At 34.3% G+C, this 263037-nt stretch overlaps 17 protein-coding genes across 27 annotated transcripts; 10 read left to right on the top strand and 7 right to left on the bottom strand.

The window, feature by feature from the left end:
• The first annotated feature begins 3636 nt into the window (after window positions 1–3636).
• On the top strand, window positions 3637–21678 carry LOC128186519 (uncharacterized). Its single transcript, XM_052856312.1, has 6 exons — window positions 3637–4058; window positions 14889–16080; window positions 17108–17181; window positions 17533–17667; window positions 19432–19630; window positions 20074–21678. The coding sequence occupies exons 1-6, from the start codon at window positions 4014–4016 to the stop codon at window positions 20394–20396; spliced, it is 1968 nt and encodes a 655-aa protein (XP_052712272.1). The 5' UTR covers window positions 3637–4013; the 3' UTR covers window positions 20397–21678.
• A 3255-nt stretch (window positions 21679–24933) lies between these two features.
• On the bottom strand, window positions 24934–30446 carry LOC128178538 (peroxisomal membrane protein PEX16-like). The gene is made up of 10 exons (XM_052845766.1): window positions 30288–30446; window positions 27894–28006; window positions 27406–27539; window positions 27060–27177; window positions 26782–26902; window positions 26516–26665; window positions 26163–26235; window positions 25671–25790; window positions 25398–25462; window positions 24934–25293 (listed from the first exon to the last, which is right to left on the bottom strand). The coding sequence occupies exons 1-10, from the start codon at window positions 30418–30420 to the stop codon at window positions 25232–25234; spliced, it is 1089 nt and encodes a 362-aa protein (XP_052701726.1). The 5' UTR covers window positions 30421–30446; the 3' UTR covers window positions 24934–25231.
• A 182-nt stretch (window positions 30447–30628) lies between these two features.
• Window positions 30629–41160, top strand: LOC128178514 (xylosyl- and glucuronyltransferase LARGE1-like). The gene is made up of 19 exons (XM_052845724.1): window positions 30629–30692; window positions 31001–31059; window positions 31746–31840; window positions 32151–32253; window positions 32366–32471; window positions 32750–32921; window positions 34566–34600; window positions 34764–34859; window positions 35003–35086; window positions 35306–35383; window positions 35490–35621; window positions 35948–36073; window positions 36506–36970; window positions 37578–37733; window positions 38054–38160; window positions 38273–38345; window positions 38667–38791; window positions 39601–39699; window positions 40170–41160. Exons 3-19 carry the CDS (start codon window positions 31747–31749, stop codon window positions 40255–40257), a joined length of 2139 nt encoding a protein of 712 aa, XP_052701684.1. The 5' UTR covers window positions 30629–30692; window positions 31001–31059; window position 31746; the 3' UTR covers window positions 40258–41160.
• LOC128178568 (uncharacterized) lies at window positions 41090–48571 on the bottom strand. Its single transcript, XM_052845816.1, has 4 exons — window positions 48483–48571; window positions 46749–46887; window positions 44617–44757; window positions 41090–41224 (listed from the first exon to the last, which is right to left on the bottom strand). The coding sequence occupies exons 1-4, from the start codon at window positions 48532–48534 to the stop codon at window positions 41167–41169; spliced, it is 390 nt and encodes a 129-aa protein (XP_052701776.1). The 5' UTR covers window positions 48535–48571; the 3' UTR covers window positions 41090–41166.
• Window positions 48572–53417: 4846 nt separating this feature from the next.
• Window positions 53418–57730, bottom strand: LOC128178525 (uncharacterized). 3 transcript variants are annotated; one of them, XM_052845744.1, is made up of 2 exons: window positions 57528–57730; window positions 53418–54957 (listed from the first exon to the last, which is right to left on the bottom strand). In XM_052845744.1, the coding sequence occupies exon 2, from the start codon at window positions 54945–54947 to the stop codon at window positions 53793–53795; it is 1155 nt and encodes a 384-aa protein (XP_052701704.1). In that variant the 5' UTR covers window positions 54948–54957; window positions 57528–57730; the 3' UTR covers window positions 53418–53792. The 3 variants fall into 3 exon arrangements, with proteins under 3 accessions (XP_052701704.1, XP_052701713.1, XP_052701696.1); XM_052845753.1 differs by lacking the exon at window positions 57528–57730 and adding an exon at window positions 56099–56409; XM_052845736.1 differs by lacking the exon at window positions 57528–57730 and adding an exon at window positions 55060–55323.
• An 828-nt stretch (window positions 57731–58558) lies between these two features.
• Window positions 58559–72378, top strand: LOC128178544 (uncharacterized). The gene is made up of 6 exons (XM_052845779.1): window positions 58559–58903; window positions 59215–59328; window positions 59847–59941; window positions 70339–70453; window positions 70888–70982; window positions 72164–72378. The coding sequence occupies exons 1-6, from the start codon at window positions 58576–58578 to the stop codon at window positions 72347–72349; spliced, it is 933 nt and encodes a 310-aa protein (XP_052701739.1). The 5' UTR covers window positions 58559–58575; the 3' UTR covers window positions 72350–72378.
• Window positions 72379–75916: 3538 nt separating this feature from the next.
• Window positions 75917–79784, bottom strand: LOC128178564 (60S ribosomal protein L27a-like). The gene is made up of 5 exons (XM_052845804.1): window positions 79731–79784; window positions 79193–79256; window positions 77988–78063; window positions 76679–76850; window positions 75917–76097 (listed from the first exon to the last, which is right to left on the bottom strand). Exons 1-5 carry the CDS (start codon window positions 79731–79733, stop codon window positions 75969–75971), a joined length of 444 nt encoding a protein of 147 aa, XP_052701764.1. The 5' UTR covers window positions 79734–79784; the 3' UTR covers window positions 75917–75968.
• A 2689-nt stretch (window positions 79785–82473) lies between these two features.
• LOC128178496 (DENN domain-containing protein 2B-like) lies at window positions 82474–102183 on the top strand. 3 transcript variants are annotated; one of them, XM_052845703.1, is made up of 18 exons: window positions 82474–82595; window positions 83019–84586; window positions 85385–85492; window positions 87492–87576; window positions 87701–87774; window positions 87898–88038; window positions 89504–89554; window positions 91322–91407; window positions 91941–92010; window positions 92304–92381; window positions 94170–94289; window positions 94474–94536; window positions 94663–94769; window positions 94948–95125; window positions 97120–97243; window positions 97387–97505; window positions 98516–98657; window positions 100478–102183. In XM_052845703.1, exons 2-18 carry the CDS (start codon window positions 83147–83149, stop codon window positions 100573–100575), a joined length of 3084 nt encoding a protein of 1027 aa, XP_052701663.1. In that variant the 5' UTR covers window positions 82474–82595; window positions 83019–83146; the 3' UTR covers window positions 100576–102183. The 3 variants fall into 3 exon arrangements, with proteins under 3 accessions (XP_052701663.1, XP_052701655.1, XP_052701673.1); XM_052845695.1 differs by lacking the exon at window positions 82474–82595 and adding an exon at window positions 82675–82787; XM_052845713.1 differs by lacking the exons at window positions 82474–82595; window positions 89504–89554 and adding an exon at window positions 82675–82787.
• A 7340-nt stretch (window positions 102184–109523) lies between these two features.
• On the bottom strand, window positions 109524–145366 carry LOC128178578 (uncharacterized). The gene is made up of 32 exons (XM_052845824.1): window positions 145221–145366; window positions 144968–145044; window positions 140217–140274; window positions 136710–136784; window positions 134022–134073; window positions 133745–133776; window positions 133554–133626; window positions 133364–133436; window positions 132956–133163; window positions 132051–132827; window positions 131145–131748; window positions 130881–130983; window positions 129555–130253; window positions 128188–128282; window positions 127156–127251; window positions 126605–126729; window positions 126307–126406; window positions 126068–126169; window positions 125391–125525; window positions 124981–125061; window positions 124222–124371; window positions 123991–124098; window positions 123617–123788; window positions 123104–123309; window positions 122688–122796; window positions 121405–121512; window positions 120758–120795; window positions 120104–120610; window positions 119604–119684; window positions 115762–115895; window positions 114250–114398; window positions 109524–110991 (listed from the first exon to the last, which is right to left on the bottom strand). Exons 1-32 carry the CDS (start codon window positions 145298–145300, stop codon window positions 110837–110839), a joined length of 5562 nt encoding a protein of 1853 aa, XP_052701784.1. The 5' UTR covers window positions 145301–145366; the 3' UTR covers window positions 109524–110836.
• Window positions 145367–147066: 1700 nt separating this feature from the next.
• On the top strand, window positions 147067–153878 carry LOC128178554 (dynein light chain Tctex-type 5-B-like). Its single transcript, XM_052845791.1, has 5 exons — window positions 147067–147185; window positions 149345–149509; window positions 149706–149805; window positions 153127–153217; window positions 153495–153878. Exons 2-5 carry the CDS (start codon window positions 149360–149362, stop codon window positions 153658–153660), a joined length of 507 nt encoding a protein of 168 aa, XP_052701751.1. The 5' UTR covers window positions 147067–147185; window positions 149345–149359; the 3' UTR covers window positions 153661–153878.
• Window positions 153879–158477: 4599 nt separating this feature from the next.
• LOC128187060 (glutathione S-transferase A-like) lies at window positions 158478–163389 on the top strand. 2 transcript variants are annotated; one of them, XM_052857150.1, is made up of 6 exons: window positions 158478–158723; window positions 161983–162048; window positions 162153–162233; window positions 162346–162430; window positions 162691–162755; window positions 162982–163389. In XM_052857150.1, exons 1-6 carry the CDS (start codon window positions 158556–158558, stop codon window positions 163198–163200), a joined length of 684 nt encoding a protein of 227 aa, XP_052713110.1. In that variant the 5' UTR covers window positions 158478–158555; the 3' UTR covers window positions 163201–163389. The 2 variants fall into 2 exon arrangements, with proteins under 2 accessions (XP_052713110.1, XP_052713101.1); XM_052857141.1 differs by having other exon boundaries at window positions 158480–158723; window positions 162346–162426; window positions 162687–162755.
• A 109-nt stretch (window positions 163390–163498) lies between these two features.
• On the bottom strand, window positions 163499–168547 carry LOC128187049 (FAS-associated factor 2-like). The gene is made up of 7 exons (XM_052857132.1): window positions 168421–168547; window positions 168241–168339; window positions 167755–167833; window positions 167288–167369; window positions 167041–167130; window positions 165664–165807; window positions 163499–165311 (listed from the first exon to the last, which is right to left on the bottom strand). Exons 1-7 carry the CDS (start codon window positions 168491–168493, stop codon window positions 165132–165134), a joined length of 747 nt encoding a protein of 248 aa, XP_052713092.1. The 5' UTR covers window positions 168494–168547; the 3' UTR covers window positions 163499–165131.
• LOC128187070 (glutathione S-transferase A-like) lies at window positions 168506–190063 on the top strand. 2 transcript variants are annotated; one of them, XM_052857172.1, is made up of 6 exons: window positions 168506–168725; window positions 188661–188726; window positions 188835–188915; window positions 189024–189108; window positions 189370–189434; window positions 189657–190063. In XM_052857172.1, the coding sequence occupies exons 1-6, from the start codon at window positions 168558–168560 to the stop codon at window positions 189873–189875; spliced, it is 684 nt and encodes a 227-aa protein (XP_052713132.1). In that variant the 5' UTR covers window positions 168506–168557; the 3' UTR covers window positions 189876–190063. The 2 variants fall into 2 exon arrangements, with proteins under 2 accessions (XP_052713132.1, XP_052713123.1); XM_052857163.1 differs by having other exon boundaries at window positions 168507–168725; window positions 189024–189104; window positions 189366–189434.
• Window positions 190064–190772: 709 nt separating this feature from the next.
• Window positions 190773–201450, bottom strand: LOC128157176 (FAS-associated factor 2-like). Of its 2 annotated transcripts, none has more exons than XM_052819610.1 (14): window positions 201341–201450; window positions 198870–198938; window positions 198535–198653; window positions 198097–198212; window positions 197248–197277; window positions 196819–196919; window positions 196468–196553; window positions 195094–195185; window positions 194914–195012; window positions 194559–194637; window positions 194128–194209; window positions 193874–193963; window positions 192478–192621; window positions 190773–192133 (listed from the first exon to the last, which is right to left on the bottom strand). In XM_052819610.1, the coding sequence occupies exons 1-14, from the start codon at window positions 201413–201415 to the stop codon at window positions 191954–191956; spliced, it is 1362 nt and encodes a 453-aa protein (XP_052675570.1). In that variant the 5' UTR covers window positions 201416–201450; the 3' UTR covers window positions 190773–191953. The 2 variants fall into 2 exon arrangements, with proteins under 2 accessions (XP_052675570.1, XP_052675578.1); XM_052819618.1 differs by lacking the exon at window positions 201341–201450 and adding an exon at window positions 201243–201261.
• A 1623-nt stretch (window positions 201451–203073) lies between these two features.
• LOC128158133 (prenylcysteine oxidase 1-like) lies at window positions 203074–211748 on the top strand. The gene is made up of 5 exons (XM_052820887.1): window positions 203074–203204; window positions 206409–206615; window positions 207023–207200; window positions 207844–208052; window positions 209463–211748. Exons 1-5 carry the CDS (start codon window positions 203102–203104, stop codon window positions 210239–210241), a joined length of 1476 nt encoding a protein of 491 aa, XP_052676847.1. The 5' UTR covers window positions 203074–203101; the 3' UTR covers window positions 210242–211748.
• Window positions 211749–217066: 5318 nt separating this feature from the next.
• Window positions 217067–236389, top strand: LOC128186226 (dnaJ homolog subfamily C member 5-like). Of its 2 annotated transcripts, none has more exons than XM_052856009.1 (6): window positions 217067–217336; window positions 224986–225067; window positions 225345–225401; window positions 230572–230724; window positions 231260–231400; window positions 234466–236389. In XM_052856009.1, the coding sequence occupies exons 1-6, from the start codon at window positions 217314–217316 to the stop codon at window positions 234709–234711; spliced, it is 702 nt and encodes a 233-aa protein (XP_052711969.1). In that variant the 5' UTR covers window positions 217067–217313; the 3' UTR covers window positions 234712–236389. The 2 variants fall into 2 exon arrangements, with proteins under 2 accessions (XP_052711969.1, XP_052711976.1); XM_052856016.1 differs by having other exon boundaries at window positions 217092–217336; window positions 231260–231391.
• A 3837-nt stretch (window positions 236390–240226) lies between these two features.
• Window positions 240227–248609, top strand: LOC128162772 (endoplasmic reticulum-Golgi intermediate compartment protein 2-like). 3 transcript variants are annotated; one of them, XM_052826161.1, is made up of 11 exons: window positions 240227–240330; window positions 241496–241663; window positions 241989–242097; window positions 242384–242430; window positions 243658–243880; window positions 244347–244442; window positions 246134–246192; window positions 246429–246527; window positions 246750–246850; window positions 247018–247180; window positions 247521–248609. In XM_052826161.1, the coding sequence occupies exons 2-11, from the start codon at window positions 241549–241551 to the stop codon at window positions 247700–247702; spliced, it is 1194 nt and encodes a 397-aa protein (XP_052682121.1). In that variant the 5' UTR covers window positions 240227–240330; window positions 241496–241548; the 3' UTR covers window positions 247703–248609. The 3 variants fall into 3 exon arrangements, with proteins under 3 accessions (XP_052682121.1, XP_052682130.1, XP_052682113.1); XM_052826170.1 differs by lacking the exon at window positions 240227–240330 and adding an exon at window positions 240336–240354; XM_052826153.1 differs by lacking the exon at window positions 240227–240330 and adding an exon at window positions 240801–240930.
• The last annotated feature ends 14428 nt before the right edge of the window (window positions 248610–263037 follow it).

The following is a 263037-nucleotide window of genomic DNA, read 5'->3' as shown; positions in this document are numbered from 1 at the left end:
ATACATGAAAAATAATGCCAACATATTTTTCAGGTGCAATAAAACGAGCAGTGCCCTAGGATTTCCCAAGCCATGAGCATATGGGACCGAGATAAGTTAATTACCGTTTGTCCATTAAACTTAAGATACCGTAAAATATCGCTGTGTTCGGTATATTTCTGGCTCTCATCAATACATATAACATCTTTTTACTGTTGAAGTCTAATAAAATGTCTAGGAAGAAGTCAAACGAAAATCATTATGATTTTAATATATCATCTTTTTGGGTATTTTTTTTTGTGGGAGGGGGGAGGGGTTGAGCATGGGTAGAGGAGGATGTTCTCTCTAGACATGTGGTACATAAAAAACTGCTTTAGATAAGACTGATTTGACTGGTTTGCAGAAAGGATACCGAACTTTCATTTTTATCAACGTAACTGTAACTTGATTTCCATGACCATTCTTTTCCTCCCAGTGAGCCCAGCTAAGCTGAAAGGTCGAAAAACTCCCTGATTTATCAAATGTCTGTTAACTGTCTAAGGGTACCTCTGATCGATTTATTTTATTTGTTCATGTCTTTTTTGTTCAAGACATCTCTTTCTAAAGATAACAAATTAAAAAATTTCTATATGTCATGATATTAAAATAAAACTATTATTGATGACAAAGGATGACAAAACTTCTTATTGAAGCCTGATTCGTGTACATAGCAACATTTGTCACATGCATTCAGATCCGCATTTTTGGCACGACTGTTCCATCCTGAAATATATGAAAACGTTTTGTGGTTGAGTTTGATAAAAAAAAAAAAACCCAAACAAACCAGTTTTAGTTACAAAAGTTAATTGATTTTTTTTTTAATTTAACCCTTTTGCTACTGTTTGGTTGCTGTAGTCTTAGAATCTTAATTAGTCTAGACCATCGTGAAGGTTTTTTTTTCTTTGAGAGATATTCATTAGGTTTACTTGGAAATGATACCGTATTGGTTGACTGCGCGATTTTCATCTCTTTGTTTTTACACAAACAAGATATAAATGGAGGAGGTAGCATTTTTAATTTGTTGAATAAAAAAAAATGATAGGCATGTCCAGACTTCTAAACCTTTTAAAACTGACGGAGACGAGATGCTCTTTGAACTACTTTCCCGTGCTCACCAATAAATTAATTTTAAGACATTTAGTAATCTCTCTCTCTCTCTCTCTCTCTCTCTCTCTCTCTCTCTCTCTCTGATGAAAAGTTGCAGCATTTTCGAGTTTCAACTCAAGTTCAACATTTTACTTTATTAAATCTATAAACATTTTCCCCATAAAATACTAACAATTATATGCAGCAATGGTCTTTGAGTTTCCTTATTACATAGATTAAGGCCAACGATGCCAATCAACTGATTTAGATTTCATTATCTGAGTTGAATTTTTACTGACGTAATGATGGGTGACAAAATCCAATTTTTGACACGTCATTCTGATGCACTGATTGTGATTCATAAGGAAGATGGATTATGAAATGAATTATAAAACCTTATTCATGTCTCCGGCTGTATATTTCATGTGACACATTCAAAATCTGCTCGAGATATTTTCTGCTAATACCGAAAAGTCGCATTTATTGAAATTCAATTAGTTACATTTGTTAAGGATTTAGAAAATTATTTTCAATATCGTCTTTTCTATGGCCAAAAAAAAAAAAAAAATACTGCGTGGCTCTTTTTCAAGAAGAGTAAACCATAAGCTAGAAAATGTATCAAACCAGTTAATAAAAAGCATCTCCATCACTTTATGGAGTGCAAGAGTTTAGTGTATAAGATGTATCTTCGTAAATTGTATTTGGTTCTATTTAAATCACATTTGCTTTGCTGAAAATGTAACGATTTTTCTATTAAATTGTCATGTATTCAGTGGCATTTATGGGAATTAAATAAATATTTATAGATACAGCATATACTTTTATTACAATTTTTTCGTGATCGTTTACTGTAAAATGTATATATCACATAAAGTTTCTTATAAGTAAATGCCATTATTTCTAGGCTATACGAAAAAAATGATGTTTTCATTCGTTTGGATTCAACATATACCAGTCAAAAAAATTTCAGAAGACTTGCGGTGAGTGAGCAATAAAATGTCTAGGCTGCTGAAGATTCCGCAAGGGCAGGGGAAAAGGTTAAAATTCTGAATGCCGAAATATGTAAAAACACAACTATTTCTGAACTTAATGCTCAAGATTTTTTTTTCTTTTGAACTTTTGACTTCTCTGGTTCAAATATTTCCATGAACATAAGTTTAGATACCATATCATCGGAGAGAATTTTTATCAAGACAGGGAGTTAAGGGAGTTAAAGTTCCTTGTATATGAACAGAGCTGGAACTCGTTCATTCAAAAGTTAAGCTTACTGGATTTTCCATATAGCCTTCTCCTTCAGCCATACATGTAAAATTAATCACTTTAACGATATACTAGTCTTAATTCATTCAAATAAATTTCAATATTTTAGTGCCTAAAATTGCATGCAAGGGTCGAAATGGTCAGGTTAAGGTCAGTAATAAGCTTAACCAAACACGAGATACCACGATGCGTAGATTTTGGCGGTGATAATTTGTACCGCCCGCAGACGATGTTAGATTATATAACAATCAGAAAAAGTACAATGATGAGGCTTAATTGACAAGATCATTCTGTTATTCTGGTTTCAACTAAGGGTTCGTGGGAACCAAAGATTTCCTGCGGATCCTCAGCGAGCTAGAGTTTCGGAGTCTAGCAGTAATTGCTCGTTCATGCACTCGCGAGTTAAACAAAACCTTGTTGCTTTTTTTATATTTTGATGAAACTCAAGCGCTGTTTTATAGGAAAAGCATATCTGAAGCCATATTTCAGCAGAGGGTTAGCTGCACGCCATTAAGATCTGCTCATTATTGCACGCGGTCAGTAACCTATGGGGGTAGTTGTAACATCTCAGTCGATTTTTTTCAACCAATCGTTGAAAAGCTCTTTATTTGGCTCTATCGATTTGACTCCTCTTTTAATTTCTTTTAGTTCAGTTATCCTTTGTCTCTGCAGCTCTCGCTTTCTCTCCTAACTGTTTTCTTTTACAATCTATAAGCACCAAGGTAAAAAAAAAATTGACCTGGTCTTTCTAGTCTCAATGGTTAAACTAAACACCTGTAAATTTTCCTTCCACTACAACAAAAATTTACATGAATAAAAATTCGAATTAAATGTTTAATTCAAATAAGGCAATGATATCATACAACTTTAACAGCACGTTGGTGTAGTGTACGCCTTATAGCACCGTGTTTCATAAAAAAATAAAATCGCATACAATTCTTCGAATTTGAAGTATTTAAGGAACTTTAATTTGAATGTTATTTCAAAATGTTTTCAGTGACTTTGTCATTTTATATTTTTAAATGTGGGATTTCTAAATCTATTTTTTTTTTCAGCGTAAGAAGGTTTTAAGAAAATAAACCTTTGTCTGTCCTTATTTTGACCCAGTCTCATATCGACCTACATGTATAGAAACCTTTGAACATAACAGGACGTGATTTTGTTATCAGCTCTCTGTGTATGATCATTTCATATATGTACCTTCCTTATTCAAACCACTCCAATGTACACCATTGACAATATTATAATCAATGACGCGTCGAACTCACGATTTAAAATAATTCCAAGAGTATTTTTAAAAAATTTAAAACTTTAATACTCTGAATGGGTATTGCATCGGAAAATTTAAATGTCTGTGATGACGTAGTACTAGTGTACGCTAGGGAATCATGAATGAGTGACAGTTGATTCTAGTTCGGGCCTCTCGTCAAATCAAATGAAGCGATCAGTTGGGCTAGACGCTCGTGTGTGAAAGGGTGATCCAGTCACAGACCAAGGAGTTTTAATACCTTTATATCTCCTTGGATATGTTCTACTCTAATATCCATTATTTACACTGACTGCTTTATTTATTTTTTCCCCATTCTCGAGTATTTTGTTTCTAATTGACTGGGAAATTGATATACATCGAAGACCTCCAAAATTTTACCATGAAGGTGTCATGTATAGCTTTGATGTTCATTTGTGTCGCACAGGTAAGATATTTTTATATTTTCTATCAATTTCAGTGTAAATGTAAATCAATCAAAGCTTAACAACTTATAGATATAATCAATTTAGCTCTTAATTGAGTTTGAAGGTATTTTTCAATTTATTCTTTTATTAATTAAGGTTGATTTTGTTAAATATTAAAACTGATTTTACAAGTAGGGCTTTTTAATTTCGCTACATATTTTAATTAAAAAATTTGATGGCTTTTTTTTTTTGGGGGGGGGGGGGTCAAAATGAATTTTTCAACGTGTAGACTAGTTCAGTCCTGACAATGTCATAGAGACTGGGCTTTGTGACGTTACAGACACATGCTTCCTTGTTACTCCGGAACTCCATTTGGCGTGGTCCTTAGGTTCCACTTAAGTTGACTAGTGATCTGAAAAAATGTCTTACCGGTCGGAAATTCGCCGTAGATATTGTAATGGGATTTTTTTACTCTTACGTTGACAGCACTTTATATTCTTTTATTTCACCGAAAACGACAACGTTTTTCAAGTTTGTCTATAGTGTATAACATTTTTCCGGGTTCCTCAAGTAAACACGAAAGGAATCTTTCAGGTAGTGGTTATGTAGTAAATCGTCTATAAAAATTCTAACTCGGGACACTTTGGGAGCTAATTTATTCCTAATTTATGATAACGAACGCAATCGTAACACTTTTTTTCCTGCGGTATAAATATCACCACCGTTTAGCTGTCAGAAATCGTGAGTTCTGTCTTTGTTGTACGCTAATTCGGCGACAACCGTAACATGAATTGGTGAAAAAGAGCACAATCATCAAATGATGCAACTCTCTCTCTCTCTCTCTCTCTCTCTCTCTCTCTCTAAATTATTAAACTCAAGATATGTGCAACCTTTATTTAACATGTAATTACATGGGTCTCATCAATAAATAATATACACAGTCGGACCCCCCCCCCCCCCCCCCCCCCCATATAACATGGAGATCGATTGTCTTGAATACCGTGCATGTCCTTGGTCTATTAACATTGTCGTACTTGTAAGCTGGTGTAATCTTGTCCCCTTTTATGTTATCTACTGGGTGCACCATTTTAATGCGATACTGTGATAAAAAATGTATACGTCTTTTAATTGTAACATTTAACAGACTTTAATTTCCAAAAGGTCCTCTATCCTTTAACATTTACCCTTTATATACGGTTCTTGGTGAGTTTCCCCAATTAGCATTTCTTTTTGAACGCATTGATGTTTCAAATTCATTTTATTAACAATTCAACGACCAACAGTATATAGCATAAAAATCTTTTAAGGTAAAGCAAATATGTCTTTATATTGTGTTACTGTGTTTATTTTAAACAATTTGAGCGGTCTTTGTATATCAAGACCTATAAAGGGAAGTCCGCAGACGATTTTTGCATGTGGAATCGTCTGATATACATTATGACGTTCCGCTGCCTTCTGTTCAAACGCTAAGCACTGAAGTGACCTTCCATAATCCTGCCACATCGAGGACACACGGTTCGATAATAGCACAGAAGCTGTTGGTGATGAAAGCAGATTTTTCACATACTGTTATCAAAAAAATAATAAAATGAACAGAAGGATTTAACTAAGATTTTTTGTTGTAATGAACCCTGTCGCTTCCGTCCTGGATTTCATTTCCTGTTTCCTTGGCTTCTCTGGCTCAGAATCAGTAGGGCCCGCTTGTAGCTGTCTTACTCAATCAGTATATTTATTATTTCTCTGAGTGACTAAGAAGATTATATAATGATCTTCACAAAACGGCAGAAGAGATATTTTCAACCGGGGTTTGATTTTTAAAAAATCACAGCGGAATTTATATATGGATTAAATAGATTTTCAAAACACAGGACAGAAAATTTTAGTTGCCTTACAGCCAATGACAAATTCGTACCGTCTCTTTAGCTGTTGGCTATTTATACAAAATAAACTACGCAGTATGCTTATTGGTTTCTCTGACCGCTGTCATGCAACCTGGAAAAATAATTGCCTGCAGAAATTATGAAGGACATAAGATATTCTGCAGTTGGAGATAACGACATGAATAATTCGTGAAACATGTGCCTTCTCGAATTCACAGATTTCGATCTGTATGGATTTGAACTGGATCGAATGGTTTTGTCTGCTTATAAATCTTGTCACCGGGCTGGTCTGCACTGAAATAGTGACTCACTTCGTTTGATAAATATACCTTTCCCCGTTTAGTTGCAATAAATTGACGACAACTTTAGTTGTATCCTGGCAGTTATGCAATTTCCATTTTACCTGGCCACTGTTCTGCAAACCAGACGGGACAAATTCATACGTCATGGCTGCAGTATATCCCTGCATGGTTTACAACTTTGCAATACCCGGTATATAGTTTCTCTGTTGTCTCTTTGCAGTTGTCATTAATTTGTCCCTACCTGACTTTTTGAGTCTACAAGCAACAAGCCTTGTGCAAAGAACGACCGACTTATGGGATGCATATATTGTCTCGTCTATATTTAGAATAAACCAGAATCTCTCAAAATAGATATGTCATCCAAAAATTAATAAGGCGAAGTACTTAATTACATTAATGATAAGACATTTTCATGGTTGTCAAACAAGAATGGCTGACCCTGTGATATTTATTGGCCAACAATTTAATGGGACACTGCTTTATTGATAGATGTTTCTAAATATATTATAGAGAGGAGAAAAACTTTTTAAACACGAGATAGAGAAGTTATTTGATTAAGCTCTATCAGCTGATAAAGCTAGGTTACCAAACATGCACGAATTTCGTCCGTGTTGACATCTAACGAACTTCAGATCACAGCAAGGGTGAGAACAACGACGAGGGGTAGTTGTTAAGATGTGGGGGTCATCGTCGGAGCATTGTATGACCCCCAGGTCACTCATTGGGTACAACTACCGCTAATACTCTCACTGGTTGCGTCGTAGGTTATTTGGTCTGCTGTACATGAATTGCGTAAAACCCGAAAAGCAGTTAAACTTGCTGAACTAACAGGCAAACGTTCTGAACTAAATAAAAGAGATACTATATTTGGTGTTGGTTTGAAGTATTTGAGACCAACAAACCCGGAAATGGTGTCTTTCTGAATCACAGTCAGTAAGTCAGGCTAAGGACAGGACCTTGCAGATGAAAGCCTCTATCCTCAAGTAGACATATCTAGCCCATGTACAAGACCCCGTCATCTGTCCCAGGTTACGTTCAGTTGACAGATTGATTTATGAACTGTAATGTCACCTGTCTTGACAGACTTCATGTGGTTAATGATAATCAAGATTTGATAAAGTGTCTGTGATCAAAGTCGAGAAATGTCGTGGGGATTTCGGATGAGGGCATCAGATCAAGGTCGTTTTGTCTTAGGATGCGGACACGGTTCTCAAGAGAAATTAGATATGGAATATACGTACATGACGATTTTTATCGGTTGAATAAACTATACATGGCACATGGAGAATTCGATTCACAGTAATCATGACGGATCCACTCAAGACTGGTTTTGACCGGTCAAATCGAGACACCAAAATCACCCACCCCCTTTTTTTACAACTTTATTACGTAACTATACGAAGTATACATTTACCCTGCGGTGATCCATATACCTGTCTTTTTTACTTATCACATGACGTAGTTTGTACTTTAATAATTTGATAAAGGGTTCACGTATATTTTGTAAACATTAAGGTCTTTAAGAGAAAAGACTCCCAATACGGCCTAGATTCTGGGATTCAATTTTCTATATATTTTTTCTTGAGGGAATCATAAACGTCAATTTAAAATCTCAACTATTAGATGTCGTCTGTCGTTTTCTTACGTATATCCCGTCAATGGGTTTTATTCTTTGATCTGTATGTTGACAACCAGTCAACAAGAACTAATATTGTTTGATGACAACAGATAAATCTCGTGTTCATGTGCACACATAGAAACACCCGGCCATTCACAAAAAGCATTTCACCGATTGGTTCTGTTTATACGCGCCATACAAGATTGGGTTTTCTTCTTTGAAATTCATGAAACAACCGCCTTTTGCATCGTTTTGATTGTATGTAGTTTTTAAGGTAAAGGGTTGATGGGTGTTGGGAGACATCCAAAAGTTTTCTTTACTAATTTGACTTCACTGTCTTGACGAGTTTTAGGGTTTTTTCTGTTGTAGTGACCTGCAAATTTTACAATAGTCTTTAGGATAGTCGACAAATACTTAGTCCGATTTTCAAACGTTAGAATTTTCATATAATCTTATTCAACTAGCCGTCTTTTAGGATGGTCTATAAGAACACACTGAATACTTTTAACTGTTTGCTTTTACAAAGAAACGCATTGTGCTTGTTTAGAGGCCGATTAGGGGATTGGTCCTCATAATGCTCTCAAAATCTGATCAAATTTTAAACTTTTTGCACACAAACGTTCAAATATTGTCCAACTGAATTGTTTGTGGAACAATACAACAGTTTATTTATTCAAATATCCAGAATTTTTTTTTTCAAATTTTATCTGAGAACGAAAAGAGACAAAATGTTTGTGACACCATGCTATTGACAGTTAGTAAAGTTAAGCGTCTTTTGCAAGGTCAATGGCGCAATTGTGTGTACTGAGAAGGGACTTGAATGCCCACCATACTATACGTAGGGTCGTTCCGCCAGGGTGTTCCACCCACCTGGTTTTCTACCCTATCGGCACTCTGATCACAAACTTACAATCAGACCCATTCGAGCGATTGAAAAATATTTTGACGATTTATAGAATTTATAGTACACCCTTTATACAAATCCTTGTTTTATTTATTAGCGGCCTAACTATGCCTGATTATGGTAGATTTAACTCCTAATCATGTATATATACAGAGCCAATGACGCAATGTTTTCAAACAATGTTTTCAACCGGTGTGAATGGCTCTCGACACAGTGACACAAAAAAGGGACAAAAGATTATGACCTAAATTGATCCACGACCTGGTCTGAAGCAAGACTAGAGATTACAATCGATGTTCGTTTCAATAGCTTTAAAGGCTTTTTTAGAAAGCGAATAATAGAGCGCAAACTTTTTGAAATGAGTAGAAAGTCGAAGTACTGGGTTGATTAAGATACAAGTATTGAACTTTTCATCAAATATGACATTTTGAAATTCTATATCTGTACAAAAATATTGTCATGTTGTCTTTTATCGAATGAACAAAATTTCATTTGCAGAATATCACTGAAAAAACCCACATATTCTACAGCTCTCAAAGATCTAGAGTTTTACACTGATGAAACTATTTACCGATATTTTTCAGATAATTAAGGTGGATAAATGAATTGTCCTTATGGCAATACAGAAAGTTCTTTTTACTCTAAGATAAGTTGTGGTTTATTTGATTTGTGGCATTCTTCTTGTTTGACAAAAATCATTTTACGGCATCACCGGAGACAAGCAGTTTATTCTCGTAGAAACACCAAACTTACGATTAACTTGACGTCTACAAAACCGCAAAACCGGGGTCACATTGTCAACCATTTCCTTCATTAGGTGACCGCCATGACAGCCACGTGACTCAATGTTCCAGTAAGAGAGAACGTTACGAATATAAGATGACTAAAGGGGCGATTTAATGGTCAGTTAATGAGATTTTTTCAAATTGATTCTTTTTATTCAAAATCGGTGAAGATTCTTTGTGTACTCATCTGCGAGGGCGTATAATGTCCGGAATTTGGACCAAACGATGGTTTTCGGACTAAATATGCGAATGTTGGGGGGGGGGGGGGGGTCGTTGTCATTTACCAATAATAAAATCACGGATATAGCACGGTTAATGTTTTTCTTTAGGACTATTGTTGGTATGAACATGTAATTCCAGTTGCTGGTTGGTTGTTTGGTAAATTTTTTTGTCCTAGCCATATCACATAATTTACTGAGTACATGTAACAGGAACTGTCCCGTACGACAAATGCTGATCAGACAACGCACATCTCCGCTCGCGACATTTTGCACTTTTTGCTAGGTTAAGCAGTAAACATTTTAACATAGTATTAATATTCTAAACGGAAATAAGATTCCTTTGATTAGCACGATGTTCGCTTAATTAATTGGGGTTAACACGACGCATTCATTTTTTTAATTGCAAAGTCCCTTGTAACAGTCACAGATTCCAACAGGATACCGGGGAATCGTTTTCTTTCTGAATCTGTTGTTTATTAACTCTATCTGAATATCGGTATTTCATAAAAGAAAATTTTTTAATGCACAGGGTAGTAATTTGTCATTCAAACACATCTTAACTAAATACATATACCTCCTTTACATAACAGAATATTTGGGAAATAAGTTGCTCCTAGTACCACACGCGGTGATGGAATCATATAGCAAAATCAGGACTTTTTGTATTTTCTCATACAATGTGAACAAAAAATTCGATACATGGATTTTTGTTTTTTGCCTAGCTGTCATAGGATAATTATATAATTTGGTAATTTCAATTAACAATGAGAGTTTTGCCACAAAAATTGCTAAATTTGTAAAGGGCATGTCAATTTGCCTGAACTCCGATTACTGAACGCTAATGGTGCAGTGAAAACCGGAAACTGGTTGACGATAGCAAATAAAGAATCTTTTGGTTCTTTTCAAAGAGAAATCTTTTAATCAAAATTAATTAACATGCTTGCATTTATGGTCATGGCGTCAGTATGTCCTAAAGAGTAGTATTTTGGCCGCCCAGGAGGCAAAAACTATTCAAAAGTAGGAATAATTTTCACATACAAAGTTATACAGATTTTCCCGTGGACCATAGGCGGTCGGAAATCGGAGAGACGCGATTTAAACGTAAAGAGTTGAGCATTATGGGGCAATTTTTGTACAAGGTATATTGCCTACATAGGCTCCTGTTGTACTGCACAGATAATGCCCTTTGATTGAATTAACACAATTCAAGTAGTTGTATAGTTTATCAAATAACAGATTGCCACACGGTTCAAATGCAATTGATGTATACAACGACGAAAAAAGGCATATGAAATGGTAACAAGCATGACATATGTTTGGCTTCCAACCGTATGCTTATGCTTTACACTCATTGTGTAGAGTATTAAGTTGGTACGTAATCGTGAGATCTTTTTCCCCCCTTTTCTTTGGTTCAGAGGATTTTACTCCAGCCCCTCGAACCTATGACTGTGTATAATTCAATTACATTACAGCCCAATTCACTAACGATAATGTAAGTGATAAGCTGACCAGGGGCAGCTAAGTAGTGAACTGTCAATGAATTTGTTTGATGAAATAAAACAGGGTTTCATCAGCTAAATTGGTATCCAGTACAATAGCCTGAAGCAAGTTTGAGTTTTCTAACAAATTTCAGAACATTAGCATCGACAATAACAACAAATAAGTGCACCGTCTCTTGGATGTGTTATTGAGTGGCAAAATTACTGTGATATATGCTTTAAGATTGAAGAAAAATAAATAAAACCAAATGTTTACAAAAATGATCCATCGTTAAATATTTGACATAGGCGTTGTTTTTTTTAAAAAAAATTGCAATGCTTGAAATGATTCCTGTGGTGAAACTCATCTGTATTTTATTGGGGGACGTTTAAGTATTTGGTTTTCTTTGTTTCCTCATTTTCTCTCCTTTTTACAACGCTTAAACTAGGTGGTACTGGTGTGTTCTTTTGTGTGTAAACTTCACACTTGTCGTAATGAATATTTAATGTGAAGAGTAAATCTGAGGAAATTTTCGTCTCGTCAGAGAATGAATTATTCAGATAGGTTAATTTAATGGCATCTAAGACATTTCATGCGCTGTTACATAATCCACAAGAAGCAAGTTGATTACTTCAGCGGAACAAATCAATTTTCTTCAATTAAGCGAGTTAACAAATTCTTACAAACTTAGTGAGGTAGTCTGGGGTTCTTTTTTTCTTGAAAGTTTGTGTCGTAAATAACGTTTTTGCTGAAAGTGTGTAGGTGAAAAGTTTGCAAGCAGTGATGACATGGCAGTGAAAATGTTGTGTCACCGTAGAAACGATTGACAAATCAATTGTGGAATCGAGACCCTGCTATGTTGACACACCGTCTTACCGACACCCCTGTCTAAACCATGAAATAAATGTCGTCCATTTGTCGTTGAAGTTTTCATTAGTTGATTTTCAATGCACGGAACAATTTTGCCCGTTGAGCAGGAACTACGAACGAATAAATTAAGCTTCACCGTGACCATGCGGCGGTGTAACCCGTGTTGTCAGAAAGACATCACTGTTCCGCGGTACATTCAGATAGGCATGAGATAGGCATGAGGCGTCATGTCAACAGACCGTTGTCCTCTTTGAAGCGTTGAATGTTTTAAAGACAAAGTGAGATTTCTTTTGTTTACTGTTCGAACATCATGACCGACATCTGGGTTTGTTGCGCGATGTACTTGCGCCACACACGAACCCCGACCCCCTCTATCCGAGTCACCTGGTGTGAACTTGTTAAAGGCGAAATTATCAACAGCTATCTATCTCAACACGGATGCAGATGTTACTTTCTGTGTGTTGATTAAACAAATTAATTGTCCTTAAAAAGGGTAGAGAAAACATGTGAAAAATGATCAATTATTTAATATCACAACATTAACAGGGGCCTTGGTGTCGAAGAGATAAGGGAAGAACATTCATTCATAATTAACTGGTTTTTGTTAAATTTGAGTTTGCACCAAAATTATCAGCTCCGTTGCATGCAGCAAACATATGTTTCATTTATCGGATTCAGTTTTGAGTAGATAGGAGACATTCTCTGGTATTTATTGTTTTATGGAGATTATTGATATGAATTTGATTTAAGAAATTCCTTTTTGTCAGCAACATTTTTATATCGCACCTTTTATGATAAAATGGGGTATCAGTAAATTGGGTACTGTGAAGCGATTAACATTTTCCCCCTAAATGTAATAAATCATGGACTTGATTACTTTTAATCTCTTGAAATGTCCGTATACTGTATTTATTATGAATCTGTCGACTAATATAACGAAATGCCACTTTCAATAGAAAAATTTTTAGGGTTCATATGGATATACAGTTATACACACAAGTAAGATTCGGATGGAAATATTTACTCATCAGCAAATTTTGAGCGGTCATGTTGGACAAAAATGTCTAAATTGTTTATAATATTGTAGTAATAGAGTATATAAACAAACTCGGAAAACGATTCGAACACACCCTAGCCATTACTCCGCCGCGGTGATCTCGGGATAATTAGCTGTGGCCAGCCGATGGTTTATAAAAGTATAATCTAGACCGACAGAGACGAAGCAGACAATCTTTGGCAGTTTTTAGATCTTTTGAATTCCTTTCTGCACTTTCTGAATCATTTTTTAAACATTCCCAGCTGGTCAGACCTTGCTGGTGATTGCAGGGTGAACTTAAGCATTATCCATCAGGGTCGACCTGGTATAACACTTTTATTAAGACGCCAAGGTAAACAAAGAGGAAGAGATTGTTTATCAATATTGAATCTTATACAGAGCAGCTGAACAGTGGAGAAAATTTAGCAGATATTGCAAATCGTCCAGCCATGTGCAACGGCAATAAAACGGGGTCATAAAATCAACACTCCGAAAGAGAGTCAATTACTTTTATTTGTATAATTAGAAACTCCCAAAACCATTTTTTATGAACACGTTTTCAGTTAGTGAATTCTGATTTCTTGAACAAAGGGCAAGTTTTTTCTACACGTGCCAATATTGATATTTTCATACACTCCATCACTATTAAATGTAAATGATGTTAACAGCCTATTGACATTTTTTAAATATCGGTAAAAAACACCTCTCTCTCTCTCTCTCTCTCTCTCTCTCTCTCTCTCTCTCTCTCTCTCTCTCTCTCTCTCTTTCATTTTTTTAAATCAAACTTTTGACGATATTGTTGAATAATGTTGGATAAGGATCTTTATGAGCTTATATTTTCATCACGCGAGAAAATATGGTCGAAATAGAAAATAAAAGATATTCAGTATCAAAGACAACAATTTTACAATTATACCTTGAAATTCTCAAATTTAGTGTTTCGTAGAGTATTATTCGTTCTTATCTAAGAACATGCATGTATTTGCGGAGCAGTTTAATTGCCAATGTCTACAATGTTGGAATGAACAGCTTCGCTTAATTTATTGTAATCTGACTGCGTGCATGCTGTGCATGTTAAACAAGGTTATACCTTTTACCTTATCTGAAATATTCTTACGCAATCCTTAAACGTTTTGAGGTAGTTAACTACTTCCACTAATCTCTTGCATCGTGTCCGACCGGTTTATAGATTGTAAACCTATGTACATGTAGCTCCCTTTTTTTTAATGGAGTGTTATTTGAATTTGAGCAATGACGTTTTTTTTTCGTTAAGGTAGCTAGGGTGCACACTTTGCATGTGCGTGTTTGTTAAATTGATCGTAATCTTTCGTGAGTTTCTTATTTCGCTAAAGACCAGACAAGTACTAGATAAATACAGATCGACCAGTAAAATAAACTTTGTCAGCTGTTATCACCTGATCTGTTGAACCAGAACTGGGTAGATGAGGTTTTTTCATTCACTGAAATAATTTTTTTACGTTATTCATGGTCCACGTCTTTAATATCATAAATGGCAAAACAGCATTTGCATTGCAAAAAATAATAAATCCAAAAGGCAGACATGCTATGTTCTCTTTCACACAAAGAAACATGTCAGAAACGCAGTAAGAGTACTAGTGAACTCATATTGAATACAATATTTTTAAATTGATTTTGAAAAAAAAATGAATTTTTTCACATAGATCAGTTATGAAAATACTTCTTTGTGATTAAATTATCATTTTATCAGTATCTATTCCATCTTCTGTGTTTCAGGTACTGGGTGCCCGAACGGATTGCCGTCAGTGTAAAGCTGGGCATTATGCTAAAAGACATTGTAACGAATTTCATGACACGATATGTGCCCAGTGTCCAGAGGGCACATATACCCCCAAATCTAACACACGGGAACTGTGTTTCTCCTGCTCAACGTGTAGAAAGGGCTTCTTTGAGATCAAATCGTGCACATTTAGACAAGATACTGTGTGTGGATCTTGTAGTCAAAAAGAGTATAGTGATTTAAGTAGTTATAGGATAGACTGTGTTCATGATAGAAAGGAGATTCAAAATGATCAACCGCGGGAAAGCACCACCGAGGAGTCCATTGACCTAGGATCAGGGGACGGGGAACTAATAATAAACCGTGACGGAGTCAAACCAACAGTCATTGATGACGTCTTCATAGAAAAGGAGTCGCATCACGTGACTAGTTTACCTCACGCTCAGAACGAGACTCTGGATACGGAAGGAAGCGGTGAAGGTTTCCCGATTAGTGTGTCTCCTGAAGAAGAATATGAACCAACTGATCAAAATGTTACATTCACCACATCTACAGAATCAATGACAACAACAGAAGAACCACTTATTGTAACGCAATCTCCTACCTCTCTGCCTGAAAATCTAAACACTTCAGCTTATATAACGACATCTAAAACTGACTCTAGTTCGAATGATACTGGGTATGCAATTACGTCTGAGCACACTCCATTAGCATCATCAACATCAGAAGCAATTTCAACATCTACATCAACATCAACGTCTGAACCAACTTCATTTTCTACAACGGTGAAAGCAACAGAACCATTGGAAACACCCGAAACGCCAACACCTGAACCAACGTCTGAACCAAGTACACCAACACCTCAAACAACAACATCTACGACAACAACAACAACAACAATGTCAACGACATCATCTACAACAGAACCCGAGATAACCACACCAACTGTCCAAACAACGCCGGAACCGACAACTACTACTACAAAGACAAAACCTCTCCACTATACGGACAAAGACGGAATGGTCATCATTGACTTGAGGGGCTCTACAATTATTGATCTGAGAACTACACCCACACCGAGACCCAAGTACAAGGTCACCACCGTAAAAACGATTGGTTTGGACTCAGGGGACAACGGCATAGTCATTGATCTAGGAAAACAAGAGGAGGACTTCATAGACTTGCAAGGTGAGAATGGTTAAATCCAGCTGCAGACAAGTAGCTCTGCGTTGTGCTGATTTTTTTTCCATAGACACACAGTGCTGCAGCTAGGGACAAAACTTGTTGCTTAGGGCATACTGAGTACGACACGAATGCATGAAAATTGATTCGTTTCAGTCAAATTATTGTAAACCTGAATGTTTAGATTATGTAATACGTGTGAAAGGATCCAGTAAACTAGGTAAATGTATAAGTTAAAATACATAACATATGATTAGAGTATCTTGTTACTGAGAAGTAAATTCGACGTATTACTAGTATTAGAACATTTAAATTTACCGCCTGTGCGTAGTATTACACGTCACGTGATAGATGCTGCTGCAAGGCGGCCCCCTACAGCCAACGTATTCCAGAGAGACCATTAAAAGAGATAAGCGATTAGTTTAGGAACGTTATCAGAATGTATTTCCTGAGTGATATTGGCAGAGCATGTTTGTTTTCAATAGTTCAATCAGGAATTCAAAAGATGCAAACCCAAACCTGCAAAAAGAAAAAAAAACATACAAACAAGTCGTGATCGACAACATGCTGCACCATCAATACGTCATTTGTCAAATCATTGATACATTCAACATCGAATTTCATCAGTGCTGTGCACTCATAAAATCTATCAAATAATAATATATTCTTGGAAAGACGTCAAAATATTTAGACCAGCCCTAATACTATTCGTGTATCTTGAGATTGATACTGTAACTCGAGAACAAGATAAAACAGGGTGTTTTCTGGAATTTTTGCGCCATTGAGCTTTTTCGTTGTAACGGAATATAGTTAACCCAAGGTGGGACTTGAGAGGTATATAGTCATGCTTTGAAATCTATATACAGATTTATAAATTATGATTCTGATGTCTGTTTTATTTCACTTTGATATTTGTTGCATGTTTCATTTAATCGTTGCACTTGCTTCAATGGGAATTAAAATAGAAGAATTGTGTACTGGTCTGTTTCGAATCAAGACAAATCATATAATATTTTTTGTTTTCTATTTTCAGATAACTCTTTAAAAGATACTGCGACCAAAGATAAGTCTCCTTTGAAAGCAGGTGCATTGGGCTCAAAGAAAATGGTAAGATGTCACGTCACACCTTTTAACCTTTTGAATCCTATAATATATCTTGCACCCAAGCCCAAACCCACTATAGTACATTGTCCAAACCCTCTTAACATTTGATACAAAGGTTTCCTATATTCCTGCATTTGTTTTGGTCACGTTTTTCAAACACGATTCGTGTATATATTATTTTCAATTTATCACTTTAAAATTAGCGTAAAATGCAAACTTACACAGTCATTTGTCTTTTTTTCTTCTGACAACTGACCTAATTTTAGATTCCGACTCTTGTTTATGGTCGTAACCTCAGCTATAACTATAATACATTGATGGATGTTTGTCAAGTGGTTCGAATTAATTTGACAGGATGACGACGACGGGGTGAAGATTGGAATTGTCGTCGCTGTTGTTATCGTCGCCGCCATCATCTTCTTTGTCGTCGGGTTTCTCGTCAGTAGATACTGTAGGAAGAAGCGGTCAGGGTCATTCAAGGTCAAAAACGTAAGTATCTTAATCTTGAAATTAATATACTTAGAAACCTTTCACGTTGATCTTGAAAATTCTTACGTATTTAAATATGTTAACATGGTTTTAGTAAGATTGATGGCAATAAATCAATGTCCAATTCAGGTATTTCTCTGATATATAGTATTACATGTAATTGATCGACAAAAACTGGATTGTCATCGTTTATCAAATGATTTATACATGCAGTCCACGTTTACATGTATAACTGCAATAGGTTAAAAAAATATATGTAAAGATACGCCCAAATATTTATTGAAAATATGTAATTGTGTTAACTGTAAATGTTCACTGTAAAATTCATGTTATATGTTAACTGTAAATGTGTTAACTTTACCAGAGATGATTTCAATAAGACTGATGACAAATAAATCAACGAGGAACGTTTTTAACGATTATACAATTCTTCGTAACAAAACGATGACACAAATATCAAAGACAAAAAAGATTCTAAACAAGCAAGTTACAAGAGTTGTTGAAACGACCAGTGTAACACTGGTGATTAACCTCGTTTTGGATTTCACGGTCCATCTCAAAACAACCGGAAGAAGACATAACAGAAAGCGATCCATTAAAACTTTGATAAGCAATTAATTATAGAGCCATAAATGACAAGCCAACTGAAATAGATTGACTTGCCTGCAAATCTTGTCATACATTTGAGCCGCAAATGAAATGCTACACGGAAAATTATATCGACATTTGTTAGCAAAAGCTGTATTTTCTTATCGACTCTGCTAATCTTATGATGAATATAGAACACTACGAAAGGCGAGAGTGTTTATATTTTTTTCACCCTCTTAGATATTTAAAACAGTTTAATTCTGCCCATGGTCAAGCTATTCAGAACGAATTGAAACAATTTGACAAAAATAGCTGTTTGATCTTTTCATCGGATTCGCTTAATAACGCCGGGCTTCCATCTAACACCCACAGCAAACGAATTAAGGCCTCAGAAATAACCAGAAAGTAATAGAAAGATCGAAGGCAGAAATTGGAACCTTCACTGGTGTTTTGATTGACTCAACATCGTTGTTAAACATTGTTATTTGATTTCATAACAAGATCTGCAAATAGAAAATCAAAACGATTTGTATACATGTAAAACGGTTTATGACTGTCATAGCAATGAGTCACGGGAAATTAAGATCATTGTGATGAATGCCTGCAATTAGGAATATTTTACCTATAAATTATAACATTGTTCTTAAATCTTGTTCAAATCTATCATCAAATATTTTAGCTGTACCTCTTGTAATAAAGGGTCACGTCATTTTGAGTGGGTGTTTTTCCTCCTTTAGTGCAAATAACAAATCTTGACGTGATCTTTCAGAGCTTTTAGAATAAGACTGAATTAACTATGTGAAGTTTTCGACCATCTTAAAAAATACCCACTTTCTTTCGTGCGATTAGACGAATTTCAAATCGGCGGAGGTGTGCCTGCTCCTTATAGAAAACTTCTAGCTTATACTGGATTATCTTTTCCAGCCTTTGCTCTCTGTAGGGAAGCTAACAACAAGCTTTTATCGATATATTCATAAAAATTGATGTGAAGTATACTCAAAAATTAATATCGGTCTTTTGCTATTTTGCTAACAAAATTGTATTAAAAAATATTTCAGAAGAGATATGTCATGTTGTAAATTTGTGTGTACACCCACTCAGTAAATTCAAAATTTGCAATATGAGATCTAAATGTAATTAGTTTTTATTTTAATCTGCAAAATTGTAAAATTACAGGATATTGAGAACGGTTCGGCAAAGGGTAGCACACCAAATGTTTTAGACTACAAAGATGGAGGGATATATGACGAGATTGAAAAAGATTCGGCTACCCCGACCAAAAACGGAAAACCTAATGGAACAGCACATTCAACTGAAGATGTTTATGCAGTGCCAGACAAACGCAAGAGTAACCCCCCGGAATCTCCAAAGCTCGGTACACCAAAATACATAATGGTTTCAAATTGCATTTATTATTATATCCAAGTGCAATCTCTTACCCCGTCAAATTGCCGTCTTTTGATTGCAGAAATTTTTAAACAACATTCAAACTTGATTTGTTTATATATATATGATTACTGTGTATTTTTATCGCCCAAATATTTAGTAATTGGCTTCACTCTTGAGAAAACAATTTGATTCGTTGGAATGAACATGTAGGTTCTTTAATGAAAGACGTGTGGATCAGTGCAAAATACACGATATAAATTTTTTTTCGTTATTGAAATAAAGGTAGGATATCAAATATTGTGTAGTTTTATGACTATTTCATTCCGAAACCCATTGAAGTCTCAATTTTGATAATTATAGTTTTATTGAAGTCTGATTTCATTAATACCACATAACAATTAAATGGTTCCTTTCCTTTCTGTTTTATAGAGGAACAGTTGGACAAAATCAAATTCATAGATGACACAGAGGAGGAAACTGAAGCCAAAGAGGATGACAAACTTTTGGAAGACTCTGATGAAAAGTACTCCAGTTTCGCGTCTATTCCGAATGGATCTGTCAAACAGAACGGTGACGTCACATCAAACGATTACGTCTCAGAATCTAGTCCAATCCTAAACTCCCGAGACACCCCAGAGATCAAAGAACCCTCTGACGAAGAAGCCAACGGCAAGGAGAGCGAAGATGCCGAAGAGTCACCATTACTGGAAAAAGCAGAGGGGGGAGAAAAACGGGCGGAAACCAGCAGTTGAGAACATGCTTTCTGCTGAACAATCGCTCCATCGCATGTCTGTTCTCAATAGATAGGCAGGTTATAATCACGTGATGGCATTTTTTAAGAAGAAAAATCAAAAACGTACCATGAAGCCTGCAGACAAGACGCCTACAGCCGCCGAGGTTTGGAATGAGCGATGTGCCTTAGCCCGCCATAGAAGATAACACTAATCCTTTATCAGATTCAAAGCATCCTGGTCAAAGATTCTTTGCAAGTACAATATGTCAACCTGAGAAATCGCTGCTGTTCCAAACATAATTTTCAACCATTTTTCTCTCCTCTCATTATTTAAGCATCCCTTCAATCTTAACCATTTTCTCTAAGTACAACAAATATTTTGCTGTAAATGTATTGTTAGATTAGGGGATTTATTTGTTGTAATTTTTGTAATCGCTTTTTGACTTGTTAAAAAATTGTGCAATGAACATTCATAGTATTGATGATAATGTTTTTATACGTTAGGCTCTTTGGAATTAGTGCTTTTTTAATATAATTATTCATATTTGTTTTGTTTTTGTTGATTTGTTTTTTTGGGTTGTTCACTATGGCTACTAGTATAAGATGACTAACACTGTGCGTTTTACCCCTATGTATCAGCATTGTTGTCACTTTTTTTGCAGCTATAAACATATTAATTATTTTAATTATTATTTATTTCCGATGTCCCTTCTTTCTCTTCATCTTTTCTTCTGATCGTTGACCCGTTTTGTTTTCTGCTGTGGTCGTTTGTTATGGGTATAAATTGTGCTAAATTTGTCTATCTTGCTGTACATATTTTTTCATTACCTTAATTTAGAAGATGTTCATTTACTCGGAGTCCCTTCATCATATAGACATATTTTCTAAGTTCTTGTATAATTTTAAAAGCATCCCACCATATCTTTACATGTACATGTAACCAAACACAAACTGACTACCAAAAATACCACACACATCCAGTTAGTGTATAACTAGTCTTGCCAGTGTTAGGGAATATTGCGTCATAATACAGTCATAATTTATTTACATGTTTCATCCAATGAATGTGTCTCGCATGTTGTCCTATAACCAGAGTTATTAAATATTGAAGGAAAACGGATCATGCATTGTCTCTGTGTCTCTATTTCCTATTACTGTGTTCCGTTGTTTTCTTACTTAGATTTGCAAGCACCTGCACACTTGGAGGTGAAATATTGCTTTTATTTGTCTTAAAATGTTGATAATGTAATCTTTTTTTTTATTTTAAGATATTGTGTCAAGAAATAAAGAATTCAAATGTCTTTGAGTTAATTACTTTTGTGGCTGTCTTTCTACGCAGTCGGCCTGGTTCTTTCCAGGCGATGATTACTGAGATATCTCCCACGGGAAGGATGTGACAGCAATTGAAAAACTAGGAGTATATATACAAATCACTCTATATTAGACTGAATCTGGCAGATGTTTTGCTACAGAACAAAGTCTTGACTACTTTATAATTGATGAAAAACTGTATGGGAACAATCAACAATGAAAACAAGCAGAGGTTTTCTCAGTCCTTTTATTGAATTCTTTACAAGAAAGCCAATGAGTATTAAAGGTCATTTAAATTTACAAGTACAATTGAAAACTTCATTTGAAATTATATCATCATATAAATCATTTAAGTTTGATTCGATTGTAGCAATGTCTGTACCTTGTTTGCAAAATAAAAACGAAAATACTTGCTGGAAACAATTGATCTTTATCAATCGCTTGATTGATTAATAGCTTACTGTTATGCTATTTTCGAGACTATTTATCTCATGTTATAATATCACAAAATTCTGGTGAATAAATTCAAATCAAATTCCTCACTGGTTTTGGGCAACGAAGCTCAAGGTTTCACTGCTGCATAGTTTCTTTTTGTTATTACGTCCGAATTTGGTCGCAGACGGGGGTCGAACCTGCGATCTTTTGCATATAGAAGCCACCGCTGTAGTCAAACACTCGTCCAGGTTTTTGCATAAAGCCTTTGAATGTGTTGACATGGTGACAATTGAGCGTTGAAACAGCAAACAATCAATACAAAATATATCGAGACTGTGAAATTCATAGGTTCTGTTTTACATAGTTTGAGATGTTTTATTCACGCAAAAGATAACATCCAAAAGTAATTTAGTACATGGTGTATATTATATCTATTGTAGGTTGTGTATACAGTGAATCGAGGACAGGGTGTGAGGAGTTACATCATAAATATTTATCGAGGAAATTATTCTTCATGGATAGTTTGAGAAGAGTTGCTTATATTTGAAATGAAATTGTTTAATCTTATCTTCGTTTTTCACAATCTAGGTGTTCTGTTCTGATAAAATAGGTGAAGGAAAGCATCTGAGATAAAGACCAGATGAAAGACATGCGAATTACAAATAATTACATCAACTTTAAAACAGCGATAGCTCGGTCCGACCCTATTTATTGAGTTGTTTTGATGCTCCAGAAAAAAGTTCAAAAAGAAACAAAGGTCTAGATAAGCAAGCATGCAAACTGTGTCACTAAACTTTATTGCATTGCATTCTTACCGCCGCCAAGAAACTTTCTGGCCAAAAAAGAGGAAATCAGAAGAATGAAAAAAATACTGTACCGCCCCTTTACGTAAAAGTTCAGTAAACTTCCATAGAAAGTACCCGAGTCAGAGGGGAAAAACAGAGTTCGGTAAATTTCCTTATCGTTCCTCCGTAGTGTCTATTCAGCTAGTAGAAGCCGTATTCCAGTAACCTACTTGTGTTCTATTATATTTTAAGCTTTTTATTATCGAGTATGAAATGTTCTGTTGATGGAAATTATGGTACATGTACATGTAATTTCTATACTTTATTTGAAGACTGAAGAACTTTAATTGACAACAGAAATAATTAAGTCCACTCGGTTTTGGAACGGGGGGTGTCTGCTGCAGCAAACATGCTTGTCATTGTAATTTTCTATTTTTCCCGTGTGAAGAACAGAGCATAAAACCAAAGTAGAACAACGGAAGACGCTCTTACATAATTTTCTATCGATTTTGGGGATATTTGACTGAATTTTTCCTTCTTGAGATTTATGAACAAATGATCTGGGGTAATCGGATCGCGGAAGATTTTGCATTTTAACAACAATATGACTTCCCTGGAGTAAATGGATGCGGAGACGGTATTGTGAGCATGGTCGAGTCATCATTTCTAGGTGTACAGTGTGCACTTTCGGTTATCGAATGAAAAAAATCTTTTTTAAACATTCAACATAAACTGTCTTCTCTTTTTTTTCTGAAATGGAGAGAGAGAGAGAGAGAGAGAGAGAGAGAGAGAGGTAACGTGCGTCAGATCAAACAAAGTTACTATTTGCACATGCACTTTGGATAACGAGGTGTGTTAACAATATCTATACTTGTGTTTTTGTGTCCCGTTTCCTGTGTCGTGAACAGACTCTAGGTGTACTTTGTGTGTACACAATCACTAAAAAGAAAACCAAGAACTTGTCTTTTAAATTTACACTATAGAGATTTTTTTTAAACTTTAGATTGAAGATAAAATGTTTGATAAAAATCGAAGAAATTTTTCGATTTTGTGTGTTTTGACTGGGTCAATTTTATCATCGGAAAAAGCAAACTAAGGAAGAATGGAGTGTTAGCAGAAATGTGCAAGACGATATGTGGGGAGTGCTTTATTGGACAATTTATTTTCTTTGACGTGTGCCTCTCCTTAGAATCACTCAAAGGTTGTTAGAAAGGTTAAACCATGAATGATTAAAAAAGGTAAAGGAGCTACAAATATCCGCTTTATAAATCTTCCAAATTAAAAAAAAGTTAGTTATGCAAGTTCTAGTAATTTTGATTTTACCCTTGAAAATAAGACTTGAAATATGCATTATAATTACTAGTATGTACCGGGTACCCATTTAGAGCATGAATGAAAAGAGGCACCGTCAAACTGAATACACTAACCACAAGTTTCTAGCATTTAAACAACATCAGGTATTGTAAATGACACCGTTGATATTATGCACTGTAAACCGCAATTTTTTCAATTGACGTATACCCACGGTTGATCAAGTCTTCTACTCACGGGTGATCACGTCTTTTCTCTGGTGACCACATCTTGTTTGAGGAGTAAAACCTGTCATCGCCCGTTTGTATATCCGACGATGCACGTTTGCCAGAATTATTTCAACAACTACATATGCAGACGTTACCAACTTTGATAAATCTGGAATGGTAGCCAGGGTCAGTTCCACTTTCACTGCATTGTTCCTGGCAACCAAAAAGATTGATAGCCTTGTCAAAGTTAAACTGATCAATTTACGACAGACCCTAAAACAAGCCATTTTGTTTTGGCATGCATTAAAATCTCGCCCTTCATATTCATTATACAGTGCATCTATTTTTATTCAGACAACCTAAAATAAACGTCTCTTATTCAAAGAAAGTTTGACACTACAAAGGTCACGTGCAAATTCAAAGGACGACAACTTTGGTAGCAATATTTTCAAAATACTTTTTAATACCAAGATGTATAACTCTATATACAACACAAAATACAAGCTTATTTATAACCAAGTTTATTTATAAATTTTCTGACACATTTTACTGCATTCTTAAACATCTTAAATTTACAACACAGAACGATCTTATTAACAATGTTACTCCTTTGAGGCCATGGTGATATAATCAAAATATCTGCAAACCCTTACTATAAATTTTTTTTAAAACATTGTATGATCAAAATCAGTAAATGTTACTCAAATACACAAGTATTGCATTGGGAGAAAATTAGGTACTTCCATATTTTCTCATCACAGCGTGGTTTTGATTTTAAAACAAGAATCAGTCATGTTCCAAGCTCAAGCCGACCAAAGGTAGAAGTATACTTTCTGCCAGGAAGGTAGGTAATCAATTATTGGTCCTAAAATGGATTAAAAATAAAAATGGATTGTTATAATGGTACAATCATGATAATAAAAGTTATCTTATGATAGACCAATGGCTGAAAGCATGACATGTACTTACTCAATAGAATACCCAGGCCTGGTACATTGTCAGCTAGTACTCTTAATGTGGATAAAATCTTCATCCTGTTAAATAAAACAACAAAGTTTGAGGATCATAAATCTTTAATACCGTAAGTTACATGTGACAAACCAAGCATAGCCCCTACCCATTTTACTTTTTTAAAAATAGGAATGATTCCATTTTCACAGTGACTTGCAACACAGTGAAATTCATGTAGTTAGAGAAATGAAAATATCTAAGAAGAGCAAAAGATAGCCAGTAATTTCATACTTGGAATAGCTGTCAAAGAATGGTGATCGCAGCAAATAATACAAAAGCAAGAGTGATCTCCTCTTGATTTCCCTTTTCTCTTCTGGGTTCATGTCCTTTGTGTCTCCCATCATACACAGACTAGAAAATTAATAAATTATACTCGAAACTTTTTAATAACAAACAACATATCATACTTTTATTACCCTTTATATACTGTGGTTTTATTAATATTCGTGGGCATCCATTTTCGTAGGTTTAATAAACATCATAGTTTCAAGGATACATAAATTCATGAACAATGATCCTATCAATACATTGATACAATACGCTATAAAAAATTGCACTTCAATGAAATTCAATGTCATTGATCAACTCAACAACAAAATCCAGAAAATTTGTATTCAATAAATACTGGTGAAACCACAGTAGATAAATATGTTCAAATATTGGTATCTTAATTTTACCTTAATTGCATGAGCTCAAAGTCTCTTAATTTTTTTTTACATGTACCTTGCAATATCGATGGTTCCAGACATAATCCACGGTTTCCATGACATTGTCCCACAGACATACATGCCGAATACTATTGTCAATTAAGAATTCATCGTATTAAATGATACTAATACATAACATATTCCTCAAAATTTTTATCTATTTCGATGCTACTATGTGTTAGAGCTTCATGTAGGCCTTATATTATATATTAAAAAAATCATCCATGTCAACCTGTAATGGTTCTAACAATGGTTCTTACAAATAATTTAAAAACCAAAACCTTATTGGAATTCAATAGTTACCCCCCCCCCCCCCAAATAATTTTTGGTCAAAACTTTTATTAGAAGCTTTTTGTCAATAGAGGATACAATGAATGAGTGGTCTGGCAATATACAGGGTCTCTCCCCATAGCCTCTGCTTGGACAGTTTGGTGGGGTTATAGAAGGTAAGTTGCGCTTTCTCATTCTCATTCCCACCATGGCCAGGCAGTCTCCAGGAGCGAAAGTTGATGGGAGGAGCTATTGTGAAAAAATGCACCATTCCCTAATCAGTAAGAGTTCAATCCCATGGCTGCATAAAAAAAGAATTTGGTTACATTCATATGTCTAGATATCAAAGATGATGGAATATATACCTGCTGAGAGTCTCCTTATGGTCTTGCCTGATCGTTTGAGAGTGAATGTCATCTCATTTGGTCCATTCACAGATTCTCCCTCTGTCTCACCTTCTAGATTTTCTTGGAATTCTTGCATTTCCTTTTTAGGTAAAAATTTTATCAATCATTTTTTTAAATAAAGAAAGAGGTTAATCCCATGAACAGGTGAATATTGCCAATAATGAACAGTTAGCTGAAGAAAAAATTTATTAAAAATCATAAAAAATCCTAGCAGTATTGACAGTAAAAGGCTTTACCTCAGTAGGATTGTGTTTGAACTGCTTTGTGTACTTGTCTCTGTCTAATGGTGCAATGGGTGGAATGGGCTGTATTCCTCCATGATGTTTCCACAATAAAATTAATCTCCATATTGCTCTGATAATATAGAAACTGAACATTAATAGTGTCTTTCATGTACCTGGTGATTAATACATTGTACATAGAGGATCAAAATGTGCAATGTTCAGTGCAATGAGGTATCACGTGCAACTCTCAGATAAAAAACAATTTTAAAAGGTAGAATTTCTCCCCAACACAGAAATGTTCACCTTCAGAGTAATATAATTGTGATGTCTTTACAATTATAACTTCTGTTTTTCTTACTTGGTCAGCTGTATGATGACAATCAAAACCCATTTTCCAGTCTCTCCCCATTTTCTGTATGCTGCCATCTCAATAAATACTTCCCCATATTCCAACACTGTCAGGAATCTTCTTAGTTTTTCCACTGACAAAGGCTACATAAAAATATGCTTAATCAGATATGCATTTAAAAGTATTTTCAAGCAAATTTGCCAAATGATTGTTGAAAGAAAATCATTTGGCAAATTTGCCAAATGATTTTCTTTCAACAATTCTTTAATTTTGCAATGATGAATAATAATTCATCACTATTGATTACCCGGTAATAATTCAAAACTCTGATAGTTTTTACATTGTGTACCAATTATCTAACTACTTTTTAAAAATTTCCTATCACTACAAGATCAAGGCTCAATAATATTTGACAAAAATGCATGAGATAAATTCAAAATATTATCGATAAAATAAATATGTAAAGGTTAATCCTAATGGTGCATAAAACAACTTACAATTTTTTGAGCAAACGTTGATGCATTCTTGATGATGGTATCATTGACTAATACCAAAAGGTTTGAGGCCAGGTACACCAGTTCAGAGAAAACCTGTGAATCTTCAAACCGGCCTTCAAAAGAACAGATCAAATGCTTATTTCTACAAGAGCAAATTTCTAAAAGGTCTTAAATCATACAAAAACAAAATTCTTAACATCCATGCACAAGAGTGACATGTGGTACATGTTCTAACCGGGTACTTTATAGTTTAAAAATTGTCAATAAAATTTGTACACAAGTCTTTTGTGGCTTTCAAAGTATCTTTACCCCCAATCCCATCTGCTTAAGGAATTGACTCTTGTTTAAAAGCTATCTAAATACATTATAACAAAATATATATATTTTTTTCTAAATGATCTAAAGCACTTATTTTGAAAATGAAGTTACATATGCCTTAAAAATAACCTATGGTCCAGTCCCAAACATAAAAAGTTAACTTTTTACAAAAAGTTGAAAAATTGTTTTATCTGTCACCCTCAAATTATAAAAACCGCCTTAATGAATCACAATTTAAGAATCAGGGATGTGCAATTACCATCGCCCGACGCCTGGGGCTACCGATTTTAGAGGTCGGGCTAGCTGTATTGTGTTAGCCCATTGGGCTAGTAAATCATAACCAGGTCCCAAAATATGCCAGTAAATTTGAATGCCCTAGTAGGAAAAGTGTATCGTCATTGTTTTCACAGAGCATTCACTGCTCCTTTTGAGACAGAGAATACATTTGTATTAATAATAATATGCTAGTATCATATAGGATAGAAAGAATAATCTTACCGTGACCAGGCTACACTCAGGTCACAGTAACAAATCGTCCCATAAACTTGCAATGTAGCAGCCGCTAAGCGGATCAGCTTCGCGTCAATTTTAAGTCTGTTCAACATAATCCACAGAGGAAAAACACATTTTTATACATGACAAACCTTTTTGAACATTCATATGTAGCTTAGTCCACAAAATATCCATTTAATGAGTCATACAAGGCATGTTAAAATACGCGTTTGAATTTGCCTGCCATTTTGTTGGAAATCAAACTCGGAAGGTCTCGGATTTTATCGTTAACATGGCGACCATAAACAGTGAATTTTCATACTTGATGATAAAAGTGGCAGCGATTTCGTTGCAAAAAAACAGTTAATGTGGTAAATATGGGATTATAAAGAGCAACATTGTAGGTATTTGAGACCAATTACACGAAAACCTAGGCAAGATACAGCGCGATATCATTTTTTTATTTGCTACGAAGCAAGTATATGGGTGAATTCTATCGTTAAACCGGGTCCATAGGACATCTGTCATTTTAACGATAGAACATTCTATCTACATACAGGAGAAAACATTATGTACCGCTACCTAAGAAGGTTTTTTTTTTTTTAGAAAATGATATGTCAGTGTTAAACAATCATCTGCCTAGTAACTTTGAATCTTGGGGCTTGTACTAGTAACTTTGTAATCCGAGATTACTCTAACCCTAACAGAGGAATCTCGGATTATTGCTAGCGCTCTCGAGCGCTAGCAACTACGTTAGTCTTTTTCACTGGAATACGCATGCTCGACTCCATAGTGGGGAATTCTGGGAATACTGCACTATTTTAGATAAACTGTACCATTTTAATTTCGTTTTAGCATCTTCACATGAAGTTTTGTGTTTTATTGTAAATGTCAAAAAGTAACAGTAGCTTAGGTCTTATAAAGCAAAGTGTAATTTTAAATATCGTGATAAATAGCTAGCTTTAACTTAAATTCCTTCAAGCTCGGAAAACATTTCCGAGCTTGCCGGAAAAGCCCGGGAAGATACGATTGCTACCAATACAAACAGTACCAATAGTTCTGAAAATTTTCACCTCGAAATTGAAATTACAGTAGATACATTATGATTAAGGCATAGTCAATGAGCTATGACATTGCCGATGTGAAGACCACTCTATAAAAAATTTACAATTCTATATTGAGACCCCACTCCAGCATAATTCCAATACACCCCTGTGCCTTCCTATTGTTAAATAATCGATTCAGAAATTTAAACAAATGTTTTAGAAATCTGCTTCTGTGTTTTATGATGGCTACAGCGCTAGCTCATCAATCTTTTTAAAAGATAAGCTTGTAGTAACTTTGTTACTCCCGCTAGCCTCTGGGCTAGTGGCCAACTTTTGTGATTGCACACCCCTGAGAATTATCTAGTATCCGCCTTATTCAAACGGAAACTTAACGTGATACAATATATGATAGTGCTTCGCATGCAGAATTGACAAGATTTATCATAATAGGTCAAAATTTAGGTTCTTGTCAGTGTTGAAAGAGAAAGTAGATCTCATGTTAATGCAAATAACATTATTCCTGATCATCAGTAATTACCAGCAATGATATATGAGAGTAGCCTGGATGTTGCCTCTATCTGACTAACTGTCTCTGGAAAATCTGATACGTAACGTTTATATTTTTCCCACACTTGAGATAGGAATTCGTTGCCTTTGCTTTTGGTAGCCATTTTTGAAAGTATTTAGTAACTTGTTCTAAAGTTTAGTCATATAAAATTTTTATGAACTTGATGAAGCATAAAATACGTTTAAGAATATTACATATCGCGAACTTAATTTTACCATTGCAAACTTCTCAATGTAACTAATAAATTAATGCAGATAATCTCGTAGTATCGGTAGAAATCATCAACGTACGAATTATTGAATTCCTACACACCGCTTCCTAAACTATCAAGATTATTTATTTCTTCAATTCTTGTCTTTTAATTTAAAGGGACAGGTAAGTTATTCAAGGGAAATGATCATATTCCATTACATAAAAAAATCGATTTGTCTTTGACATGTATTTTTTGCAATTTAGTCGTTAGATCGGCTCTATAAACATTATTTTATTTAATATTAACCACAGGAGTTTGAATTTTTTATCAATAAAGCCAAAAAACTTACTTTATTGACTGACCCATGAGCTATGCGTAAGTCAATAAAGTAAGTTTTTTGGCTTTATCGATAAAAATTCAAACTCCTGTGTATTAACAAAGACGGTTAGTATGTCGTAATAGCTGTTTTGTATTCATGTTTTGTATTTAGAATAAAAGGCATGAAAAGGAACTCAATATGTGAAGCGTTACTTTAGAGTCAGATTTTAGGTAAGAAATTTCATTTAATAAAGCCTTTTTTTATTAAATTGGTCTGTGAACCAATAATGGAAAAACAAGTAAAATCAGATATTATGCTCTGTCCTAAGTTTCTGCTTCTACCACTTTTTGCACAATATATCAATGATTTTAAATATCTTAATGCCCAAACTAGGTTTATCCACTAGAACAAAAGAAGTCCAGATTTTCTGTTTTGAAACGCCCCCTCTACTGCTTCAGGTTTCAATACACAGTCCAAAATATGTAGTCTTTGGGGATTTTGCATTGCAAACGAATGAAAAGTATCGGATGATAACATTGAAAAACTGTGTGAGGTGTTCCGAGTATTTCCAAATGGAGAAAAGATGTACATGTATGCACATTTACCAGAAATTTGTTTTCGTTCACGTTAATTTCTTCGGGTAAAAACAGATAAAGTTTCAATGAAGAAATCTTGGATTTTTTCCCTTGCATCAATTTCAATTCTACTTCATTGATTTGACAGGTATTTGTATTTTCATTAAAATTCATCAAAAAGTGATGGAAACAGTAACCTGGGACAGCTAAACTATAAAAGAAACAACTTACATCTATACAAAATATGATTCAGTATATAAAACTGTACATAAGCATGACAGAATACTGGTATAATTATCATATTGCAATTGTATTAGTTATATGGTACTTGAATTTAATAGGATGATCCGGCTTTCCAGACAAGGCCTTGTGCTATTACTGATAGCAGGTGCTTTTCCTACTCTGATACTGGTGTACCTCACATTCACCTCAGATGGTAAGCTTATAACTTAAATGGAATCAGTTTGCATCCATTTACTTGTATCATTATCCATAGCATTGTCAAAAACCCATGGTCTTTATATTAGTTTTTTAAACTAACTCTTAACTCTTCGATTTGGTACAAAATGTTATTGATAAAATTATCATTTTCCTAACGACAAGATTTTAAATGATATAAACATAGACCGACTTTTCTCATTGAAAAAAAATGGTTGAAAAACTGTTTCAATTGTCTCATAAAACTGATTCTTTTCACTGGGTTTGACAAACTAATTTGCACAAAATAATGGGCGGGTGTTTTCCAGATGGGTACGCAGGGGAAGCTACATTCCAAAGACTTGAGCTAAAGTTTGCAAGTAAGCTAAGAGAGCTAAGCATGGACAACAGAGCTCTTAGAAAACAAGTCAGGTATACTCAGAGAACTAAATTAATTTATTATTTATCCTTTATTACCTTGGTTTATTATATGTTCCATATATATTTAAGAGAAATAATATAACATGGTGATATCCTTGTTCAGCTTGGCTCGGACAGAGTTGGCAGCATTTGAAATGAATGTAGATGAAGCAAGTCCCAAATCATTCAACAACTGTGCCAATACTCAGCAGGAGGTTCCAAAATGTGAGGTATAACCAGAAAAAGTATAATAACACATTATTATTGTATAAATGGAAAATACGGTAGAAGAATTAATCATTTCAATATAATAGTTAGTAATGATTTTAATGACAAAGGGTATTTTTCTTTGGTGAAGAGGCTCTGCATTGATGTAAATGTCCAAACACAAATTGCATATGTATCTACATAACTATGTGCAAATTTAGCATAGGTCAAATTCTACTCCATATCATTTTAAGTTTTTAGTCTAATTTTAGAATGTTTGATTTTTCTTTTTTTTCTCCAGGTGATACATATAGCCATTGTATGTTCTGGACACAAGTCAACAAGAGATGTTGTGACCCTCATAAAGAGTGTCTTGTTTTATCGAAAAAATCCTGTACATTTCCACTTCCTCTCCGACACCACTGCACAGGTCATTCTGAACTACCTGTTTGAGACTTGGAGTGTTCCTGATGGTGTGTGGCCCTTTCAGGCCTTTGATTTTTAATTTGATCTCAACTTGTATATATTTATTCCATTATATCCATCATGGACATTAACATCATTTGCAATAACTTTGTAAAATGCGTAGATATCATTAATAAATTTCTTTTATTACATTTATAAAGTTTGAAGGACAAATATCATTTTTATGATGAAAAAAATATTTTGAGGCTGAGGCCAGCTTTTTTTTATTTTTAGGTTTACAAACCCGCCGCTCGGTTTTCTGAGTTTTTAGAAAAAAAATAAAATTACAAAAAAGATCTTTTTTTTCTCCCCGACAGCAATTTTTTTCTAGTAGGAAAAGTGTATCGTCATTGTTATCACAGAGGCATAAAATCTGCTCTTCTTGTGTCATGATAGCCTAAAAATTTCTTACGCATCTTTTTCTCGTGCTACATTCTTCAGAGAAGCTTCTACAAACACTCTGCTGTAAGTTTCATACTTTGAAGTTTTACCGACAGTGTTGACCAGTGGCTAGACGAGATAGTCACACCTCACTGAACATGGCTTCGATAGTTACCTGTGCAGCTGTTTTCAAGTACATTACTGTAAAATGATTCCCTTTCTTTTTGTGTTGAATTGGCATATGTATTCATTGGCTTTTTTAAAAATTTATTTTACAGAGAGAGAGAGAGAGAGAGATGTATTAGAGATATTCTGCAGTAACTATTCTCATGAACACATTTTAAAGTGACCTGCCTAGTGAATTAAAAAAAAAATCATATTATTGTTTGTGCATTTTCTGTTATTTTCAATTAAAATTTACCATTACATAATTAATTGCATAGTTGTACTTTGTACATGGAAATTCAACAGGATAAAATACATGCACACATATAGTTGCAGTGATTTTATAGAGTCTGTTCACATTCACAATGTTATGTTTGAGTTTTCTCACATATAAACACCCAAACCAATTTTGTAAAAAAAAAAATGTGAGAGATCAATGAAGTTGAATATTTTTTAACTGCAGAAAACAAGAAAGTAATAAATATTTTGTACCGGGTATATTAATAATTAAATACAAGTATCATACAGGATAAAACATTATTACTTTATGTACATAAAATTTAGGTTGTTTTTTTTTTAAATGAAATGTTGACATGTCCGACAATAGTTTGACTGGTAACTTTGAATCTTGGGCTAGTAACTTTGTGGCCAAATTTTGTAATTGCACACCCCTGACATTGCTATATGTACATGTAATATCAAAAGCTCTATGTCTTATATTCTATTGTACTATTTCAGAGATACATGTATGTTACACAGATGACATACTTTTCACATGCTACACTTGATGCAGTTACACACCACTATCATGAAGTTGTCATTCATTATATTAATATTAGAATAAAGATGATGTCATAAAAGGTTTTTTTTCTCCTACAGAACTTTACAATTTTGTGGTTCGTAAACCTAAAAGTAAAAAAAATGTAGGTCAAAAGAGATTTTTTTTTTTTTTTATTTCCTCCTCCTACAGAACTTTATCATTTTGTGGTTCGTAAACCTAAAAATAAAAAAATGCTGGCCTGAGGATCCGAGAACTTTAAGATTATAAGAGATTTGTTTAGATTTGTTGAAGAAATGTTTCATTCATAAATTCTTTATATTTTCAGTCAAAATCAGTTTCTATCATGCAGATAAAGTAAAGGTAAATATTTTATTAAAATGTATATATTGTAGATATCTTTTTTCGTGTGTTTATTAGAAATACATAGAATGAAAAAGATAAACTAAATGTATTTTGAATTTTATTGGCATGTTTGAAATACATCAAATGAAATAGATAATATTTATTTTGATTTGTTTATTAGGAAGACATTGAATGGATCCACAACAAACATTACTCTGGTATATATGGCCTGCTGAAGTTAGTCCTACCTAAAACACTCCCAACATCTCTGGAAAAGGTCAGAATCCTCATGTACATCTAACTCAGTCAGTACACATTTACTTGTAAAATTTGGAGAGAGAGAAAGAGAGAGAGAGATTTGGATAGCTCTCAAATTACAAATAAGTGAAAGATTTGAACCTATGTAATTTTTTTTCACAGGTGATTGTCTTGGATACAGATGTTAGTTTTGCCACTGACATTGCAGAGCTATGGAAAATGTTCAGTTTTCTTAATGGATTAAAGGTAGGGTTTGTATGGTATAACAGAAAATCTTCAGTCATTGAAACATGCATTCTTGGACAATATCGAAACAAATAAACAGAATGATAATGTCTATGACTTTGATTTTGGCAAAAAACAAATTCTCTTTTTCACCTTGCTTCCCTTTCAAGTTTTTAAGGTTGAAAGATCTATCTGACTTGTCTGGAATGAGTAATATAGATTTTTTCTGACTTTATGAAGGTGCTTGGTTTGGTAGAAAACCAGAGTGACTGGTACTTGGGGAAAATTTGGAAGAACCACATTCCATGGCCAGCCTTGGTATGTCCAATCAGTCTGTCTTGTTCTTTTGTGATTTTATTTGTAGCTGTTGTACTGTTTTGATACTTGTATCCCATTTGAATGTAAGTCTGTGGAATTCTTTCAGGGCCGTGGATTTAACACAGGGGTCATTTTGATGAATTTGCGTGTTCTGAGGGAGATGAATTGGATGGAGATGTGGAAGAAGATTGCTGTGAAAGAACTAGAAACAATGCAGTACACACAGTTAGCTGATCAGGTAAGGCAGGCCTATACAAAAATAGCATATGGATATTACAATGCAATATTGATGCTTTTCATGTGACCTAAGATGAATGAACTAACAGCATTTGCAACTTCTTTACATGTAGCACCATGACATTAAAATCAACTCACAAATTAAAATCTCTTTGTGAGAAACATAAGGCCATGAAATAGTTGCAAATTTTATTAGTATGTACTTGTATATACCTGGTGTGATTATTCTTTGGTATCAGAAATTTGAAACAATAAATTGTCAAAAAAAGTACCGGTACATGTATTTATATCAGGTTTCCTACTTGTATTTAATTGTTTTTGAAACAGGATATTTTCAATGCGGTTTTGAAGGAACACCCCTACTTTGTGTACCATTTACCTTGTCAGTGGAACGTTCAGCTGTCAGATAACAGTAAGAGTGACAAGTGTTACAATCAGCTGGAAGAACCCAAGGTAAACATTAAGTTATTCAGAAGAAATGATGATGGCATGCAAAATTCAGACAAAAAATTTCATTGGAACTTAAACTTGAGTTAAAATTTCAACCTATCATACAAATCATAATATTTGCCATGACGATGTTTACATATACATGCACTTAAGGCACATGAGAATTTGGCTTGTTTTGTGCAATTTACTTTAAGTATAATCAATTTTTAAGAAATAAAAAAAATTGTATACTGATATGTTTAAAGAAAGTTTTAGCTTTGTGATATCAGTAATTGTAGATATTATAAATTCTATCCAAATTTAACACTTTAATAATAATACAGTAAATCCCAACAGGTGTTTCTCAAATTTTTCTCCATTATTATGTTAAAATCTAATCACTTTAATATGTTGATATTGTAAAAGTGTTTATTTTGAAATTTCTGGTTGCTTTAGATAATTCATTGGAATTCACCCAAGAAGTTTAAAGTGGAAAACAAGCACGTGGATTATTTCAGAAACTTGCACTTAGCATTTGTGGAATACGATGGAAATCTGCTACGTCGAGAGCTGTTTGGTTGCGAGAAATCAGAGGATGCAAATCCAACAGCAGCCCCAGAGGAGGTAAGCGAGGATGAATGCTACGAGTTCCGACGTGAGCAATCGCTTGTCCATCGCACGCACCTGTTCTACCTGGACTACAAATACCAGCCCGAGGAGTACGATGTGACCCTAGTGACCCAGTTAAGTATCGATCGCCTCCAGATGTTGGAACTGCTGTCAAATCGCTGGGAGGGGCCGATCAGCCTCGCCCTTTACTTGTCCGATGCTGAGGCCCAACAGTTCCTTAAGTATGCCCAGGATTCAGAAATATTGACCAAGAGAACAAACATTGGATATCATATTGTGTACAAAGATGGGGTGAGCAAAAATACAAGGGGCACATTTTACAAAAGAAGTAGTGATAAAGTCATGATTCTTTCCAGTCTTGTTGATTATCAGTAATCTATCCTCAGTGCAGAAAATGTATACAAAATCATTTATTCCAAGTTATTTTGATCTCAATTTGTACTTTTCACTTTCATTAAGTTGATAAATTTCGAAGCATAGCTGATGAATAATCTAAATTTATCTGTTTGGTCATAAGGTCTTTTGTAAAATGCAGGCCAGGATTATTGTTTGATTTGTTTCACAGAGGAATAAAATCCATATGTTTTTTTATATCAATTCATTACTTTAGATTTTAGGTACTTGTACATGTATGACATACATGTCTGATAAGCAGTCAAAATTCAAAAGGATATTATGACAAAATAGAATACATATATGTCGTTTTATATATCCATTACTTAGATATAAGTATATATTAATGTCATGTAATTTCATTATTTATCTTTAGTTTTAGAGTGATGATTTGTGTCTAGGTTAAATAAAGGGGAAAACAGTGTCATTGATTTTGTAGGTGTAAATTATCTTTCTTTGAATAACAAACACTCTGTTGATATTCTGTGTATTGTAATAATTTTAGCAATTTTATCCTGTGAACTATCTGCGCAATGTGGCCCTGAACCAGAGCCAGACATCTCACATGTTTCTGAGTGACATAGACTTTTTACCCATGCCCGGCCTGTATAATCACCTGAAAAGTGTTGTATCAAGGATTGACATGGAAAAAGAAAATAAAGTAAGTCTAAGGATTAACATGGAAAAAGAAAGTAAAGTAAGTCTGAGGGTTGACATGGAAAAAGAAAGTAAAGTAAGTCTGAGGGTTAATTGACATGGAAAAAGAAAGTAAAGTAAGTCTGAGGGTTGACTAGGAAAAAGAAAGTAAAGTAAGTCTGAGGGTTGACATGGAAAAAGAAAGTAAAGTAAGTCTGATGAACAACGAAATAATTCAGTCACTCGTCTAGTGGTTTGTTATACGTGTCAAACTCTTGAAAGAAAAAGATATCAGTACACTTTAAGGTAAACCAAAAACTTAATGATGCACTTTTTTTTTTGCAGGCGTTAGTCATACCAGCTTTTGAAACCCAGAGGTATAGATTAGAATTTCCCACTACAAAAGCCGACCTCTTGACAAAGCTTGATAAGGAAGAAATATTTACTTTTAGGTATTTAGATTATTATGTTGGCTTAATAATAAAAGTATAAACACATGAGAATGAATTTGAGTATTTATGTTGTAAAAATTACACAATATGAATTTTGGAATTGGAATTTTAGATACGATGTTTGGCCACAAGGCCACCTTCCAACGAACTACACCAAATGGAGAACTGCTAAAGCTATGTATACTGTAAGTGATATTCAGTCAACTGTTTGGAAATCATTTAAATTTAGAGGACCAATTTTTATCGAATGCCAGATTTCAGAGGGCACATGTGATAATTTTGTGGATTCACTCTAATGAATCATATATCAAATTTCATAATTTGCTGAGGATTAAAACTTATGGGTGAGGGCTAGTTACGAAATCTATGAAAATTGAGCCACTACCAAATACTAATCATTCCACATTGTATGTATGTCATAATATAGAGTGCATTTTAAAAAATGTTCCAGGTACTGCTCACTGTATATACTTTTAAAGACCTTCTGTAAATGTTGTTTTTTACAGGTGAAATGGGAGCGTGATTATGAGCCATACATTGTTGTCAAGAAAGGGATTCCTCTGTTTGACCATCGCTTTGTTGGCTTTGGATGGAACAAAGTCTCCCATGCAATACTACTAGATCTTTTAGGGTAAGAATGATGAACTTTTCCTTCAGATTTAGGATGTATTTACTGAAATTGAATTTGATCTATAAATGCTCTTAAAGCATATCCAGGATTAGGAGCATTCAGATACTGAATATAATGAATGAAATGTGTTTTCCATTTTCTGTTTTTTTTAATTTATCATTATTTCACCTAAGTACAGTCACACCTGCTGTTACGGCCACTTTTAATCAGTGGCCACTCCCCATGAGCGGCCACTTTCAATCCTGCCCGTTTAGTTTTTCATTATATTTTAACTCATTTAAGCAGCTACCTGTCTAATGCGGCCAGCGGCCAGTGTTTTTTGGTCCCAAAATTATCAAATGGTCAGCCTTGCGCTTAACATGTTATATCAACCCTAATATTTCTGACGAATTCAGGGTAAAAATCGAGCATTGTGAAGAAATGGAAAGTAAGAAGAGGTCTTCACATTTTAAAAAAAAAGATCTATATAACTTAGTAAACAAGGCATGTCCTCACGTACGATATTGGAGATTGTGTCATGATTTTGTGTGACAATAATTTGTAAATTATCTCCACGACACAAAAAACAAAATGACAAAACTTTTTTTCAGAAATCTGTGTAAAATAAAAAGAATTTCATGTGACATAACTTCTTAATTTGTTAAAGTGTTAAAATTATGTTTGAAAATGAATATACTTCATTGGTTTGAAACCGGGAATAAGAGGCCACCTGTCTTAAGTGACCAATTTTTATTCTCTCACAAGTGGCCGCTTAAACCAAGTGTGACTGTTCTTGATAAATGTTTATTAATATTTTTGTTATATTGCAGGTACAAATTTGTTGTCTTGCCAGATGCATTCATTATTCATATGCCTCATGCTCCTAGTCTAGAGATCACCAAGTTCCGTAACAATGCACTATACAGAAAGTGAGTCTTTACATTCTTACTGCCAGAATGTACAATTTACAGTCAAGGAGGCTGGCTGGTCAAGAAATTAACCATCATATCTTCCTTAAATTTTAGATATGATTTGTTTCATTATTATCTACATGTATCAATTTGTACAGGAAAAATCTATATATTTAAGCATTACATTTGAACATTTTTCCTATGTCTTATACAAAGCTCTCCTTCAAGTGGAGATTAATAGAGTCTATTACCGGTAATGGTCAAGACCACCCAGCCCTGGTAAATGGTATTTTTTCTTAATACTGGTGTAATTAAAATGAAATCACTTTTAAAAACGAAATTAACAAAAGATATTCTCAAGATTTATTTAGAAAAAGTGTAGTATTACATGTATAAAGGTAATATAACATAAAAAAATCAACATTCTCTGCCTTCCTCTCTCTTTCTCAAAAAACTGCATTCAAATGTATTTGTTTCTTATTTTACAGTTGTCTTAAGACTTTGAAAGGTGAATATCAGCGAGATTTATCTAGAAAATATGGATTGAAGGCCCTCAAATACTTGTCAGTGGACTGAGCAGTGATTTCACATTGTCATGAAATCAGAGACATCCTGTATTATTCTCTTTCTTAAAAGTTTAATAGTTTTACCTCATATATAAGTTTAAAGATACTCAAGACATTGTTAACTTCAGTTGAATTTAACAAGGCAGCCAAAACAAAACATGTAGTGTCTTCCTATAAGCCATTAACCTCTGTCTGATTTTTAGTGTCAAATCTTGACTAGCATCAACAAAAGGTTACTGTAAACCTACTATTATTTGCATGCGATAGATCCTCGCCAGGCTCGCAAGAGCCTCGTTTTTGAAAATTTTTCCCACCTCGAACCAGTCCTTGTTGAATTGTTTTTTATAACAACACTAGTATAAAAAAGGACTTTGTCAAAAATTAGTTTGGACAATGAAAGTTTAATTGTTTACATGTTATTTGTGCATTTATTAATTCAGATCTTCTACCTGTGCATCATTTAAATGGCCAGTATATTTCGTTTTAAAAAAATTGTGCTAACAATTCTGGAACAATACTTCATTTTATGAGGTATAATTTTATCATATACATATTGTATTCTTATGAACTGCCATATTGCAATATTTTGTTGAAATATTGAGTAATTTTATTTTTAGACTATAGTCATAACCATCACTCATGTATGAGAGGAAGATTGTGTATCAAATATTTGGATTTTCAAACAGCTGTACTTAGTTTTATAGATGCATGTTTCTTTTTATATTTGTATTTGATATAATGCAGGCATTGTGCAGGGCTTTCAAATGTAATTTGTTGTGCTATTTATTTGATATTTTTTTTTATGAAACATTGTTGTGTATTTTGAGTATGATTTCTCAAAAGAGTATTGTGAATTTTTTTATACAGCAACGTCGTAATACAAATACAAAATGGATAAAAGACACAAATTTAATCCATCTTATGTCTTCTCTCCTGACTGACTATTTGTCAGAGGAATAGATGATGCATGTTCAACCCTGAAAAAAATAGATCTGTTTTATTAATAAGGATACACAGACTTATTAAATGAAAATAATCTGACCAAATCACCTCTTGACATTTTAATGATCAATAATACAGCTCATATGTTCTCATTATCTTGATGAGTTTTATTATTTTAAACAGAGGGACATGCCTCCCAGATGATCACTTATAATGTTCAGGGGTGGATCCAGAAATTTTTTTTTTTTGAGAAGGGGGGGGGGTGTCAATACACATTTCAATTCCACCACCGCCAACCCATAAAGCATCAACCAAAATATTTTAGATGAAGAGTGGGCAATCAAAGATTGCAGTTCGATTTTCTTCATTTATACACTGTATTTATGTATATTTTTAATAAGTTATTAAAGGTATATGTAGCGTATTTTTAGCGAATAACAATAATAAGATCTGATTATTTCCTTCATTTCTTGACTTAAACATAGGAATTTCACACAAACAACACTTTAAAAGTCAATCGCATAACAAAGAGACAAGAAATTTAAAAAAAATATTTTTTAACGGCACGGTAAAAAATACAAAAGATTTGAATTAACCCTGCCTAAAGGAGTGTCGGAGGAGAATGTTTCAAACATACGATTTCCTATAATTTTTTCCCATTGAAAGGTCAACATATCAGTAAACTACGTGCAAAATATAAAGTATATTGACCGGATAGTTTATCTGTTTACCGCGTTCAAATTTTGGTCGTATGTCCGAATCTTCACTGACATATAGACAAATCAGCTTGAAAAAGATTTTTTACTGGTATGTTGAACCTATGTAGTAAACAAAAACGGGACACGAGCCTTGTTTACATGACAAAGAATTGTGAGCCCTGTATCCTGCTTATAACTTTACGACTGAATCTCCAATTTCATTTGATCATTTGATATGCATTTTTAAAGCATTATAAACAAGATATCTGTGAGCCAATGCTCACTAGTGATACCCCCGCTCTGATGTGAATATGCAAAATAAGCAAAGTCGACATTTAACAGAAAGCTGGCATCCGATTGGTACAGAAATATATCCCACAATATGGCATGCCTAAACAAATAGTGTGTTAAAATTTCAAGCATCTGCGATAAATAGCTGCTGAGATATCTTTGAGGAAAATTTGTTTGAAAATTTTGGCTAAAATAAACAAAGTACTCATTTAACAGGAAGATGACGTCCGATTGGTAAAAAAATATATCCCACAATATGGCATGCCTTAACAAACAATGTGTAAAAATTTCAAGCATCTGCGATAAATAGCTGCTGAGAAATCTTTGACGAAAATTTGTTTGAATATTTTGGCTAAAAATAAACAGTCGTCATTTAACAGGAAGTTGACGTCCGATTGGTACAAAAATACATCCCATGATAAAGCATGCCTATACAAATACTGTGTAAAAATTTCAAGCATCTGCGATAAACAGTTGCTGAGAATTCTTTGACAGAAATTTGTTTGAAAAGTTTTGCTAAAAATAAACAAAGTTGTCATTAAACAGGAAGTTGACGTCTGATTGGTACAAAAATATATCCCACGATATAGCATGCCTATACAAATACTGTGTAAAAATTTCAAGCATCTGCGGTAAACAGTTGCTGAGAATTCTTTGACGGAAATTTGTTTGAAAAGTTTTGCTAAAAATAAACAAAGTCGTCATTTAACAGGAAGTTGACGTCTGATTGGTACAAAAATATATCCCACAATATGGCATGCCTTAACAAACAATGTGTAAAAATTTCAAGCATCTGCGATAAATAGCTGCTGAGAAATCTTTGACGAAAATTTGTTTGAATATTTTGGCTAAAAATAAGCAGTCGTCATTTAACAGGAAGTTGACGTCCGATTGGTACAAAAATACATCCCATGATAAAGCATGCCTATACAAATACTGTGTAAAAATTTCAAGCATCTGCGATAAACAGTTGCTGAGAATTCTTTGACAGAAATTTGTTTGAAAAGTTTTGCTAAAAATAAACAAAGTTGTCATTAAACAGGAAGTTGACGTCTGATTGGTACAAAAATATATCCCACGATATAGCATGCCTATACAAACACTGTGTAAAAATTTCAAGCATCTGCGATAAACAGTTGCTGAGAATTCTTTGACGGAAATTTGTTTGAAAAGTTTTGCTAAAAATAAACAAAGTCGTCATTTAACAGGAAGTTGACGTCTGATTGGTACAAAAATATATCCCACGATATGGCATGCCTATACAAATACTGTGTAAAAATTTCAAGCATCTGCGATAAACAGTTGCTGAGAAATCTTTGACGAAAATTTGTTTGAAAATTTTGGTTAAAAAATAAGCAAAGTCGTCATTTAACAGGAAGTTGACGTCCGATTGGTACAAAAATATATCCCACGATATGGCATGCCTTAACAAACACTGTGTTAAAATTTCAAGCATCTGCGATAAATAGTTGCTGAGATAAATGCGACAGAAATTTTTGTTACGGACGGACAGACAGACGGACAGACAGACAGACAGACAGACAGACAGACGGACGGACGGACAGACAGACACACAAGGGTAAAACAGTATACCCCCTCTCCTTCGGAGCGGGGGTATAATAATGAAAACAGGAACAATAGAATTTGACAAAAATCATGACCATGTCCCTACAATAGTAACTGTTAACAAGAGGCCCAGGGGCCAGATCGCTTACCTGAGCAACAAAAACCTTAACTCTGATCGAATTAGCATTGCAGTCTCAAAATCAAAATATCTTGAAAACTAAGTACGGAAAATATATTCCTATATCACCCCCCCCCCCCCCCACACACACACACACTTTTTTGATCAAACTTAAATCTGCACAACCCGTGCTTTCACACAAGTAACTGCTTTTTGGACTCCAGAATATTTTTAAAGATTTTCTCTATATATTCCTGTGTAAAAATTTAACACCCCCCCCCCCCATACTTTATGAGAAGAAGATTTTTAAAGATTTTCCACAAGTGGATTCTCTCAGTACATGCATCCCTCAGGTAGAGGGGTATTTACTCCGTTTCCATGTCGATGATACTAAAATCGTGTTTCATCTTTATTACACATTATTAACAATTTATGTCGTTCTCCTTAATGAATGGCCTACGTTATTGTGCTGTTTGAAACAACTACCCAATGTCCAAGCTCTTGTTAAAATGGTTCTCACTAAAGACAGAACATGTTTTATGGGCCTAGAGTTTGTGAAACGTCTAATTATAAGAAGCATAATGTTTATTTTTATTCTAACTCATGTCAAAAATTTTTTTACTCCAAATGCGCCACATATACCTTTAATTTATTTTTTGAGGGAGGAGGAGAATGATTATTTACAAATAAGGGGGTTTGTGAAAACTTGTGAACTGATTGCAAATGTCTCCAAAGCCAGTTCACAATTTATTACCTGTCTTTCTTATTAATTCCGAGGCTTTCCTGAATGGTCTGACCGGAGATCCACTGCACATCACGGTGTAGACACGTGTACACTCCCACAATGACCAACACGAACACACAAATACTCCCCCACAACTTGAACTGTTCCCGACTGTTCAAAACAGATGAACTTTAGCTTACAAGTTTTTGTTGTAAAATAAAAGAATAAGGCATGTAATATGGTATAAGGTATACGTTTACTCAGAATGAAAAAAAGTTCCACTGATAATAATTAAAAACCATCTATTGTGTGTTAAAGACCTTTCATGGTAGTGCTATTTTTCACTTTCAAAACAGTAGGTCAATGACCTACTTTTTGAGATAATGTCCACTGAATATTTTTTGAAAATTAAAAAAAAGTCCCTAAATATTTTACAGTATGATTAAAGTTTTCTTAATTGTGAAAATAATACAACTTGCTTAACTCTTTTAAAGATGAAATACAGTTAATGAATAGCAGTGACACTAAACAGATACAAAGCATTAAGTTTTCATTCAAAATTTCTATGAATATTCCAGTCCGAATTTCCTCTATCAGTTTTCAAATTCCTACCATTTTTTGATTAGATTTTACAAAAAACTGAATGATGATAATACTGAAACATTTATAGCATTAAACTAGGTATATTGACCTTACTCTGCAGGCATAAAAGTTATATGAGGTCAATGATCAAAATTTTGAGATATGGTGTCTTTTATTGTTTTTAAGCATTTTTCAATATTTTTGTAACGTGTGCCATTCGAATATCTAAACGAAAAAGTGAGATTAAACCAACAGAAAATATGCAAAATTATGTTGACTAACAGATACAGTCTTAACTTTGAGTATCACAGTACTACCAAAAATATTTCAGTGAAAAACAAAATCTGAAAATTTTAGTCCAAATTTCCTCTGTTTTGCTAAAAGTCCAACTTTGTTTGAGCTTAATTCCATAATATAGTAAAAAATATCGAATGGTTTGCCAATAATAAATAATTTCATGAATACTGTTAGTCTTTAGAACAAATTTTACTCATGACATTGAACTTTGTAACAATCCGTATTTGAGAACTCAAACCCTGAGTAAAGTGCATTTCATTATGGGGGATGTGCGGCTATCTTGTACATTTGAGAATAAGAATGTAAACATTTCTTGAACTGGCTTGTTTCTGCCCGAAACTGGCCAAAAATGTTGCCAAAAGATATAAAAGCAATAAATATGAAGTCCTACATGTCATTTTATTTGAAAAGTGTGCATATAAGAACAGGACAATGCTTTTTTTTGATCAGAACAGCTGTCGAACTGTGCAACCACAGACGTATTTTAAAGATTTAAAAATCTGAAAAAATATGAAGGGGGTTCTTTGGTGTCCTCTCTACAACCATTTGTTGAGAAAAAGTTTGAATCTTGCTCATTTAAGTTGTAACTTTGTTTCAATGTTAAAATGGGCCTCAAAAACCACAAGATATATTTGTCTGTGTCTATGGAGGTACATTGCAGATATATTTTCATTTAAATATAATGTATACTTTTTTGATTTAAGACAATCACTTTTTGGACCCCTATCCTACTTTTAACAGAACAGGACAATGCCTATATTTTATAGAAGACACCAATGAACCACCTTCATATTTTTTCAGATTTTTAAATCTTCAAATTAAGTCTGTAGCTGCGCAGTTCGACATCTCTTCTAAGTGATTAAAAAGGCATTGTCCTGTTCTTGTATGTTCTTCAAAAAACAACAACATGTAAGACTTAATATTTATTGCTTTTATATCTTTTGGCAACATTTTTGGTCAGTTTCGGGCAGAAACAAGCCAGTTCATGAATTGATTACATTCTTATCGTCGAATGTACAGGATGGCGGCACACCCCCCTTAAAGCGTTGCAATAAGTTTCAAGAATTGCGCCTTTAAAGGTTTGGATTGGATCACAACAAAATGTATTTGACAAATTTTGTTTATCTTTTATGGTATAAATCGGTTCATTTGATGCAATTGTTAACATTCAACTAACATATCAATATACATTTGTTCCATTTTACCAGTATTCACGAATATTGCGTTGATGACTTATATGCATGCTTGATTGGATAACAAAAAAAGATAAAAGAGAATCGTACGTATTTTTGACGTAGTTTGGTTCGCAGCATGTGAATTGCCCGTCCATCTCGCAGCAAGCGCTTAGATCCGGGTCGTTACAGGAGTAGATGTTTCCTTGACGATACCCGATGTCGTCATTCTTTAAGCATTGGACGCCGCCTGTAATCAGAACCAATGAGAAGCAGAATCGGTAAAAGAGTCCTATAGTTTAGGATCTTTGTTGTTAATAATAAAAATGCCTGCTGTGCCGGGCGCTTTAGAGGTGGAGAATGTATTTAATCACAAATCAATGTTTTTAATATTTATTTGCACACCAAAGATGAGAATGATAAAAATGGTTGCTGTGCTGCACGCACCGAAAGGGTGGAGAAGGTATTTAATCACAAAATCATTTTTTTTTAACTACAACTGAATGTTATAATGACTATTGGGATTTTCAAGGTAACAAAATGAAACTCTAGATTTTTAAACATACATGTACATCACAGGTCGGATTCTTAAATGTTATAATGCTATACGTCAAAATTTAGTAGCCACGAAATGTGCTATTTGAGTACAATCAAGCGTATGATATTTAGAATAGTATTTTATCTTGTTTTTAGACATTACATTTAAAATAATTTGATTTTGGTTTTGATACTCCAGTGGCGTCGGAAGCAAATTGAAAGTGGGGGGCCAGACTAATCCTCAGAAATCTTGACAAAACCTAATTCCCGAAATCATGAAAATCCTAATCCGTGGGGAAGGGGGGGGGAGTATACGTATATACGTATAGTTTAAAACAAAAATTCTTACCTACCAAAACATTTTGTAAATCATGAAATTCCTAATCCGTGTGGTGGTGGTGGAGGGGGGGGGGGGGAGGGGGGGGGGACTCCAACTTCTCAATATTTCAAATTTTTCAAGGTAAATTCAAGATCAATTATGTTTGCTGCGAGAAAAAGTGGGGGGGGGGGGGGGCTGAACCCTCTATTATGCTATGTGTCTTATGGTTAGGTCTAACTTTGCAAAAACAGTGGGGGGTTAAGCCCCCCCCCCCCCCCGGTTCCGACGCCTATGTACTCTATAACCAACGAAAGTTGTTCACAAATAATTATAAACCGCGTTGAGGTACTAGTAGTTTTAGTTTTATAAACAGCGAAGTCTAGCATATGAGCATCTTAATTTCTAGTAATTCTTGTTGAAAATAATACAATTTACTTAATAAGTGACAAAATTGTGTCAAATGCATTGAAACTTTCTTGACGATAAAATTGTTGTTACGTTAGCAACGCAGTTTACACAATAGAATGATTTTCAATTTTTCGACAATTCAAAAGCACATTTTAACAAAATTATATCAATTTGAAAAGAGGAAACATCAAAACTTAGCAAAATCAATGAATTTGCTATATCAATAACTATATCAAATATTCCTCAACTAATTGTTCGTAAAAAAATCTTAATGTACTTAACATTTTTTTAATCATAAAAACGCAACCAATTCGATGTGAATTTGAAATATTATGACTATTTTTACAATTTATAAACGATTAAAAGTTAATGTACTAGTGTATGTAAGTCCATTAAGTATTTTTGTTCGTTGTGTCCTTTCTGACATTCTTATTTCTTAAATAAAATCTGTAATATGGCTACTTTTTATCTCAAAAATAGAATCTGTCAGAAAGGACATTATTACTGTGCCTGTAGAGTCAATTTTCTTAAGCTTTTAAACTTTTAAATACCTAAAATGAATTTTAAAAAGATTTACTCACCAGCGTTTTTAAAGAAATTCCAAAACAGCCAGATTACGAGAAACGCACACATGCCATGTGAATGCTTGTAGCGTTATGTGGAATCTGAGACCGCCCGTGATTGGTGAGATCAATCTATACCTGTCCATCGTGTCACGGGACACTCTCTGTCTATTCTACTGATCCTTCTAATCTGTTAAACTTTGTGCAGAATATTATGTCGTTGGGTACGAGGTATTGTGCGCGGAATAGCACATTATCTCTTTATTATAAAGCTTTTTGATTCATGGTTAATAACAGATAAGGCGGTGCACTTTAAGGTTGACGGGTGCAAGAGTTTTAAAATAAAATTATACCGTTTTTTTGTTTTTACAATTTTCACATCATGAATGGAAAGATATTACGTAATGCCGGAGAAACTACATTTATTCCGAAAAGATGTTCCCACAAATGAAAGAATGTGAAATAAGGTTGAAAATTTTTTCGTTCCGCCTGCCCAATAGTGCAGTTACTGTATATATGTAAATTTGTCTTATGGTTGAAACCGATGGTTTTGAATCATAACGTGTCAGTAATATTTACCTTGCAGTTCTAAAACACTTATAGTACCAGGACTTTGTAAATTTGACTGCATAACTTTAGTTCTGTAGGAAAGAATGAATCGAAAGACTATCATCCCAAATTTGTCGAAAGATCTATAGGTATTCAGATAATTTTCAGATATCTACAAATTTGACGTTTTCTCTTATACGCTTTATGAAATCATAGTAATGGCATCGCATGAAAATAAAGGTAAATGATTACTTCCATATTTGGAAGGTATTTCCATTTGAAAGTGGTTACCATTAAAGGGGAAAACCACGAATGCCTTATCTAAACACAAGTATAGCAAAGAAAAAGATTGACCTTCATTGGTTTTTAATTCTCCTATAAAGTTTTAAATTATAAAATCCTTGTACGTTGTATAATCATTATATTTCGAAAAAGAGGTTGAAATTTGTTAAGAAAACTTTAAGCGTTATTATATTGCCAAGTCTATATTCTCAAACAAATCTTTGATAGCTTTTTTAAAGCAACACATATTATTCATCTAGCGAAGAGGCATCCCATAATAATAAATAAATATGTCTGAAAAAAATTTATTTCTGATAGGTCCAATTCTTTGATGATAAATCTATAGAATACAGAATTGTAGCTCTCCGGAAAATTTATGGACAACCAAGACCAGATTGTCTTCCAATTTCCCCATGGAAAGGCGACGGTTCTACGACTATAGTTAATATTATGCGTGTGCTGTATATAAACTGTTTTATCGTTGTATTTTCCCACCCAAATAAACGGGTAAACATAAAAAAGCAAGACTGTAATTTATCTTTCGGTAGTTAATCAAACGCAATATCGATACAATCAAAGGACTGATAAGCCAGCATGCAGTCGAACGTATGCAATCGTATAACGACTTGTATTAAAGTCACTTACCATTCCTTTATTGCTTGTCTCATCCATATCCATCCGATTAATCTATTCATGAATATCCCCAGAAAACAGAGGGAGGCTGCGTTAAACGAATAATAAGCAGACATTTTAACCTGATGTTATTGAACACTTTTATGGACATTCTGATTTCGGGAGCTGACTGATGAATTGGTTCACAACATTGGCTGGTAATTATTCTGCTCTAATGGCGTCTGTTTGCATTTCAAAGCATTCCAGGGGCTAATTTTAATAAAGTTAACAAACATGCAGAAAAAAAATCTAAAGGCTCGAGATAATCAGACATGATAGAGATGTCATTGGTAATGTACTGTGGTACTATATTATAACATGAGGGGACCTGTTATTGTGTTCAAAATAGATGAAAATACATCTACGTTCTTCTTCCGTTCATCTCCGATTATCATGATATTATTATTAATTTTATAAGTATTTTCATTTTTATAAATATTAGTGTTCAATAACTTTGAAGCATGTGACCTTTTGGAAACATGCACTGTGTTCGAAAGTGGTGACAAGTAAAAGAACCAAAGAGACAAAATAAGTTGGCCATTTTACAAAGGCTGTGACTAGCCATCCAGTATATTAAGATGGAAAAACAAGGATTTTAAAAAGAAGTTTCACTGGATTAAATAATTGTGGGGGAGGGGGGGGGGGATAAACGTCGTGTTAACATTGGGCGTGTATTTTTGCCGTGTTCAAGATAAAATGAATATTATTTGTTTGTATCTTTAAATCGAATCTGATGTAAGTCCGTTAGTTTCTATATGCACAAAATAACACAGTGTCTTCTTGCATAAACCCTGCAAAATGTCAAAGTATCCATTGATTGGTGTAAAAACGCCATACTGTATAGTATAATTACTGAAGACGTGGAAAGGTAAGATATCGCCCGGAACTTTCGATTGATTTTTTTTCCTTTGGGTGCATATTGTATACACAATAGATTGATTGCTCTACAAAATGGTGTGTTCCGATAGAATGTGGCATTTTCACTTCCCAGGCTAATTTATCCTTAGGACGTTAGGGATTTTGCTGCAATGTAGATTTTCTTGACAATTAGACAATATTTACATCTACTATGGCAGATTCAAATCTCGCGAACAATAAGGAATTGACACGTGAATGTAATTCTGGGCAATCTGAGGCAGACCCGTTGGGATTTTTCTGTCTCCTTCTCGATTGGACTTCTGTCTCGAATGGTCTCCTAGTTCCAACAAATTTTACTAGGATACAAAATTAAAACCAATAAAGTCTCCTAATCCAAATTAACGAACGGAAGAGAAATATTACCAAATTGTTGGCACTTGTAATAATCTCAAAAATGCCATAGCAGCTTAGTAAATGGGCTGTGTCTTTATCCGTTGTCCCTTGCATTTTATCATCTTTTTTTCATTTACATGTAAATTATTGCTATAATGATAGCATTAACTCTGTTTGATCGTCGTTTTCTATTTTAATGGCAAATGTATAATGTTGGATTTCATGCATACACAAATAAAGTGAGCATTGATTAGATAAACTGTCGTTTAAATGTCACAATGTTAAGTACAACAAGTGAAAAGCTGTCAATGTGACAGCAAACCGGGTTTTCTTTAGAGTGAACTGTATCCATAATCCATGTCAACCCGTATCCAGTGAAATGGAGTACCCTTTGTGCAATATTTCCAAAAAATGACTAAGTTCAGAAGCTGGTACTTTTTTCATAAATAGTCAGAAATCAAAATCCTAGCAATATGCACACCTCTGATATTTGTACAATTGATCTGCTAAAGAACAACTTCCTATCTTGAAAACTGTAGGAGGAGTTATCCATACAATGAGGGTACCCTTTTGGCAGCCGCCCGCCCGCCATTTTCACCATTTTAATAACCGGATTTTTCCGTTGGAAAACCCAGTTAAAAATGATGAATAGAAAACTTGACCAGTAATTGCCAAACGAAAAATGATTTACTTCAACGTTTTGCAAATTTCTTTTATTTATATATGATATTTTCAAACAAGTTGTTATGTGAGTTTGATTAGTTCAAATGATCACAAGACAAAGAACAATGCATAGTGACGTCATCATTAGGGGTGAGTAATAAACGACAAGCTCTGTTTCAGATGAGTCACGCTGGTATTCACCACACTTTAAAGTTCTTCATGAAGTTCCTAAATGCCAATATGGACGGTCGATTTTCTAAATTACAAGGCATCGACGGCGTCTGTATAAATATCTATGGATTTAGTTGTTCGACAATAGGTCATCTTTGGTATCCATGTTCAAAGATGAGCGCCAGCATCAAGATACAGTCCACAGGCCTTTTGTTTGGCCTAGATGGTTCGATAGATGCTATTCACAATGGCTGGAGCCTCAACAAAGATTAAGTATCTACTCTGCTTATAAAACAAGATTTAATTACCTCCTTTAAAGCGTTATTATTTTCTGTATGATTGTATTAATAATATCAATTGCACTTTGTAATCAATCATAGTCACGAAAATACCTATCAGGAACAAAAACGAATTAGATCGTTCAAATTTAAAGGATGCATGATGATATGTGGAAGTTAATTTTTAAAATTAAACATCATCTACATTTGACACATAATAAATGCTATCCGTTGACTGGGCTTCAGCACCCCTTGCTTTAGTTGATTTCATTTTAAGACCAGGCGCCAATCAAATACTGATAAAGTATTGCGCACAACCCCTGTATGTTTGTTAACCAAACATGATGCATTTTTAAAATTTACCTAACCTATATTTTTGTAAATAAATTAAATAAAAGTTCGTTTTGTGTTTTACTGGTCTTGCCGACGAATCTGACGGGTTTAAAGGTTTTCTGTAAAACTGGAGTTAAGTGTTTAATTTGGGCAAAAGCCATATTGTTATAGTTTTGGCAAGAACTTGGGTCAATGCACTCGGCTAAATACTCTTGTCTTACGGACGACAAATGTCAATACCCCCTCCCCCCAAACACACACACAAACAAACGAAAACAACCCATTTGATAACCGTCAACATACATGTACATGTTATAATGTTATGATGTTCATATTCCTTCATGATATTCAGTGTTGCCATTGAATAAAAAAATGGTAATGAAGAGTTGGGGTTTTTGGAAAGGGGGGGCAGTAGATATTACGAAGACGAAGATACAAATAATGTTTTCCACGTTTTTTCTTGTATCATGGACATGAATCGGATCAACCCCCTCCCAGTGGTTCCGAATACCGCATAAAAGCTGGCGTAGCAGGATGCAGCGTTGCTGATATGAACCCGTGATCCACTGACAAGATACCAGTTATACCATGTACCACACAAACACGGAACAAGCACCTGTCGGAGCTAATACTGTATTACTAACCAACAACCTGACCTAAACATATGGTTAATCCTGTCAAAGGATCATCAGTTCATCATTCCTGTCATTGTTTACGTGTGTACAGGGGAAAAAATAATTCATATAAATTCATATACATATATGTGTATTTATTAGACAGTAAATTAATAAATAATATCATAATGACCCGCAATGCACATTAATTTTGTGTAAAAAAAAAAAAAAAGGAAGCAAAAGAAACTTAGCAAATATGAGGTTGATTAACATTGAAATACTAGTAGTCTTTGGTAATTGAAATTATTGCTAGTACATTGTATATTCCTAAACAAAATACAACGCAGGCTGTGATTTCACATGCAGATCTGTCATATATCATGATAAACCGTAATGTCCTATTTCATTCATAGTCCAGTCCAGATACTTGATAACCATGAAGGATGCAGACAAGATATTTATCACTGACAGCGAAAAAAAGAAGAATATTAATTAAATAATATATTATCTCATTGTCATCGACCGGACAGAGGGGAACCCATTCCGAAATGAGGACTGCCTTCGCGTGCTTCAGGATAGTGCCCCACGTTAATGGGACGCATCATAGGCGCTTCCACTAAGAGTTTCCCGGACTCCGAAAAGAAGGCTTTAATTGACATGGGATCGACTGTGTCCGGTAACGAAAACTCTCGGTTCAGTTCCTTTGTAGAGGTCCGCGACCCGATCCTTTCCTCCTTCCTGGCACTGATCACAAGTTTCTTGTCTACAGTTTTCACATTCAGATCTTCCGGGTTGAAGTCTTCAATATCTATCTCCACGCGGTACTTTTTATCCCTGTCCATTGTCGTTGCCGGGGACTGCGAGCCGCTCCGGGTTTCGTATTTACTCGTGCTGGATGATGACGTAACGTGTGAAGGGGGAGCGGAGTAGGTGCGCTGAAGGTTGTTGGTGTTGGTTACATGCGCAGTACTGGCGCTAGCCCCGGGGTAAGGCGGTTGGGGTGGGGATGCGGTACCGCTTTTAGGGGACATAAACGTTGTAAACGTGGACGTATGGGTTGTTGGGGGCAAGTTTTGTACCTGGATGCCCATAGGTGGGGTGCTCCGGGGTGGGGTACTGGACACGGGGGAGCTTACATTTTGGACCAGCCTTTGGGTCCCCGTGTTGTCAGTTATGGGTGCGTAGTTCGGGACCGGCATGAGAGCCTCAGCCGTAAGAACGCCGTCAGAGGATATAGTACAGTGCAGGGCCATTGGGTCGATTTCGTCTGGAATATTGATTTCGCGGCTGTATTCACGAGACACTGATCGCTGACCGGCCTTTTCTTCGTGCTTGGCGTTGACAATGAGTTTTTGTGCATCCATTTTCACATTGACTTCCTCTGGTTTGTACTCACTCACGTTAAATCGGACACGAAACACAGGCCGTCCAAACTGATCTTTCTCAATAACAGTTTTCGCATCGTCCGAGCTTCCAAGCTTATCCGTTAAGGCCTCGATTTTTCCATTGCTGCTAGGGCGGAGATTGAAGAATCCGCCCCTCATTTTTTCAATCTCATCCTCCCATTCCTTTCTTCTCCTCTCCATATCCTTTTCCATATCCTCCCACACTTTGCTTTGTCGTTCTTCGAAACTTAAGTCGTCTTGTTGAATAGGAATCCTATGTGCCATTTTAAACGACCTGTAATCAGAAAACAGAATACAAAGTTAAAGTAACCACCTGTATTATCCACCTGACAACACACACTTATTTTTTTCGGAATGATTCCCTTTTTCGCCATACCTGATCCAATCTGGCTCTCTCATTTTATGCGCCATGTTGTTTTATGCTATAGAAATAATATTCCGCCTTATTTTGTTTGCCGGTGGTTCAATAATCAATAGTTCTAATTCATTTCTCCTCGTTCCGTCTGCCTGCCTATCATATACATGTAGCATACACTGTACATGCCTGATTCCTACGAGAGCGGCCGTACGAATGGCCAAGCGCCCGGTGGTGGTATATTACTACCGAACTGTGTCGTGTAATTGCAGGTTTCGCCCCGTCCAGTTCACGGTTTTCTCGCTCTCAGCCTTGTATGGGCATTGTTTATTGTTTGCTACGATACGCTTACCTTATTTACGTAGAAAAGTTTTTAAATTTTTCTTTCTTTGTTCAAATTGTTTAAACGCGAACGACCATCTATTGCTTCTTTGAGTAATTCAATTACTTCCCAGTTAAAAACATTCAGTTTCATTGAAACGAAAATGTAAAACTTCCTTTCAACTCGTTCAGTGGTGAACTTTCTCACACATTAAAATACAAGAACACAGATGATGGATACAATTTTCTATGCAACTGGTGCTTTTTTACGGTATTGTGTATCACATTATACATATAGATTACCAGTTATGAATGGAATATTTATCCTTGCCTCGCTTATCACTTTTGGATGGATTAATGACCTGCCCCCATCGACGTTGTTTCACCTTTTATTTACCTGTAAATCTGGCCAGGTGTGAGTCACAATTCTGTCACATCTGTCCCAGGTTTCGATCAAGAATTTATAACTCGTAACAACTTATCTCGTATTACTGTCAGATACCTAAAAATATCCTGTTCCACACAAACTTACCTACTCCTATGTAAATTGGCCCCAAATAATCATCTTATTCTAAATGCACGTGCGAATGCTAGAGATAAAACGATCCTAATAGTTTTCACAGTTTTAAACGAGTCTCTTATCTTTTCAGCATCTCTTACACTACTCTATTCATCGCAGGAAACTCTCTCTCTCTCTCTCTCTCTCTCTCTCTCTCTCTCTCTCTCTCTCGTTTCTTACCTTGTTAATACCTTATAATGTTAATCAGGAACACACTCGATTTCTAATCCCACGTAATGTCTGTTGTACGTGTAAAACTATTAGACAATTTATTTTGCGTAATATACAAAAATGACTAATCAAACTTTTTCGTCAAATACACGTTTTTCCTGTTACAGATATATCTAAATGCACCGTAAACTTCACGCTTGGTTGGTTTTGGACAGAGAACGTTTGACAAAGTCTATATTTCATGCTAAGACTCCGGGCCACAACAAGTTCATGTCTTTATCCTGGCCAGCGATGTTTTCAGAGATGAAACATTTATTCCAGTCCGGTGAATGAAAAACGAATGTGTACACGTGTAAACCAGTATACCGGTATATAAGCTTGTATGTGTGCGTGGTACAGCATTATTTGACATGCATCAAGGGTTAGTAATTTTGGGTGCGATGTGATGGTGTTTCGGCGGAGTAAAATTCTTGTACTGAGAGAAACATTCAAGGAATGTTACCTTTTTTTCTTCAGAAACATTACACGTCATTCAGATGCAAGTGTAGGAGTATCAAAATAGACAAATTGGACGCAAACAAACGCCTGCTTTTTTCATATGTGAAGAATATAGACTCGATAGAATCACCATAACGTAAATATTATGACACATTGATTAAATCTGTTCTTTATAAAAGTAAAGCTACAGAGCATTTATTATTCTGAACTGTACAGATGAAGACCGCCAGGTGTTCGATACAAGAAAAACCCCTTCCACTACGGTCAGTCATAAAGCACTCGAATTTCTACCAATTAGCAGAGTGCTATCGTAACGTCGCGCGCCGCAGGCAGTGGTTCCGTACTGAAACCGTAGACATCGCACAATCAGAGAGTTCTCAGTGTAGACGCAAATTACGTAATGGCTGATCTCTAACAATAACAGCGCCATCAAGAAAAAAGAGAATCTGTTACTAGAGCTTTTATTTACAGGGCTTAATAAGATTTCTCTATAACTGTATGTGTGGTTTTCGACATGCTTGCAAGAGAGCATCAGAATTTTCAGTAAAACGTCTATGTGTGTATTTAGCATTTGGTCTGCAACTCGGGCAAGCTGAACGCGATAATGAGGAGTATATTTTGGCTAATAAATTTTCTACAGAAGTCTGTGTAGCCTTGTCAAAACTCGCGAGTCCCTATCAACAGATGATCAAACTGATATCGAAATACACGGCCTTCGTTTTCTTCACGACTTAAAATGATTCACCACACAAAATTGACTCCCAATGGTTAACCTGAGCATAAGATTATCGTTTAAGTCCACAAAAATAAGGACTTCTTTTTCAACGACTGCAATGTCACCAAAATCAACAGAATTATGAAAGTTATTTCTTGTATTTGAACACAATTAGCTCGTCATTAATCAAGGAAAAGAGAATAGAACTGATTATAGCAATCTTACCCCAGAAGTATGTATGTGTGTGTCTACTCCTCGCTCTTATTTGTCCTCTCTCTCTGTCTATCTGTTCTTCTTCTCGTGAAGTCGTAAGTGGTGTTTAGATATGATATATACCAAGTAAACAACAGAAGCTTCTGGATGAGTTTGACAGAAATGGCTGGCGGGATGGGAGGGCTGATGAACACAGTCAGTTGTGTACGGAACGCGGCTAGGGCAACTACTGCCAAACTGGCTCAGCCCATTCATCCGCTCGCTTATAGAGCTCTCAAAATGAAACTTTATTTAATAGACCTATTCTATCCTCCTTCTCTCAAATGAATTTATATCACTGTCGCATCGGCGATTAATTATGGAAACGGACACGAAGAAAAACGTTTATATTTACATGCATGTACTAAAAACGAAGACAAAAAGTGGTGTTATTGATGTACGTCTAGTTTGATACCCGGTACATGTATCTATACACTTGGTTGGGTCCATATTTCCCTAGGCTATACATAGACGATATGATTTATTGATGAATTCTCTTACTTTCAATGCTGAATTTTTAAAAAATGTACCAAATCAATGAATCAGAATGATACGTAAAAAGAAAAAAAAAACCACAAAAAACGCATACATACAAATGAAAGAATTATTCAAGCCTTAGAGGGGGTCGTTAACTAATCTGATTAAGCGTTTAACTTTGATAAGGCACAGAAAATTAACTATACCGGTATTATGACCGTATGACCGAAAATTATGACTTTACAATAAGACCCAAACTGTTCTGACGTCATAGTAGAGTTTTGAGAATCTAATACCTTTACTAGTATACACATGGACTTATTTTCTCATACCATGTAGATATAGAATTTTAAAGGAAGAAGATGTTAACTGTGCCTGATAAAAACGAGGCGATGGATCCTTACATTAAAAAAATGCATATACTTTTGAGGTAGATGTATACCGAGTAAAGGAGGAATTATTGTTATTGTGACGTCATAATAAGACATTATTGTCGTAACGTCATAGTAATTTTGGAAACCACTGCTTACATTATTTTAGAACAATGTCGAAATTTTTGGGACGTTTTCGTGGAGCAAATGTTAGGGATATTGGAAACCAGGCAGTATTAATTGATTATGTACAAATTGTTAAGTGTTTTTCGGTAATGATGAAAAATAACACCGTTCTTCAAAATTTGTATCAGTCCTTACGGAAAAACATGATGTACCACAAAGAAAAACTGCAGTATTCAGAGGATTTGATAGAAATGATAGCAGAGAAATTCGAGGGGGTGGATGAAATGTTGGAGAGGATTGGTCATTCTCTTCGCAAGGAGGAAGAGGTGTTGCGACAGAGAAAAGAAATGCTGAGGAAGTTGAGAGAAGAGATTGGTAATTTGTTAATGAATTAATTAAATAGGTCGATTATGACAGGATGAAATCAATGAATTGGAGAATGATTTTAAAAACAAAGCAAAACAAAAAGTCACGTTCTTCTTTTGAAGACTATTATATAAACTTTTTTAAAAAAGGTGATAATATTCATTTATAATTGTTTAATGTGTTTTGATGCATGATATTTTTATAATTCATTTTGTTTAAAACGTAAAATAAAAAGAACTGTATCTTTAAAAAATAGAGTGCATAGATGAATTTGATTTGTAAAGAATTAAAATTGACCTTTTTAGTGTTACAATTTTCAGCTGATTCAAAATTCCGTTTGCTAACTATGAGAAAACCAGAACTGGAAAAGTACAAGAAATTGGCTGAAAAACAGACAGTTCCTAGCATAGCGGGCTTTGTCCGCGAGGAGAGAGGTGGGTGATAGCTATATAATGATGACGCATTATGTCATTTTATACGGTGATTTTAAGAGCGATGTAGTACGAAATTCACTTCTTCAGAAAATGTCATATGCTGACACGGGACACATTGTCAAATTTATCCTCCAATTTATTTTGATAACTACCATAATGGAAAGGTCAAATATAATTAGAATCTTTACTAGATATTTGAATCTAGTAACAAGACTATACCAAGGATAATAGTTAATTTATCTTATATAACAGTACTCATCACACGGCTAAAATTACAAATCGATCGATAACTGCAGATATAAGATCATGTACATGATATTAGTATCAAGAAAAAAAATAAACAACATGGTATGGCACATTTATACAACTTTGACACCAACGCCCATAGATTGACAGATTGTTGTAACCATATGTAACGAAGCGTAAAATAATCAAAGTACTGAAAATACTCGGTAAGACTGTTGAGACTGATTTCGAACACGTCAGCTGAGGGGATTTGCTCGTTTCGTATTTTGCAGAGGAATTGGAGCGAAGGTTGATTTCCGCCAGGGTTGCTGTCAATGAATACATGGAGCGAAACTTGGACGACCAGGAGGCGTGTACAATTCTACAGGTAAAATAACTCTTCAGTTGTTGTTATACGTCCATTCTAAGATATTTGTAATATTGTATGAAACAGAAATGTCCGTAAACAAAATGATACATGTAAAATATGTAAAAAAAAAAAATATGTCGGTAAAAAGACAGCATCTCACAGTATAGCAACACGTATAAAATGTAAACTCATAATATTGTAACAGGCTGGCCTCATTGTCCTCCTTTCTGCTGTTTATGCTTCAGACATAGCTCATATTCTTTGTAACAGTTTATTAATGTCATCACAAATAAGTTTCTATAACAATTCAACAGCTTGTACACAAAACTGTGTTGGTCCAAATCACACAATATCATGCAGGGTCTCGTGAGTGGTGGGAGATAGCTAATTAAGCCCTAGGTCACCATGGCAAAAAAATAATAAAGGGAATTAAAGGGGAATAACTTTCCTAATATAGAGAGCTAGCCTACTATGGGAGTAGACTTATAAACTAAATACATGTTTACAAGGGGGTTGCCAGCAATTACTTTGTCAGGAATTACATTGTCAGGAACTCAGCTGTCAGTAATTCAAAGTGTCAGGAATTACATTGTCAGGAACTATAATTGTCAGGATTTTTATAAGATGGTAATAGAACACCAGGTTGCCAAGTTATGTTAACATTCTAAAGCAAATTACTTGTGATAACTAAAGCTCTTTATAAAAATTATGATCTTGGTTTGTAGAACTCATCATACCTATTAGGTCTGAGATAATTGGTGGAGCTACCAATGGAGCTATCTGACTAAACTGAGCAGCTGCCTCCCTTATATAACTTTTGCAGCTAGTCACTAACCAATCAAAATGCTCTATTCTCCTGACAATTCCTGACAGGAATAACTCATTATAAATAAATCAATTAAGAATATTTAAAGTGTTCAATTCTACCTAATAACTGTTCTTGTACTAATTCTATATCTAAAGCTGATGAATTACTTACTTAATACATCAAGTAATCACTATCTTGGAATAGGGACTATATCCTTGGGTGGAACTACATAAAGCTAACAACACTGACTGTATTACTCCTATTATGGGGCAGAGTTAAATAGTACCAATTAAAAGATCTAATAGAATTAGAAAACATGTCTACAGGTAGTGCATTAAGGATTAGTTAATAACAATATTATTTTAACAGTATCTACTTATACTTGCTATTCATAAATGCAAATGTTCAAATTATTGCGCCAAGTGAACTACTTGATGATGTCACACAATGGCAGCCTACATGCACTAAGTGTAGAAGCCATGATATTTATAGTGAGGATTAACTTATATCATCACTGAAACTACTGTAAGTACATTTTAATGCTGATCATCAATAGGTTCCTTTATCCATAACATGAAGAGTTCTTCATGAAACCTCGTCAAATAAAAATGCTTTAGGAAATAAGTATGTGCATGGATAAAAATTAAAAAAACATGGGACCAACACAGTGTAATATAAACAATAAACAATGACAAACGTTGACATCAATGACCATGATTAATGGTAAATTCTTGAAATAGTAAAATCCACCCCCTATATAAAATCACTTAAATGGCTATTACAATCCCCCCACCTTAATTTCACAATTCTCCTGAATTAAAGTCAAAAGTTTCTCAATTTGCAAGTTTCGGAAGTCTCAAATTTACGTTGTGTCTTTCAATTATCTCAATAATCCAGTCCAAGGAGATATCGCGTAGTTGCCCACAACCTTCCAGCATGTCAAGGAACTTCTCCTGCTGGATGCTTTTGGTTCCAAACAACGCAATGTCACAGACAGCTCTATAGTTGCAAAGTCTCATATTAACATCATTTGTCTGCTCCTTTGGAAGAATTGGCATGGATGATCCGGGAAGGGAAAGAAAATTGAAGCGTGACAGCATGTAATTTCGGTCCATGGAAAAATCCAGTCCATCCCTTGATGCAATGTACATGGCTGCCATTTCCCAGGCGTGCAGCTTCTGTTCTGATGAGAAAGTTTTCCAATTAGCTGGGGGCCACTGCAAAGGGACCGGTCCATCTAAGATTGTGATTGTCTGGACTCCATCCCATTCTCTTTTTGCTGGCGGAAAAAGTGGCATTATTCCTTTGGCCAATAGCTTCATTGCTCTCAATTTCTGGTCATGCACACCGGACAGGATACTGGCATCTGCCACCGGGATTGCCAAGATGATATCAGAGTTGCAATTTCCAGGGCATTCCTCCGCGATTGTTGGGCTTCTGGCATAGGGCGTCAAGGGCGTCACTAAGGAAAAGGAGGCTTGATTGATGCACAGATCTTGGATAGAGTAATCTGGCTGGGCTGACATCCCTTCGTGGTCTACACTTACAATGGTGTTGTCTCCATCTTGTTCCTTCATTGGTTCACTGGCTTCTTCTGTCATTTCTTGTTGTTTCTCTTTCATTGTTTCTCTACAATTTCCCTTTTTATCCTTCTCTATGTTCTTCTCATCACTTTTCCCATCTTTTCTGCTTTCCTCCTTCTGGTCACTTTTCCCTTCTTTTCTGCTTTCCTCCTTCTGATCACTTTTCCCTTCTTTTCTGCTTTCCATTTGGGGCTCTGTCAAATTCTTCTCATGGACATAGGTGAATATAGGTTGCGTCCCCTTCATTACTTTGAGTATATCATCTTCTTTTATCCCAACTGTCTCTGCCAGGTGCTTCGTAAGCTGTCTCCCAGGATGTTTTAGTTCATTGAAGCTGGGCGGGTCAGTGGAGCAACCCTGAACTCTTCTGAGAACACTGGCCATCATCTTAGGTTCCTTATTCAATGGCCGCAGAGTTATTCTGTACCACAGTGTGTGGTCCTGTGAGTGCAGTGTCAGGGCAGGATTGAAGTCGAATTCAACTGCACACAGTTGCAGAGATTCTCTGATGGCTGGATCCTCCGGGGAATACTTAAGTTTCTTTGTTGATGGCTCCGGGTCCTCGTCATAGTCAGGGACAAAGGCCTCTTCACCAGGTTCTTCATTAATCTGTGACTTCCACCCATTCTCCCACTCTTCTCTCCGGTGTCTCGATACCTTAGCTTTCTCAAACCAAGTTCTTATCAACTCCCTGGCTTGGATTGATGAGGGTGCCTGGTACAGACTGGGTGTAACCAGTCTTTTGTAGTCTTTCGGGTGGATTGCCATCCAAAATCCATTCCTTTCTGCAAAGAATTCTTTATCTGTAAGGTTGTTTAAATCTGTCGGGTGATGACTGGTCACATGTTCCTTTAGCTCTGGCGTAGATCTTTTGAATAATTTCTCCTTCGGGCAGAAGGGGCACACGACTCTCAAGCATCCATGTTCCCTACTTGACATGTGGTTTTTCCGACTTCTCAGGGATGCAAATTCCATGTTACACTTCCAACAGGATACTCTAAGTTGAGATGCCATTCTGAAATTTAATAGTCGGTATATTGAACTGCATGGATTGAAGTCACACAACTTGGCAACCAGGGATCTTTGTCTGTCATGTAAATGTCTCAAGTCAAAAGATAGGGAACACCTATGAAGGGGGGGGGGGGGAACAACTATGGATATGGACAGGAGTTTAAAACAGCAGGGGCAGCGCAACAGGAATTAGGCAACAACACAACAACAACAAAACTCCAACGATGTACAACATATTCAACTTGTCCTTCTTCTTCTAAAACTGGAACATCTTCTGATTTTATAATGAAACAAAAAAAATCAACAAGGACTTCTCATTGAGGTCACTGGGTGATCAGTCCAGCCTGCTCAACTACATTATATCCACCACTAAGTACTTAGATTTCTCCTATTCTATGGTTACACTAGGTTTGTGTTTCTGTTGCCTCTCTAGAACATCCCTGCTGCCTTCGGAACTGCCCGATCCACCCTGGAATATTTCTGCCATGATACAAGGCCAACCGATCAATATGATACACCTTAGGACTCTGTGACCGACTTCTTTTAACCTTGTATGTAACATCATCAATACATTTGGTCACGACAAATGGACCTTTCCAAGGTGAAGTCAGTTTGCTACAAACTCCTTTGGTTCTGGTTGGCTCATGGATCCACACTGCCTGTCCTATCCCAAGCTTCCGCCTCCTAGCATAAAGGTCATATCTTCTTTTCTGGTACTGAGATCTCTCTTTTAAGAACTTCCTTGCCAGCTCATGGATGGATTGTAATTTACTCTTAAGGCTCTGTACGTAGTCTTCTTCATCTTCCCAACATTCTTCTTTATCTGGTTGTCCAATGACCGCCTGCAACGGCATCACCGTTTCCCTGCCCAGCATCATTTTATTAGGAGTGTGCTTGGTGCTTGCATGGACTGAGGACCGATAAGCCATCATAACTATAGGCAAATAATCATCCCATCTTCTTTGGTCTTTTTCACAGTACATAGTTAACATAGGTGCAAGCGTTCTGTGGAATCTTTCAATGTTCCCATTGGATTGAGGTCGAAGGGCTGTTGTTCTTGTCTTGTCTATTTGAAAAAGCTTGCATATATCTTGGAATATTTCAGATTCAAAATTACTTCCTCTATCTGAGTGTATTTGGAGAGGACATCCAAAGTGACAAATGAAATTGTTGACAAAAGCTTTGGCGATAGTAGCTGCAGTCTGGTCTGGGACTGGGATGGCTTCCGTCCACTTGGTGAAACAATCACACAGGGTCAATACGTATCGATTACCAGAGTTTGTGATTGGTAGGGGTCCAAAAATGTCAATTTCTATTCGCTCAAAAGGTTCTCCGACAATATAATTTCCCATAGGTGCTTTGTTTTGCTTTCTGGATGGTTTTCTGGCTGAGCAATGATGACAGGACTTGCAGTAATTCTTAACATATTCTTTCATCCCTGGCCAGTAGAATCCATTCTTTAATCTTTCAAAGGTCTTGTCAACACCTAAGTGTGCTGATGATGGAAGGTCATGCATGTACTTCAAAAGTTCTATTCTCTTAGCCGCTGGAACTATAAGTTGGATACATTGATCGTCAACATCCTCTTTTTCCCATGTCCTATACAATACTCCACCAAGTACATGGAGGCGATTCCACTGAGTCCATAGGGTCTTCAGGTGAGAGCTACCTGGAGATACTTCCTCCCAAGCTGGGCGTGGGCTGTTTTCTTCCAATTTTGACAGTAAAAGGCATATATCAGGATCTGCTAACTGCTGAACTCGTATTTCCTCTAAGGACCACCCAAGCAATGTCAGCTGGTTTTCTTTGAATCCTCTAGATTGGAGATGTTGTCTTGTGATTGCTCTCGATACTTCGATTTCTGGGAAATTGCAAACAGGACTTGCATCATCGTCTGAATCAGTAGGATGCATTCTTTCATCATTGGAGTCATCACTTGTCTGATTAATTTCTTCTTGTCTCTTACATGGTTTGCATGGGTTTCTGCTTAGAGCGTCTGCATTCCTATGCTGATAACCTGGGCGATGAGTAACCTTCAGATTGTATGTTTCTAGGAACTGCAACCATCTCGCAACCTGGCCTGTTGGGTTTTTCAAGCTCTTCATCCAACTCACAGCTGCATTATCAGTCCTTAGGATCACTTCTTGCCCATAAAGATAGGAATGGAAATTTTTTAATCCCCTCACCACAGCTAGCAACTCCTTTCTGGTCACACAGTAAGACATTTCATGTTTGTTCAAGGCTTTGCTCATGTAGGCTATTACATGCTCTTTGTCATTGATTTTCTGGGACAGGACAGCTCCTACAGCATAATGGCTGGCATCTGTGTCCAAAATAAATGGAAGATTGGCTCGAGGGAATGCAAGAATTGGGGATGACATGAGTGCTTCCTTCAGAGTTTGGAAGGCTTCTTCCTGTTCGGTAGACCAGCTGAATTTTGCTCCCTTGTCACAGATACGGTGTAGAGGCCTGGCGATGTTTGCAAACCCCTGAACAAACCGTCTGTAATACGATGCAAGACCTAAGAAACTCTTTACCTCCCTTGGCTTTGTTGGTGTGCGCCAGTTCTTGATAGCTGAAATTTTGTCAGGATCGGTCTGTATTCCATTCTCAGATACAATGTGTCCTAGAAACTTAGCACTGGTCTGGAATAAAATGCATTTACTGGGTTTCAATTTTAAATTTGCCTCCCTAAGTCGTATGAAAACATGCTTAAGTCTCTCAAGGGTTTGATCGAATGTTGATCCAGGTACAATTATATCATCCAGATACAGAAGGCATTCTTCCCACTGCAATCCTCGAAGAACATCCTCCATCAATCTCTCAAAAGTGGAGGGGGAGTTGGTGAGTCCAAAAGGCATCACCGTGAATTGATACAAGCCAAGACTTGTCGCAAATGCTGTCTTTTCTTTATCCTCTGGAGCCATGCCGATCTGCCAAAATCCAGAATTAAGGTCGAGGCAGCTAAACCACTTCATTCCACTGAGACTGTCCAGACACTCATCAATCCTAGGAAGGGGGTACGCATCTCGTACAGTGACTTCATTCAGTGATCTATAATCTACACAAAATCTGTATGTGTTGTCTTTCTTTCTTACGAGTACAACATTGGAACACCATGGACTGCAAGATGGTTCTATTACTCCACGCTTTAACATCTTCTCTACCTCTTCGCGTTCTGCCTCCCTCTTCCCAATTGGTAAGCGCCTACATGGTTGTCTGATGGGATGAGCTGTCCCGGTATTAATCTTGTGAAGAACTTGATTGGTCCTACCTAAATCATCTGATGATTTTGAAAATATGTCTTGAAATTGGATAAGTAGCTCTGCTAATTTTGATTTTTCATCTGAGGACAGGTTTACTGAGCTTTTGGTGTAAAGTTCTTGGAGATATGATGGTAGCAGATCCGGTTCTTCCTTTGTTGTCACAGCATAGCATTGTGATGTCTGATATGAGTTCAGGTAAACAGATTCACAGGTGGTTAACCTAAGGTTTGGCTGTATCTTGACTTCCTCACTGGAGATATTCAGTATCTGGATCACTGGATTTTTCTTGCATACATCTATAAGCCCAGGAGTCACCATAATCTGGCTACAAAGAATCCTGTTTCTGTCTATCAGTCCGATAGGACTTAGATGGTCTGAATTAGGTATAGACACTTGTACAAGCTTCCCGGTCAGAGGAGGTATAGTCGTGAATTCTGTTACATGAACTGCGCACACAGCTTCAGCTTCTCCTTTGACCCAGCAGGGGAGTGAATTGTTCCCAACCTTTATCTCCATTTTTCTGTAATCAATTCTATCTACATTTCTTATCAGAAAATCTTGTCCAAGAATTGCAGGCTGTTCTATATCGCAGATTATTGCTGTCTGTTGTTCTTTATGGTCTTTAAAGGTAATTTCAAATGTGGCCATGCCTAAGGTCTGCAGTTGAACTCCATTTACTCCCTTCAGCACCAGGTCTGATCTTGCTAATTCAGGTTTCGAGTCATCTGGTAAAAGCTCATAAGTTTTTGATGAAATTATGGTAGACGTAGAACCACTGTCAATCAAGAAATCTATTGGAAGGCCATTCAGAAATCCGGATATATAAAAACCATTGTCCCATTTCCCCAGTGTCTCCCCACACACACCATATCTGTCTGCTATGTCAATTGGCCCTCTATCTCCCGTCACCCCCTGGCCTAGTGAGATGGCGGGCAGAAGTTTCCCGACCTCTGGCCTGCCGGTCCACTTGCACCTCCCTGTTTTGCTGGTCTATTTCTAGCTACAGGACACTGCTTAATAAAATGTGTTGAGCTGCCACAACCAAAACATTGGTTGTTCTCTTGTCCATTTCGTCTTGATTGGTTGTACCTCGGACTTGGTCTTCGTTCTAACTGCTCCAGACGAGTCATTATATTATGCAAGGTTTTCGAGATGTCATCTTCCTGCTCTTTGGAATCTGCGCCTACCATTCTTACTGCTCTCTTCCTCTCAGCCCCATCTCCCAGTATCGACTCGTATCTCTCTATAATGTCTACAGCTTGGGCTATGGTGGAACAATTCCGGTCAATGCAGCGGCACTTCATCTCCAGAGAAATAGACTTGTATAACTGGTTTAAGGCCAATGCTTCTTGTGCTCTAGCATCTAAGTTAGGGTGGGCTCTTTGGGACATCTGTCTGAGGTCATCTCCTAATGATGCAATCGATTCGTCTTGTTTGCGTTTCCTGCCCTCCAGCCTAGACAGCCACCTGCTTTGTTGACGGGAACTGCCGAACCGCTGGCTTAACTCTTTCACCAATGTTGTATAGTTGTACTTTTCTTCTTTGGAAAGGCTGATATAAAAGGTCCTTGCTGGTCCCCTCAAACTTGCAGCTAAAGCCAACACTCTCTCTTGTTCTGACCATTTCCCCAACTCGGAACAAAGAGTAAAATGACTTATATACTCCTCCCAGTCCTCAGATCCACTGTATGGTTCAGGCTTCACTGGTAATCCAGCCTTTTTAGGAAAGGAAGTCTCTCTATAATTTCCCATTGACATAGGATGTACCTCGGGTCCACAGTCTTCATGAGATCTCATTAAATAGGGTTCCTGGTTGTCTTTCTGTTGGCCATATATATCCCCCTGTCCCAGCTCATCAGCAAGGTCTCTTTCAGATCCCTCATCGTGTTGATTAATGACCACTTCAGTGTCAGAATCATCCGCCATTTTGATTATCAACGTATATCAAATCTAAAACATATTTACAAGTTTTTTTTATATACAAATGTTTTTTCCACCACTCACAAAAGCCTCTAAGGTAGGTTCATATCCTGGATGCCACTTTGGACTGTGACATCCCACTTCTGACACCATTTTTTGTAACAGGCTGGCCTCATTGTCCTCCTTTCTGCTGTTTATGCTTCAGACATAGCTCATATTCTTTGTAACAGTTTATTAATGTCATCACAATATAAGTTTCTATAACAATTCAACAGCTTGTACACAAAACTGTGTTGGTCCAAATCACACAATATCATGCAGGGTCTCGTGAGTGGTGGGAGATAGCTAATTAAGCCCTAGGTCACCATGGCAAAAAAATAATAAAGGGAATTAAAGGGGAATAACTTTCCTAATATAGAGAGCTAGCCTACTATGGGAGTAGACTTATAAACTAAATACATGTTTACAAGGGGGTTGCCAGCAATTACTTTGTCAGGAATTACATTGTCAGGAACTCAGCTGTCAGTAATTCAAAGTGTCAGGAATTACATTGTCAGGAACTATAATTGTCAGGATTTTTATAAGATGGTAATAGAACACCAGGTTGCCAAGTTATGTTAACATTCTAAAGCAAATTACTTGTGATAACTAAAGCTCTTTATAAAAATTATGATCTTGGTTTGTAGAACTCATCATACCTATTAGGTCTGAGATAATTGGTGGAGCTACCAATGGAGCTATCTGACTAAACTGAGCAGCTGCCTCCCTTATATAACTTTTGCAGCTAGTCACTAACCAATCAAAATGCTCTATTCTCCTGACAATTCCTGACAGGAATAACTCATTATAAATAAATCAATTAAGAATATTTAAAGTGTTCAATTCTACCTAATAACTGTTCTTGTACTAATTCTATATCTAAAGCTGATGAATTACTTACTTAATACATCAAGTAATCACTATCTTGGAATAGGGACTATATCCTTGGGTGGAACTACATAAAGCTAACAACACTGACTGTATTACTCCTATTATGGGGCAGAGTTAAATAGTACCAATTAAAAGATCTAATAGAATTAGAAAACATGTCTACAGGTAGTGCATTAAGGATTAGTTAATAACAATATTATTTTAACAGTATCTACTTATACTTGCTATTCATAAATGCAAATGTTCAAATTATTGCGCCAAGTGAACTACTTGATGATGTCACACAATGGCAGCCTACATGCACTAAGTGTAGAAGCCATGATATTTATAGTGAGGATTAACTTATATCATCACTGAAACTACTGTAAGTACATTTTAATGCTGATCATCAATAGGTTCCTTTATCCATAACATGAAGAGTTCTTCATGAAACCTCGTCAAATAAAAATGCTTTAGGAAATAAGTATGTGCATGGATAAAAATTAAAAAAACATGGGACCAACACAGTGTAATATAAACAATAAACAATGACAAACGTTGACATCAATGACCATGATTAATGGTAAATTCTTGAAATAGTAAAATCCACCCCCTATATAAAATCACTTAAATGGCTATTACAATATCTAACCAGTATTTATGTTACATTTTCACTATTTCAATAGCAAAATAATACTTGCAAACAGACACGTGTATATTTATACTTCAAATGACCAAATTCCATGGAGCAATGATATTTTTTTTTATAAATTACCATCATTCACTCTCAAAACAAAAATTATGAGGATTTTTTTGGCAAGAAAAGATAGTATTTGAGATCAAATCCTTTTGTGAACGTAAAATTTAAATTTCTAAGTAATGAGAGTTGAATGTTTATTCAGTGCGGTTTGCTTTGCAGCTGTACAGAGAACAATTGAGGGAAGACCATAATGATAACATGCTGACGATTCTGAACGAATTTGGAGATCTCAAAAAGAAGCGCAGCTTTCTCCTCCGAAATCCTGTGTTCAATGGTATATCAATCTCAAAATCATTAAAGAATCCGTTTTATCCTTTTAAACACGTAGGGCAATTCAAAATGTTAAATTTAATCCTGTTTATGATGTTTTGAATTTTGGGGGCAAACTTTTGATGGGTTAGAACCCTTTGAATTTACGGCTAGTTTTACTTTCATCAGAGACTGTCTCATCAATCATCAGATTGGACAACTATTGAAAAGCATCTAAAGATTGATTGATAACTCAAATACACGTTCAATCGGTCTCTTCCTTGAGAACAAAACATTCATGTCGGGCAGTAACCAATATGCAATTATGCAAAAGCATCAAGATATCCATTCGAGCATGTTCGATAAGAATTGTGCAGTGTGTAAACTGTCAATTTTTATTAGAAAAGATTTGAAATTATAAAAATATTACAAAATGGTTTAAGAAAGTGTTTCTTACAGATAACGAAGGGAAGAAAGATTTGATGCACCTGTTCCGAGTACCTCGCGAAGAGATGGAGGCGACCACAGAGGAATACGCCTTGCTGAGACAACGGGTAAACAATGATCTAACTATCAAATAACCAACTAAAACAAAAGTTTTGACGTTTTGAAAAATAACGTTTAAAAGTAGGTTAACCAGATGCAACGAGTGATATTAACCCGGGTTGAAAAAATGTATTTTTGTACAACTCATGTATTTCGTTTAACCATGTAAACCAAAATTTATTCTTGATTAAGACATTATTTTAAAAAATATTAAAATCTCAAAACACAGCGATTATATGCTAAACGTTCACTATTTTGAAAATCGGATAAATCGAGAACTAATAATTAAAATGTTTCATGTTTTTGATTAGACTGTTTATTTAATATAGAATATGCTCACGTTAAAACATAGAAATCTAAAAAAATAAATATGAAGGAATGTAATTTTTTGATTGATTAAATTAAAGATGTAAACATTAATTAATATGTGTTTTTAGAACCGGTTTCATAATCAAATTTCAACGATGCGGGTTAATTTTCAATGGACCAGGTAGGGTCTTTATTCAACACCTTTGGTCTCAATATTCAACTTTGAAAAATGATTCCGGGTCAATTTTCAACCCGGGTTAAAATTCTTCGTTACATCAGCTAAAAAGATAAAAGAGATTATCTTTATCTTTATCGGTAATTCCCTTCCATACAGATCAATGCGCAAGAAAATCCTTTTTAACACAACAATAGTCTTATTTCATAAAAAAAAATCAGATGACATGAACAAATTATAAAAAGGTGGTTTTTAATATTGAACCACATCTGATCTTATCATTGATCCCGACTGGAATATTAGAAAATTGAGCTTATGAAGATGATTAATATAATTTCCTGTAATTTTGTATTTTAACTTTTTAGTAATTTTAATCGAGACCAGTTTTATTTCAGTTTATGGAGATTAAGTTCAAATTTTTAAAACCGACAATGTCTCATGAATTTTGCCTTTTATTTTTAATTTCTGTAAAAAACAATTTACAGTAATTCTTTATTATCTCTTCTCTTTTGGTGGCATATTTTTGAAAATTTTACCAAGTGGCTTATTCTACTGTAAATTTTTTTTAAATCAAGAAGTACATGTATATGATCCAAAATCGATTGGGTTGGCCTTCTCCGAATATTGCTAAATCGAATATGACATTTACATCATTAATCATTAATATTGAATTCTCAACTGGGTGTATACTTTTGAATCATTTAGAATGAAGCCTTAGTTGAGCGAATCCGTGAACAGAGGGTTACCAGGTCCGCTCTGACGGAAGTGAACCGGGGGATTTTGAACACATTGTTACAGGAGGAGGACGATGTGTGTACAGCCATAAACATCAGGGCTCCACCTAACACCCAGTCTACACTCGCTGTAGGACTCAACGCCATTTCTGTGTAAATAATAAAATAAAACATTCACCAATTCAATCCTGGAAGGGTTTTTCTTCTTTTATTCATCTTATTAATAATTCTTAATCATAAAGATGCGAAGTGGTTTAAGCACCCCCTACCAAAAAAATAAGGAAAATTAAGTGATATTTAATAAAACAAAAACGCATTGATTTTTTTAGACATTAAAGCGAAGTTTTTATGTAAGAGTGTTCAAAATAAGACCTAATATATCTTTCCCTCCTGTAAACATCGAACTCATATAACAAATGCTCTTTCAATAAATAATCCTAGATCCATTTTGGCGAAATGTTTACTTGAACTAGCTTATAACTGGAGGCACAAATTAAAGGGGTTCATTTCCAACCAATTAAACCCCAAAGAAATTAATCAAAGACTACCCTTATATAATAATGTTAATTAAAGAATAAGGAATCATCCTTTGGGTATCGTGAGGTGATCAAATTTTTTTGTATGCCCAGTTTCCCAGATTTGTCAGATAACGGCTATTCTTTATTTGACAAAGACGGAAATGCTGAATTTTATAGTATTATTTAAACATTCATACATATTTAAGTAATAAATAAATATATAACATCACATATTCAGGATCATTAATATAAAATATATGATAACTGTCTTAAAATACATATATTAAGCTTTATTAAGGCGGGGTAAGAAAACGTGACAGAGGGCTAGGCTTTCCGAACCCTCTTCACGTTTTCGACCCGAGCCCAAATATAGCTTATACCTAAAGACATTTATGATTATTTTACAATACAATATTAATTTTACCCCTCAAACGAGCTACTATAAAGTATTTTCGACAAGCAAAAAGATGACGTCACAATGCATAAAAATGTTTTATTTATAGTAACTCTCGAATTACTTTCCTTAATTAAGTTAAACGGTATATTGCACTAAACTGTATGGAATAGTTCCAAAAGTATTATCCAATCTAACCACAAGTGCTAAAAAAGTGTCTTTATAAACTGTGTCCAAATGAAAAACAGACCTACAAAAACCTTGCTTACATGTATACGTTGGGAGACTTTGTACCGAAAAAGAAAATCTTGCACCACCTCTTCGTGCAATCGGAAAACAATTTATTCAAGCTAGCTCACATTGCTTAACAAGCTGATAAGAATACTTCATACAAATCAACGGATACATCAAACTGTTCTTGGCGAAACCTTGCCAATAGCATTGAAACATCAAAAGAATATTGGTTCAATCTCTTCAAAATTGCACATGACTGTTTCATAATTTGGTTCTTTTAGATTTATGTTATGTGCCATAAAACTCGTTTTTCAAGATACTACACGTAGTACTTAATGCAATTTAAGCCTTAATTGAACCGTCAGAACTAACGAATAAACTTTCATTTGCTACTTTTCTTTTTGCAAATGTTCGATGCTCAAATGGTTCGCCACAACAAAATAGTTGATCTATACTCATAAATGAGGACATTTTGCCGAAAGCCTATACGAAATGCCTGCACCAGAGTTACTGCTTGCGCCTTTGGTATTTTAGCACGTGTAAGATGGTGTCCGTAAACTATACTTGAATTTAAGTAATTATTGTGAAATTAATTAAAAACAGACTTTCATTTTCGATAAAGCAAGCTCAAAATAGCAAGACTGAAAGTAAGGGGGTGGACATGCTTTGGTGGATCCAAATCAGTGAGAATTTGCATCAAAATATACTTGCAATGAAATAATGTTGAATGATTACGTAAAAGTAAATATGTTTGTTGTGAACTTATTTAGGGTATACATAGAAATTGATACATGTATTTCACAAATGTTGAATAAATAACTAATAAGTTACTAGAGTGTTCGATTTTAGTTTTGATGGGTATAACTATAAAAATTTATACTTGTAATGAAATAATATTAAATAATTACGTAGAGAGTGAATACTAGTATATTTACCGGTGACTTATTTATTTGAAGCACACGTAGAAATTAAAATTTTACAAATTTAGAATAAATAAGCTGAGCCAGTTCGTTTCTTGAATGCGCGATTTGTTTTGGTGCAAGGAACTTTCCGGAACGGGGTAACCAAGAACTCGGGTTGACCAATCATTATGATGGCGGAAAGTGTAGAGCGAGTTCATCATGCATCGGGCAGATACCTTGGAGCGGACAACTTTGGTTTAAAATAGTTTCTATGCACTTGCGTGTTTATATTAAAAACATTTTCATACCACAGACAAAATTGATGTTGTTGAAAAATGTTACGGGACCAATCTAATTAAAATTAGACCTTTCATCTCGCCCCCTGTTATGCATGGTTACCGCTTGTGGCACCTGATTAACTTTTGATTATCTTTCTTAACATATGTGTTCATGAATCAAAACTTCGTTAAAAATAAGATCCACCCTTGGAGTTCAATATTTTACAATTATTACTGGGTTTTTTTTTTCGATCAATAGGATGATTTAGCTACCCTCGAAGCAAAACATTCACCTCGCCTCCGACTCGGTGAATATTGTACTTCTCGGGTAGCTAAATCATCCTATTGATCGAAAAAAACCACCCAGCAATAATTAATTCATTATATGATTTACATGTATATATTGATATATCATATTGATATTGATACATTCATGCAAATCACCTACAAAGATTACAATGAGAAACTAGACAACATTGAGATGGGGCCCCAGACGATGGGATTTTAGAGAATTTTGCTTTGACCTTAACATATAACTTAGAAATTATCCGACTGGCATAAAACTTTTAATTAAGGCTCATTACCCCTTACATACATGGATTTTTGTTCAACCTGAGCAAGATTAAGCAAATGGGAAATAATCTAGTCTAAAACTGATTATAAAGAGATCTGCTATGACCTTCACATTGACTTAGTTCAAATCATAAAGTCACTGCACACCATTAATCCAAAAGCTCTGTTAATGTGAAGTAGGGGCCGAATAGGGCCAAGTTGAGGGTATTTGTATACACTGAAAAAGAATATTGCGTGCTCCAATATGACCTTGACCTACAAACTTCAAGGTCACAGCACATCCTTTGATTGTAGGCACTCTGTGAGTGAAATATGAGCCAGATTGGACCAAAGGCAGAAAAGATATGCTCCAGATTACCTTCACACTTGGTTTAAGGTCATTGCACACCCTTTACGCATAAGCTATGTTTATGCGAAGTTTGAGCCATAAAGGCCAAGTCGAGAGTATATAGACTCTGAAATTTTTATTTTGTGTGATCCAATGACCTTAATCCTTGACCTACAAACTTAATTCGAGGTCACTGCACACCCTTTGACCATAGGCACTCTGTGAGTGAATTTTAAGCAAGATTGGACTAAGCCTGAAGGGGATAGAAGATATGGTCCGAACAAGGATATTTCGTATAATTCTGCAATGACCTTCAGCTTCGACCTAGAAACATGGTTCAAGGTCACTGCACATCCTTAATCAAAAGGCACTTTTTGGGTGAAGCATGAGCCAGATTGGGCCAAGGGGAGAGAAGATATGCTTTGGACAAGAGACCTTGGACGGACACTATAGGGTGCCCGCAGTGGGGCCCTAATTAAACCAGAGAAGAACAAAAATACTTTCATTACTTTTATTGATAATGAAAGCTTGACCACATCTATACATTGTTTATGCTGTCAGAACACAGCATCCTCCAACTTTCTTGATTTTCTGTTCTGCTGATCGGCTGAAGAAACGAGCTTTGACAATCACTGGCTGTTTGGGAAGATGTCCCTTTCCAAGAACCTTGTAGTATCCCTGTTAATGAAAGTGATTTATTTATAATGCTGAAGTGAGACTGGTAATTTCCCCAAATATTTTTCTCTACTTCTTAGCTAACATTATCTGTACAGATAGTGTATACTGATAAATCAATGAGAACTCCACAGAAATGATTAAACTATTTAACAGCTAACACATATATCAGTCTTGTGCATCAAAACTTAAATATCAAAAGAAAAAGCATGACATTCTTAAGTGGCTTACTACACCTCGAAAAAAGTTTCTCAAATCAGCAGAAAATTACTTGATCATGATGAACAAGAAATAGGCAAAAAAATTATGCAATTTAGGAAAAAAATTATGATTTCCAAAAATTATTCAGTAAATATAAACAAAATCCCCAGGCAGATTTGAACTTGTGACCTGCAGTTCACAAGCCCAATACTTTACCCACTGAGCTATGATGATACACAACCAAATCGATTGATACAAAAAATTTAACAAGCCATCGTGTGACCTAGTGTCGTATAAATCATAAGCTTTAATATAGTGAAGTATCTTAAATGGCATGAAATAATATATATAGTCTTCTGGATGAACTCTCTTGGAATACTTACAGCTCGTACGACGTCGATGACTGGAGCCTTGTCTTTGTTATCTTTGTAGTTTTCCCGGGTTTTCTCAGACACCAGGGACCACAGTTTTTCCACATTGACAGATGGACAGAAAAACTTGTTAAGAGTTTTGTGGAAGTACCTCATACCAACTTTACCAAAGTAACCTGGATGGCTGAAAAACAAAGTGTTCTAATATTTAGCAAAAGGTGTAACATGTATTTCTCAATACAAAGGGTTCTGCTTAATCTGATAGTCAGTTTGTCAGAGAAAAATTATCAGATTAACTAATCATAAGATTTTTCTTCATACAATTTATCCTCTCTTTACTTGCCTCTGATATTCTTTTAAACACCATCACCAGCCTCGTAAAGTGAAGTGGTGCAGTTTGTCTACATAAAAATGGCAACTCTCGATCTTGATGTAAATTAAACATGCTTAATTTTCCGAGGTCAGTAGTGTGTTTTGGATGACGTCTGAGGCAAGTAAAGAGAGGATATCAGTAGTAAATTGCATGAAGAATTTAACTGTACCGATTGTTTTCACAGAATTTGTGTATAAATAAGTTTAGTTAGTCACAAATTAGCCCAAGTTTTTGTGCACAATAAATTTACATTTTTTTCAATGGGTAGCACTGTAGCTCCAAGGTTGTCCATCCGAATTTTTTTTTCAGACCTGGAGCTACAGACCTGCAGCTAACATGTCGGATTTTGCTACAACTTGATGTACTTCTCACAAGCGTGAGAGTGTCACAATGCATGGAAAAAGTAAAGTCTTTGTGCGAGACAATTTTTGACCTCCAAACATGACAAGATTAGGTCTAATAAGTTGTCCTTGATAATAAGTGTTCATTATTTGTTTAATGATATACCTGTGTCATTTACAAAATGCTTTTACCATGGCAACATTGGCGAGTAAAATATTTCTTGATGGTGACCAAAATTTTTGAAAAGGTGACCAGATGCAAATTTTGGTAGCCATTTCGTGACTAGATAGTGTGACTTGGTGCACTACAGAAAATTTAGTTTTTTTTAAAATATAAGTTCCAAAATTGATAATTATCTATCAAAAACTCACATCTGCCCATTCATCAAACATAATGCGTTAGAAAATCTTAGAATCTCATTTGTGAATTTACTAATCATTCCTCTGCAAAATAGTAAATCCATTACCAAGCTGAATAATGAAGAACTTCACTTATTATACTAAACATGCTAAAAGCATAGATATCAACATGATCATCAAGTGTTTAATAACAATCCATTTTCTCCACATAGAATGTAAATATTTGCTGAATGCTAATCATACTTACTATTTGTCATAGTTAATTCTGTGGTGGTGCTGGCCTCCAGCGTTTCCACGACCACCAGGATGCTTCCTGTGTTTTCCTGGTAATATTGAATGACAATTTTGTGTATTTTAAAATTTAAATGAACTGAAGTCACCTGAAATTTTTTCATCGATATTGATAGTTCAAAAGTTGGCAAGTTATTGCTAAACTAAGTGTAAAATAAGGTCACACTGAGAATAAACTTTAAATATATATATATATATATATATTTGGGATGTCAAATCGGTCAATTCTTAGTACTCGGTTGTTTTGCCGATCGAGTACCCGGGTACTCGGTAAAAGTGTAAATATTAATAAATATTAACAAGTACATTGACGGTATGTTGTAGTTTGGTGCAACGATGGACATCAGTTTTTTAAAGCCTTTGACTTCGACCATTTGTAACGGCATGTAATCAAACACAACCATATCAACAATCGCACGTGTAATATCATCTGTCTCTTTTCCCAAGAATTTACGGCTTCTTGGAGAATTGACAAAATTTGTCATTCCCCCCGTATAGGATAAGTTTACTTCGCACAGCTGACATTTTACGTTTTTTGAATCTTCAGTTCTTTCAAAATATTTCCAGACTTTTGAAGTCGGTGGCGACATTTTAGGTCTGTTCGATTTCTCTACTGTGTGCTATCTAATTTATATAATAGACTATATAAACGATGTTCAGTGAAAACAAATCATTAAAGTAAGCCAAAAAATAAGGGTAGAAGACAGCCAAAGGTGAGAAAAGCTAGGTAACAGGTGCTTGGTCACGATAATTACTATATAAACACTGCCACGGGCGATAAAGGTCATTTAGCATATTTAGAGGCGTAGGAATCCTAATTACTGTATGTACAAGTGCAATGGACATTTTAAGTTTTAAAACCGATGTTTTAATGTATTATTAAATCAACTTAGAAATATTAAAAAATATACATCCGAGTAACCGAGTACCGATTTTAGTATTAGATACTCGGACGTTCGATCGAGTACCCGGTTGACCGGGTACTCGTTGACATCCCAAATATATTTATATACATATATATATATATTGATGGCAGAAATCAAAGATAAGCTGTTGATCAAATATAGAATTATATTTCTTCCTCTCTTTAAAACCATATTGCCCTAAAACCAATTCTCAACATAGTACCATTTCTTGCCAGCAACATTTGTGTACAATTACCTATACGTCCTTTTCCATGACTGACGTGTCCTCTCAACTTCCTCGTCTTCTTGTTCCTTGTGGTCTATAGAAAAGAGTAAATAAAGAACTTAAACATGAGATTTTGCTGCAATATTACAAACATGCATAAGTTATCGCCTTTTATCAATATCTCAGTATCTGCGCTCGGACATTATTAAGAGACAGGGCCGGATAAATTCTAATGTTATAGATGTCTCTGTTAAAAGATAAGCAAATTTTAATGTAGCTGAAAATATCGACATTCATCTGTTTCTTGCAATAAAATATTGCCCAAAGATCTTCATGTCTCAAAAACTGCTACTAACATTTTTAATCACATTGTTTACAACTGTAAAAAATAGACATCAACTACTTTCTACATCTCAACAGTGGGTTTTCTTTCCAACAATTAACATAAAACTTGTATTCGATTGTCATTGAAGGATTGAAGTATCTGAATTTTATTCAATCTGATCTAAAGATGGTTTATTAGTCTCGATGTCTGCAGATCAATTTTGTGTATAATATTTTCACCCACCATGTTGGATTACACAGGTTAAAGAGACCGGAAGTGGATACTTCATGAGTAACACGGACAACCCATGAAAAGACGAAAAAAAAATTTCGTTCTTAGGTGAAATAACACATCTGGAAAAAGACAATCAAATTAACAGTATATTATTTAATTATGAAAGACATAATGGTAAAAAAACCTGTACATAAGTCAAATCAGCGAAAAATTTGCAGTTTGGGCCCGATAAAAAATGAATATCTAAAATTCATTTATATTTATGTCTCTGGTTACATTCATTATATTCAACAATAGCCCCGGGCCCTTCGGGATTCGAACTAGGGATGCCCGACACTTTATCCCAGGCACATAGCATCGTTTTTGAAAGTGGGGGGGGGGGGGGGGCAGACTCTTATCCAAAAAATCTTGACAAGCAAAAAAAAAAAAGGGGGGGGGGGTACGTGCCTGTATCCACTCGGCTATGGAGTAAGTGACAATGTTTTGTCAATAAAATCGTTTTAATAAAACGAAATGTCGTTTCAGTCAGATCGAGGTCAGCCATTTGTGATGATGTGTTAATTATTCCCTAGCTGATTATTCCACATTATTAAACAAAAAGTATCTTGAAAAACGAAAGATTGATCTACTGCTTTTATTAACTATCAAACATATGCCTTTTACCATGTGGAGTTGGGGACTATATTTAGCTTGATGGATAGGGTAGTGTGAGCTTTCAAGTTCTTAGAAAATAGCATCTTCGCTAACCAAGGGTTTCCGATACACTACGCTTCTCTTTATGAGAAGCGTAGTGTATCGGAAACCCTTGGTTAGCTCATAAAGAGAAGCGTAGTGCATCGGAAACCCTTGGTTAGCGAAGATGAGAAAATAGTAACCTAATATAATCTCACAAATTTTCAGCGTTCTATGATATTTTCAACGTGCGCGTAATTCTTCTTCTTCTTCTTCCAGTAATGTGCCTGGCACCAAGGTTGGGCATTATCGCACATATTTTATTTTTACATATATATTCGAATTCATCGTAATACAAACGAGTGAAACGACACAATTACAATGCAAGTCTGCCAAAATTGAGTATGCTTCATTCAAACAGAATGTTTAGAAGCTAAACTCTAAAAAAAAAAAAAGAAAAAAAAAGAAAGAAGTGACTGCATGCATGTCTGAACAATTCAAGAATTTTATTTTTTGGATTTTTTTTCATCGTTCCATTATTCAATATTCCAAAATAATAAGAATTATAAGATCGAGCTACTTTATATGAAAATTTAAGATTTCTTCGATTTTCAGCCTGTTCCGTTTTTTTCAGTGAAGTTTAATTTGAATGAATAGGATTTTCGATAGTTTTTATTTGCAGCTTATAAGTTTTTAAATGTATGGTCGGACAACATTCAGACTGTCACAACAGATTTTGGTATGATAAATTAATCAAACTTGACTTTAGACAAAATTACCGGTTACATTTTTGAAAGCTAACATAAAAAAAAATCACATCATTATGGCCAATCCATTTTTTATATTCTTTTATGCATGTATTAAAAATTTGTAAAAAAAGATATACATTAGTCAAGTTTACAGGGTTGTCTCTAAAAATTGAAGTAGAAGAAAGAAATAAAAAAGTAGAAGGAGGTCTGGGGGTCTAGCTTACATGTATAGCTAAATTGTGTTTTGAATGCAAAAAGAGCTGGGTAATTACATCACTTTAGGTGGGGGAATTCCCCGCCCCCTGGGTCTTGGAGACAACCCTGAGTTCATGTATTACGGTACCGACCAAAAGTCCCCCCCCCCCCCAAGTCAATATCTAGTTTCTGATCCGCTCCGATCTACTGACATGTGCATTTACTTAGAGCGGAGCGGATCAGAAACTCCTGACTTGGGAAGATGACCAAATTTAATGTGTTTATACATGCACTAAATGATTTGTTTTCTTCTCTTTCTATCTCTCCCCTCGGAATATTCTACTTAGTGCACTACAGTATAATGTTAGCATTTAAAGTTCTAGTATATGTATTAATCATATATTATTAAAGCGTTACTATATATGAAGTGATCATCTTTAAAGTGTCTTTTCTCACGCTCTGATCCAGAAAAGTTTTCAAAGGGGGAGGGGTCAGAGTCCTATTTTCTGTAATTTTACGATGTGAATTTTAATTTATTTTTTTTGGGGGGGAGGGGGGGGGGGGAGAGAGCGCCCCCACTCTAAATCCGCACATGTTCACTGGACAAAATATAAAATGGCGTTATTGGTGATATTGGTTCAATTCTATCATAAAATATGAATTCTTTTTTCTCCAAAAAATCCTTTCCTATGGAGAAATCGGCAAAAAAATGTGTTCTCTCCAATTTCAAGTAACCCAGAAGACCAGAACAACTTCATTAGGATTAGAATTTTGTATTTTTTGTAACAGTATAAATGTTATTATTCTAATGTACGAAAACGGGGAATTATATAATAAATAATAAACCTTTTAAATACACCACCATTAGACAGGCACCGATAGAAGGAAATGAAACTGCATTTCTTTTTTTTTTAAATAAAATAAAAAAACAAAAATTTATTTTTTATATACGAATTGGGTAATCGAATATGTTCAGCAGATCGTAAAGCAATATTCCTCTATAACTTACACAACATGTGTTATGAATCGCTCGCTTTTATCATCCTCGATTTTCAGACAACCCACTTGAGGTTGGGTCATGTATGTATGTATATATTTATTTTATTATGAGAGTGGAGTCAGGGGCCGTTATATTACTCCGTGTATGATCATATCCTGCTTACTTCCTGTTTTATATATCGAGGCGGTAAGTGGATATGTGCTTGGCAGAGAAGCTAGTGGAATAATTATCATAATTATACAGCAAAGGAGTAGGAAGGTAATATAAGAATTTTCACAAAACTCTTCCAAAAAACCCCGATTCTCTGTTTCCGGAACAGAAGCCTCTATTAATTTTGAGTTTTAATGGCACCGGAAGTGAAGTTAACAGAGGATGGAAAATAGTTTATGACAACAAACCGGGATGTTATAGAAATTATGTGAAGCGTGTTGTAAAGATCTAGTTCTTAAAGTAAGGAGAGAATTAAATGCTTAACTTTCTAGAAGTCACAAACTTTTGTATATTGCAGTGCACTAAGAAAAAGTTTACTTTCAAAACGACTAAATTAGCAAAATTGATGATAATTAGATGATGACTAGGCCTATCAAAGCCGAGGTCTTACGTAAATATTTTGATTTTTTTTTCAAGATTTAACGTTATTGTTCCTGAAAATGTTTGATTATTTATTATTTCTATCAACAGGTCTCGGTTGGCTGGCTGTTGACTGCTAACTTCTAGTGATGTAATTTCACAGCCAAGAGTTGTGTAAAATCAGGGATTATGTGTGATGAGGTTCTGAATAATTAAACATACTGTCAGAAGCATTTAGAATGTCTGAGGAGGATCCTGCTAGTAGCATAAGACAACTCCCACCAGGTCAACTAGACATCATACGCAAGAGATTTGAATCGGATAGTGAGAGTCCACAAGTAGCAGAAAATGGTGTTCAACTTAGATCTAAACCTCCTTCACATGCAAGTCCTGTTCATGAGAGGCCAACAACAACAGTTCTTGACTCTCCAAGGAGAGCAATGAACAGGGAAGGAGTACGTCCCAGAAGTGCAGCATTCATCCCTAGTTCTTCCCCCAAACTGTCAAAAGTATTGAACAAATTTGAGGCTAAAGGGAATGGAGAAAATCTCAATACTCCTCCAAACCCCAGGCCTAGAGAACCAAGCCCTCAAAAGTTGACCCCTGCAAAACCTGCTTTATCAAAGAAACCTAGTTTTACAAAGGATAACAATGAAAAACCTCCCATATCAAGAAAACCAAGTCTTTCAACACCTGGTGATAAAAAGAAACTTATTCCAAGAGCATCAAGTGTATCATCTGAAGAGGAAAATGAGAAACAAAGCAAGTCAGTTGCTGGTAGTGTTGTGCAGCGTAGAACACAAATGTTTGAATCGGGAGATTCTCCATCAGTGACAAATGTAAAAAGTACCCCTCCCCCTAGACCTGCTCCTCCATCAAAACCTACTTCACGTCCCCCAAGTGTAGGGTCTGAGGAACAAGAAGGACCAGTGTATAGTGAAGTCATTAAAAGAAAGAAACCTTCAGGAGACGAAGACAGCAACTCACAGTATTGTGAAGCATGGGACCAACGCCCGGTTAGCAAACTTATTGGTTCCCCAGCCAAACAGGTGAATGCTCGACCCCAACCTCCTCCCAAGAAACCCCCAAGAACTGGTGCACATGATGAATACATGCAACTGAAGAAACAAGGTGTAACTTTCCAACTTTATGATGATGTACCAGATGAAGGAGATTCACCTGTGTACAAAAAGATCACCAAACCTTCACACAAAGATTCACATTCTAAACCCGAAATCCGAATGGCCCGCCCTAGTAGACCTCCTCCACCAAGAGTTCGACCTGTGACAATTTCAGGAGAATCCATCAGTAAGGAGGAATCAAGTGTCCAAGGCGAATTGCCCCATAAACCTTTTTCTTTGTCTAGTCTAAACATTTACGAAGAAGTGAATGGTGGTGACTTCAGTATTAGCAATATCAAGCATTGGGATTTACCCACACCTGCACCACCGGAAACCACATCCATTACCAGACATGGTTCCTCCAACCTTAAACGTAGCCTTAGCATGGACAGTTTAATGGGAAATCCAGTGTATTGTGATCCCGCCTTGACAGTAAACTTTCGTGATGACAGTGAGATATATGTGGACAGTGCAGGGTATGCTATGCCCCTGGGGTCGCCCACACATAAAACGCTGGGGAATTCTGCTTCCCTTGATACATATCCAACAACTGGAGGGGTACGTTTGTATTAAATAAATTTGTTTTTGATAGAATTTCAAGGGCAAAAATATATGCAAAGTACCATTTAAGTGGATTTTTTCTGAGGGATCTGAGAGAAGTTAGTTTTTGCAAAATTTTGTATTATCTAATCGCAAAATTATTCAATCTCAAAAATGTTTGTTGTACAATCCTTATTATAGTTATAGCCACTAATTAAGAAATCACAGAAAATATAAAATGCACTGGTACCTATTGTATAAAATGTAAAAAAAAAAAAAAGAAAAAAGGCACCTTCAGAAAATATAGTTAATATGCTGTATTTATTTTTAGTAAGGATGTTAAAGCCTTATTAGCTAACATTCATGCATCATTTCGAGGAAGAAAGAGTTGAAACTAGATATATGTTCTCGATAACATCATACAGAAAAGGGGTATTATTAACTTGCATAGTATTTTGTGATAGATTGATAGCCTTCCAGCTTGCACTGCACTGGAAGAGAGTTTTCATTGTGATATAAAGCTTGGTTATAGTTGAGTTTCCTGTTACACATTTAAGAGACCTATATGTTAAAAATACAAATTACCTTGTTAAATAAAATCAATAAAAATTTTAACAGTCCTTCTTTATAGCTCTAATGGAAAAAAAATGCAAGGAGCATTTAAAAGTAGCTGTAGTAATTAGTTCTGAAATATATTGTTTTACTAATAGTTGTTTAGTCTACAAGTTGACAATTTTTATTCAGAATTGTAATACATGTAGTATGCAAATTGATACACTTTCTTTGTGTATATCATTGTCATTTTTCGTCGTGCAGATTTGTCGTCCAATCAGCCATGCTGTAATGAAGCAGCTGAAGAAGTTAAAACCTGGCATCAAACCGAAGCGAGCCACGGCCCGAGAAAACTGGAAGAAACTACAAAACGTAAGACACAAATTTAGTCCTGTTCATCTTCAGTGCTTATAATGAAAATGATTGTTGGGCAAATGGTTTGGGCCAGTAAATTTTGGATTAAAAAAATAAAGCTAGTGCCATGTGAAGAGCTTTAACCCTTAGGGGCCATATAGTTATTTTTCCATAATTATTAGTCCAGTGGGAAAGTTGAATTTCTCAATCATAAACCAGTAATGATTTTGGTTTGATAGCCTATGTGACCAGTGGAAAAGAATGATTATTTCTAGCCCTGAAACCTTTTTATAAAAGCAAACTTATATTTTCCTGGTTATGATGCTGGACTCAGACTACAAGCTTCATATTTAGTGACACCATTTTTCTGACTTGTTTTTTATTTCCCCTCATTGATTGCATCACCAGAACTATAACCAGAGCACTAGACATTTATTTATGATTAAAAAATTTCCATAACATTTTATTTCTTGCTTTTACAAGAGTTTTTAATATTACATGTGCATTTACATAATATAGTCCAATGCAGAAAAGGTTGGTGCACAAGCTCATGTATCTGTAGTAGCCATACACTTGTTTTGTATTGTCATCAACATGTTAACCAATATGTTCCTTTCAATCTTTATACATGTATGTTAACTCATATATATGTTCCTTCATTTAAAAGTGATACCGTAATTAACAGTTATTCTATGTTTATCTTTAGTTAGATTACTAGTTTAAAACATGTGTTAACCCATGTTTTTCATCATTTAGATCAAGTTAACACATGTTATCCCTTGGTGTAAATACATGTTATTAGTTCTTTCTTTTATATGTATGTGTTAACACATGTGTTCGTTAGCTTTGTGCTTCTTTGTTTACACATGTTAACTCATGTGTTAACCCAATATCATGTTTCTCGATCCTCATACATGTACATTAATATGTACAAGTAACATAAGTCCTATTTAAAGATTCACATACTGTGGAATCATTAAATTTCGTGGATGTCTTAAAATTTACAGGTTCGTGGGGACATAATTTCATGTATTCTTATATATCTACAAAAGGAAATATGACTTTATTACCCAAATTTATCAATTCGTGGTGGATGTTATTTCGTGGATGAGAGATACCCACGAATTCCACGAAATTTGAGCCACCACGAAATCTAATGATTCCACAGTATGTATAGTTACCTTCTTTCACACAGTTATAAAATATCTCAAGTACATGTATATCATTTTTCCCCACTTTGTGGCCTAATTAAAAAATATTAATTCTACAAAAAATGAAGTAATTAAATCAATAGTGTTTGTTACATATGTATTTGCAAAATGCATCCATTATTTATCAATATTACTTTTGATTCTTACTTTACTGTTTTTTTATGGCACACACTGATATCGTTTCTGTGTTTTTTATTCCTTGCAATACTAAAATGATTATGGAGAGAGTGTAAAGTTAATGAATGAAAATTCAAAACTGCCAGTTATCTCAACTACCCCCTAAAAAAACTGGATATATGGGTACATTGTGATAGCACTTGATGGTGAAGGGATATGGTGCCAAATTATATTAAACTAGTTTACTTTATACTTGAGTACTTACTCTGCAATTCAACCGTTTTGCACCGAATCTTGAACGCCAAATTTTTATCATTGTTTCATTAAGTTTTGCATCTGTTGGAAAAATAAAAGTGAGATTTTTAAATCTGCGAGATGTGCTTCTCGCAATTTTACGCAGATATTAATTCCTCCCATTTAATTAGAAATCTACAGTATTTTAATAAAAAATTAAAGGTAAACATATGGTACTTTAACTTTTTTCCCCCTCAGGATCAAATACAAATAATCTCTTCATAGTTATAACATCATTTCAATATGATAATTGGAATAATAAGGTAACTTATAACAGCATCAAATCTCTTTGCACTCAAAGCTTAGATATAATATCATTTAATTTAGCTTTTATGGAGTATTTGTTACAGTAAGATATTTTCATTAATCTGACAATATTTCTTCTTCATGCATAGGTGAAGATGAAAATCAACCTAGCATTTGCTGTTGTCCGCCATATGAAAGGTGAACACAAGACAGAATCAGCCGGGGAAAGTTCTGGTCAGTATATTATGTACAGTAAACCACTCTGTGTTGTGTTTAATATGCAGTCCCTCTTTTGAAATCTACATTTGAATATTAGATATGTTATTAAATATAACATGTTAATTTTATTATACCTCAGATGTTGACAGCCTTGTAGATGAAAATGAGATCAAGAAGAGACTTGTCCATTGTGGCAGTGTTAGAAAAAATACGGTACCAAAAATTCAGTATAATTACTGTGTTGCAGTTTCATAATTATACCCCTGCAAATTTAATCAAAAAAATCCTTGTTAAGTTTTTGTCTGTTATTTATTGTGTTTTTGTGTTACTTTTTAGAGTAAAAGTATCCGCAGAGCTCAGAAGGTTCAAACCCAGACGTACAACCAGATGTTTGATTTCTGTCTCATCGTGGGACTACATACGAACGACGACTACAAGACATTTCAACCGAAAATCATCTACAAATTCCCAGACTTAGTAAGTGCCATGTATAGTCATCTGAAATTTTTCGAAAGAAAACCACGTAAGGTATTCAATGTACATGTATAATGAAGGGATATTGAACAATTTCAAAGCATTTTAAACTAGTTAAATATGTATTGCTTGATAACTATAAAAGTGAAGTGAACCAAATTCACATGACAGATAACCTATAAGGAGCCGGTCATTTTGCACTATATTTTTTTTAAAGAGTTATCTCCCCTTGATGAAAAAAAGAAAATTTTAATTTCGTCAAAATATCTGTGGTAAATGATTCATTTTATTTCATATTTAAATAAAGAGAAGGTTTATGCGTGTATTAACCAAAAGAGTTTTATGAATTTTAAGTTACTTTTTACAATATCTTTATAAAACATAAATTGCCCATAGAATTCAATGCAAAATTCAAGGTGTAATTAGTTGGACCATAATCAAAATTTTGAAAATTCCTTTGGTGGAGTGTTTATTTTACACACCTTTAAAATGATATCATGATTAAGAATATAGGACCATTCATTTATAATGTACAAAATGTGGTCATTATACATCGAATACCTTAAGAAATTGTCTGGACAAAATCTATTTCTTAGGCAAAAACACTTGTCCAAATGACCAATATGAAATTGATAATTTAATTGATGCGATTGAAAAACTGTGATGGTGAAAAACATGGCAGCTCTTAATGGATGTTTTTAATAGGTGCCTGAGCAGTTCTGGCAAGGAAACAATGAATTATTAGCTAGAGAAAAATATATGTTCCTCAAATTAACCCATAAACAAAGATAGAAAACTAAGCTGTACAAACTTTTGGTCATTTTAAAATAGATAAATATTAAAATAAACAAAAATAATGTTGGGTTTTTTTTGTCTGTTCATAGAAAATTTAAATTTAATGACAGGTTGACAGTCTGGAAAAAAATCAGGAAGAAAAGGATATATTTTTAGAGGCTTGTGTAAAAATAATTATACTAGGAGATTTAAATCGTTTCCATTTTTAATCAACAGATACCGTAAGATGATATTTTGTGCTTCAGGAAGTTGACTTTAATTGAAACACATTGAATCTTGCAATCTGAGCATGTAATATAAAAAGTGTTGATTATTGGCTGGAGCTTGAATTATGTATAAAACATGTAATCTCAGGTCAGACTGACATTTCTCATAAAATTTTCAACAGCTCTGCCAGATTAATGCAATTTTTTTTCTATTTTCTGCATGATTTCTGCAAGTACATGTATCTGGTAAATGTAAAAAGATTTTACAAGAGAGAGGAGGGGGAGGGGGTTAATTTTTTCATGGTGGGGGTGGGGCTATTTTTGATAATGTTAATATTTGAATGTTGTACTGTAATTCAATATTTTCCAGTTTTTTTACTTTGGAAATTGTGTTCAGATATTTCACAACTTTATTAAAGAAAAATTCAAACTGTCTGTCACTGTGCTCTTTTTTGTATGCCTATCAGGGAAAGCTACAGATTGACACTGATGGCCAACTGTCAATCTGTAGACAAAGGGTAAGTGTCAAAACATGCATGTAGAGTTAGGGTTGTTCTCAAAAGCATGTTTAATTTTGATTTGGTGTTTCTAGGTGTTGATAACCTGTCAGTAATAAACTTGAATTCATTGGATCAGTATCAATATCATAAAGCATGTTATTGATGTGTGTATTCCAAATTCGTTATTCAAATCATTTTATGTTAGCACAGTTCAGTTTCACAGTTACCCTTTTCTGCCCTTTATGTGTTTTTGTTATAACTTTATTTCCCTTTTCTGTATTGCGTTCATTCCATTTTTGTGTTATACCTTTTGAGAAATAATACCACAATCCTGCTATGTCAGCATATATATATATATATATATGGTATATAGACGAATAAACCCTTGGTAACGATATAGTAAAAAAGTTTTTAGCAGACAATAACACCATACTCCATTTCTCTCGAAATTTAATCCAAAGCGCTTTCGCCTGATCGGCTCTTCTGTGGATTTTAAATTGTAACAGATATAACAAACATTGACGTCGTTATTATGACGTCATAAGATAGACAATGTCACGAACAGTGTATATATAAACAATATCTGAAGATGGCGCCAAATAATAAAAATATATAAGACAACTAAATTTTTTCATTCCACTTGTTCATGTAAAATTTGCTTCAATCAGCAGTGGAGATGAGTTTAAACAATGAGAGTGCCTTGGTGGGGGAACCCTTAAAATGTTTGTAGGGTTTGGTCATACTGGTTGAATATGTGTACATGAATATGGTTGCTTGGAGGGAAACACTTAAACTTACAAGGAAGTTTACCAGTACTTTATTTGATAAACAAACTTGTGATATATATCTTTTTAATAAGTTTGTGATACATGTGTATCACTTTGAGATATTTTACTTTAAATTACTTTATAAATAACATCATGCACTACCATGCAAGGTGAACAGATATGACCTATCCTCTACATGATACATTGGCTATAAATACGTAATACTGTGAGCATACCTAAATAAATCAATAATGTTTGAATATCTTTTTGATTAGTTGTTCATTTCCAGTGAATGAGTGAAATTTCACTAAATGACTAAATACCAATCAGCATCTTATCCTTGTAAATCTTGCTTTCATTTTTTTAAAATATGATCTATTGATACCTGAATTTGAGTGTTGGAGAATTCATTTTTTAGAAACAGCAAGGGACTTTCATCTTCATATTAAGTGTTACATTGTATGTATTTTGTATGTATTTGACACTTTGACGAATCACGATACATGTATTTTTTGTAGACATTGTACTTAAGTAATGTTTGTCATGCACTTTGCTGGGGGGGGGGGGGGGGGGGGGGGGGGGTGAAAACCACAAAAACCTGAGTACAGATTTACTGATATAACTGGATGACTGATTATAGCGTACTCATGTACTTGTACTGTAGTTATCTTATTTAGTACTTTCCCTCTTTACTGTATATATTTGAGTGATAATCGGTTTGCTCAACATAATGTTAATTAAAAGATGAAACCTACATGTATTTATCAAACTGAAAATAAAAGTGTGTTTGGGTATTTTATGTGCATTAACTGATATTCATATGCTAGTAGTTATCGATAGTACATTAATTTTACTTTGGCAGTTTGGCTTTCTTTCCTACAAATAGGAGACAATTAGACATATTTTTACAAATTATCTTGCACAGAAATGTATAATACATGTACTTTACAGTTTTACCAGTGCAACATAAAAACTCCTGTTACTGTTTCAGTTTTGATTCTGAAGTATCTATTTTCAGGTTGAAAGCAATGCCAATATTCCTGCTTTCTGTTTTCCGGATGCTGAGGAGTTTGATGTCAAATCAGCATCTGCTGCTGCTCCAAGGTAACTCAAGGTCAAGGTCATTGAAAGATGTGAAGGTCATTTGTGTCAGTAATAAGTTACAGCTAGTATATGGAATTTTCCAGTATCTAAGCCACTGCTATGATTATATTTAGGTATATAAGGAAATGCATACCTGAACTCTCGCAATCTTATATCAAATTTAGATTAATTTACCGGTATTACATTTCATTTGATGGTTTTTAAAAAAATTTTCTTTATCCTCTGTATGCCAAGCTTATTTACAATAGTGATAACAAAAGTTAAACTGTAAATTAGATTAAATTTCCTGTTATTGCTAAAAATGTACATGTTTGCTTATTCCCTATACCAAGTGAAATAAAACCCTTTATACTCTTAATAAATGTACAAATTCATGTAGTACATGTAACTTACCATACTTTAAAACTAGGAATGGGAAGACTAGTATAGGGATCTATATTACATGTATTTCATGTTACATGTATTTGGTTCACAAACAAATGGGGATAGTTAAGTTTGATTGAGTTATAAACATGTCAACTTCCCTCTTGCAGTGAATCCTATTCATTTGTGTTGACCAATGTAGAGGGAGAAAGAGTGTATGGCTACTGTAGAAGAATGGTGGTAAGTGTTAGTTGTTTAATAAACTACGTGCTACATACCCTTATGGCCTGTAATACATGTAGATTGAATAGTATATTCAAAGGGGTGAAAATGCATAGAACTATGTGCTTCTACCGTGATCCTGTGTCTGATAAGAATGTATAATGTAAAGGAATTTTAAGAGAGCATTCACAATTGTTAGTGCAATAGATGCCTTGTTTCAAATTTGAATACAATGATTGCTTAATTCTATGCAAATTTAAGGCAGTATATTCTTTGTTGATTTTGTACTCATTCTGTGGAGTTGTTTGCAGCCATTCTGCAGTAAGGCGGGTCTCCCAGAGGTGATCTGTATCATTAGTCCAGTGGATGCATTCAGTATGTACAATGAGGTATGGAGCATCATTTACAGTTACTATTAAAATGATTATTTACATATGGGGTGAAATATTCACTAGTTACATGGTAAGCTTAAAACTGCATAAAATACCCCCGAATGCTGTAAAATACAAAAAATTTAAACTCTAGAGTGATAAATAGCGCAAGCGCCTATTTAAAATCCATGTATTGTTTTACTAGAGAAAACACATACTTAGGTAGCAAGGGACAGTTTCGGATAAAGTACCCATCAAAATTTTCGTAAAATTGAGAGTTGCTGTACTTGAAGGCTTATGAGCGTTGCTAAAATTCATGAAATGATTTTTAATGATTATCATTAGTTAGAGGGGTGTCTCTTGTTAAAATTGATATGCAATATGTAAGCCCCATATGTTAGGTACATGAGAATCAGAAGTAAAATGCGAAACCTGCGCTATGACTGTTGTGTTGACTTTACACAGTGAAATTGCAAGTTGCAGACGGGAGGTAAAATAACACGAAAAGTAGGTAGATGGGACATTGTAAACTATTCACCGGTAAGTTTCTGACATGTGATGTTGCAACATGCACACGGTACAGAAGGTCAACCCTTTGCAGGGAATTAGATGGGGGAGATCTAAAAAGCTGAAAAATCATGAAAAACTAGCAAAATATGAAAGGGTCAAAATCTCATAAAAACCAGTATGTAGAGAATTTTACAGGTTTTGACTAGTAATTTTCTTTAGAAATTAGTGATTGGCCTTAAAAAGAGTGAATTAAAGGTATTTGTGCTGAATGGGAACTGAGGAAATTCTAGTTACAGAGTTCCGAAGACACGCATCCCCTGGCTACAATGAATTGTATTAAAAAAAAAACTGTCCCATGCCACCTTAACCCCCCCCATGTAAATAACTACTTTTTCAGTACATGTACATGTGTTCAGTGTCACATATAATAGACAATATACTGTAAACTGTTGTTGTTTGATGAAAAATAGTTTTATAGGAAATTTGATTTATAGTTAGTCATTTATGGGTAGTATTATATGATATTTATGCCTAATCCACGAGAGACATTAATATAAGAACCTTGTAAATCGTTGTGAAATAAATCAGTTCAAACAAAAAAAATCTTGTAAAAACATTGCTTAATTATTCTGATTAAAGCTAACAAATGTGTTCTTCTTGTTGATACGGATCTAGCTGTTTCATAAATTTTGAATTATCATGTTCAAAACTGAATGCAATATAAGAAAAATAAATTAAAGGATATTGTGTTAATATTTTCAATAAAATAAAAGAAAATTGATCCTTAAAATGACCTTTGAAATCACGTCATACGAGACTTTCGATGGGTGCTAATATATCCCTGGTTGTAAATAAATGCATATGAGGTACATGTACATGTATTGTATTATAGAAAATTAAGTAAACTGAAAATCAAATTTAAAGATAATAAAGAAAAAAAACCTCCATAACTCATACTGCTCAGACAACGACTGTGAAACTTTTTTTTCAATCACTGTACATTATGAGAACTAGAACCTAAACGTTTACTGTGTATGGCCTAAAATCAAGAAGTAGAACGAAATTTGATATGCATTTTGTAAAGACAGAAACCAATACCGGCCCTATAGATTCTTTTGCTATATAGACGTGGTCCTTTCGAATGTTTCCTTATTGATAACAGATACCCGTGGTTTCACAGAAGATTAAAATAGATTAAACAAGTATAAAAACAAATTATCATTAGTTTTATAAATTGTTTTTAGAAAAAAATTTAAAACTACATGCAGATAAAAAAAAATTTATTGTTTGTTGCAGTTGTTGGATGCTGCGGAGGATCGTCGGCATAAATCAGTAGATCTGGCCAAGGAATTACTGTCAGCAGCATTTGGTAGACCTTTACCCGAACCTGGGAAAGTGGTGCAAGTCAGGACACTGGTACGAAAGCAAGTCAACCTTGCATTTTTATACACATTACTGAAATCATCAGGCAGTTTATTTTTTTCTCTGTAAATTTTGATTTTGTAATCATGTTTATGAAGGATATACAGTTTATTTGTTAATTTCATTAATCTGTGTTTTTCCATTTCATCGCATTTTCAAACTTTTTGGTTGATTTCAGGATGAAAACTGGGACACAGGGACAATTCTGTTATCCAGACCTGAGGATTTCCGTGTAGACAATGTAAGAATAGACAAAACATAACAATGTTTTACGTGTCAATGTCATTCACACATTCCTGTTGATTCAGATTCATCAAAGCCTTACATTTGGGAAGTACTGTAAATTAAATGTTTTCTTTACACTCAGGTGAATAGAGAGTACCTGTTATCTAAGCTAGGAGTAGACAAGCTCCTGAAGCTTTTCTCTTGCATGCTGCTGGAGAGAAGCATTTTGTTTTGTGCCAAAAATCTCAGGTAATTGTCATTACATCCTTTAAATTGATTTGCCAGTACATGTAAATATACCTTGCTTTTTTTTATGGTAAGTAAACATGACTAAGAAAAACACCTGACCACACCATGTATTTCAAGATGACTTCTTTTTTGAATGACACACATGTGTCTCATTTCTTCTTTCAAATTTTATTTTCAGCATTTTATCTCAGACAATCCATGCCTTAGTTGCCCTGCTGTACCCGTTCCGATGGCAGCACACCTACATCCCCGTTCTACCGGAGTCCATGTTAGACGTCACATGTTCACCCACGCCTTTCATTATCGGCATCCTGTCCTCTCATCTACCCTACGTTCAAAAACTTCCCATCAGTGAGGTAATGCTAACTTGTTAAAGTTGTTCTTATTCGTCAGCATTTGAAGGGTTTAGGAACTTCTTCACACTGTCAAATAAAGATTTTTAAATCCACAATACTTAAGTTTGAATTTTCTAAATGGAGGGGGAGAGGGAGGGCTAGACCTCCCTGTCTTTATCCTATTATTCGCTTATGTGTAAATTTAAGGTATCTTATTTCATAACTTTTTAAGGAATAAGGACCCTTTTAAACAGCCAAAGAAAGAGCTTCACTTTAAAGGGGCATGGTCACGATTTTGGTCAAAAATTATTTTTTTGATTTTAATGTTTACAATACTTCAGTAAGGCATTTTAAAAAGGCAACCAAAATTTGAGTGTTATTTGTCGAGTCATAAGCGAGTTACAGAGCTTACAATTCTTCGCTATGTAAACAAAACTTTTGTTTCCTTTTTGATTGTTTAAGTGAAAATTCTAGTTTTAGACACAAAATGAATGTGTTATTTAATCGTTAGGAACTGTTTATTTATGCTTAGATGAATAAGAAGATATAAAAATCAATTTAAAAAAAAAATTTTACTGGTATATTGAACCTATGTAAACAAAAACAGGGCACGAGCTTTGTTTACATGACGAAGAATTCCGAGCCCTGTATATTGCTTAAAACTCAATGGATGGCACCCAAATTTCATTTGATCATTAGAAAAGCATTCCTAAAGCATTGTAAATAATGAAAACAGAAAAATAAAATTTGACCAAAATCGTGACCATGCCCTTTAATTGAGTATGCAGTACTTTTATGCAACTAGAATGATATGCACTTTCGTTTTGACTTATTGTGAAGGCAGGTGGGTGGGGAAACATCTGATTGCACCAAATTGAGAACGGGTTTTGTATAAATATAACAACCAATCAAGTTGGTAGTCTTCATTACAATCACCATCAGGTAAACACATGTTCGATCAAAACACATGTTGTGACACCTTCAATAAATGCATTTCTAACTATAAAAATAAATCTTATGTGATGAATTGGGTGGTGTAATGTCTTAATATTATTCACAGTATTATAAGGATTTGTATCAAATGTGTTTTTAGAAGTTAACTAAAGAGGTAAATTTTAGATATCATTGTCATGACTACCATACCCTCAGATTATACTGTTTCCTTGTATATTTTATTTGTTTAATGAAGAGATATAGTAAAAAAAAAATCCTTTATGATATTCATTTAAATCATTTCCCACCTCTGCCAAATTATGTACGCAACTGCTACGCATCTGTCTAAATATGAAGTAAACATATACATGAACTAAAGATAATCCACAAACCTGACACAAAATACATTCTGCACAACATCGTAAAGAGAAATGCAGAGGATGCGTTTGTTGAATTATCTAAAGTTTGTTCCCATTCATCAGCTTTTTTATATCATCTTGGTTTTGTTGATATTTTCAATGCAGCTCTTTATCTACTGGTATATATAGAAATGTATTATGAAATTTTAAATAAAAAAGTAGTTCTGTTAATTTGCTTTTATTTGTTTTGGCTTTTCCTTGAATATTACCAAATATTTCTTATTGATGTATTCAATTACAGCGTAATGGAAGGACACATAAAGATTAATATTATCTAACTTTATGAAAAGAAATAATTTACATACCCAAAGATTAATTATGTGTACCTATTCATGTCTTGAGTAACTTTTAAGCTATAATTATGGAGCACATAAAGTTGTTTATAGTTTATGTAAATACCCAGTAATACATTTATACATTTGATCAATACATTTACTATACAAGTTCTTGCTAATTGAAACAATTTTTTACTAATTAGATAAGCATCTACTGAGTGGCACATATGTAAATGTACTTGAAGTTAATTGAAAGAAGAATGTCTTAATTTCGTTTTTGTTTATTTGATGAAGTAAAGAAAAATATGATCGCTTTAAAGAGAAAAACAATATATGGTAATGTTTTAATAGATTTACTGTATTTGATGTGAATTCATAAATTTTGTAGATTGTAATTTTTGACCTGAACAAGAAACAAATGTTGAAAAGCCAGGGAGACGAAGGAACGTTATTGCCAAAAGACATTCAAAAAGCTCTGAAAACTGCACTAAACATGTGCAAAGTAGATGCAGGTATTTGCTTCTGTTATCAAACATGCTGAAATAAAATTGAAAATGTAAAAGAATTTTCAAATTGGGTGGAGCTTTGTTTTGCAAATGATGTTCTTGATGTATTTAATACCATTACCTTAACATTTACACATTTCTTTTGTCAGATGTAAAAATGGCCTCCAATCTGATGATGTCAGAGGCCTTTCTACGCATGTTTGTGGAGGCAGTCGGCCATTACGCAGAGCACATCCCTACGCAACAAGATGGGAAACGAGTTTTCCTGGTAATTGTTTAGAATTTTCTTATATTGTGATAATATTGTGTTTGAATTTTGATGTGTGATTTTGAATTGATTGACTTGTCATATGATAATTTTTCACTTAAATTGATATACAATGCCATAGTAGTGGGGGGGCCAGACCCATCCAAAAAATCTTGACAAGCAAAAAAAAAAAAAAAAAAAAAAAAAAAAAGGGAAATTCAAAGTTTCCAAAATCTTCAAAATCCTAATCCGTGGGGGGGGGGGGGGGGGGACTCAACTATGCTTCCAAAAAAAATTTTCCCTTCCAAAAATTTTTTTTCTGATGCTACGTGCCTGTAGTTTAAGACAAATTGGTGTTTTTAAATTTGTTAATTTTATAGTCTGTCCCAAGTTATTGCTTCCATCACTTTTTGATGATTTTTAATAAAAATACACATACATGTGAAAGAAATACAATTGAAATCGATGAAAGGGAATATATCCAAGATATCTTCATTGAACAATTATCCCTTTTCACTCATAAAATTTCACAAGAATGAAAACAATTTTCTTACGGAGATTTATAATGGGAAATGTTTACATCTTTTCTCCATTCGGAATACACTCGGAATACATCGCGCAATTTTTTAACGTTATCATTCGGGCTTATTAATGGCTGATGCAATGCAAAATCTCCGTAGACTTTCAATTTTGGGATGTGTATTGAAACCTGAAGCGGTAGAGGGGGCGTTTCAAAACAGATAATCTGGACATTTTTCATATTAGTGGATGAACGTAGTTTGAGCACAAAGGTATTTACTATTATTGAAATATCAAGCAAAAAGTGGTGGAAGCAAATACTCGGGACAGAGTATAGTGGAGTAAGGGCCCTTGGATTCTGATTTTTATTTTTATTAAAGTATGAATCAAGATTAAGTTTGCCTTTTTTACTCAGTTATAATACATGTATAAATGGGCTGTTTTCTTGTTACCGACCTTTCTGAGGCCACTGCTTGTGACAGGAAATAAAGATTTTGATTATTGTGTTGTAGAAGGAGCAGTTTATTCATGACGCTCCCACCGACAGCATGGCACAGTTCCTGCAATGGTTCTGTGAGACTCAGATGTTCGACGTCTTCATCACAGATCAGACCGAGAGAAACCAATCGGCCAAAAAGAAGAGTAAAACTATAGGTAAGACTTGTCTCCAATTCAAAGGTTCATAGACGAAACATTAAATTCATTTCTTTTAGCACATGAGTGGGTACTTTTACAGAGTAAAACATAGTAACTAATAATATGTTAATAATTATGCACATGTAATGAAAAAGAAATACAAAATGCTCCTGTTATCAATTCACTTGGAAATACGTATACACTATTTTTGGTAATTGCATATAAAAAGGTAAGATTTTAAGTTACCACGAAATCCATATACATGCAGGGATAGGAACTTGTACATGTATTACATGTAATATGCTATGAAAGTACTAGTTTTATGTTGCATATCTTAATGATTTTTATACCCCCCGCAAACAAAGTTTGGGGGGGTATATAGGAATCACCTTGTCCGTCCGTCCGTCCGTCCGTCTGTCCGTCTGTCTGTCTGTCCGTCTGTCTGTGCAATCGTGTCCGGTCCATATCTTTCTTATGGAGAAACATTGGAAGTTCTTACTTCACACAAAGATTGCTTATGACCTAAGGGTGTGTCATGACCTTGACCCAAGATCATTCGGGCAAGGTCAAGGTCACTGGCAGAAAAAGTGCAAAATTCGTGTCCGGTCCATATCTTTCTTATGGGAAAACATTGGAAGTTTTTACTTCACACAAAGATTGCTTATGACTTAAGGGTGTGTCATGACCTTGACCCAAGGTCATTCGGGCAAGGTCAAGGTCACTGGCAGAAAAAGTGCAAAATTCGTGTCCGGTCCATATCTTTCTTATGGAGAAACATTGGAAGTTTTTACTTCACACAAAGATTGCTTATGACCTAAGGGTGTGTCATGACCTTGGCCCAAGGTCAATTTAGAAAGTTCAAGGTCACTGGCAGAAAAAGTGCAAAATTCGTGTCCGGTCCATATCTTTCTTATGGAGAAACATTGGAAGTTCTTACTTCACACAAAGACTGCTTATGACTTAAGAGTGTGTCATGACCTTGACCCAAGGTCATTCGGGCAAGGTCAAGGTCACTGGCAGAAAAAGTGCAAAATTCGTGTCCGGTCCATATCTTTCTTATTGGAAAACATTGGAAGTTCTAACTTCATACAAAGATTGCTTATGACCTAAGGGTGTGTAATGACCTTGACCAAAGGTCATTTGGGCAAGGTCAGGGTCACTGGCAGAACAAATGCAAAATTCGTGTCCGGTCCATATCTTTCTTATGGGGAAACATTGGAAGTTCTTACTTCACACAAAGATTGCTTATGATTAAAGGGTGTGTCATGACCTTGGCCCAAGGTCAATTGAGAAAGTTCAAGGTCATTGTTTAAAAAAAGCTAAATTCTGTCTGTGTCATGTCTTGTATTAATGGAAATATTAGAAGCTAAAAATTAACAGTTTTAAAAAATAAAGCAGTTGTTATTTATAGAAAATAGACAGTGAAATAGATTACTCCAATATTTTCTATGATAGCAAAAATACATGCGTTATGATTTTTTTCTTAGCGGGGGGTATCAATTGTGAGCTTGCTCACAGTACCTCTAGTTTAGTTATGTACTGTAGTTTTATTCATATTTGCAGGTATCAATTTTCGATGATTAAGTGAAAATTACTGTTTCAAAGATGCATGAATTCATTGCCAGTGATCCTATCAAATGAATACAGTATGTTATTTGATGTTTCACTGCAATGAACATTTAATATTGTTGTTCCTCTCTACAACCAAAATTGGTATTCAAGAAATATTGATGAAACCACAATATTTAAACTAGTCTACTTTCAAAATATATATATATATACTAGTAGATTTAAAAAAAAATCTCTTGAACTGAATTTATATGAATTTGTTATTACAGAAATATTTAACCAAAGAATAGCAGAAGCAAAAGCTGAAATGCAGGACAAGAAGGCAGGGAAGAAAAATAAAGGACTTTTAAAAATCTTAATGCCTTGAGATGTGAGAATGCTTTTAACATTGTTGGAATCTTCAAAATGAGAGAATGTGATTTGTTGATAATCTGTGATAAAAAAAATTACAGGGTCATTTAAAGTTTGAGCAGTTCAACTGCTTTGGTTTACATTCCTGGTACAGTGTATGTGATAAAGACATGGAAGATTTAAGAGATAAGATTTATTGTTGTCTATATGTGTAAAAATACTGCCGTGATGCAAATTGTTCAGTTGTACCGGGAGATAAAATCAATTCATCTGATACATGTACCTCAAGCAAATCTACTTATCATTTGGTACTTAATTCTTTCTATATTGTTGTATGTTCTTTTTTTTTAAAATAACTTTAAATTAAATGAATTCTGTAAACATACTTTATTTAGCAGTAATCATATTCTAGCAATTTATGTTTAAATTCTTTTATGCTGTACATGTATATGGCATATGTATTTCAATTACATGTAAATGCTGAAATACATGTATTATAAGAAACACTCCAAATTATGACATACATCTTATTGAAATACAATAACAATACATCAAGTATAATTTTATAACTTTTCTTTCCCAAAAATGTTACCCAACAGCAGAGTGCAATGAAATAGAGCATTATCTACTAACCTGTAAGTCATGAGTTCAAATCTTGCTGGGGCTTTTATTATTTTTATCTTTCCAAACATTTTTAATGGTATTTTTTGGTCAAATATTGTAAAATTTAAAAATTCTAAACCGTATTTAGATTATAATGTTCTTTAATTCACATTAATATTGACAGATGTCCCATACCCCCTTAAAGCAAATGTAAATCGAATGCTAGATCATGATTATACTATAATCAGTGGAAGGAAGGATAGTGCTAAATTTTGCATATGTGTGTTTATTTACTCTATCCATATCATTCAGTGCAAGAAATGTCAATTGTTACATGCAATATTATCTCAGATAATTGTATTAGAGAAATATGATAGTGTAGAAAGGGGAAAGAAAGTGAGATGTGATTTTCATCCTTCAGGGTACTACAGTTAATTTAATTAGTGCAACAGATTGTTTAATGTTGGGTGTAACTCGTAATTATGTACAGTAAAACCTCTTTAGTGGCCAGCTGCCAGCTAGACTGAATCAAATCTCTGGTTCAGAGGGAAGGCGGTATTTCTCGAAAACGTAAACATATATTGACAGTGCTTGTCATTAATTGTTTAGTTGTGGTTGTGTTGATTTAAACATCGACATATATGTACCAAGTAAACTTACATTCAAAATAACTAATATTGATCCATCATCAGATCCAATTACCGATATGTTTATTAGTTTTTCATTTTTTAGATGTCAAGTTTTTATTTTTTATATGCAATACATTATTGTAGAGGCATTTCATTTTTATCATCACATGTATTTTAGCAAAATTTGAAAAAATTTAATTTATTACATGATTTTTTTTATAGCAGTTTAACTGCAGTACAATATTTACTTATCTTTATTTAGAATTCTGATACTTTCAATGTTTGCTTAAGATGATTTAGGTGATGTAACAAAGTGTATTTGATGTTACATCGCTGTAAGGTTTTTAAAAATCTGATCATGTAAACACGAAATACATGTACTTAAAACATGATATGTAAGATGTGTTTAGCAGTGTTTTTTTTTAAACAGTACCACATTTTGCATTTATATAGTGAAATTTGTCATCACTAAAACAAGAGAAAAATCCAAAATAGTGGATGTTATTACCAATTTTTAGCAATGAAAAACCAAGACCAGCTTCCCATCTTGCCAACACAACATTGATGACTATTTTTAAACATCAATTCTTTTGAATTACATGTATTTTCTTATTATATTCCTGTAAGATTATTTAGTTGCTTGAACAAAGTTGATTTTTATACCAAACCAGATAGAGAATGTGCAACTTTGTAATTTGTGAAAAATTGCAAATAACAAACACCACCTCTCTTGATCCTGTGGATCAGGTGAGCTAACAAACCATACATGTAGTATGAAAATCTTTTTGGTCACTGAAGGATTATAATTGCACTGGAGAGAGAAAGTCCCATTGCATGTTTAGGATAACTGCCGTACCAAGTTTGGACATTTTAACATCAAATGTGGTGGTGGAACAGAAATATATGTACATGTACATTTTTTTGCAAACGAAATCATCTTTTGCTTTTTTATCCCATTTGACACAGTTTTGTTTGCTCATTACAGTTAGCTTTAATTAATTAGAATTATTTTCTTGCTTTACTTGGGTATGGTATCTGACAATCTTTTTTCTTTAATCAACATTTTTTGCATGTACCACAGTGTGATCAAGCCACACATATCTGACAACTTTTGCTGTAAAGCCGAGCATTGTACAGTACTGTTACAGCAAACATGCCATAATAAAGGAAAGTCATGTTAATTCATTTCCCAATAGTCTTTAACCATATTATATACATGTGGGATATAAAGAATTACGTTGATAACGCATTCATATTGTCCATTTCCTGAGACTTCGGTTTTTGCGACATGTTTTACTGTACAGTTCTGTTATGTTCAAGATGAGGACATTTTCAGTACATATAAGCTTTCTATAGAACATTTAATGAAGAGAAGTTTTTATCTGTGATACTTTGTTTGCAGAGTGAGTTGTTGTTTTTTTTCTTTTTTAATATACTGTAGAGGTTAATAGTGTTTATAAAATTGTTTAAGAAGGATCTCACTATTATGCCACCATCCAATGTTACTGTACTTAGAAATTACAGAATAATGGTATTGGTATGTATGTAGTACCTGTAATTTAGAAAGCCCTGCAGTGCTGTTTTTTTTAAACAAGAATCTGTTTAAGTGGTACACATACTAAAAATAAGGTCATTGTAGAATCAAAATTTACACCAACTGTAAATGTGGAAATGTCAGTATCCAGAAAAATTGTAACATTTCATTCTGTTAAACTATCAATTTTGTAGTACTGGGTGTATTAATTCAAACTTTTAGGGAAATTAGGTCCAGATAGAGTAAGGGTAACCTGCAAAGCGGATTACGAAAAAGTGTAAACTGTCTCAAGTTGTTTTTTATATAAATTAGATACTGGTATAAATTGAAATCCCCTAAGATAATTTAAATTTTTAAGATTAATTTTAGGAAAAATAGTACAGTTTGAAACTAAACAGATTTCTTTAGCCATGCAATCACATACACTACAAGAATTAATTTTAATTGAAATGATATTAACAATAACACTAGCTATGGCATGCAATATAGTGTTTGATTGAAAATGTGTTTTTGCTTAATGAGCTTTGTAAATGAGGCAATTTAAATTATATTTTACTGCATTCAAAGAATCTAAAAGATTATTAATATATACCTTTTATCAAACTGTATATACTATTATAGCCATCAGGTCATTTATCATGCATTCCATGTACAGTATATAGTCTTTATCCAATATATCTCACAAGTGGTTTAAGTAGAGTGTTTTTTGATAGTGCTCAATAACCATACTGATCTGCTTTATGAAATATATATACAGTAGTTTCATGATGTGCAATGTTGTAGCGACAAGTATCATAACACGCCCTTTTGTTACTTATGTAGCAGGTCAGTGCCGTATAGGTTTTTTATCAGTACTTCGCGTTGTGTTTATTTTTGTTTTGTGACTGAATTTGACCTCTACATTACTAAACTTTACTAAATTATAAATAAGGTATGAAAACGACTTTACTCTCACTATAGATAAACCAGATATAATAAACCAAACCCAAAGTAAATGAAAACCAAGATTAACAACCCTTTATAAATTTATTATAACAAAATAAGAACACAAGGCAATAGCATATACTTAAAATCCCCCAACCCTAAAACCTAACTTTAACAGGGACCTTAAATAGACAGACGAGACGGGTCGGGACTCAGGAGAAAAGTAGCTAGCGAAACCAGCTGTCTCCCTCCCCCTCTCTGCTTCAGGAGAAAAGTAGCTAGCGAAACCAGCTGTCTCCCTCCCCCTCTCTGCTTGCTTCAGGAGAAAAGTAGCTAGCGAAACCAGCCGTCTCCTTCGTCAAATAAGGACTTACACGGCTTTATATATGGGACAGAACAATAGACAAATGTCATTAAAGTTATTGGCTATCGTATAAAGTGGGCGTTAACAAAGTAATAGAATAAATCACATCGGGATCGGAATACTAATAATAATAAATAGAAACAAAATCCCGATCTATTACATTCCTCCCCCCTTAAAGATAAATGCTATGCATTTGACTAAAATCAAGTGGTGCATTTCAATCAAATTTCCCTCAAAAACATACATAATACAAAATATAAGCAAAACATAACACAATCAGGGGAATATGTCACATTGCTAAGTTCACCGTGGCTTCACAGTACCAGTCTTCATGGTCCTCAGCAATCACGAATTGGAACACATTCCGGAATATAATACTAAGGGAACAACACAACATTTACACACGATTAAAACAATATTCACGGATATCGCTGATTCCAGAATGAACACAGTGGATACCGGTAAAACATCGGATATTATGAAGGCGATCAGACACTTGAAATATATCGAGTTGAATGTATCAAGTTCCAGTCCATTTCCAAATTTTGCATTGGTCAACATGGGTGTCTGGATAAACTGCAATAAAATTGGTGAATACATGGTCTGAAAAATCAAAAGAATTATTAATAAACATGTCATAAATATCATAACTGAATCCATATATCAAATCAGAACACAGAACACGGAACTTTACAGTACATTAAAGTATTATGTTTACACGGGTTATTAACAGGCATACTATCCCAGTTTTGTCAACAAGATCGACAGAGGATAGTTACTGTTAGACTAACCAACTAGATTTACGCGTGTTTAATATCCTATTAAATTTTACAAAAATCTAATTTAGTTTATAAGCCACAAAAATAAACAAATAAACGAACACATAAATGCTACATCGCTCTAATTTTCAACTGACATTGTAATATCAATTAAAACACATTTAGCCAATTCCCTTCGGATGCTCGGGTCGGCAGTAAGGGTACAATACTGGGCTGACGGGCTTGTACATAGAAGTAGTACCCACGAACGACAACTGTAAGGGGATTTCACCGCTCATACAAGAATTGACTTTACCAGGGGGAACAGTTCTTCCATCGAGCTTCCATTCCAGGACAGAATTCGCCATGTTCTCGTTCTCTCTCTTTTCTGATAAATCTGAACAAGTTTGAGAGTTTGGTATAAAAACATTTGCTTCGGGGTTCAAAGTTGACATTACTACATTATCACTTAAATTGGAAACTGTTTTAGTCTGTAACTCAGTGTCAGAACACTCGGATTTATTACATGTAGAACTGGACTTAAAGTCAACAGGCCCATCGTGTGCTGTATTAATTTCATCAATGCACGCGTTTTCTTCGGAACATTGAACTTTATCCGGCGTTTTACCAGTTTCTGTTTGGTTCTGCGACTCTACCTCGAATGGTCGACTGTGTTCGGTAAGGTTTGAACGGTCTGAAACTAATGACCCGACCATGGCATTAGTCCCTGAAGGTTTTTCGAGAGTAAGAGTTGTTTCTAACGAGCTTGAACTTTCAGAACAATGACCAACCAGATGGCATGATTTACTGGTAATTTTATGGGAAAAGTTTCTGCAAACAGACGTGTTTGAATTCGGTAAAGAATCAACTTCATCAACATAATGTTCACAAAACGCTTTCTGAATTTCTTCCCTAATAAATGCTTTTAAATAATTAAAATCGCTGTCACTTGTGTGAACTGAAACAGGCATTTGGTTTGCGACAAAATTACTTACGATACTCTCATATTCTATTGCTAGACCTATCGCTTTCTCAATTGTGGAGGGATGTTTAAACTGAACATGCTTTTGCAAATCAATATCCCCTAAACCAAAGATAAACTGGTCAACAATATGAGGTTCTAAGTATTTATAGGGAATATGTGGATATGATTTTAAGGCTAACCTTTTCAAAGCATAACCAAAATCTTCGACTGTTTCCCCATTTTGTCTACGCGCTGTTTTAAACTCAACTTGGTAAGCTTTCACGTTTTCTCCGGGATTGAAATAGCTCTTGAAAATATTTTTTAAAACATCATAATTGTCAGACTTTGTCAATGGAATTTCGGATAACACATGTCTTGCAGACCCCCGTAAACTCATAATAAGCTGACTTGCACATTCTCTCTTACTCCACCCATTCCACTTAGCAACCTGTTCAAACTGAATGAAATATTCATGAATATCAAAACTACCATCAAATGTTGGCGACTTAATTTCTTTTCTATACTTTGAATGACTAGACTGTGCCAAATAATTGTCAGATTGCACGTGCGTTCGATTCTCTCTAGCCGTCTGACTAACATTTTCAAAAGCAAGACCATTTTTTAAATACTTCGTTTTAAGCTCTTTCTCTAAAAAACCACACTTTGCTGATAACTCTTCTATCTGTCTATCAATAGTATTTACTCTAACTTCGTTGGACTTATCGGAACTTTCATAAGGGACACCATTCCCGGTCTGAATATGTGCTGAGGGATAATTTCTCTCACGCAAAAATTCTCTATCATCTCTAAACATAACTGCATGATGAAAAAATGCAGCGTAAAAATTCAAGTACAAAAATAATCTACTGAATATTTCAATTCACGAACAACATGAATTCTCAAACCCACAAATCCATTACACAGCTAAAGAAATAAAAAAAAAACCCACAATACAATAGAAACTGACAACAAAAGAATTCAGCCAAGTCCGAATCACTGAATAGGGTTCTCAAAGTGAGAAGCACGTGCCACTGACCATTGTAGTACAAACCCTATCCTGGTCACGGTTCACCAAATAATGTAGCAGGTCAGTGCCGTATAGGTTTTTATCAGTACTTCGAGTTGTGTTTATTTTTGTTTTGTGACTGAATTAGACCTCTACATTAAGAATTAAACTTTACTAAATTATAAATAAGGTATGAAAACGACTTTACTCTCACTATAGATAAACCAGATATAATAAACCAAACCCAAAGTAAATGAAAACCAAGATTAACAACCCTTTATAAATTTATTATAACAAAATAAGAACACAAGGCAATAGCATATACTTAAAATCCCCCAACCCTAAAACCTAACTTTAACAGGGACCTTAAATAGACAGACGAGACGGGTCGGGACTCAGGAGAAAAGTAGCTAGCGAAACCAGCTGTCTCCCTCCCCCTCTCTGCTTCAGGAGAAAAGTAGCTAGCGAAACCAGCTGTCTCCCTCCCCCTCTCTGCTTGCTTCAGGAGAAAAGTAGCTAGCGAAACCAGCCGTCTCCTTCGTCAAATAAGGACTTACACGGCTTTATATATGGGACAGAACAATAGACAAATGTCATTAAAGTTATTGGCTATCGTATAAAGTGGGCGTTAACAAAGTAATAGAATAAATCACATCGGGATCGGAATACTAATAATAATAAATAGAAACAAAATCCCGATCTATCACACTTACATGTATATTTACTGTTCTTGTACATGTAAATAAAATTCTTACTCTTGGTTTTGTGTTTATTATATAAATTAACTAAGAGGTATTACTGACACTATAGCAATTAAAACTGATATCACCCATGTTCATATATAAATAGTTACCTGATTAAACTTTCATAATGGTGATTGTGACGTCATAAAGAGCGCATTTTCCCATATTTTTAATATGTAAACGGTATGACCGTTGGACCGAGCGCAGATTTAACACAGTGCAGTTTGATTTTTGTAGAATAAAATTTACTTGAAACACACACAGTAGGATCCGCCTGGTTGCCTTCTCAAATCATTAGCCAAAGTTTAACTAAACGTCGCGTGCTCAGTCTACATTGTGACGTCATATTTCAGACGTAAAACGTTCAAGTGTTGTCTTCGGAAATAGCCGAAGAGAGTAACGTTATTCCGAACTATTTTTTATTTCTTCTTTCATTGTTTATCAATTTGATGCATATGAATGCCGCTGTAATAAAATTAAATACTTTATTCGTTATCTAAAAGATCAGTTCTTTGACCTTAATGTTTTTATTTTCCATCCGATAATTTGATAAGACATACATAGAACATGTCGTGTTTCTTGATTGAAGCACTATTGAAAATTATCTGGTTTCGTTTTTAATTTCTTTTAATTCGAATTACCTTCTATTGAAACACTGGAACTTATTTAATCGAGTTTAGGGGCAATAAACATCGAAAAGTACCAGTCAATCAATGATCGAACTAACTTTTTAAAAACAAAATGGCTGCCAATATGGCGGCGCCCAGGGCTGGAAGAATTTTTTTTTGGCCTAAGTACCCCTGATTCAACATTCATTTTTCACTGATTTTCTTATATATACGTGTTACCATTAATCCTCGCTTCGCGAGGCGGGCTTCGCCCGCCTCTCGCTGCGCTCGGTATTAAAACTAAGCAGACGACACCATTTTTTCAATAGTTATTTGAATAGAAAACTACGTTTGCAGCCGTTGCCCGCAATGACTCTCATTTATATTTTTATCATGTGATTTCACAAAATGTATTAATTTCATGCTGGGTGACAGTTGCGGACACATTTTCCTTTTCAAAAAACTATCAGAAAATGTGCTATTTTAAATCATTTTTGACTACACTTGGGAAATATGGCGAAATGTTGAGGTTATTTTTCTTTTTTGAAAACATGATAAAGGTGTACAACCTAGTACTTTACATACACACATATTCAAGATATTGTATGCAAATTCTCTAAAGATATCGAATAATTTTTGAATTTTAGGGCAAATATTATAAGAAAACATACCTGCTTCTTTGTTGACCTCTCAATTGGTAAAAGGAGTTTTAATTTGTTATTGATTTCCCCTTCCAAGTACATAGAAGATTGTTTCCTACCGAAACCTTACACTTGCATAACCAAAATTATCCCCTCCAAAAAAAAAAAACAACAACAATAAAACCAAAAGTAATATTTTTCTAATTTTTAATTTTATATATTTAGAAAAAAATATAATATATAGAATTCATAAAATATTATAAATGTATCAATTAATAATAGCAACAATGAAACAATATCAAGAATGTTTATGTAAATGAGATATTATGTTAACAATGATATGCATTGTTCATTTGTGACATGACACACTTTACATTACACATATATATAAACATTTTATAAATCGTATTCAAGTCAAATAGAAAATTTACTCTATGCTATGCGGCATACTAAATATATATTCAACAGTATCGAACAATAGTGCCAACAATTTCACAACCACATTTATCTACACGTATTAAAAAAAATGTCAAAATTACCGACATTATATATTGCATACATTGCAGCTGAAGGTTATAGAATATTGATATAATTGTTTTATTTTGTAAATTGACAAAAGAAACCCATAACGGAATGTAGAAAAAATGTATTGGAACAATTTGTCACTGAATGTGATCTACACAACCTTCATTAGTTCTCACATTTAATATACAGAATCAAGACATTCAAGATTCTGTGGTTAACAAAACAGCACCAACACTAAACAAACTTTTACATACTATGTCATAGACAAAAAAAACACCACAGAATGAACGTAAATTTTTTAGCAACTCAAGTGTAATAATCTCAAATCATATCAGAGCTGGTTATGAGGTAGGACATACTAAACACTAGCTACTCCACACGGCAGAAGCAAAATTTACACAAACAAGGCAGCTAAGCAGTACACAGCTTATATATTACATATAGTACACAGTTTGTTAAAAGCATTTCTTTGGCTCCATTTATCTTTCTTTATCTTGACCAGAACAGTGCATTATAATTTACATTGAAATATTGTATTGAGTGCTGTTAAGTCAAAAAACATGGCCGATTATTGGAGAGGTGCATGACACCACCTCTCTTGTTTAGAAAACACTTTCCCCTCATCTTTCATTAGCACTGTTACTAAAGGCATTTAGAGGCCTTCGTACATCAAACATGTTAAACAGAAAATAAGATTCAAATTAAATTTGAAATGAACATACTCTTCCACATTGTCCTAATTCAGAATACTGCATAGAAAACCCGATATCTTTCTTTTTTTATAGGTAATTGCATGACTGTATCTTGCTCTTACAAACTGCAACAAACTATTTGTGTCCAAGTTCTCGTTACAAATTGCAACTTTTCTATTGCATTTCATTTGTACTAAATTTGATGGTTTTCAAGATCTGTAAGATGGCCCATGTGTACACGTACAAGATCTCTGGTCTGGTACATGTTTTCCTGTCTCAAGTGACCCTATATGTACATGTTTTCCTGCCTGCGGTGATGGGGGGCCAAGTACTCCATACTGCCCATGGTTCGGTCGACCTCTAAGTCGTTTGCATCCAGAACTGGATCAGGGACCTTACTCGGGGACCCAGACCATGTCTTTCTCCGCTTGGCTCGCTCAGCTGTAAAGAAAACCAAGATATTATAAAATATTTTGTTTTAAAAAAACTGTGGTATTTTTATTCTGATTAAAAAATTAAGACATTGAATTCTTTTTCTAACAGTTTTACCACTTTATCAATTTTTATACTTTTTTTACTATTAAAATGTAGGTTATCAATTTGAAATTTATTTTACTAACTTTAGGTATTTTATTTCTTCAATTTTCTCTTCCTCACATCTTTTTTTTTACCTTCTTTAAAAATTCTTTTTTTTTAATTCACTTATTAAAAAAAAATCACTAGAAAGTTTATATAGAAATACTTTTTAAATGGAAATTACTAGTACACCATGAGGTACATTTTACATGTACATACATCTAAAAGTTTTAATCAGTAACTAGACAACATTGAGATGGTGACCATTTCAAAGGGTCCCGCTTAAATAATGGACAAAAGGATGAAAAGAATTTCAGAGAATGTTGCTTTTCCTTGACCTAAAACTTTCCAGATGGCATAGGACTTCTAATTCAATCTCTTTACCCTTTAGATACAGGCATTTTTGTTCAATCTGAGCAAGATTAAGCAAATGGGAAATAATCTACCGTCTAAAACTGACTATAAAGAGATTCGCAATGACCTTCACATTGACTTGGTTCAAGTTCACTGCACTCCATTAACCAAACAGCTTCGTTTAAGTAAAGACTTAGCCAAATTGGGCTAAGTGGAGTGTATACATGCTTTTAAAAATGATTTTTGCATGATTTTGATATGACCTTGACACTTGACCTACAACATTTTTTTATATAATTCTGCTATGACCTTCATATTTAACCTTGAAAATTAGTTCAAGATCACTACACACCCTTCACTTAAAAGCTCTCTTTATGTGAAGTATAAGCCAAATAGGGCTAAGTGGAAAGTATATAATTATATATGCCCTGAAAAAAGAATTTTCGCGTGGTCACTGCATACCCTTTGGCTGTAGACACTATGTGAGTAAAGTATGAGCCAGATTGAACAAAGGGGAGAGAAGATATGCCCTGGACAAGGATTTTGTATATAATTCTGCTATGACCTTAACCGTAGACCTCAAAACATGGTTCAAAGTCACTGCACACCCTTTGCCCATAGGCACTCTGTGCATGAAATATGAACCAGATTAGGTCAAGGGGAGAGAAGATATGCTCCAGACAAGCAATATTGGATGGAAAGACGGAGGGAAGGATGGACGGACAGACGGATGGACAGACTGATCACTATAGGGCGTCCACAGAGTGAGGCCCTAATTACTGGTATAAGAAATATTCTTTTACAAATACACACTGTTACATTTTGTTATTTGAATGTTATACAAGTTAGAATCATGCTAATTCAACATGCTTTTATGGCAATAAAATTTAAATAATGGTCTTTGCAATTGTTTAATCAAAGAACCAACAAATTTCAGGCAAACAGGGTTAAAAACTCATGCTATCCCATATTTCACTAATAGCATTTTCATCTAAAATTATCTTTTTAATACTCTAAATGCAGCTATAAAGGAAAAAAAAATAGATTCTACATGTATTCATTAAAGAAATCAATGTCCAATGATTTGCTAATAAAATATGTAACAGGATGAACTTTGGTATGGGTATGGTGAGATGATTTTGCAGTTGCTGTGTAAAAACTTGATCAGAGAGCAATGTGAGGAATACAAATCAACTGAGGAAAATAAAGTTAGGAAAATAATAGATTCAAAAAGTTATCATTGTTATCATTGTTATCATCCTTCATAAAATTTGAAATTAAAATGCTAGTACAGTGTATATGTATTGACAAACCATTATTTGAAGAAAGTACAAAATGTAAATCCTTCTTAGAACACGTAATCACGTATTTAAGACATCCACAAGAAAAAAGCATAGAAGTATGATGATAAAATTGAGAGTGAATTCTTAAAAAAAATATCTATTCTTAAATTTACATACACACACACTGTAATAATACAGTCCAATTTGATTTTATTACTTATTTGACAGCTACATGAAAATGGTTTTGACAGAGGTCCAAAGTGCTGTAGAAAGACAACAACCAGTGTTAAACAACAAATCAAAACCAATGTTCTATCACCATGTGGCATCACCTTACCTGCTGTGTAAATACTGAGCATCATGTGACTTATTTGCAGATGCTAGAAGAAATTTCATTATGATATTGTCAAAATCAAACCAGAAACTCATTCAAGCATGGTGTTTGATAAATAAAACAAGAGGCCCATGGGCCACATCACTCACCTGAGCAACATCAGACATAATAAAAACCAGCTTTTATATGGGGTCATATATATACAAAATATCTGGACAATGTTGCATAATTGATCCTGTATAGAAAGATTTTTTGGCCCTGGATATTCTAATGTTAATCAATGAGCCCCTTTTGTAACAGGATGATATTATAGCCATATCTCATATTGAGCACTGCAGTTCTCAAGAAGATTTTAAACAACTGTTTATCTATGGGATTTAAACCTACATCAACCTTTGTGAGGCCCAAGAATTCTCCAGGGGCGACCAGGGGCGAAGGTCAAAACAATTTAACAATTTTTAAGAATTAATAATATGTCAATTGAAAATGCTTGCATATAAGTAAAACCATATATTAAAACATCTGAGTTTTTGTGAATAATTTAAAATGATTTATTTGGAAAATTGGACCCTCCCCCCCCCCCCACCCCAACCAATGTGGCTCCAACCTACCACTGTTGATTATGATTTTGACCAATTTGAATCTACACTCTCTGAGGTTGCTTTTACTATTGTTACATCTTTTCTGCGCATATTACTTTTTAGGAGACGATTCTTAAAGTTTACAGACAGACAGACAGACAGCCAGATGATGCTGGACAAAAGTGATCAGAAAAGCTAAGTGAACTTTTAGCTTAGGTGAGCTAAAAAAAGCAACACAGTATGACTCAACCCCAAAACATTAAAGTGAAATTAAAAATATAAATAAATTTCCCATGCTAGCAATGAAAAACTAATACATGTATTGATAAACAAACAATTCAACACACAAAATAGAAATAGGATCAAAGTACACACTAGCTTTACAAGCTAAATACCTTGGATGCTTTGGGAAATCTAATTTTTGCAAAAAACAAAAAAAAGAGAATTCTAAAGATATTTCTCCTTAAAAGGTAAAATCATAACCAAATATCATGCATTTGGTTCCCAGACCTAGAAAATTAAATTAAAAAATAAAATTCATCCTATGGAAGAGAGGATGATGGTCACGTACCAGCTGCCTGCCTAGATTTGAGGGTGACCTGTTTGGCCAATTCTTGGCTGACTTCCAGGAGATGAGCTCGCTTGATCTTCTGCTCGTGAGCCTGTTGGTGTATCTCGCCCACCTGGCTGACGTCTGGCTGAGAAAGTGAGTGCTGAACACTGAAAAACACACAGGTACGATACAGTCAAGTCAGTGACAGAACATTGTCTGAACCCACGGTTAATTACATGTCATTCCTCTCTCCATTACCCGAGGGTCCGTTTAAACGCTCTTTCAGTATGTTTTTCTCATGATACCACTGGTTTGGGATAACATTAGTAGAATGCACTTTGAAATTTTCTTTAGGGACACTCCTCAGAATGTTTAGCGTACAACATTTTTTTTTTTGGTGCTAGAGTTCGTTATATTTCCAATGCCATTTCAAAAGCATTGTTCATTTCTCGCTTAGTTTAATGCGGACAATATTTAATGATTTTATAAAAACAGTAAATCAATAGCCTAGTCCACTGAAATGCAATAAAATACCAGTTTCAAAAGAGGAAGAAATTGAGCTAAATTAAGACAAAAATCAAACAAAATATCAACTTCTGACTCTAATAGATGAAAATATTTTAAAATTTACCTGAGGAATTACTTCAATATTTTTAAAGACGAGAAAAAGAAATTGTTAAAACCGTTAAAATCAAACTGTCTATACTTTTATGCGTATCTTTGCCAGACTTTCGATACTGATCGTTTTTTTTATTTATTAAAACAACAGTATGTTTCAATGCGAGTATGGAACAAAGTGTACAGTGTGTAATGATTTCCTTTTTTAGTTTTTACCTTTTAAAGTAAAACACAAATTGTACCAATTTCCTGTGTCTATTGAATCATAAAGACGTTTATGTGGCAGACCGTCATGCTTTGCGACTTATTCACTGGATTGGAGAATCTGTCTGACGCAAATATAGTCACATGCTGAATAATGCTATTCATATAAGGTAGTGTACCCCAACAGAAGAGCTCCACTTCAGTAACGACTAATTTGATTGGATGATATATATGAATATTTGCTCACTATAACGAGCGTTGAAGTTTAAACTGACCCACGGGTAATGGAGAGAGGAACGACACTAATTTATTTCCGACGATGGTGACAGAGGCTCTGTTAAATAACGAAACTAATTAGAATACATATACTGTGGATTAATGTACATGTAGATTTTCCATTTACCCAATAATTTACAAGACTTAGTGAATTTGATGAGTTGTTGAAAACATTATTTAGTACATTTATAAAGTACATGTAATAAAGTGCTGTGAAGAAAAAAGCACCAATTTAGTAAGGCGACAATAGAAATTGCAAGTTCTAAAATTCCGCAATAAAATCTTCCCTAAATCTGCCTTGTAAAAGTGATAGAACCACTGGTATTACAGAGATAAAGAAACCAAACATTACAAGTTCAGATCCAGACAGACAGCAGTGTATTAATGACAACACCTAAACTTGACGACACACTCAAGGCCTACGACACTGACCTGGAGTTGGTGAGCAGTCGTTTGATTTTCTCTGCCTTTTCCTCCCGTTTGATCTTCTCTTCCTCCGTGACGCTCTCGTCGTCCGAGTCGGGGATGTACCTCTCGGGGATTTCCACTTTATTGGGCACATACAGCTACACACAAAAACAAGCAGTGTCCACAAACTCATTCATCACATGCAGAACAGTTTCCATAACTCTCCGTGATTCTGTTCTCATCTCAAAAACATGCAACTATTTTTAAGGAAGGCAATTAAATCCAATAACAAGCAATTTTCTAAAAACCAAAATTATCAGAAAAATTGAGGTAAGAGAGGGATGTTATTTTTTAGCGAGTTTGCCTATAATTAAATGCTCTAATTGCATAAGAACATTTCACAGGCATGCTGAGTTATAAAAACAGATCATATGAATATACTGTATGTACCATATAATGCATATCAATGAATATGAAAAGCTGTATATAATATGTACTCAAGACATGATACACTTAACATGCTTTCTTTCACTAGTCAAAATGTGCTACATGTATTTACAGTACTGGAAACAGACAGCAAGCACTTCCTAAACAAGAGGCCCATGGGCCAAATTGCTCAACTGAACAAAAGTTGTAACATTCTATTTTGTAGCATATGCCATTTCCATTTTAAACTTTGAACCCCTTTCTGGGGCCCCAGTATTGGTCCATGGTTTATGGTTGGCTTAAACAATTTAGAATATACACCATTTGAGGATTCTTGCATAGAAATCTCACAGACTGTAACACTGTAGTTCTCTAGAAGAAAATTTTTAAACATTTATATAATTATATATTTCTATGTTAAACTTTGAACCCCTCTTGGGCCCCAGTATTAGCCAAATAGTAAACAGCTTTACTAATTTAGAGTTACATTAAATTCTTAAATGATGCTTGCAAAGTAATCTTACATATTGAAGCACTGTAGTTGTCCAGAAGAAGACTTTTAAACATTTTTCCTCTATATAATTCAATGTTAAACTTTGAACTCCTTCTGTGGCCCCAGTAATTGATCAAGGGTCACAGCTTTTATAATTTAGAATCTATACTATTTGAGGATGCTTACTTATTAATCTGACAAACTGAAGCATAGTAGTTCACGAGAAGAAGATTTTTTTAACATTTTTACTATTTACTTTTATGTGTTAAACTTTGAACCCCTCTGTATTAGTCCTGGGGCCACAATTTTACCAATTTAGCGTCTGTAATAGCATGGATGCTTGCACGTTAATCCCACAAACTGTTGCACTGTATACAGTAGTTCTTGAGAAGATTTTCAAACATGTTCCCTATATATTTCTAGGTTAACTTTGAACCCTGCCTGGGGCCCAAGTATTAGTCTGGGGGTTAGGGCCTCCACAATTATGAATCTTCACAAGTTGAGGTGCTTGAATAATAATCTCAAAAACTGTAGCATTGTAGTTCTTGAGAAGAAGATTTTTCCCTAAATACTTCTATGTTAAACTTTGATCCCCTTCTGGGGCCCCAGTGTTGGTCCGGGGGCCACGATTTTGACAATTTAGAATCTACAATAGCCAAGGATGTTAGCATAGTAATATCTCTAACTGTTAGTTTGTGAGAAGAACATTTTTTAAACGTGTTTCCTATATATGTTAAACTTTAAACCCGGCCTGGGGCCCCAGTTTTGATCCGTGGGCCACAATTTTTAAAATTTAAAATCTTCACTACATGTATAGGCTTTTGCATAATTTTTTGCATTTCTTAGGCAGTGGTTCTTCAGAGGAAGATTTCTGAACATTTTTCACATGTAATTCTATGTTAAACTTTGAGCCCCATCTTGGGCCCCAGTTTTGGTCTGTAGGCCACAACTTTTACAATTTAAAATCTACACCATATATACAAGCTTTTGTGAAATATTAAGAATTCTGGTGCAGTGGTTCTTGAGAAGAAGATTTTTAAACATTTTTCCTATGTATTTCTATGATAAACTTTGAACCCCACCTGGGGCCCCCGTTTTGATCCGGGCGTCACGATTTTTGGGAGTTGATTTTTAATCAACTCTCATACTTGCCAACCTCCAACATGTGAAAATCTGGTCATGACCAGATGTGGAAAGTAAAAAATCTGGTCATAGCGCGTAACGACATTCACGATATATTTATCATGCATTTCATAGGTATATACAATAGAAATATGTGTTAAAACTTATGTGTAATACATGTACTTTATTGCAAAGAAGCATTTTAACTAACAGTTGCTGATTTTGAATTTCGTAAAGTGATCTGACACAGAAAATAGTAGGTTGTGTTCAGCTGAAAAAAAAAATGCAAAAAGAGTTTCTGCTACATTAACCTTGCTTTTGAACTCTGTAAATGATGTCATGAAAGTTGTAAGCGACTTGGAAGACTTGTGTATTAAAAAGCATTCTATACATGACTTAGCGTTTTTGAATGTTTAGTCAGATCATTTTGAGCACAAAATCCAATATTCAAATGTGCGTTACATAGAACGCAAAAGCCTCGTTTTGTACTCGATTACTTTGTTTTACCTATGGAAATTCATTTTCCCAGATATGTTGATAGGTAGCGACAAAAATATCGTTTTCTTTTTGTTGGTTTTGATTCCGTTGGCTCCGATGAAGACCTTTTCTTATTGGAAGCCATCAAACTTAATGATTTAAACCTTCGCTTAGTCAAAACAACTCACGATAATAATTACACTTATTAAATAATGTGTCTATTAAAGCCATCGGCATTGTTTACGCGTTATGTAAATCCAAGCTTAGCTTGGGTTGATAACTGGAAGTCAAACGCGCAACGTAATTTACGAACCAAATCCGGAAATCGGGAGATTTTCGGATTGTTCGACAAAAATCGGGTGAAAAGCATGACCCGCCGGGTCATAAAAAATAATCGGGTGAAGGGTTGAAAAATCGGGTGTGACCCGACGAAATCGGGTCAGTTGGCAAGTATGTCAACTCTCCTATGCAGTCACGCGGACAAACCGAAAGTGAAACAGTGTTTGGACCTCAGCACAAATCATTGCTCCTGACAAGACTTATTTCTTGAAAATAATTGATGAATTCGATGTAATGTATGCTAAAGCATTTTTTTAAAACGAAAATTATTTACAAATACCTTAAAAATAGTCAGATTTTAAATGGTACGAACAATTTAAATATTTTTTGTAGTCGTATGTATTCCTACGCCAGAGTTCAATATAGTCTCGTTCAACTCGACGCTCGGCTGTCTCCGTAAACCCTTGTCGGAGATTTACGGTGTCAGCCGAGCGTTTGGTTGAACGAGACTAGAGTTCAATATAAAATAATTGCTTGGATCCATACAATTTTCGAGAAATATTTCTACCACTGATACATAGTTTGATTGAATTAATTTTATCTTTAAATATTATTTAACATGATTCATATGGAAGTTTCTCGACATTCTAGTCGAAAAAGTTCAAAAATTCATATTATAAAAATATGCGTAATTCAAATTAGAAACTACGTATACATGTACTTGTCATACCAAATAACATATCATTGATTTTAAAATAAATAAACATCGACAAAATCAACTCCCGTCAGTTCTTCAGTACTTTGATTACAATTTGAAATCTTCACCATATATACAAGCTTTTGTTAACAACTTTCGGTTCAGGTGAGCTTAAAATCAGGTTATTTTCATGCTGATTGATTTCCTTAGTCAGTCAAGATAAAATACACAGGTACCCGTAAATACAAGAGATTATTATGTCTTTTACTTTATTATTTTTGCCTCAATGGTTATATTATTAATATAAAATTGAGTAGCCTTTCCACTATAATTTCACACACCCATTAACATTACAAGATCTAGTACACTTACAATTTCCCTCTCTATGGCCTCTTCATCCAACTGGTGGGGCGTCTTCTGGGAACTCTTGACAATGTCTGGAACCATGTCCATCTATAATCACAGACAAGGAAAGATGAGAAAATCAGTACAAAGTTATAAGGGCTTCATAAAATAGTAAATAATATGTAAATCATGTGAAAAACCAATTGCATTATAGAACTTTTTTTCATGGCTACTGCATTTGAATGCATAATTTTTATATACGGTAGGTACATATACCAGGATATATTTTCCATGAGAAAAATTACATATCTTCATGCAAAGTCATATAAATATATGTATATATGAATTCATAAATGTATTATTATATATTGAGAGCAATTCAAGCATTATTTGGACATGAAGCCGAGATAACATATATAGAAACACTAGCAAATCTAGGCCTGTTGAATGACAAGCAAGACCATTGACTCTTGGTCCGTCGGTTTGGGTCAACCCCCACTCTACCTGTAGTACCAGTGAGGACTTACTCTGTTGGTGATCAGGTCCCCTGCAGCAGTGTTAGGGGAGGTGGGCGTGATGAGAGAGGTCTCTAGCCTGACCGGCTCACTGCTGGAGATGGTCATGTACCGCCCCCTGGGGGTCCGCTTCACATTGAACATCCCCGTGGAACTGTGAGCACTGCCTGTCATGGATCGGTTCGTGTGGTTCGCTTCATCATTGAACGGTGGCTGGACTATGATTCGAGTGGCTTTGACCACACCATCCCTGCTGGGCTGGTGAAATGAGCTGCTATTGATGGAGACAGTGACTGGGGATTCCACATGAGTAACAGGGGAAGGGGTGTGAGATTGCAGGTGGAAGGGTACGAAAGGTCGCGGCCCCATCAGATGGAGGCTAGAAGAGCGCCGTGAGGATGGAGCAGAGGAAGGATTGCTAGGCAACACAGAGGACCAGGGTTTGCTTGAATTTACCGGAGGCAGATTCTCATATACTGGGTGGTTACCAGCAGAGTTAGCTGTTTGTGGCTCTACAGCCTAGAAAGCACAAAATATCATTTATTTATACAAGTCATTACAGTTAAGATTTTCTTTTGATCCAGTTATAAAGAATTAGTTATGTACATATACATTTCCTTATAAATGTGTTATTCTCAGTCTTTTGATACACAATCTAGTCTTTACCTGGTCACTTGACTCTCCTTTATGATTCCAGGAGGGGTCTGTGATAAAAAAAAAGAAGGAAAAAAAAACCTATTATAAAAGCTGTTACTGGACTTGCATATAAATAATAAATATATGAATATGTATGTATAATTTTCCTTTTATATAAAATATACAGATAATACAACATTCCTCTTTATTTTTTTCTGTTATAGTATAAAGAATTAAACACATAACAAATTGAAGATAATAAATGTCATAAACATCAACAACTCAATGCGATATCAATTCATGAACACAGGGTACATGTATATTAAATCGATTTCTAGTAAATAAAATACGGTATGTTAATAAATAAAAAATGTGAAATTTTAAGAATTAGTTACTAAAGGGTGATCTAGGAACATTCCGTGTAAAGTGCTGTTTCCAAATAAGGCATAACAATAAAAAGAGAATAATAAAAAAAATGCTGACAAAATAAATGTGAATAATAATGAGATGCAAATCAGTCTTCACTCAGCAAAGCTAGCAATTAATATCACTGCAAATCGGAAAATCTGGCAAGTATTGATTTTTTTAAAAGAGATTGTCAACCCCCTCATCCCTATTGACCCGAATCAGAAAAGACAATGCCGTCTCTATGGCGACATGATGACATCATAACTGACCAGGGCTAAAATCCTCCCGATGAGTTTTGTGATTTTCTTTGCGCTGTTCAGATTGCCGCTTCACGTCTCTAACAGTTAACACTTTGGATTTCTCTTTGGGAATAATACCTGTAAATTCAAAGCGTCAAGGATATTTACATGTATCCATTTTTTCCCCAAAAGGAAATTGCCCTCTAAGCAGTCTACAAGCAGAAATGCCTTCCCTGAATGTTTTGTTTTCAGAATATATAGTGCTAAATACTGTTTAAAAATTCTGAAGATTACAGTTAAGAAAATTTGTGAAGAATAAAATGCAAACAGTCTGCCTATCTTACAAAGAAATTGTTGATGTTTAAAAGCCACTGTATACAGGGTTATTTTTGCCCTTCTACACTTGCAAATGGTTTTGCCCTGTCCTGGATTTTCCCAAGCACAGTTAGAAAATAAATGCTCTTTCTAAATAACAGTTATTTAAAAGTTGTTTTGAATTTGCTCCGTGTTTAATTGGTCCAGGTCATTAAATTTGCTAGCTGATGAGGGTTAAAGGGATGAAACGAGGGCATATATTTTTCTGCATACAGTTATCCTTCATCTTTTATCAATTAAAGTTTAACAAAGACAATAAAAACTTTCGGTGCAGACAAATTGTTTGGATTTTTTTTTTTTGTGACCTAAACAATCATAATATGAAAATGCCAATTGTCAAAGCTGTTTATAACAAATATGCATTAATTTTGCCAAAATATTAAATGAAATTCAGAACAAACAAAATCATGCTATTAAAACTATAAAACAAACAACCTGCTATTATATAATAATTCTAAAAATCTTCCCAGCTTTTCATATATATATTATATGTACCAGTACTCCTTATTAAAGCTCTCTTAATACATAAGTAATATGTATATAAATATATATATAGTAATTGTCCTCCAAATATTTACAATGTATATAATGCATGCATACATATATAGACTTTTTATCAAAATGACCAATCTCCTTGAATGTCTATGACAAAATTGTCTTTGATAACAAAGAGAATACCAATTCAAATTTTATCCTGAAAACTAACTGGCTTGGCAGATAGTACATGTATGTTATGTTAATAATAAAACGTTAACTTTTCAAATCTAAACTGGATTAAAAAAAAAAGAAACTAATAAATGTTAGAAACATTTTTTATGAAAAAATGTTATATTCTCCACAATGCATTGTGTTTCCATGGTGCAACCTTGTAGTGGTGTTCTATAATCAAAACTAGCTACCAATAGCACCAACCATATCTGCCACCCAGTTTCACATACCAAAGAAGCGCTTGGTGTTTTCATCGGCCTCGGAGATGTCCCACTGGCTCTCAGGGCCCTCTAAAGGAGCACCTCCTGGGGAGAGAGAGGAGCCCTCCAGGGAAACATTCTGTTCAATAAAAATCAATAACATGATTTTCATTTTTCTTCTTTCATTTCTACAAACTTAGATGCAGTTTTCATATCTATATTCTTTACAAAATATGGTACATGTAGTGTTGATTTCATTACAAAATGTTCATCTCCAAAGAAAAAATCTAATCGACCAGAAAAACTAGTGTATATACAGGGTTATTTTCACCCCGTGTAATTTTCGCCCTTCTACACTTGCAAACGGGGGTTACATTTTGCCCGTCTTGAATTCGCCTAGGCACAGTTGTGTTTTTAAATAAATATCTTTAGCACAAAACTCTTACATTCTGGGCAACTAGGGTTTCAAATCTGGCTGTGTCAGTGTCAGTGTTCTCCAGTGGGTAGCCGGCACCCCGGGGCAGTGAGTTGTAGCTGTGGAGCACCTGTTGGACCTGAGACAGGTCCTTGGAGTCCCCAGTGTCAAGGTCAGTTTCCAGATACATGCTGGGCAGTTTCTCCACCGCATTGTTTCTGTTTGTTTTGGGTGCCTCTATAAATATGAAGATCAAATGCATATCTTTATTATTTTATTTCCTCTCATTAGGTTTATTTCATTTGCCAAGGTAGATTAAATTAGATTTTTAATTTTTTTTTGGTAATTTTCTACCCACTTAATTATGAGATGTCATTTCTTTAATCTTGATATCCCACACACTAAATTTATTCAACCTTTCTCAGATTTGTCCAGAATGCTTTCAAGTCTTCCATACAAAGTGCAAATTCATTCTCTTTTTTTTAAAACAATAGCTTCCATTTAAATAAAATAATTTATTCAATTCACAAAACTCTTATCTCACCTTTTTCTGATTTTTCCAGCATGTTTTCTAGTCCCCCTCCTGAGGACAGTCGGCGGAAGCGTTTCATGGCCTCCGACAGCTCGGCCTGCTGCTCTGTCAGTCCCGCCATCATGTCCTGTACTCGGGCCAGATCCTTCTCCATCTTCACTTTGTTCTTGTAGTTCTCTTCAGACTATGTAAAGAAAACTTAAAATTCCCAAATCTGCATCTTCATATTTACTACTGAGTCTATCTATAGATATGGTTTACCATTACAAAAAAGTGCATCAATTTGGGTAACGGCATAATAAAAGACTTCCTTTAACTTATCATTAACTCAATAACTACCGGTATAGGTAAACATTATCACATTAACAATCAAACATGGTATATACCAGAGATGGTGCACTCTTGCTACGATTAAGTTCTCCATGAACCTTTGACCTCAAAAGAGCCACCTCATGTTCCACTTTATTGTTCTCTGCCGTTGTTTCTTCCAGTTCCTATGATTAAATAAATATAAAAAAAATCAATAAAACCTGAAATTTTAAAATTCAAATTAAATGCACTCATTCAATGTAAATCTTGGTTTACATTGCTACATGTACAGCCGTGTAGAATCTGACCTTAGAAGCCTGTGCCAGAAACTGCATGATTCGGGAGTGTTCTTTCTCTATCATCCTCTGCTGTCGGAGGAAATTGTCAAGTTCGCGAGGGTGGTCTCGACTCATGTCCTGTTGTCTGAGGATTCCTTGTAAAGCCAACTCCAGCATGTCCTGTTTAATGTACAGATACTTATAATATCATAAATGTGTACAAAAAAAACTTATTTAAATCTTAATTCATATTAACGTTAGATCTAATGTACATTTGTTTACACATTTGGTACAATTTTCTAGGATTATTCAATATTTAAAATATAATATTTACATTCAGAGTATACTTCCCTTTAAGTTTGCATTGGAAATTTGTGACATTCAATGTTCAATAATACACATCTAACCTGATCATGGTGTTTACCATAAGCACAATTAAATGTCATCATGCATATTTAATTAGGTACATTATTAATTGTTAAATTTATTGAAACCTTCAACATACCTAACCAGTTTAGTATGTACCGGTACTTTGAAAAATAACATTAATCATATCTATCAAAGAAGAGTTTCCTCATCAACGTTTCTGGTACTATAAGTTTGAGGCCAGGCATGTTTTATTGCTGTGTCATCTATTATTAGAGCTCAAATAATGGCTTTAAAGTGTTTAATAAACATCAAAATAAATATGAAAATAAGCATTGAATGTTAATTTTTGGATGTTGTGAGTACCCACGACATCTCCTCCCCTTACAATAACAACAGCAACAACAACAAACAACAACTGACCTTGTCCTCCTGTAGACTGGTGACCTTGAAGGACTGCTCCTGTAACATGCGGTCCAGTTCATACAGCCTCTCTAACTTCTCCTGATCAAACAAACACACATTCAAAATCATCCATTTTGATGACACTCATTCAATAACACTAATGTTTTGTAGTCTGGTGATAATGAGACAGGTATTTGATCAAGTGTTTATTGTTGATTTAAAAAAAAGTCCTCATTCACTTAACTTTACCATTAATCAGCAAATAATTTAACTGTTTGTATTTGATAATAATGAAGGCATATTTCATTGAAGGCTCAGAAGAGATGGGCATCTGGAAACCCTCTTCCAAAATTTACGAGTAAATGTACCTCAGGTCATATCAAGTTAACATCTATATGGCCTTCAACTTGATGACAATGATGTCGTACCTCTAGGTCAGCTTCATCCTTGGTCAGCTGTTGGATCTCCTCCCTTAGAGTCTGCACCATTTCATCCTCCTGGTGTTTACGTGAGAACTCGATCATCTTCTTTGGAGGAGTGTACTCCTCAGGAGATAGCAGGTGCTGTATACAACAAGAAAGATAGACCATGTCACACTTTATCACAACAAATTTGATAATGTGATGTTATTGAAACAAGAAAAAAGCTGTCAATGTGACAGGAAACCAGGTTTTCTTTTGTGTTAACAGTATCCATAATCCATTTGTCAACCCTGAATTGATAAACACTACCTATCCAGAGAAACGGGGTACTCTATATGCAATATTTTTCCAGAAAATGTTTAAGTTCAACAGCTAGTATTTTTTTCATAAATTATCAAAAATCAAAATCCAAATACAGGTACAATTGATCAGCAAAAGGACAACTTCCTATTTATATCCAAAATATTTGGAAATACTGGATATAGAATACCAGGTAGTTTTAAATCTTTCAACAGATTTTGCACATAATACATGCCCATATAATAGTGTTCTTTTTTTCATTAGGTGTGAATTCTGAGTACTACAATGCTGAATAAAACAGGCCTGTGTGAAAAGCTCTCATGTTCACATTTCTATGAACTTCTCTGAGCTATGTCGATAGTTAAGAATAAAGTTGAGCTGACCTTTCTGTACTGGCTAGCCATCATGTAGTTGTCGCCCCCGTACAAGCTGCCCATGTTGACCATGTTGTGGACCAAGTTCACCAAGGGTCGGTATACTTCCAACTAAAAAGACAAAAAAATTCATAACTTCTTTTAACAGCATTATAATAATTTTACCGGTTTGAACTTCAGTTACAAGTACAGCACATGCAATTCCTATTTCTTCTGGTATGAAGTTTTTTTTTTCTTACAGTACATACCCTGTTTTCAACATCTTCCAGCTGATGCTTCAATCCCACATAATCGTTGTGATCCTCCTCTAAGCTGATGTCTACAGGTCCCCCTCCCGAATTTCGAACCCTGTAATTCACCAAGAAGATATTGCAGCAAGTCATCAGAACAAGTTTAACATGAATCAAAGATAAATTGTTAATTACACAAAAAAAGGAGCAAAATAAAGCAAGACAAATCAATAGGCAAAAATTCACAAAGCTGTTTCATTATCAATAAGAAATAAAGGGATAGCATTATTCAGGAATGATGTGATTGTTCTCTTACATCTGTCTGTATCGATGTTCGCCCGGCCGTCTCTCCTCCAGCCTCTGTCTGATAAAGTTGCGGACATTTTCTTCAGCTGCCTGTTCTCTCCTGAGCTGTATCAGCATCAGCACCAACTCATCATGCTAAAAATACGAATGTAAGTTTTACTAATTATTAAAGACAACACAGCAAGTTAGTTTTAGATAGCAGGTAACCTTTCAACCTGTGAAATTTTTTTTTTTATTTTACAAATGTGCCCTAGAACAAAATTTTGCTTTTTTGTATAACCTACCCCTACTCCCTTCCAAAATTAAAATTTCTATTGAAATACATACAATTTTAGTGGAATTTGACAGAACTTGGGAAAATTGTGAGGCAATAGCATTGTAAAATTTAATGTAAGAGATATCTCTAATACAAGAGTGACACATGTCAATATAACATTTATTGACATGCTATGTACTGTTTTCTTTCTGCCAGATTTCACTGAAGAGATTCTAATGGATAATCTGTAGTTATGAAAATACTCCATAAAGTAACCCCCTGTATAAAGCAATATTAATACCCACCGTTTTTCCAATGAGGTCGCCAGCACAGATGCTCATTCTGATTCGGCTGCCTCCCAAAGGATATTTTTTGTTCATATTGGGAAGTCCTGCAGTTTCCTGCAATGAAACGGATTTTGAATATGGTATTAAAATCATAAGAAAAAAGAATGTGAAAAGCAACAAGAGGCCCATGGGCCTTATCAATCACCTGAGTAATTGCAGTGTGGCTTTCACAATGTATATTCATGTGCATTATAATCACAAGGCAAATGAAATCATTTTTAAAATTCTGGAATCGTTTAATCCAATAAACTCTCTAAATTCAAAATAATTACTTTAAAATTTTAACCATAACATACATTAACATAATTGAACAAATCTTAAGTACAAAAAAGATAATCGGTCGAGATTACACCACCATACCCTATATAATCATTAATCTCTGCCCTAACACAAGAACCCCTTACCCTAGGGTCATGAACTTCACAAATTTGGAAGTCACTCTTCCTCACTATAACTATGTACTTAATTCATTGGATTAATACCCTGGAGTAAAGGAGAGGATTTTCAAAGAATTACTGAATTCATTTAGACCCCACCCTAACACCAGAACTCCTGACCCAGGGGCCATGAACTTCACAATTTTGGAAGAGACACTCTTTCTCATAATAATTATGAACTCATAGTTCACCTGCTTAATATCCAGGAGCAAAGGAGAAGATTTTGAAAAATTAATGCATTTTCACTATATAATAATTAGGTTGTTTGGTTGAAATTGGTTCAGCGGTTTCAGAGAAGAAGCTAGAAATTTTCAAAAGTTTACGACCAACGAACGATGAAGGACAAAAACAGATTGCAATAGGTCACCTGAGTGATTCAGGTTATCTAAAATTTTGAAGCAAATTAAAAATCCTGTTTTCACATGCAAAACAATTCTATGACCTTCATAACTGGATCAGGGTTACTTATTTTTCAAAACAAAACAACTTACAAAAATTTCCTTAAAGACTCAAAATGCAAATGATTGTAATTGTCCACCTATCGTCAACTTACAATGACTTGGGAGTCGGGCATGTTTGGGTCCTCTCTGACAGTATGGATCATCCCCATAGGTGGAGGCTTCTTGTTTCCCTTTCTGTTTCCTGCATCTAAAAGACAGAAAACAAATTGGTCCTCTAGCAAATCAGATTCCATCACATTACTATTATGATATATAGTTGTTTAATTGTGTCACTAGATATTGTTCTGCACATGAAGGAAGAAAGAAAACTTTGGTTAAAAAAAATCTATTAAAAAGACTGGTATAATGTATGTACATGATTATACTTCTATTGGGAAATGTTTATATTGGTTCATAAAAAGCATGCAAATATAATAATGATACTGATATTTATAAATATATTGCTATTTGGTTATTTTACCATCCTTCTCCAAATTTTATCCTTACACAGATCATGCATTCACAACATTCTACCCACACAACAAAAAAATGGCCACAACATCCCCTAAGCAACCACACTGGTATTTGACAACATCAAGCAAAACATTTAGTCATATCTTTAAACCATATCCAAAACAAGATATCTGTGAGTATATACCCCCACTCTGATGTGAATATGCAAAATAAGCAAAGTCGTCATTTAATAATAAGTTGATGTCCGTTTGTACAAAAATACATCCCACGATATGGCATGCCTAAACAAAAAGTGTGTTAAAATTTCAAGCATCTGCAATAAATAGTTGCTGAAAAATCTTTGATGAAAATTTGTTTTAAAATTTAGGCTAAAAATAAAGAAAGTTGCCATTTAACAAGAAGCTGATTGCCGATTGGTACAAAAACATATCCCACGATATGGCATGCCTTAACAAATAGTGTTTTAAAAGTCTCAAGCATCTGCGATAAATAGTTTCTGAGAAATCTTTGTAGAAAATTTGTTTTAAATTAAAGCTAAAATAAACAAAGTTGTCATTTAACAAGAAGTTGACGTCTGATTGGTACAAAAATATATTCCACAATATGACATGCCTAAATAAATAGTGTGTTAAAATTTCAAGCATCTTCAATGAAAAGTTGCTGAGAAAAATGTGATAGAAATGTTTGTTACAGACTGACAGATGGACAGACAGACAGACACACAAGGATAAAACAGTATACTCTCTTCTCCTTCAGAGCAGGGGTATAATAAAACAAAAATCTTGTTTTTCCCACAAAGTTCACATCTACCATAACCAATATCTTTCTACAAGTGAATTAATTAATCTCTATCCATGCAGTCATTTGTTTTTAACACATAAAACACAAACAACAAACAAACAGAATAGAAAATTTGGTTTGCGAGCAGATGTTGTGAATGTATGTACTGCTTCAAAGGGTTATGCAAGTTCCTGCCAATGATGTTGCACAAGTCACACCAGAATACCTTGTCTTTGATAGACAGGTTGTGGGTGGGGCCTCCGACCCTCTGACTCCTCCCTCCTGGACATTTGGGAACTTGCAGTGGAGAGCCTCTTTTTGACGTCAGTCTCACTTTCGGCATCGTCTTCTGCATTGTACCTGTAACCATCCATCACGGGTCGTGATGAGTGTCTGCCACCCTGGGGTAAAGCTCCGTCAAAACTTAGGTTGGTGGATTTATCATTCATTGGGGCATTCTGTATAAACAAGTTATTGACTCGGTTGACATTGAAACCATCCAAAGAATGTCTTTGATTGGTTGGCTGTGTGGACTCATTGACTACTTTGGGTTCACTGATAGAGTTCCTTTCTGACTGATCGTAATCCCGCCTTTCGTTTTGATGCATTGAGAAACTTTGATCATGGTCTCTACTATGTTCATTCATTGAATGTGAACTTTCATTCATCAAGTATTGATCATTTTTAATGTTGATTCTATCTACTTCATCATCATGCATATGTTCTTCTTCTTCCGGAGACCCACTCCTACTCAGCTGTCTCGAGATGGAGTTATCCGGACTGTTCATTCGCCTGCGAGCAAGGTCGCTGGCGTCAAGACTCTTGAGCACCTCTTTTGAGCCTGACCTTAGCATTGAGACTGAGTGAAATTCCTTAACTATCCTTGGCTCCTCTGAGCTATCATCACCCTGCTGATTGTTGGGATCTAGAATATACCCATACATATACACAAAACCGATATCTTACATAGTTACACTACATCAAGCAATACAGAAACTGGCATGCTTCTAAGAAATAGCCACACCACATGCATAATATGAAAAGCTGTTGCATAGACTACATGTCTCAGTGTCTAAATACACATATTTACAGATTGACATAATTTAGATGCAATGCAAAGGATTGAAGGCAAGATCAGTAATTTGGAACTGTCAGAAACTTTATTTTCATATTCTTTTAATGATTAACTCATGTAATGTCCTATTTTTCTATTTTTACATTCATGGCGCAATTTGTAATTTCTCTAGCTAAGCCATTATTTAAGTGCAACTTCAAAAGTAAACTAGAAACTGTTATATCAAGAAAGATAGAGAATCTCATGTGCAGATGAAGATAAGCTATTTTTAAAAATACAAATAATTAAATAATGAATACATATACGTTGTAGCATTGTTAAAACTGTCAAAAAGCTATATATAATATATTAAAATTTTCTCCCTTATACATTACTTTATTTACAATTAATTTTCCTTCGATATTCAGTAATGTATTTATTATCTACCTGCTATGACACCTATATACCACTACATCTATACATTAGGAACACACATACTTGTCTTATAGCCATTCTGGTTTCTCTGGCCAGCTTCATTCTGCCGTGGATTGCCTTCGTATCCAGGGTGTAGATGATTGCCTTGGTAATTATTGCCTCCTCTCTACAATAAAAATACAAAGCAGGTCTTAACACTCAGAATATTGTGTCTCAATGGCTCACTGTCATGGTGACCTACAATTGAGACTTAAAATTTTCAAGCACTTGCTTGACAAATATTTTCAAAATTTTGTAAATTTTTTCATTTGATAAATAAATTCTTACAGGGAATTGAGGTGCTGCTTCGTTGGTGGGTGTGGGATAATTGAAATAAGCTGGCTGCTGCATTCGTATTTCTAAAGCTTTCTCAGCGTTAATGAGTTCCCGCGACGTCTTTGGAGTCTTGGCCTGTGCTAATTCCTCCACATACTGAGAGCGTACTGCTGTCGGGAGTGGTGGGCGGTTAGGGGCGGGGCTGACCTGGTCATCGTACCTGTGAGACAGGGCATCCCCAATATTGACATAGGTATGGGGAATATCAACGTACAGGTTGTTCTGACTGATGGGCAAGCTGAGATTTTCCCTATTGGTTGGCTGTGGTTGACCATTGGGCTGGCCATTGGGTGGTTGGTCTTCAGTGAGGTACAGCCTAGGGGGCTCCTTGGGCTGTTGGTGGGAGGAGCGGCCGGGGTAGTTCTCATCGTGCTCTGGCCTGATTCTCCCGTGCCTCAGAATCTGGGGATCCTGAGGGTACCCCCTCTCATCTCTGCTGTAGTTACGATCCAGCTGTGCCTCAGCTCTCTGAGGGGAGTAGTAGCCATAGTTACTGGTCTCGCTGGTTTCTCGAGAATGATTTGAGGGAGGGATGATGTCTGGTCGCTCATTAGATCTATGAAGAATTACAGAGGGTCATTACATACAATTTCACACTATTTTTTTATTTAAAGACAGGTACAAATATACTGAAAAAGTAGATTAAACATGCTTTAACATACAAGAAACACCCACATTATCATATATGGTACTTTATGTCAAATTGTAGTCTATATCAAATACTGTTATATAAGTATTTTAAGACATTTAAGTTTAAAAAAGACCTAAAGAAACCCCTATTCAAATGTTACACATTACATTAGTTCATTTAAAATATTTTAAAAATAAATCCCAAGTATGGAAAAGAAAAAAGGGCACCTTGGATCATATTGACCCATGGGAACATACGGATTGTCATCAGCCTTTCCACCAGGTGATCTTTGACCTTGAACTCTATACTCCTTTGACCTATGATGCCCGCCTCTCTCTTCAAACCTTTCATGAGGCGAGAGATCACGATTCAGTTTTTTCACAGGTTTGCTATAAACATCATCTTGATTATCCTGCCTGACTGGTTCCCTGTCATAAGCTGCCCTGCTGTAGTCCGGTACTCTGCCGTGTAAACCTTGCATCCCGTTCACTTCGTCCTGGTAATTCCGAGCACGACTCTCCTGAGTATTCATTCTAGGATACGTGTTCCTCGGATCATGGTCATTGTAAGATCTTTCCTGAGAATTTGGATCGAGGGTAAACCGCCTGTTTTGAGGGTTGTCGTGTCGTAATGAATTGTCTTTTTGGTAGTTTCTGGAGGGTGGGATTTCCTCACTATGAGGCCTTCCTCTGTCTGGTTGTCTGTTCGGTGGCCTATGGTGCACTTGCTGGGCTCTTGGATCTGATGGAAATTGTTCGTATCTTCTTTGAGTTGGGTCACGATTTTCAGAGTATTGGCCTCTATCACTATTTGGAGAAAATTGAGGCTGTCCTTCTCCTTGATAAGGCCCGAAAGCTGACTGTTGATGAGTCTTCCTGGACGGAGGAAATTCTGGTGGTCCACTGAACCTCTTCTTCACATCTTCATCCTCATCTTCATCCCATTCCATGAACGCTGACTTGGGAATCAATTTTGGTGTGTTGTTGTTTGGTTCTGGAGATCTCCTTCAACAAACAAAAAAATTCATTATTCACTTTAATAGAACTGGTTAAAAATAACTGACACACATGTCAGTAGATGACATTTCACAATTTTTATCTATTGTCAAAGTTCACTCAAGTTCTGCACTTACTTGGGAACTCCTTTTAAGGCAGCTGCTAGTTCCAAGGCTTTGATCCATCTCTCCATGTCCCCTTGATTGTCAGAAGCGAAAAAACAAGTCTTCATGTTGTTGTGCTCAGCCTTGAAGGAGAATTTCTTGTTGGTTTCTCCAAGCACACACCGGGATATCTGGTAGCTGGGCAACAGGATGGAGCTAACAGAATGCCGCTCCTTGTCATCTATAATTGGCAACGAGAGAGAAATTCAATAATCTTTCACTGAAAGGCTGCTCAGCTTCTTTTATTTACAGGTCAATAGGTGAATACCTGAGAAATCCACAAAATTTGAGCCCTCAAAAGATATGATGAATTATCATCAAACTTATATGTTCATCATAAGCTTTTTAAAAATAAAGTTTACCGGTAATTAACAAACTTACCTTTGTAGAAGTAAAGTCCAAAGTCTGCGAGGACACACCATCTTTTTTTCCATGACTTTAGGCCACTACCCTCCTGTTATAATCAAACAGTGACAGCATGATAATCAGTACTAGTAGATAAAAAAAAAGATTCTCTTCACACAAACAGAACAAGTTAGTCATCAGAGGTCTAAATATAAACTGTACTGACCTGGCGATACAGCCAGCCTCTTATGGTCACCATGGCAGTTTCCTCTCGCCTGGCTGCTGGCGCCTTTAAAGCTCTGTTAATTAAGGGGGAAAAAACCATGATTAACTTACTCCATTAATCAAAACTTATTTAATTAATATTGAACTTTAATTCACAATGTAAGGGGTCAGAGGTAGAAAACAGTTGCCAACCTTAGCTTTGTTGGAGATCTTATTGGTGATTTCTGTAAATTAAATGACAAACAAATGATTAAAGTAGAATTCATTCATGTGAATATAATATTATGTATGTTTAAAACAAAATCCTGATTTAATGATATGAACTGATATACACAATTCTCAACTTCATAGGTTTTGTTATATTTGGAGAAAATGGCACATCAATTTTGGACAAAAAATAAGAAGAAAGAGAGAGATTGGTTTATAACCTATTTAGGCCTCCTTAAATCTTTTGTGAGGCTATACTTACTGGAGGTCTGTGCCCAGGACTGTTTGGGGGAGAGGCAGCAGAAGTTGGTGATCTGAAATGTGACAATTTCAACACTCATTTGAATAAGTCTTTTACTGAGATTTTCCTTTTCCTATATTTTTTCAATTGCATCCCATAAGAACAGCACACATAAGTATAGTATGCACAAATCATCAAATACAGTGTACCTTTTCTTTCTCGATCAATACAAGGGTTGTTAAAAAAGTTTGATTGTGAGCGGACTATTTACATGATATTTTCTTAGCTTAATTATTATGATAAGATATGCTTCATGCAGCATGTCTTTTTTTTAAATTTATATTTTGTATGCATTTTTCCTTATTGACAAAAATGTATTGTTTAAAATGCACAATATTTCACGACATCATGATAGCTTAAGAAAGGTCATTTTGTGAAAGTTTCAATTAAATTGAAGAATTTCTGACGTTTTATCAGCGAATATGGACGACCAATGCTTGAAAATTGAATAAAAAATGTTAACATCAATGGACATCAATGACATGAAAAGTGTGTGGAACTGAAAGGTGTTTACTTAATTGAAAAAGAGTGACAGGTTTGACTTTCAGTTGTTTGACGTCAGCTGACATCTTGGAATTATGAAATGGTGCTCCATAAATTTTGGTAAATCACTTTGTTCACAAACTTTTCTAACAAACCTCATATACAGATATTTTTATTACAGATTTTTTGAAAACAATTATTGCTGGACTATTTACATGATATTTTCTTAGCTTAATTATTATGATAAGATATGCTTCATGGAGCATGTCTTTTTTTTAAATTTATATTTTGTATGCATTTTTCCTTATTGACAAAAATGTATTGTTTAAAATGCACAATATTTCACGACATCATGATAGCTTAAGAAAGGTCATTTTGTGAAAGTTTCAATTAAATTGAAGAATTTCTGACGTTTTATCAGCGAATATGGACGACCAATGCTTGAAAATTGAATAAAAAATGTTAACATCAATGGACATCAATGACATGAAAAGTGTGTGGAACTGAAAGGTGTTTACTTAATTGAAAAAGAGTGACAGGTTTGACTTTCAGTTGTTTGACGTCAGCTGACATCTTGGAATTATGAAATGGTGCTCCATAAATTTTGGTAAATCACTTTGTTCACAAACTTTTCTAACAAACCTCATATACAGATATTTTTATTACAGATTTTTTGAAAACAATTATTGCTGGTACATGCATATCACAAGAATAACTCTCTTTTTTTTAAATTCTACTTTGCATATTAGATAGAATAATTGATAGCATTTTAATGACCAGCAGGTTATTCCTTAATGGATACTTACTGTAAAATCTATTCCATCTCTTAAAGCACTACTTTATACACTTTAATTTCCAACCTGAATCATTCTAACCGTATGATGATATATGATACATGGAGAAATGCACAAGTGGTGCATCACAATATCCGCAGCATTTTAGATAAAAAAAACACAAGCTCCACTTATTCCCTCCGAATCAAAGTTAGAAATATCCAGGTCCCGAAAGAATAAGTTGTATATAAATACATTTTTGAAAGCATAAGCCTCGGGAATAGATTTAATCCCATTAAATTTTTTGAAGGCAGGCCTAATACATTTTCTCAGCATGACAGGAGCTTTCAACCAAATCCAAACAATACAACAGGCGAAAGAAATTATTTCACTGCTCAAAATCATTATGGGGGAGAAAAAAAAATCACATCTACAGATTATCTATTGTTATGTAAATGTGAACCTATAATGGAGAAATGACCTTTTACACCTGAATCTCTTGCTCTGACAAATTATTAAAAAGAAGCTTGTGACCAATTTGACTTGTTACTTGATAATCCCATTAACCAGTGCACATTGCCGAAAGTAATCAGCTAATCATATTTATCCACTGAGTCAAGTTCTCCTGACAGATTAATACAATGTAATAACAACAAATTTGGGAAACGTCCAAAGTTTTGTTTTTTTTCAAAGAATATTTACTTTAAAAAGACAATCTAATTGTAGTTTATTTTTGATGTAAACAATTTTTTAAAAATCCTGCACAAGACAGTGTAAAGCTCACAATATGAAAGGTGTGTAACAAGCTATAGGGACTTGTTAGAACTTCTTTCACCTGACCTGAACACTGAAAAAATTTTCACCCACACACACATATCAGGAAGGTGCAATTTGCACTACAAATAACAGGGTTGTATAACAGGTAAATCAAACAGGCATTTATGGGCACCTATATTCTAATAGAGACCCTTTCATTCTGATATCTGGAGAGAATTAACTGAGAGTTTACACTAAAAATACATTACCCGGTATATACCAGCTTAAGTTAATTTATTGACTATGGTAGAGAGTAATTAAAACACAGCACCAGATAAGGAGAATTTTCTAGAGTTCTTGCACCCAGCAGAAAGAATGAGAAATACACAAAAACCATGCTTTGAATCTTGTTGAAAGCCTGCACAATGCAAAGACTAGTTTACTGATAGAAATATTTGTGACATAATATGTTGTCAGAAACCTTGGTAAACTTTGACACACATTAATAGAAGTTTGTTTACAGTGCATGATCAAAGAGTTATATGCAAAGACTGAGCTACTGACAGATCTTCAGAGACAATGAAAGCGGAGATACAGACTGATGGATACTGTACATGGAAACACCACGACTACCTACCTGTGTATAGGACTCCCATGGTTGACTGTTCCTCCCGTCACTGGGTGCTCAAAGGTCGTTGTGTGTGTGTTGTGACTGTGACAAAGAAGAAAACACAATTTTGAGAACTTGCACACAAAACCTTTTTACTGAGAAATTAAGAAAACGAAAATTGCTCAATTTTTCATAATCAACAGCAATTAAAGAAGTTTGAAACATTTAGCAGCCAGTAACTTTTAAGACCAATCAATTCACATGAATCTATATTTATCAATTAACATTCATAATTTCTTTTTTTTAATCTAAAATTCTCCATTGCACATTTGAAATGTACAAATCTCTGACCATTTTTGACAGCTAGGACATATAAAATACAAATCAAAAGACTTTTTTTCTTCGATTCTGATTTCACATAAAATTAATCATACCTGGGCATGGTTCAAGTTCATCAACCTTCAGATCCCATAAAACGAAAATCACAAAAGATCACACAAAATGTTCACATAAATAAAAAGATTTGCTGCTTCTCACAAAAAAACCTCTTTGAGAAAAAAAAATCCTTCACTGACATTCCCAAAGCACTAGGCCAATCTTTTCCTACGCACTCTCATTGTGTCCTGCAAATTAGCATTCCAACCTACATACATAGATTCCTTGTTTTGAGCCAAATATGTCACCGTAATAATAAGTTAAATGTTCCGAGTCTAAATACCAGGAACAAAAACCTTTGGATAGCTGGTGATTTAAGGATATGCAGTGTTACAGACGAAAAAAAAAACCTTCATAAAGAAGTTAAAGTGTGTGTTCATTCAGTCAAGCTCTAAACACACACACACATATATACGCACTGCTCTGCAATGTCAACATTACTCATACAGGTACACTTGTACAGGTAAAAATCAAAATGTTACCATTTGTTACACCTGTACCAGAGCCAGCTGACTAAGTATAAAACACAATATACCACAAATAACTGATAGAGGCTTGGTCAATATTGAACTAAGACCCTGTCTATTGGTGTGTTGTGAATGGTCTTAATCTTTTAATTCCCAGAGAATGGCTGTGTCAATAGGTTTTTTTTGGCCACACTTTATAAAATCAATAATTGCTGTAAAGGAATTCTTTTACACTCAACTCAGTGTTTTGAAATTTTCCAAAAAAAAAAAAAAAAGCTTTAACACATAGTTTGCACTTAGAAGTGGCATTATGAAAGCAAAAATATAGAGTCAAAGGTTTTTAAAAGGTTATTTAAATAATAATAAAAGTGATGAATAGACATTTCCCAAAATTCTACTCCAGTGTCCACTTAATTCTATACCATAAGGTGAAAAAGAACATAAACGGTTTTATAGATTAAAAATTCATATCAAGAAAAAAGTCAAAATGAATTACTACAGCACTAAAGCTACACACCTATACTGCACAAACAACATCTGTTTACAGATCATATGTTACATAATATAGGCTTGAATATTTAATAAATTACGAAACTTTCATTCTAATTTCATCAAGTCTCCTTAAATTATGACTGATAGAGGGCAGTTTTTCCTCCATACAACAATTACCGATATTTGACCAGCAGATTTAGCATATTAAAAATGAAAATAGTCCTTAAAAACTACTAATCCCAAATCAAGTTCCAAATTTTCTTTTATCTATAACTCATATCTAATATATCATTCAAACATTTATTTCTAATATCCATGCACTATAACTTATTCAAATCTAAAGAATCCATACTTGGCCTGTTCTTTGCATTACCACTATATTTAAAGCTATTTGTAGGTTTGACACTTACGCCGACTATTATCTGTTGATCTACATGTGTTTTGTGACCATTATTGATGTAATCACCTGTAACCTGTCCACAGTGTACTAACTGTAGACCTCCCCAAAGAACAAGCAGGCACCATTTATTGCTTCTAAAGAATGAATGAGTGAATGTCTGTAAGCAAACATCATTACGAGGTCACAATCAGGACAATCAAGGTGGTTTATTTAGGAAACTCAAGATTTCAATGTTGATGAGAGCACATCATATTCAAAACATAATTATTGTTTTAAAATTTTCAATTTGTAGAATTTTGAACATGCCTAATGCATTTCAAAATTTCTTATATGTAAAATAAACTAGAATAGTCCTATTGGGACTAATACCGGTACCCCCGCAAGGCTAATTTCAAATGGGACAAATAATTGAATTTAACAATAAAGGATTGCGACACACAATTGAAAAAATTCTAGAATTGTAAATTTATTAATAGTTAATTTTATTGTTATCTTTGAAAGACAGTATGTCTCGAAAAGGAGTTGTCGGAATGTCAAATACCTCCTTCAAGACCGAGAAAATAAGCACCGCATTCAAATTTCTGGTACATACGCAGCTGGTAGAATCATTGTGCACTTTAATTTAGCAGCTGATCAGAAAAGTTTTACAAGCATTGGTTGCAATGTTGCATTAGTATTTGAGTATGTTGGGGGTGATCGTATAATACATCACAATATATTCTCAGAAAATCCCGTCAGATACTTGTTCAATCAAACGAAAGAGTTTGTCCATGTCACATGCTGTTATTCATGCATTTATATTCATTTCAACGATATAAATACAATATTCTTTTAGATCATCGGAAAAACTCTGTTGAGAAAACCTTAATACCCAATGTATATAGACATGTATACAGAAGCGAGCCTGTTTCCCTCGGGGCTACACACTTTTTTTAATATAGGCTCCACCCCCACCTGAATAAACCGACTGGTTAAAAAACCTCGGCCTTTAACACCAGGAAAGGTGAGGCAACTCCGATTCTGAAGACTGCATGTTTCTGTCTTTCAATCGGAACTTTAGTTATCAATTAACTGTGTCTTTTATATATGATAACTATGTAACAACACAATGAGAGGACATGAACACCTCATTGTCAATTCGATCATCAATTTAAATCCAATTCATGCTAATTTTTAAATGTTCTGCTTTAAAGAATCATTGATTCGAGCAACTTTGTTAATCAAAGCCTAACAAACAAAAGGTCAAAGATCAATAAATTATATTGAATAGCTTAGTTAATGTCATACATGTTCTGATGCCTTAAATATACACCATTCTAGAATCCTTGGTCCTCCCTATTTTCAACATTAATTAAGAAAATTAATGATGTTAAAAAAAATACACTGTCAAAGGTAACTTGCAACACATCAATGAAACTGATTCAGCATTAATTACATATACACTAGATGAGATAGGTGACAAACATTCACAAACACTCTGGCTGAGTTCTCTGACTTAAAACACCAAAATCAAATTAAGCCATATAGCAAGCAATTAATTACGTCTTTAAAAATTTCCTTTTGCAACAACCAGAAACCTTCATTGCATTCAAAGCTTAAGCATAATATATACCTTTCTTCTACCTCTTCTAATATAGTTTCCATTGCACCTAGTTCCTGCATGCAACACAATTATGTACATGTGACATTCTGTCCTGCAGACTGGCCTAACAGAAGTTATCTGCTCTTGATAGTACTTACTCTATGAAGTAGATTGCGCCCTCTGGTGTCACGGCTTGTTCCCAACCATCTGGCAGTCCTGAAATAGAAACCAAACTGTGTTTAGCTATCATGCTTAAATTTACACTCATTCATTTAATATTCATAACTCTGATTTTAAAACTTTGGTGTAAAATAACTAAGGATCATGTTTACTTGAAAAATCAATCAATTCTATTTCTATATACTACACAATAAGATATAACATTAATTTGATTTTGAATTGCTGATTTAAATGATCAGACTTATCTTGATGTCTATAATGAAAATCAAAATTGTCTTGCACCATATCAAGATCAAATCTTCATGTAAAATAATGCATAAGTTTTCTAAAGCTTATTTTTCTCTGCATGTATTTAGGGGTGCATAAGGGTGTATATGTTTAACCAGGGTAAAGGTATTAAACCTGTAATAACCCAATTTTGAATTTTTAACCATTAATATGTGACATTATTTCCCTTGCATTTTTTCATTTTCTACAGTAAAACTCCTGTTCACAGGTTAAGTCTGTTATTCTCACAAACTGAAGTAAAATTGCTAAGATGAGATAATAAGTAAGGGTGCAGAATTTTATTCTTGTGCTGCAAAAACCGTTTTATTTATGATACCATGCAGGAAAAAAGAAACAACAAATATAAAATACTGTCATGTACTGGGGGTTTTTGCATACAAAAAATCATTTACAAGAGCTAAACTTGATACATGTTGACCAACACTGAATAAAAATATTTCATTATAAAATCCCCCCCCCCCCCCCAAAAAAAAATATATATACATGAAAACTTTACAAATATGCCCATCAGCAAGAAAATCAAACATAAGGTCCAAAATAATATCTTAAAAGCTTTTATGTGACAATGACACAAGAGCAAATTATAGTTAATATTTATTCACTGAGTCTCACAGGTATTCATATTGACTATATTAATTGCATACCTGTAGTTGTAATACAGCACTGTCTATTATAGTGATGTAACAATCGATTATTTGTAAAAGTCAAATTAACCAAATTCAACGTTATAATTTTATGGAGACAATTAATCCAAGCTGACCATAGAATGTAATTCTTACTTTGAAAGAGTTGCCAACCTCTTGAGGACCAAACAATTACAGCTGGTTTTCGGCCCCGCTTCATAGCATTTATATCATACTTAACCATTAAATTCAAATTAGTCTCGAACTGTCCACATGAAATTGCAGTTAAAAACAAGAAGCAATCGAATAACTTCCTCCATTAAGGCTGTTTTCCACTTCAGTTAAACATGTGCAAAACATAACACAGGAGCCACGTTTGATCTCTCATGTTATGGGAATATGTTAATTCATACAGGTCTGCATATCAATAACATTGATAAAATTTGCTTTATCAACATGATCAATCATATCAAACAGTTTGTAATGCAAGTTAGTGCATCTCAATCAAAACACATCCAATATGAAGGTCATAGGGGGAAAAAAAGAAGAGATAAAAAACAAAGTCCAAAGTCGTTAATTGTCCCTCAGACCTCTAATCATAAGGCTGTCAGACAACACAGACGTCCATTAAACACGAACATCATTTGACATTTCCCACCTCAGGTTTCCACCTAATGTAACACTTACACACCAGCACAAATACTTTTTTCTTTCTTTCCTGTGAAGTATTATGCCCCCAGGGGAACCGAAACTAAAGAAAATCACATTTTTCTAAGTGATTGTGTTGGTATATACACATGTAATACACAATTTATCAATTGGACACATCCTTCTCCCTTCCCCCAAAATATCTATGTTTAGTGGCTCGTAATTGTCCTTTATTAACAGTGTAACCATTTTTCTTAATGGATTTGAGCTAATTTCGATACAATTAAAAAATACTTTCAGTCATAAAAGAAAATGGAAGTATCGTGTCTGGACATTATTATTCCTTCATACAAAGTGTTTTTAGCCATAAAGGTCTTGACAGTGAGTTCTGATCTTATCAGTAACCGTGGATTTTACGAGTAAACAAAAAATTCATATACTTACTGGTTCTAGTCTATCACGAAAGAAAGTTTCCTGAACATAATATTTCCTGAAATCTAGTAACTTGACAGTATCAAGTTCATGTCAAATATAAATAGCAACAGTCTGGTGTACCTGTATATTAAATTCCTTGTCAGGCTTTTTTTTTCTCTTTCAAATTTGACATCCTGCGTACAGATTGACTCGTGTGGAAAATATGACCATTACAAACATTTATAGCATTGAAGCATGTGACTCACCTTTAATTCATGATCCACAAACTCAGTGTAAACTTAATAGTAGTTAAGTCTCTTTTCTTCACTGACCAACTGACAATACCAATTGAATCGAAGAAAAGGCTTCAAGTCAAATTAATGCCGCCGGTATCCAAATTTTTCACTTGTCCTCACACACACACGGCAGACACTGAATGTGAATTCATCAGCATAAAATCATGACACCTTTCCTTCAACGCTGCATATTTATATATATTTTCTATGCAAAATATTCCGGAATGTGAAGGGCCATTCAGAGCAAGTACATTATTTCATACCTAAGCCAATAGTCCTCTTAACTCAGCTGTTTTCCCCCCATTGAAATCTCCTCCTGGGGTATCCATTTGTTTTTGTTTTCAACAATAGGTGTGACGAGAGAAATAGATAAGAAGTGATCTTACTTAGGCGATTAGTCAGGACTTTTAAAATGACTGTCCATCTGTAAACTGGGACAGCCGGGCTGGGCCATATAAAATATAAAGCAAACAAAAGCCAACAAGTGACACTAAGGAAACTTGATCCCCCCCAATAAATGCTGAAGTTTGTTAGCTCTTTGCAAACTTCTCTTCAGTTCACTGGATATATGACTGAAGTATCCGAACAATTCAATGTCCAGCCCAAACTGTCATAAATCAAAGATTAGCATCTGATCATTTTTACCTGTTCTGTCAATTTCCTTGGATAGGTGTCTACATAAAGGAACAAAAGTCATGGCATGGGTTTCTTTTGATATACCGTAATATAAATCAGACGTCATAAAGTCTTTAAAATCTAATCGAGTCTACATCTTAATACTTTTATGTTTGTTTGACCTATTGATTGCTATCGAGTTTTCTTTTCAACAGGTGCAAGTCATACTGTATAACCTTGCCTGCTATAATAAGCATCCATATATACATGCATTTTGAGTGTGAAGAGAAATTCAAAACAAAATGTTTAATATAACACAGTTTTAACCAAACCATTTCAAAACATTGTTGTGTGTTTCTGTGTCAATGCTTTTACACGCATCTGTAGAGTTTAGCCTCATCATGGCTCATATTTTTCCATTTACACTACACAGGTACAATAACAACCCGACTGTTTAGATTTAGTTCCCACATGACACGCTTGATCAGTGGCATGTACCTGACCTTTCTGGCTAGTTTCACTGGTAAATACACACAAAATTATGTCATCTGGTTTCATATTGCACAACAGCTGATCTATTTACACACTATCATCTTCCAGCATATTAACGTCACACATGTTTTCTATTCAATTAATACTATAAAAGGTTATATCTAAGCTTTTGTATTTTACTTAAACTAAAAACCATGATGCCTTCATTGTTATTTTTAAATTCCATTTTCAGAAAAACGTTAAGGTTTATCAGTAATTTCTTAAAAATATATGATGTATAAGTAGTTTTACAGTACGTTACTTGATTATATTTCCTTGGAACATAAACCACTCTTTCATCCAATCAGCAGTCGCTAAATATTCTATTAATATTTTTAATCATTAAGAATTTCTCTAGTTTTCAATTGACCTTTTACAGAGCTGTAAACAAAAGGCAGTCGAGAGATAATATTTCATTAGAGCTTAACTTTTGATCAGCCAATCAAAAAGTGGGATATGTTCTAAGTAAATTAGATCATATTATTAAATTTATGCAATGAAGAAGAGGCTTGGTCGCTTCGCTCCCTCCGTCCCCTTTTTAATCGCATGAATTTTTCTTAAATTTGTTGTATTAACTTGCGAGTACTTGTATAGTGATTAAATAAGAAATTTGTTAATTTTAATGTATTCATTAATCCTGATCTTCACACACACACACACACACGCACGTGTGTGTAAGTATATAGTACGTACATGTACTATATCAGTAATAAAATACAAGATAGATTAATTAGATTGCAGTTATCTGATCGATCCTGTCTCCCTTAAACTATTATATTAACACAATCATATATTAATTAATGCATTTTGCAACTATACATGCATTTGTGTATTATACCAGTGTAAACTAAATAAACAATGAACTTGACACACTTACAGCCATCAGGAGAAAAAGTGAATTTGATGACCGATTTCACTTTAATCGAACACATACATATAAAATTAGACTGTGAACACATCTTTACAAACATTTAAATGTATATTTTGCATCACAGTGTAAAAACTAATCTTTTTACGATACTTGTACAAACTTATACCTATAACTAAATTGCGTGATGCAACATAATAACCTCCTTCGAAGAATTATATAGCTGTCAATAAATTAAACCTGTTAACATTTGGTTACTAATATTGTACATCTATGTAAAGATAGATTTTATTCATTCAGTTTGCGGAATTAAATCTCTTAAACGCTTAATGTCAGATGATGCCACGAAAACACGACAAGAATTCGTAGATATTATCTGACAGAACATATGGTTTTGGGTCAGTTACGAGTTATGTCCCTTTGTAAACACTGTCGCATTTTCTTACCTGGTACTCTGCTATGGCCCGTTTGCATCGGATTTCTTTTTAGTGGATGAAGCCACGAAGTAGTACGTGTTTTATCACTGTTCAAAGAAAGAAAACGCCACTGACTTTCTATAAAATATTCGTATTCTAACCTGATCAGTCAGGTAAATATCTTACCTGTATCAGGTGTTAATGGGACAAAAATCAAAATTTCAAGCGATTCCTTCTTAATTCTAAATTTTTCATTCAATTCTTCATTATTCACTTTACTTACTCGATGAAAAAGACTCTCCCATCCCTCGTTACTCCGAAATTCACTAGCGGATGCCTCTCCCGCAAAAAATCAGCCGCCATGTTTGTGGGAATTACCTTTGGCTCTTCCGGTTTTCCACTCAATCGTCATAGGGTGGGGGGGGGGGTCGCAATACACAGGTACAGGGTGTATTTATATTTCCAGAAAACATATTTAAAAGACATTCAATTTGTTATTTACAGTGACGGTAAATAAGATGTTTTAAAAAGTCTCACTTTCAGTACTCGTCCCAATACACAAATATTATCAACATTTATCTGAGAATTGGCAACTGATCGAAATCTCGCGATCTCAATCGTAAAGTATTCCCAGTTTAAATCAGAATACCTCTCCAATAAACAATTATATTGAAATATAAACAGCTACACTCTATTACCAAAACATTCAAAATATTGTATTCATGAGTTTATGTTTTGTAAACAATAATAAAAGAGGAGTTTAGGAGGCAGTTGATTACCCGTCGTCCGAGATTTTGCCAATGTTTTTTTTAGCTGGCCAAAATATTTTTTATATATTAATAATTAATAAATAATAAATAATAAAAGAGGTGTTTTAGGAGGCAGTTGATTACCCGTCGTCCGAGATTTTGCCAATGTTTTTTTTAGCTGGCCAATATATTTTTCATATATTAATAATTAATCTTATTTTTCAATTTTTTGTTTCAAAAACGTCTAAAACCTATGCACATTTTTCATAAAATTATATAAAGTCATTATCTCAGTTTATTAATATGTAGTTCTCAAAGTAAGGTTGGTCCTGTAACAATTTTCACCAACAAAACACGCTAATGGCGGAGTTGCCAAAATCTCTGTATTTATTTAGTACGAGAAACAAAATTTCAAACGAGAGAGAGAGAGAGAGGAGAGAGTATTGATACAATGTCGTTATGATAAAGATATTAAAAACGTATCGTCTTTAGTGATACTTCAATCATGGCCAACAATGAACACCAAACTCTACAGGCTTCCATGATATGCAATTCAATAAAACACATTTTCAGTTTTAATTATATATGCTATAAAGAAAATTGAAACCAAAAACTACATATTTAATTATATTAGAAGAGGTGCATAATTAAACATAATCATTATAATAACAAGATTCTGACACGCCATGGTTTTCAACATTTAGACTTTGTACACTTAATTGCTAAAGTAATTCTAAATTTTCACGTTACAGCTCATCATTGATCTCAACAAGACTTGAATCTGGCAAGATCCATTGACACTTGTCGTCTAATGAGCAGCAACACTGGTCGCCATGATCGTAGGTCGGCACCATGTAACACTCCCCCGAACCCTTTGCACATTCACCGCCGACGTCCTTACAACCATCAGGGGATGAATAGTCCACGACACAAGATAGAGTCTTTACAGACTGCAGTAGAAGCAAAGCTACCACAACCACGAATACTTCCTTTTTCTCCATTTTTCAGAAATGCCGATTGAAGCACTTACTACATAAATTCAAACGAACAAAATATTATTTACACAATAAATGTTTTTTTTAACTAATTGATAAGTAATCAAAACAAGTTTAAATGGTTGAAAAAGAACAACATAAGAGACAAACCTAAATAAGTCTTTCAAATTTCTTGGCGCCAAGAATATTTTTTGTAGTCAGAGTCCGACGATAAATAAATAACAATCGAATTAATTATATGGCTGCAGTACTCTATAAAAGAAATACCGAACGCTCCAAAAATATTTTTTTGTTTTGATTATATTATTAATAAAGCATATCGACATAATTGTTCTTATTCTTACATCTGGGTATAAATTGAACACAATTTTGACCACGACTGTAGTGTTGTCTGTATCATCTATGCGTTTGTCTGAATAAGTTCACAATCTTTTTAAAACAAATGGTTTGACGAAGACAAGAGAGTTACCAGAAAGGGAATTTTTGAAATATCACCGTATACAAGTAGGTTTATTGTTGTGTCTAGTAGAGTCATATGGGTTCGGCCGTTGGCACTTGACTTTTAAAAGATGGAGCACACTGACTTAGCAAAAGAAATTGGAAAATTTTTCAATGAATGGAAGCTTTGTATGAATGCTCGCTCTCTCTCTCTCTCTCTCTCTCTCTCTCTCTCTCTCTCACACACACACACACACACACACACACACACACACACACACAGAAGGAGAGAGAGACACAGACAGACAAGCCGTAGACAATGCAAAACTTTATGCCTAGAGATGAAAAAGAAATGTTTATTTATTTTGAAAATGTAGAGGAACTATAAGTACACCAGGTACCACAACATGCAAGTTTATATCCTATGTTGTGCACGGGGTGTATGCCCTCGAGACGTAAGAAAGAAGGTTAACCGACAATTTTTGTCCAATTTCTTAACTTATGAACTTGTTCTTACGAAAAAAAAAACCAATAGGTATGAAAAAATCAACTTAATGAAGTCACAAGCTTATCTTTTAAAAAAATTGGTGAGCTCGCGATGTAGCCATCATAAAACGCAAAAGGAGATTTCTAAAACATTGGTTCAGAGGGGCCAAGCCCGTTTGAACATTAATTTCAACGTAACCATAATTTATGGTTACATTGAAATTAATGTTCAAACGGGCTTGGTCCATGTGCATTGGTTTAATTTTCTGAATCGATCTTTAACTAATAGGAAGGCACGGCGGACTGGGGTGGAAGTCTATAATTTTGTTTTAATAGAATTGTGAATCTAGAGTAAGCTTGGCGATGTCGTAGCTCATTAACCGTGCTTTCATTATTCTGTATTTACTGTAATTTCAATTTCGAGGCGAAAATTTTCAATATCAGTAGAACATATGTACTGTTTTAAAGCAATCGTATCTTCTCGGGCCTTTCCGGCAAGCTCACAATTTGTGAAACTATTTAGATAACGAACGTAATTAATAGTTTACAATTCGTAAACTAAAGTTAAACCTAGTTTATCAACTAAGCAACACCTCTTTTTTGTAGAATTTGGCGTGCAATACACTTATCAATATCAATAATATGTTCAAGCCATTTCTAAAATCGTTCAGTGATCAACAAATATATATATTTATAGCAATGTCCTTGGCAAAGATATAATTGATTGGATAGATCTACGAACTTGTGAAAATTATACTTAATTTGAGTACCAAATGTGAATAATTTTGTATAAATTTAAGAAACAAAAAATGGGTGGATGTATTATGAAGAAAAAGTTCGTTTGTTTAACATGGAATCGGAATTATTGCAGGATCGATTCGAGCGGGACTTGCTCTTTTGATTGTTATTTTATTACGCAAGCAGAAGGAACTGACGATTAATATTTCACCGTGATTTATAGCAATCTAACATAGCTACTTCTAAATCCAGCCACCGAAGGCAATAAATACGAGTAGAGATGGCCCATTCGTCACAAGGCACGTTACCTTATTGCTTGCAACAATCACGCTCGCATAAAAAGATAGGGGATCAAAAACTTTTTTTTATAATAATGTTTTTATCAATACTGTCGTTGGTAGTTTAATTACGACCAAAGATTATTATAATGAAGACATTATGCAAACACATTTTTATTTATCATGATAAAAGAATATGTAATATCTTTACAATAGTCAGTGCGACATCGCTACTCTCGTGAAATTTTCAAACCGATTGCTCTGTTCCTTTTGTGTAAACGTCTCTTAAATTTTGATGCGACATTTGTGAACGCGGAGATTCCTTTAATCATTAATCAATGAAAGTTACTTTTATTAGGTTTTGATTTGTCTCTGTGTAATTACGATCGTGCTTATTCTCAAGTCCTCATACAGCCATTAAACCGCACATGAACTGTTGATTTAACGAGGGACTCTCGAGACTAAAGTGGCACAACAGAGATCATCAAACCAATCAATCTCAGCGTCCGTGGATACCTAGCTTCCTTTTTACCATGGAAACCGAATAAGCACCTTTCTATAGTCTTTATGTGAATCAATCGCCGATAGAGACTCACAAGGACAACATACATGTACAGCATGCTAGTAGTAGTACAAGAGGTACACGATACTGCTGCATGAGAACGGTCTGTAACTATATATCTATACCTACTGATGATCCATCATTTACACGCACATGTTTAGGAGGTTGACAGAGCGATGACGGGAAGGGATTTAGGAGCCAAGGTGTCCAGCCTTTTTGACGTGGTCGCCCTACACCGACCCCTGAAGAACGCAGGTTCCAGCGTCATCTCCTACGCCTGTGATCCTCGCCATGACGAAGACGTGGGGCTTCATAGGGCGAAGAAGGTATTTTTTTCATGTCTCTGATTTTGAACTGTGAGAGATCGAGTTACTAAGTATTTAATTTTTCACATGGAAAATATGCATAATTTTGAAAAAAAAAGAGCATCGCTTTTCATTGACAAATTTTGGTTATCAAAATATACCCCCAAAAAAAAATAATAACACACTTACTTGACTGATATTTGGGGTTTGTTTAAAGGTTTACTACGAGAACACGTATCAGTTGGATCCACCATCAAAGTTCAGAGCGGACAAAGTCAGGCCCATTATAGAGCAGGTCCTGCAAGTTAATCTGGAAGGTAGGAGGGAATGATTCCCTAGACAATCAGTTTTCAACAATTCACCCCTAAATATTAATATACCGGCTTCCATTATTTAGAAGGAAATGAATTCGATCACAGGTTTAGCGTTAATTAATACCCAATATCAGACTGACACAAAATTTGCCCCCCCTCGAGTTTGACATGATTAGCAATCATTGTTTTAGCAAGCATGTGCACCTGCTGCTGCTGCATACCACTGCGTTTATGTTTGTAAAACACGTAAGCAACGGGAAGGGGTTTGAGTATATCAAATGACAGAAACATTGAAACATCAATAGCAATTTTTTTTCCGAACATGAATTCGTTACTGATTGCTTGAAATGGACATCAATTATCAGAACTCTATTAGATTTTGTATTCTTGGGAAGTGTCTATTGTATATGTCGATCCTATTAACGGCGCTATCGGGCAATTACATGTTTTCTACTGATATCTCGTGTTTCTATGTACGAGGAGAGAGCATCGAACGTCAGAGATGGCTAAATGAACATAAACCTAAAAGGCTGGTGATGACGACAGACTCAAACGAATACCACAGGCACCTGCTATTATTGATTTTTCCAATAGTAAAAATATACCCCCTTCCTAATGTATTTTTCTCATTACAAAAAGAAAAATGTACCCTCTACCTAATATATATTTCTAAAATTACGTTGGGATATATTTTTAAATATTGGAATTATTATAAGAAAATACCTTCAGGTGCCTGTGACGTATGAACATACATGTATGTATAAGTTATCAAATGCCAGGGGACTCTTGCACAGCCAATTGAATTGTGCTTCACGTGAAATTCGCTTGAAGCTTCATGTGAAGTCGTGTGAAGTTATAGTCACGCGGGCAATTTAACGTGGTTTTTCACGTTTAATTCACGAGAAAAATAAGTGAGGCACAATTGTCTGTGTAGGATCACAAACGAACACTATATTCCCTTCTTAATGTATTTTTCTCATTATAAAAGAAAATCTACCCTCTATCTAATATATTTTTTCTAAAAATTACGTTGGGATAGATTTTCTTTAAGGTATTCGATGTATAACGACCTCATTTTGTACCTAATAAATGAATGGTCCGATATTCTTAATCATGATATCATTTTGACAGTGTTATCAAATAAAAATACTCCACCAAAGGAATTTTCAAAATTTTGATTATGATCCAACTAATTACACCTTGAATTTTGCATTAAAGTCTATGCACAACATATGTTTTAATAAGATATTGTAAAAAGTAACTTAAAATTCGTAGAACTCTCTTGGTTAATACATGCATAAACTTTCTCTTTATTAATCTATGAAAGAAAATGAATCACTTACCGCAGATATTTTGACAAAATTAAAATTTTCTTTTTTGGTCAAGGGGGAGATAACTCATTAAAAAATTTTGAAGTGCAAAATGACTGGCTTTTTATATGTTGTCAGTCATGTGAATTTGGTTTATTTCACTTTCATTGTTACCTCGCAATACATCTTTAACTAGTTTAAAATGATTCAAAATTGTTCAATATCCCTTCATTATACATTGAATACCTTAATTGGAATTATTATAAGAAAATAACTTCAGGTGCCTGTGACGTATACATGTACATACATGTATAAATTTTTAAATGCAAGAGGACTCAGCAAATTGAACTGTGCTTCACGTGAAATTCGCTTGAAGCTTCATGTGAAGTCGTGTGAAGTTATATTCACACGAAAAATTTCACGTGGTTTTTCACGTTTAATTCACGTGAAAAATGAGTGAGGCACAGTTGTCTGTGTAGGATCACAAATGAACACTAACCTTGTTCTAGTGGTTCTTCAAAGAAAGTGGTTCATCATAAAAATTGATATTATCTTCCAGGAACGAAATGGGAAAAGTATGGATACATTTTTATAAAGCAGTGAAGTAATTATCATATGCTTTTAATTAAGGAATAAGGAATCATCCTCCGAGTATTAGGAGGTGATCAAAAGAGTCGTGGGTGATCAAATCCAAAAAAGCCCGAGGAGCTTTATGATAGATTTGATCACGCCCGACCGTTCATTGTATTTCATCACCTCATAATACTCAAAGAATGATTCCCTATTACTTATATAAACGATAAAATGCTTTCTTTGGTGATTCATTCGGGATATGAAGGTAGTGACATTGCAGAAAAATACATAACCCGTTAACTCGGGTTATGTATTTTTTTCTGCAATGATCGCTACCTTCATAACCCGCATGAGTCATCAAAAAGCATTTTATTGTTTATATTAACATCTGTCTTAACTAATTAATAAATTGGTCATGAAAAGTAGGTAAAATTCACTTTACTGCTAATGTACATAAGTATGTTATCTAAAAGAGACAGCATAATCGTCTTCTGTGAGACTTTGAGTCTGTCATCATCATGATTATTTCGTGCAGTCCGTGATATTTCGTATGTCGTTGTACATGTAGGTTTAGACCAATCGACAAACAGGGCGTGTCAATTTCAGACCTGCCAATTTCTTCTCAGTTTCAGCCGCTGTAGATTTCGACCAATCGATAAACAGGGCGTGTATGTTTCAGTCTGGCTGTTTCATTGGAGCTATGAATTAACTTTAAGGTTTTGTAAAAAAAAAAAAAAAAAAAAAAAAAAAAAAATAGAGGGAATAATACTTGGTAGATGTAAATATATTTATATATTAATTTTCAGCAATTGTACGATTACATTTTGAAATAGTCATTGATGAAATGTATTGGACTTTTCGTTACAAAATCGATTCGTATAGTTATCACAGACAAAGACACTGGACAATGTAAATATTACAAAAGTATTTTCTTCCACAATTTTATCTGGAAAAATATATTTTATTAATACTATAATAATATATAGTATTAATCTGAAATTGATAAAACAGAGGTTGAAAGAAATTTAAAGCTGATCGAGATACAGGTTTAGGAATCAGAAATACATCCGTAGATTTATCGCATTTTTTTAAAAACTTCCAGTCTATTGGAAATGCAAAATAAACCCCGTTATTCAATATTACTTATCTATATATGTCATGAGCTCGAATTCAACTGGGGCTTTTATATTTGTACCTTTCGAAAAAAAATTAAAACATAATTTTAGTCAAATTTTCTAAAATTTGAAAATTATAAACCGGTGAAAGTATTTTGATTATATTGAAATTTTATCCACGTTAATATTGATAGGTGTCCCATACCACCTTTATAGCAACCATTTGCCATTTGCAATTTATGATATGCCAATGGTAGAGAGAACAGCGCAATTGGACATAAATTAGTAATATTTGACATAAATTAGTAATATTAATATGTATTTAGGAATGAAGTATGACCCCATAGAATGCTCCTATCTGTCCAAAAAGCTGTCAGACGAAATCAAACACAAAGTCAAGGAACTCAACTTTAAGAGGTAAGTCACGTGTACCGGCACCCGCCAATCAAATCTTTTAGCTATGCAGATGCACTTGCCTATGTAATAAACTCTTTAATTCTAAGAATAATTCCTACATATTTTGAACATAATACATGTAGTTCAAAATTTGTAGTCATGCCATCTGTGAACGGTTTTTACGTCAAACTATTCCCTTCTTTCATGTAACAGAAACAAAAGAAAGTCTGTACGTCCATATACTGGTACTTTAATACTAAGTTGTGGACAGGTACCAATATAAGCTTCGTCTTTCTAGGTACAAGTTGGTGTGTACCGTGACGATCGGACAGAGGCACGACCAGGGGGTACAGATTGGGTCCCGCTATCTGTGGGACGCCGATAGGGACAACTTCGCCGCCGCCTCCTTCCACAACCGCCACATCTTTGCGGACGGCTCTGTGTATGCCCTGTATTATGAGTGAATGGACGAAACAGTGCCCCATTGCGGTGCGCCTGCCTCTTACTATGCGCGTGCTTACCTGTTACATGCAATTTTCTTTAAAACTGATCTAGTAAATTTTTTTTTAGCATGTTACCATTCGAAATCAAAATAACTGATATATTCTATTGAATTTATTTTGTTGTTGTTGTTGTTATGTAATTAAATGTGTTTATGAATTAAAAATTTATTTTAAACGATTATATCAATTTTATTTTGTTTGCAACTAAAGATGAACACAGATATACATACACTCATCAATTAATATGAAAAAATGTACACTGAACAAAATATATCACAAGTCCATGTACATGTATGTAGAATACCGATATTTTCAGGAGAGGAAATCAATTTTCCAAGCACAGTTTTTCCTTCTCAAGATTTTTAATGGCGATATCATGGTAAAACTCGTGAAACTCGTCAGTAGCAAATATCCTCTGTCGCTGACAAAAGCCCCGTACACCTGGGTAATAGAGATATCAAAACGTAACAGCGAAATCATTTATTTTCGTGGCTTGACTTTCAATTATATAGTTCGAAAAATAATTGTAAACATCTCTCTGACTGAGAGACTCATTTTAAAACACCCCTTTGCATTTAATCTATTCTATCTATCTATACTACTATTATTGATATTAAAATAATAGACTCGAATTTTTGGGCTTTAATGCCGAGAAATCGGAAGAGTACTGTCTTTTGTTATATATATTTTAAACATCATTGGTACTTGAAGATTACCAATTTCTTTTTATTTGTTCTCAATCAAGCTTCGCCAATTAATAATCAACGAAAATTCCTTTAAAAAATCCGGAAATTATCTGGATTTTTTGGATTTTACAATCTTGCACATGCGCATTCCATTCACGCTAAATCACGAGAGGCTCCTTAGTTTATTTTTCCACAATATCACAGATGCATGGATAAGATCAGATAAGATGCATGGATAAGATATTACAAGTACGTGTAAATTTTCATTCAAAATTTGTCTTATATTCTGTTCATCAAAGGAATACGGGAGATAACTCTAACTCAAAGCATTTAATATGAATTATCCCGAGAGTTCCAAATGTCAACATGGTGTGTAAATTCGAAGCGAGTCAAAAACGTTGGAGAAAAAGTGTTGAATTATTCATTAAAATGAAATAAATTTTTAGATGAAAAATTGACTGTAATTTTCAATGCAGCCTCATTAATTTTCTCCAAAATCGTTTCGGAGCGATTCTGCATTTTTTTTAGCTACAAAACTATGGCACGCCAAATTCACAAAAATGAGCTAATCATAGTTTCACAGTTGATGGTTGTGAACTATAGTTTACGGACAGAAAACTATAGTTAACGACAATAATCTATATTTCACATCCGTAAACCATATAGTTAACGCGATCATCTATGCTTCAGAAGTGTAAAACTATAATTAACACTGAAAACAACCATTTGCTATTGCAAAACATAGACAAGTTTATCTGATAAATATATTTTCACGAGTGTGAAACTATGATTAACAACTCTTAACCATAGTTAACGAATGTAAATTATAGTTTACAGATGTGAATCTATATTTATCAGCAAAATCTATCGTTAACGTTATTTGCAGATAGATAAACTTAGATTATCATTCGTTAACTATAGTTTACAACCGTTAAATATGGTTTTTCAGATGAAAATTATAGTTAACGGATCAATAATTATAGTTAACGAATCGTTAACTATAGTTAACAATAAACTATTGTTAACTATAGTTTACCGTCTGTAAACTATAGTTAACAGTCAATACACCTGGTTTATCATCTGTGAAACTTTATTTAACGCCGTTAATATATATTTCACATCTGTAAACCATAGTTAACGCGATCATCTATGTTTCAGAAATGTAAAACTATAATTAACACTGAAAACAACCATTTGCTATTGCAAAACATAGTTTATCTGATAAATATAGTTTCACGAGTGTGAAACTATGATTAACAACTCTTAACCATAGTTAACGAATGTAAATTATAGTTTACAGATGTGAATCTATATTTATCAGCAAAATCTATCGTTAACGTTATTTGCAGACAGATAAACTTAGATTCTCATTCGCTTACTATAGTTTACAACCGTTAAATATAGTTTTTCAGATTAAAACTATAGTTAACGAATTGTTAACTACAGTTTGAGTTTCGTAAACTATAGTTAACAGTCGATAAACCTAATTTATCAAATGTGAAACTATGTTTACTTCATTTTATGAATTTGGCGTGCCATACCCATACATAACGGGGGTGAAGGCTTGTTCCGGGACACAGTTAGATTATTCTAACTAAGCAGCGTGTAGTGAAATTAATAGCATTATAGTAGTTTTAAAGCTTGGTTATGTAAATGTCAACAATACGGTGTGTCGATATATCTATTCTTAAAAGTCCGATATCATATTATGCAAAGTCAATCCGTGCACGCACGGGCCAAAATCTAGTATATAAAATCTTTCTACACATGGTAAAAATTTTCTAACCGCTGATCTACACTTTTTATACTCCGGATCAGAAATAGGAGAAGGGGGTATACTGTTTTACCTTGTGTGTCTGTCCGTCCGTAACAAAAATTTCTGTCGTATTTTTCTCAGCAACTATTTATCGCAGATGCTTGAAATTTTAAGACACCATTTGTTTAGGCATGCCATATCGTGGGATATATTTTTATATAACATTTTTGAATAATTTTTCTCGTTATGTCACAAATGAGATAATTTTAATACTATGCCTTGAAAATTGCTGAATCACACCGGAAATAGTTATATTGCCCTCCCGGAAAAAGTCATATTTCACAGGAAATAGTTGCCCTACCGAAACTGTTATATCACCCTCGCGTGCAATCATTCTGCGTAATGATAACGTCGGGTTCAAAATTTAGCTACAATGTAAGCAAACGTAAACAGTTCCTCGAAAATAAAAAAATAATGTCATGACAGTGTCTGCTATTCAAAGAGACTTACTTTACATGTAATTATTCAATTTGAAAAATTATCTTCTTTTTGAAAGCATCGATCGACATTATATAAGAAATTGAATTGTAAGATACGAAGATGCATTAATAATCAAAATACACATGTTAATGAGGTTAATATAATCTTAAACAGATTTTTATTTTTGAAAATGTTATATAACATATATTACATGTCTTCTCGGGCGACAGTTTCGGAATATTTGTCCCTCGGTGACAGGAAAGCCCTTAAGTGTTATGTCGCCCTCTGCCTTCGGCATCGGGCAACATAACACTCCAGGGCTTTCCTGTCACCTCGGGGCAAATATTCTGGTAAGTCGCCCTCGAAGCCATGTCACCCCTTCGAATGTTATTGTCATTTAAATTTTAGACCACGTGGTTTTATTTGACCCTTTCAGTTTCGCAGTAAAAATCGTGCCTCGTGTTTATAGTCTAGTTCATAGAATCTATAGGTACTATAGTAGTCAAATATTAAATCTAGAGGTTTATTGATTTTTAACTTTATCTTCATTAATTGGTGAATAAAATGTGTTCTAGAAATAAATGTGACAATACAAAAAATAGTTTTTGTCAGCTGTTGCAACAATTAACATGCTAAGTAGAGATCCCCCCTGAGGATTAATTTTCGATCCGCGCCTGACCTAGTAATAGCATCAATAGTGAAACAGACTATACAATTTTATGCAGAATGTTCACTGAAAATGACTCGATATACTAAGTTTTTATGCAAAACAGACATCCATTATTTTTTTTTTAAACATGGTATTGCACACCACAAGCATCAAACATGGATATGATTTTATTAAGCCACGCAATGTTTATATTTTCAACCACTCAACACGTGGTTGAACACGAACGTTAACTCTGTTCTGAATATTATCGTTTAATATAAAAAACCGCTAAATGGTGAAATAAGACGAACTTATTAAAAGAATATCATGTTTTAACATAAACCAAAGTAGGATACGATATGAAAAACGACCAGTACTTACGATTTTGAAAATATTATCCGAACACTTATACTTCCGCTCGAAATTTCACAGGAACTGAACAAATCTCGGTGAAGTCTCGTGAACTTCCATTCGAGCACCTCTGGATTTATTACATACTTAGCAACGATAAAGAAAACATTCCGAACACATTCGCAGGGGTGTAATATATGTACATGTATAGTACCAATCGGACGTCAACTTCTTGTTAAATGATGACTTTGTTTATTTTTAGCCTAATTTTTCAAACAAATTTTTGTTACCGATTTCTCATCAACTATTTATCGTAGATGATTGAAATTTTAACAAACTATTTGTTTAGGCATGCTATATTGTAAGATATATTTTTGTACTAATCGGATGCCAACTTTCTGTTAGATGTCGACTTTTCTTATTTTGCATATTCACATTAGAGCGGGGGTATCACTAGTGAGCATTGGCTCACAGATACCTTGTTAATGCATTACTAGTATTTTGCTCCGAAACATGTTGAAGATAGCGTTTAGAATGTTTAAACGATTTATATATATATATGCAAATATTTGGTATTTGATAAATTATACAAATTTTCGAAGGTTAAGTCTGCTCACTTTGAACAAAAGATCATAAATACAAGTTTTTGAGGATTTTTAAGAACTCCTCAATTTATGGTATAAAAATACGCTTCAACGGTACAACAATGCCATTGTCCTGTGCAATATTAGTTTGAAAGGCTTAAACTCTAGGATCTAGGGCTCGGATTCTCCGCATTTAAATGACAAAAGTTCGCTCTAAAATTTCAACCCATTTCGCAATGACCTCATGAACCTATATAAAAAGATTTCCCTCTCGGCATTCCATACTACTTCTGATTCTACACACTGTACACACACGCACGGTCAGTGAGGGTGGCAATATCATCATCATCATGGCAGAGAATATGTTTCTGTTCTGGGGGTCGGGCAGCATTCCCTGCTGGAAGCCTATGATAGTTTTGGAGGAGAAAGGTTTCGGGGGATACAAGAACAAATTGATAACGTTCAGCAACAAGGAACACAAAGGGGAGGATGTTCTAAAACTCAACCCCCGAGGTCAGGTACGCAGATATTCCGTGTAACATGGTATGCAAGCCGTGTAATTAATTGTAATTAATAGTATACATGTACGCGTAAAGCATTTACATGTAACAGTCCTTTTTTATTTACTTTTATATTTATTATGCATAATGCATGCATGGGGTTTAAATTCAAATCAATGAGTGACATTTAATCCATTAGCACCAGTTCTGTATTAAATTCATATCAACGTATTAATTGCTAATTTAAAAAGCCAGAAACTATAATACCCGATAGCGAAGGTGTTTGCATTAAGTGGTGTAATAATAAATTATATATTATACAGGTAGCTGCAAAATACAACCCACCCCCACCCCCTTTTTCAAAATAGTGATTGTCAAGTGAAAATAATGAAGTAAACAATAATATGTGTGGTGTGGGATACTTTTTCTTTTGATGTAATTTTTAACTGTTACAATTTATAATTATGTCTATTTTGCTCTTCTTTTTGAACTACCACTGTCGCAATCAATAACCATGTCTTCTTTTGCTCTAGTTTTTGAACTGTCACAATTGTTTGTTTTTTGAATTGGCCGTATTGAGGTTTGCATTTCATATTAAAGGGACACGAAGATAAAATTTTTAATAAGTGCAATTTAATACGGAGTTTGTTTTTAAAAAAGAAAATTGAGTTTCCATGTGAGATATAGTGCAGCGTAGATTGTAGACCAATTTAATATAGCCGCAATTAGCAGTGGTACATGTTCAGGCCTGTTAATTGTTACATTAACTGTGGTGCACATGATGTTATATCTTATCAGCAAGCATGTTCCAATAAAAAACCTCTTATACGGCGGACTTTAAAGGGTGCATACTGGTGTAGTCTAAAACAATTTTACCATACAATGCACTTGACAATGCATTAACTCAAATGAACAGTAAACCGTGCAATTAGTCTTTGGTATGTTTTAAAATAATATTTGTTTTCTTAACAATCAATCCTTAGCATGGGTTTGGGGGGGTGGGGGTGGGGGGTTTGTATCGTCAAGTAGAATCTGGATCGACCACTATGAACTTTTAAGAAATTATGAAATTTTAAGTGTGAAAAGATTCTATCGTTAATTTTCACCAATGAAGTTGTGGTTCGCCCGGCAGCATGCCACTTGACTTTCTACTAAAATACTACCCAATTTTCACGAAATTATCTTGTATTTGATTTGCATTGTAAACTGTGAATTGTAACGTTAAAGTTTTTTAAAGTCCATATTGTGAATTCAGGGGAAAGCTCAATTCGTTACACTCGCTCAAGTTTACGCTGAATAAAAACTACAAAACGAAACATAAGTCCAACAAGTTGTATTTAGGTTGGACTATACATAACGGTAGATGGTATTAAAAAAAACAAAAAAAACCCCGAATCTTGGAGTTTCGAGATGACTGCTTAATAACGTGCGAAGATTCCAGCACGGACAGTCCGATATAATTCTGTACCAAAAATCGACACTAACGTGCGGAAATCCAGCACAGTTAGTCCGATATCACACACGCTTTACTAACGTGCGGGGTTCCAGCACAGTTAGCCCAACCGTACTCCTCCAGATCTTAAACCATGCATTCTCTAGCGGTTTTTTTCTTTTCTTTTTTTTGAAAGACATTGCTCTTTTTTCGATAACAAAGATATGGTAGTGACATGCCAGAAAAATAAACATTCACACTCATAGCCGTGAAGATAATTTATCTTCAAGCTACTGTGGTTTCATTAATATTCAAGGGTATCAATTTTCGTGGATAAAGTGAAAATCACAGTTTCAAGGATATGTAAATGCGTGGCCAATGACCCCTCAATACAAAATGTTAATAGAAATTGCATTTCAATGAACATTTAATTTCGTGGATCAACTTAAAAACGAAATCCACGAAAATTGGTATTCAACGAATATTGATGAAACCACAGTATATGTATAAATGTTCATTTTTTTTTTCTGGCATGTCTCTACCATCTCTTATTTATCGAAAAAAGATTTGAAACAACGAAAACTAATTTAATTTCAAGTGATATACATGTACATGCACTAGATCGAAGAAAAGACCGAAATTTCTGAAATCTGCACGTTCTGTTTCTTCACCCATTGCATGTGTTAACTCTTAGCAGTGGCGTAGCTGCCGTTAGGCACAGACACGTGCCTACGCATTATTTGAAGACCAAAAGTAACGTCACATTTTAAAAAAATAAATTTAAAATATGTTTATTGATATTAAATAGCTTTTAGACCAAAAAAAAATTAACAGTTCAAAGTTTTCAGACATCCCAAAGAGGCTTAACTGATTGATCCAAAAAACGAAGATTTTGCAAATGAAAAATTAATGAGTTAAATTAGGAAATGAAAATCTATTCAGAAAATCAACATTTACTGTGCTGCAAACAGAAATAAAACTTTTAAAATAAATACAAAATAATACATAGTGCTTATAGGTAGTTAGTTTGATTTTCAGTAAAACAGGTTAAAGCATTAAGAAACAAACCGAGTCTGGGCCCTGATAGGGCGTTGTGTTTTACACAATTAGAACGGTTTTTCATCGTGATTTGCTGTTTATATGCTTTGTGCTTTGTATTTCAAATGGGGAGTGAAGATTCAATTGAGGATTCCTCCGCGTGGTTTGAGCTGGGTGATATATCACATGAGTGATAGCTAATATCCTCTCGTCGCTTTTTCAGAAATAAAAGGTTTGTGCCGGGTAAACGTGTCCGGTTTTGGTCCGTCCCAGGTTTATAATATTTGGCCATAATTTTATTAAATGACATTTTTTGTCGAAAATGTTGAATTATCTAAGTATTTAAACTTAAATAGCAATGATAAAATACACAAGTTTCCAAATTCAACAATGTAATTCGCTTAATATCGCCAAAATGTGTAACCCGGGCTCGCTACCCATTTTAGTCACCTGAAAAATGAAAATGTGTAATAAATATTGAAAAACTCATTCTGTGATAATAAAAATTTTAGCGAAGACAAAGCAAGTTGTAATAAAGTATACCTGCAAATTTCGTGCAGAACAAATGAGTATTTTTTAAGAAATCAACAAAAATCCGGTTATCAGTTTCGAAAATCCCGGCCCGGCCCGGGTTTCGCTACCCATTTTAGTCACACTTTTCTGTTTATAAATTTATGATCAGCAGAGAAAATTGAAATTCATCCCCTATAAACGTAATTGGTACATGCATGCTTCCGTTGAATAATTTTGTTTAGTCTGGCAAGCTTTTTGGAAAGCTATTACTTATATATAATTATATTTGTATAGGTACCTACCTTTAAAGATGGAGACATCGTGGTTAATGAATCCAACGCAATTTGTGAATACCTCGAGGTAATAAACCTATATACATGAACATATGTAAGTAGAGAGAGAGAGAGAGAGAGAGAGAGAGAGAGAGAGAGAGAGGTCCCTAATTTTGTTCATTGCTTCCCTAGTGTACTTACAAAGACAAAGGGACACAACTCATTCCTACTGACAAAGCCAAGAGAGCTCGCGTTCTCCAGAGGATGCACGAGGTAAATACACTACTGTAATAATGTATAAACCGAGATAATGCATTTGATTAGACGTTATCACCAATTGAAACAATCTTAGGCATGTAGAGGTTTTTTTAATCATTAAACACAGGCTGCCGCCAACATGCAACAGAAGCTAGTATTGGACCTACTCTATTACTTCTTCCAAACAAAGGAAGAGGATCGCAAAGAGGCAAGTTATGTTCTTTTTGAGAATCATATATTCATATGTAGTACCACATGTAAATTGCATTGCAAATGTAAATGACAGAGAAATGTAAATGAGTTTGACGAAGAAAATACACATTATCACTGTTTAACCCTAGTACACATTACAGAACGTCTTTCTCAAGGAAGATAAAAAAATCTTTCTTGTACAAATATGTAATGAGGCATTTATTAATTCTATAACTTTTAAAAACTGTTGATGAATGCAATATCATTTGTTAATAGGAAGAAGTTGCCAAGAAAGTAGAGGCTGCAAAAGAGGAATTGGACCGCTGGGAGGCATATCTTGGGGAGGTACTGTATCTAATTTTTCTTGGTTGTTGGTATTTAATGTTTTTTCAATTTATTCACTTTTGCGAACGAGGAACTAAAGTTAATTAAATCATCCGTTGTTCCATCTTACTCAAAACAAAAAGAATATTTTAGTGCATAATGATATTTAACATGATGTTTTCAGCAAATCTAATTTTCAAAGGTTACTACAATCAATTCAGTTTTCAATTTCACATTTTCAATCAAGACCAAAGCCTTTGTGGCAGGACCAGATTTTAGCATGGCTGATGTGTGGTTTTACCCATTCATTGCCTTTTCCGTACGCATGGGTTTGGAGCTCGAGAAATTCCCCAATATGAAGGCCTACTACGACAAAGTGACAGCCCGCCCCAGCATTCAGAAATCATGGCCGCCTCACTGGAAAGAGGAACCAGCCAAATTTTCGCCCTTCAAGGGAAGAATTTGAAATGACTGATATTTGAATGTTGAAACTGGTATCCCACATACCATGTAACAATTACTTGTAAAGCTATTTATCTGTCATTCTAATGAAATGGAAAAACTTTTCATTTTTTTCGACTCACATTTTGTACATGTATATGATCATCATGGATCATTTAACATAAAATGAAATAAACTAATATTACTTTCAGAATCTGTTTTGTATTTCTTATGCCTATAAAGAAGAAAGCCTGGTAAATCAAGAGGCCCAAGGGCCACATCGCTCAGTTGAACAACAATTCCATACAGACAAAACTCTGACCAAAACAGCTGATGGTAAATCAAATGCTTCCACATGGGTTTCAACTTTTCTAGCAAAATGGTTTTTGATAATGTTTTTAAAATTTAACCTTATATGTTCCTATGTAAATTTGACACCCCCTCCCCCGAACTGTAGCCCAAGCCTACCCCTTGGAACCAAGATTTGAACAAACTTGAATCTATACACCCTTGGTGCTTCCACACAAGTTTCAGCTTTTCTGATCAAATGGTTTCTGAGAAGAAGATTTTTAAAAATATCTACAAATTTTCAATTAGTCCTAATTATCTCCCCTTGAAAGAAAGTATGGCCCTTCATTTTAACTAACTTGAATCCCCATCACCAAATGATGCTTCACGTGCCAAATTTGGTTGAAATTGGTCCAGTAGTTCTGGAGAAGAAGTCGAAAATGTAAAAAAGTTAACAGACAGACAGACAGACGAACGCTAGACAAAAAGAAAAGCTCACTTGAGCTTTCAGCTCAGGTGAGATAAAAAGGTTGACTAGATAAAAAATAAAGACTTTCATACAAACACTATACAATAACATACAAAAACACATTATTAACTATATAACCATCTTAATCACTCTGACATTTGAGTATGCTTTCTATATAATATTAATAAATTTACCATTAAAGCATCTCAATGTTTTCAAAATATAATTTCGCAGTGAATTTATTAAAACAGCATTCTATTTCAACTAAGAGTCAAATATGTAAGGCATAAATTTAACAAATCGGGCACAAAAATTTTAATGTTTAACTAGAATGCAGCAACTTACTTTTTATGAGTAGGACTTTCAGTATTGCTCCCCTGGAAATACAATGTAAGAAATACTTTCAGTTTGACTCTTACCATGTCATTATATTGTACATACCGTGGAATTATTATAATTCATGGGAGCTCATTTTGCCATGGATATGCTATTTAAGCTCATCCCAAAAAATTATTGATTATTAAACACAGTCTGTATTTTTCATACATGAAAGTGAATCCACAAAACTTATTCACTCAGTGAATAAACTTTTAACATACTCACAATTCAAAAACATTGGTTCCCAAAAATGTAAAAAATTCCACAGTATGTAACTATGTATTTCAAGTATAAAGAACACTTCATGTACTATTCCATGGTTTTTGAGAAAAATGAAATGACCTGATCATACAATTAACAAAGGGCTGAAAGGCCCTCCAGAGGACATATAGTAGTTACTGAAATGGTAACCCTTAGGTACGTACTAAACATATCTTTAGGTTTTTATAATAAATCAAACTAATTCATTCTAAAAGATTTCCTAAAGTTATCAATTTCCACAGTACCCTTGAACATGAGGGAAAAAAAATTATAAAATATAAATAGAAAAAAACAGGAACATCTGGGTTACTCATTGACTTGGCAACACGTACTTCTTACTACATTTGTATTTGGTTATAAAGAGGAACAACATTCTGGTCAAAAAATAAACGACAATTTTCTGATCAATAAAATGCATAACATAATAGAATCTTTCCTTGCTTTTTTTCCTTTCTTCCTACCAAATTTCTTGGTAAGCGCCTGCATTTTACATAGCCTTCGTTTTGAAACTTTTCTCTTTTGGAGCCATAGTGTTATTCTAAATGTATATCCTGTGAATATCATGCCTCATTATCTTGTACAAAAAGCATTTCATTTTTGCCTAGCCCCGCCTCTTCAAAGGAAGGGGGATCAGGGCCGTTCTTTGAGGGTTCACAGGGGAGAGTCCTTCGGGGGAAATTTGTCACTACATGAAAGTCATCCGGACAGTCCTCATGACAGAATGCGAAATAATATAAAAACTGAAATACAAAGTAAATATTGAAATCAATACACAATACTGCATTTATAGTATTGTAAAAGTTGATAGTACTGTAAAAGTTGTTATTTACACTGGTGGTAAAGTACACATTTTCTGGAGTCAAACAATACGCATGGGTAATAAATACTAGTATGCAGATGCATGATTTACCATACACAAGTTTGATTTTTTTACCATATGCACAGGGATATTTTACACGGCCGGTTTAAGCTTACCATGTAACTAGTGTAAATTCCTCCCATGCGTAAATAACCACTTTTACAGAAGCATGCACATCTTGACCAGTTATATAATAAAGCAACCATAGTGGGGTCTTTTTTATAAGGCATCACCTTTAATGATTGGTTTTTCAGAAATCTTCTTTCAGTCCTTGATCCGTGAGGTAACTTCAGAACGATTCGAACTACATCTGGGTCATCTACTGCAGGCTCCTCTGGGATTTCAATCTTTAATTCTTCCTTCAATCTTTCTCTTTCCTAAAAATAAACCGCGAGACGAGGAATCTTAATTTTTTCGTCTTGCATTCCAGTAATAATACATATATACAAGCACAGATCTAGGAGGTAGGGGTGGATCAGGACTCCGTCTGGAAATTGCGAACTTATCATTTACATAGTAAAATTACCCCCCCCCCCCAAAAAAAAAAAGAAAATCAAGAGGCCAATAGGCCTTAACGGTCACTTGAGTACCATAGGCCATACACAAACTTGTCGAAGAATCTCATATATGCATTCAATTAAATTTCATTCTGCAGTAGAAAAATTATAATACTGTAATGATGACCACCTCCCTGCCTGAAATCTTACAAAAAGGACTATGAAACCTATAATTTTAACGAAAAACTGAAAGATCATAATAGAGTGCATGGCCTGATATTGAAAAGGTCCAAGATTCTGATAGAAAATAATTTTCCAATATTTGTCAACTTTCAAGATAGGTTTTATGTGTATATGTTTTCATAGATAAACTAAAACAAGGTTGCTAGCATATACATGTTTTATTTAAAACAACTCCCCATCCTCTATCCCCATGGACAGATAGTAACTCTCTCTGTGGGCATTTAAAACAGCTATAAAAACCTATTCAGGTTCTTCACTTCTTGCGTTCCATCATGCATGAAATCAATCTTCAACCTCTGGCATAAATACAAAAATCATTTGCTCTCAGATTCAGCATTCAAACCTGTAGGGTGCATCAGTATCATAAGACGCACCATTTAATGCAAGTTTGGTGAAGTTAGGACCAGTTATAACTAAGATATAATCATCAGCTGCTCCTGCTCTATAAACTTTAACCAGCTCTAAAAACCTTAACCTCCTCCAGCATCCGAAACCTATAGCTCAAATTTAGCATTCAAGTCTGTCTGGTGCATCATTATTATAAGATGCACCATCTATGCAATTTTGGTGAAGTTAGCACCAGTAGTAACTTAGAAATGGCTATCAAAGAGCACCTGCACCAAAAACTTTAACTTGCTACAAAAACCTTAACCTCCTCCAGCATCTGAAATTCATGGCCTAGATTCAGCATCCAAGTCTTCCAAGTCCATAAGTAAGTCCAGATGCATCATATATGCAAGTTTGGTGAAGATAGGACAAGTAATAACTTAGATACAGGACCTGCAATAAAAACTTTAACCAGGTCCAGACGCTGACGCTGGGGTATAGCATAAGCTCACCCCAACTTTGTCTCTCTGGGCTAAATATTACCTGTATCATTTCTTTTCGTTTGTTTTCCTCATCCACTAATCTTTGTTTTTCTCGGTCAATTTTATCCTGATCTTCTCTCCTTTTCCTTTCCTATTGATGTGCATTTAAACATGATAAGTTTTATGAAGAAGAAACCATCATGACAGACATTTTCAGCAGTAAAGTATGTGTAACATGAAAAATTATCATATCATAAAGAACTATTATGGTACCATAAAATAAGTAAACTTTAAAGTCATCACTTTACCTTTTCTTTGTTAGCTTTCAAGGATTTTAATAATGCTGCATCTTTCTCTCTCCTCAACGTCTGAGTGAAATCTCTTTCTTCCCTGTAACAAAATCATTTAAGCCATCCATTTTAAATATTAACCATACTTCTTCTAATCAATTTGACCTTGAACATGACAAATGACCTTTACTAGTCTAAGGTCAACAATTATAAGTCTTTCTTTGCATCATTCAAAGGTTGTCAAAATTTTATGGAGAAAATTGGAAAGAAAGCTATGAACCAATTTTTTCAACTTAAAATTCATCAAATACATTTCATAATTTAAAACAATATCACAGAAATATTTAAATTTTTACAGAAAAATAATTTCTCACAAATTTGCATTGATTACCAGTGTATGCTTCTGAAACACTCAATTCAAATTGACTTGCTGAAAGTGCAATTTCAAACATTTTTTTTTTCTTTTACAAAAACATGTCGTTTACCTTTCAGCACGTGCAGCTATTAAGGATGCCTCGTTATCCTGCAAGATTCTTTCTAATTTTTCTATGAGTTCTCCAGGCCCTGAAGAATATCTCAGAAATCTCAAAACTCATAATTTTTAACTTATCAAGAAAATGTATGACAGATGGAAATTCTCATTAAAAGCACTTTAAGGCTTCTTCTTTCTTTAACAGCTACACAAAATATTTGTATTTTTCAGTTTCAATATATTACCAAAATTTGCACATACTGTGGTATTATCAATATTTATGGTCATCAATTTTTGTGGATTTAATGAAAATCACAGTTTCAACAACACATTATTTCCTGGTCAATAATAATTAAAAATTAGAAATAGTACTTCAATGAACATTTAGTTCTTTGGATCAATTCGACAGCGAAATCCACGAAAATTGGTACTCGAGGAATATTGAGGAACCCACTGTATACTATATGTGTAAGCCTTATTTGTTTGTTTCTTTGCATACCTATAGGACCCTCTATACGTGCTACTACTGTCATTCTGTTTTGTCGTAGGACAATCAGTGCCAAAAATGGATAAGTGTTTTCTTTCAATGCCCTTGACACTGAAAAAAAAATCCAAGATGTAACAGATTTATCCAGTATCAAAGAGTTATTTCTAAACCTAAATATAGACGTTTTCTTACCTCTGAATTCTTCTGGACTGTTTGTATTACATGCCCAAAACAGCAATTTATAAAAAGAATTCCCTCTCGGCATTCCATACTACTTGTGATTCTACACACTGCACACACACACAGTCAGTGAGGGTGGCAATATCATCATGGCAGAGAACATGTTTCTGTTCTGGGGGTCGGGCAGCATTCCCTGCTGGAAGCCAATGATAGTTCTGGAGGAGAAAGGTTTCGGGGGATACAAGAACAAATTGATAACGTTCAGCAACAAGGAACATAAAGGGGAGGATGTTCTAAAACTCAATCCCCGAGGTCAGGTACGCAGATATTCCATGTAATATGCGTAACAAGTATGCAAGCCGTGTAATTAATTGTAATTAATACTATACATGTATGCGTAGGCATTTAACTGTCCTTTTTATTATCGTAGCGTTGGAAACGGAAGACCTTATTACTTTTCCTCTATTATTATTATTAAGGTCTTCTTGTTTTTGCTTTGTTTCTTTTCCTCTATTATTATTAAGGTCTTCCGTTTCAAACGGAAGACCTTCTTGTTATTGCTTTGTTTCTTTTTCACTATTATTATTGTTGGGTCTTTTTTTCTGTCACGTTTTCTCAAAAATGCCTCAGCTGATTTTAATGAAACTTTCAGATCTTATTCATGACAAAATTTGTAAGAAAATTACACGAGCTTTATTTGGTCATCACTTCCGGTACCGAGATATTTAAGATTTTACGTTTTTGCTTGTTCACGATTTTTCTCAAAAAGTATTTAAGATAGAACCTTCAAATTTTCAGAGATGGTAGAGAGTGAACGGTCGCAGTGCCCCTCGCATATCCGAACGTTCGCCGTTACTTCTGGTTGCCACGGGAAGGAAAAGAAAAAACCAATATTTTTCAATTTTTTAAACTTGAATTTTATTTATGTTTTAATTCGATAGAGACGCTTTAAACACTTCAGAATATGAACTTTGTTATAAAATCGATCCAAGCATTCCCGAGCTTTTGAGCTTAAAAGTTCTGAAGCGAGAGTCCGCGTAGCTCAGTCGTTAGAGAGTTGGACCTAGGCCCAGGCGACCCGGGTTCCGTCCCCGAGTGCCGATTATTTTTTCTTCCCTTGTGTTTTGTTTTGTTTAACGATTTTATCTTTAAAATGATGGTTTTTATTGTTTTCCGTTTTATTAGCTCACCTGAGCTGAAAGCTCAAGTGAGCTATTCTGATCACATTTTGTCTGTCGTCCGTCTGTCCGTCTGTCCGTCCGTCTGTCCGTCCGTCTGTCCGTCCGTCCGTCTGTCCGTAAACTTTTCACATTTTCAACATCTTCTCAAGAACTACTAGGCCAATTTCAACCAAACTTGGCACAAATCATCCTTAGGCAAAGGGGATTCAAAGTTGTGAAAATTAAGGGCCACACCCGTTTTCAAGGGGAGATAATTAGAAATTAATGAAAAATTTCGAGAAATTTTCAAAAATCTTCTTCTCAAGAACCAGAAGGCCAGGAAAGCTGAAACTTGTGTGGAAGCATCCTCAGGTAGTGTAGATTCAAAGTTGTGAAATTCATGACCCCCGGGGGTAGGGTGGGGCCACAATGGGGGGTCAAAGTTTAACATAGGAATATATAGAGTAAATCTTTAAAAATCTTCTTCTCAGAAACCAAACAGCCAGGAAAGCTGAAACTTGTGTGGAAGCATCCTCAGGTAGTGTAGATTCAAAGTTGTGAAAATCATGACCCCCGGGTGTAGGGTGGGGCCACAATGGGGGGTCGAAGTTTTACATAGGAATATATATATAATATAGAGTAAATCTTTAAAAATCTTCTTCTCAGAAACTAATCAGCCAGGAAAGCTGAAACTTGTGTGGAAGCATCCTCAGGTAGTGTAGATTCAAAGTTGTGAAAATCATGACCCCTGGGGTTAGGTTGGGGCCACAATGGGGGGTCGAAGTTTTACATAGGAATATATAGAGTAAATCTTTAAAAATCTTCTTCTCAGAAACTAAACAGCCAGGAAAGCTGAAACTTGTGTGGAAGCATCCTCAGGTAGTGTAGATTCAAAGTTGTGAAAATCATGACCCCTGGGGTTAGGTTGGGGCCACAATGGGGGGTCGAAGTTTTACATAGGAATATATAGAGTAAATCTTTAAAAATCTTTTTCTCAGAAACTAAACAGCCAGGAAAGCTGAAACTTGTGTGGAAGCATCCTCAGGTAGTGTAGATTCAAAGTTGTGAAAATCATGACCCCCGGGGGTAGGGTGGGGCCACAATGGGGGGTCGAGGTTTTACATAGGAATATATAGAATAAATCTTTAAAAATCTTTTTCTCAGAAACTAATCAGCTAGGAAAGCTGAAACTTGTGTGGAAGCATCATCAGGTAGTGTAGATTCAAAGTTGTGAAAATCATGACCACTGGGGTTAGGTTGGGGCCACAATGGGGGGTCGAAGTTTTACATAGGAATATATAGAGTAAATCTTTAAAAATCTTCTTCTCAGAAACTAATCAGCCAGGAAAGCTGAAACTTGTGTGGAAGCATCCTCAGGTAGTGTAGATTCAAAGTCGTGAAAATCATGATCCCTGGGGGTAGGGTGAGGCCACATTGGGGGGGGGGTGTTAAAGTTTTACATAGGAATAAAGAGTAAATCTTTAAAAATCTTCTTCTCAGAAACTAATCAGCAAGATGATTCTTTATAATTGTTAAGACTTTGGCTCCAGGACAATTCTTCGGCCTCACAAGAAGGTTCAGAGTTTGATGTAGCTAAATATCCCATATATAAACAATTGTAAAGGATCTTTTTGAGAGCTGCAATACTCAACATGTGATATGACTATAAAATTGAAGCAGGCAGCTATTTTTTCATTAGAATCTTTTTGTATTACTGTTTTGGGTTATTGCCCTTGATTTATTGATTCTTGATTATTTTAATTAATGCATCCACTGTTAACCAATTATTGTGATGATTATTTTTATACAATAATAAATATTCAATGTATATAAGTTGTTCTGCATAAGTAGTTTTGGGTTAGGCTGGATTAGTTTGTTTATTTTTGATTTCCAATTTTTAGATACTATGAATTATTTTAGGCTGGCACATATATAGGGACAGTGTCTATTGCATTGCAACGAGCGACTGTTTGGGGTTAAACTTGAAAAGGTACGGAGAGATTGAGGGTGTTGACATCCCTGCTCTTTCTAATCTTCGTGTTTTTCTAACAAACGATACAGAATGTGCGGTCATTTCTGCCCTGTATCGCATTGATACAAGCGTGCGGTCATACGTGCTTGTATTGGTGGTGGTTGCGGCGGAGCACTAGTGTATGGTCATCCCTGCTGGTGTTCTGACCTTTCTAGCGCATGTGTGCGGCACTCCCTGCGTTAGGTTGAGCTGTTGGCGCAAGTGTGAGGTCATCCCTGCTTGCGTTATCTCTGCTTGCATTAACGTTGGTACCTGTTGAGTTGCGTAGGTGTGCGGTCATCCCTGCCTGCATAACGTTGAGTCCCTATATATGTGCAGGAGCGATGATTAAAGTCTGCTCTTGTAAATATTTTCAGCAATCAGGGCTATCCGAGTTCCAAGGGGGAAAATGGATTTTATTTATACAGGATCTACATGTATTAATGTACATTGTCCAGATTGTATTATGACTCCATTAAGCTGACTTTATCATACCTATTCTTCCTCAGGTGAGCGATGTGGCCCATGGGCCTCTTGTTTTTATTATGTATAAAAATAACAGCTTTTTTTGACACAAATATAGAGATCGTTTCTGTCAGCAGTTATCTTAATTCAGACGCTCGTCGCATCGTCGGCATCAAAGACATGCCGCTGAAGCGCCCCTGCAGTACGACCGCATTAGAGTTCACTGGATCGTTTTGCCGGCATCAAAGAAATGCCACCATCTCCATAACTGTATGCACACAACATTTAGCAATGCACCAACGTTAATCTACATGGCCTTAAAAGGAGGACTGATTAGTATTTATTCACATAATTATATAGATACACGCATGCATCTTATGCGTTTATTGACATATGTTGCTTATATATTGATTTCCTGAACACTATAAAACACTATGAAATCTCTCTCTCTTTCTCTCTCTCTCTCTCTCTCTCTCTCTCTCTCTCTGACGACCGGGTGACTACGATACGGTGTGAAAACTGATCACCTGTGTATCTGTGTTTCAATGTGTAACCAGTGTACACCAGGTCACGTGATCGTCACGTCAGTGTTAGCTTGATGACGCGACCTCTAAATATAGAATGTCTGTGTTTGGGCCTAGGTATTAACAGATGTAAACACCGATCGTGGAAATACACTGTTAAAACAAAGAGTCTGATTATTCACTTTTGATTTAAAAAAAATGATATAATTATATTCTTATAATTATATCATAATCTTATAAAGTTTTTATATTTATTTTAAAAAAGTCTATAAACATGTACATATTCGCCGAAAAGCGGGATTAGTGATTAAGCATCGGGGTCAAAAATTCATAAATTTCCTATCTTATTAACCGATTACTTAACACTGATCGTTTAGACATAACACTGGGGTATCGAGTGGATTCGGGAAAAGGGGGATAATTAACCATGCTACATTTGTAAGATGCATGTTATTTTATTTTCCAACTTAACAGATTTTTTTTTATCACACAGCGTTAGCCGGCAAAGATAAACTTGAAACGAAATGAAAATAATCGATGTATCAAAGAATCAGATAAAAAAAATAACCAATTTCTTTTTTTTTATTCACTCATCTCTCTCTCTCTCTCTCTCTCTCTCTCTCTCTCTCTCTCTCTCTCTCTCTCTCTCTCTCTCTCATGGACTCTCAAGTGCTAAAATTTGAGGCCCCGAGTCTAGTGTATAGCTAGATAAACAATGAACGTGCATATCCGTATAAATTAGTCTAGCGAAAATTTTCATCTGGGTATAATACATGTATTAATTTATTAAATCGGAATTTGAATTAATTATTCTTCTCTGGGAATAAACCCCATTTCAAAATTGCCCCCACTTTGTTTCAGACGAGTCATCGGACAATATGTTTTGCCCTGCGTATAATCTCTCTCGGATGGGCATCCAATTATTATTGATGAAACGAAATGACTATCATTGATGAAATAAAATATTTCTCTATTAACTTACATAGCAAGTTAAAAATGCTGTGGTGGATTGAAAATACGCTTCTTATAACAACAGTTTCAATCCAGTGTTTTCTCAGACGTCCGCGTCAATTTGTTTCCGCCCATTTCAAATGTTTTGACAGTAACAGGTGACGTTAGCTGTATATTTCCAATCTTGTCAGTTAATGTTCTGCGGTCTCTGTTTTGTATCCTTGCTGGTGATGGAGATGTATTTTTATATGCTTATGACCGCCAGTTTACAAAATTAACATATCAATTATATGAAATTCATGCAATTTTTTAAAAAGGTTCGGCATGTAAAATTTAGATTTTTCATCTTCTAGATAGGGAAAATGTCTTAAAGAATTAACATTATTTTGTGATCCTAACATTAAAAAACGATGAAAATTAGTAAATAATAAAACATTACATAAATTTAACGACCTGATGCATTCTTCTCCATGTACATAATGTTAATGCTATACATATATTAGAAAAGTGAATATCAAAGAAAAAATCATATTGAAGATTTTGAGAAAGATTTTAATTTTCAAATTAATGGCACAGTGGCGTGCAGTGGGGTACAGTGCTGGTCAGTTCTCTGTATAAGGCCATACAGTGAGGGTACAGTGCTTCAGTAGGACTGTATAGTGGGGTACAGTGGTTGTCAGTGAAAGGTACAGTGAGGTACAGCTAATGTACAGAAAACGTCCGGCAATGTAAGTCAATTTTTATACCCCCGCAAACGAAGTTTAGGGGGGTATATTGGTTTCACCCTGTCCGTCTGTCTGTAGACGCAACTTTGTCTCCCCGATAGAATTTTTTATTCCTGCATGGAAAAGTCTGAAAATTTGTACATATGTTGAACACCATCTGAAGATGTGCACCTGCATTTTTTTTAAGATCAGACAAGATTTAATGATTTTATGACAGTTTTCATTTTCCTCATTCTATATTTTGTACACTAATGTTGAAAAGTAAGGGAGGTAATCCTTACAGATTTTATTAATTAATTAATAGTATTAAAACACTCTAAAATATATTTATATAAATACATCCAGATTGAAGTTTTTTGTCTTTATGCCTTAATTAATAAAAAAAATTATTTTTTATAAGTATTCTATCAACTGACAAAGCAAAGTTTTTCTTTGTCAATGATAAATTCTTAGGAGCTAATAAGAACATCAAAGACAAGTGTGACTGAATTCATTTGTCCCAAGGGAGCCATTATCTGAGCCATGGTTCAGATGGAGCATGTGTTTAGGGGAAATTGATAATCTGTAAAATGGGTGATGGTTTTGGGGCTATTCTAAAACTGTTTCATGTAAACCAAAAGTTTCTATCATTATAAGGAAATAAATAATATCATTATTAATAAAGAAGTTAAGCTATTTTTAGAAGTTGTTTTATTTTATTAGTCAAGTAAATTAATGAATGTGTTTTTCCATTAAATTCCGTGATGTTTAAAGGGTACCTGCAGTGCCGGTCAATTTTTGATATAATGGAGATCTATGTGTAAAAACATCATCCTGAAAATTTTACAGCGATCGCATAAGTAGTTTTCGAGATATTTGGGGAAAACCCGATTTCACACCTGAACGAGTTTTGAATCAAGCCGATTTGGCGCGAGATGAACTGTGACGTCACGGGGTCAACGCCGCTGTATGAGAAACAGGAATATTGTATGAAAACTCTTCGTTTTCTTGCATTGTTTTATCGATATATGAACATTTTTTCTATTGTTTTATTTCCTTATCAACCCTGGATGACTAATTATACTGTCGTTTGAGTTTAACCCGTATTTTATCGAACAAAAATGCCGAATTTGGACAATTGTTTGCTTCATGAATTTCGTCAAATGTGTAACACATTTTACATATAAATGCACACCATATGTAGCAAAATGACAATTAATCAAAGCATCATTGTTATAAGAAACATATTTTGTTAATATTGTCATTCTTTCGATTGATTTCTCAGTGACATGATTAACTGATTAATAATATTGATAATACATAATGATATTTCGTAAAAGGTAATTCGGGGTCTATTTCTCGTATAAGGCATAAAATTACAAATGATGTCGCCCGATTATTCAATAATATTGACATCGGACCAATAACAATCAAAATATGCATTCTTTAACAAACAAACACGGGATTATAAACGGATCAAGGCGAAAGTCCAAGATGGCTGCATGATTAAGTCTGTCTCGTATTCTTTTAAAAATACGATAATGGAATTTAATTTTACATTTATTTACATCCTTTGTCAAAATGTTCCAGTTTATTTAGATTTCATTATGATTCCTTGTCAGTATTACAATTAAGCTATACGGAGTTATAAAGCGTTTAATTGCTGACCATAGCGCTCGAAAGAAAGTTGCACTTGATTGAATAAGAAATTATGTATCTGAAATAATTACTTATTCACATAAAAAAGGTCTGAATTGCTGAATTGTAAATTTGGTCATTATTTTAGTGATTAGATAAGTAACAATAAATGCATTTACTTCGAACATTAGTTTTACTATTTAATAGTATCATGCATGATTCTTTAATCACTGATTGACGGACATGTTTTAGCTGACGAATGCTTGATTTTACACAGTCTAATTTATTTTTCTGTTTTATCTTTTAACAATTGAGTAGTTAATTATACACAAATCAATTTACCAGTCTAGAGGTGTGAAACCCTCTCTTTGTTCACCAGACTCGTGTACCTTGTGTATACATACCCCAGATACACGTGTGTCTGGAGCAGTGGCTTCGTTAGTTTACCTGTTTACCTGTGTCATTATCTCGGATCACTCATGTGTGAAAGGATATTATGTAATCAAAAAATGAATAATGAACATAAATTTGCCCATGTAAGCGTTTTAAGATAACGTTTTCATCGGTAAAAAGGCGACGAGAATAACAAATTTTAAAATCCTTTAAAAAGAAATCTGATTGTAATTAAATTATAACGGATACAAATTTCTAGATCTACAATACTTAAAATAACAAGATACGTCAAAACATCAGACCTATATCAATCATTTTGGCTAAAAAATCGAATTTAATTTGTATAGCTTTGTAAGGAAATTTCCCTTGTGTTGACCTCGTGACGTCACTTCCGCTGAAGCCTCGTTATCGCCTAATTCTGTTTTCTCTTGATTAGATTTCCCAAAGCAGGTAAAAATAGCCACTTTGAAGAGGCGTAACTCCGTTATTTTTGCACCGATTTTGATGCGGTTTTTTGCATTAAATTTTGGTAAATAAACTCTTTAACATATGTTTCACATCGGCTGGGCTGCAGGTACCCTTTAAATGCCTCTAAATGCAACACCTATTCACTGCGTATGAATTTACAAGTAATTTACATAAGTAGTTCTCAAACAGTGATTTTTATGCTATCGGTTAAAAAATGTATTTCATAAATGTTGTCAAAACACAATGTTTTATTATTATTCAACAAAAAAGTTGACTTTATTGTTAAAAGCAACATTAAAATAGTTATTTTTCATGGATTATATTTTCATGCTCGTCGATCTCATCTCAACAGTCTCTGTGAAAACCACTTTAAACCGGTTTTACAAATCAGCTGTTCTTGCTGTTACTAATTTACTCCCCCCCGTATTCTGCACTTTATATCGATTTATTTAAGTAAACAATTGGTTTCTTCAGTAAGGGAATGTAATTATAAGCATTAAATGATTTATTTTTGACGTCGTCGTGTCAATAACTGCCGTCAGGTGAGCAGACAAATTATCATAACGCGCGTCATTCAATTTGTCTGCTCACCTGACGGCAGTTATTGACACGACGATGCCAAAAAAAATCATTCAATGCTAGAAAAGCCGCAATTAGCAGTGGTACATGTCCAGGCCTGTTGTTGATTAACTGTGGTGCACATGGTTTTATATCTTATCAGCAAGCATGTTCCCTAAAAAAACCCTAATACGACGGACTTTAAAGGGTACATACTGGTTTAGTCTAAAACTATTTTCCCATACAATGCATTTGACAATGCATGCACTCAAATGGACAGTGAACCGTGCAATTAGTCTTTGGTATGTTTTAAAATAATATTCGTTTTCTTAACAATCCAATCCTTTACATGGGGGGGGGGGGGGGGGGGTTATATCATCAAATAGAATCTGGATCGGCAACTATAAACTTTTCAGAAATTATGAAATTTTAAGTGTGAAAAGATTTTATTGTTAATTTTCACCAATGAAGTTGTGGTTATCCGGGCAGCATGTCACTTTACTTTCTACTAAAATACTACCCAATTTTCACGAAAGTATCTTGTATTTGATTTGCATTGTAAACTGTAAATTGTAACGTTAAAGTTTTTTTAAAGTCCATATTGTGAATTCTGGGGAAAGCTCAATTCGTTACACTCGCTCAAGTTTACGCTGAATAAAAACTACAAAACGAAACATAAGTCCAACTAGACACGATCTCGTTGCGAGCAACGAGGAGGTCTTCCGTCCGATTTTTAGAAGAGGAAATTACCTTGTTTTTTATCTTCATCAACGAAACATATCAGGAAAAGCAGCACATCAGCAAAATAGCGATGGATGAAGGATTATACACCCCGTTGGATCCCTAATTTAAAGGACCAACCCCATATTAAATAAGAGGTCTTTTGACCTAATTACAGGTCTAATGACCTGTAACACAAAGAAACCGAAGAAAAAAAGAGAGTCTGCCTTTGTAAACAGAAGACCCTAATAACAATAAGAATAGAAGGGTCTTCCGCTTAAGACGGAAGACCCTAATAATAAAAGACTGTTTTTTCTAAATCTTAATTGAAGAGTGTTTTTCAACTTGTACTACAGTCCAACAACCCTCTCACTGTTGAATATTTTAGTTAGAAAATTAAATAAAAAGGAGAGAAAGAAATAGAGAGAAAGAACAAATCTTGGCTCCGGCGAGATTAGAACACACAGCCTTTGCAGGTGTCTCAAAAGATGGCTGACGCGAAATAATTCCCGAATTTGTCTTTGAATTTGGGGCGTTTCCGTCCGGGAGAGGAGCTGAGTTTTTGAATGAGATGAAAAACAACGTGTAAGATGTCTGACTATTCAGGTTTGGTAACAGTGCGAGATCAGCGTAAGCATTGGGCTCGGGAGTTAGAATTTTTTTCTACAGTACATGTCAAGCACGCCAATCGAAACTCAAATGCCCAAAAATTCATAACTCTCTTAAAAATGAACGAATAGGTCTGGTCATTAGTGCAGTAATCTAGAATTGAACTAGGTTGAAAATAAGGGTTCAAGATGAAAGATCCAGTAAAATCAGGCCAGAAAAACTAAATGATTTTGTGAATAGGAAGGGGGGGGGGGGGTCGGTGCGTGTACTGTGTAAATTTAATTTCCAGGTATAGGATATAAGCGCCGTTTAATCTCAGGAATTTCGTCTTAATTGTTCAATCTGCTGCATATTTGACAGACAATAAGAATGGGGTCCGAGGTTCATTTTCACGAATTTTCATTAGGATTGAGTGAAGGGCTTGGGAGTTAGAATTTTTTTATTTTACAGTACATATCAAACACGACAATTGAAACTCAAATGCCAAAAACTTCATAACTCTGTTAATAATGAACGAATTGGTCTTGTAATTAGTACAGTAATCTAGAATGGTACTTAGTTGAAATTAAAGGCCCAAGATCAACGATCAAGGAAAATCCGGCCAGGAAAATAAATGATTTTATGAATTGGGAGGGGGGGTCGGTCGGTGACTTCTATTTTAAACGTAGAATATTAAATTCTAAATATCACATATTACACAATTTCTAAATAAAATACATATGTTAGAACAATATATAAGCGTTGTTTGAAAGATGTAACTATTGATTTTTTTTTTTTACATCTGTTTATTCTTAGGCTCAAACACTCATAAACGGGTGGTCAGTTTTCAAACCTTGTCGCAGTCACCCGTTCATTTGTATAATTACGTGTATAAACTTAGGAGGTTTTTCTTAATCCCAGACAGGCAACAGATTTGAATCAGTATATAGACATGCACAAAAAAAGAAAAAGTACACTGTCTTTAATAAAAATGACTTTTTAGCGTTGACTTCCAATCAGTAAGAAGACAATCATTAAACAATGAATTTCAAATTATTTGAATCCATAGACATTATCCCGTAACTTGAAATAAATACATGTATAATTTTTGGGCGCCAATGTACATTTAGCCTTTATCCAATTGACTGCATGTTACCTGAACTAGTTCTTATTCAAATGCTAAAACATTTCTACTTGAGAGAGAGAGAGAGAGAGAGAGAGAGAGATTTTCTAGTTTTTTATAGTGTTTTGGGAATCAGTATATCAGCAACGTATGTCAATAAACACATTAACATACATGCATGCGTGTATCTATATATGTGAATAAATACTAATCAGTCCTCCTTTTAAGGTCATGTAGAATACTTACTTAAATGTGGGTGCATTGCTAAATATTGTGTGTGTCATTGAGATGGCGGCATTTCTTTCTTTGCAACATTCATCACCATCTTATTCTCTCCTTAATGTCCCTGTTTCTTATTTTTTTTTTTTTTTTGCCCTGTATCTTTGAATTTTTCCTCTTCTTTTTTATTCCTAAAATGAAAACCATTTTTCACATATATTTATATACCACAACTTGTTCAAATTATATCGTAACTATTCTGAGGAGTAATACATATATGTACATATATACTTTATATCAAAATATTGATTATATCTATCAAACGAATACTATATATTTAATGTATATGTATACATTGCAACATACATGTATATATAAATATGTTTATGTGCAGTACTTATACTATGGTATGTGAATATGTGAAAGTTCAATAAAAAAAGAAAAAAAGAGAGAGAAAAAAAATCTCTCTGGAAAAAAAAGCTGCTATTATTCATATTTACAATGAATATAAAACGGAAAACATTAAAATCCATCATTTTAAAGATAAAATCGTTAAACGAACCTCAATTAAGAAAGAAAAAACGTTCGACACTCGGGAACTGAACCCGGGTCACATGGGCACAAGTCCACCACTTTAGCGACTGAGCTACGCGGACTCTCGCCTCAAGACTTTGAAGCCTAAAATCTCGAGAATGTGTGGATCGATTTTAAAACGGACTTCATATTCTGAAGTTATTTATGTGTCTCTATCGAATAGTAACAAAAAAAAATTAAAAACAAAATCAAAAAATGACTTTTTTTGTTTCCTTCCGGTGACGATCGGAAGTGACGGCGGACGTTCGGATATGCGTAGTACACTGCGGCTGGACACTTTCTACCATCCCTGAAAATTTAAAAGTTCTATCTTAAACACTTTTGGAGAAAACTCGTGAACAAGCAAAAACATAAAATCTTTAATATCTCGGGACCGGAAGTGACGACCAAAAAAATCCCACGTACTTTTCTTACAAATTTTGTCATAAAGAAAATCTAAAAGTTTTATCAAAATCGGCTTAAGCGTTTTTGTGAAAACGTGGGAGAAAAAAAAATAATAATAACTAGACACGATCTCGTTGCGAGCAACGAGGAGGTCTTCCGTCCGATTTTTAGAAGAGGAAATGACCTTGCCTTTTATCTTCATCAACGAAACATATCAGGAAATGCAAATGTGATCTAAAAGAGCGATGGATGAAGGATTATACACCCCGTTGGATCCCTTATTTAAAGGACCAGTCCCATTTTATTTCATATTAAATAATAGGTCTTTTGACCTAATAACAGGTCTAATGACCTGTAATAAAAAGAAACCGAAGAAAAAAAAGAGGGTCTGCCTCTATAAACGGAAGACCCTAATAACAATAAGAATTGAACGTTCTTCGCTGAAGACGGAAGACCCTAATAATAAAAGACTGTTTTTTCTAAATCTTAATTGAAGAGTGTTTTTCAACTTGTACTACAGTCCAACAACCCTCTCACTGTTGAATATTTTAGTTAGAAAATTAAATAAAAAGGAGAGAAAGAAATAGAGAGAAAGAACAAATCTTGGCTCCGGCGAGATTAGAACACAGAGCCTTTGCAGGTGTCTCAAAACATGGCTGACGCGAAATAATTCCCGAATTTGTCTTTGAATTTGGGGCGTTTCCGCCCGGGAGAGGAGCTGAGTTTTTGTATGAGATGAAAAACAACGTGTAAGATGTCTGACTATTCAGGTTTGGTAACAGTGCGAGGGTATTTGAAATATTGATGCGTGTTTGTGTCTGGAGGGGAGTGAAAAGACCCGAGCTTGATTTTCGTCTTAGATAAATCGAAAATAGAATTTTAAGGTGTGGATCTCGGATTCGGTTAACAACAATCAGGGGAAGTCCTAAAACAATGACTGATGCATTTTACCCATGTATTTCAGTGTTGAGAATATTTGTTCGTGTCGTTTACTATTATGTTTGACTGTTTTATTTCAGCAGGATTGATAAAATCTTTATAAATGTAGAAATAACGAAATCAGTAACACGTAAATTTATTCGGTAAAAATTGGATGACAGTAATTTCCACAGTTCTAACATTCATAAGTAGTTCACACGCTATCGTAGATACAGACAAAATGGAAAACAAGAAATATACATGCAACAGAAATATAACGCGGCTGCTTACATCCCTTGTACTGTGTAAATTTTAAGTCTCCGTACAGGCTATACTCGCCGTTTGATCTCAGGAATTTCTTCTTAATTGTTCAATCCGCTGCATATTTGGCAGACAATAAGAATGGGGTCCAAGGTTTTTTTCTACAGTCATGTCAAGCACGCAAATCGAAACTCAAATGCCCAAAAATTTAAAACTCTCTTAAAAATGAACGAATATGTCTGGTCATTAGTACAGTAATCTAGAATTGAATTAGGTTGAAAATAAAGGCTCAAGATGAAAGATCCAGTAAAATCAGGCCAGAAAAACTAAATGATATTGTGAACAGGAAGGGGGGGGGGGGGGTCGGTGCGTGTACAGTGTGTAAATTTAATTTCCAGATATAGGCAATAAGCAACGTTTAATCTCAGGAATTTTGTCTTAATTGTTCAATCCGCTGCATATTTCACAGACAATAAGAATGGGGTCCGAGGTTCATTTTCACAAATTTTCATTAGGATTGAGTGAAGGGCTTGGAAGTAAGATTTTTTTTATAGTACATGTCAAACACGACAATTGAATCTCAAATGCCAAAAACTTCATAACTCTGTTATTAATGAACGAATTGGTCTAGTAATTAGTACAGTTATATAGAATGGTAATTAGTTAAAATTAAAGGCCCAAGATCAAAGATCAAGTAAAATTGGGCCAGAAAAACTAAATGATTTTATGAATTTGGAGGGGGGGGGGTCGGTCGTTGACTTCTATATTAAACGTAGAATATTAAATTCTAAATATCACATATTGCAATATGTGGTATTAAATAAAATACATATGTTAAAAACAATGTATAAGCGTTGTTTGAAAGATGTAACTATTGATTTTTTTTTTTACATCTGTTTATTTTTAGGCTCAAACACTCATAAACGGGTGGTCAGTTTTCAAATCTTGTCGCAGTCACCCGTTCGTTTGTATAGTTACGAGTATAAACTTCGGAGGTTTTTCTTAATCCCAGACAGGCAACAGATTTATATCAGTATATAGACATGCACAAAAAAGAAAAAAGTACACCATCTTTAATAAAAATGACTTTTAAGCGTTGACTTCCAATCAGTAAGAAGACAATCATTAAACAATGAATTTCAAATTATTTGAATCCATAGACATTATCCCGTAACTTGAAATAAATACATGTATAATTTTTGGACGCCAATGTACATTAAGCCTCTATCCAATTTACTGCATGTTACCTGTACTTAGTTCTTATGTGAGAGTGAGAGAGAGAGAGAGAGAGAGAGAGAGAGATTTTGTAGTTTTTTGTAGTGTTTAGGGAATCAGTATATCAGCAACGTATGTCAATAAACGCATGCATACATGCAAGCGTGTAACTATATATGTGAACAAATACTAATCAGTTCTCCTTTTAAAGCCATGTAGAATAACGTTGGTGCATTGCTAATTGTTCTGTGCATACAGTCATTGAGATGGCGGCATTTCTTTGATGCCGGCAAAGCGACCCAGTGAACTCTAATGCGGTCGTACTGCAGGGGCGCTTCGGCGGCATGTCTTTGATGGCGGCGATGCGAACTGCTGACAAAAACGAGCTCTATATTTGTACTAAAAAAGCTGTTATTATTTTTATTTATGATAAAAATAAAACGGAAATCATCTAAAAGGTAAAATCATTAAAGAAAACAAAATTGGGGAAGAAAAAAATAATCAGCAATCGGGGTTGGAATCCGGGTCGCCTGGGCACAAGTCCAACACTCTAACGACTGAGCTACGCGGACTCTCGCTTCAGAACTTTTGAACTCAAAATCTTGGGAATGCCTGGATCGATTTTAACACGAATTTCATATTTTGAAGTGTTTAAAGCGTCTCTATCGAATAAAAACATAAATAAAATTCAAATCTAAAAATTTGAAAAATTAAGGTTTTTCATTTCCTTCCGGTGACGACCGGAAGTGACGGCGGACGTTCGGATATGCGAGAGCACTGCGGCCGTTCACTCTCTACCTTCTCTGCAAATTTGAAGGTTCTATCGTAAATACTTTTTGAGAAAAATCGTGAACAAGCAAAAACGTTAAAATCTTTAATATCTTGGTACCGGAAGTGACGACCAAAAAAAGTCCGTGTACTTTTCTTACAAATTTTGTCATGAATAAGATCTGAAAATTTCATGAAAATTGGCTGAAGCATTTTTGAGAAAACGTGACAGATTTATTAAACGTAGAATATTAAATTCTAAATATCACATATTACACAATTTCTAAATAAAATACATATGTTAGAACAATATATAAGCGTTGTTTGAAAGATGTAACTATTGATTTTTTTTTACATCTATTTATTCTTAGGCTCAAACACTCATAAACGGGTGGTCAGTTTTTAAACCTTGTCGCAGTCACTCGTTCGTTTGTATAGTTACGTGTATAAACTTCGGAGGCTTTTCTTAATCCCGACAGGCAACAGATTTGTATCAGTATATAGACATGCACAAAAAAAGGAAAAAGTACACCATCTTTAATAAAAATGACTTTTTAGCGTTGACTTCCAATCAGTAAGAAGACAATTATTTAACAATGAATTTCAAATTATTTGAATCCATAGACATTATCCCGTAACTTGATATAAAATATGTATAATTTTTGGACGCAAATGTACATTTAGCTTCTATCCAATTTACTCCACGTTACCTGTACTAGTTTTTATTCAAATGCTAAAACATTTGTACTTGAGAGAGAGAGAGAGAGAGAGAGAGAGAGAGAGAGAGAGAAATTACATAGCGTTTTATAATGTTCAGGAAATCAATATATAAGCAACCTTTGTCAATAAACGCATGTATACATGCATGTGTGTATCTATATATGGGATTAAATACTAAGCAGTACTCCTTTAAGCCGATTAGAATAACGTGGGTGCATTGCTAAATATTGTGTGCATACAGTCATTGAGATATGGGTGATCGAAATTTTGGACTTTTGGCGGTGATCGAAATTTTGGACTTTTGGCCCCTAAAAACCCTTAATTACGTAACACATAATAAAATCATTACATTGCTTGGATACATGACTGTGAGATAAACATATTTGCTTCTATTATTAAGGTCTTCCGTTTCCCTATTTTTTTTTTAGCGAAATTTGATGACGGTAATTTCCACAGTTCTAACATTCATAAGTAGTTCACACGCTATCGTAGATACAGACTAAACGGAAAACAAGAAATATACATGCAACAGAAATATTACGCGGCTGCTTACATCCCTTGTACTGTGTAGATTTTAAGTCCCCGTACAGGCTATACTCGACGTTTGATCTCAGGAATTTCTTTTTAATTGTTCAATCCGCTGCATATTTGGCAGACAATACGAATGGGGTCCGAGGTACATTTACACAAAATATCATTACGATTGAGTAAGGGGCTCGGGAGTTAGAATTTTTTTTCTACAGTACATGTCAAGCACGCCAATCGAAACTCGAATGCCCAAAAATTCATATCTCTTTTAAAAATGAACGAAAAGGTCTGGTCATTAGTACAGTAATCTAGACTTGAACTAGGTTGAAAATAAAGTTCAAGATGACAAATCCAGTAAAATCGGGCCAGAAAAACTAAATGATTTTGTGAATAGGAAGGGGGGGGGGGGGTCGGTGGGTGTACTGTGTAAAATTTAATTTCCACGTATAGGCAATAAGCGCTGTTTAATCTCAGAAATTTCGTCTTAATTGTTCAATCCGCTGCATATTTCACAGACAATAAGAATAGGGTCCGAGGTTCATTTTCACGAATTTTCATTAGGATTAAGTGAAGGGCTTGGGAGTTAGAATTTTTTTTATAGTACATGTCAAACACGACAATTGAAACTCAAATGCCAAAAACTTCATAACTCTGTTATTAATGAACGAATTGGTCTGGTAATTAGTACAGTAATCTAGAATGGTAATTAGTTGAAGGTAAAGGCCCAAAATCAAAGATAAAGTAAAATCGGGCCAGAAAAACAAAATGATTTTATGAATTTGGAGGGGGGGGGTCGGTCGGTGACTTCTATATTTAACGTAGAATATTAAATTCTAAATATCACATATTACACAATTTCTAAATAAAATACATATGTTAGAACAATATAGAAGCGTTGTTTGAAAGATGTAACTATTGATTTTTTTTTTACATCTATTTATTCTTAGGCTCAAACACTCATAAACGGGTGGTCAGTTTTTAAACCTTGTCGCAGTCACCCATTCGTTTGTATAGTTACGTGTATAAACTTCGGAGGTTTTTCTTAATCCCAACAGGCAACAGATTTGTATCAGTATATAGACATGCACAAAAAAAGGAAAAAGTACACCTTCTGTAATAAAAATGACTTTTTAGCGTTGACTTCCAATCAGTAAGAAGACAATCATTAAACAGTGCATTTAAAATTATTTGAATCCATAGACATTATCCCGTAACTTGATATAAAATATGTATAATTTTTGGACGCCAATGTTCATTTAGCTTCTATCCACTTTACTCCATGTTACCTGTACTAGTTCTTATTCAAATGCTAATACATTTGTACTTTAGAGAGAGAGAGAGAGAGAGAGAGAGAGAGAGAGAGAGAGAGATTACATAGGTTTATAATGTTCAGGAAATCAATATATAAGAAACCTAGGTCAATAATCGCATGTATACATGCATGTGTGTATCTATATATGGGATTAAATTCTAAGCAGTCCTCCTTTTTAAGCCGAGTAGAATAACGTGGGTGCATTGCTAAATATTGTGTGCATACAGTCATTGAGATGGCGGCATTTCTTTGATGCCAGCAAAGCGACCCAGCGAACTGTAATGCGGTCGAACTGCAGGGGCGCTTCGGCGGCATGTCTTTGATGTCGGCGATGCGACGAGCGTCGGAATTTAGAGAGCTGCTGATAGAAAAGAGCTCTATATTTGTACTAAAAAAAGCCGCTATTTTTTTTTTTATGACAAAAATAAAACGGAACACATTCAAATCCATCATTTTAAAGATAAAACCATTAATCAAAACACAAATAAGAAGGAAAAAAGATTCGGCACTCAGGGACTGAACCCGGGTCGCCTGGCCACAAGTCCACCACTCTAACGACTGAGCTACGCAGACCCTCGCTTCAGAAATTTGGAGTCCAAAATCTCAAGAATGCGTGGATCGATTTTAAAACGAATTTCATTTTCAGAAGTTTTCAGAGCGTCTCTATCGAATGAAAAAATAAAAAAAATTCAAATCCAAAAAATTGAAAAATTAAGGTTTTTCATTTCCTTCCGGTGACGACCGGAAGTGACGGCGGACGTTCGGATATGCGAAGGGCACTGCGGACGTTCACTCTCTACCTTCTCTGAAAATTTGAAAGTCCTATCTGGAATACTTTTTGAGAAAAATCGTGAACAATCAAAAACATAAAATCTTTAATATCTCGGTACCGGAAGTGACGACCAAAAAAATCTCGAGTAATTTTCTTACAAATTTTGTCATAAATTAGATCTGAAAGTTTCATGAAAATCGGCTGAAGCGTTTTCGAGAAAATGTGACAGAAAAAAAAATTAATAATAATAATAATAGAGGAAAAGAAACAAAGCAAAAACAATAAGGTCTTCCGTTTCCAACGGAAGACCTTAATAATAATAGAGGAAAAGAAACAAAGCAAAAACAATAAGGTCTTCCGTTTCCAACGGAAGACCTTAATAATAGTGAAAAAGAAACAAAGCAATAACAAGAAGGTCTTCCGTTGGAAACGGAAGACCTTGATAATAGAGGAAAAGAAACAAAGCAATAACAATAAGGTTTTCCGTTGGAAACGGCAGACCTTAATAATAGAGGAAAAGAAACAAAGCAAAAAGCAATAACAAGTTGTATTTAGGTTGGACTAAACATAACGTACATGGTATTAAAAAAAAAACAACAACAACAACAAAACCCCCGAATCTTTGAGTTTCGAGATGACAGCTTAATAACGTGCGAAGATTCCAGCAAGGACAGTCCGATATAATTATAAACCCAAAATCGACATTAACGTGCGGAAATCCAGCACAGCTAGTCCGATATCACACACGCTTTACTAACGTGCGGGGTTCCTGCACAGTTAGCCCAACCGTACTCCTCCAGATCTTAAACCATGCATTTTCTAGCATTTTTTTCTTTTCTTTTTTGAAAGACATTGCTCTTTTTTTCGATAACAAAGATATGATAGTGACATGCCAGAAAAATAACCATTCACACTCATAGCCGTTAAGAGAATTTATCTTCAAGCTATACGTATGAATGTTCATTTTTATTCTGGCACATGTCTCTACCATCTCTCATTTATCGAAAAAAGATTTCAAACCATAAAAACTAATTTAATTTCAAGTGATATACATGTACATGCATTATATCGAAGAAAAGACCGAAATTTGTTAAATCTGCACGTTCTGTTTACGAATTTATGATATGCAGCGAAAATTAAAATTCATCTCCTATAAGCCCAATTGATACATGCATGCTTCTGTTGAATACTTTTGTTTAGTCTGGCAAGCTTTTTGGAAAGCTTTTATAATTACTTGTATATAATTTTATTTGTATAGGTACCCACCTTTAAAGATGGAGACATCGTGGTTAATGAATCCAACGCAATTTGTGAATACCTGGAGGTAATAAAGCTATATATATGTACATATGTATGTAAGCACAGAGAGAGAGAGAGAGAGAGAGAGAGAGAGAGAGAGAGAGAGCCCTAATTTTGTTATTTGCTTTCCTAGTGTACTTATAAAGACAAAGGGACACAACTCATTCCTACTGACAAAGCCAAGAGGGCCTGCGTTCTCCAGAGGATGCACGAGGTAAATACACTACTGTAATAATGTATAAACCGAGATAATGCATAGACGTTATCACCAATTGAAACAATCTTAGGCACGTAGAGCTTTTTTTCTAATCATTAAACACAGGCTGCCGCCAACATGCAACAGAAGCTAGTATTGGACCTACTCTATTACTTCTTCCAAACAAAGGAAGAGGATCGCAAAGAGGCAAGTTATGTTCTTTTTGAGAATCATATATTCATATATAGTACTGCATGTAAGTATTGCATTGCAAATGTAAATGACAGAGAAATGTAAATGAGTTTGACAAAGAAAATACACATTATCACTGTTTAACCCAAGTACACATTACAGAACGTCTTTCTCAAGGAAGATAAAAAATCTTTCTTGTACAAATATGTAATGAGGCATTAATTAATTCTATAACTTTTAAAAACTGTTCATGAATGCAATATCATTTGTTAATAGGAAGAAGTTGCCAAGAAAGTAGAGGCTGCAAAAGAGGAATTGGACCGCTGGGAGGCATATCTTGGGGAGGTACTGTATCTAATGTTGGTTATTGGTATTTAATGTTTTTTCAATTTATTGACTTTTGCGAACGAGGAACTAAAATTAATTAAATCATCCGTTGTTCCATCTTACTCAAAACAAAAAGAATATTTTAGTGCATAATGATATTTAACATGATGTTTTCAGCAAATCTAATTTTCAAAGGTTACTACAATCAATTAAGTTTTCAATTTCACATTTTCAATCAAGACCAAAGCCTTTGTGGCAGGACCAGATTTTAGCATGGCTGATGTGTGGTTTTACCCATTCATTGCCCAATCCGTACGCATGGGTTTGGATCTCGGGAAATTTCCCAATATGAAGGCCTACTACGACAAAGTGACAGCTCGCCCTAGCGTTCAGAAATCATCGCCGCCTCACTGGAAAGAGGAACCACCCAAAATTTCGCCCTTCAAGGGAAGAATTTAAAATGACTGATATTTAAATGTTGAAACTGGTAGCCCATATACCATGTAACCATTACTTTTATAGCTATTTATCTGTCAATCTAATGAAATGGAAAAACTCTTCCTTTTTTCGACTCACATTTTGTACATGTACATGATCATTATGGATCATTTAACATAAAATGAAATAAACTAATATTACTTTCAGAATCTGTTTTGAATTTTGAATGCATATAAAGAAGAAAAGCTGGTAAAACAAGAGGCCCAAGGGCCACATCGCTCAGTTGAGCAACAAAACTCTGACCCAAACAGCTTATGGTAAATCAAATGCTTCCACATAGGTTTCATCAACTTTTCTGGCAAAATGGTTTTCGATAAGGTTTTTAAAATTTAACCTTATATGTTCCTATGTAAATTTGACCCCCCCCCCCCCACACTGTAGCCCAAGATTACCCATTGGAACAAAGATTTGAACAAACTTGAATCTACATCCTTTGAGGATGCTTCCACACAAGTTTCAGCTTTTCTGATCAAATGGTTTCTGAGAAGAAGATTTTTGAAAAATATCAACAAATTTTCAATTAATCCTTATTATCTCCCCTTGAAAGAAAGTGTGGCCCTTCATTTTAAGAAAATTGAATCCCCTTCACCAAATGATGGTTTGTGCCAAGTTTGGTTGAAATTGGTCCAGTGGTTCTGGAGAAGAAGTCGAAAATGTAAATAGTTTACAGACAGACAGACGGACACCAGACAAAAAGTGATCAGAAAAGCTCACTTCAGCTTTCAGCTCAGGTGAGATAAAAAGGTTGACTAGATAAAAAATAAAGACTTTCATACAAACACTGATGAAATGCAGATAACATAACAGTATAGTGATGTCATTTTATGATCCTTTTGGGACTATTTTGAGATATATGCGTTATCATATGTTGTAATTTTTATTTGATGACAATTTCATAAACATCATTCAGTATTGTGCATTGTTCAAGAGCCTGAAGTTTATTGAATAAGTTAATAACATACAAAAACACATTATTAACTATATAACCATCTTAATCACTGTAACATCTGAGTATGCTTTCTATATAATATTAATAAATTTACCATTAAAGCATTTCAATGTTTTCAAAATATAATTTGGCAGTGAATTTATTAAAACAGCATTCTATTTTAACGAAGAGTCAAATATGTAAGGCATAAATTTGACAAATCAGGCACAAAAATTTTAATGTAAAACAAGAATGCAGCAATTTATGAATAGGACTTTCAGTATTGCTCCCCTGGAAATACAATGTAAGAAATACTTTCAGTTTGACTCTTACCATGTCATTATATTGTACATGCTGTGGAATTATTATAATTCATGGGAGCTCATTTTGCCATGGATATGCTAAGCTCATCCCAACAAATTATTAATTATTAAACACAGTCTGTATTTTTTATACATGAAAGTGAATCCACAAAACTTATTCACTCAGTGAATAATATTTTAACATACTGACAATTCAAAAACATCGGTCCCCAGAAATTTAATCAATTCCACAGTATGTAACTATGTATTTCAAGTATAAAAAACACTTCATGTTCTATTCCATGGTTTTTGAGAAAAATGAAATGACCTGATCATACAATTAACAAAGGGCTGAAAGGCCCTCCAGAGGACATGTAGTAGTTACTGTTATGGTAACCCTTAGGTACGTACTAAACATATCTTCAGGTTTTTATAATAAATCAAACTAATTCATTCTAAAAGATTTCCTAAAGTTATCAACTTCCACAGTACCCTTTGAACATGAGGAAAAAAAATTACAAAATATAAATAGAAAAAAAGAGGAACATCTGGGTTGCTCATTGACTTGGCAACACGTACTTCTTACTACATTTGTATTTGGTTATAAAGAGGAACAACATTCTGGTCAAAAAATAAACGACAATTTTCTGATCAATAAAATGCATAACATAATAGAATCTTCCCTTGCTTTTTTTATCCTTTCTTCCTACCAAATTTCTTGGTAAACGCCTGCATTTTACATAGCCTTCGTTTTGAAACTTTTCCTTTTTGGAGCCATAGTGTTATTCCAAATGTATATCCTGTGAATATCATGCCTCATTATCTTGTACAAAAAGCATTTCATTTTTGCCTAGCCCCGCCTCTTCAAAGGAAGGGGGATCAGGGCCGTTCTTTGAGGGTTCACAGGGTAGAGTCCGGCGGGGGAAATTTGTCACTACATGAAAGTCATCCGGACAGTCCTCATGACAGAATGCGAAATAATATAAAAACTGAAATACAAAGTAAATATTGAAATCAATACACAATACTGCATTTATAGTACTGTAAAAGTTGATAGTACTGTAAAAGTTGTTATTTACACTGGTGGTAAAGAACACATTTTCTGGAGTCAAACAATATGTGTGGGTATTCAATATGCAGATGCATGATTTACCATACACAAGTTTTGTTTTTTTTACCATTCTCACAGGGATATTATACACGGTTTTAAGCTTACCATGTAACTAGTGTAAATTCCCCCCATGCGTAAATAACCACTTTTACAGAAGCATGCACATCTTGACCAGTTATATAATAATGCAACCATAGTGGGGTCTTTTTTATAAGGCATCACCTTTAATGATTGGTTTTTCAGAAATCTTCTTTCAATCCTTGATCCGTGAGGTAACTTCAGAACGATTCGTACTACATCTGGGTCATCTACTGGAGGCTCCTCTGGGATTTCAATCTTTAATTCTTCCTTCATTCTTTCTCTTTCCTAAAAATAAACCGCGAGATGAGGAATCTTAATTTTTTCGTCTTGCATTCCAGTAATAATACATATATACAAGCACAGATCTAGGAGGTGGGGGTGGATCAGGACTCCGTCTGGAAATTCCAAACCTATTATTTACAAAGTAAAATTACCCTCCCTTTCCCCCAAAAAAAGAAAAAACAAGAGGCCAATAGGCCTTAACGGTCACTCGAGTACCATAGCCCATACACAAACTTGTCAAGGAATCTCATATATGCATTCAATTGAGTTTCATTCTGGAGTAGAAAAATTATAATACTGTAATGATGACCACCTCCCTGTCTTAAATCTTACAAAAAGGACTGTGAAACCTATAATTTTAATTTAGCGAAAAACTTAAAGATCATAAGTGCATGGCCTGATATTGAAAAGGTGCAAGATTCTGATAAAAAATAATTTTCCCATATTTGTCAACTTTCAAGATAAGTTTTATGTGTATATTTTTTCATAAATAAACTAAAACAAGGTTGCTAGTATATATAACATTAAAACAACTTCCCATCCTCCATCCCCAGGGGCAGATAGTAACTCTCCCTGTGGGCATTTAAACAAAAACCAAAAACAGCTATAAAAACCTATTCAGGTTCTTCACTTCTCCTGTTCCATCTTTCAGGAAATCAGTCTTCAACATCTGACATATATACAAAAATAGTTTTACTACATGAAGATGCTCAGATTCAACATTCAAACCTGTAGGGTGCATCAGTATCATAAGACGCACCATTTATTGCAAGTTTGGTGAAGTTAGGACCAGTAATAACTTAGATATAATCATCTGAGGCACCTGCTCTATAAACTTTAACCAGCTCTAAAAACCTTAACCTCTTCCAGCATTCAAAACCTATGGCTCAGATTCAGCATTCAAGTCTGCCTGGTGCATCATTATCATATGACGCACCATCCATGCAATTTTGGTGAAGTTAGGACCAGTAGTAACTTAGAAATGGCTATCAAAGAGCACCTGCACCAAAAACTTTAACTTGCTACAAAAACCTTAACCTCCTCCAGCATCTAAAATTCATGGCCCAGATTCAGCATCCAAGTCTTTCAAGTCCATAAGTAGGTCCAGATGCATCATCCATGCAAGTTTGGTGAAGACAGGGCAAGTAATAACTTAGATACAGGACCTGCAACAAAAACCTTAACCATGTCCGGACGCCGACGCCGGGTATAGCATAAACTTCCCCCAACTTCGTCTCTGTGAGCCAAAAATTACCTGTATCATTTCTTTTCTTTTGTTTTCCTCATCCACTAATCTTTGTTTTTCTTGGTCAATTTTATCTTGCTCTTCTCTCCTTTTCCTTTCCTATTGATATGCATTTAAACATGATAAGTTTTATGAAGAAGAAACCATCATGACAGACATTTTCAGCAGTAAAGTATGTGTAACATGAAAAATCATCATATCTTATAGAAACTATCATGGTTCCATAAAATACCAGTAAGTAAACGTTAAAGTCATCACTTTACCTTTTCTTGGTCAGCTTTCAAGGATTCTAAATATGCTGCATCTTGTTCTCTCCTCAACGTCTGAGTGAAATCTCTTTCTTCCCTGTAACAAAATCATTTAAGCCATATACCGTAATAATGCCCAACGAGTATCCAATTTAAATCTTAACAATACTTTTTCTAATCAATTTGACCTTGAACATGACAAGTGACCTTTACTAATCTAAGGTTAACAATTACAAGTCTTTCTTTTGCATCATTCAAAGGTTGTCAAAATTTTATGGAGAAAATTGGAAAGAAAAATATTTAATTTTTTACAGAAAAATAATTTCTCACAAATTTGCATTGATTACCAATGTATGCTTATGAAACACTCAATTCAAATTGACTTGCTGAAAGTGCAGTTTCAAACTTTTTTTTTTTTACAAATAACCTGTTATCATGTCTTTTACCTTTCAGCACGTGCAGCTATTAAGGATGCCTCGTTATCCTGCAAGATTCTTTCTAATTTTTCTATGAGTTCTCCAGGCCCTGAAGAATATCTCAGAAATCTCAAAACTCATAATTTTTAACCTATCAAGTACATGTATGATGGATGGAAATTCTCATTAAAAGCACTTTATGGGTTTTTTTTTCTTTATAACAGCTACAATTTCTAATTAAAATTAGAAATTGTACTTCAATGAACATTTTTATTTCTTTGGATCAATTCGACAGCGAAATCCACGAAAATTGGTACTCGAGGAATATTGAGGAACCCACTGTACACTATATGTGTAACCCTTATTTGTTTGTTTCTTTGCTTACCTATGGGCCCCTCTATACGTGCTACTACTGTCATTTTGTTTTGTCGTAGGACAATCAGTGCCAAAAATGGATAAGTGTTTTCTTTCAATGCCCTTGACACTGAAAAAAAAATCCAAGATGTAACAGATTTCTCCAGTATCAAAGAGTTATTTCTAAACCTAAATATAGACGTTTTCTTACCTCTGAATCCTTCTGGACTGTTTGTATTACATGCCCAAAAAAGCATTCTTGTGTTGATGAAATCAATGAGGTCTTGATTACCTAATGTGTTTCTATAAGAATAATAAAACTGAATTTCAAACAAGAGGCTCATGGGACACATTGCTCACCTGAGCAACACTAGGCATAATAAAATCAGTTTAATAGAGTCATAATACAAAATATCTATACTATTTAGCATGATACATTCAGTAGATCCTGTTTAAATAAAAATCCAATTTCCCTTTGAAATTTTTATGCTTATAATCAAGTCCCTTTTTTCCCTTCCACACAAGTTTCAGCTTTCCTGGCTGATTAGTTTCCAAGAGGTCGATTTCTAAAAAATTTACTATTTATATTTCTTTGTAAAAATTCAACCCCCTACTGTGGCCCCCCTATCCCCAGGGGTCATGATTTTCACAACTTTGAATCTACATTACCTGAGGACACCCACACAAGTTTCAGATTTCCTGATAAGATTCTGAGAAGAAGATTTTCAAAGATTTACTCTATATATTTGAATGTAAAAATTAGACCCTCCAATGTGGCCCTACCCTACCCATGGGGGTCATGATTTTCACAATTTTGAATCTACACTACCTAAGGATGCTTCCACACAAGTTTCAGCTTTCCTGGGCAAATGGTTCCTGAGAAGAAGATTTTGAAAATTGCTAAAAAATTTCAATGATTCCTAGATATCTTCCCTTAAAAACGGGCATGATTCTTAATTTTCACAACTTTGAATCCCTTCGATTGACATTGGCCCAGTAGTTCTTGAGAAGATGTTGAAAATGTGAAAAGTTTATGGACAGGCGGACAGTTAGACGACAAATAAATGTGATCAGAAATGCTCACTTGAGCTTTCAGCTCAGGTGAGCTAAAAATGCCATCAGTTTAATACAAAACATCTCCTATCAAGATAAAATAAAATTTCATTGGTTGAATCAAGGTTAAAAGACTACTATGCTCTTAATATCTTGATTAACACAAGTCTAATTTATCATTATCAAAGTTACTGGTTCTTCTCTAATCATAATTAATCCAAGTTTACTGGTTGTCCACTGCAATTCATCAAAAGAGTTATTTCATTTTATCAGAGTTACGAATAATGCTTTCTGTTTTTATTTTGATCAATGCAAATTCAATCATATGGCTAACAAATCATAATACTAAACTATCTTATTAAAGAATAATTTTTTATAATCAGGATTACAGATCTTGCTCTCTGCCCTAATTATCACCAATGTAAGTAATCTTGAAGTTCTTTGAAATTCATCAAGGTTACTGAAAATGATAACATTGTAATCAGACTTTGCAAACAGACTTTGCTCTCGTCACCAGGTGAGCCTGACTTACCTACAGAAGTCACCTGTGTCTTGATGATCATCACCATGAAGGTATACACATAAGAACCTTAACTCCCTTTTGGCATCATTAAGAGCCTAAAAAATTTCAACATTCAATATGAATACACATATTCATTTACCGTTTCACATAAGACAAATTAATTCACTTTCATTTCAAATTTAGTCTAAATTCTTTCATGTTATAAAATTGATCAAATGAGGCTTCTACATTTTTCAACCTCTAAACCTTTTTAACATTACTTATCAAAATGCCCATCTGATCCAATCTCTAATGGAAGTGAGGTAAGTCTAACAAACGAGCATGGTACAAAGATAGCTAGCTGTGAGGGTTATGAGTTACCTGACTATAGGAGCCTTGGTAGAAGGTAGGGTGTGTTGTACCTAATGTCTCCTCATAACTGTTAATGAACCTTGTTACATCTCCGACTGGATCTGTTACATCTTTAAAGGAAAATTCAAGGGAAAAAAATCATAACATTTGCAGAATTAATCATGTACATTTCTTTTCATACAGCAGTAGTTTTCACAGGCAGGATTTAAACACTGTAGCCTTGCTAAACTTAGCCAAATACCTCTGATAAATGAAGCACTTGATTAACAATCTTTATTTTTTTTTTACAAATTTATCATGAAGAGCAGTTAATTGATATAAACGTATGTAAATATAAACAGACTATTGATAATAATACTAGACCAGAATCTTTCTATATAAGATACAGCTATGGATATTAATGGATATTAATTATGGATATTAATGATATTAACTTACTTCTTCTAGGGTCTGGTCGAATTAATCGAACTGAAAGATAAAATGTTATACAATGTCTTACACATAATATGTATTACCAGTACCAACAGACATATTGTATAACCTCATTCTTCAATTCAGTCAAGGTCGGTCGCACGTTTAAAATTTTGCACCCTCTGCGCACATATTTATTAAGTAGTGCGTAAAATGCAAATACAGAAGAAAAAAAATAATTATCATAAAAATATTTTTGAGTGAATAAATCCTTAGAGTAATGTTCAGAAGTATTTAATCGTTTTGCTGCTTCTTCAAGCTTCATGTTATTCACATCAGAGTCAACATCTTTCGATGACGTCAGTTAAGACTTTGCGGTAACAATTGAGAAAAATGAACGTCGTGCTTTATTTATTGCAGTGTCAATGATTAAGATTGAAAACATAATTTGCGAAATAAAAAATATGTGTGATCATATCATGTTCTGTGTGAGTGGAAAGTTATTTGTTCATCTATTACAAATAAAATTACATTTGATTCGTAAACATCATTTTATTCTACACAATTCTCTCTGTAAAATTCCGGGCAAGACACAGTCAATTTACTTTATATCTTGCACATAGTTTACTCATAAGTTGACCTTTCACTGGAAAAAAATTTAAGGAAATCGCATGCTTGAAACATTCTCCCCCGAGACTCCTTAAACAATTTACCAAGAATTAATTGTAATATCTAATTCAAAATACTGACTCTATTTAGTGAAATTGCAAAACTCATACAAGTACAACAAAAATGAAATCATAAACTTATGTACATTAATCAGAGAAAAATCTAGTCATTAATACATCAAATATATATCCTGTGTATGATACTTACTTGTAAACCTAACAAGATCTAATAATGTAGAGTACACAAAGCGAAATGGAAAGATGATCACATGGTACAACCACTGGTAAATGCCCTGGGGTGGAGGTCGGGCCACTGTGAACACCCTACAAAACAAAGTCAATACAACTACATTCATATCATCCCGATTCATATATATTAATAATGCTCAATGATTTTATCTTTGAAAGTAGGCAGTTTAGATCTACATGATAAGATTTTAATCTAACAAATATTACCTACAAACATCATTGATGGAGGAAAAGATGAGGTCAAAATATGTATGTTAATTAATAAAAGAACTATGAAATATCTGGTACATGTGCCCCTTTAGTAAATTTTTAACATGAATAATGAGATGCTAAAAAAAGATGGAGAAGAAGAAAGTAAATTACAATACTTGATATCATCATTGTACTTTAGTTTTACCTCTGGTCTGTTGGTTGTAGATTCATTGATGGTTCTCTGGGCTCATTATTCACTGCCTCAGGTTGATTAAAAACATTTGGTGCTCCTTCTCTCTTATTAAATGTGTCCTGTACTGCAATCTACAACAAACCCATAAGATATCCATCTTTTTTAAAGAGAAAATTAAGAGTAAAGCGTAATTAATTCAGGAATTTCCTAATTGTTATGTGGCTATTTTAAATCTAATCTTAACAAATATGTTACAGATAGCATACAAAGGCAGAATTAATTCAAAGAAACTGATCCAGAGGAAAACATCTTTATCTAATTGGTTTAAGGGAGAGGGGGAAGGGTACCTCTATATCCCAGTTATGTTCTCGTAGGATGTCTTTGCATCTGTCAATATCTTCAATTCCAGTCAAATCCTGATAAAAATGACCAACAGAGATAAACATAAAGTATTTTTCAATATATGTATAATATCATATGATACCATATGATATATTACAATATCATATAATACAATTATATGTGATATAAAAATATAATGATACAATATCATATCAAAATGTTAAAAAAAAACAATATCATGGTATCATATAACTTTTTACAATATAATAATGATATAATATTTATCATATAAAACAATAGTGCATCATATATTATACAATACTATATCATAGAAATCATATTATTTCATTTAACAACAAACACATATATTAAGCAGGTTTCAGTGAGGTTACAGAGGTAGAAGATTTTTTGAGCATCCTTGATAATGGAGATCAGGCTCTGCATCTGAAGCTACCTCTTTGATTCATTTAGATTATAGTTAAATCAACTATGCAAGCTATCATCTATAAAATATGTCACCTTTTCCATAAAACTTAATCTCATCCAGCATCCGAAACCTATGGGTCAGATTCAGCATTCATCCCTGTCAGGTGCATCAGTATCATATGACGCACTATCCATGCAAGTTTGTTGAAGTTAGAACCAGTAATAACTAAGATATATTTTTCAGCATCCTTGATAATGGAGATCAGGCTCTGTTTTAAAAGGGATGCAAGCACAACAGGTGGTCCTATATTTAAAGTTTAAAAATGGACTAAAAAGAGGGGCACTGTCACTTAATGTAAACTCATGTCTATCAGTTTTGACTTGAACATCAAGGGACTGAGCCTCTGTGACACTGGATGGTAATGTGTTTCATACAAAAATCCCAGATGGAAAGAAGGATCCTTTGAGTGTCTCTGTTCTGGCATAAGGAACCTGTATTTGGTGTTGATGGCCTCCAATAGTAGCAAAAACAAAATGGCAGAATGGTGAAGATGGAATGGCTACAAGAAAGTGCAAGATCTTGTACATCAACACTGCTTTTTCCGCTTGTGTACTTGTTGTAGTGGTTAATATCCCAGCTGTTGAATCATTGATGAAACACTGCTGGTGGTCTGCTAGTTGGCCAGCACATATTTTGCAGCCTGGCGCTGAACACTTTCCAGTTTATTGACGTTGCTCCGAGTAGAGGGTTCTCACACTGCACAAGCATATTCCACCTGGAGTCTGACCATTAATGTATAGTACATATCCTTGGTTTTCCAAAGACAAGATGGTAGATTAATTCCTCCGAAGAAAGGCTGTGGTGGAGTTTGCTTTATTGCACACCTGGTCTATGTGGTGGTCAAGATAAGACTGTTGTTAATGGTTACTCCCAGGTACTTTGCTTTGTTGGTAAGGTTCAATACATGGTTATGTATGCTATAGCTTCCCTGAATGATGTGGATGACTTTGCACTTGTCAGGATTAAAGGTTCTTTCTGTTAAAGGGGCATGGTCACAATTTTTCTGTTTTTATTATAGCAATGCTTTAGGAATGCATTTGTAATGATTACCCAAAATTTTAGAGTCGGTTGTAAAGTTATAAGCAAAATACAGTGCCCACAAGTCTTTGTCATGTAAACAAGGCTCATGCCCTGTTTTTGTTTACATATGTTCAATATACCACTAAAAAATCTTTTTCAACCTGATATATCTATCTTCTTATTCATTTTTTAAAATGCTTAAAAGCATAAATAAACAGTTCCTCATGTTTAAAGCATTTATTTTAGGTCTAAAACTGGAATTTTCTCTTCAACGTTCAAAACATACACAAAATGTTTACATAGCAAAGAATTGTAAGCTCTGTAACTTGCTTATGACTCAAAAAATGACACTCAAATTTAAGCTGCTTATTAAGAATGCCTTACTGAAGCATTGTTAACAATAAAATCAGAAAAATAATTTTTGACAAAATCGTGACCATGCACCTTTAAACTCCATCAACCATTTTCTCTCCCAGTTTGGAGGCTGTCTAGGTCCTTTTGTAATGCTGCTGTGTCTTCAGGCCTGCTGATCCTCCAATACAGGTGTCTGATCCAGTGTCCGGTCGGAGCCATGTTTCCTGTGCTAGGACTAACGTTATATATCTGGATCTATTTGCTCTAATAGAGCAAATAGATCCAGATATATAACGTTAGTCCTATAAATAGCATATGATGAACTGACTCCTTTTTAGCTCTTACAGATTGTAGAATGTAGATTGACTTTTGTAAACAACAAAACATGTGGGGTAATTTTTAGCGATAAATTACCCCTTTAACATTATATTTTCAATTTTCTGTATAAAATACATACAATGTAAATAAGACTGACGTAGCATAACTAGTGACTTACATGTAGAATCAAATCACTTACTCAAGGACCAGTCTTGTCTTTAAAATACAGTCGATTGTCCTGATATAAACATGTATGATTCATAAAAACATTTTGAATTGAAATTTTGCATGGCACACCTGAAAATGCAGTAATTTTTCTGTTTGTTCTTGAGTAAGATCCACATCTTCGTTCTCTTCTGCCATCGCTGCCATGATTATCGCAACTTCCTGTCAGTAATTTGGGAGCGGTAACGGGACGTTTCGCTCCTATTGACGATTCACACCGAGACGATTCGCTCCTAAAGACCTTTCGCGCTGAGACGTTTCGCGCCGATTTAAATCTGTATTATTTATAATGATACATATTGCGATATTTTAAGATAAATATTTATATAAAATTAACGTCAGCTTAATATGTAAACGGTGTGACCGTTGGGCCGAGCGCAGATTCTTATGGTTTGTTCAAAATGCAGACATGCAGTAGGATCCGCCTGCTCAGTTAAGGGGGATGTGCGGCCATCATGTACATTTGAGGATAAGAACATTTCTTGTACATTTCTTGGACTGGCTTGTTTCTGCCCGAAACTGACCAAAAATGTTGCCAAAAGATATGAAAGCAATAAATATGAAGTCCTACATGTCATTTTGTTATAAAAGTTTGCATACAAAAACAGGACAATGCCTTTTTGATCACTCGGAACAGCTGTCGAACTGCGCAGCTATAGACTTCTTTTTAAGATTTAAAAATAAAAAATAAAAATATAAAGAAGTTTCATCCCCTCTGTATATAAATACAACATTTATATACAGAGGGGATATCCGGAAAAAATTAGTAAAGTCCTGGGTGTCTAGATATCTGGGGGTGGAGGAGTGGGGTCCTGTCCTCAAGCACATGTGGTTGTTATTTAGAAATAATCAAAATTAAACTAACGTTTCTGGAAAGAATATAAAAATAGACTGAAAGAGTGAACCAATCGACTTGGATGTCTAGATCTGATGAACGAGGAACACTTATATAATATATGTATATTTTTTCACAATAATTAATCAAATATATACCAACTACTATTCATTTTATTATAACGAGTTATTTTCTTTTAATTATGAGGTGATTAACACATAATATCGAGAACTTTTCTCGTAATTACGAGATATTTTCTCGTAATTGCGAGATATTTTCTCGTAATAACGAGATAAATAACTCGTAATAACGATATCTTTTCTCGTAATAACGAAATAATTAACTCGAAATAACGAGATAAATAACTCGTAACTCGTAATAACGAGATCTTTTCTCGTAAAAACGAGATAATTTAATTGAAATAACGAAATCTTTTCACGTAATTACGAGAGAAAAAAATTTATGTGGCCCTATTCGTCTGTTGTAGCTAAACGCAGGCAAGCTATTTGGAATGATATGGAAGCGTTTTAGTTCTCCATTGTTATTTTTTTCTTTAAAATTCCAAGTTTAAAGTATACATTATCTTACAGGCAAACTGTGCAAAAACCTTCAGTTGTATATGTCTGCACTAAAAGTTTTCACATAAATATTTAAGATTAAAACGTTTAAATGAATACAGTATCAGATATCAAATATCAAGATAATTTTGAATCAAATAAATATATGTTATCTTATAATTTGGCACTAATATGCTTCCGTATATTCACTTGTTGTGATCCGATGACCTACATTTACACAATCCCCCTCTACATTGTTTCGTACTTTCGTGCTCGCAAACCAAAAGTATTTTATTTTTTTATTTTTACAGTTGTTTATTGTACATTAAAACAACACCATTTCCGTATCTTTTCTATTTTATTTTAAAAGCAAAAATCTTCAGGCTACGAAACTTCTATATTAAACTGAAAACTGAAACTAAAATATGTACACCGGCCAATATGTCAGCTTCTGGTAAAGCAATGTGGACTTCGATACTTTTTTTTCTGGCATGTTTTCTGCCAAATGCATTATCTGAGGAGACAAAAGAACATCCATCAATTGGTAAAGAAGTTTTTTTAAATGTGTCTTGCTTTTTTAAAACAGTAAAAATCTTTTGTTACTATATTATAAAGCGAAACATTAACAGATTAAGAAAAAAAACCAAGATGTTTAGAAACAGCTGTTACTAAAATATTGCTTGTGAAAAATAAAGGTTTGATTTAGACCTGAAAGCACTCTATATTCATAGGAATTTTAAGGATATTACATCACTTGTTTTCATTTTAAATCTCTTCTTGGCTACAAGACTACCTGCTTATTTCTTTTTATCAGGTTGGACACAGTTTCAGTAATGAGGAATGATTACGCTATTATTCCGAACTATTTCTCTTTTCAGAAACAAGAAAAGACACTCCCGCAAATGCTAAATTTGCCAAATAACTTTTTTTTAAAATCTCGATCATTTAAATAAAAAAAGGATATTAAGAAATGCAATGTGGTGTAAAAGTTCTTTACAAAACTGACCTTCATGGCCTAAAGCATTACTCCTCAAAACCTAAGTAAGACGATTTTGAACTTGCGGAAATCGCAAGTAGTCTTGCATTGATTAATTGTGAATTTTTCCATTGAGAGTATGAGCCCGCCCTATGATATCGCGGTAGTTAAATCATTTTGTTGAAAAATCTATCAATACGGAAATATTTCCAGAAACTAATAATATTGGGAGTTTCCTCTATTATATACCTCAGTGGTGTTCAGCATGCCTCTGTTTACTATGTCTAAAAGTATCCTGATGTCAAATGTCAATTTTAGCGCATGCTACTATACATAAACAGAAATACAGCGATACCATAGAACCCACAATATGATAGGAAACAAGTATATGCTTTTTCTGCCTAAAACAACCAACATTATACAGTTTGTTTTCAATCAGTTGATACCACTCGATCATGCAAGAGAAACTGAAAAATGAATACAGAAATTTTTTTTTTGGATTTAAAATTTTGATCTTGGGAAGATAATGAAAACTACGGATGTTTGTACCAGCAATGATTTTAACACATATTGTTAACTATCATAAAAAAAAAAATGAATGATATAAAACTATATGTTTATTTAGAAAAAAAATAATGATTAGAAGAAATAATCACATTAATATCCGTGGAGGCTACTGTAAGAAATCTGCTAACTAGATTTAGTTTGTTACTCATAAATTTCACTGGAAAGCAGTTGTAAATGTCAAAGTTTAAGGCATACTCATTGTAAGTGGATGCTTGTTAATTGTTAATGAAATGTAAAAATATTTTTGCACTTATTCTTCAGTTTAAAGGAGACAAGATGTGAATGGAAATCCCGCATTTGTAGGAATGTTTTTAATCCTGAAAAGAGGAATAGTTCCGTTTAGGCTAATCATTCCTCATTAGGGTAATTGTGCCCAACCTGTTTTTATGCCTTCATTGTAAAACTGTTATGTCATTTTTTTTATTGCACTCTTAAAAGCTTTTTGCAGTTGGAGTTATGTCATTTTTCAACAAAGCCAATTCGCCCCATGCTTTAGCACTCGATCATGAGCACATCAAATTTGAAGTCATATTAATTGACCATATTGATATAATCTTAATTACCATGACCTTGCAGGCTACACTCAAGTCACAGTAAGAATTTGTCCCATATACCGGTACTCACAACGTAGCAGCCGTGAAGCGGATCTGCTACACATAAAAATACCTTACAAACCTCTTTGTCAGAAAATGTATATATATGCCCGTATTTGCAGTTAAATCCACAAAATATCCATTGAATGGGTCATAACCAAGGCATTATGGTATTACAATATTTCTATGATTGAAGTTGCCGGCCATTTTGCAAGAAATCACACTTTGAATGTTGCATGTTTTCACTATCATGGCAACCGCAAATATCGAACTTTCAAATGTGCATGATGTTAAACGTGGTAGTGATTTCATTGCAAATACAACGAATGTGGTAAAATGGGACTATAAAAGATCAACAATGTAGGTATTTATAGAACCAATCATCTGAAAATTTAGGCGAGATACAATGCGATATTTTTTTTTCATTTGCTACGAAATGAGTATAGGGGACAAAGTTTATAGGTACATGTATTGTTAAACCAGGTTGTACATTTGTCATGTTAATGATAGAGCATTCTATCTAAAATAGAACATTCTCTATAAAATAGATAATAATCATCCCAAATATGTTACCTAAGTGCCTCAAACTTGTTGTAATTATCACATTAATTAGTTAATATGTTAACATATATGTAAAGTTAAGTCTGACATTGTCTCAATGTTACATTTTAGAAAGACTTATGATGTTATTTTTCTTAATTTCAAGAAAATGGTTTCAAAAGAAAATTTGTATGTATTACATGCATGTATCACATACCCTTTGGCATTGAATTATGGTAAATGTATATCAAACTTTGAAGAGTAAAATGAATGAATGAAATAATTCATCAGTCATCACTCATCACACCCGAATGGATTAAGTTCAGGGGTTGAAATATTCCAGGAAAACTCACTAGCCCAGGGGCTACTAGTCAGTAAAAAATTACAAGCCCAAAGCTGAAATCAGCTAGCCCAACCATTTTAAGATGCAAAATAAAAATATATGTATAACACAATTACAGCTGTTTAATTCATTTTGAAATAAATTCTTCTCAGAGATAACACATTTTATGTTTAAACTTTATCATAGTCATATCATAATGCAGTTCTGAATCCCCTGATTTGCTAGCCCGATGGACTATCAGTTGGTAAAAAAGAGCATGCCCAAGTTTTAAACTGACTAGCCCCGGGCGTTGGGCTACCATATATTTCAACCCCTGAAGTTTATTGTTAGATTTGCCTTCAATGTTGATTAGATCCCTAGAATGCCACATCACTAAATACTAGGCTGTGTAGAAAACAAGAACCTTTTACTGTGTATGCAGATGATTAATTACACAACCAAATAGCTAAAGGGAATGCTAACCTTTAGTACTAAGGTAAAGTTGATATGGCAAGTCATGAAACTATGGACCGAGAAAGGAAAATTATTTTTGGGTCATTCCAAAAAGTGTATTCCTGTATAATCCTTTATAATCACCAGGATGTTGAAATTTAAAAAAAAAATTCTACAAATGCTAATTAAATCATCATACCTGTACGTGTACTTGTGTAAATGCATATTAATATACATGTACCGGTATGAATTAAATGAAATATTATCAGTATTTATGGTAATAATTCTTTAATGCAGGTATTGTGGGAGGAGGAATTGGGGGAACATCTACTGCATATTTCCTGAGGCAGTTATTTGGTAAAGATGCTAAGATTGACATCTTTGAGAAGAGGCAGGTGGGAGGGAGACTCACCACCATAAAGATAGGCGACAATCAGATAGAGGCTGGAGGAACCCTGATCCACCCCAAAAATATGTACATGGTCAATTTCACCAAGCTATTAGGTAATTTCTTACCAGTATTTGTAGGTATTATAGGCAATACAATTGAAATTGATTGAAGGTTGGTCAAATTAAAAAAAAAATGATTATTTTTTTTTTCCACTTTGAAATTTTGAGAGTTAAATTTTCATTGTTTATCTAAATATGTCAAAATACGGTATGTCTTAAAAATCTAAATGATATTTAGTGGAATCGCTATTTTGTAAAATAAATTATCATTTAATATTGTTTGATTTATTTACTTTAGAATATTAATTTGTGTTTTCAGGGTGCACACATAATTGACACAAATTTGGATCCTTTATCATATATATATATATTTCCATGGTATCAAGTTTACTATTAATTGTGTAATGTGTTTGAAATGTTCAAAATTCATCATTTATCTGATAACATTGGTTTCCAAACAGGTCTGGAACAACTAGATGTTGGCGGAGGGTCCTTTGGGATCTTTGATGGAAGCTCTATGAGGATCAGCAGTAGTAAATACAGTGTGGTCACTATGGCCAAGCTGTTCTGGAGGTACGGCATGGACATCTACAACATGGACTCCTGGATCAATGAAAAATTGTTATCTAAATTCATGAGGTAAGTTCTGATGACGTTTTGCATGGCAAAAATTTATCATTAATTTTTCATATGTAAAGCACACATGATAAGATCAATTTTAATTTTATGAACAATGAAATTGTTATTAGGCCACATAAAATTGATATTTAAATTCTCATCCAGATTTGCGCGAAATATGGGGCGGGTGGACAGATTTTATTTTTTATCTTTTAAAAAATATTTATTTCACCATCCATGTTCATGAAATAATAACTGCTCTGTTTTTTAATTGTTAAAGCTAATATGAGTACACAAACCAATTTGTAATCTTTTAATTCCATTTTTATTTCAACTTAACTGTTGATGCATGTAGACATTTGTATCCTTATGATAACAAACATGACTGGAATCGAACGATAATCCACATGTCAAGCAGCAATTTTAAATGTTCGGACTTTTTTGTATACAGAGCCCAGTTTTTTCCCCATAATTTTTTTTCCTACAAGATTTTTAAAAAAATTTAGAATACAATGGGGCGGGCCATTTTCAGAGGGTCAGACGAGATTAAGAATATAAAAAAAAAAATGATATGGCCTTACTGCAAAATTGTATTTCCACTTTTTACACAACTAAAGGGAATATTTTACTCATTAAAAGATCTGTTTTGTTGTTCTTTGTACAGAATTTATGATATTCAGAGCGCCGGACATGCTTACACAACAGTCCCTGATCTGATTGGTGCCATGGACCCGTCTTTCATCTCGTACATGAAGAATTCCATAAAATTTGTCATGAAAACTTCCGGATTTGGCGATACGTTCATCGACGAAATGGTAATGGGAGCCTTAAGGACAAATTATGGTCAAAATACAGACATTCCAGGTTTCGTAGGTAAGTTTTTTAGAATTTTTTTCATCATGGGGAAAAAATTAAGATATGAATGCTAATTTTCAGAAAGAAGATGAAATACATTTGATCTTAAACAGTTGATCCTCATCTTCAGTAAGTTCAACACCCACATCTTGAATACTCTTGATATATCAAAGGTCAAAGGGAATTTGAAGTCCGTATCATTTTTTTCTCATGTATATTTACTTTGATATCTCAAATCCTTTAATATCTTGGAAAAGAGGTATAGTGCACTTTATATATATATGGCCTAAAATGTAGGGCTTTTGCAAACATCAGGCATTTTTCAATATTATACAATATTTAGTTAAAATATATTCAAAGAAAAGCAAATTACACAATCACCATGCTAAAAGAGTCTTAATTATCTTACACGGCATCTATAAAATAATCAGGTTTTGTTAGGGATATATCAGAAAATAGTTAGTATGCAAAAAAAAAAATGGTATATTTGACTATTTGAACCACTTTAAACCAAAGAAATCAGATTAATTATGTTCTATGGGTATTGTAGTACACATTTACATCGAATCAATTTTGGTTTAGTGTGGTCTTCGAACTGAAAATTAGAGAAATTCAGTTGAACTTCAGTATCTCAAACATCTCGAATACAATGGATATGTCAAAGTGATTTTTAGGCTCCAAACACTTAAATTTCTAATATTTTACCCTTGATATCTTGAATACTCAGATATCTCGAAGTTTTTAACCAATCCCATCTAGTTTGAGATAATGAGGTTTGACTGTATTTCAATTAGTGACATTTCTAGTACAATCATACATATAGCCATATATACCGTATTTTAAAGACATACAATGAAAGTGTTAGATGCATGGCCTAGTGGTAACGCAGAGGTCTTTTTGATTTTGTGGTCACTGGATCGATTCCACTAGGTAGTAACTAGTTTTCCACTAATTGAAGCATGATAAGAATAGTTTAAATTACATTATTTAATTGCCTGGATTTTTTTCAAATAATCTTGTTTAATTCAGCCTGAGTTTGAGCATGTGCAATAAAGACAGATCTCTTCAATAACACTATACCGGTACATGTATTCTATACACAAAAGTACACTTAGATTTGTTGTATTTTGCTTGAATTATCAGGGTTCAGAATACCAACTGACATTATACGCAGAGTTCTGTATATTCATCTCTTGATGCAGGTTTCCCGAATCTAATTATAAAAGCAGTATCTATGTTTTGAAAATCATATTGCGACAGACTACCTGAAGCTATATTTAGTAACAGTACTTTCCGTCCAGACACGGGTGAAGGTGAAATAATGGGAAAAGACGCAATACCTTTTTTTCTCAGCCCAATAGAGTTAAAGATAATTACATTTAACTGCTTGTACATGTATAAATGATAGAATTTTATTCATTTCTGCAGGAGCTGTTTCTATAGCAGGAGTGCAACCAGGACTCTGGGCTGTCAAGGGGGGTAACAAACAGGTGCCCGAGAAACTGGTGTCTGAAGCCCAGGTTCAGGTAATCCAAGGGACAGTGGTGTCAGTACAACTTCTACAGTACCAGGGCAAGAATTACAGAGTTGGATTCTTTGATGAAGAAAAGAAAGAGCAATTCAAAGACTATGACATTGTCATTGTCGCTACACCATTACACGATGAAGTGTCAGAGATTGATTTTGAAGATTTCCCCAGCTCCATCGAGAATTTTCCTCAGCAGTTTCATAAAGTGACAGCTACTTTTGTAGAAGGAGTTCCAGATCCCAAGTATTTTGGAGTTGATAACGCTGATGACTTGCCAAATAGTATATTAACATGTAACGATTCAATTCTAGTCAATTCCCAGGACAAAAAAGCTGATGTCTTTGGAAACCCTACTGATGTTTATAAATTTTTCTCCAATACGCCACCAAGTGAGGATGATGTCAAACAAATGTTTACCTCAAAGAAAGACATACGAATGGCCACTTTCATGGCTTACCCCAAGTATTCTACTGTGGGGGAAGATTTACCTCCCTTTGTGCTGCATGACCAGTTGTATTATGTGAATGGTATAGAACTGGCAGCATCTGCCATGGAAATGAGTTCCATTGCAGGGAAAAATGTCGCACTGTTAGCTTATAATCACTGGCATGGCAATCTAGATAAGATTGATGAACCTTACTTAGACCCAGCCTCAGAGAAAGACAAAACAGAATTGTAAGATAATGGTGCAATAATTAGATTATTTAGTTGCAGATATATTTAGATAGATTATTTTCTTTTTACAATATATTTCCATTTTCATGTCCATGTCTCAGTAAAGGATTTCCCATTTTTTTCTTGCTAGATTTGCTCTGTATAGTTATATCATGGTCCAATTTTCAGTTGCTCAATTTGATTAAAAATTTATTTAGAAAGACATTTTTAGGAATGTCTGATATTAATATCATGTACAAGTACATTTCATTTTATTTGAACAACTGATTAAACTTCATCAGTTTTCCAGAATACTTGTAGTTCATATTTAGTCACTGCAAGTAAGCTGAGCCATGTTGCCTACATAATGTTCAATATGAGAAAATATCACCATACATGTACATGTACTTCTGAATTCATTTCTCCGAAACAGAATGCAGTAATTTGCTTTTGTTGTTTTGTTTATGATATATTTCTGATTTCAGGGATTAAAAATAAGTCGTACATATACCAGTATCTGTAGAATGATTTACTTGTAATAGTAAGAAATTGAGGACATTTTGAACACCTTTATTTAATACAGATTAAATATAATATGTATGGTATACATATGAGTTGTGGTGCTTGAGTACTATCAATACAACTGTTTTGTACATATGATTATTATACAGAGATATCATCAACTGATAATAACTGATGTATGCATACATACAAATTGATGCATTGATGTTTATGTGATCTCATTCTTTTTAGTTTATTGATGTGTTAATGTCATTTGAATCACTGTTTCATCTATTTAAAAACCAGTTCAAAACCGTGTGAAATTCTGTACACAAGTTTTGTTAAGAATAGGGTTGGTTAAGTGGAGTAATCTGATCTTTATTTCAAGGTATAGTATTGTTATCCTGAACTAGTGAAAATCCTACACGTAAACCGTATGGTTGATCACATTTATACAGGTTATAATTTAAGTTGTGACTTGTAAACCTCTTGATGAACACAACTTGAATACTAGTATTTTTCAAAATTTTTAGATTTTGGGTATATTTAGGTTGTGGGAACATATGTTTAAGGTAGGTTGCGGGTTTGCTTTCGTCATCATATTTTGTACGCAATTTAGAAAAGTTGAGTGGTCGTCTTGTGCACATTCATTTAATATGATGTCATAATGGAGACATCCCAAGATTTCCCACTTCTGTTTTTATAGGGTAAACCCGCGACCCACCTTTAGGAATAATTTTGTTTATGAAATGTATGTATTTATATAAAGAAAACATTCCTTCTTCGCATTTTTGCTCTGGTGCATGTATGCATGTAATTTATCTTTGGGGAGGTTGAATGTTGATAAAAAGGTTGCAGGAACAAGTGTTTAAATTTTTATTTATATTATAGAACAAAAAAAAAACGAAAAAAAATTATGATTTATTTATCTCATAGGCAAATTACAGACATTTGCATTTTTGCATTCACACAAAAATTCAGTTGTATGGTTTTTCAAATGATTATTGAAAATAAATTCAGTTCTAAATCAATACTATTTTAGATTTCATTTTTACTTTAGATGTTTTCAACTTAGTTATATATACATGTATATATATCAGAACAGAACTGCTTAAGAAAAGATGGCCTTAATATGATTTAAAAGTACTCCTATATTTTGTATCTCACTAGGAGACTGGGAGAAACAATGAAGAAAATGTGCCAATATCACAATTTCTTTTATTTTTATTCACAAATCATGATATTTTTATTAAAACATAATGTAGATTGTATACTTGCATGACTACATTTTAAACTACATGTATATAAATAAGGTATCAATTATTAAAATGAAAATTGAAACATAAAACAAATTTCAACCATCATTTAAGCAATAGAATAGTGTGCAATAGTGTGTTTAACCAAAAAAAAAGGATCATGGGCCACATCGTTCACCTGAACAACAGTTCCTTGTACCATTCTAGTTTGTGGCATATGCTATTTCTATTTTAACCTTTGAACCCCTTCCTGGGACCCCAGTATTGGTCAAGGGTCTATAGATGGCTTTAAAAATTTAGAATCTACACTATCGGAGTATCCTTGCAAAGTAATCTCACAAGCTGTGGCATTGTAGTTCTCGACACGAAGATTTTTCAACATTTTCCATATATATTTCTGTTAAACCTTGAACCCCTCTTGGAGCCCCAGCATTAGTCCCATGATCACAGCTTTATTAATTTAAAATGTACATTATTTAAGGATGCTTCCAATCTCACAAATTGAAGTTCTCCAGAAAATTTTTTTTTAAACATTTTCCCACTATATTTTTATGTTAAAATTTGAACCTATTTTGGGGCTCCTGTGTTAGATCGAGGGTCACAGATTTTATGAGTTAGAATCTACACATTTGAGAATGTTTACATAGCAGTCTGACAAATTGAAGCATCGTAGTTCATCCCTGCGAATGTGTTCAGAATGTTTTCTTTATCGTTGCTAAGTATGTAATAAATCCAGAGGTGCTCGAATTAAAGTTCACGATACTTCACCTAAATTTGTTCTGTTCTTGTGAAATTTCGAGCGGAAGTATAATTGTTCGGATAATATTCTTAAAGTTCGCAAGTACTGGTCGTTTTTCATATCAATTCCTATTTTTTGTTAAAACATGAAAATCTTTTAAGATGCATGTCTTAATTCACTATCTAGCGGTTATTTATATTAAAACGATAATCAGAACAAAGTTATCATTTGATTTCAACCACGTGTAGAGTGGTTGAAAATATAAACATTGGGTTGCTTAATAAAATCATAGCAATGTTTGATGCTTGTCAGGCACGAAGCATGGGGGGGGGGGGGGCGCAGGGGGTGCCCCCCCCCAACTTTTTCTCGCAGCAACAAATTTTTGAAAATTTACATATAAAAAATTGAATTATCATTGAGTTGACCCCCCCCCCCCCCACTTTTTTGTGAGTATGTAAAAAAAATGATATGATAATAAGGAAATGAGAAGTGAAATTGAAGTTACATAATACGCCAGCCCCCCCCCCCCCCCCCCCACACACACACACACACACACGGATTAGGGATTAGGATTTTGAAGATTTTGGAAAACTTAAAATCCCCCTCCCCCCCCCTCCCACTTTCAAAAACGATGCTACGTGCCTGCTTGTAGTGGGCGATGCCATGTTTAAAAAAAATAATGGGTGTCTGTTTTGCATAAAACTTTAGTATATTGAGCCATCTTCAAGGAACATTCTGCATAAAATAATAGTAATATAGTCTTTTTCACTATCGATGCTATTACTAGGTCAGGCGCGGATCGAAAATTAATCCTCAGGGGAGATCTCCACTAAGCATGTTAGTTGTTGCAACAGCAGACAAAAACTATTTTTTGTATTGTCACATTTATTTCCAGAACACATTTTATCCACCAATTAATGAAGAAAAAGTTTAAAATCAATTGACCTTTAGGTTTTATATTTGACTACAAGTACATAAATTCTATGAAATAGACTATAAACACGTGGCGCGATTTTTACTGCGAAACTGAAAGGGTCAAATAAAACCACGAGGTCTAAAATTTAAGGTGGTATGGGACACTTCCATTTTGTGACGTATTGTTTATCGAAATAAACAATAAAATGAAGTGTGATTATATAAGTAGTTTCTTTCCCAAAATGGTCACCTAACTCCGTATCGCAGTGGGTTAGAGGGTTTACTACGAACCTGTAAGTCATGAGTTCGAATCCCGCTGGGGGTTTTACAATTTTTACCTTTTCAAATATTTTTAAAAGCTATTTTTTTGGATAAATAATGTAAAATTGGAAAATTCTAAACCGGTGAAAGTTTTTCAATTACATAGTACTTTAATCCACATTAATATCGACAGATGTCCCATACCACCTTAAATGACAATAACATTCGCAGGGGTGTAGTTCTCGAGAAGAAGATCTTTAAAACAGTTTAGAATCTACAATATCCAAGGATGTACGCATAGTAATATCCTAAACTGTTGCATTGTACTTCTTGGTTGGAATATTTTTAAACATTTCGTTATATATGTTAAACTTTGTACCACGCCATGGACCCCAGTTTTCGTACGGAGTTACGATTTTTATAGTTTAGAATCTTCACTGTATATAAAAGTCTTTGTGTAAATATTAACATTCCTGGTGTAGTGGTTTTTAATAAAAAGCTAGCTAGATTTTTAAACATTTTTCCTATGCATTTCAATGTTAAACTTTGAACCCCGCCTGGGGCCCCATTTTGGTCCGAGGGTAACCATTTTTATAACTTATACATGTAATCTTCACTATATATACAAGCCTTTGTGTAAATATTCGCATTTCTGGTGCAGTGCTTCTTGAGAAGAAATTTTTTAAACATTTTTCTTATGCATTTCAATGTTAAGATTTGAAGCCTGCCTGCCTGGGGCCCCAGATTTGTTCTTGGGGTCACGATTTCCTATAATTTAGAATCTTCACTATAAACACGAACTTTTTTTGTAAATATTGGCATATCTGGTACTGTGGTTCTTGAGAAGGAGATTTTTAAAGACGCACACCCTATGCTCATTGTTTTTCGAAATTATCTCGCTTTTAAAAAGGGTAAATAGCCCTTTATATAACCATTTTAGAATTTCCTTTACTCAGAGATGCTTTGTATCATGTTTGGTTAAATTTGGACTAGTGGTTTTAGAAAAGAAGTGAGAAATGTGAAAAGTTTACAGACAGACGGACGACGGGTGATCAGAAAAGCTCACTTTAACCTTTGGTTCAGGTGAGCTAAAAAGAAATCTAATTTTTAAAACAGACATAAAATAATTATCTTATGCAAGGAGCTAATTGTAATTTTAATACGTAAACAATAAGAATAAAATAACAATCATATAGTATGTTTAAATAAGCATATATACATGTACAAGGGTGGTTGATATGTATAAATGGTTTTAGGCACTGTTACACTTGCTCAAATGCATCCGCATTGATTTTATTTTATTGTCATATAACTCAATTTTGAAATATTTTATTGCCATATAACTCAATTATGAAAATTGAGTTCTTCTTATTTGCAAATTTTGCAATAAAACAAAAAATAGCAAAAAATCTAGCGAGAACACATATAAATTTTCAACAAAAAATTGTAAATCACCTTTTCTTTCAGCATAGAAATGTTTAAATTGTTTAAATGGACCTAGACACGATTTTAGAACAAAATTTTAATTTTTAATATATAAAATGGTTTACTTGCACATTTTGAATTATTGACCAAAATTTGAATATTAGAATTTAAGTTATAAGGGAGATACAGTGGTAAGAACTCATTGTTATGTAAACAAAGCTCGAATCTTATATTTGTTTACAAATAATGGTAAGTATAGAATTACCATTTCTTTGACATAATTACTCGTGGGAAACAAGGCAAACCTATTCAATGAGTTTATAAAATATATCTTATCAATAGAAGAAGCAACATTTGATTGAAACGTATACCAATAAAATGCACATGTAAACAATAACAAGGCTCGAACTTTGTTTACAAAACAAAGAATTCGCAACTCTGTATCTTGCCTATAACTCAATATCTGACTTTCAAATTTTGACAAAGCATTGAAAATACCCATTTTATCCATTCTAAACATTAAAAATGGAAAAATAAAATTTTGAATTTTGAGCTCAAATCGTGTCAAAGTCCCTTTTAAGTTATTTACAATTTCTCAAAATGACTCTATCTTGAATAAATTAAGATAAATGTGCTTATTTTCTTATCGGAAACGTGTCAAACAAGCACAAAAAACGATACCAAGTTCCAGGGCTATCGCATGAATAGCGTAGGCAAAACTGACAAAAAAAATTATACAATGAATTTAACTGTAAAACCTAAAAAAAAACAACTTTTAGACAAATTTTCAGGATGTTTTTTCTTGAAATTTTTATAGGGTAAACCCGCGACCCTCCTTTAGGATTAATTTTGTTTATGAAAAGTGTGTATTTATAAAAAGAAAACATTCCTTCTTCGCATTATTGCTGCTGTGCATCTATACGATGTTGTATATGTTGATAAAAAGGTTATATATATACATATATTTATTTTTTTGACCCGACACTTATAGATAACAAGAGTTGTTGGTTGTTTTTTTTTTTTTTTTGTACTTCTTGTGTATAAACATGTACAGTTATTGTATAAATTTAACACACATTAATGTTCCTGTATATTCATTGCGCCTTTGCCATTGTAATTGTTTTTGTGCCAATAAAATACTTGTATTTGAAAAATAATCGCAGGATTTTATTGAAATGCAATTTCTGTACCAATTTTATTATTTTTGTCTTACGTAAAATAGAAATGCACTGTCTGACACACAGGGGCTTGGTTGTTGGATAGTGAATTTCCGAATTATTTGTTCCCGAAGAAAAAAAATGATTAAAATTGGTTATCTTATGTGTATTTCTGTGTATTGCAATAAATAAATTCACTGAAATCCCCCGTTTCAGTCATGTTAAAAAAGTGTATTCATTGTACATTAAAAAAAGTACTTTACTTTTTTTAATGTACAATGAATACACTTTTTTAACATGACTGAAACGGGGGATTTCAGTGAATTTATTTATTGCAATACACAGAAATACACATAAGATAACCAATTTTAATCATTTTTTTTCTTCGGGAACAAATAATTAGGAAATTCACTATCCAACAACCAAGCCCCTGTGGTCTGACACAGTAACTTTTTGTAAGGTCGAACGAGTTTTTGTACGTGCTATCATTTTTTTTTTTTTTGTAAAATTAGAGTCCAATACGAAAAACAAACTGTTTCAAATGACGTAATGTGCATAAAACAATACTCTGTATTTCAGATGATAAAAAAATCAAAAATAATGATAACAATAAAATTAGATGATACAGGAAATGAATGTCTTAAATTCAGTAACACCATGTTAGTTCATATATATAAAGTCATGACAATGACGAAGTGAAATTTTTCCGGATTGGCCTCTGCAAGTGGCATTGGATATTGGGAAGCAGTTGATAATCGATTTTAGAGATGGTTAAGTGTGAAGCTGCTCGCCATATCCATTGACTGCCGTTAAAGATATAGTCAGACACTTCTAAAGGATATAATGAATCGGCCAAGACATTTATCGTAAGTACAATTTTTAAATGTTTTTGGACTTTGGGTGTGTTCGTGCATTTAAAAATCATGAAGATCACGTTGAAGATCTGGTATAAAGAGTCAACTCGAGACGAATTGTAGATAATAATTATGATGATGGAAATACATGCTACACATCATGAAGTATTTTTGAATTATGAATTGATGCATGTTTAAATTGAATTCATGATATTTAAAGGTGACTACAGTGTGATTTACAGTATCATTGACTATATAGTAATAATTATTTATACTTCATATAGTGCATCAGGTCATTAACATGTAATTAATATGTAAAAGATGTGACCGTGGGGTTAAGCCTATTTTCTTGGGGGGGGGGGGGGCAAAGCAAGTACACTTTGAATTTTGTAAATTAGGCGAAACATTTTTTATTTATGGATTACGAATTTAAAAATTCAAAAAGAGGTATAGCGCCTTTTCCCATTATTTCGCCTACACCTGTGTTTGGACAGAAAGTACCTGCTACTAAACATAGCTTCAGGTACCTAGCTGTCGCAATATTATTTTCGAAACCTAGATACTGGTTTTATAATGTTAACTGTAACAACTTGCTTGTTAAATTTGGGAAACTCTGTGTATATTGTTTATTGATATTCTGAACCTTGATAAGTTAAAAAAAATGCAATGGGTCTATGTGTAAATAGAGTACATGCATAGTGTTAATGAAGAGATCTGTTTATCATGGTATATTGGGTGTGCTCATACTCAGACTGAACTAAACAGTCAAGATAATTTTTTAAAAAATCAGAAGATTAGATTACTTACTTACTTAGGCCTGTCGTTCCATGAGGAACATAGGCCATCAACAACAGTCCTCCAACGAACACGGTTCTGGGCTGCTCTGGCGTCACTGTTCCAGGTCATATCTAGTGCCTGTAGCTCTGCCTCTGCATCCCGCCTCCAGGAGTTTCTTGGACGTCCCCTTTTCCTCTTGCCCTGTGGGTTCCAGGTAAGGGCTTGGCTTGTAATGCTGGATGGTGGTTTCATCAAGGTGTGTCCTATCCAGCCCCACTTCCGACGTCTTATTTGCATTTCCATTGCTTCTTGTACTGCTTCCCTCCACAGTTGAGATCCTCTCAGGCCTTCTGATGTTGAAGATGCGCCTGAGACAGGTGTTGTAGAAGGTCTGGATCCTCTGCAGGGATGTTTTTGTTGTCCTCCAGGTCTCCGCTCCATATAGTAGGATGGACTTCACGTTGGAGTTAAGGATCTACAGCTTGGTGGTAATATGGATGTTCTTAGAGAACCATATGTTTTTAAGCACGGAAAATGCAGTCCTTGCCTTCCCAATTCTTGACTTGATGTCAGAGTGTATGCCACCCAGTCTGTCCACCACACTCCCAAGGTAGAAGAAGGACTCAACTTCTTTGATCGACCTCTTACCAACTGTAACTGGTATCTGAGCAGTGCTGTTTATCTTCATCAATTCTGTTTTCTTCAGGTTGATCTATAGTTCAATTCATGCTGATGTAGTTGCCAGGCAAGTTGTCTTGTCCTGCACCTGATTGTGGTTGTGTGAGAGGAGAGCCAGGTCTTCAGCAAAGTCTAGGTCGTCAAGTTGTGTCAGAAGTGTCCACTGTATTCCATTCCTCCTGTCTGATGTGGTAGTCTTCAGAATCCAATCGATAACAAGGAGGATGAGAAATGGCGACAGCAAACATCCTTGACGAACTCCTGTTTTGACTTCGAAACTGTGAGACATCTGGCCAGCATGGGTAACTCTGCATTTCATGCCTTGGTATGTGGTACGAATTAGGGAGACAAGTTTCTCGGGTACTCCATAGTGCCTCAGTATCTTCCAGAGACTCTCTCTGTCCACACTGTCAAACGCTTTCTCATAATCAATGAAGTTGAGTTTTAGCTGACAGAAAGTGGGGACTTTCACTCAAGTGATTGTTCAATTATGATACGTAGGCTATCTACAGGGTTGTCTCTAACACCCGAGAGGCGGGGAATTCCCCCACCTATAATGCCTTAATAACCCGGCTATCTTTGCATTTCAAACACAATGTAGGTATAAGATAGACCCCAGACCTCCTTCTACTTTTTCATTTCCTCCTTCTACTTCAATTTTTAGAGACAACCCTGTATCTATCTGGTCAGCACACGTTGCTTCTGAATCCAGCCTGCTGATCACAGAGTTTTGGGTCGACTGCCTTGCTCATTCTCTCAAGAAGTATCCTGTTGAGGACCTTGCCTGGCACTGACAGGAGCATAAATCCCCGGTAGTTACTGCACTCCCTTAGGCCTCCTTTTTTTTGGCAGCTTGATAAGTAAGCCTTCTTTCCATTCTGCCGGAATACTCTCTTCCTCCCAGATCTTCTTGAAGAGGTGATACAGGATGCTAACAGATGTTTCAGTATCAGCTTTGATGGCTTATGCTGGAAGATACGATGCATGATACTTAATCTCTCTATTATTTCATGTTTCAGTTAAGTGAAAAAAAATTTATTTCCTATTTCGTGGATTCGATCCAGCGACCACAAAATCAAAAAGACCTCCGTGTTACCACTAGGCCACCCATCTAACATTTTCTGAAGATATATTTTCGTTATGTATTGCTATGTACATGTTTGTATTAGAAAAGACACTATTTGAATTATTTGTCCAATTTTCAGTACGAAGACCATGTTAAACCGAAACTAATTCAATGTAAACGTGCACTACAATACCTGTAGAACATAATTTTAATCGGATTTCTTTTGTTTAGAGTGGTTTAAATAGTCAAATATCCAATTTTTTTATCGTATACTAACAACTTTCCTATATATCCCTAACAAAACCTGAATATTTTAATGATGTCATGTAAGATAATTAAGACTCCTCTTGTATGGAAATTGTCTTATTTGTGATTCTTTGAATATATTCAAACTAAATATTGTATAACATTAAAAATGTCTGATATTTGCAAAAGTCCTATATTTGAGGCCAAATTGTATATCAAGTGCGCTATGGTAGCTAAACACAGTTTCGTATAAAATCCAAGGGGTTTTTCTCTGGGGAAAAGCATGATGGGTAGGGATTTTCCTGCTATTTTTATGCAGTATACATGAAAATCCATTTTTTAAACTCTCAGTTGCGTAATATAGTGAATTATCTTTCGAATACATGAAAAAAGTATGTAGAAAAATTTTAAAAATTAATTTTGTGAGACTCTAAAATAAAGGGCGGCAACTCCAAAAACATCCAGATTTCACACATGCAGAATTTCATGAATTTTTTAGCGGGTAACATAGCTCTTTAAAAAGCTGGCGAATGTACCCTGAATATACTATGAAATGATGCCTAAGGACTTGTTCTTGAAAATGTACAGAAATAAAAATGGCTGATTTGGTTGCATTCTGCTTTTAGGGGGAACCTAAAATGCATGGGTGTACTGCATTTAGAGGCATCTGTCATGGTGTGTAATTTTGAGTAACGTGTTTTAGAGTTAACTCATGCCAGATGACAATTAATTAGCGAGGGTCAGTCTACTCTCCTAATTATCCCCAATTAGTCAATGTAATTGTTCTGAGTAATTATTATGAGTACTGTGCCTCACTTTCATTAATTATCTTTTAGAATATAAATACAGTTAGAAATTTATTCAATTCAGTCAGAAACTTTCGACCGCTACCTCATGTTGCTTATGTCTTTATACTGACTATCTAGTTGACTGTCCACCAGTCTGTCAGTAAGACTAAGCAACATCGAGCTAAATTTCAATCTGACTCATTTCGGCCGCTACCTCAAGTTGCTTATGTCTCCATACTGACTATCTAGTTGACTGTCCATCAGTCTGTCAGTAAGACTAAGCAACATCGAGCTAAATTTCAGTCAGACTCTTTGGGCCACTATCTCATGTTGCTTATGTCTTCACACTGACTATCTAGTTGACTGTCCACCAGTCCGTCAGTAGACTAAGCAACATTGAGTTAAATTCATTCTGACTCATTTGGCTTTTTAAGAAATATTTATTCTTATCCTGTTCTTTTGACTTTATTCTATTTGATTATTGTTGATATTTTATAAGTTAATTAAAATCACTTGATCAATAAATTGTGAAACCTGCCTTCGAGTTATAGCTCTATGCATATTCGACTAAGAGGTCAATTTAAGCCTATTGACTAGGCTGACCCCCTGTCTCTTGGGTTGGGCCTATACAAGTTAATTCCCCTTATTCTATAGTGCCCTTTCCCCTCGGTGACACATCCTTTTGTCTATTTTCCTCATGTTTTGAGTGCGAAGTAAATTCTAGCATTAAGTTTCATGTGCATTATTTTTAAATATTTAAAAAATTCACGATTTTATCTTTTTATTGATATATAGATATATATGTGACATGTTTTAACAATTTATTTTTATAGGGGTCAGTTTTGCTTGCCCCTCATCTGAAAACGTCCTTATAATGTTATATATAAAACTGTGTTTTGCACCTTATACCTCTTTGGTCAATATGTCGGGGAAAAAAATATGAAGGAACTCAGCAACTTCTTTCATAACTTTATTTATCACCACAAGGAGGAACACAATATGACAGCATTGATACCCAGTCAGTTATATATAACAGATGACTTTTTAAACTTTTGTTGCTTGATCATTTTAGATATAGCATTTGACAATATTAACCTGTGGATGCCAAGTTCAATTATTCAGGGACTTTTGTTTTCGTGATTAATTCATACTTACAGGTTATTATTTTCCTTTGTAAAATTTTGCAATTTTTTCTGTGTCATTTGAGAATTCTCAAATCTTTTAAGAGTATTTTCCTGTTTTATGAAAATATTCTTAGAAATGTGAAGGACTTTTAAGATGTGTGATAGAAAAGTTTGTTAAATTATCACTGTATGTAATCTTAAAGTGTATCTAGACAAAATTTTAAAAACTGTAAATTAAAATGGCAAACCTACAGGATTGTGGAGTTTCTTCAATTACAAGTTTAAAAAAATCACAACATTTACCCCTTTCCTCAAATTTAAACAGAATTTAAATGGTTGGAAAAAGGGAATGGCGTTCCAAAATACATGTTCAAGATCAATTGGCATTTCATGGTACATGTAATGTACTTTCACGAAGGGAGATAATAAGGAATAACCAGTATTGAAAATTTTCGAGAATTTTTCAATAATCTTCTTCCCACAAACCATTAGGACGGGAAAGCTGAAACTTTTGTGGAAGCATCATCAGGTAGTGTAGATTCAAACTTGTGAAAATCATGATCCCTGGGGGTATGATGGGGCCACAATGAGGGGGGGGGGTCGACTTTTTACATAGGAATAGATAGAGTAAATATTAAAAAATCTTCTTCTCAGAAACCAGTTGACCAGAAAAGCTGAAACTTGTGTAGAAGCATTCTCAGGTTGTGAAGATTTAAGGTTGTGAAAATCCTGACCATTGGGGCTAGGGTGGGGCCACAATGAGGGGGGGGGGCAAATTTTACATTGGAATATATGGAGTAAATCTTTAAAAATCTTCTTCTCAAGAGCCATTTGGTCAGGAAAGCTGAAACTTGTGTGGAAGCATCCTCAGGAAGTGTATGTTCAAGGTAGTGAAAATCATGACTCCCAAGGTAGGATGGAGCCACAATGTGGGGGGGATGCATTTTTATATATGAATATATAGAGTAAATCTTTAAAGATCTTCTTCTCAGAAACCATTAGACCAGGAAATCTGAAACTTGTGTAGAAGCATTCTCAGATACTGAAAATTTAAAGTTGTGAAAATCATGACCCTCAGGGGTAGGATGGGGCCACAGTGGGGGGGGGGGTTGATGAATTTTTACATAGGAATATATAGAGTAAATCTTTAAAAATCTTCTACTCAGAAACCATTGGGCCAGGAAAGCTGAAACTTGTGTGGAAGCATCCTCAGGTACTGAAAATACAAAGTTGTGAAAATCATGACCTTTGAAGGGGGGGGGCACAATGGGGGAGGGGAGACAACTTTTTACATAGGAATATATAGAGCAAATCTTTAAAAAACTCAAGAACCATTTGGGAAGGAAAGCTGAAACTTGTTTGGAAGCATCATAAGGTAGTGAAAATTCAAGTTTATTCAAATCATGATTCCTGGGGGGTAGGATGGGCTCACAAGGGGTGTGGGAGACAAATTTTTACATAGGAATCTTTGAATATTTAAAAAAAAACATTTGCATAGAAAAGCTGTAACTTTAGTGAAAGCAACTTCAGATAGTGTAGATTCAAAATTGTTTTCTAGGAGTAGGATGCCAGGGGCCACAGTTGGGATTCAGTTGCGCAAAGGAAAACATTTTAATTATTAACAAAAACTGAAATGTTATGATATATGCTTTTACTTAGATGCAAGCATTTTGATATATTCCTGATTCTTTAAAATTGTTTAAACTTTGGCCCCTGGACGATTATTGGGCCTCACAAGGGGTTCAGAGTTTGATGTAGGTTTATATCCTGTATATAAACACTTGTTAAAGGTCTTCAATGCGGAATGTGATATGACTAAAATCATCCTGTTAGAAAAGGAACTTGATTATAGATATAAGAATATTGGGGGGAAACAGATTTTTTGTACAGGATCTACATGTATTATACCACATTGTCAGGAAAATTTGGTATTATAACTCCATGAAGCTGATTTTATCATACCTATTGTTGCTCAGATGAGCAATGTTGCCCTTTGGCCTCTTCTTATTTATGTGTAGTAAACCTTTATTATTTGATTCAATTATTTGTCCCATTTGAAAATAGCCTTGCAGGGGTATTAGTACCATTAGGACAGTTCTAGTTTTTGGATGTTTTGGATGTGCAACAGAGACTGACAGATTGAAACATAAGTGATGCTTGTATATTCATATAAACTCTTCTAATAAAATGTGTTAATATTGTCAAATGTAAACAATCAAGCTTTGCCTCTTATAATTGACAATAGAACATTAAATCTAGGAATAATTGGACACATTGGTGAATATATCTTTATTTGGACTTAAATTTGGTTATATCACCCAAATTTGCTGTCCCAATATGAAATACCTTCCGACAACCCTGAACAGTATATATATTTTGCTTCTTTCTTTCTTAGGAATTGTAAATATTCAGTCTCTAGACACTTTTATATCCAAGGATACAGTGTCATTCTACAGTTCTAGTCTGAGGCAGAACAAATGAAATTAATAAGATGCTGTATGATTGTTTTTACATCATTTTAAACTATACGGACAGGTCTTAGAGCAAAACCAAAGGAAAATTATTTAACACATGTACAGATACATGTATATTCAATTGCAGTTACTCAATACTGCTGAACTTTAAAAAAGTTTAACATTCAGTATTTTTCTGCCACATATTAAATTTGGTACGGTACATTATTTAGTAATTTTGTATTGCAGGAAATTAACACATGTACAGATACATGTATATTCAATTGCAGTTACTCAATACTGCTGAACTTTAAAAAAGTTCAACATTCAGTATTTTTCTGCCACATTAGATTTGGTACGGTACATTATTTAGTAATTTTGTATTGCAGGAAATTAACACATGTACAGATACATGTATATTCAATCGCAGTTACTCAATACCGCTGAACTTTTAAAAAGTTCAACATTCAGTATTTTTCTGCCACATTAAATTTGGTACAGTACATTATTTAGTAATATTGTATTGCAGGAAATCGGGCAACAGTCTGTATGAGTTAATGGGTGTTGAGAAGTCTGCACCACATGATGAAATCAGAAAGACTTATAGAAGGGTCAGTATATTATATGTATTAACCAAATATCCTGTAAATATTGAGCAAATTAATATTTACCTAATTTGTTTTAAACAGTAGATACCATATATGATTTACTTGTGCAAGATTGATTTTCAATTCTACTTAGAACAGATTGAAATGTAAATGAAATAGCAATCAAATTGCTTATTTTATGTAAATATGGTTTAAATAATAGAATGTTATTCTTTAATCAATAACTTAGTACAATAAATAACCAAAAGTTGCATTGACGGATTTGTTTGTGTTTATTCAGTTAGCCCTGAAATATCACCCAGACAAGAATCCGGATGACCCTGAGGCAGCGGATAAGGTACGTATTGTTTCTACAGAATAGCGCTGTCCTAGGTCATGGTTGGAAGTCTACATAGTCCTCTCCTACCTCTGACTTCTTGAATACAGAAAGTACTCTTGAGATGAATAGGGGTATTCTTTATCATATGTTATAAGATCACATTCCAACCAGTTTCAATTCTATGTAAGAATCAAAATATTATATTTAGGCTGATAACAATACATACAAATAGTTTATTGCTAATTTTTCCCTGATTACTGACGAAAAACAATATAAGAGTAACTCCTGAGGCACTCCAAATGAATCGTACGTCTTGCTTTCTTATAGGGTTCACATATCGTTAACCTTGCATTTACCGTTCACCTTGCGCTTGCGTTCCATTTGCACTTGCGTTTCATTTGCGCTTGCGTTTGCGGTCCGTTTGCACTCTGTGTTTGCGCACCGTTTACCGTTCACAAGAGCTCAGTGTGCACTCTCAGGGACTGTATTTTATAAGTCACTACATGTAAAGCTCAGTAGCCCTTAAAACGTTTATGTTCTATCCCCTGAAATATGACCTGAATAAATAAATATATAAAGCAGTGTAAACTTCTGAACTTGTAGAGTTTGTTGCAAACTTATGATATGCATACCAAATGGTACACACATCAGCTTAATTACCGTGTGTATAATCTTCAAGTTGATATTTAATCTTTAATTTTAACAGATGTGTGTCCAAAATAGAGATACATTTAATCAATATTTCATCTGTCACCTTTTTCCTATTGTATGTAAAAGGTACATATTGATAGTAAGAGGCAAACACGTCTGTAACAAGTCCACCAGGAATGTGTAATCAATATGTTTTGGATGTTAATTGACAGCTAACTGTGTCAGTATTCAATGTGGCTGAGACTGCCCTTTAATAATTGACATCAGATATTGATAAAGGATACCGTGTACACTAGGAGTATACCCAATGACCATATGTACGGCATGCAACACACTAGCATTATACAGCTGCAGATTTAAGGCTTTTATCACAGTAGGGAGAATAGACTTTTTTAGCTCACCTGGGCTGAAAACTCAAGTGAGCTTTTCTGATCACGTTTTGTCTATCTTCTGTCCGTCTGTCTGTCTGTCTGTAAACTTTTCATATTTTCAAAATTTTCTCCAGAAACCACTGGGCCAATTTCAACCAAATTTGGCACAAAACACCCTGAGGCAAAGGGGATTCAAAGTTGTGAAAGTTGTAAGGACCACACCCTTTTTCAAGGGGAGATAATTTGGAATTACTGGAAATTTTTGAGAAATTTTCAAAAACCTTTTTCTCAAGAACCATTAAGCCAGAAAAGTAGAAACTTATGTGGAAGCATTCTCAGGTAATGTTGATTCAAAGTTTTAAAAATCGTGACCCTTGGGGGTAGGGTGGGGCCACAATGGGGGGTTGAATTTTTGCATAAGAATATTCTCAGGTAGGACAGATTCAAGCTAGTTTAAATGATCACTAGGGTAGGATTGGACCACTATTGGGTTGGGGGTTGAATTTTTATATAGGAAATATAGTCTTTAAAAATTTTCTCCCCAAAAATCGAGTGACCAGAAAAGCTGAATCTTGTGTGGAAGCATTCTCAGGTAGGGTAGATTCAAGTTTGTTTAAAACATGATCCCCATGGGTAGGGTAGGGCCATAATGGGGGGGGGGGGGGGGGTTTACATTGAAATATCAAGAGAAAAATGTTTCAAAATCTTCTCAAAAACCAATCGGCAAGGAAAGCTGAAACTTGTGTGGAAGCATCCTCAGGTAAGGTAAATTCAAGTTTGTTTAAACCATGGTCCCCCAGAGGTTGGGTGGGGCCACAATTTTTACATAGAAATATATAGAAAGAAATCTTTAAAAATTTTCTTCTTTAAAATACCATTTGCCCAGAAAATCTGTTACTCTAGTAAAAGCAACCTCAGATTATGTAGATTCAAATTTGTTGAAATCAAAATCTTGAGGAGTAGGGTGGACCCACATTGGGGATCCAATTATACAAAGGAAAACATTTTAATTATTCACAAAAACTCAAATGATATAATATATGGTTTTACTTATTTGGACATATTGCTGATTCTTTTAATTTGTTAAGACTTTGGCCCCCTCACAAGGGGTTTGGTGTAGGTTTATATCCCATATATAAACAACTTTAGGGTCTTTTTAAGAACTGCAATGCTCAACATGTGATATGACTATAAAATCATCCTGTTAGAAAATTATGACTCCATTAAGCTATTTTATCATGCCTGTTGTTGCTCAGGTGGGTGATGAGGCCCATGGGCGTCTTTTTTTTGCTACACCTGAATTGATTAATCTTAACAGGTCAATCTTAAATTGATATGACCAGTCTGCTGTCTCAACTACAGTAAATGTAAATGGTATTGTATTTTGGGAAATGATATTGATAGAGAGTTAAAAGGGGAACATTTTTAAAAAATCTTTTTTATGTTTCCTGCATGAAATTGATTTTGTCAAAGACACAATTCCCTAAAAACCTGGTCACACAATATTTAAAATTTTTGAATTTTTTTCTAAATAGATAAAAGCTCAAAATGCATATGCGGGTAACCAATATCTGCATGATTTCCTGCATTTGTATTTTAACTGTTTTAAATTTTAATTATGTAACATACTGTTGCTCCAATTTAATCTGTCTTGACTTGGAAATCAATACACAAAACAAATGAATAGTGAATAATACACTGTTGAAATAAAAAAAAAGTTTAACAGTGAGATCAACTTGCTTGCTAGCAGCACTTAAAAATACAAATTACCCACAGCCATCACTTGACTGCCAGCATGGCTCTATGTACTTGCCATGTGTAGCTGGATCTATGGAGAGAATTGTTGTTAGAGCGTTCAATCAATCATAAACTAGGGCCCTTCGAGACATGTAGCATATATTTATATGTACAGTCAGCAAAGAAGGGATTTAACGAGGATGGGATCAAGGGATAAACAAAGCATGAGCTGTTCGATTAAGTCACCGAGTGGTGAACAGACTGGTTGACACAATGCTCACACAATGTAGTGGATGCTGAATGAAGAATGACTTTCTTGTCATGCTTATGATGCTGAGCATGCTTTAGTGATAATTTTGATACACTCAGTGATTTGGGAAATATACTAATAGCAACGATATTAAGTGAATTATTGATCTATTTCCTGTCTATCACAATTCAAGTTCAATTCAAAGACAATAAGAGACTTTTAAAAATCCATATAGTGCAATACTACATGCATTACCTTTTATTTCTATGAGGCATATACTTGTGTAGAGTTTTGTAAATACAGTCGAACCTGTTGTTACAGCCACCTTTAATCCGCGGCCACTTGCCATTAACGGCCAGTATACATCCCAAAGAAATTTTGACACTTTGTTTTAAGAGGTAAAACATTGGCTATCGTAATTCACTAAATTCAGTACATAGCCTTTGTACGGAAACGCTACTTATATTTGTTTACCGCATTTAATCAATTGAAAATTATTGTTCGAGCGTATTAAGCAAAAAATGTTTTGCTCTTAATCCCTTGAGAGATTAATTGAATTAAAACGGCCATTTAAAATTGATATAAACTGTTTATTCAGCAATCCGAGCTGTGCATTCACCATCTCACTGTAAGCCACCATTACAGATGCTATGAAAATGAATGTACTCGGTGTTTTTTCTTCATTAATTTGAAACCTGGAATAAGAGGCCACCTGTCTTAAGTGGCAAGTTTGCCATTGTCCCACAAGTGGACTCTTAAAGCAGGTGCGACTGTATTATTATACCCCCACAAACAATGTTTAGGGGGTATATTGGTTTCACCCTGTCTGTCTGTCTACCTGAAGATGCAATTTTGTCCCCCCTATAGAATTTTTTACTTCTGCATGGAACAGTCTGTAAATTTGTACATATGTTAAAAACCACCTGAAAATGTGCACCTACAATTTTTATTAAGATCAGACAAGATTTAATGATTTTATGACAGTTTTCATTTTTCTTATCCTATATATTGTACACTGATGTTGAAAAGTAAAAGAGGTAATCCTTACACATTTTATTATGTCACTCAGGTGACCTATTGCAACTGGTCTTCGTCCGTCGTGGTGCAATATGCGTCGTGTGTTAATAATTTTCATTTTTAACTTCTTGAAAACTACAAGGCCAAATGTAACCGCAACTCTATGGTAAGAGGAATCAAAATTGTGAAGTTCATGGCTCTACCAGCCCCGATGCCCCACAGCCGGGGCCAAATGTGCAAAAAAAGCCAAATTTTCAAAAATCTTCTCAACTCCCACACATGTGAGGAAAAAACTGAATGCATAGTTATGATGTCCACAAACTTTTTTACCTGAATTGTGTAATTCATGGCCCCTGGGTCAGGGGTTAAGGCCATGTGTGTTTGGGGGGGGGGGGGGGGGCAATATGACAATGTCATGTTAATGCATATAATGTTTAAAAATCTTCTTCTCTATTCTTAAACATCTGTAAGAAAAACTGACTTCATAATTATGATGTTAAACAGGAAGTCCTCTACTAAAGTTGTAAATTTCATGTCCCTTAGAGTATGGGTTTTGACTCTAGGCAGGGTCAAATTGGATGTATAGTGTTAATGCATAATTATAATGTTCAAGAATTATTTTACACTCAACTACGAAATAACTTTTCAGTGGTTTTTGTTTTCGTATAAATGTCAGAAGGGGGAGAGTGTCTGTCTGTGCCCCTGGAGATGGGAAAGGGGAGGTTGTTGTTGTTTATAATAAAACATGTATACCAGCACTAGCCATTTTTAGTGTATCTAATAAAGTCAATAAAAACATATAAAAATAAAAGCTATTTTGAAAGTTACCAAAATTATGGGACAATTATTTCTTATCAATGTCCTTGTTGAAGAATTTCGAGTAAGAAGGTGGTGATCATTACCATATTTTAGATTTTATTTTACTCCTGAATGAAGCTTCATTAAATGTATTATATGAGAATCCTCAAAAGGTCCGAGTTTGGACTATGGTACTCAGGTGACCGTTAAGGCCTGTTGGCCTCTTGTTTATGTTAGTGTCGCAAACCTTTATTATTCAATTCAACTACCGGGTATATTTCCCATTTTGAATTAGCCTTGCAGGGGTATTAGTCCCATTTGCACAGTCCTAGTTTTAAACTAATGTTTGCTGTTGTTCTTTCAGTTTAAAGAGATCAGCAGGGCTCATATAATTCTGACGGACACCACTAAGAGACAGATCTATGACGAGTATGGGTCGCTGGGAATCTGGGCAGCAGACCAGTTTGGGGAAGAGAACGCCACGACCTACCTCTTACTGACCAGTGGCTGGTGCAAGGCTAGTACTTATTGATTTATATATATCAGCATGTTATGGTACATCTCTATCTGGTTAAATATTCATCCCTTGGGATAAAAAAATTTTTCTGTCCTCTTTTATTTCTCATCATTGTTCTGTGTTTATATTCTTAAATACAGGATAAAATCTTCCAGTATACACATTCTTTGCATTTATGTCATTTAACAAATTTACAGATATAAGAAAAATTCAAATGAGTTTTTTTTTTAACAGAAGTTTTGATACATGTGTACCAGTACATAAACTTATTGATTACATCACTATCTAGGGGTTTCAAATTTGTAAGTTCTAAATTTATCTTTCCTTTTACATTAAGTAGATGGATTTGCTTTGTCAAGTGGTTTTTAAAAAAGGGCAATACTGTATGTTTATTGTGAATTTTTGTTTTTGTTAGTGTATTGTGAATATGATGAATTTTTGTTATTATTGAAGCTGTGTAAAAGACATACCAGTAACATGTATCATGTCTTTCTCTGTACTTTGGATGCTGATGGTATTCATACCTCTGTTGCAGGCTCTGTTTATTTTCTGCGGAGTGATCACAGGTTGCTACTGCTGCTGCTGCTGTTGCTGTTGCTGTAATTTCTGCTGCGGTAAATGGAAGCCACCGAATCCGGAGGAAGACGGAGAATACGCAAATCTGCATGTACGTCGTGTAAGAACATCTATGTCAATTTTCTGCCTTGCCAGAGCTTTGAAAGACTAGTGCACAGAGCTTCCCCAAGCTAATACTACAGTCCTTGAAATGTTCTACATCTCCATTATTCGTGCATTCATGGTGTGCTCACCGTGCGTTCACTTGTGCTCTCAGCTCGGTTCGCACTCACCTTTCACAAAGTGCTCACCGTGCGTTCACAAAGCGTTCACCTTGTGCTCACCGTTCATTCAGCGTTCACTTATCGTTCAGTCAGATAATATTATATTTAGGCTGATAACAATACAGACATGTAGTTTATTTGTTATTTTTTCCTGATTACTGACGAGTCACTCCGAATAAATAATTCATCTTGCTTTTACATATCGTTAACCTTGCGTTCACCATTCACTTTGCGCTCTGTGTTTGCTCACCATTTACCGTTAATAAGCGCTCATCAAATTATGTTCAGCGTGCGCTCACCATTCACTCAACATTCAAGTCGGAAAATAGAACGTTTCAGGGACTTTAACTACTCACCCAGGCACTCACCAAGTATGTGTGTACCATGTACACAGTACATCTTTATATCTAACCACTAACAGTGACCATGACTTGCATGAAAACCTCATCCATAGATTTTCCTGTACCCAGTACCTACAAATTGTACTACCATAATACTAATAATTATCATTCATTATAGTTATTCATACTCTTTAGGCACTTCCGTATTCAAATGGAGATCGAATTTAAACTGTTGTGAATAAAAAATGTTGAAGAAAGAAAAGTTCAAGGGTATTTTTTTCTTTTAGGGTAGGATGGTATTCTTCTCTTACAAATGGAATGATTTTGATTTTACTTTAATTTTACGTTTTCATGTACTATGTACATACTTAATAGAAATAATGGTTTGGTTTCCCGCCTTCAATATTTGCAATAATTCTATGCCATATAATGAAGACATTATAACAAACTCAGTTACCGGTATTTAGAAAAACCTGATTTGAACATATTCATAGGTCAACAAACATGATTAATAGATTATAATTAATGGAAGAACTTGTGAAGACATATTAAATGAAGTACAATGTACATGTAGATTTGCTCTGTCTCTCTCTCACGCAAGGTATCAGGCACCTGTGCTTGCTCTCTCTCTCTCTCTCTCTCTCTCTATGAGTTTAAAGTTGATTAATTAATTAAGACAGATCTGTTGTTTATTTAATCATACTCTGTGTTATATACAGGTGTCATATAACATTTTGATACTGCAAAATATTGAACCTGGGTTCAATATATTATTCGATATTATGAACTCATAAAAACCATGGTTTTATATTTATTAATTAGGGTCTTCAATTTCCAACGGAAGACCCTATTGTTTTTGTTAGGTTTCTTTTTCTCTATTTTTCACTATTATTATTCTTTTTTTTCTTAACATTTTTCTTAAAACTCAAATATCTCAAATATGCTTCAATGGATTTTTATGAAAATTTCACGAATAATACAAAATATCAAGGTCTTTTATCAAGTACATTTTTGTTGATGACGTCACTTCCGGTCGGCCGTTATATTCGTTTTTCTTTTTGTAAAAAGTGATCTTGTCCTCCCTTTTTCGCAAAAACGATTAAAGATAGAAAATTGAAAGTTTCAGGAAAGATAGATTTTTGAATTTCTAGGGCCGATCAGGTAAAACTACGATTGTCCGTCACTTCCGGTCCGCTCAAACAGCATTTTTGGAAAATTGTGTTTTTTTTAAATCAAATAATCTACAATTTTTTTTCCATCAGCATATGTTTTAAACTTATCAAATTTTAATATGAGCAGGTCGTCCGTTACTTCGGGTCGTCACCGGAAGTGATGCTAATATTTCGAATTTTAAAGCTTATGCGTTTTGTTAACATTTTTGTCCTGAATACAAAACTGAAAACCGTTTTAAAATCGGACAACGCATTGCAGAGATATTGAAGTTTAAAAATGACGTTTTCCGGAAATCTGTATTTCGCAGTGTAGGTTGAAAAATTAGTTTAAAAGGAAGTTAATATGATAGTTAATCGTACCAAATGTCAACAGTTTAATTGAACCCTATCAATTCAAAATCAAATGAAAGACCCACTTGTTGCTCGCAACAAGGTGCTTTCAGGTAATTCAGGCATTCTCGAGAAATTAAGCGTCAAAGTTTTGAAGCGAGAGTCTGAGTAGCTCAGTCGATAGAGTCGTGGACATGGCCCAGGTGACCCGGGTTCAAGCCCCGATTGCCGCAATTTTTTTTAATACTATTTTTCGCTTAGATCTACGATTTTATCTTTGAAGTGATAAGTTTAATCTAATCTATTCAAAAATCGGACGGAAGACCCACTCGTTGCTCGCAACGAGATCGTATCTAGTTAACTTTTGTTTTTATTGCTACTTATAGCAAGTCAATGAAACATTATAACAAAATAATTGAATTTATATGATACCAGTGTATTTACACTTCTGTTTATATTATCATCATTTGTTTTAATAATACAAACCTTCAGTTGTAATTATAGAGATAATGCAATACTTGGATATATACCGGTATATACTATGTACAGTAAAACTTGTTTAGCAAGAACATGGTTATAGCGAAATCTTGGATATAGTGAAGGGTTTATTTTGAGTCCCCACTAAAAATCCTATCAAATCTTTGCCAAATTTTATGGTTATAACGAATTCGGATATGACAAATTTACTGATATAGCGAACTAATTCAGAGTTCCGTAGGGGTGAATAATTTCACATAAGTTGTTCAATTCAGAATCCGATTATTAAAGGTATCAAAAGAAAGTATTTTCATTCTAAGCCTCAATTAGCAAAAATTGTAGTCTGGTGAAAGAAAACATGAATATAGTGAATTTGCAATAGTTATTATTAGGAATTCGTTATACGAATATAACAGATTACGGATATAATGAAGCAGATCCATTGGTCCTTAGGACTTCGCTATAACCGAGTTTTACTGTACTAGCTTTGTTCTTAATGTTGATTTTATTGTGGATTGATGTTCATTTATAAACAAGAACAACTGGTATATAATGATAAGTTAAATTTGTGATTTTATATAGGATGAATTTAGCAGTCCAGAATCAGGCTCACCTGAGCATGTCGTAACCGAGCAACCTAAGATGGGCGGGGATTCCCCCATTGTGTTGGGACCCCCACCAGAGTCTAGCAACGAGTCTACAAAACTAAACTATGATGAAAAGGCCAAATACGGAGCTAGTCACAGTGATACAGACTCTCTTTCGCACCCTCTAGAACAAGCAGACAGACAGTCAAACCATGAAGAGGGTTTAGAAAAACCTAGCTAGAAAGCAAAGTACGAATAGTCTCTTTAAATTGTTTTGGAAAATGTTCACCAGTTTTCTTCATATTTTTGTTTTCTTTTTACATGGACCAATGTTTGTACATGTATTATTTACCGGTATTGTAAAACCCATGTTACTGGGCTCAACTATTTATAAATAATAGGGTCTGCGAGGACCAGCACCGATTATGGTAATACTTGTATTGGAAGCTGTACATGTTTATAAAGAATTAAAGAGACAAGGTGCTGACAAATTCAGCCATTTATTGGGCAATCTGTAAAACCTTACTTTAGTAAGATTTTGACAAAGTTTAGTGCATACCTCCATTTTAAATAATTAAATGATGGATAGGTTGATATGTCATGGTTTAGATATATCAAAAACAGTTTGTGTATGTATTTTGTATTTTTTCAATCTAATGTAACGGTAGTTATGAATACTTTTTTCCTAACATTGTTAAATCCATGTATTTGTTTGATGATGCCTGAACAGATTAGGACAATCAAGGGAAAATGTGTCTTGATAATTTGAATATAGCACTGCTAAAATAGAAACTTAGGGGTACCATTTTACATAGATACAAGAACAGTTATAGGTTTTAACATATTTCAAAGTCAAAAAAATTTCCAGAATGGAAACCATTAAGCTTAAGAAAAATGAAAATGAGTAAAATAATTCAGTGGCTGGTTTTGTTTTAACAATAATTATTGTTATGAATATTATTTGGGAGTTAGGCTGTCTAAAGTTAATTCTATGTTTATCATTACCCGCGCATAGATTTTGGAGAAATTGTTGTTTCAAAAAAACAAACAAACCCCAATTTTTAGTTTTATTTTTTTTTTCAGTTAGATTTTATTTTTTGCAGCTAAAATACTGCAATCTGTAGAAATTTGAACATTTGGGGCACGTTATTAATTATACATCGATACTTAATGGGATTGTCTTTAAAACTGATAGGAAAGATCATTAAAAAGTTAATTTACTATAAGCTTGAATGCGCTCACTGCAATTGTTTTAATATAAATGGAAAAAAATCATTATTGTTGAAATTTTTGTTTGTTGAAATGTTATTGCCCTCACTTAGGTTTAGTATTTTGAAGGTGACGTTAAACGTAGAATTAATTTTGGGCAGCTTCATTTTACTTTAAACTATTTTGTGTAAACTTCACCAACATTCAGTGCTTTGTTTGGTAATGCCACTTCATGACTAAACATTGATTGCTTTTAAAAGTTACTTATAAGTGATCAATTATTCTGTGTTGTAATTTGATTGAAAAAGTGAGCTCAATTCAATTGCAGCATTTCCCCCCCACATTCCAATGTTTTGTTAATTTACAAGATCCTTGACATTTTTCTCAATTTTATTGGATGTTTGCATATATACATGTACATTTGTAATGAAGTATTGCTAGTTTCCCTTTGTACAACTTTGTTACCTTTTTCGACTTGGGCGCCCAACAAATTGCTATGTTGAAAGCTTTGATATGAACACAAACTGTTTTGTCTATTTATAACTTCATTGGATAGAATAGGAACATTATAATTAAATTTCAACACAACTTTCAATTTACAAAAAAGATGCACATGCATGCATCAATATAGTCATTTTTCTATAATATGTAATGTTTGTGTAATTAACAAATAGAACAAAATGTTATACCTCATAAAATCTAGAATTAGCTGCCTGTGTTGTTGATAATTTCTTTGAGCTAGTCTTTCATTAAGGATGACGTTTACTCAGAATGAAAAAAAATTCCACTGATGATAATGAAAAACCAACTATTGTGTGTTATAGACCTCACGTGGTAGTGTTATTCTTCACTTTCAAAAAAGTAGGTCAATAACCTACTTTTTGAGTTAATTGCCATTGAATAATTTTTGAATATTTAAGAAAAATCCATAAAAATTTTACACAATGATTGAGATTTTTTTAATTGTGAAAATAATACAATCTTAACTTTAAATATTATAGTATTACCAAAAATATTTCAGTGGAAAACAAAATCTGAAAATTTTAGTCCGAATTTCCTCTGTTTCGCTAAACGTCAAACTTTGTCAGAGCCTAATTCCATAATATAGTAAACATAAAATTCATTTCATATACAGTAGTAAAGTAATCAGGTGATGAATGTTTATTGCCTAATTGGAGGGCTTTTTGGCATCTTTTGACTGTTTAAGGAAAACAACCATGTTTACCAATGCAAGCACCAATACAATAGTTATATAATACTTGTAACTTTGAAGCTTCTATACAACACGTCCTTTTTACTAAATGTTAACTCCACTTATATTTTCAACCCTTGACCTCTATTTTACTGTTGAACACCCCTCTTCCATCCAATCAAATTCGTTCTATTTTTTAACCCCGCTTTCTTCACTTTTGTTCTATTGCTATACCCCCCCCCCCCCCCCCCCCCCCCAGTCTTTGTGTGTTTAAACAATTTTAATTGAATAAAAACATGTATTATTCAATATGGAATAATATCAGATTATTTTTACCCACAAAAAGGGTGCAGACGGGGTGATCCAATATCACCCTACTTATTCTTGCTCTGCGTAGAAATATTAGGAACAATAATTAGAAATAATAGAGATATGAAAGGCATAAAATTGGAGATACTGAATACAAAATTTCATTATATGCAGATGGCACATCTTTTTTTGCAAATGGATGACCAGAAACATTAGATGGTATTCTTAGAGAACTAGATTTTTTTGCTGATATATCAGGACTAAATATAAACTTTTCGAAGACCAAGATTGTGTGGATCATAAAGGGAGTAAAAAGTTTTCAAAAGAAACTTTTCATCACTCGAGTTGGAAACTTGATTGGAGCAATACAAACTTTGACTTGCTATGGATATAATTTTAAGTAAACTTAGATGATATGATAAACTTAAATTACAATGCAAAACTAGAGGATATTAAAAAACTAATACTAGTAAAGCAGTGGAAACCACGTGAATTAACTGGTGGTCTTAAAATGGTAGATTATAATATAATGACTTTATTCTGGCTTTGAAGTTAAGTGTATGGTGTTCCGATGAGGCCACTTTGACTTTCGCACTTTCGCCTTTAGGGCGAAGTTGCGAGAGTGCGAAGTTGCGAAGGCGAAAGTGCGAAGATGCGATGTCGAAAGGTGAATACTACTATCGCTCCTTCGCCTTCGCAACTTTGCACTTTTGCCTTAAGTGACAATATGTACAAAATACGACTTTTCTATATTGCGATATACCAACCTGTATAAAATTGGCATGGTTAATCATTTGTAGTCGTTGAACAAATATATGTCTGAATGTGTATTTTTTTTTGTTTTGTAGCACATATTATAGATGCAGCAATTTGTACGATATTATTGCCTATAGAAAAAAGACATTTTGAAAAATATAATAGATCATTGCACCAATTAAAACCCTTGCATGGAAATCGTCGAACTTCTGAAACATGGAGAACTTTGTTTGAACGAAAACAACGGAGAATTTATTTACAAAAAGGACATTTTAAAAGATATAATAGACATTGTACCAAAACCCACGGAAACGGTTGAACTTCTGAAATATAGAGAACTTCAGTTGAACGAAAACAACGAAGAGTTTATTTACCGAACAAAAATATTCGAAAGTGGTATTCCTTCAAATGTTGTATGAAATCAGAATGCATTGTGGTCAGTGATAATTTAGTGTTTACATTAGGAATGTGAACTCAAAACAGCGCAGACGCCAAAGAAAGAAAAGCTAATTAGATGTGTTAAAGGGGCATTGTCACGACTTTGGTCAAAATTTATTTTTCTGGTTAATGTGGTCCATGCTTCAGCAAGACATTTCTAGTACTAGCCAACCAAAATTTGAGCGCCAGAGTCAGTCGTTGGGTTATAAGTGATACAGAGCTCACAATTCTTTGTTTTGTCAACAAGGCTCGTGCCATGTTTTTATTTACATTGGTTCAATATACCGTAAAAGATCCCTTTTTTCAAGCTTTTTTTTTTTTATCTGCTAATTAGTATTCAACATCAATAAACAGTTTCTAGCATTTGGTACATTCATTTTAGGTCTAAGCTTTGAAAATTTAAAATGTAAACATTAGCTTTTGGTTTACTATTAGAAATGCATCACTGAAGCATTGTAACCATAAAAAACCAGAAAAATTAATTTTGACCAAAATCGTGACCCTGTCCCTTTAAAGTGCATTTATCCTTTTGAATTTTAAATCACGATTAAAACAAAATTTATCAATTCAGGGGTGTGTAATTATTTTTTGATTTTTTAAAATAAATTTTAGATATCAAGGAAAACTGCAAATAGAAAAAGTCGAAATTGACATGGCAAGGACATAATAAAACAGCAGATACATCTATGTAAATGTAATGATATAACTGTCTCCAAGTTGGATGTACAAACTATGATATAATGGGGTTTTTTTTCAAAAATTGGTTTTATTGGTTTCAAACTTAAACTAGTAATTGCTTATGTGCCATTTATTTGATATTTTCATCGGTATATGTCTGCTTAATAATATGATTGTTGTAACTATGTCAAAAAACTCCGCGTTTTACAGGTCTATGACCCGTGTTCTTCAGAGCCAATTCAATTTTTTAGCTCCGCGTTCGTACGATCCAATTTTTATCGACCCTGTTCCCTTAACAGGCTCATAATTGATTACAAAATTAAGATGGTGACTTGAGATAGAATGTAGATTTATGATTATGACAGATTTGTATTCTTTAAAATTGCGTTGAAATGGCGTTGAACGATCAAGCTCGTTATTTAAATATTTTTGTTTACAAATTAATATTCATATCGACGATTTTGATGTCTAAACACAAACAGCGGTAAAATTTCTTTCTCAAATTGTTAGAATTTTGTACCATTTGAAGGCTTAATCATATCTATTTATGCCGATTTTAACCTAAAATTTTAACATTACAATATGTATATCAAAAAGAAAACGCACTCAATTTGTACAGTAAATGACTAAAAATTAAATTAAAAGAAATGAACCCAGTATCTACCCAAGTTATACTCGTATAACCTGGGTTGGAGAAATTTACGCTCTTGTCATGATGTAAATTTTGAATTTACCGGGTGGCAGTACATACAAAATTTACAAGTTGTCATGTTGTAAATTTGTATTGACTGCCACCCGGTAAATTCAAAATTTACAACATGATACTTTTTAATAATTCGCTTCGCGGGTTATAAAGCGTAAACTGTCCCAACCCATGGTGCTATACTCCGTAACTCGTATAACTTCGGTAGACATTGACTAGAGTTCATTTCTTAAATAGTTGTATTACCGGTAACTGCATATGGAACAAGATTTTAAATATCACTCACCGTATCTGAAGCTATAAAAATGACATCGTCTGTTGTAAGAATATTTGTGATATTTATTATCATATTTAATATTAGACATAAATTATATTTTTTGTATACGAGTTGGCTTTCGGTTTTAAAGCATACCGGGAACTTTGACCTGTATACGAGTTGGCCTGTGTACGACTTGTTCGGACTCCTATCTTGAAACGTGTACTTCCGTTCTGACAACTTCCTGTTATTTGTGCTTGGGAGATTGACTGAAAAAGTTGCTTCAGCGAAAATATAGAAAAGCCTCAGGGCTCCTGATGTAAGCAGAATGAACATTAACATTGTAATACAACTTTTCCAGTGTTTCTATGCAAAAACAAGTAGATTAAAAGAATCTTTCTCACATTTGGGTTTACATCTTCGAGGAAATTCGAGTTTTCGAGAGATTAGCAGGCTGATTGTGACGTCTTTAGGCTAGCTTTTAGAAGATAATGTGTTTGCTATGAAAATTCAATTCTGATTAATCTTTCCTTGCCTTGCTACTGCAAACGGTGTTCAATTTTCAACTGAATAAGCATTGTTTACGCCCCTGTTTAAATGGCTTAACTCATATTGTGCCGTCATGTGTTTCCGATAGTCTATTCTCTTTATCAGGTTGGGACCAATCGCCCAAATCGGATATAAATTTAAAGTGCAAAAAAATAAAATTTGTTGACTTTGAATTTTTTTGAATGTAAATCCGTACAGTTTGGATACCTGATCCAGATAGCTCAGTTGGTAGAGCACCTGACTGGAGATTCGGGGGTGTGAGTTCGAATCTTGGTCAGGTCCTACATTATTTATCCCATCTCCTGACATTTAGGGCCGTGACCTACCCCTGGAATCTGAGCTGATCTATGAGGGCAAAGATCATTTAAGGGTGAGGAATGTGACGGTCAGACTGGTTCTAATTCTGGCGCCAAGTAGCTCATATAGTAGAGCACCTGACTAGAGATTCAGAGGGCCCAGGTTCGAATCTCATTCTCGTCCGACATTATTTCTCCCCATCTCGTTACATATGCATACATTTTTGAATGTTTTAAAATTAAAATTCCCCATAGAGTCATTTGAGAGCTGTACATCAGCTTGCACTTTTTGTGCATCAGCATCAAGCTCAATAAGGATGATGATTGAAAATGCACTCAAAATGATTAGTTCAATAGGATATGAAATTGCAATTATCAATATTTAGAATAACATGTAGTAGCAAAATTGAAGTAGGTTAGACACTCAGATATATATACTGATTTTAAAAGCAACTTTCTAATTGTGAATTATGCAGACTGTCCTGAGATTTGGTAAGGGGGTCAGTCCAATGCACTCCGCTGTGTGGAACAAAAACTCGGCCGAGATTATTAAAAGAGAGTTTGAATTGAATAAAATACATTGATATATATGATAAAACCTTTTTTAAAGTAGAAACAATTTTTTTCTTTATTAATTAGATATAATGGCACCTTGGCATTTCTGAGACAAATTGTAAAAGACTTGAGGAGACATGAGGCGTCTGAATGTAGCAAGTAAGAAGCAGGCCATCAAGGTTGTGACAGAACTAGATGCATTTCCGAAAGTGTTGGATGATTGCCAGGAGAAGACGGCATCCGGAGGAGGAAGTCAGTATTTGCAGAGATCATTCAACCCCTTTATAATATGATATATCATAGAGCCAATTTACAAGCTTTCTGTAGTCATTAACTTTAATATTTACAAACTTTTTTCTGTAATAATTATATGATAATATTATAGTAAGTCTTATTTTATCTATACTGAAAAGATAATAGCCTTGATCAGAATAAATTAACTGAATTTATTTCCTAAACTTGAGAGCAATATAACATAAACTATTTCTTGTAGTTCATTTGTAATCTACCCCAGTTTCCTTTCAGACTCTTTGCCATCATGTGGTTCTTATTCTTTGATCTCCTTTCTCTCTTGTAGTTTCCATAGCGGTGTTTCTGTGTATTTTCATTCTGATTGTGTCAGAAATAATATACTACTCAACAACAGAGCTCAAGTTTGAATATAAAGTTGATACTGGGATTGATGGGTAAGACAGTAATTATATAGATGATAAAAAAACATCATCATGCATATTCTATTGAACCATTTTTTTTTTCGTGAGAACTTAATTTTATGGTAGCAAGTTCAAGATAATTTTATTAATATTAAACAAATGCTTGTATATAAGTTCATTGGGATGTAAATTTGTGGGCAAGGGTTACCCACAAAAGCCACGAACATTGATTATTCCACAGTAACACAAAATGTAATTTTATAAAACAATTCCTCTTATTCTTTGACAGATTGTCTTAATGATGTTTTCATTATTTTAGAAAATTAAAGCTCAACATAGATATGACTGTTGCAATGAAATGTCATGGTATGTACAAAAGAATACTGTAATAATTCATTAATAATGTTCATACAACCAACCTTTCCAAGAAAAGGATTGGGGATTGAAAATTTTTCAAAATTTATCAACAAATTTCATATACTGTATGCACATTAACAGAATTAATTATGTAAGGACAATATTTACTCTGCTTGGCTTATTTTGACACCTCACATAAAAAAGTTATCTTAAAGATAAAAATAAACACAAAGTTGGTACTAAGATCCCTGAATACCAGACTCAACCCTTAAATTGAAATTTTAGGTCACCCGAGTCGCTCAGGTGACCTATTGCATTTGGCCTTCATCCGTCATCATGGGTTAACAGTTTTACACTTTTAGCTCACTGGGACGAAGTTGAGGGGAGCTCATACTATACCGTCGGCATCTGGACCTGGTTAAAGTTTTTGTTGCAGGTTCTGTATCTAAGTTATTACTTGTCCTATCTTCACCAAAATTGCATGGATGATGCATCTGGACCTACTTATGAACTTGAAAGACTTTTAGAGCAGATGCCCGCTGATGATTATATCTAAGTTAATACTGGTCCTAACTTACCAAACTTGCATGGATGGTTTGTCTTCTGATACTGATGCACCTGACGGGCTTGAATGCTGAATTTGAGCCATAGGTTTCAGATGCTGGATGAGGTTAAGTTTTTTGGAACAGGTCACATGTTTAATAGATGAAAGTACGGTACTATTTCAAACTTGCATAGTTGATTAAACTATAATGTAAATGAATGGCAGAGGTAGCGTCAGATGCAGAGCCTGATCTTAATTATCAAGGATGCTAAAAAAAACTCCTACCTCACTCAAACTTGCTTGATAGATGTGTTTGTTATTGAATGATATAACATGATTACTATGATATAGTATTGTATGATATGATACACTATTGTTTTTTATGATACAATATTATATCAAATAAAAATTATATGACACAAAATGATTTGGTATCAAATATTGTATAATAAAAAAAAAATTTATCACATGATACAATATTGTTTTGTATGATATTGTAATATATAATATATTATTATATCATATGATATGTTACAATGTTGTGATTCATATGTGATATGATATTGTATCACATGATAATTAACTATTAAGGCCTCTTGTTTCTTTCAAATCCCTGAAGACACTGAGGTGTTTTTTCCACCCTTCAAAGTATAATTGTACATTTCAAACAAGATTTTTTTTATTTTAATTAGCGATAGGAGCAGATGTTCTTGATGTTACTGGTCAAGATACACATGGTTTTGGGGAGTTAAAATACGAAGAAACTCACTTTGAATTGAGTCCAAACCAAAGGCACTATCATGAGACAGTTCAAGAAATCAGCGAGTTTCTGAGATCTGAGTATCACGCTCTTCAGGATGTGATGTGGATGTCAAGAGGGTTAATTGCAACATATAAATCTGGGATGCCTAAAAGGTATGTATCTTTAGTTTTGAAACTTTGGTATCAGTAGAAAATAATTGGATTCCATAGGAAGCATTTCAATTATCAGTGTAATTCTTTTGCAGGATAAATGTACATTAATTTTTACTTGTACATTTATTTATGAAATGCATTAACAGTGTATTGATGATAAATCAATAGTTGAAAGGACTGAGCTAAAGTTGAGAGTATGATTATTTCCTGTCGTAATAGTAAATGAGGAAATATTTTCTTCTTTTGTTTGCAAAAAATTAGTGAAAATGTTATGTATGACCAGGCTTCCTATATATGTTTTCTGGCTTTTAAATTTTTGGGCTAGCCGGTATAATCTTTTTTTTTTATTTCCCCATTCTCCAACATGGTAAAGGGACATGGTTACTGAGTAATTCTATGGAATCTTCAATAGTATTTTTTGTTGTCATTAAAAAAAATTTCCCTCATGCTGTCTACATTTACACAGGGAGATTCCAGCAGAGGGGGAACCAGATGCCTGCCGAGTTTACGGTTCACTTGAGGTCAATAAAGTGGCCGGAAATTTTCACATCACAGCCGGAAAGTATGTTATTTGATTTTGTGATAAATTAATCGTAACTTTTCATTAATCTTGTCAGAAATAAGAATAAGCCTGCTACTGCTCACGCGGCTTTAAGGGCTGTAGCAAATTCCCAACCTTTTCACTCTCCATACACTCACTAGCTGTTGGCCAGCTCTATTGATCATTCTCACAAAGTCATAATTGATGCCTCATTCCTATTGGTTACTTTAATAATTTTTGAAGAAAATCCATCCAACCACTAAATTCAGAACTGTAGCTCTAAAGGAAATTCGGATAGACAGACCGTGGAGCTACAGGTTGATCCATATGAAAAACTGTATATTTATTGTGTACAAAATGTTGCGCGTGGTTTTGAACTTAATAACCTATGCTTTGTCCCAAGTTTCTGCTTCAACCAGTTTTTGGATAACATATCGAGAATCGTTAATACCTTTGTTCCTAAACTACATTCATTCACTAGCCAGATTATCTGTCCTGAAACGCCCCCTCTACTTCTTCAGGTTTTAATACACAACCAAAAATAGAAAATCTATGGTGATTTTGCATTTCATAGGAATTATATATAAATATCTTCAAATCTTTTTCAAAAAAAACATTTGCCTAGAAAAGCTGTAACTTTTTTGAAAGCAACTTCAGACAGTGAAGATTCAAATTTGTTCAATTAAAATCTTTAGGAGTAGGGTCGGGCCACATTGGGGATCCAGTTGTACAAGGGAAAACATTTTAATTATTCACAAAAACTGAAATGTTATTATACATGCTTGTATATCCAATCATTTTTAGATATTATTGATTCTTTAAAATTGTTTAAACTTTTGCCGCTGGATGATTGTTTAGGGTCTTTTTGAGAACTGCAATGCTGATTGTGATATGACTATAAAATCAGCCTGTTAGGAAAGGGAATTGATTATAAATACAAGAATATCCAGGGGGTACCGAAGTGATGTGGCCCTTGGGCCTCTTGTTGTGCCTCTTGTCAGTTTGTCGCTATATATTCAATACTCATCTATTTTCGTATACCGGTAGTATACAAAAGGTTTGGTCCCCCACGAACAATGATGATTCCACAGTACTGTATACAGGGTTATATTTGCCCTGTGTTATTTTTTGCCCTTCTACACTTGCAAATGGCTTCGCTCAGTCTTGATTTTCTCAGATACATTTGTGTTAAAAGAGATATAATTGAGATGATATAATTGAGACATTGGAAATGCCCAGTCTTAAATTAGCCAACTGACAGCAAGGGCTAAAGGGGCGAAAATAAAACTGATTCCCTGCATACAGTATTAATATTAACAATTCAGAAACAAGCTTTAACATTTTTACTTTGAATATTGGATATATATATGGATTGAAATTAAGAATAGTTTGTAAGCTTTGTACATGTAACTTTTCATCTATAAATAAAGGGGAGTTTGTGATACAATTATGCATATTATTATACAGTACATCTGGGTTTTTTTCGCGTGTCACAAAATTTTTGAAAATGGGGAAATTGTGTAGCATTTTCAGTTTGCGCCAGTCATTTTTTGCGATATAAAAAGATTCTTATAGAAAAATAATACAGAATATAATTTCTGCGTATTCAATAGTTTGCGATTTAAAAGACATCGCAAAAAAAGCGAAAAAATTAGATTATCGCGAAAATGACAGGATATACGGTATACACACATTTATTGTGCCTGTTTCAGATCAGTTCCAGTTTTTCCAAGAGGACATGCTCATATATCCATGATGGTACATGAAAAAGGTAAATCTAAAATTGTTTATATCCTGTCTGAGTATCTGAAATTCGGAATCTTGATTCTTAGATATGATAAGAATATACCTTAGTGAATTTTTATGCAGATGTACAGATTCAATTATGATCTCCTGCCTGATTATTGTGCTTCAATGTGAAGATAATTTTTATGATATTAGGGGACTGTATATAAATCTTCTATTCTGTGACTTTGGAAAAATATACTTTATTTTGATCATTTCAAGAATACAACTTTTCCCATCGAATTGATCACTTTTCATTTGGAGAAACAGTGAAAGGTATCATTAATCCACTGGATGGAGAGGAGCAAGTCTCATCTGACAGTATGTTCATTTAATGTGCATTTACAAGCTTATTATTTAGGATATGTTGAAGTCTAGTTAATTTCTTAAATGCACATATCGGTATATCCAGTTTCACAAGTTAATTTTTGTTAAGTTCATCATTGCTGTGCAAAAATTCCAACTTTGCCACCTTGTTTTCTGATCATATGTCCAGTAGGTAGAGAAAATGTCAAATCTTTCTATTCTTTTGTTTCTTTGTAGATTTCCATGTTTTTAACTACTTCATAAAAATTGTTCCCACAGAAGTGCGAACCTACGCAGCAGGAAATATTGACACGTATCAGTTCTCTGTCACACAGAGGGTAAGGGAGACAACTTTGATCCAACTTTACACTGCATCTAACTTGAACAGTGATATAAGCATCAGACATAAAGTTTACAAAATGCTGAATAGTTTTCTATTCAAAGAGAATGACAATGTTTTTATAACAACATCAAAAGATTTGAGGGTTTTTTTATTGTCTTTTAGAACAGGACAATAAACCATAGTAAAGGGAGCCATGGTGTGCCAGGAATATTTGTGAAGTACGACCTTAATGCACTTAAAATACGTGTTGTAGAAAAACATAGACCTTTTAGTCAGTTCCTTATTCGTTTATGTGGAATTGTGGGAGGAATATTTGCTGTCTCAGGTGAGCTTTATTCAAATTGCAACAGTTTGCAAAATTTCTCTTCATTACGGTAAAAAAGATGTCAATTTTATTACAGGTATACCAATTACTTGCCGTGAAACATTTAAACCGTCGTTATTAAATCTTGTTTTCTAAATGACTGTAATTTCTAGCAAATAAGTAGAGAAAAAAAATTAATGATTGTCTTAATAGAATTTTGATACATGTATATAGTCTTATGAAAATTGATGTCTATGAAAACATGTATATCTTCTGATCTTTGATCTATACCGTATGGGAAGTTCTTAACTTTACCTTAGTTTACCTTTACCTTACTTTACCTTAATTGCTTCTGTTTTAGGAATGCTTCACAACTGGACAGAATTTTTTGTGGAGGTTGTTTGTTGTAAATTCAAGCTTGGGAAGTATGAAACTAAAGACATCATTACAAATAATAGTGGAGGCTCTGCCCCTGCGTCACTGACAGAGAATACGTCCAGTAATCTTCCAAATGTTAACCTTTACTCCTCCCCCAACAGTTGACCTCAACTTGTTGAAACCAGGAAGGGAAATTCATGCCGCTATGCAGACACAGTGCAGGAATTAAACCATCTGTTTTGTTTCAGAAATATTCACAATCTGCTTCTGAATCAGTTAATTTTATCTACTGGTATGTCAGCCATTTATATTCAAATCGGCTGCATTTATTTTTTTTAATCTTTGGATTCCTAGAAGTGTTTGCATTTTATAACATCAATGGTATTGTTACATATTGGTTTAATTTCGTTTTATAATTTTTAAACATGCTCAAAGATGTTAGTTTTGTTTTTTCAAGATGATACATCTGTCATGTTTATTGGGCACATACCCTAATTGCTTTTGTTAACATCTTCACAATGTAATAATGTTTTAATAGGTTGAGCTGTTCATATTTAATGAATAATACCATTAATTGTACGATTCAATGTCATTGTGTTTTTAATTTCAAGCATCAACAAGTTGTTTATAGATGTTCAATATAGACAAAGGTATGCATGTTTAGTTTACCAAAACCAACTGTGCCATATGCGGTGAAATCCACAGCTGTTTAGTATTGATCTACATCATGCATCAACTGAAGGGCATCATGATAAAATGTTAAGGGATATATACAAATGTATAAAGGGATTCTTGCATTTATTTTGTACTGTCGACTTTATAACTTTCTAAAAGCTTTGATGAATTTTTACCCTTTCTTTTTTTCTTTTTTTTTTTAATTTAGTCATATTACATGTGTATCAAGCAGTGAGAGTGATTAAGCCTTGATAATATAATAATAAAGACATAAAATGCAATATATTTAACACTCCTCAGTGCATCTACTATTTTATTTTTTAAAAAAGCAAAACGATTAAATTCAAATTAGTATTTGTTTTATCAATAGCTTTATATTAAATGTTTGGGAATTTATTGTCTACTTGTTCTTTCTTGTGATGAAATATTAAGGAGAGCTACTGATAATATATGACTGCCGTCATGAGAAAAGGGCCTTTATCTTTTGATGTCACAGTGCTCGGAAAACGAGGTCAAAGTAGCGGCATAAAGTCGATAAAATTGCCGTTTTATATATAAACACTACATGTACGACATTTACAACTAATAACATGCATTGACGTACAATTCATCTTCATAGATGATGTTTTCTCATCTTTTCTTTTTTAAACAAGACACAAATTTCGATGATACTGAAGTCAACGTTTATGGGTGTTTGTTACACTGTACAGCAATAAACAAAATTCGAGAATCGCGATATTTCTTCTCTCTTTTTTGGGGGAAATTGATAATTACTTGGCCGATATATTCAGTGAGAGAGAGAGAGATTTATTCATTCATCGTGTAACATCGATAATAAGAAAATTAAATTTAGTCAACATGTAAAAATGTTACAATTCACTGAGTATAAGCTATACTAGTACGTTTATCGGCACTGTACTATATCTATTGCAATAAATTGGCATGATTAATGCAGAAGTCTTATTGAGAGTTGCATGCAATCTGCATTTTGAAAAAAAGAAATGTGAATGATGCTTATACACTGGCGTCGGAAGCAAATTGAAAGTGGGGGGGGGGGGAGGGGCTAGACTAATCCTCAGATATATTGAGAAAAAAGTAATTCCCAAAATCACGCAAATCCTAATCCGTGGGGGGGGGGGGGGGGGGGGGGGTATACCTATACTTTCAAAAGAAAAAAACTTACTTACCCAAATTATTTTTTTTCCAAAATCATGAAATTCCTAATCCGTGGGGGAGAAAAAGTGGGGGGGCTGAACCCTCTATCATGCTATGTTTCTAATGGTTAGGTAGAACTTTGCAAACAAAGTGGGGGGCTAAGCCCCCCCCCCCCGGTTCCGACGCCTATGTTATATATAATTAATAGGGATGGCTAGCCGGTTGATCGACTAATTGGTCGGAACGATGGTAACCGGTTACAAATTTTGTAATCGGTTAATCGGATTGAAAAAAAATCGGAAAATATTTTTAAAAATCAACATCAAAAACTAAGAACGTTCATAATTTTAAGTTTCCATACATATGTACGAGCTTTAGTTTGGGGATATAATTGATTTCCTCCTAGCTTAGTTAAAGGAATGTGAACTGGAGTTGTTAGATATACGAGCACCACTCCCTCTCCCCAACCCCCACCCCCCTCCCCCAAAAAAATGTAGAACTGAACAATCGTTGAACTTTCTAGCAGCGTTTCAAGACGAGCTGAACGAATCGGAAAGTGAAATGTTGAAATATATAAATCAAATGGAACGCAAAACGTTGATCTTCCCAAATAATGGTCTTAAGATTAAGTACTGCTTCTAAATCTGTCCAGCAAGAAAATATTTATCAATACCAAGTACATCAGCCACCTAAAAGGATATTTTCTACGGCACACACTTCGAAGTCGATTATCATCTGTCATTATAAATCAGATAGTAGTAATATTTTTGAAACAAATACTGACACCAAAATGCTGATATTGCTAGATAATTAAGGGTAACAATGCAGCATGACTATCGAAAAATATTTGTCCATGGTGTTTAATGCATTCGTTACACGTGTGTTACTATTTTCTCTGTTTTAAATGAAATTAACTCATTGATCTTGACCATAAAAATAAATTAACATACTTTGAATCTTCTTGCACGGAAAAATAAAATTTATTTGAGAATGATATAAAAAAAAAGTATGTTTCCAAAAAGTAATTTCTGATTTGATTAACCGTTTCATCGGTCGGGACGTTATACGATTAACCGACTGCCATCCCTAATAATTAATTATTCTTATACTTCATGCGATTTTAATGTTTTAAAAAACACCTCAGAAATATAAACATACATGTGTATATAAGACACATTACGAATCATGTAATACCGGAAAACAGTGGTGTTGACACGGTGTATAGGTGAAACTCAGTACGCTAATACAAAGAAGCAGTGATTGTCACTTTTTTAACTTATGAAATTCCAAAAATATATTATATAAACAATTTTTGCTAAGAATGGGCGAGATTGAACATATCTAAAAAGTCTAAAACATGCATACATGTAAGGCGATGACTTGATTAAAAAGAATTGTAGATTCAGCACGTGGGATAACTTTTGTATTTTGTTGGTCTGTCGTATTTGATACCCTTAATTAGGTGTGTAGGAGTATATTTAAGCAAACATAAACAAAAGGTAGCGATCAATACCAAAAAAAAAATAATTAAATTAATATTAACGTAACCCGCATTCTGTAATGTGGCTATCTTTATAGCCCGCAAAAAGCATTTTGTTGTTAATCTTTACATCTTTCTTTGTATAAATTAAAGCTGCTCGGTCCGATTTTTTTGTAATTACAGTATCAAATTTTTTTTCATACAAATCATTTATCTTAGAAAGTTATGGACTTTCTCCTATTTACACCAGCAGAATCAGTCTCCTTTCAAAGTTAGAAATATTCAAAGTAAATAAAAATAATTTCTCTTTGGGCAAACGAAAAAACAAACCAAAATGCATCACGGGAATGTTTAGAAAAGGAAACCGCTTGGTTTCGTCCCCCGAATGATTGGGCTTATTCTATCCGCATGCTATGCATCAATAGTAAAGAAAGCAGACTTTAGAAATATTAGCGAACAAAACGTACATATGTTTATTTGTAATTTGTCTGATCATTTCGACCTTTATTTAAAGCGATGTCAAATTCGTTATACAACTTTGTACCCGTCTCGTCGTCAGGGGTGAAATTTAACATGAGGCGAAATAACGAGGTACCTTTTAATGTCGTTTGTTTTGTTAACAAATTTTGTACGTATTTTTCTTCATTGAAATTTGGCATAATTGACGGGTAAAACTACTGCAATGTCTATTATTATACACATACTAAGCATAGCCATCATTTAAAAGCGTGCATAAAATTTGATATAAAATCGGACCAAGCAGCTTTAATGAATTGTATTGATTGTAATAAGTAACCAGTACGTTAGATGAAAGATGAAAAAGCAATTAACATGAGGTTCTATTCAAATTATGCTTTAAGAACAGAACAATGCTTTTGTAATCACAGAACAGCTGTAGAACTGCGCAACTGCAGACTTATTTTGCAGACACATCGATAAAAAAAAGTGTCAACTCAAAACAATCTGGGCTGAATGTGACAGACATGGTATACGAATTCCAATAGTTTTATTTTTGTTCTATAAGGTTTTTAAAGCGCTAAGCATAGCTCAGCGCTTTATTGTCGTTAGACTTCTACTTCTGGTGCACCGAATAACCGCCCCCTATGAGCAGAAGTATACAATCATTAAACTGTTAGGGAACCAGTTTCTTTAGCTCAGATGGACTTAAACAGTGTTTTATGTTTATTTTAAACGTTCAAGAATTAATCACGTTTAATCATAAAACTTATTGTGTTCATATATTGAGTTTATAAATGCAGCTACGTATTTTGTTTTTTGTAATTCTTTTTTTCTTCTTTTTTTTACAGTTGTCATTTATCTGACCTAATTGTTCACGACATGCTAAAATAATACAACGAAAAACGAACATAAAACAACCCCTCATGTCCATATTTTGTTTGAACAAATTGTTACGTCACAATATAACGCTTGTACAGAACGAATTATTTTGCTTGACGATACATTTATATTTTGCACAAATTAACGTCACTTTCAAAATTAGCTGCAGGACTGTAGCTCCCGGTCTGAAAAAATTCGGATGGACGACCTGGGAGCTACAGTGCCTCCCATAGTAAAAAACTGCAATTTACGGCGCACAAAAAATTGCGCTAAGCTTGGACTTATTAACCTTATTTTCACACAAATTCTGTAAAAATAATTAAAACCATAAAATTCTTCAGCAAATTTACTACTGATATCATCACTTTACTTGCCTCAGACCTTCTCTTAAGGTCAAGATCTAGTAAATGATTCCAGACTGTCTTTTTGGTGCTACATGTAGAACCATTATGACGTCATAATTGATTGGATGAATATTTTCCCCGTATTTTACAGCTTTAAAGAAATTATGTAGAAAATATAACAATATTTTGACATTCTATATTTAATCACGGGAAAAGTAATCCCGGTACCTATATTATGTTTGACATCATTTTAAAGAGGAGGTCAAGAGCTTGTTTAATGCCGTTATTGGAGAGACTGTAGGCATTCTAGATATATTTCATTAGTCAAAAATGGACAAAACTCTCATATTTGTTACTTTTATCCTTCATATTTCATATAAAATGATTGTTTAAAACATGATTTTTTCATTGTGTTTACCAAAAAATTAAGCCCCGGTACACCCTATGAAACAAAGATATTGTTATGGAGCATCATTAAAAGAGTTTATATCTTGAATTTCATAAACCTGTAGGCACTTTTCATTTACTAGATCTTGACCTTAAACATGATAACCGACCTCGGAAAATGAAGTATGTTAATTTACGTCGAGATCGAGAGTCGCCATTTTTAAATGTAAACAAACATGCACCACTTTTAATCGACAGGGCTGGGGATGGTGTTTAAAAGAATATCAGAGGCAAGTGAAGTGACAATATCTGTAGTAAAATGTCCGAGGAATTTTTGGGGATTAAATATTTGTACAGAATGTGATCGTAGATGAGATTAATCAGTCAAAACCTAGCGCATTTTTTTGTGCGCCGTAAATTGCAGTTTTTTTACTATGGGAGGCACTGTAGCTCCCAGGTCGTCCATCCGAATTTTTTCAGACCGGGAGCTACAGTCCTGCAGCTATTTCAAAATACGCATCTTGTTTCTGTTCATTGTAGTGACAACATTAAATTGTCTGGATTGAAATTAGTTTATGCCTAGCTATGAAGTATAATATAATTTATGGCGGTAAATTCTTTTTAACCGCTAAATGCATACCTTGATTAAACCTAGCTATCATACATTGTTTGTTGTCATTTTAGCTTTTCGTTGCTTTTAAATATATCACATATTTTGATAAAGCATCTTTGTACACATCAGGTAACATTTTCTTGAGATGAACTAGAGGTTGCATGCGATCAGTAAAAATCGATCTCTAATGGGTTATATATAAGGAATAAGGAATCACTCTTTGAGTATTATGAAGTGATAATTTTAGTCGGGGCGTGATCAAATCCAATAAAGCCCGAAGGGCTTTATGATAGATTTGATCACGCCCAGACCGAAATTATCACCTCATAATATTGAAAGAATGATTCCTTATTACTTATATTTATATAATTTTAAGCCATCATACGATTAAATATTTAAATACCGTATGAATAAGCAAACCCCGCTGGCGCCTCAATTTGGCGTCATTTGTATTATGGGTTATATAGTACAAAATCGATACGTAGTGTTATCACATGCAAAGACCCTGGAAAATGTAAATATACTTGTATAAGTTATTGAATTTTATTTCTATGGCTATATAACGGAAAGATTGGTATACCTTGGCGTTGCTAATCTTTATTTGACTTAGCATGTTCTTACGGTTACACCTATTACAAGACACAAGGATTGCTTACGATTTCAAAAGCTGAGTACATTAAACTTAGTCACGTCGCTAGTACAAGTATGTTATATTTGAAGCTACTTGTTCAAAGTATTTAAAGAAAAAAAACAACTTGAATTCGTTTGTGTGCTTTATTTGACATCGAATCTTCTATGTTGCTTTTTTACAGTTGTTTTTGTTGTAGATTAGATCCAGGGAAACCAATGCCAGCCGCCGGTCTCATTGTGGTCTCTTCTCACTAAAGTGGGATGACTTCCGGTGGCCTCCCTCTTTCCCTGCTAAAAATATTAGCTAATTTATTGCATCTTATAGCATTAACATTTCCTTATTATTACCCACGGAAAATGCTCTTTTTTCAAACAACCAATTTTATTTGGTTATATAAATTTATAATTTATATCTTAAAGGTAGGAAAATTAAAAGGTTCATAAGCCGTTCATTGGAGCAATGACGTCCATATACCAAACTTGTTATAAACTTTTATTTACAATTTAATACAAACATTATATAGTTAAAGACGTTTTAATTATATACATGTACTATTATTTACAATGTATATTAAACCACAAATTGTCGTAGTAGCTAAATACGATATTAATCTTAAAATGTGTGTTTTCACTTAAAACAAGAGGCCCATGGGGCCACATCGCTCACCTGGGCAGCAATGGGCGTTCAAAAGAGTTTGTGCCATATGGCCCTCTGTAGAATAACAAAAAAATAAATATTGTAAAGTATTCGAATTTTACACTTATGTTTGCATACACGTGATCTTTGACGAAATACTGTTTTTACACAGAATAAGAAAATCCTACGCAAGATAAAGAACTAAATATTTGGTAGGGGTACACTGTTATATAACTTTTAATTCCCTGTATTTTCGTTCTGCCCCTCCCCCCCGGCCCCCTCCCCACTTAATAAAGCGATCAAAATATATAAATATATGAGAGCATATAGGTATATTTTCTTCCTCAACTACTTACTAGTTATTGTATTTTTTTTAAATATAATAGTTATTGTATTTTATTTAAAAAAATCCTACATGTACATATGTGAAGAAGAAATTTGCACCTCACTGCGCTCAATTTCTCAAATTAAAAATATTCAACAATTTAATTCGTCTTCTCCATTATAATTAAATTACTGTTGTTTACCTCGCGTAAACTCGTGACTTTTATAACTTTACTCACACTTGATTGATGAATACACTGGAATGAAAAATGTTGTCACGTGACATGTTAAAGAGCTATAAAAATCAATGTTACCGTATTGACAGGCACATCACTCTAATTTACTATGGCCCACCCATTATTTTCATTTTTATTCAAAAATAGCAAATGGCTACAAACCAGGATAATTTTCCGCTGTAATATTTTCTTAGGAATAGCGATAATTTTTTTATCCCCGCAACAGAAATGTGTCAGAACTATGGAAACTGTTTTAACGATGTCGTTTTTAATTACTCACATTTCACATTATTCATTGTATAAAGAGGGGGCCTCAGAGAGTAGTTATATACAGCATATCATTCTTTGATTTTTTTGTGTACAAGTATTTAACATACTCTAATTCAAATAAAATTTCTAATGATCAACCAAAATTTCAGCGTCAATCGTAGAAGTATAGGCAAGATGAGCTCAAAATTTTGCTAGGTTTGAGTCATATTTTGTTCACATGTCGAGTTTATTACATTCAGCTTAAGATTTTTAATTTAGTATTTCCTTTCCGTCATCGAATTTAAACTCTATTTAAACTGAATAAACTCGAGAAAATGCCGAGCATCTCAACAAAACATATTGCATTATTCTACCATTATGCAAAAGATGACACCGAATTACCGATAGCCTGAATGAATTGCATTTTAGTTCTTTCTTAATACATCAGATGTTGCTTAATTTGCGCAGGTAAACAGTAAACTGTTTGATTTACCGAAGTCTCTGTTTGATTTGATACGTAAAAATCAGGAAATACAAGCGACAGTTCCCAGGTTAACGCAAAGCATAAATGAAAACGAAACGAAAATCACAACAAGCTAACACCACCGTCATATGTGAAAACTGTCAACGCATTGAAATATTTAGCCTCAATTTACTTCACAAAATCGGCACCAATGTATTTTGCATGTTTCAAAGATTCCCTTCGTACACGAACTATTGCACAGCAAACAAATTCATCATTGTCAGATCGACCCGTTTATCATATAGTGTCATGGCTGCTTTAAACAAAGAACCTCGTTTTAGTATTATGGAATACGAGTCTTGGTAAAATGGGTAAGCAAACCCGGGCCGGGGCAAAATAAAAGCCGGGGCAGATCGGCAATCGTCAATTCCAATTACGCATTATTTTGCAGCAATATTTACAGCGAATACAAATATACTGGTCAGTAAATATCTTGAAATTTTAATGAGATTGGCAGATTAATAACTGTCAATCTTTTGTTTTGCCCTGGCTCGGTAATGCCTACTTATTTTACCAAGATTCATGGATGCTACAAATTGCTTGAAACATGCCTTTTCTTTCTTTTTATTTTCGTAATAACTCAGAATTGAAACAGAATTAGCCAATAATTTTTGCAATTTATATTTTCCTTCCCATAGGGATTATTCATGCTAAATTACGTTGAATTTGCCTCAGTAGTTCTTGAGAAGAAGATTTTTAAAAAATGCGCCCCTCCCCCCCCCCCTTTTTTTTTTTTTTTACAGTTTTGATGTTTTCTCCGCTTTCAATGAAAGTTTTTCTTTTATTTCTGCAATTTATATTCATCTTTTCATAAGAATGCTTTGAGCCAAATTTGGTTGAATTTGGTTAAGTGGTTTTAGAGAAGAAGTTCAAAATGTGAAAAGTTTACAGACCGACAGACAGACGGACGGACGACGGACAAAATGCGATCAGAATAGCTCACTTGAGCTTTCAGCTTGTAAAAGAAAAACCTTATTAATATATGACTTCAAGGGACTTGGACACGATTTGAGATAAAAAAAAAAAAAATATCTATTTTTTATGTATAATATGGTTTACTGGTGCATTTTAAATGATTGACCAAAATATTGAATGTTAAAGTCAAGTTACAAGCGATATACAGAGGTAATAATTGGTTGTTATGTAAACAAAGCTCGAGTCTTATAGTTGTTTCAAAAATGAAATGTAGAGAATTACCATTTTTTAGACAAAATGACACGTAAAAAACAATTTAAACTAATTCAGTATCTTCTTAAAGCTGCTTGGTCCGATTTTCTTGTAATTACAGTATCAATTTTTTTTTCATACAAATCATTTATCTTAAAAAGTTATGGACTTTCTCCTATTTACACCAGCAGAATCAGTCTCCTTTCAAAGTTAGAAATATTCAAAGTAAATAAAAATAATTTCTCTTTGGGCAAACGAAAAAACAAACCAAAATGCATCACGGGAATGTTTAGAAAGGAAACCCCTTGGTTTCGTCCCCCGAATGATTGGGGTTATTCAACCCGCATGCTATGCATCGATGGTAAAGAAAGCAGACTTTAGAAATGTTAGCGAATAAAACGTACACATGTTTATTTGTAATTTGTCTGATCATTTCGACCTTTATTTAAGGCGATTTCAAATTCGCAATACAACTACATGTATACCCGTCCCGTCGTCAGGGGTGAAATTCAACATGAGGCGAAATAACGAGATACCTTTTAATATCGTTTGTTTTGTTAGCAAATTTTGCACGTATTTTTCTTCATTGAAATTTGGCATAATTGACGAGTAAAACTACCGCAATGTCTATTATTATACATATACTAAGCATAGCCATCGTTTAAAAGCGTGCATAAAAATTGATATGAAATCGGACCAAGCAGCTTTAAATACTATTATCAACAAAAGAAAGATACATTCAATTGAAAATTACACCAATACTATACATATGTAAAAATTAAAATATTCGAGCTTTGTTTATTACAAACAAAGTATTATAAGCTCTGTATCTTGCTCATAACTTGATATTTGACTTCAAAATTTTGACATAACATTATAAACGTCTATATTTATCATTATAAACATTGAAAATGCAAAAATGAATTTTGAAAATTTTAATTCAAATCGTGTCCACGTCCCTTTAATTGTTTAACATGAAAATGCATGGATTTGTAGAATGAAAAAAAAAACAATCAAGAATCAAGCAATATATGTTACCTCGTTCAATCCATTCAAGTTTCTTTCGTTAAGAAATGGTGTATTTCCAATTACTCCTTCTTTTCCCTGATTTACAAAATGTTTATCATTCGAAATTCATAAAAAGGTCATACTTGCACGAGAAAAACATAGGAAAATCAACAAAACAAAACATATAGACTGATCTAAAAAGTAACATTTTTGTTGAAAAATTAAAGGTTTCTTCGTTCATATTTTTTTTTGTCAGAGGTGGCGAGTGTGGGTTACATTATAGTCAAATTTGTGTTTTCTTACCTCATTTAGTTGGTTGCTTTCCAATAGAGAAGGTCTGTCGAGGTATGTTACACCTAAAATGTGTTGTATCTAGTTATTAATCAACAATACAGGAACTTGATAAGTAAACTGTAGGATGAAGTAAACAACTCAAGTAATTTGGTGGTAATACAGATGAAAATACTGTAGACAAACTATTATTCGCGACAACTTTATTTCGCGATTTTTTAAAGATAAACTGGTTCGCGGGGACTACGATTTTGCGATCATGCCTTATTAAGACATGGCAAATATTGGTCCACGGCGAGAAATGTTAGGGACAAGAAGCTCTAGAGAACTTTGCGAAGTATTCTAGCACGCACAGAGAAGTTGGTTTTACAGTATGCGTGTGTTAGGTGACATGCCTTCTTATATAAGAAAATTTTCAGGTTAGGTTAATAGCAAAGAAAAACAATTCTCAAAACTAATGATCCAGTTAACTTGTTTCCAGTTATTCTATAAACCCGGCGTGTAAAATAAAATGAAAACCCAACTCGAACATAAAACATCTTACCCTGAGCAGGTATCAAGTTCACCAACAAAGTAGTGCCCAAGACAACAGCCAGTTTGAGGGTGACCGCCATCATAACGGTTTTAACTGAGGAGAAGTGAATAGTCTCAGTCTTTTTATAATGAAATGACTGTTATAAATCGTGTTACGTATCGAAAATCGTGTCTACTTGAGTTTTATACCATATTACTCTCTTCCTTAAAAGCAGTCATGCGTTGAAGCCATGACAGTTTTTAAATTAAATTATATGGCGCAGAGATTCAGAGTGGAGGTGGTAAAGCATGAACTGATTGAGCTTTGTTAATCATAAAAGTTGAACGTTTCAGTGAATAAAATTTAAATTTAATAATTCGTACCTAGTAAAGCTCTGTACTTTGGAAAAAAACAAAACATAACAACACGACAACATTTACAAGAACATGTAGTTGCTTACCGGAATTATTTAGAGCATATTTTCATTCTTTTCTATATTAAGTTTATATTTCATATGTCTGGTTTTTATTTGTAACTATAAAACTCGTTCATTAATTTTCTCTACAACCTAACTATAGCTAAACTATACATGTATATGCACTTTATACATGTATAATATCAGATTTTTATAGTTTTCAAATAACAACACTATTTCCCAGTTCATTTGATTTGTCCAAAATATACAGTTTTGATATAAAACACTTTCTCTAATTTGCAAGGAATCGAATCTTAATGTATTTTTTAAAGTTTTTTAGATTTATTTTGTAATTAAGATAATCCCTTTTATCTTAGTCTTAACCTCACAAGCATAATGTTTTAATGCAATTAGTGCCACATGAAACAAAAACTAACAAAACACATAAGATTTAAATAGAAATGTGATATCTAAATATATCCACTTCTTTTAGTAACTTTTTCATTCTTGTTTAAAAAAAAAATGTAAAAATAAACAGAACGATGGAAGCAAAACAACATTTTCTTTAATGTAGGATACATGTAAATAAAGACACAACTCCCTGAATTGTACAAGATGAACATTAACAGTAATTGCTAAAAATACCAGAGGTTCAGACACGTGGGCAACATTTTATAAAAATAGAGGAAATTTAAAAAATAAAATATATGGAGTGTTTCAGGCACGTAGCATCGTTTTTGAAAGAGTGGGGGGGGGGGGGGACACTTATCCAAAAAACTTGACAAGCAGAATAAAGGGGGGGTTTTTTGGGGGGGGGGGGGGGGGTCAATTATACTTTTAACTTTTAACTAGAATTTCACTTCTTATTTTAATAATTTTCAATTCAATTTTTAAATGGTCTCATAAAAGTGTGTGTGGGGGGGGGGGGGGGGGGCTCCATGTTAATTCAATTTTTCGTATGTAAATTTACGAAAAATCTTTGCTGCACAAAAAAGTGGGGGGGGGGGGGGGGGCAGGCCCTCCTGATGCTACGTGCCTGTGTTTCTTTAGTAAATACTAGTTTATAGCTAAGGGAACCATATCTAAAAATGTTTAGTAGATACGATGGTTTGTTTGTTGACCATCCAGCCTCCTTACTAGCTTGACAATATGAATAATATATTCATATTAATACAAATTGAAAAATACATGTGTGTACAAACTTCAAACTTCTATTTTTTTTTCTTCTGAAATAAAATAATAAATCAAATTTCAATAAAAAACCAATCTAACTCTTAAATGTTCCTAATGGCTTATGTTTGATTCTCCAAATAAGATACAAGTACACAGAGAGTTCAATTATGAGAAAAGGTCAATGCATGTCTCATCTCTTACAATTTATATATGATACCATCATGATGATAAAAAACTCTATTAAATTATGAAGCGTGTAATATAATTAAAATTGACTTTTCAACAAATCGCATCGTAAACTAGAATTAGCTCAATTCTAAAACTCATTAGAACATATGAAATGGTGTTTGGTAATAGGATCGGCTGAAAAAGCTAATCAACACTCATATTCACATCCATCAGATGAAATGTGTCCAACATTTATCCCCTTCATTCTCTCTCTCTCTCTCTCTCTCTCTCTCTCTCTCTCTCTCTCTCTCTCTCTCTCTCTCTCTCTCTCTCTCTTAGCACCATCTGGCAAGGTCCTCTTCACAGAGTTGTTTGGCAATGTTCACATCTTAAATAAATGTGTAAATTAATCATAGCATTAGATCTTTCCTCTTTTATCATAAACTTTATTTAACATTAAAGAATAATATTTAACGAGGCTTAATAGTCAACAATTTTCAATGAGAAATGCATGCCTAAAATTTCAAATATCATATTTTTGGCCATAACCTGTAATTCAGTTAGGAATAATTTTAAATACACTTATGTGTCAAAGGTATGTCAATTTCCTCTTTTAAGTATAAATTTCACTAAAAGCCAACTGCTTTTAAAAATGGTTTTAAAGTAACCCCTTGGTCAGTTTTGAAAAGATCTGGTTTGAAAAGATTGATAAATTTAAAATTTCTCTAGAATTTTTGGCATAATATTTAAATAATTTCCAAACTTCTGTTCCTGAGATTTGATATTAACAATCTAAAGAAAAATCTTTTTGCCTTATTTTTTGCACAGGATATATATTAAGGCTCTTAAAAACTATCTTGATGTTTTGCTTAAAATGTTAAATTTTACAAATCTTCAAAAAACTAATTCAATTAATGTATGTCAAAAAGTGCAAATTCTTAATTCAATATCAATCTTTTTTAAATCTGACAAAATTAATGCCAGACAACTTATTTAAAATAAGTCTTGTTGACAATGTAATAGATAGGGAAAAACAGATATAGAAGTTACACTTAGTACTTTAGTGTATGTTAGCTTTAAAATCAAATATTAGGTTTAATGCAGATTTCATATTATTATTCATTTAATAAATGTGTATTACTAAAGCCATTAGTAATATTTTTTTTGCGTTAAGTTTAGGCCAGTTTTAGATTACATGTTGTGTTTCTTTTTCACGAAATAATGATTTATAGCTGCAGAAAAAAATCATCTTTGAATATTAAGGAGGTCTAATAGATAATTCGTTGACACCCAGCCTCCTAAAGATACATATCTAGAAAAGTCAATACTGTGGAATCATTAGAATTCGTTGTGGCTCAATTTTCGTGGTATTCATGGGTAGCTCTCTCCCATGAATTAACATCCTCCACAAAAACAGGATTATATAAATTATATAATAATATTTTTAAAGCGCTAAGCATAGCTCAGCGCTTTATTGTCGTTAGATTTCTACTTCAGGTGCATCGAATAACTGCCCCTATTAGCAGAAATATACATCATTTACTGAACTAATTGGGGAATCAGTTTCAGGGGTTTACGCACAATAATTAAGTTGTGATGAAACTTCAAATGCGCTTAAATTGCGTAAAAATTCCGGGAAGGAATTACTGGATAGTCCGTGTTAGAGAAATTCGAAGAAAGTACAAAACTGGTCAGTTTTTAGGTCAAACTGTGCATCGTTGCATTGTATACGTATACACAGCTACACACTTGTCTCCTCACATACAGTTAAAAAAATATATGTACATCCGCATATTATTATTCAAAATATTTATATCTTGTATTTTTATAGATTGTGTGGCCTCTTGTCACCTAAAATTTATATTCCAATGGCTGGGTTTCTTAGCTTTTAAAAAGGCTAACCTTATGAGGAAATATAGTGCATAAACAGAAGCTGAAATGTAGAAAAATCAAAACGACTTGTAAATAGCCACATGTAGTTCTTGGTGTTCGCCGCTTTCCTCACAGCACATGTATAAAGAACTGACTAAACACTTTAAGTTTGCATAGTAGATCTCATCTGTGTGGACGTATATTTTACGTTGCTTACATTTGTTACTCAGACGCAACAACTTACCAGCTAAATGCAGTACATATGCAGAAGAAGATTCGGAACATCAATTATAATGGTCAA

This window comes from Crassostrea angulata, chromosome 1 (assembly GCF_025612915.1).
Source record: "Crassostrea angulata isolate pt1a10 chromosome 1, ASM2561291v2, whole genome shotgun sequence".
NCBI classification, from domain to species: domain Eukaryota; kingdom Metazoa; phylum Mollusca; class Bivalvia; order Ostreida; family Ostreidae; genus Magallana; species Magallana angulata.
The sequence above is the reverse complement of the archived record's forward strand: the minus strand, read 5'-3'. Positions and strand labels throughout refer to the sequence as shown.

What these genes read in the sequence shown, in the direction of transcription:
- LOC128186519 (XM_052856312.1), top strand. Translation starts at nt 4,014, where the DNA reads ATGAAGGTGTCATGTATAGCTTTGATGTTCATTTGTGTCGCACAG. An exon ending in GGACTTCATAGACTTGCAAG is followed by an intron (nt 16,081 to 17,107) that starts GTGAGAATGGTT and finishes TTCTATTTTCAG; the next exon opens with ATAACTCTTTAAAAGATACT. An exon ending in CCCGGAATCTCCAAAGCTCG is followed by an intron (nt 19,631 to 20,073) that starts GTACACCAAAAT and finishes TCTGTTTTATAG; the next exon opens with AGGAACAGTTGGACAAAATC.
- LOC128178538 (XM_052845766.1), bottom strand. Translation starts at nt 30,420, where the DNA reads ATGGCTACCAAAAGCAAAGGCAACGAATTCCTATCTCAAGTGTGGGAA. An exon ending in GGAACCATCGATATTGCAAG is followed by an intron (nt 25,791 to 26,162) that starts GTACATGTAAAA and finishes TTAATTTTCTAG; the next exon opens with TCTGTGTATGATGGGAGACA. An exon ending in AGGCCTGGGTATTCTATTGA is followed by an intron (nt 25,294 to 25,397) that starts GTAAGTACATGT and finishes AATCCATTTTAG; the next exon opens with GACCAATAATTGATTACCTA.
- LOC128178514 (XM_052845724.1), top strand. Translation starts at nt 31,747, where the DNA reads ATGATCCGGCTTTCCAGACAAGGCCTTGTGCTATTACTGATAGCAGGT. An exon ending in ACATTCCATGGCCAGCCTTG is followed by an intron (nt 35,384 to 35,489) that starts GTATGTCCAATC and finishes GAATTCTTTCAG; the next exon opens with GGCCGTGGATTTAACACAGG. An exon ending in ATACTACTAGATCTTTTAGG is followed by an intron (nt 38,792 to 39,600) that starts GTAAGAATGATG and finishes GTTATATTGCAG; the next exon opens with GTACAAATTTGTTGTCTTGC.
- LOC128178568 (XM_052845816.1), bottom strand. Translation starts at nt 48,534, where the DNA reads ATGTGTGCGTTTCTCGTAATCTGGCTGTTTTGGAATTTCTTTAAAAAC. An exon ending in GAATTTCTTTAAAAACGCTG is followed by an intron (nt 46,888 to 48,482) that starts GTGAGTAAATCT and finishes TTCTGATTACAG; the next exon opens with GCGGCGTCCAATGCTTAAAG. An exon ending in CCAAACTACGTCAAAAATAC is followed by an intron (nt 44,758 to 46,748) that starts GTACGATTCTCT and finishes TGTTTTGAACAG; the next exon opens with TCGGGAACAGTTCAAGTTGT.
- LOC128178525 (XM_052845736.1), bottom strand. Translation starts at nt 55,094, where the DNA reads ATGGCGCATAAAATGAGAGAGCCAGATTGGATCAG. An exon ending in AGAGAGCCAGATTGGATCAG is followed by an intron (nt 54,958 to 55,059) that starts GTATGGCGAAAA and finishes TTCTGATTACAG; the next exon opens with GTCGTTTAAAATGGCACATA.
- LOC128178544 (XM_052845779.1), top strand. Translation starts at nt 58,576, where the DNA reads ATGTCGAAATTTTTGGGACGTTTTCGTGGAGCAAATGTTAGGGATATT. An exon ending in GAAGTTGAGAGAAGAGATTG is followed by an intron (nt 58,904 to 59,214) that starts GTAATTTGTTAA and finishes TACAATTTTCAG; the next exon opens with CTGATTCAAAATTCCGTTTG. An exon ending in AGGCGTGTACAATTCTACAG is followed by an intron (nt 59,942 to 70,338) that starts GTAAAATAACTC and finishes TTTGCTTTGCAG; the next exon opens with CTGTACAGAGAACAATTGAG.
- LOC128178564 (XM_052845804.1), bottom strand. An exon ending in TCATGGAAAAGGACGTATAG is followed by an intron (nt 78,064 to 79,192) that starts GTAATTGTACAC and finishes CAATATTACCAG; the next exon opens with GAAAACACAGGAAGCATCCT. An exon ending in TCATCGACGTCGTACGAGCT is followed by an intron (nt 76,098 to 76,678) that starts GTAAGTATTCCA and finishes TTTCATTAACAG; the next exon opens with GGATACTACAAGGTTCTTGG.
- LOC128178496 (XM_052845703.1), top strand. Translation starts at nt 83,147, where the DNA reads ATGTCTGAGGAGGATCCTGCTAGTAGCATAAGACAACTCCCACCAGGT. An exon ending in TGGTGCAAGTCAGGACACTG is followed by an intron (nt 94,290 to 94,473) that starts GTACGAAAGCAA and finishes GGTTGATTTCAG; the next exon opens with GATGAAAACTGGGACACAGG. An exon ending in AAAGAAGAGTAAAACTATAG is followed by an intron (nt 98,658 to 100,477) that starts GTAAGACTTGTC and finishes TTGTTATTACAG; the next exon opens with AAATATTTAACCAAAGAATA.
- LOC128178578 (XM_052845824.1), bottom strand. Translation starts at nt 145,300, where the DNA reads ATGGCGGCTGATTTTTTGCGGGAGAGGCATCCGCTAGTGAATTTCGGA. An exon ending in TGGACTTTACTTCTACAAAG is followed by an intron (nt 133,164 to 133,363) that starts GTAAGTTTGTTA and finishes TGCCAATTATAG; the next exon opens with ATGACAAGGAGCGGCATTCT. An exon ending in GGGACCTGATCACCAACAGA is followed by an intron (nt 119,685 to 120,103) that starts GTAAGTCCTCAC and finishes CTGTGATTATAG; the next exon opens with ATGGACATGGTTCCAGACAT.
- LOC128178554 (XM_052845791.1), top strand. Translation starts at nt 149,360, where the DNA reads ATGACGGGAAGGGATTTAGGAGCCAAGGTGTCCAGCCTTTTTGACGTG. An exon ending in GGCTTCATAGGGCGAAGAAG is followed by an intron (nt 149,510 to 149,705) that starts GTATTTTTTTCA and finishes GTTTGTTTAAAG; the next exon opens with GTTTACTACGAGAACACGTA. An exon ending in CCTGCAAGTTAATCTGGAAG is followed by an intron (nt 149,806 to 153,126) that starts GTAGGAGGGAAT and finishes ATATGTATTTAG; the next exon opens with GAATGAAGTATGACCCCATA.
- LOC128187060 (XM_052857150.1), top strand. Translation starts at nt 158,556, where the DNA reads ATGGCAGAGAATATGTTTCTGTTCTGGGGGTCGGGCAGCATTCCCTGC. An exon ending in AACTCAACCCCCGAGGTCAG is followed by an intron (nt 158,724 to 161,982) that starts GTACGCAGATAT and finishes ATATTTGTATAG; the next exon opens with GTACCTACCTTTAAAGATGG. An exon ending in AGAGGATCGCAAAGAGGCAA is followed by an intron (nt 162,431 to 162,690) that starts GTTATGTTCTTT and finishes GTTAATAGGAAG; the next exon opens with AAGTTGCCAAGAAAGTAGAG.
- LOC128187049 (XM_052857132.1), bottom strand. Translation starts at nt 168,493, where the DNA reads ATGCCGAGAGGGAATTCTTTTTATAAATTGCTGTTTTGGGCATGTAAT. An exon ending in ACGTATAGAGGGTCCTATAG is followed by an intron (nt 167,834 to 168,240) that starts GTATGCAAAGAA and finishes GATATTCTTCAG; the next exon opens with GGCCTGGAGAACTCATAGAA. An exon ending in TGAAAAACCAATCATTAAAG is followed by an intron (nt 165,312 to 165,663) that starts GTGATGCCTTAT and finishes TTTGTATTTCAG; the next exon opens with TTTTTATATTATTTCGCATT.
- LOC128187070 (XM_052857172.1), top strand. Translation starts at nt 168,558, where the DNA reads ATGGCAGAGAACATGTTTCTGTTCTGGGGGTCGGGCAGCATTCCCTGC. An exon ending in CAATTTGTGAATACCTGGAG is followed by an intron (nt 188,727 to 188,834) that starts GTAATAAAGCTA and finishes TTGCTTTCCTAG; the next exon opens with TGTACTTATAAAGACAAAGG. An exon ending in TTCTCCAGAGGATGCACGAG is followed by an intron (nt 188,916 to 189,023) that starts GTAAATACACTA and finishes CATTAAACACAG; the next exon opens with GCTGCCGCCAACATGCAACA.
- LOC128157176 (XM_052819610.1), bottom strand. Translation starts at nt 201,415, where the DNA reads ATGGCAGCGATGGCAGAAGAGAACGAAGATGTGGATCTTACTCAAGAA. An exon ending in AACATAACTGGGATATAGAG is followed by an intron (nt 198,654 to 198,869) that starts GTACCCTTCCCC and finishes GGTTTGTTGTAG; the next exon opens with ATTGCAGTACAGGACACATT. An exon ending in CAGTCCAGAAGGATTCAGAG is followed by an intron (nt 195,013 to 195,093) that starts GTAAGAAAACGT and finishes TTTTTTTTTCAG; the next exon opens with TGTCAAGGGCATTGAAAGAA.
- LOC128158133 (XM_052820887.1), top strand. Translation starts at nt 203,102, where the DNA reads ATGTCAGCTTCTGGTAAAGCAATGTGGACTTCGATACTTTTTTTTCTG. An exon ending in CAATTTCACCAAGCTATTAG is followed by an intron (nt 206,616 to 207,022) that starts GTAATTTCTTAC and finishes GTTTCCAAACAG; the next exon opens with GTCTGGAACAACTAGATGTT. An exon ending in AGACATTCCAGGTTTCGTAG is followed by an intron (nt 208,053 to 209,462) that starts GTAAGTTTTTTA and finishes TCATTTCTGCAG; the next exon opens with GAGCTGTTTCTATAGCAGGA.
- LOC128186226 (XM_052856009.1), top strand. Translation starts at nt 217,314, where the DNA reads ATGAATCGGCCAAGACATTTATC. An exon ending in AATCGGCCAAGACATTTATC is followed by an intron (nt 217,337 to 224,985) that starts GTAAGTACAATT and finishes ATTGTATTGCAG; the next exon opens with GAAATCGGGCAACAGTCTGT. An exon ending in ACCCTGAGGCAGCGGATAAG is followed by an intron (nt 225,402 to 230,571) that starts GTACGTATTGTT and finishes TTGTTCTTTCAG; the next exon opens with TTTAAAGAGATCAGCAGGGC.
- LOC128162772 (XM_052826161.1), top strand. Translation starts at nt 241,549, where the DNA reads ATGAGGCGTCTGAATGTAGCAAGTAAGAAGCAGGCCATCAAGGTTGTG. An exon ending in GACGGCATCCGGAGGAGGAA is followed by an intron (nt 241,664 to 241,988) that starts GTCAGTATTTGC and finishes TCTCTCTTGTAG; the next exon opens with TTTCCATAGCGGTGTTTCTG. An exon ending in AAATCTGGGATGCCTAAAAG is followed by an intron (nt 243,881 to 244,346) that starts GTATGTATCTTT and finishes ACATTTACACAG; the next exon opens with GGAGATTCCAGCAGAGGGGG.